Genomic DNA, 219,004 nt, shown 5'->3' on the forward strand with positions numbered 1-219,004 from the left:
TTGTACTTTTAAAAAGTTATTTATTTATTTGAGAGGCAGAATTACAGACAGAAGGGGGGGGGGGTCTTCCACTGAATGGCTTGCTTCCCAAATGGCCACAACAGCTGGAGCTGTGCTGATCTGAAACCAGGAGCCAGGAGCTTCTTCCGGGTCTCCCACATGGGTGCAGAGGCCCAAGGACTTGGGCCATCCTCTACTGCTTTCCCAGGCCATAGCAGAGAGCTGGTCAGAAGAGGAGCAGCCGGGATTTGACCTGGTGCCCACATGGAATGCCGGCACTGCGGGAGGAGGCTTAGCCTTCTGTGTCACAGCGCCAGCCCCAATAAATACTTTTTTGGTGCTACAGCTTGTGAAGTCCAGCCATAAAGGGATCTTCCAAAAGGTCATGGAAAATGTGTACTGTCAAAAAATATGCATGGATCTCAAACATTTTTGCACTAAAATGAACTTACTTAATTCCACTTCCCACAAAAGTTGCTGATGCCCCCTCGTTGTTCTTCCATTAGCACCTGCTCTGTGCATCTCCCGCGTCTGCCCTCCCGGGGAATGGGTCTCCCCAGATTCATGCTGCACGTCGAATCTGCCACACCAGGGAGTGTTTCCAGTTTCCCTGCCAGGAGATGAAGCTTTCACGGGTACAGATGGTTTGGAAAACAGTTACGTGTTAGCCAGATTGATTGTTCTTCTCTTAAAAGCATTGAAGAAATGAGTGAAAAAGTTGCCTTCTGTTCCCTGACTCCCAGAAGTTTTTAGCTGCTGATGACCAGATCCATGCCAAGCCGAAAGCGCGGGACCTTCAGCCGCGATGCCTGGAGCGCTGTGCCAGAGGTACTGGGGTCGAGATGCCAAGTCCTTGCCCTCACAGGGTGGAAATTCTAGAAGGGGACAGAGCCCGAGGAGGACGGGCAGTACAAGACTCCGTGGTGACAAGGGCGTGAAAGGAAGACGCAGCTTGGCAAGCGGTCTGGAAGCGGTGGGGGCGAGTCCGTGGGCACAGCCGCGCCAGGGCGCTCCACCAAGGCCCCTCCGCGCTCAAGGGTTCCCGCAGAACCCCGAAGAGCCGCGTTTTTCAGGAGAGAGAAGACAGTGCTGCCCTCTGTGGATGAGCTTGTGTATTGCAGGGGCTGAGGCGCTGCACAGGTGTCCGTGGTGGGTAAGGCAGTGGGCCAGGCGCACCTGCTCCAGGGAATCCCTACAGCATGTGCCGGAGACAGGGCTCCTCTCCATGCCTGCATCGAAAAGGAGGTTCGCCTCCTGCTGTGTCTCCTCCAAATTCCTCGGCGGGAATCCTCAAAGTGTGGCCCAAACTGCTGCTGGAATTGGGATACATTGAGGTCATAGTGGTTTAGGGTGGGCCCTGAATCCAATATGGCTGCTGTCCTCATAAAAAGGAGCCCTTGGGGCAGCGGCACCGATCCGGGGACAACGTCCTGAGACCATAAGGCAGCTGTTGGCCAGCCTCAGAGGAACCAGCTGCCAAGGCTGTGACGTGCACTCCAGCCCACAGCGCTGTGGGACAGCTAACCTGTGCTTTCTAAGTCGCCCAGCCTCTGGTGCTTCCACAGACCCCAGGGAGAGCAGAGCATGTCCTGTGTGCAGCGAGATGCGGGATACACGGTGACCGGAGCACGTGGCCTGGCTGCAGGCTGACCATTTCCACTGCAGACTGTGCCCGCCTGTCCACGGAGCTGACAACGTCCCCCACCATCCAACACAGCAAGGCATCCGTCCCCTGGCCGCCTGGGGCTGGCTGATAATCTGCATCCGGTGTGTCAGGGCAGGGCCAAGCCTGCCTTTGCTTGGTGCCCTTCCTTCCTGGGGGCTGGAGCGCAGGTGTGGAGCCTGTGGGTCCACCACGGGGACGCTGGGAGTGGAAGCTGTGAAGAAGAAACCAGAGGCCAGCAGCTGTGTGGCCCAGAGCTGCCCTCCAGCAGGGCACCCCGAGCGGCAGTGGTTGGCAGCCTGCTTCGACCGCGGCCGGCTGGGGGCTGGACTCTAACTGTAAGTGGCAGCGGCGGAGTGACGACAGCAGCACGCAGAGCCTGCGCAGAGAGCTGCTCACGGAAGAACAGTTTCCGCTGTGTCGCGCCCATCGCGAAGCCTCCCGCGAGCGTTTTCGAGTACACGAGGCGGGAAGTGGTGATCGCCTCCGGTTCTGCATCATCAGAACAACCCTCTCTGAGTCCGAATCACCACTTAGACTTAAAATCAGGGACTCCGAACTGAAATGTTTCGTTTGCTGTCTCCAAACTTCCCCTCCCTGTGTCTCCCTGAGCCGTGTGGACAGCGGAAGCAGCCCTGGGTTTCCCCGTCACGGCTGTCTGTTTCCATCGCACTGCATCAGTAGGTTTTGTTCAGTGCACTCTGCACGCGCCGTGGGGACTCAGTGGGTACAAATCCTTCCATGCACACCCGAGACACACCCACTTCCACAGCAGAGCAAATCACACTTCTGTTAACGTGCGAAGGAAACCCACAAACCCCAGCAGGTCTCCCAACAGAAGCCAGTCAACCTCTAGCGGCTTCATCTCCTCGCTCTTCTCACGCCAAGCGCAGCAGCATGTGAACACCTCCAGGTCTGAGCTGTGCACCACCAGGACTCTGGAAAGGGAGCGAAAGCAAAGCCTCAACCTCAGGATGAATCCGGCTCACTCAAGGAAATGTTCGCTTCTCTGCCCTGGTGAACCGGCAGAACAAGGCCCCAAGCTACTGCTGCAGGGGGCGGCTCCTGAGGCACCTGCTGTGGGGGCGTCGCCCAGACCGCACATGGAGCCCTCCTTCAGGAGCTGGTTCAGGGACTCACCAGCTCCCCTGGGGTTTACTGTCACCGCTGCAGCCAGCGCCTGGTGCAACCTGACTTAGACATAGATTCTGCAAAGTTCTAGGTGGCCAGAATCTTTGTCTCATAAGGTAAACTAAAGAGACGGGACACTGGCCCTTCGTTCTTGGCTTGTGCGTTTAGAAAGATGGTCTCTGGGGGCCAGCATTTTGGCACAGTGGGTCAAGCCGCTTCCTGCAATGTTGGCATCTCATATGGGTACGGGTTCATGTCCTGGCTACTCGACTTCCGATCCAGCTCCCTGCTAATGCTCCTCAAAAAGCAGCAGAAAATGGCCCCGGTACCTGGACCCCTGCCACCCACACGGAGATCTGGATGGAGTTCCAGGCTCCTGGCTTCGGCCTGCCCAGCCCGCGCCATTGTGGCCACTCGGGAGTGAACCAGTGCATGGAAGATATTCTCTCACACACACACACTTTGAGGAGCAGAAAGATAGAACTCCCACTCACTGGTTCACTGCCCACATGCTTGCAATGGCCAGGGCAGGCCAAGGACCAAAGCTGGGAGCTGGAAACTCAGTCCAGGTCCCACACATGGGTGGCAGGGACCCATAGGGACCATACAGGGGCTACCACTGCTGCTCCCAGGTCTGCACCAGTGGGAAGCAGAAGTCAGAAGCCGGAGGCAGGCATCAAGCTCAGGCACTCAGACATGGAACGCAGCTTCTTAAATGCAGGGCCGCACACCGCCCCTTCCACTTCAGGGACACTATGCGGTTTGTTGTAATAGAATGTCTCCCCCTATTTCTCTCCAAGATTTGGTAGACTGTGGTAATTAACACAGTCATATGTATGAAGGTACTGGGAATTTTGGACGCTTAGCTCTGTAGGCCGAGCGTCAACACTGCAGATCCATGGAGGCCTGTGTCACCTGTGGGCTGCGCGACGCTCGTGATGAGGAGCGGGGACGTAGACCCAGAAGGCTTCCTTCATTGGGCCACATTAAAGAGAAGTGATATTTCTATCTGGTAGTGTTATCTGGTCATTATGTGTGTCCTTCCCACAGACTTGAAGGTCAAAGAATGTACAAGCAATACAGCCGAGAGAGGCAGAGGTTCGAGATTTCGTGGTGTTCCTTAATAATGTGCCAGTGGCACCTCCAGTAGCACGTTTCTTTTTTTTTTTTTTTTTTTTGACAGGCAGAGTGGACAGAGAGAGAGAGACAGAGAGAAAGGTCTTCCTTTGCCGTTGGTTCACCCTCCAATGGCCACCACGGCTGGCGCGCTGTGGCTGGCCCACTGTGCCGATCTGAAGCCAGAAGCCAGGTGCTTCTCCTGGTCTCCCATGGGGTGCAGGGCCCAAGCACTTGGGCCATCCTCCACTGCACTCCCGGGCCACAGCAGAGAGCTGGACTGGAAGAGGGGCAACCGGGACAGAATCTGGCACCCCAACCGGGACTAGAACCCGGTGTGCCGGCGCCGCAGGTGGAGGATTAGCCTAGTGAGCCACGGCGCCGGCCCAGTAGCACATTTCAAAAGCATCACACCTGCTTTGCTCACCTTGCAGAGCAGCAGAGGATTCTCAGAGCAAGCTTCGAGACGTAGCTGCAGCACATTCGTGGCGGCGTTGATGTGAGAAGGAGGAGTTCTGGTCGTTCCTTATAATATTGGGGGGGGCAGTGTAAACCGGGGACGAGAAGGCTTCTTTCTGACTCAGCCCATGGCTTGCTCTGTGACTCAGTTTACCTGCTCTGTTCTCGGAGCTGGGAGTGTGGGGGGTGACCCTGCAGTAGGCTGTCGACCACAGGGGTCCCAGAAGGGGTCTGGCCCTGCCTGGCGTCAGCCACGCCTCCTTCTCGGTCCTCAGAGCCATGCCAGGGTCTTGATGCGTCGTTGTTGCTGTGGTGGTGTTTTGGGCACTTTGTGTCACACTGGTGACCACTGGCAGGCCTGACCACTGGCGCTGTGGTGGAGTGCAGAGCTGCGTGAGGAAGGTGATCCTCGGGGGAGCGTGGGGCACAGCGGGCATGGTGGCGTGCCTGGGCCTTCGCCCCCATCTGGGACAAAGTGGCTATGAGGTCACCCCTGGGGCAAGACTCAGGCACACAAGAAGGAGCCTGTTCATTCCTGGGGAGACGCCTCAGGTCCTGTCAGTCCTCACTGCCCTGGGCAGAATGAGCTAACCAGGCAGCAGGGGTGCTGTGGGCAACTTTGTCCCCCAGATGTAACTCTGTGCCCCAGACGTGACTCTGTCTCCCTAGAGGTGATTCTGCCCCCAGAGGTGACTCTGCCTCCTAGAAGTGACTCTGTCCCCCAGACCTGACTCTGTCTCCCCAGACCTGACTCTGTCTCCCCAACCTGATCTGTCATCCGAGAACTGACTCTGCCCCCAGTGCTGACTCTGTACCCCAGATCTAACTCTGTCCCCCCAGACCTGACTCTGTCCCTAGACCCGACTCTGTCTGCCCAACCTGATCTGCCCCCCAGACCTGACTCTGTCCCCCAGACCTGACTCAGTCCCCCAGACCTGACTCTGTCTCCCCAACCTGATCCATCCTCCGAGAACTGACTCTGCCCCCCAGTGCTGACTCTGTACCGCAGATCTAACTCTGTCCCCCAGACCTGACTCTGTCCAAGACCTGACTCTGTCTGCCCAACCTGATCTGTCTCCCCAACCTGATCTGTCCCCCCAGACCTGACTCTGTCCCCCAGACCTGACTCTGTCCCCCAGACCTGACTGCCCCAGATGTGACTCTGTCCCCCCAGACCTCTTTCCCCCAAGAAGTGACTCTGCCCCCCCAGACCTCTTTCCCCCCAGATGTGACTCTGCCCCCCGACACTCTGTCACCATAGGCACAGTCTTGCTGGTGAGTCCAGGACCTTTCATCCATAGCTGATGCCCCGCCCCATCCCGTCTTGGGCTGCCGTCCACACTGCCTGCCTGTGCTGTCTGCAACATGAGCTGTATCCACCTGGGCAAGCACAGTGGTCTGGGGCTGTGTGCTGGCTTGGTGACTGTGAATTCACCCAGCGCAGTGTGGGGACTCTGGCAGTGGTGCCAGCACCAGCTTCTGCTCCATGGCTGCCACGTCAGCCCGGCCGACCAGCCCGTCTCTCGGGGACTCCGCCTGCTCCAGCCCCTAAGTGGGCAGAGTGTTGGCAGCTGTTTCCAGCACTGTGGTGCAGAGTGAATGAGTAAGACTCACAGGGCCAGTGACGTTGCGCTTGTCACACGAGGGCCCTCAGTGTTGGCCATTTTCAGGACAGACTCACTCGTTTCCTTCGCAATTATTTTTTGTGGCCTTAGGGAGCCTACTGTAAGTCATGGTGCTTCCTGTTTGCAGCAAGGAGGTGTTGTTACACAATCCAGTTTTTAATCTGTACATCACGCCAATTTTTAAAGCTACCTTACTACTATTTTCTGATGACCACAGTGCTGAAACTTATTTTAAATTAATGAGCGTGGTTTCTGTGGGACAAAGGAAGTGCATTCTTCCAGCTGGAGCTTTTGCAACGATTCAGAGCCTGCAAGGGAGCCAGTCTGCCTGACAGCTGCAGAGCGGTGCCCCGGGAGGCGAGACCGGAGCAGGAAGGTGAGGGACAAGATCTGTGTGCACCGGCAGACCCTCAGACTGCAGGCTGTGTCCATGTGCCGGGCATGTGTGCACCATCTTATTCCCATTGTGGGGCAGAGGAATTCAGGACAACATGACATGCAGAGACACTGGGCAGAAGCTTCAGCGTGGAAGCAAAGGACCATTTTAAACGACACACGCGGGGCCAGTGGTGCAGCACTGTGGGTTCAGCTGCCACTTGCCACACCAGTATCTCGTATCAGAGGGCCAAGTTGAGTCCTGGCTGCTCTGCTTCCCGTCCAGCTCCTGCTGGTGCACCTGGGAGGCAGCAGACCCACCTGAGACCCAGATGGAGTTCCCGGCTCCTGGCTTCAGCCTGGCCCAGTCCTGGCTGTTGCAACCATTGGGGAGTGAACCAGCAGGTGGAAGATATCACTCTCCCTCCCTCCCCCTTTCAAATAAGTAAATCTTAGAGAGAGAAAGAGGGAGAGAGAGACAGGGAGCAAAACAAACCACATAATGGAACTCACTTAGCAATTGTAGGTAAATACAATTGGATTTGCTTCTCTTACAGTTGTTTTTGAATCACTCAATTCATGTAAAATATGTTATGTGAAGCACTTTCTAATTTCATCTTTTAAAGACTTAATAAGTAGAAAGCTGAAAATGCAGTTGAATGTGTAAATCTTTTATACAAATAATGAAAGGATTCATTAGAGAATATGATGGCCAATGTAATGGTTAATCTTGAGGAAATGAATAATTTGTGAGGACTTCACGACCTTCCCCAACATTTATAATCACATGGGAGATTTAGATCAAAGCTGCAGGTAATTTGGGAATATGAAGTAATAAAAATATAACAGGATGAACTCTTGAAATTCGGAATGTACAAAGCATGACTGATGCTGTGAATCATGGTTTCAATTACACTTTGGTTGCTGTTGGATGACAGTCACTGCCTTCCAGCGCCAGCTCTAACCCTGCCCCACACCCACCCCTGCTTCCTGCTCCTGTGACTTCCTGCCCTGCATGCGCCCCCCGGGAGTATCAGGGCAGGGGCGGGGCAACAGAGGCTGCCATTGGACAGGAACACCCAAAACCATGTCCAGTTTTCAGTTTCCTGTGAGGATGTCGACAAGGGGGTGGGACTTGCTCCCTGTGGCTGAGTGGGAGAGCCAGCTGGGATCCTCAAAGAGGGGAGCGGCCGTCCAGCTCCAGGCAGCCCCAGGAGTGAGCGTCACTCAGAGGGTCTGCAGGCACCCCAGCACGAAGCAGGGGCCCAGGCAGGGCCCTGGGGACAGCCCAGTGAACCAGAACTTGAGCCCTTTCCTGTGGCCAGAGACTGGGCTGCTGTGCTAAGACCCCAGGCCAGTGCTGCACAGGCAGGAGACATCCAAGGGGCAGTCACTGAATTAAATGTAAAGGGGGGGGGACCCGAGGCACAGCAGATGAGGCTGCTGCTGGTGGTTCTGCCGTCCTGCACTGGAGTGTCAGCTCCAGGCCCAGTGGCTCTGCTCCTGATCCAGCGTCTAGCTAATGCTCCTGGGAAAGTGCTGGAAGATGGCCCAAATCCTTGGAGCCCCGCCCCCCATATGGGAGACCCGATGGGGTTCCAGGCTCCAGGTCTCTGCCTGGCCCAGCCTCAGCTGTTGTAGCTATTTGGGGAACGAACCACCAGATGGAAGATTCCCTGTCTGTCTGTCTCTCTCTCTCTCTCTCTCTCTCTCAAATCTTTCAAAATGAAGGCTGAGCTGCAGGAAGGGACGTGGTTCAGAGGGGGATGCTGTATAAATCCTAACAGCTCAGTGAGTCAGCCCACCGCCCTGGAGGAGTCGCCTGTGATAAATTACGTGGGTTTTCAGAGTCTGTAAAGAAGGAATCCGACTCTTCGGGCTGCTTCACCGTGGCCGGTTTCCTGAGTTCCTTCAGTGTCATCACACAGCGGCAGAGCATCAAGGGTTCCAATTCCCCAGCCCTGCCGCTCAGGCTCGGTGCCGCTCAGTGAGCTCAGATCCCCGCTCTCCCTAACTGCACATGAGTGGATAGAGCTCGGCTTTTTGACAAATCACTTCCCAATTCAGGGGGTCTCTCTTCACCGCCTCATCCACCTTTCATCTGCAAAGAGCAGTGACAGAGGAGCTAACGATCTCCTCCGTGGATGATGCATTTCAGCACGTGCTCCCCACCCCCACCCTGGCCGGGCTCTACTGGAAGGGGGAGGAGGAGGATGCAGGTCGAATAGTGGAGGAGATGTTAGTCAGATGGTGGAGGAGGAAGCCCGGAGCCTGCTGTGTGCATCCCCATTCACCCACCACCCGCAAACCCACTGACTCAGCAACAATTCAGGGAGAAGTTCCCTTTGTGAGAGGTCGTTAGCTAATTGGAAGGCTCCACACCCCACAGGAGGTGAAACCAGCTCAGCAGGAGCAGGAAGGAGACTAAGGCATCTTGCTACTGGAGCCACTGCCCTGGCATGGGCGCCACACATCCAGGAAGAGACCCCTACCTCCCAGCCTCACCAGAAGAGGAGGGAGGTTGGTTCCCAGCACCCCAACATCTCTGCGGGGATCCAGAGTGGACTGGCTTCTGTTGGACAGGCTTGGCACAGTCCAGCTGCCCCGAGGAGAACACGGGCTATGGCTCGGGCTGTGGATGTCATTGTTTCTCAGTCCTGCTCAGCACAGAGGAAGCGACCAAAGTTCCAGCGCTCAGCCTATCCCAGGGCAGGGGGCACGGCCGATCCATGCCGCAGCTTCCCCAGGGTTGTGTGTCCCACCAGCCCCGAGGCTGCAGTGGATCTGGTGGGACATGGCCACCTGGAGGTGGACAGAGAAGTGGCTTCCGCTGGTGGCTACCACAACTTCCCTCCTCGCTGGCCTTGCATGGAGCCTGCAGACACAATCCACAGCGGCCTGCTTCCTTGGGAGAGGAGAGGACTCAGCAGAAGCTCCCGGAGCCTCCGGCCAGGCTGATGGATGGGCGTCTTCTGGACAAGGCCAGTCCACAAAGACAGGAAGAGGCACCTGCATTCTAATATGCGGGCACAACACAGAAAGCCAAGAATAGCAAGATGCTGGGCAAAGATGGCCCAAAGAAACAAAATGAGGCAGGAAATTACCCTTACTAAACAGAATGGCATGACTGACCTAAAGAGAATTAAAAATAGCCCCTGTGAAGACGTTCACTGAAATTGAGAGAACAAAACTTGGACAAAGAGAGAATTTCAGCAGAGAGAAAATCGTAAAAAGTATCCATCAGAACTGGAGCTAGAGAACCCAATAACCGAGCTGAAGAGCTCACTAGAGGGGTTCAGGAGCAGACAGGTGGAGCAGATGGCAGGAGCCAAACTCATCATCAGGTCACTGGGAGAGTAGAAGGGAAGGGGAATGAGCAGAGAGTGGAGACAGCTCAGGGCAGCTACACCACACTGTCAGTCAGCAAGAACACACCTTGGGGGTTACAAGAGAAAAGAGGGAAAAGCAGACGTCAATTCAAAGAAATAGTGGCTGAAACCTCCCCCATCTGGGTAAGGAAGTCGACATCCAGATCCAAGAGACTCAAAGGAAGGAGAAGTGAACCGAAGAACTGCATCCTGAGACGCACTGTCACCAGTGTCAGAAACCAAGCACGGGACTCCATCCTGAGACGCACTGTCACCAGTGTCAGAAACCAAGCACGGGACTCCATCCTGAGACGCACTGTCACCAGTGTCAGAAACCAAGCATGGGACTCCATCCTGAGACGCACTGTCACCAGTGTCAGAAACCAAGCATGGGAAGAGGATTTGGGCAGCAGCAGGAGACAGGCGACTTGCGACATACCAGGGGCCCTCCGCTAGACTCCCAGAAGATCCTGCAGAGTGGCATAATGCGCTCAGAGCACTGAAGAACAGAGCTGCTACCCCTGTACCAGGAGAACCAGCCTTCAAAAACCAGAGGGAGAAAGACCTTCCCACAGGAACGGAGGTGTGGGAATGCATCACCACCTCACTGCCTTACAGGGAGTGCCCAGAGAGATTCTTCACCCTGACACGAAATGGCACTAAACAGTGCTGGCAGCATCTGAGGAGAAAGCTCTGAGCTTGCTGGTAAGGGATTCGTAACTTAGAGCCGCTTCCTGCCAACCCACACTTTGGTGTTTTTACTGCTGGGTTCCGTGCCTGAAAAGTTAACACAGCTTGTTAACAGCAGCCAGGGGTGGGGGCACCCACCAAGGTGTCTTACCAGGTTTCTGGTGCTTTAAAGTGGCATAGCGTTCTAAGATGCCACCTGCAACGTTGGCATCCAACATGGGCGCCGGTTCATGTCCCGGCTGCTCCTCTTCTGATCTGGCTTCCTGCTAATGCTCCTGGAAGAGCAGTCCAAGATGGTCCAAGTGCTTGGGCCCCTGCACCCACATGGGAGACCCAGATGAAGCTCCTGCCTCCTGCCTTAGGTCTGACCTAGCCCTGGCTGTTTGGGGAGTGAACCAGAGGATGGAAGATCTCTCTCTCTCTCTCTCTCTCTCTCTCTCTCTTGCTCTCTGTCTCTACCTCTCTCTACAACTCTGCAATGCAGGTAAATAAAAAAAAAGTCACTTCCCAACAACAGCCCATTCTGCAGAATAATGTATAACCATTCAAGCTCTGCACTCGTGTCATCATCTGTGTTTATCTGGGGAATAACCACACACATAAACATCATACTCCCCGTCTGTATTTCTCCAGCGATTGTCTGTGTCTTTGGGGCCAGCACTGTGGCTGAGGGAGCTCAGCTGCCTCCTGGAACACCAGCATCCCATAAGGGCATCAGTTCAAGCCTTGGCTGCTCCACTTCCAGTCCAGCTACCTGATAATGTGCTTGGGAAGGCAGTGGAAGACAGCCCAAGTGCTGTCCTGCATCCATGTGGTATACCCAGAGATGCAGTCTACTGGCTTCAGTCTGGCCTAGCCCCTTTCTCTATCTCTAGCCCTTTCTCTGTCTCTCTCTCTAACTCTGCCTTTCCAATAAGTGAATAAATCTTTTAAAAAAAATCATATATGCCTGGAGAGTTGACCTGCATTTGGAGCCGTGCCAATAAACCAGGAGTCCTTGAGATCTACATTAAGCCAATGCAAGAGCCCTGACCTAAACCCAAGTGCAAAGCTCACATCCACATCCAGTGAGAAAAAGACCCAGAGCGCGTTTCCTGGAGTCGATTTGTAATAGTGGGGCAGTCAGCAGCAGTCCTGTTAGAGACGTTTCATCCCAAGTGTTTGAATTTTCCTCCTTGGAGTGTCTAGAGTGATGAAGCAACACTCTGAGTCTGATAGTAAGCTTTCTGACATTTATATCCCAGCTCATTGCAACAGGAAAACCCCAGAGGAAGGCACCCTGACTGAAAGGTCTTGTTTGAATAATAATAAAAATAGTACAGAGACTTATTTTTTAAAAGACTTCTTTATTTGAGGGGCCAGTGTTGTGGCACAATAGGTTAATCCTCCACCTGCGGAGCCGGCATCCCATATGGGCACTGGTTCTAGTCCCAGCTGCTCCACTTCTAGTCCAGCTCTCTGCTATGGCCTGGGAAAGCAGTGGAAGATGGTCCAAATATTTGGGCCCTTGCACCCACGTAGGAGATCCGGAAGAAGCTCCTGGCTCCTGGTTTCATATGGGCTCATCTCCACCTGTTGCAGCCATTTGAGGAGTGAACCAGAGGACGGAAGATGTCTCTCTCCCTCTCTCTTTCTGTGTCTCTCACTGTCTGTAGCTCTACCTCTCAAATAAAAAAAATTTTTTAAAAAAAGAATTATTTGAAAGGCAGAGGGAGGGAGACAGAGAGAGAGAAAGAAAGATCTTCCACCCACTGCTTCACTCTCCAAATGCACACAACAATCAGGCCTAGGACAAAAGCCAGGAACCACGAACTCCAACCAGCTCTCCCATGTGGGTGCAGGGGCCCAAGCACTTGGACCATCCTCTGCTGCATTCCCAGGCACATTAGCAGGGAGCTGGATCAGAAGCAGAGCAACTGAGACTCAAGTTGGCACTCTGATATGGATGCTGGTATCATACGCTGCACTTTCCCCGCTGAGCCATGACACCAACTCCCAGATTTATTTCTCAGACAGTAGAGCTTGGTTGGCAGGAGAAACTGATTCCATGGTCCTTCCACCCCCTCTAAATGGCTGAACATGGGCTTTTCAGACACTATGGCAAGAAAGGAAAAGGAAGCCTCTTACACCCAATTTCCAAACGCCTGTACTGGAACAAAGGCTATGTACTGTTCAGAGTTACACACGCTTTGACGACATGTAAATACAGAAGTCAGTCAGTCATCGGATTGGATGATTTGGGACCATGGTGTGTAGCAGTTTTTTGCTTTGTGAGAAACTGGTGAAGTCAATCAAATCCACATTCCACTTCTTGTTCCGGACCAGGACCCTGTACGCCTGAAGACCAGAACTGTTCACCTGATGGCTCCAGGCCGCCGTGGGCGCTGGCTCATCAGGCACCTGAACAGCTCCGGACCCTGCTCAGAGTGTGCGGTAGCCACAGGGGTCCCCCAGGGCACGTCGGGGTGCTGCAGGCCTCTCCTGTCTGGGCCACAGCCGGGCGGGGCTGGCAGGAGGCCAGTGGGGCTGGGGAGCCCTGGAAGTCAGACCGGACATGCGCCCTCTTCCCCAGCAGAGAGCGAGGGACATTTCCTTGTTCAGAACTGTGGCCGTCATCTGTGGTGGATGCTGGCCTGAGATGGTGCAGAGTGCAGGCCTTGTGGCGAAGCGGGCAGTGACGAGCGCTTCCCTGTGTGTCCTGACAGGTCTGCCCTGGAGTCGTGCGCATCTTGCCTCCCTGTCCCAGGACAGTCTGGGAGGTCTTACTCTCCTCATTATGCAGACGGCACTCTGCAGTCGGGAGAGCTGCCCCACGCTGCTGGGGAGGAAGGCAGAGCCCAGAAGAGGCAGAAACGGCTCTGTGGTTGTGGCACCGCGGCCGCTCAGCACGGCCAGACACTGAGACGCAGTGCAGAGTTGAGCCCCAGGATCACGTCCTGCTTTAGCGCTCCGTTCATCTGGACGTAATGAGATGAGTCAGCCAGTGGCTAAATCACCGGCCATTGTTACAGGTTAGCCTTCCGCCATTGTCGCCCTGAGAACATTTGCTTTATGTTTTCTTTGTGGCTGGCACTCTCCGACGCGACTCGTGAATAGCTTCTAATTGCTGTGAAACTGTTGTTTTCCAACCTGCTGGCATTAACTCGGTTTCTAAAAATGTTCAGAAAGCAAACTAATAATTGCTTTCGGATCTATCTTCTTTGATATTTTCTAAGGGTTTTTAAGAAAACATTAGCAGTATCAACAGTCAGAAGATGTGTAATCAAAGGAGAACCTATCCTATTTTTAACGACGTTTAGGGAAGACCACCCACAATTTCCCGGGGTATTTCTTTCCTGACTTTAGAAGGGACAGCTCTCCGCTGTTTAAGCCCACGTGTGCCTTCCTGCTCCATCTCTGGCCGTGAGGAGGGTTTATCAGGAGAACAGGGAAGGGTTAATCTCCCCACCGTGGGAACTTCTGGGTTGTGTGTGTGGAGAAGGCTCAGGAATGAAATGTCCATGGGCCCTTGGATCTGGGCAGCAACCAAAGCTCTTCTCTGTAGCTGCAATTACACACATCACTGATCTGAAATCAAATATTTATGTCTCCCCGACAAGCTGGAGGGCCAGCGTTTGGCCGGTGACTGTCACTAGCGGGGCATTTCAACAGAGGGCAAGGAGACCAGCGACGGTACCTCACGGCGGAGCCCGGGCCAGGTTGAGGCACCTGGAGATGCGTCTGGACCCACAGAAAACACCACATTTGAGTAGACCTCGTAGGAGTGTCATTTTATCTGCTGCTCAGGGCTGCCACTTCTGCCTTTCAGTGACACACACACACAAGCAGCCCAGGCCGGCAGGAATCCAAAGCCCTCACCGCTTCCTGGGTGACGCAGGCTTCGAGAAGTGCCTTGTGGAGGAAGACGCTTGCGGCCTTAGGGACACACGGGGGCAGTGCAGACACGGTGCCAAGGCCGCACTCGGTTGAAGGCCTCGCGTGGGCTTCTCAGGGCCTCACCGGCCCCGCGCAGGCCACCTTGCAGCCAGAGCCCGCGCGGCGCGTACTGGGAGGAGCTGCGTGACCGCTGCCCCTGGCGTCGGGACCTCCGTGAAACCACGCCCTCCTCACTCCTGCGGACTCTCCCTTCCACTCACGTCTGCAGACTCTGGAAAGTTTGGAGAGTCTGGAAAGTCCCATCATGTCTTCTCACACCACCCGGCGGGGCCCCGTGGGCCCGAAGGGGGCCCCAGTCCCGGGACCATGAAGCCTGTCCTGGGAGACGGTGCACAGAGGAGCGGCTTGGAGTCCGTGAAGGGAGGGGTGCCGGCCTGCTGGGGGCAGCCGATCTGCAGGCGATGAAGCAACGTGGGGTCCCCGGGCTGCGGGGGCGTTTACGCGGGCGGGGTGGGGGGGTCAGGCATGCGCGCGCGCAGAGGCCTTCCCTGAACTGCACTGGTGGGGGAGGCACAGCCTCCCCTGCCTCTGCTCGTTCACCCGGGACCCAGGGCCATCTCACCCCTGAGAGGAAGAAAGAAACTCAGACTCAGTTTCTCCAGTTGCACTCTCACGGCCGTCACCTCTGCTGCCCGGTGTGTGCAGCCTCCTCCCCTCCCCCTCCCTTAAGCAGCGAGCAGTCAGCTCTGCAGTGGACGCCGCCTGGACGCCTCTGACACTGTCCGCTCTGGCCAGGGACCCCACTGTCAGAGTGGGGAGGCAGCCGGGCCTCTGGGTGTGGCCTTCTTCCCCCTCCCCTCCCCACCCCATCTCCCAATCCCCTCTGGGCCTGGGCCCTTCTGAAGGGGGGGTCTTCTCTACCATCAGATAAGGCAGGGCCCAGAGACAGCAAGGTGCAAGTCGGGGGCTTGGAGAGGGAGTTCTGGCCAGGACTGTGGACAGAAGCCAGTGGCCACCTTGGCTCTCACTGCTTCAAGGTCATGGTGTAGGGCACCTCCTTAAGAGAAGGAAGGCGAACCGCAGGCACCAGAGGAAGCCCAGGCTCTGGAGGAGGCGCGTGCAGGCGGGGCCGTCCCCGCATCCCGCACACGTGTCCTCGAGGCTGATGTTCCAGAGGGCGCGCGTGTCCGGGTAGGGGTCGCTGGCTTGAGTGGGTGAGACGGCACCGTGGAGTGAGGAGGGGAGGAGCACAGGGAGAGGGCAGCCCCCACCTGAAGGGCAGCGAGGGAGGTGTGAGGGGCAGGTGCGAGCCCGCTCAGCAGGACGTCGTGAAGGGCAGGGACCGGGAGGCCAGGAGGTAAGCAGGAGTGAGACGCAGGCGCAGGCCTCGGGGCTGCTGTCAGGAGGGCTGGCTCCAATTCTGGCTATTTTGCGGTCTCCATTGCCCCATGACAAACCGTGCCCAAACGCAGTGCTTGGAGGTGGAACCACGCTCTCTCCTGTTGGCTCAGGGAGCTGCCTGGGCGCAGCTGGGACCAGGCTGCTGGATCCACCACACACAGAGACCTGGCAGGGCCTGGCAGGTGGGGGTGGGACAGAAACCCTTAGAGACAAGAAGGCTTGTCACTCATCTTTCTGCCTCTTCCCACATTATCCTGCTGTAGCCAGTTACCGGTTGCCCCTCTTCCAGGCCAGCTCTTTGCTATGGCCCGGGAGTGCAGTGGAGGATGGCCCAAGTCCTTGGGCCCTGCACTCCATGGGAGACCAGGAGAAGCACCTGGCTCCTGCCTTCGGATCAGCGCGGTGCGCCGGCTGCAGCGCGGCGGCCATTGGAGGGTGAACCAACAGCAAAGGAAGACCTTTCTCTCTGTGGCTCTCTCTCTCTCACTGTCTACTCTGCCTGTAAAAAAAAAAAAAAAAAAAAAAAAAAAAAAACCAGCTCCTGGTATAGACGGGCGGTTTCTTCTTCTTTTTTTTTTTTTTTTTAACATTTTTTTTATTTGACAGGTAGAGTTATAGACAGTGAGAGAGAGAGAGAGAGAAAGGTCTTCCTTCCATTGGTTCACTCCCCAATGGCCGCTGCGGCCAGCGCTGTGCCGATCTGAAGCCAGGAGCCAGGTGCTTCCTCCTGGTCTCCCATGCGGGTGCAGGGGCCCAAGCACATGGGCCATCTTCTACTGCTTTCCCAGGCCATAGCAGAGAGCTGGACTGGAAGAGGAGCAGCTGGGACAGAATCCAGCACCCATACGGGATGCTGGCGCCGCAGGTGGAGGATTAACCAAGTGAGCCACGGCGCCAGCCCCTGGTTTCTTTTTTCAAGTGACCAAGTTTGTCTTTTCTTCTCTAACTCATTAAACAAGTCATTCACGTGAGTCACAAGGGCCAGGTTCTTAGAAGTTTCAGATGTTTCCAAGAAAACGAAAAAGAATTGGCATCTATAAAAACAAAAGTCAAAAAAGACCCCCCCCAATTCTGAGATTGACATTATTCCTGAATGCTTGCTCCTGCCCTTTCTAGTGATAAGATTTGCCTACTGAGTGTTGTTTCTAGTACGCATCACAGGAAATCGCCGAGGCGGCCACTGGGCTGCACTGCCGCAGACCCTGCTCAGCTCTGGTCGGCTGTGTGGGGACCACTCCTGCTCCAGTTAGCGTCCCTGTCACTCTGCCTGGCTCTCATCTGGCTCCCAGCCTCAGGCCCCATGTCCCAGCCTCCCTGGCAGCTGGGTGTTGCCGTGTGATGAGCCGCAGGATGTGACTGGGAAGGATTTGCACACTTCTGGGCATCGTCCTCAAGACACATCTGTGTTCCCTGAGACCACCTTCCCCCTTGCACAGGACGTGGGGCGGACCACGCGGGAGAAGGCAGTGCTGAGGTGAGGGGCACCTCTGCTGCGGGGCTGCTCCAGCCCCCTGGAATGCCCACGCAGGATGGAAACCAGCCCTGTGATTCCGCAACTGAGAGGGCAGCATTGGAAACCGAGGTGCCCCTACCATGGCAACCTCCAGGCCTCAGCCTCCTGGAAGTGAGGACAGCGCTCGCTCTGTCTTCCCAGGAAGAGGCCCAGGAGGCCCAATCCCGGCATGTGGGAGGTCCACGGTGGACACTTGTGGTCTCTCTTCAGCTGTGTGGGAACCAGAGCTTCACAGTGGTGGGGTCATGTGGTTCCACTGTGCAGGAGATGCAAAGGAAGTGGTCACACTGGCTGGATGAAGCCCAGCACCCCCCAGCAGGGTACCCCGACACCTGCCACACATGGCCTGCCTCAGTCAACATTCACCAGAGAATGACTGCTCCGCCGGCCTCCTGCGGGAGGGAGGGAGTGCCCTGCCACCGCTGACCATCCCAGCAGGTGCATGGTGTGGACTCACCTGTGAGTCCCCCGGGGCTGCTTCTGTCTCCTTCACGCCATGTCCCGAGGGTGCATGCACAGGGAGACCAGAGATCAGCGGCCGGAGCAGGACTCTGATGTGAGATGGGGCTCAGTCCCCCCATCACCGTCTCCTCTGTGCCCCAACCCCAGCAATGTGGAGAGTGATGCACAGAAGGGGCAGCCTGGCCACTCGTCCAGCACATCAGCCTCCCGACTCTCGGCAGACGGCTTTGAGACAGGGACAGGTGGCCGTGGGTGGAGAGAAGCTCCCCCATGGGGAGCAGGGGCCACAGGATGAAGGGGCAGCCCTCTGTTGGACAGGCCTTCCTCCAGGCTCACGCCCATTCCCCGCGTGGAACCCGAAGCGCACCCCCACCCTGATGCTATGGCACAGCTGGAGCTTCTGGGTCACTGTGGCCTCTGTCAAACAGCCGGATCACGTCCCTGTCAGCTGCGGGCCCTGGGCCGCGGCTGCCCCGCGAGGCAGAGAGGGAGAAGCTGCGGTGATGCCAGCGGATTGCAAACACCCTGGACGCTCCCTCGCAGGCTCCGGGCAGAACTGGCCGCCGCCCTCTGCAGTGTCCTCCCTGCGTGTGTCCCCTCCCACTGCTCTGCTCCCTGAACCGCCGTGGCCTGGTCTTCTGAGCTCTGGATCAGACCCGCTGGGAAAATCTCTCGTTGGAGCGAGGAAGGGACGGTATCAGAGAAACCAAGCGCACCTGGAGCTGGGGGTCTCCCGAGCCGCCCTCGGTCTGGGTCCCCCCCGTGTCCTCGTGCTCAGACCCAGGTCTGCTGCTTCCATGGGCCCCGGGGCCGATGCTGCACTGTGTCCCCAGCAGGAAGCGCCGGCAGGTGTGCGGTGCTCGCTGGCCCCTCTTCTGGGGAGGCCGGCTCTGCCTCTCGTCAGGTTTCTCTCCACTGAGTCTTCACTCTCACTCTGTATGCGCTGAGCTTGCTTGTGGGGGAGAAGCTTGCACACGAAGGGAACGCCCCGTTGCTCACTGACCTCTCACCCCTGGCTCTAGTGCCATGGAGGTGAATCCTCTCGTGTGAATCAGTGATGGCCTTGCATGCAATGAGGCAGTTTCCCCTCCCCCATTCGCTCATCCGCCTGTACCAGCGTGGACGCGTGGACGCGTGGACGCCTGGAGCCCTGGCACCCAGAGGTTGGCACCCACTCCTCCGTCATCCCTGGAGCTCAGATCGCCCAGGTGCGGCCCCTGTGCCTCTGCCAGGTCCCTCACTTAAAGGCCTTCTTTCTCCTCCAGGATGTGGTTCCTGGCTCCTCCTGAGCACCTCTGCCCTGCTGCAGGAAGCAGCCCTGTTCATTCCCGTGGGGAACAGTGTCTGGAAGCCGGGGCTGGCGGGAAACCTGTGCTCACTACGAGAGCGTCACTGCCATCGGATCTGCCCACGGCAGCAAAGTAGGAGATGCCCACACACACAACACACACACATAAATAACACACACCCCATATGTGTACAACACACACGTGTGCATGTACAGCACACATTCATATGTACACAACACATACATTTATATACAACACCCCAGCATACACACACACACACTGCATGTCCACGTTTGTTTGTGCAGCCCGCCTGTACTTTGAAATCCTGTAACTTCACCCCAGTGTCTCCAGTTCTAATGAAAACCACAGACTTCATTCCAGTCTCCCCAGCCGTGTTTGCATCTTACGAACGTGCTACCTCCCCTTTGAGGTACTGATCTGAACCTCGCACTCGGCTCAGGGCCGCGGACTCCTCCTCAGCTGCCTCAAAGAAAGGAGAAGGAAGACAGTGAGGTTTTATAAGGAAGAGAGCGGAACAAGAGGAAGAGAAAGACACTCCCGGCATTACTCTTTGTTTTGTAAATGTACAGCACACGCACTGAAAACCCACCTCTGTGCCACCGTTCCTGTCTGATCATCGCACAGTCCCAGAAATCATAGCACAGCAAGGACTCTGTGTACCCACAGTTTCTTTGCAGCTTGATGCTGCTACCTCGTGTTAAAAATTCACCACTGATTCCAAGCGCCCTCACACGCACAGGCCGTGCTTGACTCCACAATGCCGGGGTTTCAAAGGAGGACTGTAACCACGGAGCAGGGCCTGGGCCCTGCGAGACAGCCAGGACTGTGCCGCCGGCTCTGGCCAGGACGGGGTCACCTGGAGCAAGGACTGACGTGTGAGGTGTGTTGCAGAAGGGGCTTCAGGCGTGGGGTGCATCAGCTGTGGGTGTGCGTGGATGACTCCCACAAGTGACCCGCGTTGTGCTGTTAATCACCTCACCCTGTGTAACAAGGCGCCGCGAACACACGCAGGCGCCGGCCGTGCTTCCGCAGCTCGGACTGGGCAATTCTGAGCTGCAAGGCTGGAGGCCTGCAGGTGGGCTCCCCTGGGGTCAGATGATTCATTCACACAGCTCAGCCCTGCCTGGGGCCGCGTTCTCAGCATGTCAGGGCTTGGCTGCCCGAAGTCCTTGTCTCCAGAGAGACAGAGAGCCAGCCCAGGATGCCGTGGCCTTCCTCTGGGCGCGTCTCATGTCCCCTGGAACACTTTCCCCCAGGCTCCGCCAGCCAGGCGGTCACAAGCCTTGCCTGGCTCCACGGGGAGAGCCCACAGATTGGCAATGATGTAGGAGGAGTTGGGGAAGCAGACGGCGAGGCTGTTGTTAGCAAGACCTGACCACGCGCCACACGCTAAGGGCCCAGCGTGGCCATGGAGTTAGGCTGGTCAGAGTGCGTCTGTGTTCACGGAGCCAGCAGGTGAACACCAAGAGGTCATCCAGACTGGTCGGCACTTTAAAATCCTGAGACCGGGAGAGAAACAGAGTAACTGACAATGGGGAGATGGGATCCAGGCTCCGGGTCTGATGGCGGTGGTCCGGGGATGGAGCAGGGGGAGCTGGACGAGTGAGATGCCCTGGAAGCTCCGAGAAGAGAAGAGTCTGAAAGAGGGAGTAGGGCCACTCCCCAAGAGCACCTGCTGGGAGTGGCACGTGGCGTAGCAGGTTGAACCATCTGGGTGCCAGTTTGTGCTCCAGCTGCTCCGTTTCCCATCCAGCTCCCTGCTAGTGGCCTGGGAAAACAGCAGAAGATGGCCCAAGATCTTGAGTCTCTGCCACCCACGCGGGAGATCCAGAGGAAGCCACTGGCTTCAGCCTTTCCCAAGGCTGGCGGTCGTGGCCATCTGGGGAGTGAAACAGCGGGTGGAAGATTTCTCTCTCTGTCTTTCCCTCTCTCTCGCTGAACTCTGGTGTTCAAAATTAAGTCTAAAAGCACCTGCTCTGTGCTTGGATTTCAGTGTTTTAAAATCCCACCCCAGATTCTTAGAAAGTACAGAGAATGAAAATCTAGTGAATTAAGCAAGCATGCATGGTATGGAGAATGAAATGCAGCATGGGGCTCTGCCTGCGTATACGGGGACATTCCATGTGGGCTGGACACACTGCCAGGGAGGACACTGCCAGGAGGAGGTGACCCGGTGGGAGACGAGGAGGAGTGAGCCCAGGAATGACGGCCCACGCAGTGTCACAGGGGTGCTGGGTACCCCGGCCTTAGGACAGGCGCAGGAGCTGGAGGAGCTCAGGAGGAGCCTGCGGTGCAGAGGCCGCCAGTGCTGAAGAAGCTGAGCCAGGACCCCCAGGCACGGGGGAGGAGTGAGACCACCAGGACATGCTGGCGACGGGGGGCGGGGTGGATGGTGAGGGCAGAAGGGATGAGCAGGACCACAGAGTCTGCAGCCCGCTGACCTCTGCCCACTCCGTGGGGCTCCAAGTTCAGTCCTGACGCCCTCAGTGAAAGCACTCCCTTGCTCACCCCCTTGCCCCCGCCGAGCCTACCTGAGCAAACCCAGCCCTGGTGCGATCCATCAGTCCACCTGCTTGACGTACCCAGCAGCACCGTGGACTGTGCTGGCAAACGAAGCCCGCCCTCACCTGGGGCCATGGGGGGCACCTGAGCTGTTTCCCCAGGCTGCTTCCCCTCCAGCTGCCCTTCCTGCCCCTGTCCGCTTCCCACTCCTTCCCCCGGCCGCTGATGGCTGTGCTTTTGACTCCACAGTGACAGCAGGCGTCAGCAGAAGGAACTTCCGTTATGCAAGGGAAATGAGGCAAGGCCTAGGAGAGCCACAGCTGGGATTCTGCACAGGCAGGACATCTGGAACAGCGCAAGGGGGGGAAGGTGGGGCCCGGGGGCCAGCGGGCCAACAGTTTCAACAAGGGAGACGAGAGCTGCCACGAGGACTTGGTCCCGCGAGGTGAGCATGTTCATAAAAACGTTTCCTCTGCGGATCACAGAACTCTCACACAGACCGGAGCAACGGGACAGTGAGCCCAGCATAATCCACCCGTTCACAGCCAATCAATTTTCAACAATGGTGCGGAGGACACACAATGGGAAGAGAGCAGGCTCTGCACTAAAGGGTGACAGGCACTGGACGGCCGCACATGCGAGAATGAAATTGGAGTCTTGTTTCACACCAGACGCAGAACTCTTCTCGGGACCGGCGTTGTGGCACAGTGGTGGACGGAGCGGCTCGCCTGTCAGAGTGCTGACGACTCCGCTTCTGATCCAGCTCCCTGCTCATGCCGCTGGGAAGGCAGCCGGTGACGGGCCAAGTGCTTGGGCTCCTGCCACCTGCCTGGGAGACCCAGATGAAGTTCCAGGACTCTGGCTTCAGTCTGGCCCAGACCTGGCTGCTGGGGAGTAAACCCATGGGTGGAAAATCTCCCCCTCCCCCGGCCTTCTCTCTGCCTTTCAAATACATAAATAAATCAACGTTAAGCATCTCAAAATGGTGCAAAGACTTAAACACTTGAAGAAAAAGACTAGCAAGAGACATGAGAGAAAGCTCAGGCTGTTGGAGCATATTATTATTATTTTTGGATACGAACAGAAAGCACAGGCAGCAAAGCAAATATTTAGAATGGGCTTACAGCAAATGAGGAGCTCCTCCACAGCTGAGGTTGCAATCAACAGAGTGAAGGGAAAACCTACAGAATCGGAGAAATGTCAGAAAACCACACATCTGATAAGGGGTTAATATCAAAAACATACAAGGAGCCCAAACAACTCAATAGTAAGAAATCATTAAAAATTGGGCCAAGGACCTAAATAGATATTCCTCAAAAGAACTATACAAGTAGCTGATAGATAAATGAGAAAATTTCCCAAATCACTAATCAACAGAAAAGTTAATTAAAGTCACAAGGCGGGGCCAGCATTGTGGCATAGCAGGTAAAGCTGCCGCCTGCAGGGCCGGCATCCCATCTGGGCGCTGGTTCTAGTCCTGGCTGCTCCACTCTGATCCAGCTCTCTGCTATGGCCTGGGAAAGCAGTGGAAGATGGCCCAAGTCCTTGGGTCCCTGCACCTGCGTGGGAGACCTGGAAGAAGCTCCTGGCTTCAGATCGGCTCAGCTCGGGCCATTGTGGCCAACTGGGAGTGAACCAGTGGATGGAATACCTCTCCCTCTCCCTCTCCCTCTCCCTCTCCCTCTCCCTCTCCCTCTCTCTCTGTATCACTCATATCACTCAACTTTCAAATAAATAAATAAATCTTTTTTTTTAAAGTCACACCGAGGTGTCACATCTGTTAGCATGGTTCTTATGGAAAAGAGCAAAGACGGGTGTTGGTGCGGGTGTGGAGAAAGGGCACACTGTGCCTTGTTAGCACAGCCATGGTCAGAGCGGAACAGAGATTCCTCAGGAAGCTGAACCAGCACTTGTGTGATGCAGCCACCCCTCCACCGCCTCCTTGCACTGGAGGAGACACCTGCACCCGCGCGCACTGCAGCCGAGCACAGGCAACCTATGGCAGAGGATGACGCGTGGTGACGGCGGGGACGAGCCTGGGGGACTCCATGTGGAGTGAAATAAGAAAGACCACGCAGTCTGTTACACACGGACTCTCAAAAAGCTGAACTCACACAAGTGCAGAGTGGAGTGGTGCTGCCCAGGGCTGGGGCGGTGTTGGCCACTGGACGCCATACAGCAGTGAGGAGCAGTGAGCTGGCGAGATCTGTGCCTCCCCATGACAAGGCACTGCACACCTGACCCACAGCACCCATGAGGATCCGTCTCTTGTGCAGCTCTTGATAGCCCAGGAGTCTCCTTCCAGCAATATCTGGAAAGAAATCCTGCATCGACTCACGCCATTCATAGCATCTGGCAGAATCTCCTTCTAGCACAACACTGTCTTGGGCAAGCTCCCAGGTTCTTACATTCACTGGTTCTTTACCTGCTCTGTTGACAAAGTGGACTCCATCGGTGCCACCAGGAGCAATCAACCAGCTGTAGTATCGCTCCAAAAAGGGGCATGGAAACCGAGAGATATCATGCATGTTCACACTTGCTCTGAGCTGCTGCATTTGGGAGTGCTCTATTACTTCCCACGGTCACAGCCTCTTTGCTGTGAACTGTGGCAGCTGCTTTTCCTGTTCCTTGGGTCGTCACCTGTGTGACTCTCGACACTTTTTTGGGTCTTAGCTAAAGTGTCATGTGAGGCAGCCATAGATAACAATCCAGGATGTCTGCTATCAGTCCCGTGTGTAAGGTGACAGAAACAAGGCCAGCGCCGCGGCTCACTAGGCTAATCCTCTGCCTTGCGGCGCTGGCACACCGGGTTCTAGTCCCGGTCGGGGCGCCGGATTCTGTCCCGGTTGCCCCTCTTCCAGGCCAGCTCTCTGCTGTGGCCCGGGAGTGCAGTGGAGGATGGCCCAAGTGCTTGGGCCCTGCACACCATGGGAGACCAGGAGAAGCACCTGGCTCCTGCCATCGGATCAGCGCGGTGTGCCGGCCGAGGTGGCCATTGGAGGGTGAACCAACGGCAAAAGGAAGACCTTTCTCTCTGTCTCTTTCTCTCTCTGTCCACGCTGTCCAAAAAAAAAAAAATAAATAAATAGGGAGTCAGAGTGATACTCACAGTGTTGTCTCACATAACTAGCTCGTGCCGTTCCTCGACTTAGAGAGCCAGGTCAGATGCAGAGATTACACATTTGGTTCTGGATGCCATGTACAACATGGAAGAGATCTTGGGGCTGGAACTAAAGATTGGGATCAGGGCAGTTGTACAATTTTCAGGGTCGAGTGCAAAAATGAATGTTCAGGGTCCCTTATTCAAAGAGCACAAGGGGCCCATCAGCTGCTGTTGCCTCCCACCAGAGGCAGGACGAACCATGCTCCAGTTAGGTGTAGGAAAATGGAGCTCCCCTTGGCACTGGCTTGCCGCTGTCACCCACTGTGCCAGGACCACCCCATGGGCGACTGCGACTTAGTGTCAGGATGCACCTGCACAGGGCATGGCCCTTGGCTTACACTGCTGAGAATCTCAATGGGTGTCTCAAGGCACCACTGGTAGAGGGCAGGGAGCAGCCACCGTGCTGTGCCATGGCTGCAGGGCCAGGGAACACAGGAGCTGGTGGCTAAGAACCCATCCCAGAGGGGGAGCGTGGCGCTGGAGGCAGCCCTGCCCAGGAACTCAGACACACTCCACCATCCCCTCAGATGTCACGGGCAACATTCAGAGGGAACCTCATTAAGAATCTCAAGATAGCAGGCAGAGAGCCTTCAATGCCCTCTGAGAACTGAACCCTGTGTGCATGCAGCATTCCAAAGTCCATGAAATAGACATTGCACAGATCGGGCAGTTTCAGTTCTGTGGGGGACAGATGAGGGCCAGGGACTGCAGGCAGAGGGGCTCCAGCGTTCCTGGGCCTGGCTGCAGAGGAGAAGGGCAGGACAATGCTTTGCTGCCTGACTTGGGACTGCTGTGCATACACAACCTGACCCCAGGTCATGAGGAACATTTATCTCTCAAACTATGCACGATATAAACCACTTTGTTTCAGGGTTGAAGGTGTGGTTCTTACTTAAGACCATGACTTTGATTAGTTTTGCAACAGATATTGCTGTATTACAAAATAACGCATGAGGAAAGCTACAGAAGTGACATGGGTTAACAGATAGAAAGGAATTTACTAACAGTAGGTTCCCGGCTAACCTGAGCAAATAAGTCATTTCCCTTCCAGCAACAGTCCCCTCTACATATAAGGCTAGCCTCGCCTCTGCCACATTCACCAAGCAAGAGAAATGTAAACTCTGCGATCTGTGAGGGCTTCCACGTGACTCATTCAGTCCTGTTGCAAAATCAGCCACGGGAATCTTCGAACGACGATTTAACTTTGAGCACAGTCTTGGGCCATCAAAACCGGAACAATTGGCAGGGAGTGAACGGGACTTTGGGAGTTTGGCATTGGTGGGTGGAAAAGTTGTTTAAGAGAAAGGATTTGGAGCTGTCTCTACAGTCGGTTTACGGAGTGCTCAGAGTGCAGGCCCTGCAGCCAGCTGCTGGGGTTTGGACCCCAGCTGTGCTGCTCAGTCCCTGGGCTGCTTTGGACAAGTCCCTGGACCACCTTTACTGGGGAGTTTCACCCTGGGAGTGGGTAAGACACTCCGGGCATCATGCAGGGAAAGTGCCTTGCAGGGCCTCTCCAGGGAATTGTGAAAGCCGATTGCACAACCAAGCGTCTCTGGAATTTCTGCTCAGGGCCCAGAGTCCAGGCAGGAAAGCAACCTCCCATTCTCTCACCCGCGGCTGCCCCGGCCGTCTTGACAGTGCTGAGTTGTTTGCTCTTAAAATCGAGACACCATTTTCTTTACCAAAAAGGCATCTCAAGAAACAAGTATAGTGTCTTCTCCACCATCTTTTAGTACATTTTCGTGGCAATTTCCTGGCTAAGACTGCTCTCAATATTCTTTCCCAAGAGAACATTAAAAATACACGGGAGAACGGAGCACACAGTGGATTCAGCTTTGTAATCCTGTTCTGCAGCGGAGAAAGCTGCCTATAAAAAGTTTCAACCCGAAGCGCTAGAGACAATGTAACTTCGCATAACCAACAGCGAGGCGCGTAGCAGTGCAGGCCAAGGCAGGCACAGGAACGCAGCGGAGACAGAGGGCCCAGCATCTCCCACCCACGGGGTCACGCCCTGGGTGCTGGCGACAGCCCGGGCTGGACCAGGTGGAACCAGCAGCCCCATCCGGGTCTCCCACGTTGGGCGGCAGGGACCCTGGCACCTGAGCCATCGCTGCCGCCTCCTGGGGTGCACATCTGCAGGGGGAGGGAGCAGGAGTAGAGCCTGCGCTGGAACCCGGGCTCTGGGACAGGGAGGAGGGCCTGTAAGGGGTGTCCTCCCGCGCCCAACGCCACTCCCCTGACCGCTCAGAGCCTGTTTTCCAGAGGGTTCCCAAAACCTTGCTCAAGGCGTATCACAAGCAAGGGGTGGCGAAGGCTACGGCAGGCCGGCTGCGCGAGCAGGGGGACCCCGGCACGCCCCTCCCCCCCAGGTGAACGCCCCATCCTGCTGCCCCACCCTGTCGCCTCGGGGTCCTCTGGGCGACACCCGGGCCAAAGGGACCCGCGGTGCCCGCTCGCTGGTCCTGCCTTTAGAAAGGCCAAGCAGGACCCACGGAAAACCGTATGCGGCTCTGAAGCAGCAGCCGCCCCCTGACAGAGACCCCCTGCCCGGCGGCCCGCGGATGGGCAGCCCTGCCCGTGCGTCCAGCACGCCCACTCCCCCTCGCGAGTCCCAGGACCTTGGGGCCCCTTAACGCCGCGGTCCCCGGGGGCTCCCGCTCCGCGCGAGCTCAGCTCCTCCAGGAGGCGCATCCCGCGGGCGGCAGGCGCAGGCAACCCCGTTCCGGAGCCCCCGCGCGCGCCCCCTCGCCGCCCCACTTCCTCCGGGCCCGCGGCGCGCCCGCCCACTGGGCATGCTCAGTGCAGCCGCCGCCGCCCCGTGCGCGCAGGGCTGGGCCCGACCGCCGGGCGGGACCCACGCCCGCCCCCGAGAGCCCCCGCCCCGGCCCGGGCCCCGGCGCCCGGCCGCCCCGCCCCCGGCCCGGCCTGGCCCCGCCCGCCGCCTCCTTCCGGAACCCGAGAGCCCAACTTGGCGCCAAGTTCGGCGCAGCGTCCGCGGGAGCCATGCAGATGCTGACGAGGAACGTCCTGCTGGACATGGAGCAGGAGGAGGAGGACGACGACGACGGCGAAATCGGTGAGCGGCGGCCCGCGCCGGGAGAGGTGCGGGGCGCAGGCGAGCCCGGCTTCGGAGCAGGGCGTGCCCCGGGAGCGCGTGCGGGGAAGCGGGCGCACGGCCCCGGAGCCACGGCCTTCTCGCGGGCGGGGGAGCCCCGAGCGGTAGGACCCCAGGCTGGGGGGGACCCTGCAGGCAGGGCTCGGGGAGAGGGACCCGCGGGCAGGGGCGGGCCCCGGGCAGCGCCGCGCGCAGGTGGAGCGCAGGCAGCCGCTGCGGTCTGGGGGATCCGCAGGCCGGGCAGCAGGCCCGGGCAGCCCGTTTCTGGCCGGACGGGGTAGACCGAGCCCAGGGCAGCTGTTCGGAGAGAGAACGCGGACAAAAGCTCGGGCCGCCGGGTGGGGGAAGGAGCGGCGCTGGGCGGCCGGGGCGCGGCGGCCCTCGGAGGCTCCGCCGGGCCCTCCGGGCGCGCCGGCCGGTTCGCGTGCGGGGCGGCCCCTGCGGCCCCTGCGGCCCCTGCTCCGGCGCCGGCGCCTTCTGCGCGAGCGGCTCCTACCCTGGCGCCTGTGGCTCTCTAATGAATTTCAGGGTAACTTGATGTTGAAGCTGGGCGTGGGCTTCCTTCCTCTCATAGCTGAGGCACTGACTCAAAGGCGTGTGGGCTCCGTGTCCAGGGGCTCCGGCAGCAGGGGAGGCTCCCCGCGCTGGCCCAGCCTTGCCTGTTGACGCATTCGCTGGGCTTTCTTGGGGGCTCCTCTCTGCGGGGCGAGCAGAGTGTTCTGTAGGAGAAGACAAGCGCGCAGGTGCGAGCCCAGGTTTTCTGAGTCGCAGGGCCTGCGCAGGAGAGGTTTTCCACCAGCTGCTCCGGCAGGTTCAGCAGGGCCTGGTAGCAAGTGATGGATGCCCGTGCGTGACAGATACATACAAGTGACACACACGCGTGATGGTGCACACAGAGACGGACACACGAGTGATGGGGACACACGAGTGATGGAATGTACACGGGTGACACGGGAGTGACAGATGTGTGCAAGTGGCAGACACGAGTGATGGGGACACACGAGTGATGGAATGTACACGGGTGACACGGGAGTGACAGATACATACAAGTGGCAGACATGAGTGATGGAATGCACACGAGTGATGGAATGCACACGGGTGACACGGGAGTGACAGATGTGTGCAAGTGGCAGACACAAGTGATGGTGCACACAGACACGTGAGTGATGGGGACACACGAGTGATGGAATGCACACGAGTGACACACGGGAGTGGCAGATGTGTACAAGTGACAGACATGAGTGATGGAATGCACACGAGTGACACACGGGAGTGACAGATGTGTACAAGTGACAGACGAGTGATGGGGACACACAGAGAGACATGAGTGAGAGACACATGAGTGATGAGGACACACGAGTGACACACGGGAGTGGCAGATGTGTACAAGGGATGGGTACACAGGAGTGATGGGTACACATAGATACACACGAGTGGCAGATATGAATGGCAGAATCTGCAGTGAGCGGTGGATACCAGGGGTGTAAGTGGGGGAGGGCACAGATAAGAAGTCGCAATGAAGTCAGGCCGGTGTGTTTGCACCTCTGTGCTGCCTGGGCTGTCGCTGTCCCCACCAGGGGTTGTAAACAAGAGAGAGGATGTGACGGTCAGCCAGGATCCTGCAGCGTTTTCTGTGCCGTCCGAGGCCTGTGTGGTGTGGTCTCCTTGGTTGTGGCAGTCAGCTGTTTCTGTTTTCGGTGGCAGATGTAGTTCATGCAGATTCCAAGAAGTCAGACAGTGTAGCTATATTTAAGAAAGAGTTCAACACCCCTGGCTCTCCCCATGCCCCTCTGCAGAACTTGATCCTTAGGGGGAGATGGGGCCAACTCAACGTGTTTGATGTCACCCAGCGCGTGTTCATTTACACAGGCCTCAGCAATTTTCGGTTATGCTTTTCGGAATTGCGAGTTTAATGTGGATTGAAGTGACCTCATATCAGAAATTGTCGTACCGTGCTGATGGCGTGTTCATATCATCATAAAAGAATATGCCTTTCTGGAGCTTACGGAGTAGACTCTAGTGGTGCTCGGCCTGTTGGGAAATAATGACGATTTCCACCGCTGGGGAGGAGGCTGTGACATGCAGATCGCCGTTGAGGTATGCAGTGCTTCGAGGACGCGTTTCTACCAGCACGTGCTTGCCGCTGCCAGCAGCTGTGCGGTGACTTAAAGCCACTCCAGTACTTACTGCAGGTTTTTACGGAGTCCCTCTGCAAACATTAACCTCGAAATTCCAAGCAGCCGCGTTCTGTTGACCCAGGTGCTGGGAGTAACATTGGGCTTATCATGGCCCAGCTCGTGAGAGACAGAAAACTCACCTGGGGCCTGGCAGTGAGCGCAGTGACATCACAGACGTTGTGCACCCCTGTGGACCCGTGTCCTCTGACAGCCTGGGCCTCAGCCTTTTTGCAGTGTGGTCTGGAGACACTGTGTCTCTCCCTTACTGAGTTGGGGGACACCAGGTAGTACACCTCAAACGTTTGCTAGTGAGGCAGCCTGTTGGCGTGAGCGCACGTCTGCAAAAGCCACTGATTTTCCCACTCAGCTCCAACCACTGTGCACAGAAGTCAGGTCCAGGCAGCCGTGGCGGGAGGTCGGGGGCCCGTGGCCCTGCTGCTGTGGTGGGGACCTCGTGCCTGGCACAGCCCGGCCTCAGGTTGGGCCGCCTGCCCGGTGGGTTGGGAGTCAGTCCTTAGCCGCTGCCTGCACTGCTTCCCTGCCCCGTCCTCCCGGGAGCACTGAGCCTGGCGTCTCCCTGTTGGTGCAGAAGCTGCGGGGGGCATCTCCTGCCTGAAGGTGGGCGCTCGGTGTCCACACTTTGCCGAGGAGGAAGAGTGCTCCGGAGAAGCAGCGGTGCGGGGAGCTCCGGCGCTGGCTTGAGGAGGTGTGGGTGTGGAGGGTAGCCCTGATGGCCAGCACCCTGTCGCTGTCATAGCTTCAGGCTGGTCTTGCACACCTTTAGTCAGCTGCACAGCTGCCCAGCCCCAGCTGTGCTTGGCCAGCGTTCGTGAGCCGTCCTGTGGGAGCTGCCCAGAGAGGAGCCGGGACGAAGCCCATGAGTCACCCCCGGCCCCCAACAGGAGGGCCCCTCGCTCAGAGCCACGCAGGGGGCTGCCAGGGCCTTCTCAGAAGGGGTTGCTGGGCAGGTCTGGAAGGGTGGGCTGGTGGAGCAGGTGCCTGCGGTGAGTGGGGCAGGCCCCAGGCTGGGAGGGGCAGGCTCCTCCGGGTACGTGAGGCATTGGGGTTTTCCTTGGTGCGTGCATTGGCACTCTGGGAGGCTTTCAAGGAAAGCTTGGGTGGGGCTGGCTCTGCGTGTGGAACTGTCCCTGCGCGACTCCCCGCTGGAGCTGTGGGATTCGCCCCTGAAGGTCTTAGGGGAAGCCGGCCCACTCTGCTTCTCAGCCGTCTCGCTCCCCTCTCCCAGGCGCGGGAGGTGGCTGCTGGTTCCCCCAGCCCGCGGGCCCGGGTGAGGCGGCTCGTGCCTCCTTTCTCGGTCCTGTGCGCTCAGCCCCGGGGCTGTGCTGTGCCTCTGCTGTTGGTTACCTGTGCACTCCGCATCACCCGCAGCTGCAGGTCACCTTGTCGGTGATGGTCTGTGTGATTTACGTTTTCTGGATGTAAATACCCGACGTGGTGTGGCTATTTCATTGTTACGATTAGAAAGAAGGATTCTCTCTTCCTCATCCACCTCTGAAATGTAAGCTCCCTGAAGGCAGCTGTGTGTTCGGTTTTCAGCTGAGTCCCTGTTGGCGCTCTGGGTAGACCCAACCAAGTAGCCGTTGAGAGGAAGAATGATGTACCTTTTAGCATGCGTTGAGTGGCGGAATGCCTGGCGGTTTATGGCCTAGCAGAATTCTCGTCTGCAACACGTGAGATGCCCTCGGTTATCTGTCCTGTGCGTGTGGACAGCACTCCTTGTTCCAGGCCTCTGCTGGGTCTGGGTCCCTGACCTCCGTGTCTCGGGAGGGGGAAGATAAGTGAGCAGGTGATTACGGCTGTAATCTAGAGGCGTGGCAGGGGAAAGCCTGGTACCCAGTGGCACCGGGGAGATAGGGACTGTCCCGGCTCAGGGGTGCCCCGGACATCTCCACAGAGGCCCGGCCTGAGCCAGCCCACGGGGGATGAGAAGACACGCAGGGCTTTGGCGATGGAATGTCCGGAGTGTTCTGAGAGGTTTGTAAACTTCTGAGAAAGCAACCCTTGACCCTGCCCGTGACTTATTTACTGTGGCAGGGGCTTTTGTGTTACACACATGCACACACCCACACACGCACACTCCTATAGGGATGACAGCTAGGAAACAGCACAGCAAACTATCCCTCACGCTCCTTTGTGAACCGTGGGTCGGTTTCAGTGTGAGATCGCATTCACAATCCGTCTTCCGTGTCGGACACTCATGTCGCAGGCCTGGCCCTCCAGCTGGCTCCCCGTCTCCTGTAGGTGCCCCTGTTGTTGGATGTGACAGACACACTTCTAACAGACATGCGCAGCCACCCCTGCCTGTGGCCCTGGGGCCTGCCCTGGGCACCTGGGTTCACTGCTCTACAGTGGCTGCTTTTGCTGGCCGAGCGCTTCCGTGCAGGTTTCCGTCGGTGGTCTGGTTTTAATCCTGGCGTTGGCCAGCACCGCGGCTCACTAGGCTAATCCTCCGCCTAGCGGCGCCGGCACACCGGGTTCTAGTCCCGGTTGGGGCGCTGGATTCTGTCCTGGTTGCCCCTCTTCCAGGCCAGCTCTCTGCTGTGGCCAGGGAGTGCAGTGGAGGATGGCCCAGGTGCTTGGGCCCTGCACCCCATGGGAGACCAGGAGAAGTACCTGGCTCCTGGCTCCTGCCATCGGATCAGCGCAGTGCGCCAGCCGCAGCGCGCCGGCCGCGGCGGCCATTGGAGGGTGAACCAATGGCAAAGGAAGACCTTTCTCTCTGTCTCTCTCTCTCACTGTCCACTCTGCCTGTTAAAAAAAAAAAAAAAAAAAAATCCTGGCGTTCCCGAGGGAAGACCGTGGAGCACCGATAGGAGCTGTGGGTGGGACTGGCACTGACTCTCAGCAGCCAGGGGAAGGAAGCTGGGTCGACGGGACGACGTTTCAGTCTAAGCTTCCACTGCTGCCGATCCTTCGCTCCTCTCTGTGCTGTGTGTCGGGTTGCGTGGCGTGTTCTGCCTGGCTCAGTGCGCCTTACCCAGGAGCCTTGGTCTTGAAGGTCTCAGTCATCACTGTGTCCCTCAGCCCAGGTACCCGTGTGCTCTCCACACAGTGTGTGCTCTGCACAGCCTGTGTCGGGGGCTGGTGTTTAGACTCCAGGAAAAGCAGTGCGTGTTGTGTGATGTAAGCTGCCGGTCTCTTTCTTAAACAGTAGTGATTGTTTTAAAGGGAGGCAGAGAGAGAGGCCTCGTCTGCTGGTTCACTCCCCAAATGCTTGCCACTGCCAGGGCTGGGCTGGACTGAAGCCAGGAGTTCAGTCCGTGTCTCCCAGTGGGTGGCAGGGAGCTGACTGCTGGAGCCGTGGCCTCCTGGAGTGGGCGTTAGCAGGCAGCTAAAGTCAAGAGTGGAGCCGGACTCCACCCCAGGCGCCTCAGTGTGGACGCGGGCAGCCCTGCGGGCGGCTTCACGCTCGCCCTCCGCCTGCCTGCCCGGATCTGCTGGTGGTGCCGGTCAGAAAACATCACTGCCAGTTACCCTCCACCAGCCGCAGTGAGGGGAACTTGCTCGTCCAGATAGAGATTGCGGGAAGTTAACAGAAAAGTGACTTTCTTACAGTACTGTGATGATTACTTGTGCTTTACTTTTGCTTTTTAAAGACTGCCCCGACATTCATTAGCACCCGCCCCAGAAGCCCCAGCCTGCAGAATGCTGGGTGAATCTGTCAGCAGTGGAGTATTTAGGACAGGGGCCAAAGAGCAGCTCGCCTGCTGTGCATTGTGGCGGAGGAGGCAGCTTGAGGGGTTAATGGAGGACGACTGACTGCTGCCCAGATGAAAGGATTTGCTGCTCCGAGTTGCTCGGCAGCCAAAAACACAAATACAAGAAAATAGATTCTTCCGTGAAGGCCAGATGTCGCTTTTATGCTAAGTGCCTTCGTTGTAGGGCGTTGGAACACTGCTGTTCGCCACATGATTTTAAAATTTCAAATCCTTGAAATTGGAAGAAAAAGACATTGGTGTTTAAAGTTCCTGCTTCTATAATATGTATTTTAACTGTGGCAAAACTGTAGCCCTGGGCCAAAGTCATGTAAATAGACGTTCTTCTACAGAGTACAAGTATGCAGATTAAAGGCTTGTTTTATAGAAACTGAGGTTATATTCATGTCCTTGGAGTCTGCATGACACCACTGCGAGGGTTGTGGGGTGAGCGCTGGCTTCCGGGGAAGTGACGGCTCAGCCTTCTTTTTAGTCCGGGCAGTTCCTTCCTTCAGGGTCTGCAGCAAGGTTTTAGGGAAAAGTAAAACTAATGCCTTCTCCCTGTATATAAATGGTGGTCAGACCCTTAAGGTTGTTTAAAGATTTTGTTATAATGTGTCTTATGATTTGAGACAATTGTGTGAGTTTGTTGTATCCTTTTGTGGCTTTCTGGGGGTACTTAATGAACTCCTGAGTGCTTAGTCTGCTTGAGATCTAGGATAGCTTTCTTTAAAAAATAACAATGGAAGCAAACACCCACCATCCTTATTTATTCTAAGCGAATCAGATGGTTCAGAAATAGAGTATCCATTTAGCGTTCATGGTGCTGGAGAGAAGGAAGAGTAGACTTTAGAAAATGTATCTATTTATTTGAACCACCTAATGACAGAGGGGAGAGAGATCTTCTATCTGCTAGACCACTCCCCATGGCCAGGAGCCAGGAGCTCCATCCCGGGTGGGTGGCAGGGACCCAAGTGCTCAGCCATCCCTGCTGCCGCCCCGTGCGCGTTAGCAGGAAGCTGGAGTGAGGAGCCGCATGAGGAATCCAAGCCCCGACGTGCCTGTGTGCGGAGCACGGGTCTGAACAGGCTCTCTTAGCCCCCGAGAGCCGCAGTCCTTGATCTCCTGAGTGTCGGGCAAGGTCAGCCACGCAGCGACTGTGCTGCCCACGCACCGGGCTGCCCTTAAAGATAACGGAGCTGGCGGCAGCCTGTGGTTTCTGCCGAGAGGCAGCTGCGTGTGCCCTGTCCTGTGCTCTCTCCGGTCTTCAGATCTGATGCTCATGCTCCAGGAAACCCGTTTCAGGGTGGGTCTCGTTTGGGGTCCACGGCGCCAGCAGAAGGCCCGGTGAGCACCCCCGAGGGAGGGCTTGCTGGTCATCTGCAGTCCCCGTGGCTTGTCCCGTGCTCCCAGTGCTGCTGGGCAGAGGCCAGCCCCTGCGTGTTGTGCAGGTGGCCAGAGAGTGGCCTCTGTGACAGTTGAGAGGAAGCTGCTCAGAAGGCATAGCCCTGTGTGCGTCTGCTGTTGGTGGAGGGCAGGAGGCAGCCTGAGACTGGGGCATGGGTGACCCGATGCCTCCTTGCCTCCCCGCACCGTCCCCACCTCCCCGAATTGCCTGCATCACCCATGCAGACAGCGCCAATCCTCTTGTCTCCGAACGCCTTCCGGAACTGGGGATGCGCTCGGGGCTCAGAGGGGCCTTCACAGCCCTGCCGATTCCTCTGCACACCCACAGGCGACCTCCTGCATGCCTCGGGAGCCGGCCTGCGCTTGGATGTGGGGGGAGGAGAGGCCGGGCATCCCTGCCCTGAGCCCTGGGCGACCGTGAGCACCAGTGGTCAGGTCCGGGCCCTCCCGGGGAAACCTGAATTAGGAGGCAGGTCCTCTTCTGGAGGCTTAACGAGAAGGTTGATGCCTCGTGCCATTGGCACATGACTTCTGCTGTGCTGTGACGCTGGTCAGGGGCAGAGGACAGCTGCGGCCTGCGTGCCTCTCCCTCATCACACGTCAGCTCCGTGCCCTGGCCCTGGGCTGCACTCTGCACCCTGAGTCTCTCCTGCCTGCACCGGGTGTTTTCAGGCCGCTCAGCCTGGTCCTGCCCAGGGCAGCAGCCCCGTCTGCCATTCAGCTGTCCTTGTGGACTGATGTGGGTTCAAGTTCTGACCCAGACACTCGCCAGCTGTGTGACCTGGAGGAGGAACATAGTGCCCCCTCTGGGCTGAAGCCAACAGTGGACCCTGCATCCTTGGATGACTGCGTCAAATGAGTGATGTTGTCCAAATGTCTGGTTTGTGATGCGCTGGGAGCCCTCCATAATTATAAGCTGATGATATTAATACTCAGGGTGGCTTTTGTCACCTGGGTCTTTACCCAGACTTACTTTCTGTGTTTTTTTCCTTTCTTTTCTTTTTCTTTAAGATTTTTTTTTTCTTTTTTCTTTTTTTGGCAGGCAGAGTGGACAGTGAGAGAGAGAGAGAGAGAGACAGGTCTTACTTTTTCTGTTGGTTCACCCTGCGAGTGGCCGCTGCGGCCGGTGCACCGCACTGATCCGAAGGCAGGAGTCAGGTGCTTCTCCTGGTCTCCCATGTGGGTGCAGGGCCCAAGGACTTGGGCCATCCTGCACTGCATTCCCGGGCCACAGCAGAGAGCTGGACAGGAAGAGGAGCAACTGGGACAGAATCCGGCGCCCTGACCGGGACTAGAACCCAGTGTGCCAGTGCCACAGGTGGAGGATTAGCCTAGTGAGCCACGGTGCCGGCCTATTTTAAGATTTTTTAAAAATTTATTTTATTTTATTTTGACAGGCAGAGTTAGACAGAGAGAGAGAGAGACAGAGAGAAAGGTCTTTTTTCCTTTTTCCGTTGGTTCACCCATGAAATGGCCACTATGGCCGGTGTGCTGCATCCATCCGAAGCCAGGGGCCAGATGCTTCCTCCTGGTCTCCCATGGGGTGCAGGGCCCAAGGACTTGGGCCATCTTCTACTGCACTCCCGGGCCACAGCAGAGAGCTGGACTGGAAGAGGAGCTACCGGGAAAGAATCTGGCGCCCCAACCGGGACTAGAACCTGGGGTGCCAGCGCCGCAGGTGGAGGATTAGCCTAGTGAGCCATGGCACCGGCCCTTTTTTTTAAGATTTATTTATTTATTTGGGAGAGTTACAGCGAAAGAGCGAGAGACACAAAGATCTTCCATCTGTTGGTTCACTCCCCAGGTGATCCCAATGGCTGGGACTAGGCCAGCTTGAAGCCAGGAATCAAGAGCTTCTTCTAGGTCTCTCATGTGGGTCAAGGGCCTGAGGATTTGGGCCCTCATCTGCTGCTTGCCCAGGCACGTTAGCAGGGAGCTGGATTGGAAGTGCAACAGCCGGGACATGAACCGGTGCCCACATTGATTGCCAACATTGGTTGCCAGCGTCCCAGGTGCTGGCTCTGCCTGCAGCACCACAGTGCTGGCTCTAGACTTTAAGATGAGAGTTTGCCCTTCTCCAAGCCTGTGCCTTCCACTTCTACAGTTCCTGGTTACTCTTTGTCGTCTTGTTTCGTACTGAGTGCCTTCAGGAAGATAGCATAGTGCTTGGCTCATAGCCGATGATGAGTCGGTTTTTGTTGAGTGAGAAGACGCTGGTGACGGCAGGCCCTCGGTGGACGTGGCCGCGTGGAGGCTTGGTTTCGTCATCAGAAGTGTGTAGCAGGGGGAGTCACGTGGAGTGGGTGATGAGACTTGGTCTACAGGACTGTTAAAATGTTTCATCGCTTAGTGTGTATGCCGTACAAGGCACGGGTTCCAGCCTGGGCAGACAGCAAGAGCAGGTGCAGCGGTTATGAACTAGCAGAAATAAAGTGGGAGAGGAGTAATTAAGTCACATTGGCTTTGACTTTGAATGCATAATTTTCGTAAGAAGGCAAGAGCATTTAGCACAGCAACTCGGGATAGCTGATGACACTTTGGTAGTCTTATTACTAAAGAAACTGTTTGAGAAATAAGAAATTTCTTAGGCGAGCAAATTCAGGGTTTTGAAGTATCTTGTGTTAAGGTCCAGAGAGTGGTGTTCTTGGTACTGATCATGAGGACTTTTAGGACAGGCATAGTTTTTACTTATTCCCGTAGGCAGCTGTTTTAAAGGGAAGATTGTAAAATGATGAATTTGCCCATGACACCAAAATATCTGTCCACAGGGGATGATCGGCACATCTGGGGGCAAACAAAACCCATTAAAAGGTGAAATGATAGCGGTGCCAAGACTGAAGACGTGAACCCACGGTGCAGCACCCTTAGAGCTGGACTCGTATTGCAGTCGGTGATCAGGAGAGGCCGTGGTCCGCCTGCCCTGCAAAGCGCTCCTGTGAGGCAGCACTTCCAGTCTGGCGGGCCTGCGTGCTGGGGCCCTCATCCTGTGTCCCGTGCTTAGAACTTACACTCTGGCCTCGGGAGGCTGGGCGTCCCGTCCCCTCCGGCCGGGTGGGGGCAGGGGGAAGACTGTTTTACCCCCAGTGGGGTTTCAGGTGATTGCTGTGCGTCTGTGGCTGTCATAGCAGTGACTTTCAGTCTGAGCCAGCCCCACCCTGGAGCCCCTGCTCTCAGAATTGCAGGGCTTGGCCTCTGCCCCACACGGAAGGTCGCCAAGCCGGCTCACGTTTCCTGCCTTAATTTGAAGTCGTGTCGGGTGCCCACTGGGTACAAGCTTCTATATCGGGCCCAGTGCAGCCTGCTAATCACAGGGGAGCCCTGAGCCTGCCCCGCCGGCGCTCCCAGGCTGGGCAGGCGCAGCCACAGGCTGTTGAGCAGAGGGTAATCGTGGTTTTCCCCAGTCAGGGCTGCCTCTGCTGCGGCCGGTGGCTTGTTTTATGCCTCTACGTACTCATTTTGAAGGCTTCAATCACAATCTTGAGTTATTTGGCCAAAAAAATAAAGTAGATCCCCGACAGCTGACGGTGGCATTTTGCTAGCAGTGAGTGGCGTGCCGGTCTTCTGAAGAGGAATGTGTGTAGTGGGTTGCTTTGGCTCAGCGCATGGGTGATCGTGTGCCTCGGTCTGTGTTAGTCTGGTAGGTATCTGCGTGACCTCCCACGGGTCTTGTGCTGGCCAGGTCTGGGGTGCAGAGGCAGGTGGGACCCCGTCTTCAGGCAGCGTAGGTTCTGCTGGTGATGACGGAATGGCCGGCGGTGCACACAGAGACCCCTTGTGTCCCTCACGTCCATACGGCACCTTTTGGGTGCCAGGAGCCAGGAGTTGGGCAGCCACACGGCAGAAGTGCAGCCTGACCTGGAAGACAAACAGCACAGCTGCAGATTCTGTCCACGACCAGCCAAGGACACTGGGCCAGGGTCCCACAGCTGGGGACAGACCGTGGCCGCATCCAGAGCCGGCTCCCGGAGAAGGGCCCTCACTGCAGGTGGCTGGCAAGTGCAGCTGTGACTGTTACCATGTTAAAAATGGCACAGCTGCAGATGGGTATCTGAAAATGCGGGGCCTGGGGAGGCAGGAGGTGGATGTGTGAGACCCCACAGGACAGCTGCCTGCAGGCCCTCTGGTCCTGGGCTGCCCGCTAGGGGCACTTTGAGGGAGGGCTTCATTCTGACCTCCACAGCTGCTTATGCACCTGGCGAGTGATGCTTTTGCCCCCAGCCCCATGCCCACTCTTTCCCTACCATTCCTTGCCCCATAGGCTAAAATGTTACCAAAGCGGAGAGCCTGGTTGGTCACCCCAGCTGTCTCATGGTCCATCGCAGCACAGTTTAGCGCTGTTTTCTCCTTTCCTGGAGTTGAAGGAGGAGGTGCGGAAAGCTCGGGGCTCTGTGACTCTGTGGTCCCGGGAGGAGGAGAGAGGTGGGCCAGGCCCTGGGGTTCCCTGGGCTCCGTCTTTCCCTCCCCGGCCTGACAGAGGCGAGGAGCCAGAGGAGAACCGGCTGTGGGATCCTTGCTGGGCGCTGGTTCTCCTGTCCTTGCTGAGGGGTGTGGCTAGTTCCTGCGGCTGACCAGGCCCCTGGGGCATGGATCCAGATTCCTGGGGCATGGATCCAGATTCCTGGGGCATGGATCCAGATTCCTGGGCGGGTGGGGGAGCCTCTGGTCTGTGCCCTGGAAACTCTCCCGGAGCCCCAGGCCCTGGGAGTGGGGTGATAAGGAACCGGCAAATCAGAGTGCCTGCTGTGTTTCCAGTCCCCAGGGCGGGAGATTCCCTTCTCTTAGGGACAGAATCCTGTTCCTTACTCTTTTCTTTAATGTTAGGATCTTGCATACATGCCTGACATTGAGCAAGCACTGTGGCCCTCTTACTAAATGTGTGGTACCTGTTAGTCTAATTCCTGCCAAATTGCGGATCTTTCCTTGATAAAGGTCGTGGCCCTCTTCTGTGTTTGCCTGAACTTCCTATTCTTAGTAATGTTTATTTAGCTCAGTGGTATTTGGCTTTTTTTGGCCAACCTTTACGACTTAAATACTTAAATAAGCACCGTCAGCTGTGAGCTGCTCCAGCACTGTTGGGGGAGGGACCGGGTTATGTGATCGCCTCCCGGTTACGATGCAGGCGGTTTCCCCTCCCTCCGGTCCTCGTGCCTGGTGCCCGCCGCAGGGTTCTGGAACCCTGTGCAGTGTAGTCTGAGTGAGAACACTTGGAGGTTCTCTGTGTCAGTGTGGCGGACAGGAGTAGCCCGCTGTGTCTCGACTAGCAGGGTATCGGGGAGGAGATTTTCAGTCAGATCTTCGAGTCTGTTTTTGGTAGGCAGCAACCTAATACTACGTAACCTTCCGATTCTGTTTTAATTTCCAACAACAACAGGCGTTTTTGTTCTTTGTCGTGCTCCAGCGGCTTCCGTGATGCCGCGCCTGTAATAGGAACTCAGCCCAGGCTGTCCCGGGTTGGAAGGAAGCGCATGAGGAACGGGCGCGCACGGAGTGTTTTATGAGTCAGATCTGAATGCTGATGGTGCTGCCCTCTGAGCCTCAGCCGCTGGCGGGTTCTGGGGGGTGTGAGGTGGGTCCAGAGGGGACACTTGGTGGCGCCTCCCTTCAGCGGGGTCATTTAAATAGTAATTTCTTTTTCTCAAAGGTCAGGTGTTTTTTCTTTTTTAAACAAGTGAAATATTTTATACAAACACCTTCAGCTTCTCGTGGTCACTGCACAGCTCTGAGCACAGAGAAGGGCCAGAGAGCCGTGCTTCGGGGCTGGCTCCAGAAGCTGCTTTCCCAAATATTTGTCCACACACGGGAGCCAAGTTCCCAGAGGAGTGACCGCCACTGACGCGGCTTCCCTCGGGGTGACTCAGATTGCTTGAGCCAGTTTCCACCGTTAGTCATTCTCCCTGGCTGCCTGGGGTCCAGCCATCCCAGACTCCCCCCACCCACCGGGGGCTCCTGACTGCACTTCCTGGCTCAGCCACACCCATCCCTGGAATGGGGTCAGACTCTGGCAGTGAGCAGTCACAGCCTTGGGCCTGGTTCTGGTCACTTGGCTTTCCTCCCCCTCTTGTCTCCATTCCGCTCAGACAGCCCAGGGCTTGGAGCAGACCCTGACCACAGCCTTTCCCGAGCCCAGGGACGTGAGTGTGGGGCCTGTCCTGTCCCTCTGTTCCCCTCTTCAGCTGCTGACTGACTCGTGGTCCCAGGGTCGTGTTTATCTGCGCTGTGCTCCGTTAGCCACTGCTCCTGGCTGCTGGAGGGAGAGTCAGGTTTGGCTTCCTGTAATGAGAGGCAGAGGCTTAGCCGCAGCCTGGCACAAACCCTGGAATGTGGGACAGACACCTGCTGGGAGTGGCAGAAGTCGGCCTGTTGAGCAGAGAAACCCAAGTGGAGTGGAGCAGGCAGGGGTGCCCCCTTGGGGACCTTGATTCCAGCCCCTGGGGCTGCAGGCAGCCTTCTCCCACCCCCACTGCGGGCATCCCCAGGTCCCTGCAAGTACAGTTCTAGAACAGTCCCCGCCTGCAGAGCCCCAGCGTTTGGAGATGGGCAGGCGTCCAGGGTTGAGAACCCTGCTTAGCTCACGCCTTCCCTCCCGGCACACAGTTGCCTTCCTGAAGCAGTGTTCCCCCCACCCCCCTGCCCCCAACTTGTTGCTGACTGCATCCTCGGGGCCCCCCACTGCGTTTGTCCCCAGGCGCCTGATCCTCCCAGGCAGCCCGTGCTCCCCGTCCTGGGTGCCCGCGGGGCCCGGCTGGCTGTGCTTGGGAGTGAGCGGAGGCAGACCGGTACGCTGGGAAGGGTCTCGTCCGCTGTGGCGGGGCAGTCGGCTGTCGAAGAGTCCCCTGAATGCCCACAGAAGACGCGTGTTGTGAACGGCTGTGCATGGGCTTGAGATCTCTTTGCTTTACCATGAAAGTATCCGAGTCCACTACTCCCCAGGCTTGTGGAAGTGCCTGTGTGTAGGAGAGACACGGGCAGAATTGCTGGTTCAGATTTCACCTGAATAAGGCAGCACGTGCCGTGGGGATCGTGGCAGCTGCCTTCCGAGTGGCTTTTGGTAAAATAGGAACGTGACAGCTTCGACAGGCCTTTGAGAGCAGGCGGCTGTGACTGCTGGTCTTTAACCTGTGGCTGGGAGAAAGACTAGATGCTGCTACTCCACAGCTGCGAGAGACCCTCAAACAGTTCACGGAAAGCAGTCGAGAGATTTAGTTCAGAAATACCCGAGCTTGTTAGGTGTCTCAAAATGTCCGTGGAAGGTGCATATTACAGTCAACCTGGGCATGGATTTCAGCCTTTTTTGCAGCCAGATGTACTTGTACTTCCATCTTTTGAAGCTCCCCGAGTGTGTGGAAAATCAGACGTCTGCAATTTTGGCTTGTGCCACATAGATTTCTTCACTGCTTTGCCCACAGTCAGGAAGGATTGCTTGGACTGTAAGGTAGTAATTGTGGTGATGAGAGGCTTGGTAGCTGAGGGAGGCCGAAGTGCATGTCTCCTGCATAGGGGTCGCGCGGCCGTGCCTCTGGACTTGCGAAACCCCTTCTTTCACAGAGTTGTTGTATCAGCCTGGAGCGCGGCATGTAATATTTCCTCATGCCTCGTTTCCTAACACACAAAGCGATTGAATTTACCTATTTCTGGTCTTACTACAGATCCTTATGCATAACTTCTGTTATGTATGATTCCTGCAGATTAAATGGGAGAGGTTCAGATACGGAATGCATTGCCTTCTCCTGGCACCGCACAGTGAGGCGAAAATAGCTTAAACTGAAGCTCAGTCTACCCCTGGAAACAGTGCGTGAAGAGAAATTACACAAGGGCCATTTCCCTTGCCTTTTATATAAATGTGTAAGTAATTGCGCAGGCTTGATCCAGCGTCAATGCGTGTAGGGCGTTGCTAGTGCCTGAAGCGCTGCCGCACAGGGGCGTGCAGAGGTGCTGTGGCGTGGTTGCCGTAGATGACGGAGTTTGTGCTCGTCTTGTGTGCGTCATTACCGCCTTTCATTTAACCGAGAGAAGACGGACAGCTGCGCTAGCCCTGTAGCCCTCGGGTAGAACCCCGAATCGCAGACTCGGGGAGGCTGATCTCGGGCTCCCGACTTCAGCATCGTGCTCTTGGGGCCCTGGGAAGCAGCAGCGACGCCTGTAGTCATTGGGGTCCTACCGGCCACGGGGAGACCCGAGCTGAGTTTGCAGCTCCAGCCTGCCTGGGCATCGGGGACTCAGCAGCAGACAGAGGCGTCCCTGCTCCAGCCTCTCAGACATGACGAGGGGATGGGTGGATGCAGACAGGTGTCCTCAAGGAGGCTCTGCCGGCGTCTCTGAGCGGACTGTGGCCACCCTAAAGCCGGTGGGTGACCATTCTGGGACACTGACCTCTGCCCGATGCTGGCCGCCCTGTTTATTCTGTTTGGCTTGTTGTCCAAGCACAGGTACTACTTGGGGTTCCTAAGGTGGGGTGGGTGGGCTGGGAGACGGGACTTCTTGAATCCCCTGCATGGGAATTGGGATTATTTCCAAATTTGCTGCCGTCTGGGATGTTGTTGGGGGGGTCCTTGACCAGTGTGCTGTGATGCATTTTTTTAAAATTTTTTTTATTAATTATTTTTGATAGGCAGAATGGACAGAGAGAGACAGACAAAGACAAAGGTCTTCCTTTTCCGTTGGTTCACCCCCCAGTGGCCGCTGCGGCTGGCACACTGCGCTGATCCGAAGCCAGGAGCCAGGTGCTTCTCCTGGTCTCCCATGTGGGTACAGGGCCCAAGGACCTGGGCCATCCTCCCCTGCACTTCCGGGCCACAGCAGAGAGCTGGACAGGAAGAGGAGCAAGCGGGACAGAATCTGGCGCCCCGACTGGAACTAGAACCCGGTGTGCCGGCACCTTAGGTGGAGGATTAGCCTAGTGAGCCGCGGTGCCAGCAATGCATTTTTTAATATAATCTAAAAGCTGTGTTTTTCTTAAGAGACATAATGTACTATCTTTTAATTTGGGGTCCTCCATAGTCCCCCCTCTCTTTGGGGGCCTCCATAGTCCCCCCACCCTGGGGGCCTCGCGGCTCCTGTTCCTGGCCCCTCTGAAGCAGTTAAAGGGCTCCTGAGGGGCGGCTGACGCTGGAACGCCCGGGTTAGCGTCACGACTCTACTGTTCCTGGTTGTGCGGCCGGAAGGGCGCTCTGGAGTCTCTGAGCCCCTCTTTCTGATGGTGCCGATGGCATGGGAAAATGCACTTTGAGGACGTGGTCTGCAGCCGCTGCCACCAGCTGTTTATATTAGTGAAATAGTGCAAACCTCATGAATTCAACTCAGCGGTAATATGTAAAATCACATAATTAGAGGCATTTTTGAGGGGGCTATTGCTAATTACCATGCCTATAGAACGAATCTGTTAATTATAATTTGTCTAGATTCTCTAGGGTGGAATTCTAGAAGTTAGATTGACATTTCATTAAAAAAATAAAACTGAGATTATTAAGTTGATGAAGATAGCATATGGTACAATTAATATATTACCAAGAAGCATTACTTGCGTTATGGAGAACTATCTAGAGGGAGACTAGCTTAAAGCACCACATGTCCAGGTCTGCGGAAGTGCACAGTTCCTCTGCACTGGAGTCTGCGCCTCTGGTGGCTTGTGCAGTGTGTTCCGGAGCTCACTTTCTGTAGATCTAACAGGAGTGGGTGCGAATGAATGAGTTCATTCACCTTCAACAGGAAACAGCTCTGCTCCCAGAGGCTGGCTGGCAGCGGTGTCCTGGGGAGCCAATGGGTGAAGCCGAAACCAGTGGAAGTTTATTTGTGGTTTTTGGTTTTCTCCTTCTCCACGGTGTAATCCTTTTTAAGTTCTTCAGGATTTTTTTAACCCAGGTCAGTGTGCTCAGTATTTGAAAATTCGCATCGAGGTAAACACAGGTAGTACTACGTTAGCAGCTGTGAGCTGGAGGTGCGGGCTTTGGCGGGGACAGCCGTCCTGGGCACAGGGCTCAGGGCACTGTGGGGACTCGGCTCCACCTCGGCACAGAGTATGAGACACGCTGAGAGTGCCTGGGAACCAGGGAAGCTGTGGCGGGGCTGACTGTGCCACTGTGGCCCTGCGGCCCTGCAGGACCTACTGACTGCACCTGGCCTCGTTTCATCTCGCTTTCCGGTGAAATACATGGATGCAAGTGTCTGCTTGTTGCCCAGTGCTGTGAAAAACCAACATGGTGCATAAAAGCAGCTGAGAGGGGTCTCCTAAGTGTTCCTGGAAAATGCTTGCCATGGAAAAGCTAAGTGTGGATTGCAAAAACGTTTATGCACCAAAATAGACTTAGGTTTTAGTCTTTTTTTTTTTTTTTTTTTTTTTTTTTTTTTTTTTACACAGGCAGAGTGGACAGTGAGAGAGAGAGACAGAGAGAAAGGTCTTCCTTTGCCGTTGGTTCACCCTCCAATGGCCGCCGCGGCCGGTGCACTGCGGCCGGTGCACTGCGCTGATCCGATGGCAGGAGCCAGGTGCTTCTCCTGGTCTCCCATGGGGTGCAGGGCCCAAGCACCTGGGCCATCCTCCACTGCACTCCCTGGCCACAGCAGAGAGCTGGCCTGGAAGAGGGGCAACCAGGACAGAATCCGGCGCCCCGACCGGGACTAGAACCTGGTGTGCCAGCGCCGCAAGGCGGAGTATTAGCCTAGTGAGCCACGGCGCCGGCCTAGACTTAGGTTTTAATAAGTGCTGTGTATTTATTTATATTTTTTTGAGAGACTGAGAGAGACGGAGACCCTCCATCCTCTGGTTTACTACCCGAATGTCCACAAGAGCCGGGGCTGGGCCAGGCCAAGGCCAGGTGCTAGGAACTCCTTCCAGGTCTGCCATCACCGGTGTGCCAGACGCCTGCCTCCGTAAACTTCTCTTTGAATTCTACTTGTCCATGAACTGTTCACAGTGCTCTTGTGTGCTGGGTGCCAGCCTTGTCTTGACACGCTTGATGAGACACTTCCCTGTCGCGACGGTGCTGTTAGGAGGTGCGGCTGTTGCAGGGCCGTGGTTTTTGGTGGTGAAGGGGAGCATCGGGAATGTGAAGTACTTCGGTCGCTGTCTCACAGCAAGTGTAACGTTAAGGCGTTGCAGTCGTGCTGGCTCCTGCCCACATAGTCTGGTATCTCAGATTGGTATCTCGGGTTTTTGTTCTCAAACAACGGGAATTCATCTTCTCCCAGACCTGAGGCTGAGCTCTGGGCCTCCGGTGGAGGCTGCTTTGTGGTGAAGGCCACCTTCTGCCAGTGTCCCCTGTGGACAGGAGCCCACCAGCTCTCTGCCATGTCTTCTGGTGAGAGCGCAAGTCCCACCGTGAGGACCCCCCAGCCCCATCCCACTCCACTCCCCATGAGGCCGCTAGTCCATCTCAGAACCCCACTGGGGCTCAGGCTTCAGCATCCACGTCTTGGGGTGCATAATTCTGTCCAGAGCACCTGGATGCAGCTACAGGCGGGAACTGTATCAACGTCTGATTAGCTCATTTATTTCAGAAACCGCGTTATCTCGTTTCGCTTGTATTCCATGCACTTGAAGATCACGCTTGTGGCACACAGGAGGTCCTCGCGACAGCAGAGGGCAAGTCTGATCATCTCTGGAGGGGGGGGGCCCTCTCAGCTGCTTTTATGCACCATGTTGGTTTTTCACACCACTGGGCAACAAGCAGACACTTGCATCCGCGTATTTCACCGGAAAGCGAGATGAAACGGGGCCAGGTGCAGTCAGTAGGTCCTGCAGGGCTGCAGGGCCACAGTGGCACAGTCAGCCCCACCACAGCCTCCCCGGCCCCTTCCGTGTCAGTGATGACCCTGTCCCTGCCGAGCTCGTGTGCCCACGGGGTGCCTGCGCCGAGGGCCGCCTGTGCGGCCACCTACCCATGCCTTGAGCCGTCTGCTCCTCCATGAGGAAGACTCTGCCAGTTAGCACGCCTCTCCAGGGCCTGTGTGCGGGGCAGTGCAGCAAATGGGTCTCAAAAAAGCAGACCTTGTTGAAAAACAGGAATTTGGAGCCAGTCCACCTGAGGGAATATGGAGGAAGCCTTTAGCAAGAGTCATTTCTAAAGAAATTTTATTTTTAAATTTATTTGAAAGTGAGAGATCTTCCATCTGCTGGTTCACACCACAGATGCCTGCGAAGCTGGCGCTGCACTGGCTGAATTAGGAACCCGGGTCTCCCAGGTGGGTGGTGGGGACCCGGCCCCGCCCCGTCATCAGTCTCGCCTCCCAGGGTGCGCACCCACCGGAAGCTGGAATTGGGAGCAGAGCTGGAGCTCGAACCCAGGCCCTGTGATGGGGATGCTGGGTCTCGCCTGCTCGCCCTTGGAGTCAGGGGTTGGGTCGCTCAGTGCTAACCGAGGCAGTCTCCAGCTGGAGCAGGTGTGGGCGGCCCCAGCTCAAAGCCAGGCTGCCTGTCCCATCAGGAGCGCAGGCCGGGCCATGGCCTCATGCTCAGCCCTCCGGTCCTCTGGCTGTGGGGAAATCCTCCTCATGTCTGTTGGGGAAACCACTTAGGGCATCCTGTGAGCGTGAAACAATAGTCATTCAGCTGCTCGAGAGATTCGGAGCTGCCCAGTGGGACCCAGGGCGTCGCAACAAGGAGCTGGGTTTGCATCCAACTGCAGTTCTCATGGCAAAGAAGCAGTCACAAAAGACATAGCTAAGAGAACCATCATCCGGGCAGTGGTGTCAGGCGGGAAGTTTGCCGAACTGCGGCAAGTCCATGAAGTAGGCGCAGGAGTTTTTGAAGTTGTGGTCAGCGTCTCACCTGGAGCAGGCTCCTGAGATGGCCGCCCTGTGGATCTTAGTCTACTTTGCAGAGTTCACTCTGCTGAACGCTCTGCGAGTTTGTAAGGGTTTGCAAACGGCCAAGTCCGGGGACTTGGGGACTGGGGACACAGGGCCTGGAGGTGCTGGGGTGCGTGTGGGAATTGGGATTTGCCTGGCAGGCAGAGGCAGCCCCCACTTTGGGCCCCTTTCTTAGGTTCATTGTAGGATCTGGGAGGACGACGCTGGATGTGGGGTCGTGAGCCTGGCTGTGGAGAGGCAGGATGCGTTTGGGGAGAGGGTCTCATGGATGCGGGGCTCGGGCGCCAGCTCCTCCCGGGGCTCAGGGCCTGAGCGCTCAGCTCTGTCTGCGTCTGCGTCTGCGTCTCCTCCTCCCCCTCCCTGCACCCCTAGCCTCTGCCTGGTCTGCTGCACACTCAGAGGCTGACGTGCTCAGGGAGGAGGCTGCTGCCCAGGGAGCACCTGGTGCGTCTCCTACCCACCTTGGACGATCCCCTGTGGACTTTTAGAGACTGATTTGTTTGAAAGGCAGAGTTGGAGATCTTCCATCGGTTCACTCTGCAAATGGCTGCACTGGCCAGGGCTGGGCTAAGCCGAAGTCGGAAGCCAGGAGCTTCTCCCGGGTCTCCCATGTGTGCGCAGGGGCCCAGTCGCTCTCCTCCGCTGCCTTCCCAGTGCATTAGAGAGCTGGATTGAAGTGGAGCGGCTGGAACTGGAGCAGCGCCCTCCAGCGTGGGATGCAGGCGCTGCAGGCAGCTTAATCCGCTGAGCCACAGCGCCCTTCTGACCGAACTCGCCCTTCTGACCGAAAAGCCTGCCTGATGTCCGGAGGGAGAATGTCGAGGACCAGGACGGGCACTGGGTGTGCATTCCTTCCTCCACGTCCATGCTTCTGGAGTGTTTGTGTCTGCATTCCATTTTTTACCCTCATAGTTCACTTGTTTGGCCGAGACTTCTTGCTCCTTCAACCGCTGCTTGTACTTCTGGAAGCCATTGTCCTGATTGCTCGGGAAGAGCTCTGCAGTCTTGAACAGTAGGGTTGGAGAGCGTTTTCCGTGGGCTGACTTGGGGGAGGGTACTGGACATTGTCCTGCCTTTCCATTTCCGGCACAGGGGTGCCTGGAGTCCAGAAGCCCCCGGCCAAGCCCACGGTCACAGGGAGGACCCTGCAGTGTGGGGACACAGGGCCGATCGTCTAGGACGAGACAGCCGGGCTGCCCGAGGCCAGCACCGCCTTTCCATCATTTGGAAGTGAAGTGCCGTGACCCCTTGTCTCCTGGAGACCTGCATTTGTCCTGAAGGTAACAGGGCTCAAAGGAATTATTTAAGCAAATGTTGCAGGAAAGGGGCTGGGAAACTCTAGACACAGACACACCTGCGTCTCCCAAGATCCCGCTCTGGCTCATGAGACCTGATGCGTCTCTGCTGTTTCTCAAACGCACAGGCTGGCCTCTGCCTGAATCCCTCATTCCCTGCAGGGAGGAGTTTGGGTAGCCAGGCCCGCAAGGCTTAGCATCGTCGGGGCTGTTGGCAGGCCTCCTGCTTCTGAGGCTGCACCAGCGTGCCGAAGGGGTGGGGAGGTCGGCACTCTCTTAGGTCTAGATGAGGATCAGCTGTTGACGTTCGACTGTATCTCACGGTCTGCTGAGCGAGGGCCCTCAGTGGAGGTACAACCACTGGCTGGGAGGGGCCGCAGCGGTCGGGGTGGACCTGACGCCCGTCTCCTCCTGCGAGTCGGCTCCAGGGCTGCGTGGACACTTTCTCACCACGGGGACTTGCCCTGGACCCCTCAGGTGGTTGCCTTCTTTCTGTTGCTGCGCGCTTGGGGAGGGCAGCTGCCGCTCACTTCCGTGACTCTCTGCGGACGTGGACGAGCCCCAGCTGCAGGCTCACGGCGTCTGGGAGGACCTCTTTGCTACCTTGCTCGCCGCACCTCGGGCAGCCTTCTGGAATTCCAGCTGTTGGCTCTGGCTTTCGTGGAGCTGCAGCAGTGCTGTGTAGTTGTCACTGGAAGGCAATGAGAACATACAGAGAAGGAAAAACAATGGGTGCCTAATAATGGCTCTGATCATGTGGGTTTACAGGGAAATGAAGGACATCTAGCAATCAGGATGGCACAGGCGCACCGGCTCACGGGGGGCGGATCCTGGTGGACCCCTGCCTTGCAGGGCCCCTGCTCTGCCCCTGGGCTATCCCTGCACGGACACAGGTGTTCTCTGGGTGCTGAAAAATTCCCCCTATTGTCATGGCCGCCCCAGAAGTCTAGACGGTCCCACAGGCTGTCCCACCACTCCGTTCTGGGGATGAGGCGTGGGCGTTGAGTCCACAGAACTGAAAAGGTTTATCCCCTTGTTTGCTTGTGCACTGACCTCTGGCTTGGCTGTTGGACAGATCACAGTGAAAGGCCTCCAGGCGGGCGGTGTGAGATCGTACTGCACTTTTACAAAGAGAAGCTTTTCTGGAGGCCCTCGGTGTAACCCTGAGCCCCCCGCAGCCTGTTCATCCCCCAGACTCGCCCGTCTGAAGTCCTGCGGAGGACTTGTCTCGACCTCTTCCTGCTGACCGCCTGCCGTGGCCCGGCTGTGAGGGGGAGCACGAGCGGAGAAGTCTCAAACGTGCTGGCTCTTCCCTGCGCTTCATGGTGACGCCGTGACAGCTGTGCAGTGTGGAGTCGGGGTCCACAGGCGGCACACGCTCAAAAGGTTGAGCTTTGCTCAAGGTCTGATCCTGGGAGAGGCCTCCCAGGCCTTTATGGCCTCAGAAGGTGGACACTCAGTGTCCAGGAAGCAGCATGCACTGGGGACAGACTGGGGAGTTAGAGCGCCCAAGCTTGGAGGTCCCAGCAAGAGCATGAGTGCCAAACGTGTCAGAGTTGTATATGGCTCCTGAAGGTGGGCCAGGGAATGGGGGAGGGGGCGGGGTGCCTGGGGAGCAGCACGGTCGGTCCCGAGTGGTCTGCCTCGCACAGGGTCAGCTGGCTACAGAACACACACAGGCTTTCTCCTGTCCTCATTCCTGGGCACATGAGCTTCAGCGTGGTTTGCATAGTGTTTACGTAGTCTTGGGCATTCTGGGTCATCTGGGGTGATTTAGAGAGTCCGGGAGCCATGCATAGGTCGTGTGTGGATGCCGCACTGCTGGGGAAGAGGGACACGAGCTCCTGCAGGTGGCCGGGGCACCCGTGTCTGCTCAGGTCCCTGGCTGAGGCCCAGCACAGATCGACTGTCCCGTCGCCTTCCTACGTGGCTGTCACAGACTGAGGTTGGAGGCCACCAGCCAGGAGGCTGCACGTGTTCACGGTGTCTCCTTGGTCTGCAGGGACCTGCCGGGCGGTTTGTCGTGGCCACACTCGGTGCTGCTGTGTCCCACTGAGATCGCAGTGTGGCCTCCCCGGCCCCCACTAGCCCTCGGCTGCTGGTCTTCCGTGTTGCAGCACAAGCAAGTCGGGGCCTCACGTGTTGGCGTGCTCTGTTGAAAACAGGATCTTACGTGAGAAACTCATCGTGGCTTAGACCTGAGCTGGGTTTTGTTTCGGGGGAGTCCGTGCAGGCTGGGTGATGGTTGCACTGAGCACGAGCGGGACGCTTGCTGCAAGGGTGACGGCGAGGCAGCCCCTGCCGCGTGGGGGCTGTGCGCCAGGCTCTGCGCCCTGCCTGCTTACTTCTCGTGGTAACCTTGGCAGCATGCGCCCGCACTGTCCTGTCTGCAGATATCAAAACGGAGGCACATGAATGCCGAGGAACGTGGCAAGGTCGTGTAGTCAGCCGGTGGCTAGGCTGGGACTCCAACCCAGGCTTCCTGGCCCGAGTCTGTGCCGGAGTCAGGGCAGTTTGCTGGGGACTTCGTGGACGCAGTACCTGCTTGTGGGGTTTTAAGTGGCTTTTGGAAAATGATGTAAGTCCAACCTGGTTTGAGTAACTGAATTTCTCTTTGTGGATTTGGCTAATCAGATGCTTATCACATCGCAGAGAATGGAAAATGGTGACATTTCACTTTTTTGCTCAGTGGACTTGTGATTAAATGGGTTGTGAAATTTCACAAAATTAGAACTATAAAAGGTCAGACCTAGCCATCGATGGGAAAATGAAGTAGAAATTTGCAGTACGACCAAGTTGTGTCAACAAATCAGTTCCCTGTGTTTGAATGCCTGAAGGCAGAGTTTCCTGATCCTGTTTTTTTATTAGGCATTTTTATCTGAATGCCAGATCATGAAAGAATCAGATTTTAAAATAGCCCCGTTCAAGAGGTGATCCAAATTGTTAACTCTTGAGTTTTATAGTTGTCTTAGAAGATTTTTTTTTAGCTTAAGCTTGCCATGTGTGATTCAATATCTCCTACATTATAAATGGAGAAAGTCAAGCAGCCTTAAGGGTTGCCTGTCCGGATTGTGGAACTCAGTCAGTTTCCGTTTACCTGAGAGTCCTAATCGTGTGTCGCCCTGCTTCCTGTCACTCCTTGGTGCCCCTGTCTGCTTCTTGTCCTTTCATGTCTTGGCTGTGAGCGTCCAGTGTCCTGGCCGCCCTCAGGCTGGGCCCCTGCAGCCACCCAGGCGGGATCAGCCGGCTGCGCGGTGTGCAGAGCAGGGCCACCGGGAAGTGTGAGATAATCCTTACCGTAGGACAAATCACCCCAAAGGTGGTTCTGTTTAATAAAAAAGAATCCTGACCTGAGAGCCGGAAATGGAGCAGGCAGAACAGCCCTAGACTGGCGCCCCAGTGCCAGTGGCCGTCCGGGGGAGCTGGGAGTGGAGCTGGCGTCTCCTGCTCGGGTCCCCCACGGCCTGGAGGTCAGTGCCCCTCTTCGTGGGGCTGGGCTGCCGTGAGGTTCCACGGGCACACACGTGTCCACACGTGTCCACACATGTCCACGCTGAAGACGGAAGATGAGGCCGTCATGGTATTCTGACGCCCGGCCTCATTGCCGCTGCCCGGTCATTGTTTATCTTCTGGAGCTTTCCCGGCCTCTGGAACCACGTGTATCAGGCACAGCCTGGGCCGTCCCTGTGCCTGGGAATCTTGGGAGGCAGTGCTCTGTTTATTAGATGGTTACTCTGCTGATCATGGCAGAATCTTGTTACTGCGGTCCATGCATAAATCAGAAAAAATAAACTTGATTTTTAGCTTTCCAATGGGGTAAAAAAAAAATCACGGATAGAGGAAAATTGTTACGCAGACACAAGTAACTGGCAGAATCCATGTGAGCACAGCCTCTTGGGATTCTGATCATCGTTTGACCTCAGCCACCTTGTGTATAGCCCGGGTAATGGCTGTCTCATATTTATGATAAAGCAGATTAAATTCCTTGATTAACGGGATGGTTCATTCCTCTTTCCCATTTCACGTGGCAGTGAAAATAGATTGTTCTATTATTCTTGCCAAGAAATTCATAAGATGTATGAAATCCTTCATAGCCGTCCTTTAAACGGGAGAGAGATGAATGTCCTGTTGCATGCGCCAGTGTTCCCTTCATGTTTGAGTGGCAGGCTGGTGCCATGACCTCACTTCCTCCTGAGTCCACGGTGGGACCCGTGGGGCCACTCCGAGAGGCGCCACCGGGCGACATGCGTTCTCCCCATGTCACGGGCTTGGTGTCTGCGGTCGTCTGAGTGACCATCTTTGCTAGGAGGGCGAGGGCCGTGAGCACAGGGCGGGCCTCACGCCCGCTCCATGTCCAGCCTCTGAGGTCCAGCATGCCCTGGCGCTGCCTCCTTGGCCGGGTGGTCTCCATGCTCAGGTGGTGAGTTCCGGCCCATTCTGGAACACGAGATGTGCCGCCCCCACCTCACAGGCCTGCTGTAGGGACCGCTGGTGTCTGCTGATCCCAGCGATGCCATGAGGCTGTTGCCTGTAACAGTGACCACGTGTGCTCGGCAACCACGTGTGCTTGGTGACCACGTGTGCTCGGCAACCACGTGTGCTTGGCGACCACGTGTGCTCGGCGACCACGTGTGCTCGGCGACCACGTGTGCTCAGCGACCACGTGTGCTGGGCGACACCCCTGTGCACCTGAGCTCATTCCCTCCCTGGCAGCCACCCTGAAAGTGCACCCTCCCATGACTCCCCCCAACCACTTCTTCTCGCTCCCACACCCTGGAGGCTCTGCTGCCGTGTCCTGAGTCACCTCTGTCGTCACTGCCTTGTGTCCAGGCTGGGCGCCGCCTGCGTTCCTTGTTGAGCTGGGGCTGCAGCCTCCCAGGAGTGCATGCTCCGGTCCTCCTCACTCATCGCAGATGAGCACCTGGGCTTCTCCCCTCCTGGGCTTCTCCCCATCCTGGGCTTCTCCCCCTCCTAGGCTTCTCTCCCTCTGGGCTTCTCCCCCTCCTGGGCTTCTCCCCCTCCTGGGCTTCTCCCCCTCCTGGGCTTCTCTTCCCATTCTGGGCTTCTTCTCCCCATCCTGGGCTTCTTCTCCCCATCCTGGGCTCCCCCCCCCCCAGCTTCTCTCCCTCTGGGCTTCTCCCCTCCTGAGCTTTTCGCCCTTCTGGGCTTCTCTTCCCATCCTGGGCTTCTTCTCTCCCTCCTGGGCTTCTCCCCCTGGTGGGCTTCTCTTCCCATCCTGGCCCCCCGCCCCAGCTTCTCTCCCTCCTGGGCTTCTCTCCCCCTCCTGGGCTTCTCTCCCCCTCCTGGGCTTCTCCCCCTCCTGGGCCTCTCCCCTTCCTGGGCCTCTCCCCCGCCTGAACTCTAGCCCTCAGGGAGGCAGCCTCAGACTCTGCCAAGGTCCAGGAGCAGATGCTGGGCTTTCTGTGCTCCCTGTGTGGAAGACAAAAGAGTGAAGGGCCCTTTTTTTCAGGTTTATTTTTGGGGTTGATTGTGATGCAAATTCAGATCCCAAAGGGATTTCTCTGAGAAAAATGGAGTAAGTGATTCACCTACCTAGTAAATTAAGCAAGTGAGAGTCAGAGAAAATGAGGTCTTTGGAGAGCCCTGGGAGCGGATGTCAGCTGTGCTGCCCACGGCTGCGAGGTGTGGTCTCCCCCACCGTGCTGTGTCCATTTCTAAAGGACACAGTGAACGACTGTGGACACTGTGGACCGCTGAGAACGCTGAGGCCTGACGTGCAGCGCACGTGTCTGTGCCTGCTGCCTGCTTGGTGACTGGTAGTGAAGTCAGACCAGACAGCAGGGTCAGGTGCACGTGACATATGCTTATGTAGCACGTAAAGGCCATGTCCCCGCACGCCTGTGGGGAAACTGAGGCCGGGAGTGGTCGCTGTGACACGGCTGACGAGTGCCCGTCCTGGTCTGGGCGGCCTCAGTGCTGCGTTTGTGAGATAGAAAAGCTGTCCTCCTGGTTTGTCCGTGACTGTGACGGATGCGCGTCCACCCAGCTGTCTGGGTGCCTCTCAGGAGGGCGAAGCCTTGCAGGCTGACTGTCACGCTCTGAGAGCCTTCTCCTCTGAGAACACATCTGATCCCGTGGTCACTGGTGTGTCCAGCAGCCATCGCTTGCTTCTTCTCAGGCTGAGCAGAGTGTCCGGCAGTGCTGCAGTAGCAAAAAGCAGGAGCAGCCACTCGCACATAGTAAAGACAAAATTGCAAGTCGAATGCGGGCCTTTGGAGGCCGGCGTCCGTCCTCTGTCCTCTGTGGGGGAGGGAGGCACGAGTGCCCAGGGCCGTCCAGGGTCGGAGCAGGGGGAACAATGCCGGCCGCATTTGACCTGAGCTAGCCAAGCCTTCCCGTTCCCGACCTCGCTGTGTGGCGGCTTTTTCTGATTGCTGGTGTCACACGGGGACCATTGCGGAAATCCCAGAAAATGCAGGAAACAGCCCACAAAACCACCCCAGTGCTGCTTCCCAAAGACACCTGCGAGAGTGCTTGGCGTGCAGACGTGGTTCCGTGGAGGCTGGAGCCCAGGAGGGGGAGGAGCCCAGGAGGAGGAAGTGTGGTGTCTGCATTCTCGCTTCCCTGGCTCACACGGGGCCGTGTTCATTTTACTCTTTTTTTGTAGTGGTCAGGTGTACGTAGCCTAAGACCTACTCGTTTATGTGTACAGTTCAGAGTCACCCTGTACGTTCACGTATGTGCAACTCTCCCCACTGTCCATTCCAGAACATTCCATTGTCCGTGTTCCCCATGTTTAAAACGACACGCAGTGGCTGAGTAGCAGCCCGTCCTGTACAGCTGGCTAGAGGCATCTCCCAGGGGACGTTCAGGGGTACTTAACCAGCGGTCGCTCTGAGCTGGACTGCACACGCAGGCAGAACCATGTGTGGCATTTGCCATCTGGGAGCTGCACTGTAGGGAGAAGATGGCCCCTGAGAGGCAGGTTGAGTCCCTGGAGGGGTCGGCACGGGATCATGGGGGCGGGGAACGTGACTCCACTGTTCCTTGGTTCTTGCAGATCTTGCGTGTGAGAGGTTTTTGTGGCGCTGCACCTGTGGGGAGCTGTTGTGGGCGTGAGCGCTGTGTGCACTCAGATGGTCTTGCGACGTTGCGAGATGCAGAGACGTCCAGGGCTGCTGTGTGCAGGTGTGCTCCTGGGGCCCCGCAGCTGTGCTCTGCCATCTCATTCCCAAGGTTAGGAGCCTGCAGCTCCATCCAGGTCGCGCAGGCGCGTGGCAGGGGCCCGAGCGTTTGGGCCACCTTCTGCTGCTTTCCCAGGGGCACTGTGCAGGGCTGCAGACCTGCCTGTCTTCTGTGAAAGGCACCTTGGGAACTTGAGGTCCAGTGGGAACTCGGAGTGGCCTGGTTTTTACGAGAAGTATCTGTCGTCAAAGCAGAAGCCCCTCAGCCGGCCGGTCTGCTGGTCTGAGGCTGAGCAGAATTAGAGTGCAGGCAGGCCGTCGCTCTGGCAGTTGCGGCACCAGCACCCGGGAGGGTGCGCGTGTCGCCGTGTGCCTGGGTACCTGACCCGGCTTCCTGCCCAGACAGCCGTGGTGGCCCAGTTCTCGGGTCCCTGCCACCGAGGGCAGAGACCTGATTGTTGTGGGCATTTAGGGAGCAAGCCGGTGGATAGGAGTGTTCTCTCCTTTACGTCTGCACAGTAAACCAATACAAATTATGAAAAGCAAGAGGACCGGGCTGAGGGCAGCCAGGAAGCCGCTGGGAAGATGAGGACGAGGGGATAAAAGTGCGGGCTCTCGGCTCACCTGTAACCTGTAACCTCGGCTGCCCTGTTACCTGCCCGCTGGCTGTGGCCTGTGCGTCTCCTTGACAGGAGTTCATTTCCTCTCACTTCTGAGCTCCTGATTCTGTTCTCTGCTGTTTCCTCGGAATGTTACAGTGTTACTCATTGTCACGCTGTCTGTCCGTGACTTTGCACACCTTACTCTGCTCCAGGCGTCTGACTTGGCCTCTGCGTATTGGGACGCGGCTGTTGAGTGAGGCCGCAAGAAGTCGTTACATCCTTTTTGCTGGGTTTGTCCCTGTGGGTGACTTCCTTGGCTTTTGCTTGTTGGTAGTTTTGAGAAGTGGTCCACTCTCCAGGGACACAGTGATGTAGGATGCTGATCCTGACGCAGAGAGTGGACAACGTTTAAATCGACGGCCGGTCCTGAGCCTGGACTAGATTTCACACTGAGAGGGCATGAGCACAGATCGCTGGTGTGTTAACCGTATGGTGTCTGGAAGACTATGGATAGCTGGTAAAGCTGTGCTTGGAATGAGCTTAAATCTATTTTTGTAAATGTTCATGGGAAAATGGAGGTTAGAAAAAAGAGTTTATTGGGGTGCATAGTTTTTATCATAATCCATGTTTTCTCTTCTTTCCTCCCTTCCTTCCTTCTTCTCTTTCTGTCTATCTAAAGGCGGAGTTAGAGAGGGAGAGATACACAGAGGTCTTCCATGCACTGGTTCATTCCCTGAGTGGCTGCAATGGCTGGAGCTGCACCAATCTGAAGCCAGGAGCCTGGAGCTTCTTCTGGGTCTCCCACATGGGTGCAGGGGCCCAAGCACTTGTGCCATCTTCTACTGCTCTCCCAGATTAGCAGGGAGCTGTGTCAGAAGTGGAGCAGCCGAGATTTGAACCAAGACCCGCTGGGATGCCAGTGCCGTAGTATCTTCTTTACCACTCTGCCACAGCGCCGGCCCCTACATTTTTTGTTAAAGACCCCCATCATGGCTTTGACAATTTTTTGCACCAAAATTAGCTTATCTTTCAGTTCCACTTCGCATGAACTTTTTGTGGTACGTTGGTGTGCTCTGTTGACGTGTGGTGCACCTGCCTTCTGAAGCCAATTTGCACCAGTTTTTGCATTGCTCCTGCTGGACGCATGCTGTTGGCCTTGGCAGAGCTTCATATCTGTGCAGTGAGCAGAGGCAGGAGTCAGGGGCAGGCCTGGTGCTGCAGGTGAGGCTGCCACGCCCCCATCTGAGTGGCGGATCGAGTTCCAGCTGTCACTCCTGATCCAGCTTCCTGGTAGTGCAGGATGTCCAAGGACTCGGGTCCCTGCCACGCCTGTGGGAGTTCAGGCGGAGTTGCCGGCTCCTGGCTTCACGCCTTCCTAGCCCTGGCTATCGTGGGCATTTTGGGAATGAACCAGGAGGTGGAGGTGTCTCACTGTGTCTCTGTTACTCTGCCTTTCAAATGAATGAATGAATGAAAAAAGCAAGAACTAGAAAAAGGAACCTGAAAAGCTGGTGTAGCAAACCTGGCCCGAGGCTGCGAGCGCCAGCACCACGGGGTTGTGGTGCCGTTGCAAAAACCCAGTAGCTTCGTTTCTGTCCTCTTTGCACTAAGCAAGGATCTCGGAACAGGTCCCAGAGCTTTCAGGCCTTTTCATTGATGGTGACAGGAGCGGTTCCTCCTGGTGGCACTTGCGCCCTTAATTAAAAAGGCGCTGGCCTTTTCACCATGGAGCTGGCTTTCCGGGATTTACGCCGAGTCCCCGAGTTCAGTGTGTCACACTTGTTGGCGCAGGCTTGCACCTGAGTCGATCTGGAGTCTGTTGCCTTTAAGATGGGCTCCTCCTTGGTGATCCCTGGGTGGATCAGGTTCTGGGGAGCCGTGGAGTAAATGCAGCCCAGGACAGCCCTTCCGCTGCGCTGTGCAGGAGAGGCCCCGTTCTCGCCCTGCACCCCAGGCTGTCTTCTCACTGGTTCCTTCTGTGGCCTGCAGCGTGGGATAATGAAAAGAAGTAATATAGCTGCTGTATCTCTTTATAAGATTTATTTATTTGAAAAGCAGAGTGACAAAAGGGGGCTGGGGACAGGGAGAGAGAGATCTTCCATGCACTCCCCAAATGGCTGCAGTAGCCAGGTCAAGGCCAGGCCAAAGCCGGGAGACAAGAACTCCATCCAGGTCTCCACGTGGGTGGCAGGGGCCTAAGCACTCGAGCCAACCTCTACTCTCTCCCAGGTGCATTAGCAGGGAGCTGAATCAGAAGTGGAGCATGGGCTGCAAGCTGGAAGCTAGGGCTTAGGATGGGTGTTTCTTCAGTGCGTCCTGGGCCTCGTGTTCTGTGCGGTACCTTCACTGTCCTGTTTGGGGCTGCAGCAGCCCTGGAAGACGGGGAGTAGATGCCCATCTTACTGCACAGGAGGCTTTCCCAGCTGCTCACCCCGCCCCCGGCCCGACGTCCCGACGCCCCCAGGGTTTCCGGTCTCTCCAGGCCACTGCGCACAGTCCCATGGATTCTCTTGGGTCCTGTCTCCTCCGGATGCCGTGCTGCACTGGGTTCAGTGCTGGCTCTCTGCGTCCTGCACTTCTTGCCTGGCCCCCCGTGGTGCAGACCCCCCACCCCCACCCTGCCTCAGTCCACCACTGCTGCTTCCCAGGATGCGCGTTTGTGGGAGGCTGGAGTCGGAGCTGGGGCCAGGAGTTGAGCCCAGGTTCTCTGATGTGGGCCGTGGGCATCTTAACCACTAGCCTAAATGCCTGCCCCCAAGTCTGGCTTTCTACCTTTGATCCCATATTTTTTTTCTGTTTTTTCTTTTTTTTTCTTTTTTTTTTTTTTTTTTTTTTGAGAGACTTGATGAGTTTGTAGAAGTCTTTGTGAAGTTTCCTAAGAAACTGACTGGTGGGGTACTCCTTTTGCCTCTTTTAATATATTTCATTACTCTGAGACACTGGCCCTAAATTATAAAAAATGAGGTTGTCACACGAAAACGGCATTCGCTCCTTTCTCTGGATTCTTTAAAACCCTGTGCAGAATCTCTTCAAAGAGTAAATCAGTCCTGTTTCTGTGGCACCTTCCTCTCATTAGTGATCGGCACAGCAAGGCAGACTTCCGGGTGTGAGCCAAGCCCTAAAAATCCCCTCATAAATAGATCTCCTGAGTGCGAGTCCTTGGAGTCACGGGGTTTGTTAAAACTGCCGTAGAAGGTCTGTCCACCGCGGCGCTTCCTGAGGCAGAGGGCAGAGACCTGCTCTCCTCCCCACCAGACCCTCCCCGTCGAGCCTGACTGTGGGGGTGCCCAGAGCCCTCAGGGCAGACCAGGGAGGAGGGGCGGCTTTAGGCCCAGGGGCCTGTCTGTGCGCCCCGCTCTCTCTCTCTCCTGTGGGTTTGCCGGGGCTCCTCAGACCAGCTGTCGGGCGGCAGAAGTTGTTCTCGCAGATCCGCAGCTGCAGGTCCACAGCAAAGCCCTCAGCACTTCGGTTTCCTCGCAGCCGCCTCCGAGCGCCCTCGCGGGGTCACCTCTGCCTGCCGGCCCCAGTGGGAGTGTCAGGGCTGCCTGACCCTCTTGTGAGGACCTCGCCGTGAAGCCAGGACGCAGCCCAGGCCTCATCACCTGGGAGGGTCCCCCGTGACAGCCAGGCCTCATCACCTGGGAGGGGTCCCCGTGACAGCCAGGCCTCATCACCTGGGAGGGGTCCCCGTGACAGCCAGGCCTCATCACCTGTGAGGGGTCCCCGTGATACCCCGGGCCTCAGTCACCTGTGAGGGCACCCATTTGACAGTACCACCCCGGGCCTCACTCACCTGTGAGGGGCCCCTGTGACAGCCCAGTCCTCATCACCTGGGAGAGGTCCCCGTGACAGCCAGGCCTCATCACCTGGGAGGGGTCCCCGTGACAGCCAGGCCTCACCCACCTGTGAGGGGTCCCCGTGACACCCCGGGGCCTCATCACCTGTGAGGGGTCCCCGTGATACCCCGGGCCTCAGTCACCTGTGAGGGCACCCATTTGACAGTACCACCCCGGGCCTCACTCACCTGTGAGGGGCCCCTGTGACAGCCCAGTCCTCATCACCTGGGAGAGGTCCTCGTGACAGCCAGGCCTCATCACCTGGGAGGGGTCCCCGTGACAGCCAGGCCTCACCCACCTGTGAGGGGTCCCCGTGACACCCCGGGGCCTCATCACCTGTGAGGGGTCCCTGTGACACCCCGGGGCCTCATCACCTGTGAGGAGTCCCCGTGACAGCCAGGCCTCATCACCTGGGAGGGGTCCCCGTGACAGCCAGGCCTCATCACCTGTGAGGGGTCCCCGTGATACCCCGGGCCTCAGTCACCTGTGAGGGCACCCATTTGACAGTACCACCCCGGGCCTCACTCACCTGTGAGGGGCCCCTGTGACAGCCCAGTCCTCATCACCTGGGAGAGGTCCCCGTGACAGCCAGGCCTCATCACCTGGGAGGGGTCCCCGTGACAGCCAGGCCTCACCCACCTGTGAGGGGTCCCCGTGACACCCCGGGGCCTCATCACCTGTGAGGGGTCCCCGTGATACCCCGGGCCTCAGTCACCTGTGAGGGCACCCATTTGACAGTACCACCCCGGGCCTCACTCACCTGTGAGGGGCCCCTGTGACAGCCCAGTCCTCATCACCTGGGAGAGGTCCTCGTGACAGCCAGGCCTCATCACCTGGGAGGGGTCCCCGTGACAGCCAGGCCTCACCCACCTGTGAGGGGTCCCCGTGACACCCCGGGGCCTCATCACCTGTGAGGGGTCCCTGTGACACCCCGGGGCCTCATCACCTGTGAGGAGTCCCCGTGACAGCCAGGCCTCATCACCTGGGAGGGGTCCCCGTGACAGCCCAGGCCTCATCACCTGTGAGAGGTCCCTGTGACAGCCAGGCCTCATCACCTGGGAGGGGTCCCCGTGACAGCCAGGCCTCACCCACCTGGGAGGGGTCCCCGTGATACCCCGGGGCCTCACCCACCTGTGAGGGGTCCCCGTGATACCCCGGGGCCTCATCACCTATGAGGGGTCCCTGTGACAGCCAGGCCCTCATCACCTGTGAGGAGTCCCCGTGACCCCTCCCCCCTCTCTTCCCTGGTGTTGGAAAGAACAGTCAGGAGCCCCAGTAGACAGCAGGCCCATGGCCCCTCCCACTGTGTCCTGGGCTCGTGGTGCTGCTCCTGTGCACGGTGACCCCACGTCTCTTGTCCTCCCGCCCCTGACCGTGTGGGCCACAGGGAGGCTCTCCTGGGTAGCCTCGGCCGTCTCTGCCCGTGTTGTGCTCAGGAAGCAAGCTCTGCCCCAGCCAGAGCAGGCAGAGCCTGTCCCCTCAGAGCAAGGGCACCGTTCCCTGTCCCGCACCCACGACGGCCCAGCAGCCCTGTCTGGCCCTGCCGGCCTCGCAGACTCTGGCCCGGGAAGCGGCTGCCGAGCCCCGTGCCAGCCCCAGGCATCACCCCTGAGCCCACTGTGCACTTGTCCGTGTCCCCTCACGGGACCAGGTGGTCTGCCAGGCTGCATCTCTGCTGCCCTATGCGGATTCCAGCAGAGCCGGCCGTGCTGCCCATTGTGGTGTGGGCTCCTCACCGCCGGATAAGTGGACATCAGTGCTGGGGGGTGGTGCTGTGGTGTTCACCCTGCACCCGCGTGCCGGGGCCGCTTGGCACAGGGATCTGTGGGAGCCAGCTCGAGACGGAGGGCCTTGGGGCCGGGCACTCCCCACCTGCATGGCCTCGGCAGGAGTGATGCCCAGGTCCCTTGTCTACCCGCCGTGGGGTGCGGCCCAGGGAAGGTGCACCCTGTGGCCTTGGGTCTGTGGCTCTCGTTAATATCTGTCATAGGAACGAGGGAGTGGGCACGCGGGAGCTTCTCTTCCCTTCCTGTCACCCTCCGAGGCTGGAAGAGAGGCCCGCGGGGGGTGTGGCACGGAGCTGGGAGGTGTCAGGGCTGGGTTCCAGGCCCACAAGGAGGATGCGGCACGGAGCTGGGAGGTGTCAGGGCTGGGTCCAGGCCCGCGGGGGGTGTGGCACGGAGCTGGGAGGTGTCAGGGCTGGGTCCAGGCCCGCAAGGAGGATGTGGCATGGAGCTGGGAGGTGTCAGGGCTGGGTCCAGGCCCACGAGGAGGATGCGGCACGGAGCTGGGAGGTGTCAGGGCTGGGTTCCAGGCCCACGAGGAGGATGCGGCACGGAGCTGGGAGGTGTCAGGGCTGGGTTCCAGGCCCACGAGGAGGATGCGGCACGGAGCTGGGAGGTGTCAGGGCTGGGTTCCAGGCCCACGAGGAGGATGCGGCACGGAGCTGGGAGGTGTCAGGGCTGGGTTCCAGGCCCACGAGGAGGATGCGGCACGGAGCTGGGAGGTGTCAGGGCTGGGTTCCAGGGTCCACCCCCGGAACTCTGGGATGCAGTCGTCCTGGGCCTTCAGAGCTTCCCAGAGGATGTTCCTGTGCAACCAGGGATGGGAGCCGCCGGGCCCGGAGAGACCGCCCCGGCCGTGGTTCTTGGTCCTGGCTGCCGCATTGTGTCCCCTGGGGAGCGTGAGAAACAAAGCCATTGGCCGGGAGGCGAAACCACATTTCTGGAAAAGGGGCTGGCACCTTCAGAAAGCTCCCCAGTGCGTCTGGGGAACATCAGGCATGAGGGTCAGCTGGCCGGTCCCATGTCCCTGCTGTGTGTGGGGGGGATATGGGAACTGGGAAGGGCAGTCCGTGGCCGTGGGGGCCGTGGCATTGGTGGCTGTGGTGGCGACGGTGGCCACAGCTGTGGCAGTGGTGTTGGCCTTGGTGCTGGTGGTGGCGGTGACTGTGGCGGTGGCGGTGGCGGTGGCCGTGGCGGTGGCCGTGGTGGCGGCGGTGGGTGCTGGCCCGGGGTGAGGCCAGCTTTGGTCTCCTGCGGCCCGGGAGTTTCTGTGTGGTATTTACCTGTGCCTCCTCGTCCTCAGGTGATGCGCCTGCCTCCAGGAGGCCGTTTCTGGCCCCTCACAGCCTCCTCCCATCCAGTCTGGGTAAGATGTCTCCTGTGTGTGCTCAGCACCTTCCCTAGCTCTCCCACACGCCCACGTCCCTGTAGTGCTCACCTTCCTCTAACTCACTGCGTGTGCTCGGGCCCCAGCGAGCGTGTCGTGTAGAGTCCCTAACTGTCTACTCACCAGCCGGTCTCCATGCATCGCTGAAAATCACCGACTGCCGTGCCCCAGCCTTGGAAAGCGCTGGTGACGCAGAAGCCACTTCTTCCCGTGTGCAGCTCAGCGAACCAGGGCCAGGCCCCCAGGACGGGATCCCAGCCTGCCTGCCAGGGAGAGCCTTGCGGCAGAATGTATCTGGCGGGGGGATTTTGATTCAGGACAGGGAACGGAGATTCCTGTGCCCTGCGGCGGGCCCCGGGCTGAGCCCTGGGCTGAGCTCTTGCAGCACACGTGCAGTGCGGGGAGCCGCCGCGTCTGCAGGCAGCAGTGCCCCGGCGGCAGCGTGTGGAGGACTGCCTGTCGTCCAGGTCTTGCCCAGTACCTGGCTCTGGGCAGCTGCGTTCCGTTAACATCTCTGGGCTACATTTCTCAGCGTCTTTGGATCCATATGTTCAGTCTTTTCCTGTGGTTTCAAAGGAAGACAGAAAGAAAACGGCTCTTGCCCTCCGGCATGCTGTTTTGCTGAAGGTTTGGCTTGGCCAGTGTCCTGTTTTCACTGGAGGATGTTTCAGGTTTGCAGCAGTGGCACTACTCACACAGCTGGAAACAGAGGGTTGTCTCTGAAAGCAAGGTTGCAGCTGCTGCTGCTTTAGCCTGTGGTGGTTTAGGAGGCTGTGGGGAGGGGAGAGAGGAGAGAGAGGGAGAGGGAGAGAGTAGCAGCTTTCCTGGCTGGCAGATTGAGAGTGAAATGATTTGGAGCCAAGACTGCAAACTGGGCTGTGCTGTCGGGTGGACGCCAGGCTGCTCAGATGCCACAGACCGGAGCATCAGGACTGAAGCCGACCGCCCGGAGCCGGCACATCCCAGGGCAAGGGGCGGGGCGGAAGTGAAGCCACTGAACATCACGGAGAATCTCCCCGAAACAGATATTCCTAGAGGCTTCAGGAGACAGCCAAGTAATTTAGCCGGAGGTAAATCTAAAACATTTTTATTGTGAAATCACAATGTCATGTTTGCAAAAAAGGCATAAAACTTGAGAGTATTGAAGAACGACCTTCCGGTTTTAATTGCTGCTGTTCGGATGGAAAATTGAACAAGCCAAGAAAAGCTGTGGACGGGTAGCCGACTGTTGCCATCCCGGTGTCAGACCTGGCGTCATGTTCTGGAGGTGACAAGGAGGAGGAGGGGAGGGAGGGCTCTCAGGGGCACAGGGCAGCGAGTCTGGCGCTGTGCTGCTGCGTGCCCGTAACTGCCCCGGCCGGGTCGGGCATCACCTTCTCCAGGAAAGCGCCCAGTGGCATCGTCCACCGTTGGATCCATCCACGCTTGTCTGCTCCCTGGTCCTCTGAGCTTTCCGTCGACAGCGGCCTCTTATGTCCTGATTGTGAGCCTTTGGCCTGGGTCAGCAGAGGGCCGGCTCTGGCTTCCCTGGAGCTCTTCTCCAACAAGAATTGGTGACGCTGAAGTCAGGGGACCCCGGCACGCTGTTGGGGCGTTGCAGATGAATCCATCCAGGCTGGAAGACAGGGTAGAGCTTCCTGAAGATTTAACTACTAGCACCGAGTGGCCCAGCAGCCGCACTCCTGGGAGTGTCTCCGGGGGAAATGAGATCGGTGTCTTGAATAGATGTGCTCTTTGCGGTGCTACAGTAGCCAGGGTTTGGAGGCAATGCACGTGCCCACTGCTGCGCGCAGGGGTAAGGAAACAGAGCGCAGGTTGGTCAGTTGGTTGCTCGGTAAATATACTCAAGAGAAGTGTCCACCCATGGGAGAGCCAAGCCTGCCCTGGTCACAGCCTGGTGAACCTGGAGGACATCCTGCCAAGGGACAGACCCTGCGTTACTTCACTGACAAGTGGTGCCACCAAAGCACAGCCCCTGGATGCAGAGGGGGAGATGTGGGCGTGGGGTGGGAGGGCACAAAGGCCGGGTTTCACGGGAGCAGTTTCTGGGACCCAGTGCCTCGTCCAGAGAGCGAGGGGGCCGTTTGTTCCAGTGATCCCGGTGCCTGTCAAGTCGCCACAGGTCTGTCTGTGAAATCTAGAGGAGAGGGAGGACGGCTGGTGTGGGTCCGAAATCCCGCAGTGGTGGGGAGTTCTGTGCTCTGGGCCTCAGATCTGGGGAATGGCGGGCGCTGTGTTGCTGCTGCACAAGGCGTAGCATCCCGCCCGGCAGATCTGGTTCCCTTTGGCAGGAGCCCAGACTCTTCCACGTGTTCACCTGCCCCTCGGAGCTGTTGCTGGATCTCAGGTGGCTTCCTGGGAGAGTCGTGGAGGGGGCTTGGGAAGAGAGCGCTTCCCCGTTCCCGAGCAGCCTCATAGCACGGCTGGCTCTGTAGATAAAGTGGTGCAAAGTCTGCAGGTGACCTTTCCTCCCCAGGACCACGGCGACCGATGACGAGGCGGGGAGTCCGTCCCCTCTCAGCGTACATGCACACGAGCGAGGTAGGAGGAGCAGTGCCCGGGCAGCACCAGCTGGAGAGACGCTGAGGCTCTGGGGCCCACAGGGGTGCCCGTGCACCACTCTTGTCACCTGCAGCGAGTTCACCTTCTGCCTTTTGGGACTTCCTGGGATAGTTTCTCTCCACGGTGGCTGAATCTGCAGGTGCGGGCCTGCTTTGCCTTCAGAAGGTTCAGCTCTGAGCCTCACGGTGGCGTGTGTGTTTGGTCTCACCTGGCTGGATTGTGAGCTCCTAACGCATGTTCTTATGTGCACTAACTATGAGATGTGTTGGAAGACTGAGGGAGTGGCTTCGTGTTCTGGTACCCTGTGTTACACACCTTCCTGAAGTCCCTTGTCCCCCGTTGCTCTGTCCCCTGAAGGCAAGTCTGCGAAGTTCTGTGTCTGGGGCTCTGGCCTCCCTGGCCTCCTGCTCGGATCGTCCCTGTCCTGTCTGTGTCTTTGCTGTCACTCAGAGGGTCCAGGCTGTGTGCGGCTGCTGCCAGGGAAGGCTCTCTGAGTAGCATTGAGCAAAGTGTCCCACTTCCTCTGGAAAAAACTGCTGACTTTGTCTTCTCCCTTCCCTTGCTGCTGGGAGTTCTGTGTGTATTCACTTTATTTATTTGAGAGCGAGCGAGCAGGAGCGCATGCACACGAGTGCCCCGTCTGCTCGTTCAGTCCACAGAGGCCTGGAAGCACCCTCCGGGTTGCCCATGTAGGTGGCAGGAACCCTGCTACTTGAACAGTCACCACTGCCTCCCAGGGTGTGCATCAGGAGCCAGAGCCAGGAATGGCACGTGGTGCTCAGACAGCGGACGTGGGCATCTAACCGTGAGGCCCAACGCCTGCACCGCCCAGGGCTCTGAGTACCGGTCACGGGCTCCTGGTTCCGAGGCGATGTCCCACGCTGAGCTCTGCCCCCGGGCCGACTGTCTCAGTCCACTCGTGTCGTGAACTCGATTGGCCTTCCAGTCTAGTCTGCCCGTCCTGTCTCTCCCCTCTGTCTCTGCAGCCTCAGGACTGGCACCGTCCCCTCCCCGTTTCCCAAGCCAGGACCCCAGGTGGCCTCCTTGTCCTGTCCTCCCCTGGTGCCTTCAGCTCTGCCTTCAGCATGGTGGTGGGCTGACCCCCAGCCCAGGCCGAGTTCGCCACGCCCCCCTTGACAGCAGTCTGATGACTGGCAGGCTGTTTCTGTGATGTCGCTGTCTGCGCAGGAGCAGGGTGTCTGCCGCCTCGCCGGCCTCTCAAGCCTTTCCTGGAAGTCACGTGCGTCCTTGACCTTGTCCTTGGGCATCAGCGTTTTCCGCCCTCCCCTTCTCCCTGTGTGGCCACTGCGCCTGCTCCTCGGGTCTCACCTGCAGTGGCAGCCCTTGGAGGTGTCCTGGGACCACCTGCCCAGTGCCTGCCTGCTGTCCCCTGGGTTGCAGCCCCTGCGCTGCCTCTGGCCAGCAGGCGGAGTCAGTTACTGACACGGTGCCTGTGTTTGCCACACGCAGCCCAGCGCCCTGAGCACACGGACGTGTCAGGGTTGGCTCTTCTGCGTGGGGCATGGTGCCAGCTCGGGTGCCTTCTGTGTGAAGTGCTCATGCCCTGAGGTGTCACAGAGTCCGTCCTCCACCTCCCGGACCCGGGGCTCCTATGCTTGAGAGCTGTGCTGTCCGCATCCTGCTAAGCCGGTTGTTCCACCTTCCAAAACTGACACCGCCCCCTCTCTGGGCTCCTGTTCTCCGAGCAGGGAGCAGAGCCCAGCGCTCTGGGCTGCAGCTGTCAGTCAAGGTTCTGATGGCTGCGTCTGAGGCATGGATCGCACGTGTGACGCAGGTCCCACACGTGCCCTGACACTGCATTTCACCCCCTTCAGCTGTTCTGGCTGGGAGGTGAGGGAAGTCCCTGGACAGGAGGCAGGAGACCTGCGCTTCCTCCCGGTTTCCTCCTAACTCTAATCTGGGCCCTTCCCTCTTGCGCTGGTGTCTTAGCTGTGGGACCGAGGGATCGGAACAGGATGTCCGAAGCCCGTCGTTGCCGACAGGTAGTGGAGGTGGAGACCAGGTGGCCGCCCCGGAAGAGAGGCAGAGTCTGCTTTGCTGCTGTGTTGTCAGGAAGTCTCGGCCGTTCGGACATCTTCAAAGCCTCGTGCAAAATTGCAACTCACACTTCCTGAACGGGAGGCTGTGGGACGTTAACAACTCCTGCTTTTTCTTTTCCTGGGAGCTGTTTTCAGCTGATAGCGGTTCAGCTCGGAGGCTTGGGTTCTGTTCCTGGAGGCGAGCGCTGGTCGTGAGCACAGAGATCAGCCTCTGTGGGCTTCCGAGTGACCCTGTGTGGGGAGATAAGAGCCCCACCCCATGTTCCGCTGCGTCCCTGCTGGGCAGAAGGACAGGGTGGACTCTGCGAGTCACTGTGGTCTTGCCTTGTGGGTCTGATTGCAGGCCACGGCTGCCCACTGTGGTCAGCACAGCGGTAGAGGAGGACAGGGCTGGTGGGGCCAGCAGCCCTGGAACAGCGTCTCTGCTGGGCAGGGCGAGGGCCCGTCTCACAGAGGCTCCCACCCGGCTCCAGCACTGGCCCTGGGGAACTGTTGGGTGGGGACGAGGCCTGGAGGGAGGGGCAGGGTCTTGGCAGCCGCAGAGCTCGGAGCAGCAGTGGGGGCTGAAGGCGAGCTGAGTGCTCTCAGGTCAGGCACGGCCACTGCATCCCCAACTGCCCCCCATCTTGCCCAAGGTGAAGCCGGGGAGGGGGCTGTTCTCTCCCTCCCTCCGGAATACGCACATGCACATGCACACGTGCACACACACATGCACACACACGCGTGCGAGGGAATTTCAAAGTCTGCACAGAAGCCCGGGGTTCAAAGCAGCAGTTGACTTTGGTGCGAAGAGCTTTCTGAGATCCCTGCATTGTTATTTTATGATACACTTTTTTTAAAAATTTTATTTATTTTTATTTGAAAGGCAGAGTTATAGAGAGGCAGGAGTAGAGGTAGAGAGAGAGGTCTTCCATCCGCTGGTTCATTCCCCAGATGGCCGCAATGGCTGAAGTTGTGTCGATCCGGAACCAGGAGCCAGGAGCTTCTCTGGGTCTCCTACGCAGGTGCAGGGGCCCAAGGACTAGGGCCATCTTCTACTGCTTTCCCAGGCCACAGCAGAGAGCTGGACTGGAAGTGGAGCAGCTGGGACTGGAACCAGTGCCCATATGAGATGCTGGCACTGGAGGTGGTGGCTTTACCTGCTACGCCGCAGAGCCGGCTGTTCAATACACGGTTTCTTTGTATTGTGAAAATAACATTTTTGTGCCAAAATAAAGTCAGATTTTTCGTTCCTTTTTCCCCCAGGCAATTGAAGTCCCATGATGTTTGTGTACACATATGTGATCTGTGACACACTACATGTGTGTTTAAGATAATAACTTGCATGGTGTACAGACACGTGGCTTTTATTTACATGGTGAGCAGTGTCAGAGATGGGTGAGATGTGAAGTTACAGCGAACGTGTGGACTGCAGCGGCGGGAGCTGCTGTCCTCAGCCAGAGCGGGTGGCCAGTGGGCGCCCCGGAGGGCCCGGGCACCCTGAGCCACGGTGTTGAGGAGTTTGGACCGTGGTACTGTGCAGTCGGCACAGTGGAGGAGGCCGGTGAAAGTTGTTTTCTGTTTATGGTGATCTCTTATCTTTATTGTTTTATTGTGATTGCGGAGCAGCGTGCGCACACTGTAGACGTGTTCCACGCAGGGCTCTGCGCAGCCTCGGTAACTGCCCTCCCTCCCTCTGGGCCACTGCTGATGTGGAGGCAGTTCCTTGGAGCCCTCCGTGCACGCGTCCTCCATGTTAACCCGGCTCACCCTGCTCACTGCCGCGCGCTCTGGGGGAGCCTTGCTTTGGTCCACACCTCCACACGCCACGGCCTCAGCAAGCGCACCTTCCTGTGGTGCTGTCGGAGCTTCGTGCTTTATTTAGACTTTGTGGACACACGCGTGCGTATTTATGCCTCTGCGTGTGTACGGGGTTCGTGAAGTGGACTTGTAGGGTCAGAGTGTGCACGTTTGCGTTATGATGGTGGCCAACCACGGGGCGCTGCTCGTCCGCTTTCTTGAGACAGAAGAAAGTTGAGTGTGAGAACTGTTGATGAGGGGGAGCAAAGAACGGATTGGAATTCCAGAGGAAGTGCTGCATGATCCAGTGAGGAGGCCCTGGGATGAGAACCCGTGGGGGGCGGGGGCAGTGAGGCTGAGACCCGGGGGGAGGGGTTGGGGGCTGAGTCTGCAGCCTGCAAGCCGCAGTCTGGCAGCACATGCATGTGGGTGAGTCACACGTATGGAATGCTGCACATGTGTCAGCGCACCGTGATGGGTCTTTGTGATGGTGCCCACCTCCGCGCTCTCCCTGCAGCCTGGGGGAGGAGTCCCCGTACTTGGAGCCCCTGCCCAGGTCCGCCAGGGCTCGAGTGCAGGCGTTTCCCATCTTCCATTCCAGCCCCACTGCGGAGCCTGTGGGTGCTCACTCCTGGCGTGACCGCATGCACACCTTCTGTCCGCCCCCACCCCTGTGCTCACCGTCACGGCGTGGCCTCAGCCTGGGGTTTCTCCCGGGAGCAGCCTTGTGGGGGTCTCCTGTAGCCTTCAGGGCTCCAGCTGCCACCAGGCTGGGTCAGGAGTCTGTGTGGGTCCCGGTCACTGCACGGTCCTCGTCTGCATGCGTGGCCCTCGTGTGTTTAGTTAGCAAAAGGCTTCACAGGAAGTCGCCCTCGTGGCTGCCTGCCCCTCCAGGCCTGTAGTTCTCACCCCTGGGGCGTGCTGAATGGGGTCGTTACTTGCATGGGAGAATCTGATGCCCAGAGCACACAGAGGAGGGACAGGGCAGAGGCAGGCCTTGGTGGGCTCACGAAGGGCCCACAGCTGGAGCTCCTGGAGCTGCAGCTGCCCGGGGAGGGGCGGGTGGAGGTGAGTGTCCCGGCATCATGTGTGTAACTGGCATGCGTCAGTCCCCCACATCCCTGAGCCCCTTCGTGATATTCACATGACGTGTTTATTGCTTTGAAGTCTCAGGGACGTTCCGTCGCTGGGGAGCCCTGCTTCAGAGCAGTCAGGCGGGCAGCTGGCTGTCGAAGCTGCCCAGTCACCCTTGACCCCGGCCGTGTCAGTTCCAGCAGCAGCACGAGTTTGCACCGTCAGCCCGAGTAGCGCCAGAACCACCAGAGCTGCTCCCCTCGGAAGGGGTTTTGTCGCCTCGCTTTGTTACTGGGCTGTTGGGCTAAAGAGGTGCCCATGACCTGCGAAATCCACGTGGTGGCCACGGTTCAGAAGCACCCAAGTAGGAACTCAGCGGAGAATGCTTGCAGGTGGGATCGGACAGCGCTGCCGTGGCCTGGAGCTCTCTTCGCTTCCAGCGTTGGACCAGACTCCCTTGCATTTTCCCTCATTTTTGATGTAGCGAAACATTCGATAAAACCCATATTCCGCAGTCTGTCTCCTTCAAGAAAGTGAGAGAATTCCAAGGAAAGCTTTTTTTATTATTTTTTAAATGATAGATTGATTTATTTGGAAGTCAGAGAGAGGAGGGACACAGATCTTCCATCCGCTGGTTCACTCCCCAAATGGCTGCAATAGCCAGAGCTGTGCCAGGCTGGGGGCCAGGGGCCAGGAGCTTCTTCTGGGTCTCCCACGTGGATGCAGGGCCCCAAGGTCTTAGGCCATCTTCCACTGCTTTCCCAGGCACGTTAGCGGGGAGCTAGATTGGAAGTGGAGCAGCTGGAACTTAAACAGGTGCCCACGTGGGATGCCGGCGCTGCAAACAGCCTGCACGATTGGCTGGGCATGCTGCCGGCTCTCCCAGGTAGGCAGTGTGGCCAGGATCTGGGTCCCGCCCTGTGCCTCCGGGTTCTTTGGGCAGTGTGTTGGTGGGTGACTGTGGGTGCCTGGATGCGGCTGTGAGTGCAGTGGGGTGTCTGCACTCCTGGGGCTCCCACGCTCAGGATGCAGGTACCCCTTAGGTACTGCCCAGGGCCCTGCTGGGAAGGGTTGTTCACTGGGGGGCTGGGGCGGCCTCTCTGAGGCAGAGATCTTGAACAAGGACTGACTGGATTAACAGGAGGATAGGATCCCTACAGCCGGGGGTGGTGAGAGTGGGTGAGGGCACCATCGTGTGACGCTGGGTTCAGGCTCTGACTGTGCTGCCGGTGAGCGGTGAGACCCAAGGCAGCACACTTGCCGCCTGTGTGCCCCTTCGTCAGTGACGTGCAGGCGCCTGTCGCGGCTGAATGGCCGCTGGTGAGGAGGCAGGGAACTAGGGGTGGTGGGCAGCAAAGGTGGTGAGCACCCTGAGGGGCAGCTGGGAGAAGGCTGTTCCTCAGAGGGCTTCGAAAGTCCAGCTGTTGGGATTTATGGTGGGATGGGATGTGGGGCAGGGGAGCGGGGCCCGGCTCCACTGGTTTTGGGGGAAGACTGGACGGACTCGGTGAGGCTGGAGCTTCCGGCTGTGTGTGTGCGGCTTGATTTTGTTCATCATAGAAAGTTTGCAGAATCCAGACAAGTATTAAGAAAATAAAAAAAAAACCCTGGCTTCCCGCTGCTCAGTGTCCTCTGCTTAAATTTTACTGCACACGTCTTAGATCACACAGTGTATAAGGGTTTGACTTGAAGCCGGCTCAGTGGCCAAGGGGGGTTAGGGCACAGGCCGGGGTGGGTGGGAGCTGGCTCAGTGGTCAAGGGGGGTTAGGGCACAGGCCGGGGTGGGTGGGAGCTGGCTCAGTGGCCAAGGGGGGTTAGGGCACAGGCCGGGGTGGGTGGGAGCTGGCTCAGTGGCCAAGGGGGGTTCGGGCACAGGCCGGGGTGGGTGGGGGCTGGCTCAGTGGCCAAGGGGAGATAGGGCACAGGCTGGGGGTGGGGCAGTGCTGAGCGTGACTGGCTTGTTGGAGTTAGAACGTCCTAGGGATTGCATCTGCTGTGGAGTGTGTCAGGACGCCCTTCCTTTTTAAGGCTGAGTAGTATTCTGTGCTGGGCTTTGTGTTTGGACTGGACTGGTCTGCCTTTGGCAGATGAGTGATTGTGCCATAGAGATGCCAGTACCTGCCAGGTCCTGCTTTCAATTTTGGGGTATATGCTGTTTCTTACCTAGTTTTTTTTTTTTTTTTAAGATTTATTTATTTTTATTTGAAAGTCAGAGTTACACAAAGAGAGGAGAGGCAGAGAGAGAGAGAGAGGTCTTCCATCCGCTCGTTCACTCCCCAATTGGCCGCAGTGGCCGGAGCTGCACTGATCCGAAGCCAGGAGCCAGGAGCTTCTTCCAGGTCTCCCACGTGGGTGCAGGGGCCCAAGGACCTGGGCCATCTTCTGCTGCTTTCCCAGGCCACAGCAGAGAGCTGGATTGGAAGAGGAGCAGCCGGGATTAGAACTGGCACCCACATGGGATGCCGGTGCTTCAAGCCAGGGTGTTAACCCGCTGTGCCACAGCGCTGGCCCTTCTTACCTAGTTTTATGATCCACCTGTTCACATCACAACATTTTGCTGAAGCTTTCTGTGTCACGAATATTCTTCCAGCGGTTATTTTAAGTATGTCCTGCCATGTGTCTGTGTGGTAATTGATGTAAGCAGCCAAGTGTGTTTCCTGTATACGGAGTTCCAGGATCAGCAGGTACCACCAGTGGTACAGCTCACTGCCCAGGGAGGTCGTGGCACCCGAAGTCGGCAGCGTGCCCCGGGTACCCTGCGCCCTTGCTGGGCTTTGGTGTTAACAGCATACAGGTGAACTTGGTATGGCACCGCTGTGTTTTTGTTTGTTTGCTTGTTTTTTTTATAATCCGAACTTAGACTCCATGTTCAGGGTTACAGTTTATTTGTGGCTCATTGCTGGGGGACATGGGTTTGGTTAAGATTCAGCTTGCCAGTTGCTGAAAGGAGACAACGGTGGGTCCTTTCTTCTGCCGGTCAGTTATTCATTCCACGGCGCTCGACCGGCTGTTTGCTGTGTGTGTACCCAGGCTGCGGTCCTGGAGTTTGCGATCTGCTGTTATTGTGTGCTGAATCTGGTGTTCACCGTTACAGGATCACAATTCAAAAGCCTGAGAAGTGCTGAAAACCGTTTTGGTGATTGATTTTGTTGTAAAACCTGCTAGACGTAAACCGAGTCAGTGAAGGAGCCTGGCCTCGGCTGTCGGCACACTGTTGATGTTCTCGTTACCCCCTCGGAGCAGGTGTTCTGGTTGGCGGCACACCCTGAACGCCTCTGGGTGTGGGCTGCTGCTCTAGCCCTGTGTCCGTGTGAGAGCTACTGTCTTTCCAGGTTCTGCAAAGATCTGGATTCTGAAGCACAGCGGTTAGGTGAGGGAGTGTGGACTTCCTGTGTGCCTGCGGCTGCTGCTGTTCCTCCTTCCCTTCCTAGGTTCTTGTGTCTCTCGGGCGAGTGACGCGTGCCCTGGGAGGTGACGCGTGGAGTGGTGCCGCAGGTGGGCTCTGAGTGCAGGGGCAGAGGATGGACGAGTGCAGGCTGCCTGCATCCCCAGCCAAGCGATCGGTCTCATCGGAGGGCAGTGATGAGAACCAGGCCTCCGCCGAGCACGGCCAGTGCACACTCAGGGTGGGGTTCAGCTGGGAAACGCGAGAGTCTCAGGAGACCGGAACTGCTTGGTCTTGGCCTTCCAAGATGTCCCTGGAACATATTTCCGTAATTAATACCGTTTGTCTTTCTAGAACATCCGTTGTTTGAGCCAGGATTTGGAAAGCAGTGCCAGCATTCTTCTTCATTATATGGTCCATTATTCATCTTAAATCTTAATTTTAAAATATCTGTTTACTCAGTGGTAAAGGTTGCAGAAATGGAAAAGCACTTCCTTAGGTTTCTAAGAAATTGCAGGAGATCCCTAGCAGCCAAAAAAACAAAAACAAACAAACAAAAAACAAAAAACAAAGGCGGAAGCCTCACACATGTTGATTTCAGAACTTCCCACTGGGCCACCATAAGCAGCACAGCGTGACGCTGGCTTACGGATGGATACGGACCCGTGGGATAGAGTGAGTCCAGGAGTAAACCATCTACGTGCGGCCGGTTGATTTCTGGAAAGGGAGCCGAGAGAACGCCATGAGAAAAGACTCCCTGTGGGACCTGTTCCTTGCTTCCCGTGCAGGCCAGTCCTCCCCAGGTTTTCAGTTGTCCTTCCTTTCTGAGGGCGGTTCGGTTCCTGTGCCTTCTTCGATGGGGTGATGTGAGTAGCCACACACACGCTCCGGCCACCTAGATCCGCCCTTGGCACGAGTCCTGTCTGTCTTGTGGAGCTTCTCCCTTAGTTCTTCTTCTTTTTTTTTTACAGGCAGAGTAGACAGTAAGAGAGAGAGACAGAGAGAAAGGTCTTCCTTTGCCGTTGGTTCACCCTCCAATGGCCGCCGCAGCCGGCGCACTGCGCTGATCCGATGGCAGGAGCCAGGAGCCAGGTGCTTCTCCTGGTCTCCCATGGGGTGCAGAGCCCAAGGACCTGGGCCATCCTCCACTGCACTCCCGGGCCACAGCAGAGAGCTGGCCTGGAAGAGGGGCAACCGGGACAGAATCCGGCGCCCCGACCAGGACTAGAACCCGGTGTGCTGGCGCCGCTAGGCGGAGGATTAGTGAGCCGCAGCGCTGGCTAGTTCTTCTAATTTAACCCTTTGTGTGTAAGTTCTGCATTTTTAAATTGTTCTTCAAGGTGTGTCAGTTTGTTACATATTGAAGCAGTTATTTGCTAGTCGTGTTTGTGTTCGCTGTTTGGTTTATGTCTACAATGTTATCTTAATTCCTCACAAGCTTACATGTAGCATCCAGAGCCCTTGGATAATTCACAGCCGCTTAGGAGACAAATTAATGGATTCCAGTTTTGGAATCAGGTTCAGATTCTCATTGTCTCACTACTAGTTGTTGACTTGGAGTAACTCACAACCTTTCACATCATCTGTGAAAACAGGGACAAAATAGAATTAAATAAGATCAGATGTTTAGAAATGCCAGGCACAGAGCAATACACCCCATACATTTCCACATACATTTCTGCGCATCCCTGAATCTGTGCCGTGAACTAATGTGTACCTACCTAGTGCTTTATTTTTTTACAACATGCTTTTGATTTTTCATTTGTATCATTGCAGTGCCCTGTGAGATAAGCAGGGAGAGCAGTGTCATTGCCATCGTGAGATAAATAAGCTGATAGAAGCATTGCTCAGGATAATACAGCTAAGCTACAGGTCAAGACGTAACCACACCCGGGTCCTGGAGGCGTGCCCGGTGCCCTTTGCTGCCGGCCTCGTGGTCTTCTTGTCTGCTCTTCCTTGTGCATTCGCTGCATCTCAGGTCATTTCACTGGCAGCCAGCCACCGTCCTCCACCGCCATGCCGGTGCTGTGAGTGGCATGACGTGTGGGTGCCTAATCCAGATGACCTTCATTCCTAGGGTACTGCTTGGGTTGGACCCAGGCGTTTCCTGATGAATGATAGACAGTCTGGATTATACAAGGTAGATATGGCTCGTTTATTGGCAGTTTATCTAAGTGTTATTCAACTCCGTTGTCCCTGTGTCATGATGGAGATGCCCAGTGCTGTTTACTGTTTCTCACTGGGAGACGGGAAACATGGGAGCTGCCGCTCGGCCCGCCGTGGTGGACTGCAGATACATGAATGTCAGGACTAGATCAGCCTGAGCTGCGTGAGCTGCATTGATAATGTTCTGAAAATATATTTTCTTTGAGTTTTCATTTCATTTTTAACTGTATGGGACTATTGTTGAATTTAGAAAAAGTATATATTGAGTGGGCTTTTTTTTTTTTAAAGATTTGTTTATTTATTTGAAAGAGTTACACAGAGAGAAGGAGAGGCAGAGAGAGAGAGAGAGAGAGAGAGAGAGAAAGAAGTCTTCCATTTGCTGGTTCACCCCCCAGTTGGCCTCAGTGGCCAGAGCTGTGCCGATCTGAAGCCAGGAGCTTCTTCTGGATCCCCCACGTGAGTGCAGGGGCCCAAGGACTTGGGCCATCTTCCACTGCTTTCCCAAGCCGTAGCAGAGAGCTGGAACGGAAGTGGAGCAGCTGGGACTCGAAGCAGCGCCCATACGGGATGGTGGCACCGCAGGCATCGGCCCTACCCGCCGTGCCACAGCACTTGCACGGAGCAGGCTTCTTTTGACCGAAATGCTCAGTTACTGACTTTTCCCTAGAGTTATTCAATTGATAGTGCTACTTGAAAAATGTTTTTAATTTCATTTTTCCGTGAACATGAAGTTTTATTTGTATTGTATTTGTAAGGCAGAGATAGAGACAGAGTGAGATGTCCCTTCCACTGGCTCACTCCCCAGAAGCGCACAGTAGCCAGGACTGAGCCAGGTACTAGAAAGTCGGTCCAGGTTCCTCCTGTGGGTGGCGCCCTCGTGCACTGCCTCCCAGAGTGTACATCAGCAGGAGGGTGGACTTGGACCCAGACTGCAGCGTGACACTCAGTCTCCCCGAGTGGCGTGCTGACCACTGTGTCGGTGCCCGACCTGCCCCCAGCTGACAGACGTCTTAGAGCACCCTGTCCGTCCATCCATCTGTCCAGCCTGGCACTTACAGGGCGTGTCTCGGGTTCCTTTCCCGAGGAAGGGAGGAGTGTGGCTGTTCTCGGCGCCCGCAGGGTGTGTGGTAGGTGCTGGCCTTTGTCCCGCCTGGGACTCACCGGCCCTTCCTGCGCATCCATGCACGCATGCAGGGACGTGGGGATCAAAGTCATTCCATCATATCCTGAAACCAGTTCTCAGTTCTCGTCAGTCTCTTTGCTTTAAAGATTTTTTATATTTATTTGAAAGGCAGAGTTGCAGAAAGAGAGGAGAGGAAAGATCTTCCGTGTGCTGGTTTACTTCAAATGACTGCAGCCTCTAGGGCTGGTCCAGGCCGCAGTGAGGAGCCAGGAGCTTCGTCTGAGTCTCCACATGGCAGGGGCTCAGGCACTGGCCGCCTTCTGCTGCTTTCCCAGGTGCGTTAGAAGGAAGCTGGATCAGAAGTGGAGCAGCCGGGATTCAAATGGCGGTTATGCGGGACGTTGGCCTCACAAGCAGTGCCACGACGCCGGCCCCTTAAATAACCTTCTTCCCCCGTCTTTTAAGAAACGGATAACATTGAAGTCCCAGACTTTTACGCTCCAAATGCTGAAATTAAGCGGATCACTTGCGACACCGTTCGAGCCAGTGCTTCCTCTGGACCAGGCGAGGCGTGGGGGCAGTGCCAGACGTTCGTTGTCAAGGCACTGGGAGAGATGCTTCATGCAAAGAATGAGGACGAACTTGTTTTGCCGTCCCAGAGGCCCCCCTTCTGCATTCTGTCCCCATTTTAGCAGAACGCCGTCCGGGTCACCTTGATCCTAATGGTTTTATTTTTGCTGAGGAATGCACCTCTTAGTTGTGTTAGATGACGAGAAATGAGGCTCTCACAGCCCCTGGGTGCTGGAAGCATAGTGATCCTATCAGCGTCATAACTCATGGGCTTCTCGGGCCGTAGCAGGCGTGGGGCAGCAGCTGGGGCTGTGTTCTACCTGGGTGGTGGTTCACGAAAGCCGGTTCTGTTTGCACTCACTCACATCACAGTTTCTCCCTTGTGCTAGCGTTAACCCTGAATCTGTCCGCTTCCATCAGCGGAGGAGTAACTGGAGCTGTCAGTAGCCCTCGAGGGGCCCTCACAAAGCCTTCCAGGCCGCAAGGTGCCTTTGGGCGTCTGGGAGCACTGGGTGGTGTGTGGAGTGGCTCCCGGAGCCCATGCTTTCATCGGAGACCGGCACTCTGGCGGCCCTGTCCCGTCTGTGGGCCCCGCGTAGAGTGGAGAGAGTGACCGTCGGTGCTCCGGGAGTCTCTGATGTCAGCGTGAGTCAGCCGCCAGGTTACAGCCCCCGTGTGGCAATCATGAGCAGTGTCAAGTTCCCCTGACTTGCTGGCTCTGCAGAGGGCAGTAAATAGATCATAAATACCACAGTCCTGACGTCCTCGGCATCCGCCTGACCGCTGTGGAAAGGTCAGGCCTTGTCCTGCCCCTCGCCGTCTCGAGCCCGCGTCTGCCAGGCTGTGAGCACACTGTCAGCTAAGGGGGTTGCTGGACGGCACCTACCTGGACAGCCCCGCTCCGATGCCCAAGTGCCCAGCCTGGTCCTCGGTTTCCACCTGGGCTGCAGCTTTGCAGGCCTCCCTCCTGTTGGGGGTCCCACTGGGCTCACCTGCAACGGTCTTTGGTCCTCAGAGCAGTGGAGCCGCCTAAGGGTCTCCCGTCTCTCCCAGGGCAGGGCCGCTGGGGCCCTGGGCGTCTGCGTCTCTAAGGGTCTCCTGTCTCTCCCAGGGCTGGGGCCACTGGGGCCCTGGGCGTCTGCGTCTCCAAGGGTCTCCCGGCTCTCCCAGGGCAGGCCGCTGGGGCCCTGGGCGTCTGCGTCTCTAAGGGTCTCCCATCTCTCCCAGGGCTGGGGCCACTGGGGCCCTGGGCGTCTGCATCTCTAAGGGTCTCCCACGTGTTTCCTGGGTCTCTGGAGGAGACCAGGTCTGTTGATAAATGAGGCTGCGTACTTAAACATTAAATAACCCATAGTGACACTTGGTTAAATATTTAAGAATGGCTCTGTAAGTTTATTTAACAGCGCTTTCTCTGCAAAACCAAAAATATAATTAACTTATCAACAGCAAAATATTCAAATTCCCACCCCCGCTCTCACCACCCATCTGAAATTCTGTACACATGGTTTGTGTGACCGGATTCCGGTGCTGAGCCACAGCCAGGAGTTGGGAGCTCCATCAGGTCTTCCATGTGGGTTAAGGGGCCTGAGGACTAGAGCCACCTGTCACTGCTTTCCAAGGTGCATTAGCAGAGAGCTGGATAAGAAGTGGAGCAGCCGGGACTTGAACCTGCGCTCATTTGGGATGCCGGTGTTGCAGGCAGTGGCTTAGCCAGCTGCAGCACAGTGCCCTCCCCAAGGATCCCATTGTATTTCTACCAGATACTGTTGCTGTCCTGTATCTTAATACAGAAAATTGCTACCTGGAATGAGTACTGGCCAGTGGCCTGAGAGGTGGCAGAGGAGCGATCGTCGGGAACTGGGGGCTCCCAGCCAGGCCTGTGGGACGTTTGTGCAGCCACTGAGTGATTTGAGGATCAGCCTAGAAGGTTGGCTGGGTGTCCTGCGGGCATTGCCGACCAGCGGGGCAGTGCCGCTGGTCCTCAGTGTCCCGGTCCCGGGCCATGTTGAGTACAGTTGGTCTGCGAGGGTGTCGTGTGCTGACCGGGCGTGTGAAGGACGTGAGTCTTCGTGGACGCACATGCTGAGTGCACGTGCTGGACTCAGGCTGACCGCTGTTGTCCTGGGGCCGCCGACCGAGAAGCAGGGAGGCGCGAGAGCATGGAGAGTTACCCTCCATTGACTGATTTGCGTGTGTTTGTTTTCAGTGCTGGAAAACTTTGAACAGAGCGTCAGTTCCAGCTTCGGGTCCCCGGACAGCCTGCAGGATTTCCACTCGCCGGCATTTGTGAGTATGAGCTGGTGGGGTCTTCCCGCCCAAGGCTGGGGTTTCTGCACTTGCACCCTGGCCCTGCTGCGCTCCACACCCCGTGGCCCTGGGGAGCTGTCCCCGTGCCGTGGGCTCCACGGTTCCTTCTCTGGGCTGCTCCTGTGGTCGCTAAGGCAAGCTCATCCCGCAGCCAAGTGTCCACTGTTTCCAAAGCTGCCGCCTCCCTCGTGGTGGTGTTGCCGTGGGTTTGTGCTGCTGGTGACTGTGGGAGGCAGGTTCATTGTCGAGTGCCAGCTGCACTGGGGGGTCACAGCCTGGCGCCTTGGGTGGCAGTGGCTACATCGATGGGTCTTGGAGGGCCACGGACCAAGAAGGAAGGTAGATGCTCCTCCTAAACTGGACTCACTGGGGGGCTTGCCGTGGTGCCTGCCTCCAGCAATCGCGCATCTTGTTAGAGGGCACCGTGAGCATATGGACGTCTTGTTTTAAGAAAACTGAGCCGTGTGGCTGCTGTGTGCTGTGTGCCTCGGAGATAGGTTTGTGAGGCCGCTGGGCGGGGACGGGAGGATGTTCAGTGGTGCGGGTACCTTCCTGTTGTGCCACATGTGCAGGTCAGGCCGCCAGGACCCACCCGGACTCGTGATCCCTGTGCCTGCTGCACGGCCCGTCTGCGGCTTGAGCAGCGCACGGGTCTTTCCTGGTGTTTGCGAAGTGCAGGGCAACTCGCCCCTGCAGTCACTGACAGCACGTTTCTGGTGGTGTGACTTCCTCTCATCACACGCACAGTGCAGCCGAGAGGCAGGGAGTGGGGGAAGACACGCACAGCTGCACACGCACGAAGCGTGTGCTCCCGTGGTACACCAGCAGATTGCCTGCTGTGAAAGCCACTTGGGTGTGGTGGGAAGGCTGTATCCAGCGACTTCCCTGTTAGGTTCCCTGAGATTTGCAGGGAAGGGAGATTGCGAGGGCCACCCATGTCCCTGTGTCTTCGAGTAGCAGAGCAGTTCTGTGGTTGGGGTTAGCCCCAGCAGGACCGATGCAGATGTTTCACGTCTGGGCACACCATCAGGATGCACAGAACCACCCTGTCTTTGGTTCTACGTGTTTGGTTAGCTTTAAAATACTTATTTGAGAGGTGGAGGGGTGAAACAGCTCCTGTCTACTTCCTTGCTCCCCAGATGCCCACAGGCAGGCTTTCCTGGCTCCTGGGTCCTCAGCAGCCGCTTCTTTCTGGAGCGCATGATAGGTGCCGTGTGTTCTCGGCCTCCCTGGAGCCAGCGTCGGCCCCGTGTGTGACCCGTGCCGTCGTCTGCGTGGCAGGCAGGAGCTGTTTGTGTGTGGGGTGTCCTTGAGATGAGGGTGTCCTGGGACTCAGGCATTGTGATTGGGGTTCTGTGGGTCCGTGAGAACAGGGCCTCCGGTCGAGGAGGCCAGCAGGCTGGGCAGGTGCCAGTGCGAGGCCTGATGGGTTCACCCAGCCCAGGTTTTCTGTCGGAGATTCGGGGCGCTGTGTGGGGATGGAGCAAAAGGAAACAACAGGTGGAGAAAAATTGAAGACAGAGACGTTGGAGATACGAGGAGAGAAGAATGAAAGTGAAAGCCAGGGTCCTGTTTCCTCCCCCGGCCCTGGAAGGTCCCCTGGGTGCTGCAGGGGACGGAGGCCTGGCCACATGGCCTCAGCCGTCCTGCCAGCCTGCTGCTCTGGTGCGGTGCCGCGTGCTCATCCGCGTGGCCCGCCCAGGGACGTACTCGTCCTCAGCTGACAGTTACCGCTTCTGTTTGAGGCAAGGCCCAGGAGGCCGGCGCTGGTCAAGTGGCCCCGGTTAGCAGCGCCGTGACCGTGGTTGGGTTTTCCTTCACAGCCCAGGCGGCTGAGGGGTCGCCATGGGCCAGCACTGCTGCCACGTCCCTGTGGATCGGGGGCAGGTGCAGGCACTTAGGAGTCGCAGCCTCGTCCTGGGCGCATGTGTGACCTGGCAGGCTTGTGGCAGAGCTGTCCTTTGTTGCCTGATACCTGCGTCCCCTCCGTGCTCCTCTTCTGCTTGTCTGCAGACTGAGCAGTGTCCTTGCCTGGGATTCGTGGGCTCCCTTGGCCGTGCTGAGAGCAGAACAGGTGCGGGCGGTGGGTTTTGGAGGTGGGGAGACGAGGTCAGGTGTGAGGTGTGGGAGCAAGAGCAGTCGGGGCCCAGAAGCCTTGACCTGGAAGAATGTGGTGGCAGCTGTTTGAGGGGGGCGTGTGGTAGAAACCCAGCTCTGTGTGGGCGTGAAGTCGCGGACCTCCCAGCATGCAGTGGGATACACGGGGCTGGAGGTGCGAGCTCGGGAGGGATCATCGGCCCGCAGGTGGCTTTAAAGCCAGGGAGCGGAGCTGCTGTTCTGAGCCCTGGGTCTCCAGGTCAGGGAGGGTGGGGGGTGAGGGGCAGGGCTGGGATGGCAGGAGGATGTGAGACCCAGAGGCAGGGGACAAGGCTGGCCCAGGCCCTGGGGAGAAGACCTGGGCTGAGGAGGCCTCAGGCCCGTGGCCTCGGGAGGAGGCTGCCGAGCTGATGGGGCTCGGGTGGAATGCAGGTGCCCTGAGGGGGTGCAGGTACCCCTGAGGGGGGTGCAGGTGTCCTGAGGGGGGTGCAGGTATCCTGAGGGGATGCAGGTGTCCTGAGGGGGGTGCAGGTGCCCTGAGGGGATGCAGGTGCCCTGAGGGGGTGCAGGTGCCCCTGAGGGGATGCAGGTACCCTGAAGGGGTGCAGGTGTCCTGAGGGGGGTGCAGGTGTCCTGAGGGGGTGCAGGTGCCCTGAGGGGGGTGCAGGTATCCTGAGGGGGTGCAGGTGCCCCTGAGCAGGGGATGCAGGTGCCCTTGAGGGGGGTGCAGGTGCCCTGAGGGGGGTGCAGGTGTCCTGAGGGGATGCAGGTGCCCTGAGGGGGGTGCAGGTGCCCTGAGGGGGTGCAGGTGCCCTGAGGGGGGTGCAGGTGTCCTGAGGGGGGTGCAGGTGCCCTGAGGGGGGTGCAGGTGTCCTGAGGGGGTGCAGGTGCCCTGAGGGGATGCAGGTGTCCTGAGGGGATGCAGGTGCCCTGAGGGGGATGCAGGTGTCCTGAGGGGGTGCAGGTATCCTGAGGGGGGTGCAGGTGTCCTGAGGGGATGCAGGTGCCCTGAGGGGGATGCAGGTGTCCTGAGGGGGTGCAGGTGTCCTGAGGGGGTGCAGGTGTCCTGAGGGGGATGCAGGTGTCCTGAGGGGATGCAGGTATCCTGAGGGGATGCAGGTGTCCTGAGGGGATGCAGGTGCCCTGAGGGGGATGCAGGTGTCCTGAGGGGGGTGCAGGTGTCCCTGAGGGGGTGCAGGTGTCCTGAGGGGGGTGCAGGTATCCTGAGGGGGGTGCAGGTGCCCCTGAGGGGATGCAGGTATCCTGAGGGGGATGCAGGTGTCCTGAGGGGGTGCAGGTGCCCTGAGGGGGGTGCAGGTGCCCTGAGGGGGGTGCAGGTGTCCTGAGGGGGATGCAGGTGCCCTGAGGGGGGTGCAGGTGCCCTGAGGGGGGTGCAGGTGTCCTGAGGGGGGTGCAGGTGTCCTGAGGGGGGTGCAGGTGTCCTGAGGGGATGCAGGTGCCCTGAGGGGGTGCAGGTGCCCTGAGGGGGGTGCAGGTGTCCTGAGGGGGGTGCAGGTGTCCTGAGGGGGGTGCAGGTGCCCTGAGGGGGATGCAGGTGTCCTGAGGGGGGTGCAGGTGTCCCTGAGGGGGGTGCAGGTGTCCTGAGGGGGGTGCAGGTGCCCTGAGGGGGATGCAGGTGCCCTGAGGGGGTGCAGGTGTCCTGAGGGGGTGCAGGTGTCCTGAGGGGATGCAGGTGCCCTGAGGGGGATGCAGGTGTCCTGAGGGGGGTGCAGGTGTCCTGAGGGGGATGCAGGTGCCCTGAGGGGGGATGCAGGTGTCCTGAGGGGATGCAGGTGTCCTGAGGGGGGTGCAGGTGTCCTGAGGGGGGATGCAGGTGTCCTGAGGGGATGCAGGTGTCCCTGAGGGGGTGCAGGTGTCCTGAGGGGATGCAGGTGCCCCTGAGCGGGGATGCAGGTGCCTTGAGCATAATGCAGAGAGGGTGTCTCAGGAATGGGGCGTAGGGAGGACAGCTCCTTCAGCTTTGAGTGGGGGAAGACCCTGCGGCGGATGTCCAAGCCTGCTCGTGTGGGAGGCAGTTGTTCCGGAATGAGGTCCCCGGGGAGCCGGCAGGGTGAGCTCTGGCCCTGAGTGGAGGGAAGCCTGGGGGCGGGTGCACAGTGGATTAGCTTGAGGCTCCATGGTTGGAGGGCTTGAGATGCTTTTGCTGACCCGTGAAACGGGAGCAGACGTTAGCCGAGTGCTGGTGTGAGGCCCTGAGGCTTGGGTCCCCAGGATGCTGAGGGGAGGAGATGGAGCAGCTAGGAAGCTGCTCGTGGGAGGTCCTGGGTGGGGGTCCCTGCCAGACAGTGACGGGACAGCCTGTGAGCCTGTCACCAGCCTGGGGAGGCCACGCTGGTCCCGGCGAGGGTGCTCTGTGGAACGAGTGGGAGAAAAGCACACAGAACATCCTGGCCTTGCTCGCTTGGAGTCTGTGGTGGCCAGGGAATGGGAGAGGAGAGCCCGGACGACTTCTTCCCTCGGATGGAGAAGCCTGAGCTAAGGTAGAGGGGAGGGACTGGCTTCCCAGGAGCTCCGACACAGACAGGGCTGTGTGGAGGGGTGGGGACTGGGGGGCCGGCAGCCCTGTCCCCTAGGGAGCACCCCTGACCTCGCCCCTCCGCCTGCTGAGAGCGCAGAGCCGGGGCAGGAGCTGGCCCGGGAGTGCTGTGGGCAGCAAGGGCCTGAGTGGAGCTGGCGGTGCTGACTTGGCCTGATGCCAAGCTGCCCAGGCAGTGGTTCTCACCAGCACCACTGAGACGCTGCAGAGCCGGGGGCAGGCAAGGGCACAGCCATGGCAACACGCCGCAGTGGATGCCTTAGAAAAGGCGGGATGGGAGGGGATTCAGGCAGAGCGGTACAAACAGGGCGTCTCAGAGGCCTGAGTGAGGTGAGGAGGAGCTGCAGCTGTGGTCAGGTGGGGTTCTTAGAAAGCGGCTTTGGAGGGGACTCTCCACAGGACGGCCAGGTCCGGGGTAGGACGGTGGCCGTTAGCACAGAAGGCAGAACGCATGCGGGCCCGGCTCGTGTCCTGTCTTTGGCTGCGTTTGTTCCTCTGGTGTGGCCCTGGACGGGCGTGTGAGCTGGGGCCGCAGCTGGGAAGCAGGTGCAGGAAAGGAGCGTCCTCGGAGAGGGCAGGTGCAGGAGGAGGAGTCAGCCGCTGGCCGGAGGTGTGGAAGGCCCGGGATGCCGCCACCAGCTGCCCCCTGTCTGCACAGCGCCCTCTGCAGGTTTTGTCTCACAGAGGGATGGAGGATGTGTCTCATCTCCACTGGCACACCTCTCCCCTGAGCAGAGCAGGAACTCCTGGTCATTTCTCAGGGGACTGAGCCGGTGCTCGGGCTGCTGGAAGATGCTTTGGTTTATTTTATGCTCAGAACAAGGGCCTTCTGGCTTATCCCAGACGTCTGGTGAAAGTCCCAAGGCTGCCTCGGTCCCCTGGGATCTTCCTTCAGGGCCTGGGAGTCTGGGAATAGGACAGGAACCTCCCACAGGAGCCTCTGTTTGATGGTATTTCCTTGTTTGGGGCAAAGTTAGAGAGAAAAGGAACTCAGCCAGAGAAGAAACCAAACAAAGCCACAGTAATCGGCAAGAGGACTCACAGGGGAAAGGAGATGAGCCCAGCAGTGAAAATGCTAACTTGGGCTTTTGCAGTGGGAGGAATTTGCCAGGAATCCCAGCTTGAAAGCTTTCTGTGCACTGGAGAGCAAACGAGATGGAATGTGTGTTTCATGTGACTGTGGAGGAGCGTTTCCTGATTCCGAAGCTCATGGCGTGGGTTAGGGTTGGGGGGTGGAGCAAAAGTAGGCAGGGGAGCGTGCAAAGATGTCCTTGAGAAATTCCTCTCTGAGTCAGTTCTTGAGAAGGCAGAAGGATTTTCCCAGAGAAGCAGTCACAGGTGGTGGCCAGGCCGCAAGGCCCATCCAGGCCAGGCCCGCTAACGTCAGTGTAGCCGGGGAGCTAGCAGGTGACTGTTCTTACCAACGACCCTCAGGAATGCACCAGTGCTCTAATTTTTACATTATTATTTTTTAGATTTATTTTTATTTATTTGAAAGAGTCCCAGAGAGAGGTAGAGCCAGAGAGAGGTCTTCCACCCACTGGTTCACTCCCCAAATGGCCGCAACAGCTGGAGCTGTGTCGATCTGAAGCCAGGAGCTTCTTCCAGGTCTCCCACATGGGTGCAGGGGCCCAAGTACTTGGGCCATCTTCTGCCTTCCCAGGCCATAGCAGAGAGCTGGATTGGAAGTGGAGCAGCTGGGACTAGAACCAGTGCCCATATGGGATGCTGGTGCTGCAGGCCGGGGCTTTAACCCACTGCGCCACTGCACTGGCTCCTAAGTTTTACATTATTAAACCCAGAAATGTGGGAGTCAGACGGGGAGTGGAGGGTGTGGACAGCCGCCTGGTGCAATGAGGAGGGGTTGGGTAGATTTCTGAGCTGTGGCCAACGAGGAGGAGGCAGTGATGGGCTCCGTGGTGCCGGGTTCTCTGCTCCCATCTCCTCTGCTGATGGAGGCGGGTTTCGGAGTGAAGCAGCCGCGGCCTGCAGAGGGGCTGTGGAAGCGCCTGCTCTCAGCGGCACTTAGAGAATCCTGCAGGTGTTCCCAGTGAGCTTGCACTCCCTGGGTGGAGACGCACATGTCAACCAGGCTGTGAAAGGGGCTGTGTTGGCCTGTGCAACCACAGAGGGTGATTTCTGGGTGACTCCAGGGGCTGGACAGGTGCCTGCAGCTCCTGAAAACGAGGGTAGACTGAGCGTGGAGTGAGTGTTGTTAGTAGAGACGTTGAAGGTGGGGTGTTGCCCTGCAAGAATATGACAGACTGAATAAAAAACGATTGATTTGAAAGGCACGGTGGCATATACACAGAGAGAGAGAGAGAGAGAGAGAGAGATCTTCCATCCGCTGGTTCACTCTCCAAATGGCCACAACAGCCAGGGCTGGGCTGCACTGAAGACAGGAGCCAGGACCTGCACTGGGGTCTCCCACGTGGGTGGCAGGGACTAAAGCACTTGAGCCGTTGTCTGCCGTGTCCCGGCGTACTGTCAGGGAGCTGCTAGGAGTCGGAGTAGCGGGACTTGAACATCACTTTGGCGTGGGCTGCGGGGGTCACAGGCAGCAGCTTCACACTGCGTGCTGCATCCCCCTCCGCAGAATGAGATGTTTGAGCAGCTGGGTTGTGGGTATTAGAGAGGGGTGGAGCCAGCCTGAATGCATAGCAGGCCATCTCAGCCTCTGCACCTACCTTTTTGTTTCTTTAATGGTGTTATTTGGACGAATGTCAGAGAAAACACAGACATTTTTGTGATTTTTGGTTTTAGCATAGTGTGTGGGGGAGATCACCTTTACATACAAAAAGAGGGGTGGGCATTTGGTCTAGTGGTTAAGATGCGGGTTAAGGCACCTGCATCCTATGTCTGAGTGCCTGGGTTCAGATCCAGCGTGGCTCCCAATGCCAGCTGCCTGCTAATGCACACCCTGGAGGGCAGCAGGTGATGGGGTAAGTACTTGGGTTCCTGCCATCCACATGGGAGGCCTGGATGGAGTTCCAGGCTCTTGGCTTTGGCCTGGCCCAGCCATGGCCTTGTGGATAGGAGCTTCCCCTGTCTCCCTCCATCTTTCTGCCATCTAGTAAGTAAAAAGTGCATCCTAAGTGCTTGAAGAAATGCAATCCTGGACAGTGTGCTTGCCTGGGCTGTTGATCTTAAGAATACTGTCGAGTAATGGATGGATCGTTTTCTCTAGGAGCCAAAGATCAATGCGAAGTGCCGTGAGTTCCTGTCCGTCATTCCTAAATCTCAGCTGCTTAGGTATTACCCGTGCAAGAAGCTGATGGCCGATGGCGTGACTTGGCCAGGTGTTTGGCTAATCCAGCTAGGTAGGAACTGAGTGTACAACAGCAGTGTCAGAAAGATAATGCAAACCAGGTTGTGAGCATACTCGTGTGTCTGGAACGCTGCACACACTAGGCTGCTCCTGCTCGGGAGATGGGGGCCCTTTCTAAGGGGAGCACATTGAGAGGGGAGGTCAGTGTGGGGAGAGTCCTAGCATCAGGCCAGGAGTGTGAGCGGGAGGCGTAGATCAGAGGCAGCGGGATCGGCAGGTGAGGTTGCAGCGTGCGGCAGTGAGGCCATGAACAGAGGTGTGTGTGTAGGCAGAGAGAACCCTGGGACTCAAGCCCCTGGCCCCTTGCAGGAGTGCGGGCGCTTGGACTATGTGTGTGGGCAGCAGCTGAGGCACGAGTTAACGGGAATTTCAGTCGGGTTGCTGGGGCTGGGGGGGGGGGGGCCTGGACATGTATGTCATCGTGGGGCGGGAAGTGGGGAGTGACAGAAAGGACAAGCCCGCGTGTTTTCCCCGTGGCTGAAACGTGGCTCTCGGAGGCGTCTGCGTTGATTCTGTTGCAGGATTTTTCCCTCATCCAGCGGCCACATTATGTCCTTGCTGAAAACTGGCCTCCGTATAACCCTGGTCGTGCCGCCTGGTTTTGTTTCCTTATTTTCAGGAATCCTCAGCTGCAAAAGGCTGCCCACGAAGTGTGACGTCTTCAGTCCCCCAGGCCGTGCGTGATCTGGGGCCCCGGTGTTGTCAGCAGAGATGCAGATGCGGTGCCAGTGTCTACCGCGGGCCTCAGTGGGTTCTCGGTCACCGTCCACGGAGGTGAAAGAGGCGCCTGCGGGCAGGACCCAAAGATCAGGACGGAAGCAGAAGTGTGATAGAAGCGCAGAGCGGGGTGGGGGAGACTCGCAGGGTTCCTGGAGGATCCCTTCCCCTTCCCAGTGCAAGCCCTCGCCCGATTGGAGGCTGAGGCTTTGCAGAGCGCACGGGAACACTCCTGCCTCTGAGGTCCCCTGAGTCGCCTGTGGTTTCCCTGCTTCAACAAACAATGACGACAAGTGCATCTAAGTCTCTCGTGTACCCTGGCATCCGTCCCTGATGATACACTGTGAATGCGCTTTAGCCTGGAAAACCCTAATGGCTGCTCCCAAGGGAAGTGCATTCCAGCCACGTGTCCCAGGCCACCATCGTGAGCCGAGGCACCCACCGAACCACCAAGGCGCGTCTTCCCTGAGTACCGGGCAGGCCAGCAGCGTGGCTTGTGCCGGGGCTGACATCACATTGGAGTGTTTGCAGCTGGAGTACAAGTCGGTGGCTAAGTCCAGGTTCCCTGCGGTGGAACAGGTCAGGGTCGTCAGATCATCACGTGCTGCTGCTGGGGTCGCTCAGCTTGTCTGCAGACAGTCGTGGTTCTGTCCTGTGAGGGCTGCAGAGCCGCGGCGGGGAGGTGAGGCACTGCGGCGATTCAGGCGCCACTGTCTTAGTCGGAGGCAGAAGTCATCCGCAGGGGCCCCAGAAAGCTGGGCGGGAGCTGGAGTCCCGGCAGAAGGCGTCTTCCCACGCAGCCGCCTCCAGGCCCTGCGGGCAACGTCCCTGTTCCCTTTGGAGCCTCAGTTTCCTGGGAAGAGGCGGAGTCAGCGAGGATGTCCACTCTGGTGGGTTGCTCAGTGACCGCACGGTGATGGAGAAGTGTTTTGGGTTACAAGCGTAGTCATAAAATAATCATGGTAGCATTATGGGCACTTTCGGCGCACCAGGTGCATCGTGGGCGGGGCAGGGGCGACTACATGGCCCAGCCTCCTCTCCTCACTCCCTTTTCCGTGGAATCGGGCTCAGGAGGCGGTCCCCCCGCCCCGCAGAAGGGCAGGCCGGGGTGCCGGTGACTTGTGCTCCTGAGCAAGTGCCGCTGCAGGCCCTTCACAGCCGACCCCATTACCAGTCACCAGTCATTACCGTAACGGTGCTAGACTGTCCGGTGAAGTAGCAAGAGCTATGCCAATGACGCAGTATTTTGAGCAAACCACTGGCAGCTTCCCTAAATTGGGCAGTTTTCGTCCCTGCGTTCATTCACTGCCATCCAAGCGTTGTTTGGCTGACGGACAGTCGCTGGGCACTGGCCTAATCGCAGGGAGTGCTGGAAGGCTGCCCTTTGATGAGTTCCGGCCGTGCCCCCAGAACGCTGGGGAGCTTCCTGGGCCGCGCCTGTCAGTGCTGGCCCAGCTCGCAGCTCCCTGCAGGTGCCTCCCACTCCGTGGTTGATCCTGTCCTGGATTAGTGATCACCTGTGGAAGGACCTGACCGGGTTGGCTGAGAATTGCTGTCTTAGAACAGCCAGGTTTGTGCTTCTGAGGGAGGCTGTGTGCAGCTCAGTCTTGAAGGTTGCACCTCAGGAGGCCCTGAGATCGGCACCAGGATCTGGTCCTATCGGCGTGCCCAGGCCTGTGGCTGATCAGGCCAGGCCGCCCGAGTGCCGCTACGGTGATGGCTCAGCCAGGTTCGCTGCAAGCACATGTCTCTGTGGAAACCTCTCATGAGGGTGTCCAGGAACAGGCACGTGATGGAGGGCCGGGCAGGGGGAGCCCCGTGTGGGAGCTGCTGAGTGTGGAAGGGCTGTACTTGGGAGCGGAGGAGACAGGCCGTGGGCAGCACCCCGCCCCCAAGGTTGGAGGCGTCCTGTCCCCGCCCACCACACACACTCGTGTGAGAGCTGAAGTCTAGATCACATTTGTGTCCATTGCATTATTGCCTGTGGCCACTGGACTGCACAACCCTCGACCACCTTGTTAGGGCTCCCTGGCCACCCCCGGCCTCCCCCCGCGGGCTCAGCGCTGCCCACACACTCATCGCTCAGTGCAGCACCCAGGTCTTGGGTCTGCCTGACACTGCCCCGCACTCTGACGTTGCCTCTGCGCGTGTCCGGAAGCCCTGCTCTCCCGCCTGATCCCGCTTCTCTCCCAGTTCTCTCCCTCTGCTCTGAACACTCCAGCCTTGTTGGGAGAACACACGTGGTCCTGAAGACAGCAGTTGGGTCACTTCCCTCTTTCCACGCTCCCCTGAGGGATTTCTCCATTTCTCTGTCGCATTTCACACTGACAAAGGATAGATGGGAAATTTAATAATTTTTTTAAGTTTATATATTTACTTGAAAGGCGGAGTTACAGAGAGGCAGAGAATGAGAGAGGTCTTCCATCCGCTGGTTCACTCCCCAGATGGCCACAACAGCCAGAGCTGAGATGATCCAAAGCCAGGAGCTTCTTCTGTGTCTCCTACATTGTCCATCATCCACTGCTTCCCAGGCCGTGAGCAGAGAGCTGGATCAGAAGTGGAGCAGCTGGGACTGGAACTGGTGCCCATATGGGACGCCAGCACCACAGGCAGCAGCCCCACCTGCTACACCACAGCACCGGCCCTTAGATAGTAATTTAATATCAGATGGTTTATTGGATCACCTGTATCCACCCGATGTTTCAGAAGGAAAGTGTCACCGGAAGATGGCACCATCTGGGTTCCTTTGGGGCAGTTATTCCAGCGAGACAGACACTCAAATACTTAAACGGCTCAACTGGGAAGCTTGAGAGAAGTGACTTTTAAGACGTGTGACGTGGTCTGAGCTTGTGTAAGGAGGTCGGGGTGCTTGGTGAGGAGGAGATGAGTGTGAGTGTGTAAGGAGGACCCCTGAGCTAGCTGGGGAGGGCAGGGGCTTGGGGAGGAGATGTGTGTGTGTGTGTGTGTGTGTGTGTGTGTGTGTGAGAGAGAGAGAGAGAGAGAGAGAGAGAGAGAGAGAGAAGGACCCTTGAGCTAGCCGGGAAAGGTAGGGGTCTTGGTTAGGAGGAGATGAGTGTGTGTGTGTTTTCTGTGTATGTGTGTGGATGTAAGAAGGACCCCTGAGCTAGCTGGGGAGGGCAGGGGCTTGGGGAGGAGATGTGTGTGTGTGTGTGTGTGTGTGTGCGTGGGTGGGTGGATGTGTGTGAGTGTGGAAGGAGGACCCGTGAACTAGCTGGGGAGGGCAGGGTGCTTGGTGAGATGGGTGCGTGTGTGTGTGTGTGTGAGTGTGGAAGGAGGACCCCTGAGCTAGCCAGGGAAGGCAGGATGCTCGGTGAGGAGCAGAGATTCAGGGGCAGGAGTAGATTCTGTGGCGGGGATGCAGACCCGAGGGAAGTGCTCTTTGTGGGAGCCCCGTGCTGCTGTGGAGAACCCTGGTGGGGCACAGGCTGCCATCAGCCTTGGGGTGGTCAGAGGTTCAGTTTCTAAGCTGTCTGGAGCAGGCTTTGGGAAGCAGCAAGGTATGACCTTTAGTGTAGTCTCTGCCCCTAATTACAGAGTCTGAATGGTTAGCTGGGGCCAGTGCAGCCAGTGGCTGTTGGCTGGCAGTCCTGGGGGTGATAGGCTGAACACAACAGTCATTTCCCATCAGTGTTAGATGCCAGTTAAGTTATACCTACGAACAGGTGGTGTTATATATGTGTAGCATGATACAGTTCAAATTTATATTATAAATGCTAAATTAAGAGTCAAAATGAATGATATATAATAATTCTAAACTTACGCTCTTATACTTGATTCCGTTAAATACTAACCTCAAAGAGTTTTTAGATTTTTCTTTATTTGAGAGGCAGATGGGAGAGAGTGAACGAGTGAGCGACTGCTCCCCCGCCCACTGGTTCTGCACTCTCCAAAGGCCCTCAGTGACCCCCGCTGGGCTGGGGCCAGAGCTGGGAACTCAGCCCAGGTCCCCCACATGCATGTCGGGGGTCTTCGTTGCTTGAGTCACTAGTGCTGCCTCCCAGAGTCTCACACTCGGATGTGGGCTGTGAGCTGCTTAGCCAGTAGGCCAGTGCCGGCTTGAGGGGATGATCTGTAGGAATCAGGCTTCAGGGTTTGTGCCTTCATCCTCGTCCTGCTCCTGAAATGTGGTGTTGCGATAACAGAACTCTAGGTTTATTTGACACTGGATAAATGCACGCACCACACTGCGAGGCTGTTGGTGTGTAGGCGTTCCTTTGGGGCGTGAGTAGCAACAACAGGCACTGATGGGCATTTGCATGGCACCATCCAACGGTGCTCATAAGTGAGCCACGTCTCTCCCTCGGAGAAACGTCGGAAAACAAGAGAAAACAAGAGCCGTGTGCATTTACAGATAAAGCAGACAGGTTGTTTTGTAAGAAGGTGTCCATGGGTAGTAACATGCATCAGAATCAAGTGGTGGGCCCTCAGTCTAAAGAACTGGATTTGTCATGGTCGATAACCGGAAGTCCGCAGGTGTGCAGGTAGCCTGGGACTGCGGCAGACAGTCCGCATGGGGCTTTCCCGCTGAGTGTCCACCTTGCAGAAAACATGTCAGCCTTGCTGACCCCAGCACCCATCGACAGCGCCCTGGGTGTTCTCCCTTTGCCTTCTGGGACTTGAGCTGTTTCACGGTCACTAGACACATCATCGTGACCCGCATCCTCTCTCCTGTGGCCACAGCAGCACTGGGTGCTGTCTGCTGCACGCTGCGGCTACCTGCTCTCATGCTGCCTTAGCCACGGCAGGTGGAGACTGGAGTCCCCGTGGTCACTCTTCGTTCCTGCACTTGGGCTGCCGGCAGGGCTGCATTTGGAGACGACGCAGGGCACCCTGTGCGTCTCACCTAGAGGGCGTGCCTTCGCACAGGTGTTCCTCCTCCCCTACACGGCCGTCTTTTAGCAGGTGGCTCCCCAGACTGAACCACGTGGAATGCTGTGCCCTGCCCTGAGTGGCCCTCACTGGCCTGTTGAGCTGGGTGCTGTTAGGATGTCATCCATGAGTCCCAAGAGAGCGGGAGATTGTTGGAAAGTGATGAGGTCACAGGTCGAGGACGGGGATAGCGGTGGACGCCATGCAGAGAAGCAGTGACCGGACTCCAGATTCTGATAGTGACCCATGAACAGGTGCAGGTGAAAACACACTGGGAAACTGGGAAAGACGGGGAGCCAGGGAGTGTGGGGCCAGGGACTCCCGTGCTGTGGATGTGACGATTCTGTAAATACAAGAGGTTTTCCGGAAGCTTGTAGCTATTGTGCGTTATGAAAGAGCTGTATGGATTTCAAAGTTTTTTTGCACCAAAATGAACTTCTCTTTTAATTTCATTAAATTTGACTTCATGACAGCTTAGCACCTATGTATCAGAACTTTACAAAGGCTGTGCCACCTAAACTCTGCTCGAGGAATTTAGCGTGGGGAGCTGGTAAGCGCACACGTGCTCACGTACCTGTGTAAGGAGGCTGCTGCTGGCAGTGTGATCTGTACTCATGGCTGGGGTGGGCGGAGCCCTTTCATTACATCTCACTGCCGCGTTACCAGTGATGGCACACAGCCGCTTAGAAAGCGAGGACGTCCGCCGTGGTGGTACAGAACAGGACGTGTAGTGCGGCCCCACGTTTGACCTGCGTCTGTGTGTGTGTGTGTGTGTGTGTGTGTGTGTATGTAGAGAATGCCTGCCATGGCATACTCCGTGTGTGTGTGTGTGTCTGCGTGTCTGCATCTCAGAGCCTGCAAGGTTATGCCCTGTGTGTGTGTGTGTGTGTGTGTGAGAGAGAGAGAGAGAGAGAGAGAGAGAGAAAGAGACAGAGAGAGAATTAATGCCTGCTAGGGCACGCTTCGTGTGTGTGTGTGTGTGTGTGTGTGAGAGAGAGAGAGAGACAGAGAGAGAGAATTAATGCCTGCTCCGTGTGTGTGTGTGTGTGTGAGAGAGAGAGAGAGAGAGAGAGAGAGAGAGAAAGAGACAGAGAGAGAATTAATGCCTGCTGGGGCACGCTCCGTGTGTGTGTGTGTGTGTGTGTGTGTGTGAGTGTGAGAACACACATGTGTGCACCTGCAAGGGCTCACTTCACAAGTCTGAGACACTTGGTTTGTCTCTGAGAGATGGGGTCACACATGATTTTCACTTTGTCCCTTGTACTTCTCTGTATTTTCTGAAATTTTTTGTATTGTTTATTGATTTTATAATGATAAAAATCTTTTTTCCTAAGAAAAAAGGAAACTTAACCTCTATGGCCCACAAAGGCCTGGCTGAGAGCGCGAGGGAGAAAGGCCTGGAAATGAATGGTGTGGGTTACAGTCGGGGGTGGGGGGTGTGGTTTGTGCAGAATCGCTCGGGGCTACTCCCGAGCTACACCCTCCCCCCCGGGAATGGCTGCATCTCCACTGCCTGACTCTGCTGTCTGCACGCTGCTGAACACCTGCTCCCTTCCACGGCAAGGCCTCGGCCTCTCCTCCCCACAGCCCGGCCGCACCTGAGCTAGCCCCGCGCACCCACCGACTCACTGTGGCCTCCTCGCTCCTCTCCATGTCCATCTGCCCACCCTCAGCCTTCAGCCTTCTACGCCCACAGCTCCTGGCACTTTTTGGGCTCTATTCTTAGCATATTTTTGTTTGCAGTTTGCATTTTGATGGCAATAAAGGGAATAAAATTTGCCTTGGCCATGTCTCCCTCTGCAGCATTTTGCACAGTTGTGTAAAGAAGAAGCAAGTCCTCCGGGTGGCTTGAATCCGCCTGAGCTGTGCCACGGTTCAGAACAACACTTGGGAATCCGTGGCGTTCCCAGCTGCGTGGTGTGCAAATAAAACCCTCGCGATCCCTGTTCTGTGAGACCTGAATATGCGCACGAAGGCTTTTGTGTCTAACCTTTGTGACTGTTTCTCTGGAGCTGGCTCTGAGCGCGGGTTCAGGATTTCCTGAAAAATAGGTCTTACATCTTTGCTTTAGCTCTCTGTCATGATGAAACGTTTCTTTTCCTTGTGTGTTCCCTTTGGGATGCACTAGAACTTTGTTTTTTTGCTAGTCTCAAGTGTGCAGAGGGCTACGCATTTTTCCACCTGTACCTAACCTTTGCTTTCACATGTATTGTGTGTGTTGGTGCCGTGTGTATTTCATAGCCTGATCGCTCGGGCACTGACCCTTCCTTTCATCCTGCTGAGTGTGCAGGTTGAGACCGGTAACCCAGATGAGCCTGGGACGTGCTCCAGTCTCACCGTAAAGGCACTCACGCAGGCAGCCTGACGAACCGTGTGAGGACGCGACGTCCGGTCTCTGCAGAGCCGGGAACCGAGTTCCGGCGTCCATGTGGTGACCCAGGGCGCTTGGTGCCGAGTCAGGCTTGCTTTCTGCCGTTGTTTCTTTGTTGTTAAGCTGTAAGTCTTTTAGGTTCTAAAAGCCTGGTTTATTTCGTTGTTGTTTTTTAAATTTTGGGCTTGCTTGCAAGTAACAAGGGAGCCTCGATTGTGGTATGTGTATGCAGGTGCATCTTTCTGGCTTTGGTTTACGGTTACAAAATGATTTAAAAGTTGATAGATGAGCTCCACAGGGTGGTCATGGAAACTGATCAAAAGCTTGGAAGTGGGGCCAGTGCTGTGGCGTAGCAGGTAAAGATGCTGCCTGCAGAGCCAGCATCCCATATGGGTGCTGGTTTGAGTCCCAGCTGCTCCACTTCCGATCCAGCTCTCTGCTATGGCCTGGGAAAGCAGTAGAAGATGGCCCAAGTCCCTGGGTCCCTGCACCCACATGGGAGCCTCGGAAGAAGCTCCTGGCTTTGGATTGGTCCAGCTCTGGTCATTGTGTCCATTTGGGGGAGGGAATCAGCAGATGGAAGACCTCTCTCTGCCTGTCTGTCTCTCTCTCTGCCTCTGCCTCTCTGTAACGCTTTTAAATAAATATTCTTAAATAAAAGCTTGGAAGCAACAGGAAGGCTGAGGTCTTCATCAACAGGGTTTTGTTGGCGTTTCCTTCTTGTTACATCCCACTTGTTCTGGACAGGCCCTCTGGCTGCAGGTGGCGCGTGTGACCCTGGGGTGGCCCTCACATGTGTGCAGCGATGCTGACTGCCCCACACCAGGCCCCTGTCCCAAGAGCAGAGTTTGCAGGCCCTGCTGGCGTCACTGCCCGGCCAGGAGCTGCTGAGGGACGCGCTCCTCCTTAGCAGGGTGCACATCCCTGAGCCTGTTAGAGTGAGGAGGCGAACACACCCGTCAACCCTTTTCCAAGAGATCCTGTTACATTTTGTGTTTCTGTTCCACACAGGAAGAATTTAATGGAAAATCTGACTCCCTCTTTTTTAACGATGGCCAGAGAAGAATCGACTTCGTTCTTGTATACGAAGATGAAAGTAAAAAAGAGACAAATAAAAAAGGCACAAATGAGAAACAAAGGGTAAGTTTTTAGGCTATTTTCTTTTTTTAAATCATTTTTGTAATACTGTAAAATGAAAACAGTGCTGTTTCTGTAAGCAGTAAAGTGGAGGGGTGTTGACATGTTGTACACCAAACACACTTTCAAATACTCTCGTGCCCTCAAGGCATGTTAGCAAAAAACGTTTTCTGAATCTGACACAGACTTCCTGGGGCTCTGAGGCTGGGCTGGTGTCACAGCTGAGAGGCTGCACTTCCTGTGCTGCGGGAGAGATGTTCCCGGCAGCCCGGCCCGGCTGTGTGCAGCTGTGTGGAGAGGGAGCCGTGGATGACTGATGGAGAGGGAGACAACAGCCGGGGCTCAGCGCGTGCTCACCGGCAGGGCAGGTGCCCTGTGTGTGAGTTCTCACTTAACCCACACAGCACTGGGGGTGAATCCTGTCCCACACCATTGCGGAGATGAGAGTTGACCGTTACGGAGGTGAGGTGCTTGCCCGCGGTCTCCAGCTAGGCGTGGAGCAGGAACCCGGCTCCGCCCTGACCCTAGCCCCTGAGCCCGTGACCTCACACGTTGTCGGTCACCGCCATCTGTCCCCGGTGCAGCTGCTTCCTGTGCCCTTTGCCTTGCTCAGAGCCGTTCGGCCAGGGCTGTAACAACCCCGGAACTTCTCTACCTGAGCCCAGACTGTGTTAACGCAGAGCAGGGCCAGCGGAGCTGCTGCATCAGTGCCCCCTCTCCCGTGTTCTTTATGGCTCCTCGCAGACGTGCCCTGAGCACGTGCAGCTTTACTTGTCCCGCTCTGGACTTCCTGCCTGAGCCATGCTGATCTTAGGTCTCTTCATTTCTGTCCATTCTTTCAAGACAAATGAAACCTTCTAAAATGGCGTGGTCTGCGGTGCTGGCTGATCTGCTTGTTTTGGGGGCTGTGTAGTGTTCCGTGTTTGCAGGAGGCCCCAGGACGAGTGCAGGCTTTAGAATCTGACATCCAGGGGCTAATTTTGTAAGTCTCCGCTGGAGTAACTCTGGGTGCAGCAGACGGGTCCCTTGATGACAGTGACTTAACACGACAGAAGCTCATCAGCTCCCCATCAGAGTCTCCTGCGGCTCCCTGGTCTGCACATGCCCGGGGCGGGCCCGGGAACTCAGGCTGAGCAAGGCAGGCGTGAGCAGTGGGGTGGACAGTGAGGGTGGTGAGTGTGGTCAGGAAGCGGCGGTGCCAGTCGCTGCTGTTCTGTGGGAGTGAGTGCCTAGCCTCCTAGCAGGAGCTCTGCCTGCTGGAGGGGGCAGAAGGCTCTTTGCTTGGCATCTGGGTGGTCGTTGCCTTGGTGCCAGCTGACCACCTGATACAGGCAGATTTCTTGCTGGTGTGTGCTGCTGTTTTTCTGATGTTGGCTTCTCTGAAATGTGGTTCCAGCTTCTAGATGGCGTGTCGAAATTTCCCTGGCTGTGTTCTTTCTTCCTGGTACCTAACATTGTGGCTGTGATGTAGTCAGTCCATTGCAGTGCCAGTCAAACAGCACTTGTGGCTATCTTGTAAATTTTCAGCTCATGTTCAGTGGTAGACGTTACTTAGGTTCCTTCTCTTTTTTACTTAAGGGTTTCTGTAAAAATGCCCTGGTGTGTCAAACTGGGGCCCTCCACATGTTATGGGATCTTGTCATACAGCAGCTGGGAGTCGCGTCCTGCACAGTCCCAGCCACGCTGTCCGGTGTCCATTAGGCAGCTGTGTGGGGCTGGCTTGAGCACCGGCTGAGATGGGTCAAGCGGACCTGATCACTAACGGGTAGAGGCAGCGGCTCTGGTTGCGGACGAGAGCTCAGCGGCCTGGCGTGGAGCCCGCAGCTGCTTCCATCACTCGTGAGTTCTGCATTTCCCCCAGACAGAGACGTAGCTGCCAGGGTAGCTCTCCTGATCCGAAGAGAAGAAACTCGCCATCCATTCTGGCAGTCCCTGAGCTTGTGGACTGACCCACCTTGAGGAGGTGCTTAGAAGCTGTGCTTTCGCGTGTTTGCAGTCTCTGTTTGTGATGTACGCCGTGATTAATGTGAGCGCTGCCAGACATCCAAAGGTCGGCTTCAGGTTCACGTTTCTGTTGATTGGAGAAACTTCTGCAGGTTCCATATACTGCTCCTCAGGCTGCACTGGAACAGCGCTAATTAGGACAATACCAAGACCAGAAATGTCATAGTCCTGTTTTCCTTGAAAGAGAAAAATGTGTTTGTGAATGCAGTTGATTTCATAAAGCAGCCCCACAGCTGGCTTTGCCAGGGGTCACTTCTTCCTGCCAGAGAAAGGAGTGATGGAGCCACAGACACCAGACATATGAGCAGAGGGCTGAAGCCTTGCGTCTTAGGGCTGTGGTGCAGTGCAGTGGGCTAAGCTGCTCCTTATGGCATCAGTGTCCCGTATCAGAGCCCCAGTTCCAGACCCGGCTGCTCCACTTCCAATCCAGCCCCCTGCTGATGCACTGGGGAAAGCAGCAGCACGTGGCCCAAGTGCTTGGGCCCCTGCACCCATGTGGTAGGAGACCAGGATGGAGTTCCTGGCTCCTGGCTTCAGCTTAGCTCAGCCCAGCCCTGAGTGTTATAGCCATTTGGGGAGTTGTCTGTCTCTCCCTCTATCATTCTGCTTTCCCAATAAATACAAACAAATGTTAGAAAATGAGAAGCATGATCTCCTCATGAGCAAACCACGAGACTTTTCTCACCCAGCCTCCAGCTAGCCGGCAGCTCCGTCCCCTTACATTAGTGAAAACACCGCGAAGTTCAGCGCCTTCCTCTGAGAGGCGTGAGCCGTTCCCAGTGAGATTGTCACCAGGAGGGGCTGAGTTATTAGTGCACCCCGTGTTTCCCTAGCCTGTACACTGCTTGGCATGGGATCAGTGTTTTTTTATCCCAAGTCCCAGAAAACCAACCTCAAAATGGCTTAAAGGGCAAAAGGAAATAATTATTTTCTCATTTAAGAAGCCCTCTGGGGAGGCAGCCATTTCTGGCTAGATCATTTTCTGGCTAATGAGGCCATTCCATCCTCCTGCCCCAGGGGCCACCACAGGTCTGCAACTCCAGGTGCCCAGGGCCAGGCAGGTCCTGCTCAGGGCCCTTGTGTAGGCCAAGAGGAGTCCTGTGGGAGGGAGGGCCCTAACTGGACGCACGCGCCACCTCCGTCCTTCTTCCCTGTCTGAGAGCCCTTCCCGTCTGTTCTCTTGGGCGTTCACTGGTGTCGCGTGTTGTTATTAACTGCACTGCACACACTGGCACACGGTAGGCCTTGCCAGCACTCGCCTGTGACCAGCTGGAGTGGACTTTGCTGTACGGGGAGAGCTCAGGGCCTGCACTGTGCTGCCAGTGGACGTCCAGTGTCCCCAGCGCTGGGACTCGCAGAGACGTTCCTTTGCGCAGTGCATGTTCTTATACTTACTGGAGAATCAGTTGAGTGTACAGATGAGGATTTATTTCTGGGTCCTCTTCCGCTGGCCTGTGTGTCTGTGTTTATTCCAGTACCATGTTGTTTTGGTTACGACAGCATTGTATGTTTTGAAGTCAGGCACTGGAACGCCCATATTGAAGGGTCTTTTGTGGTTCCATACAAATTTGATAGGTTTCTTTTTCTGTTTCTGTGGTAGATATTGCATTGTGATAGAAATTGCATTGAATCCAAACATCATTTTGGATAGCATGGACATTGTCACAGAATTCTTCGAATCCATGACCTTGGGATGTCTTTTCATCATTTTGGGTCATTTTCAGTTTATTTGGTGTTCTGTCATTTTCATCGCAGATCGTTCAGCTCCTTGGTTAAATCTGCTTCTGGGGATCTGCCTTTTTGTAGCTTTTGTGAATGGGACTGGACTGCTTTCTTTAGTTCCTTAGCAGCAGTTTTCTTGCTGGTCTATGTAAGAAAAAACGACTGACTTCTACATGTTGATCTTGTGTCCTGAAACCTTACTGAATTCATTTAGCAGTTTGATGGAGTCTTTAGGTTTTTCTCTCTGTGGAATCATGTCCGCTGCACACAGGGAGAACTTATCTCCTTTGCTATGTGGCTCCTCCTCGTTTCTTTCCTTGCTTCATTATTCTGGCTAATGAGAGGATATTATCAGTAACATTCAATTTCAACACAGTGAAAAACAATACTGGGTTTTCAACATAAATACCATGTCTTCTGGAGAGAACTCACAAAGAGGAAGGCATGATTGAATAAACTAAAAATCCACTTGGTTTATCCAAGTTAAAGAAACAAACCAGTGTTGGAATGGAGGGGAGGGAGATTATAAGAAATTCAAAATGTAGAGGATTTCCTTAGAGTGAGGTATTGCCACAGGCAGTCCAAGTGTTGGAAACATGAGGCTTCTGTTAGTAAGAGTTTATGGTAACCAGAGCATGGGGCTCAGGTTAGGATGGGTTCGTAAGAGGTTATGGTAACCATTCTTTGAGGCTCAGGTTAGGGTGATTGGTAATAGGTTATGGTAGCCAGTCCTTGAGGCTCCTGTTAGGATGGGTTCGTAAGAGGTTATGGTAACCAGTCTTGGAGGTTCAGGTTAGGGTGAGTTGGTAGGAGGTTATGGTAGTCATAGCTTAAGGTTCAGGTTAGGATGGGTTAGTAAGGGGTTAGGGTAACCCAAGCTTGAGGCTCAGGTTAGGGTGGGTTAGTTAGAAATTATGGTGACCTGTCCTTGAGGCTCCTGGCTCCTGTTAGGATGGGTTAGTAAGAGTTTATGGTGACCAGTGCTGGGTGGCCTAATTTCCCAGATAACTTTTGGTAGGGTTCCATCTTGTTGAGGAAGTAAAATCAGGACTTGCTGTACTGCCCTAATATTGTAGACTGACATAGGGAGCTTTGCTTTAGTTTGTATCTTTTTTCCTCCTTTATACCCTACTTGCTTGTACTGAGATTGCTGGTTAAGAGGAACACATTAAATCAGGTCACAGTTTGACGTTACAGCTCTGGGTGTGTTGCTGCTGTACGCGTGTTTGGTTCCACTTGCACTCAGCACAAGAGCATTGCGCAGCTCCTGCTTCCTATTTTCAAGATGGGAAATGTCCTGGGGCTTAGACCTTGAAGACAGAGAGGACAGCGCATTCCTGCAAAGCAAATCTGCTGATTCCATTTCGCCTCACACAGGGCCTTAGCAGCACATGCATAGAGCAGAGGTGGGAAGAAAAGAGTGTTTGCCGACGGCTGCTGGGAGGTCTGGCCTTCAGCTGGAACGGAGAGGCGGCTGTTTGCCCTGGTACTGAAAAGCTCGCTGGTGTGTCTCCTGTTTAAAGATTGTCTGTAAAAGGGTATAGGGTCACCTACAGTCAGCTTTGGAAAACGCTGATTTGGAACAGGCCTGGAGGGGATGAATGATCACAGAAGAGGAGCTGCTGACGTGCACCTGTATCTGTATACACCCGTACGAGTGCACCTAAATCTGTACCTGCATACCTGTGCACCTGCACCTGTGTGTTCATGCACCTGTACCTGTATACCTGTGCACCTGCACCTGTGTGTTCATGCACCTGTACCTGTATACCTGTGCACCTGTACATGTGTGTTCATGCACCTGTACCTGTATACCTGTGCACCTGCACCTGTGTGTTCATGCACCTGTACCTGTATACCTGTGTACCTGCACCTGTGTGTTCATGCACCTGTACCTGCATACCTGTGTACCTGTACCTGTATACCTGTGCACCTGTACCTGTATACCTGTGCACCTGTACCTGCATACCTGTGCACCTGCACCTGTGTGTTCATGCACCTGTACCTGCATACCTGTGTACCTGCACCTGTGTGTTCATGCACCTGTACCTGTATACCTGTGCACCTGTACCTGTGTGTTCATGCACCCATACCTGTATACCTGTGCACCTGCACCTGTGTGTTCATGCACCTGTACCTGTATACCTGTGTACCTGCACCTGTGTGTTCATGCACCTGTACCTGCATACCTGTGTACCTGTACCTGTATACCTGTGCACCTGTACCTGCATACCTGTGTACCTGTACCTGTATACCTGTGCACCTGCACCTGTGTGTTCATGCACCTGTACCTGCATACCTGTGTACCTGCACCTGTGTGTTCATGCACCTGTACCTGTATACCTGTGTACCTGTACCTGTGTGTTCATGCACCTGTACCTGTATACCTGTGCACCTGCACCTGTGTGTTCATGCACCTGTACCTGCATACCTGTGCACCTGCGCCTGTGTGTTCATGCACCTGTACCTGTATACCTGTGCACCTGCACCTGTGTGTTCATGTACCTGTACCTGTACACCTGTGCACCTGCACCTGTGTGTTCATGCACCTGTACCTGTATACCTGTGCACCTGCACCTGTGTGTTCATGCACCTGTACCTGCATACCTGTGTACCTGCACCTGTGTGTTCATGCACCTGTACCTGCATACCTGTGCACCTGCACCTGTGTGTTCATGCACCTGTACCTGTATACCTGTGTACCTGCACCTGTGTGTTCATGCACCTGTACCTGCATACCTGTGTACCTGTACCTGTATACCTGTGCACCTGTACCTGTATACCTGTGCACCTGTACCTGTATACCTGTGCACCTGCCCCTGTGTGTTCATGCACCTGTACCTGCATACCTGTGTACCTGCACCTGTGTGTTCATGCACCTGTACCTGTATACCTGTGCACCTGTACCTGTGTGTTCATGCACCTGTACCTGCATACCTGTGCACCTGCACCTGTGTGTTCATGCACCTGTACCTGTATACCTGTGCACCTGCACCTGTGTGTTCATGCACCTGTACCTGTGTGTTCATGCACCTGTACCTGTGTGTTCATGCACCTGTACCTGTATACCTGTGCACCTGCACCTGTGTGTTCATGCACCTGTACCTGTATACCTGTGCACCTGCACCTGTGTGTTCATGCACCTGTACCTGTATACCTGTGCACCTGTACCTGTGTGTTCATGCACCTGTACCTGCATACCTGTGCACCTGTACCTGTGTGTTCATGCACTTGTACCTGCAATACCTGTGCACCTGCCCCTGTGTGTTCATGCACCTGTACCTGTATACCTGTGTACCTGCACCTGTGTGTTCATGCACCTGTACCTGTGTGTTCATGCACCTGTACCTGTGTGTTCATGCACCTGTACCTGCATACCTGTGCACCTGCACCTGTGTGTTCATGCACCTGTACCTGCATACCTGTGCACCTGTACCTGTGTGTTCATGCACCTGTACCTGCATACCTGTGCACCTGTACCTGTGTGTTCATGCACCTGTACCTGTGTGTTCATGCACCTGTACCTGTATACCTGCACCTGTACCTGTATACCTGTGCACCTGTACCTGTGTGTTCATGTACCCATACCTGCATGTGTGTGCACCCATACATAGGTGTGCATGCCTGGGTGCACAGAAAAGCCGTGTCCTAGAGAACACTGTGTCTGTGTCTTAACCTTGAGTGTCGTGAAGATTCTTCTGGGCTATTGTTAAAAATAGATCGTCTGGGCCCTTTCTGTCCCTGCTGACTCAGTACTTCCAGGACAGGAGCCCAGGAATCTTACGTTTTAAATAAACCGTCCAAGTCACTCTCATGAACAGATAAGGTTGGAAAACACTTCACTGAAATGCAGTATTTACTTTCATAGTGGGTTAGGGTTTTTTCCTTCTCTGAAGATTTCTGTTTTCCAAGTTATCACAGTGCACACTTATACTGCACAATTACTAAAATGTTGATTTGCCAAGTAGATTTGGAAGTGATTTAAGCTGAACCTTCACTCCTGTGCGTGTTTGAATGCTTGTCTGTTTCTGTCCTGCAGTGACCATACATCACCCACTTGAGTAAATCCCATTGTGTCAGTCCACTAGCATTGTTTTATCACGAACGTATGAATTTCAATTAAATTCTGAGTAAATAATTCGTGTTCTGCCAGCCAAACCTTCTGGAATATATGGTATGTGGCAGACAGTGTGTGGAGCAATTAGACAATAATGTTGGCCCGGATCGGGAACCTTTGACCCAGCTCTCATCTTCCTAGGCTTAGTGGAGATTGGCACATCTGAAATAGAGCGCAGCACGGCTGGCGCTCTGCCTCGCAGAGCTGTAAGCATGTCTGAGACTAATCCAGGAGGACCTCATGCGTCCCCTCTGGTTTGTCTTTCATCTTCACGGTATGTCCACTGATTCTGCTCAGGTGCGACAGCCTCCGCACGTGACCCTGAAACAGCCAGATGACGTAGAGAAAAGGCAATGCTGTGTCTGCAGGCAGCGTTAGCACTGTGCAGGTCACAGGTGCCTGCTGCAAAGCCAGGGAGGTGTGTCACCTGGGTCCTCAAGTGCTGTGGGCCAAAACGCTTCCGTAATCACGCCTGTCTGCCCTCCGGGGCTGCGACTGCTTTCTTCTTTATGTCCCCAGCAGCTTTAATAACCCCTACGAAGGGGCATAAAAGCACTCCAGGCTCTGGAGCATTGCCGGTGCAGGCTTTTCTTTGCGCCCCCGTGCCTCCCTCCGCCCGCAGGGATGGGATCTCACGCCCGTTCAGGGAGGTCTGCAGGCCGTGGGTGATGGCAGCCGCTCTGCCTTTCCTAGCATTCTGGGAGGTGAAGATGATGGTGCTGAGTTCCATGGGCATGAATCTGCTGCCCTGCAGGCAGGAGGCACAGTGCAGTTTAATTTATGACCAGGCTCATTCTTGGAGCCAGTGAGCTCAATCATTTGCCAAATGATTACAGATTACAGAAGGTGGCTTGCTTTCTGATCCATAAGGTTTTCCAACAAGGCACGCAGATAACTTCTAGTTAGAAATTGTGTGCCCTCAGATATGCATTTATTCAACAAATATTTATTGAGCAATGACTTTGTCAGCTAATATGCAATATTAATTATCTTTTGTTTAACATGAAGACAGCCTCTATCCTAATTTTTTAAATGTCAAGAACACTGTTGCTTATCCAAGTGTAAATTCTACCAGGAGTGAAGGTGGCAATTTCATATTAAAGAGACTTAAGCAACCTTTTCTAAAGTGAGCAGTCTTTTCCTGACAGGTGCCTGTTTGACAATTATAGCACGCACACTAATTTACTTTAGCTACCTGACAGACCAAGGAAACTGGTTTGATCAATTTTTAAAATATTCTACTGGTTCTTTGTGAATTGCCATGCCAAAGGAAAATAACAAGAACTGTCTCATTAAGGTAACACCAAGGTGATATATTCACATGGTTAAGCAAATAAAAATGTCCTATCCTTGATCCCACCGTTCAAGTATTTATAGCTGGTGTTGAAATAGAGGGCATTATAAACCAACTCCAAGGTCTACCAGTTATCCCCAGAGAAATCAGGTAAATATCTCAGGAGTCCTTTGTGCAGAAGTAGATCAGAACTTAAATGGGATAAATTAGTACAACCTTCCTGGAGGGCAGCGCAGCCATACATATGAAAGAACTGCAGATTGGATGCACTGCTTGATTTAACGGTTCTACTTCCCCGAGTTTCTCCTGAGGAAGTCGTCAGGAATGCACAGAGTGTTCTACACGGATGTCCATGGGAGGGAAGGAGGAGAAACAGCCTCAGTGTGCGCCAATACACTGCTTGCATAAATTACGGCCCACCTCTCTGGGAGACTGTGATCAAGCTCTTAACAGGAGGCTGAAAAGTATTTCCAGGGCTTTCTGCACCCGTGATGTCCACTGGTGCCTCGCTGCCACATCACGACCCCCGCCCTTAGCTCACTCAGAAATGGGCGGGAGAGAAAGGAGGGGGAGTGGGTCCAGAGCTTTCAGAGAGGGAGAAAGATGACGTCGCACACGCCTCAGGTGGCCGAGAAGCAGGCCAGGGGGCTGGATCGGCCGGGAGGTACGGAGGAGTCCAGAAAGGGCTTGGGGGTGGCTCTCGGCATTCTAGAACAGGGGCCAGCGGCGGTCCCCTGGAGGGCTGAGGATGCCTCAGGTGTAGGGTGTGCAGGCAGAGCAGGTTGGCACGCCAGTTTATTCAGATGTTTGGTGCTGAAAAGCAGAGGCCAGGTTCTGAGACCTGCAGGGTGGAAGCTGAGCGTGTTTGCAGGTGGGGAAGGGGGCTGTGACCGTAGCTTGGGGCTCACTTCCCTACGGGCCCCCCGCTTCATGCGCCACCCCGTCCCTGGGGTTGTGCCTAGGCGGGAGGCTGCTGTGTGCCCAGTGCACACAAAACCAAGGCCCTCCAGAGCGCCCCCCCAGGCTGTCCAGGAGCCTGCACACCGGTCCCCAGCTCTGAGTCCCCTGAGTGTGGGCTGCTCCCTAGCTTAGGCTGCACTTGGAGGAGGCGCCGTCTCTTCGTCAGGTCAGAACTGGTTGCGCGGTTTTTTTCTTTGGTAGTTTTTCTTTTGAGTTTGGTAAAATTAAAGGCCTCACAAATGTTCTCGTTGTTTTCACAGAGGAAGAGGCAAGCCTACGAGTCGAACCTCATCTGCCACGGCCTGGAGCTGGAAGCAACACGATCGGTGAGACCTGGAGCTAAGATTTTTTTTTTTTTTTTGAACAACAGTAGTGTACCAGGGATGCTGTAGCAGGTTAACCCAGCCAATAATCCAGCTCCCTGCTTGTGCACCTGGGAGGCAGCAGGTGACGGCCCAAGTGCTTGGACACCTGCCACCCCCAGGGGAGACCTGGACGGAGTTCCTGGCTCCTTGGTTCCAGCTGTCCCAGCGCTGGCTGTTGCAGCCATGTGAGGAGTGAACCAGTGGATGCAAGATGGATCAGCCTGGTGTCTCTCCCTCCATCTCTGACACTCTTCCTTTCATATAAACATTTTTTTAAAAAGGAGCAGTGTAAGATAAAGATTACTATAATTATGTCACAGTTTTATATGCTTTTTCCTTTATGTAAATGTATTTCTGTATCAATAAATATCATTTTTGGCATTTTAAAAAAAATTTATTTGACAAGTAGAGTTATAGACAGAGAGAGAGACAGAGAGAAAGGTCTTCCTTCCATTGGCTCACTCTCCAAATGGCCACTACGGCCAGCGCTGCACTGATCCGAAGCCAGGAGCCAGGTGCTTCCTCCTGGTCTCCCATGCAAGTACAGGACCCAAGCACTTGGGCCATCCTTCACGGCCCTTCCAGGCTACCGCAGAGAGCTGGACTGGAAGAGGAGCAACCGGGACTAGAACCCGGCACCCATATGGGATGCCGGCGCCGCAGGTGGAGGATTAACCAAGTAAGCCACGGTGCTGGCCCCCATTTTTGGCATTTTTAATAGTTCCATAACATAATGAGCCCGATGTTGAATGAATTAAATAATATAATTTTAGATTAAATTTTCATTATTCTAGCACTGCGATGAATATTCTGGTGTTTCATGTTAAGTGACTGATTAGGATGGAGTGATGGATAAATTAGTGAAGGTTTTCTTTATTTAAAATGCCAGTTTTATGAAAAAACTGTGATGATAATTTGAATTTCTTGGAAATCAAACCAAGAAATAAGGCAAAAATGTAGGATGATGTTTTGCAAATCTGTTTTTATTCACATCTTCAGTCCTAATGATATAGGTGTGTGTGTGTGTGTCCGTGTGTGTTTGTGTGCCTATGTGCATGTGGGTGCACATGCATGTGCATGTACATGTATAATCTGTGTGCTTGAACTACCAGCAGATGTAGACTGTGCGGCTCCTTGACTGGTTTCCTGGAATGTGTGCATGCCATGTTCTGCACGTTCTGGACGACAAGCTTGTGTGTGTGTGTGTGTGTGTCCATGTATACACATATGTGCGTCTGTGCATGCATGCGTGTGTGTGAAGTACCAGCAGACGAGACTGTATGGATCCTGGACCGATCTCCTGGTATGCCCTGCAGGTTCTGGATGACAAGCTTGTGTGTGTGTGTGTCCATGTGTACACATATGTGCATCTGTGCATGCATGCGTGTGTGTGAAGTACCAGCAGACGAGACTGTATGGATCCTGGACCGATCTCCTGGTGTGCCTGCAGGTTCTGGACGACAAGCTTATGTGTGTGTGTGTGTCCATGTATACACATATGTGCGTCTGTGCATGCATGCGTGTGTGTGAAGTACCAGCAGACGAGACTGTATGGATCCTGGACCGATCTCCTGGTGTGCCTGCAGGTTCTGGACGACAAGCTTGTGTGTGTGTGTGTGTGTGTGTGTCCATGTATACACATATGTGCATCTGTGCATGCATGCGTGTGTGTGAAGTACCAGCAGACGAGACTGTATGGATCCTGGACCGATCTCCTGGTGTGCCTGCAGGTTCTGGACGACAAGCTTGTGTGTGTGTGTGTGTGTCCATGTATACACATATGTGCATCTGTGCATGCATGCGTGTGTGTGAAGTACCAGCAGACGAGACTGTATGGATCCTGGACCGATCTCCTGGTGTGCCCTGCAGGTTCTGGACGACAAGCTTGTGTGTGTGTGTGTCCATGTATACACATATGTGCATCTGTGCATGCATGCGTGTGTGTGAAGTACCAGCAGACTAGACTGTATGGATCCTGGACCGATCTCCCGGTGTGCCTGCAGGTTCTGGATGACAAGCTTGTGTGTGTGTCCATGTATACACATATGTGCGTCTGTCCATGTATGCGTGTGTGTTAAATACCAGCAGACTAGACTGTATGGATCCTGGACCGATCTCCTGGTGTGCCTGCAGGTTCTGGACGACAAGCTTGTGTTTGTGAAAGTGCACGCACCCTGGGACGTGCTGTGCACGTACGCAGAGATCATGCACATCAAGCTGCCCCTGAAGCCCAACGACCTGAAATCGCATTCCTCGGCCTTCGGGAGCCTCGGCTGGTTCACGCGGGCCCTGAGAGTGGACGAGAGCATTATCAAGCCTGAGCAGGAGTTCTTCACAGCCCCGTTTGAGAAGAATCGAATGAATGACTTCTACATTGTGGACAGGGACGCCTTCTTCAACCCAGCCACCAGGAGCCGCATTGTGAGTCGGGAGCACGTGTGGTGGCTCCCTAGGGCTGATTTGGAGCCTGCTGTGGCGTAACGAGTGGTTTGGTTGGCTGGGATTTGTTTGTGCCTTGAGATTCCTGTTCGGATGCAGGCAGCTGTTGAGTGGGTCACTGGCACAGTGTAAACCACGCCCTGTGTTTTGGAATCCTTGCAGGTTTACTTCATCCTGTCTCGGGTCAAGTATCAAGTGATGAACAACGTTAACAAGTTTGGGATTAACAGACTGGTGAACTCTGGCATCTACAAGGCAGCCTTCCCCCTCCATGATGTAAGTCAGCAGAGACGCAGGGAGAGGCCCGGATGTGTCCTGCTCTGCAGGGCGGGTGGGGCTTCCCTTTCTTTCTCTCTGAAATAATGATCACAGGCTGCCAGACCACAAGCCCACTGAGGGCGGGAACAGACTCCAGGCCTACAGGCGGTGCCGAGGTTAAAGGCGCGAGCAGTGAATGAATGAGATAATGAGCCATGTCTCCCTGCAGTAGATGTGTGCAGCAGGACCCGTGAGCAGTTAATGTTTGCTAGCGTTTTGGGGACCAGAAGGCCTGCCCTGCCATGTCTATACCTCGATGACCTTTTGAAATCCTTTAGCCTTAAATTTCCTCACCAATAAAATGGAGATAATGATAGTGCCGCCCAAATAGAGCTGTTACGAGAGTTAATTAAATATTAGTCGCTGGCACGTTAAGTGCTGTGTAAGTGTTAGCTGCTTTCCTTATTACCAACAGATGTTGTTTTCCACCAGAAAAGCATCGTTTCAGATCCAGAGTTACATTCTCATGCATTATTTTCTATGACTAGTCTTTGCCCAGGGTCCAGGGCCTGTCACAGTGGTGGAACTCCACGTCGTTGACACTGGTTCAGGGTCGCTTTCTGAGACCCCAGCAACCCCTTAAACTCAAGGCTGCTTCTCCAGCTGATGAAATCTTTGATGAAATCAAATTATTAAAATATGACTGCCTCTGACCTCTCATGATGTCTTAAATGCAGCAACATTATAACTAAATAAATTCTACCACTGAAATAAACACTTCACTACATGCATTGTTACTTTGTGGTATTAGCCCTTACCACTGTATCTGAAACTCCAGGACCAGGAAGCATGGATCATTGCTGCTGTGTGGTCCGTGTACCTGTGCATGGAGACAGAGTTGAAATGTGTGATGCAAAATAATGAAACTAGGGCAGGGTACAGCTTCTGGACACATGTCCTAGTGGAGAACCGAGAGCCCCAGTGTGGTGTCCAGCTTGCCCGTCCATGTTTTATTTTTGTGCTCCCATAAAATTAGCTGGGTTACAGCGTGATAGAAACTCTGGGGACTTCACAGATAAATACTTGTGGATATTGATCTGGATGCCAAGACTCCTCGGCAGCCAGTTGGCATTTGCCAGGCCCAGGTCTTTCCCACTGAAGCCTCCTTCAATTACGGAGGTCAGAGATCCAGGCTAAGTGGCTGAGGTCGGGGTCCAGGCTCCCACCGGGCTGCAAGATCCAGTCCAAGAAAGACAATGAGCCCAGGCGGGCAAAGGGCAGCTGGGTTTGGGCAGAGGTGGGAGGTTTTGTTTGTTGAGTGAGCTAAGTGTAGGACAGGATGTTGGGCTTCTGATTTTCTACAGGTTGGCTTGAGTTAGGACTGGCCCGCTATGGACCAGCCAAGGCCCCACTTTCCTGCTTAGCCACAGGCAGGTGTGGTGACTATGGCGTGGGGGGGGGGGGTGTCCCAATCTTCACTCTCTAAGAGCGCCCCGCGTGCAGGACCTTAGCATCCTGGGGCTCCTCCCAGGTGCCTGTCGTGCTGCTTTGCAGGTGGCCCACAGGGGTGGTGTTGACCCTGGAGGGCAGTCCCTGGACACTGAGTGGGAGGGCCACCTCTTCCAGCGCCCGAGGGCCCTGGCAGGGATGCCTGAGGATCAGCCCTGAGAAGACCGGCAGGGGGCGCTCACAGTGTGCTTCTGCCCCACAGTGCAGGTTCCGCTATCGCTCTGAGGACCCCAGCTGCCCGAACGAGCGGTACCTGCTATACCGGGAGTGGGCTCACCCCCGAAGCATATACAAAAAGCAGCCGTTGGATCTCATCAGGTGAGAGAGGGCGTGGGCTGTCCCTCTTGGCATCCACATGTCCCGGTACTCGGTGTCCCCGGGACATTCACGTGTCCCGGTGGTGCTCTGTGTCACCTACCACAGGTGCTCAGTGGGGCCCTGAGCTTCCGCGAGGTTTGCTTGTGGAGGCAGGAGGACCACAGAGAGGAGAAGCTGCTTCCCCAGAACAGCCCGCACAAACCGGAAATGGACTTTGAGCGGGAAAACACGAGACGCTCCCCCACCCCCAAAGCCTCCGTTTCTACCTCCGCGTGGCGGATGGACGGGGCAGGAATGCCGTGGGTGTGGCGTGGTGGCCTGGAGGGTGTCCACCGCAGACAGCCTGAGAGAATCCGAGGGAGGCAGCACAGACACAGGCGGAAAGGGCGAGGGAAAGAATTAGAAGTGAGGGGCGCGGGAAGGAACCCCAGGGCCACAGAGGCGCCCTGACGCTGGCGCCTGCAGGACAAGGCACCGCCAGTGCCGCCGGTCCCGGCCACGGGACATCTCGGACAGGAGAGGCCAGTGAAGGGGAGGAGCGGAAAAGAAGCCCCAGGACGGGTGGCACTGGGAGAACATGGCGCTTCCCAGCTACCCCGTCTAGAGGAGAGAGCAGCTACCTCCGGTTTCTGCCAGAAGTGGCCTTCCAGCCGGGGGTTTGCTGTGTGGCCGGGTTGCTGAGCGCAGGGAGTCTTGCCGCGTGCGCGTGGAAGGAGGAGCCCAGCGAGCAGGATCCCGGTCAGGATGGGCACAGAGGTGCCGGGGGAGGCCCTGGTCCTTGGTCCAGGTCGGGAGTGCCCGGAAGGGACGTAATGAGGGAACAGGCCGGTGGATGGCTGCCTGGGGTCCGCTGAGTCACTCTGTGTCTGGACGCACTGAGGGTGTTAGCATTTATCAGGAGAGCCTGCTCCGTGCTCAGTAAGTAAGCAGGGGGCCCTCCGGAGAATTATTAACTCCAGGACAAGCAAACTGTTAAAAGGACGGAACAAAAAATCTTAGTAGATGTCTAGACCCAGCTCTGCGCTGTGCTCACCGAGCCCTAGTAGCACAAGGCAGGGGTCTTGATCGAACCAGGAGTGATGACATAGCCATGCACAGAGGAGAGGCCCGGCACGCGGGTGTGTGGACAGGGCAGGGTGGCAGTGTCACACGTCCCTGTGACATGCTCATCTCCCAGAGGAGAAAGTCAGTAGGTAGTGGACAGAGTGAAAGTCTGGAAGCCCCTGGCCCCACCCCCAGTTCGTGCCTGCAGATGTGGGCTGGTTGTCAGGGTTGGGAGTGGCCCCTCTTGGCAGCAGGCAGCGGGGGAGGGCTGTGCTCAGCCTCCGCAGCCGCTTGCTCTACTGCATGTGCACTTACTGCTAAATGCACGTTGAGTTGTGGGTGCTTTGGGCAGAGAACAGCCCATATGATGGGATCCTCCTTAGGTCCATCTTCTCGGCAAGTGCAGGGATGCAGGCTGTGGCTTCAGACCTGAAAAGCCACAGTGATGGTGATACCTTTGGTAGTTATCAGCCCCCAGCCCTCGTTAAATGTCCAAGAGAGACCACCTGCCCCCTGCCCCCAGTGCTCTAAATGGAAAGGTCAGGCAGGCAGCTTGAAAGATTCTCTCCAGTTTTATTTACTATGTAATTTTTCTTTCATTTTATTTGAAAGGCAGAGAGAGGCAGGTAGACAGCCAAACAGGTATAGATCTCTCATCTCCTGATTCATTCCTCAAATGGTATGCAACAGCCAGGACTGGACCAGGCGAGAGCCAGAGCCTAGAGCTCAACTCAGGCCTCCCACGTGGGTGGCAGGGACCCAAGTACTTGAGCCATCGCTGCTGCCTCTCCGGCTGCTCGTCAGCAGGAAACCGGACTCAGAAGCAGAGCTGGAACTCACCAGGCATTGCACACGGGATGCGGGCATCCCAAGTGCATCCTAACCAACGTGCCAAATGCCTCCAGTTCTCTGTGTAGCATTTGCAAGGTGCATGGCTGGTGCACGTGTGTTCCAGAAAGCACGGCAGGGAAGAAGCCGAGACATCACAGGCCCGTGGCCAGGCTCACCTCACCAGCACCACGTGGGGCCCGCCATTTACAGCTGGGCACCAGCTAGGCGACAGCCCCTTGGTGTGACAACGAGAACACTTCTGTCAGTCTCAGCCCTCCCACGCCCCAGGTTGTGGCACTAGTCCCACACTGAAGCGGTGAGCATGGCCAGGGGCGTTCCTCTCTGCCATCTCTGGACTCCTGCTTGTGCTTTGGGACCTGTTGATCTAGGCTGAACCCCCGGAGGCTCCTACGGGGCCTGCAGTCGCACAGGGGGCCTGGGGCCTAGAAGCGCCTGCTGGGGCTGCGGAGCGAGGCCAAGGCAGAAGGCGGTGCCTTCATCGCAGCACCCTCATCCCGGAGCCCCGTCCTGCCGGCTGTGTTTGCTCCCTCTCGGGCACAGTCTGGCCCTGCTGCGTGCTCGGCCTGCCCTCTGTTCTCTCCTGTCTGGCCTCTTCCATCTTACCCCACGGGACACTGGTGATTAACTTTGAAACCTTAGGATAAAACAGACGTGCTAGAGCAGAAATGCAGAGCAGTGGCTTCCACAGTCTCCCCACCCTGCTGCCTCCCACACCCACGGTGAGCTCTGCTCCCGGTGGACTTTCTTCTCCACCCAAGTGCAGTGGCTCCCCCTTCTGTGGTTTCACATTCTGCAGCTTCAGAGAAAGAGAATGGTACATAAAATACTTTGAGAGAGAGCCCAGGAGAGAGATCAGGCATACGTAATTTTCTTCCAGTGTTGTCATTGCCCTATTTCACTGCTTGTTACTGTCCTGCTGCTCCTAGTTTGTAAACTAAACCTTATGCTATGTCCACAGAGAAGAACGCACAGTGGGCATGGCATTGGACGCTGGCTGAGGTTCCAGGTGTCCACGGGGGTCTTGCAGAGTCTCCCAGAGACGGGGATGGAGGGACCCCTGCGTTGTTGTCAGTCGTTTCCTTCTTACTGTGTGGGGTTTGCGTTTCCTCCAAGGACGATCCGCACGTTGGGGAAGCAGGGCCGTGAGCAGTGTGTGTGTTAAGAGCGGGATGCTGGGGACAGTGCCTGTCTTCACGGGAGTGTTGTTGGAGCTGTTCTGCCCCGCACTGAGCATCTCCACTCCCACGCTGTCCTGCGGGTGCCCTGCTCCAACAGGCAGCCTGGGGCTGGCGCTCTGCCCGCGTGGTGCGTGGTGCACGTGTGGTCTCGGTAGGCCATGCGGTCTGCTGTGCAGCTGGCAGTCGAGGGTTTGCGTGTCTGCTGCTGTAACTCCTGTCTCCCCCGCAGGAAGTACTACGGAGAGAAGATCGGGATCTACTTCGCGTGGCTGGGCTACTACACGCAGATGCTTCTGCTGGCCGCAGTGGTGGGCGTGGCCTGCTTCCTGTATGGCTACCTGAACCAAAATAACTGCACGTGGAGGTAACGTACTGTTGTTCCTCACTGCCTCCCTGGGAGCTCACTCAGATGCAGCCTGATTTCTAGAGTGTTCTGTGAAAGCAGCCCCATCAGAGGACGCTCCCTGGTGGAGCGAGTAAGGGAAGGAGAAAGCATTTTCCTCCGCTGGTCCAGCCCAGCCTCTGACAGGAATAGACCCTTGGAGACCCTCTGGGGTTTGGGAACAGTTCTCTGCGTGAAACAGGAAGGAGGCTAGAGGGGAGGTTGACTTGAAGTGGTGGCCCCTAGAGGATGCCTGCCTCAGCCATGCAGGGACGGGGCAGGGAGGGCCAGTGCAGGCGGACCATCAGCCCATCAGTGTTCTAGATCCTGACTCGGAGATGCCTGTGAGGGCCCAAGTAAACAGGGTGTTTGGTCTTTGACTTTGAAGAACGTGCTCCTTACAATGTGAGGGAAAGTAAGTGCTTAGAGGGTTTTCTCTGTTGCTTTTTTAAAAAAGATTTATTTTATTTGAAAGGGAGAAGTACAGAGAGGCAGAGGCAGAGAGGGGGAGAGAGAGAGCGAGAGAGAGGGGTCTTCCATCTGCTGGTTTACTCCCCAGATGGCCTCAACAGCCAGAGCTGTGCTGATCTGAAGCCAGGAGCTTCTTCCAGATCTGCCACGTGGGTGCAGGGGCCCAAGGACCTGGATCATCTTCTGTTGCTTTCCCAGGTCACAGCAGAGAGCTGGATCAGAAATGGAGAGGCCGGGACTCAAACCAGTGCCCATATGGGATGCCGGCACTGTAGGCAGCGGCTTTACCTGTTACGCCACAGCACTGACCCCTCTCTGTGCTAGATGTTGGATTTGGATGCTGGCTGTACTGTCCAGGGGTGCGTCCGGGGGCCAGAGCACTCTGACTTTGCCCACATGGCTCTGGCCAGTGGCATCCTCTGCCTCCACTCTCGGGTCATCTGGCCCCGTCGCAGGCCACAGCTGCATCAGATGAGCTGACAGCACAAGCATGGCAGCAGGTGCAGGTGTGGAAGCCCAGAGTCCAGGCCTCGGTGCCCATTTGGTGTAGCAGATGACCGGTCCTCTACCCATTGTGGCTTCTCTTTAAGTTTTGTATTTATTTTCATTTATTTGGAAGGCAAACAGAGGTCTTCCACGCACTGGGTCATTCCAGAAAGCCTACAACAGCTGGGGCTGGACCAAGCCAAAGCCAGTAGCTGGAAGCCAGGAACCCAGTCCTGTTCTGCCACATAGGCAGCAGCTCAACCACTTGCACAGTCATCTACTGCCTTCTAGGGTCCACGTTAGCTAGGAAGCAGGAATCAGGAGCCAGAGCTGGCACTCAGACCTAGGGAAGCTGCTATGGGAGGCAGGCATCTTAACCATAAGACCAAACGTTCTCCCAGCCTGTAATTTTTTTAAGTTTTATTTATTTGAAAGGCAGAGATATAGAGAGATTTCATCCACTGGTGATTCCCCAAATAGCCACAATGGCCAGAGCTGGGCCAGGCCAAAGTCAGGAGCTTCTTCTGGGTCTCCCACGTGGGTCATAGGGGCCCAGGGACTTGAGCCATCTTCTGTTGCTTTCCCAGGTGCGTTAGGGGCTGGATGGGAAGTGGAGCAGCTGGGACTCAAGCCAGCACCTGTATGCTTCATTTACTAGCCCACTGCACTGTGCCCGCGTCCCCCTCCCCCAAATCCAGCCTTTAACTTCTATCAGCAGTATTTTGTAGTTTGCAGTCCGAAGTCTTCTACTTTTATTCCTTAAATTCTAAGTATTTCATTCTGTTTGATGCTATTGTAAATCAAATTGTTTCCCTAACTTCATTTCTGGATTATTTATCGCTGGTGTGTAGAAGTGATTGCTTTTTCTATGTTGGTTTTGTGGACTGCTGCCTTGCTAAGTTGGCGTATTTGCTGTCATGGTTTTTGGTGGATTCCTTAGAAGCTCTGTCTACGATGTTATGCCAGCTGTGAATCAGAATTTTTTTACCTCCTCCTTGCCTGCTTGCATTGCCTAACACGTGTGGCAGCACGTGCCCCTAGGAGGAGAGCCTTCAGCCTTGGTGGGACTTTTTTTTTTTTTTTTTGACAGGCAGAGTTAGACAGTGAGAGAGAGAGACAGAAAGGTCTTCCTTCCGTTGGTTCATCCCCCAAATGGCCGCTACGGCCGGCGCACTGTGCCGTTCTGAAGCCAGGAGCCAGGTGCTTCCTCCTGGTCTCCCATGGGGTGCAGGGCCCAAGCACTTGGGCCATCCTCCACTGCACTCCCGGGCCACATCAGAGAGCTGGACTGGAAGAGGAGCAACCGGGACAGAATCCGGCGCCCCAACCGGGACTAGAACCCGGAGCACCGGCGCCGCAGGCAGAGCATAGCCTGGCGAGCTGTGGCGCCGGCCGTCAGTGGGACTTAAGTAACACTCCTTCTCAGGCTGGGGAAGTCTGCTCCAGTCCCGGTCTTCAGTGTTCGTGTCATGAGAGGGGTGGTCCTGTCAGCTGCGTTTTCCTGTGTCTGCTGACGTCCTTGTGTGGGTTTGGCCGGTTTTCCGTTAACTCGGTGTTACATGGACTGACTTGTGCTGACTCATCCTTGCTTTCCTGGACACATCCTATCAGTTCTGGTACGTGATGATTTGTGTATGTGGCTAGGTTTGGTCTCCTAATATTTTGGTTTTTGCATTTATGATTTTATTCATCAGATATTCTGCAGTTCTCACCTTAGTTCCAGTGTTTGCTTTTTTATTGGTTGTTGTAGGGATTACAGGTAGCAGCTCAGTGTGGAAGGGCTGAAGACTTGGCCTGTGCATTGGTCTGTGCCCGTGCCCGCCCTTGGTGTTGTTACCGTCAGGCAAATTAAAACTTGACACATGTTAAGTCCAACATCACGGTCTTCTAATTAGTGCTTTAAGCAGTTATATTTTAGATCTTGTTACAGAAGAAAACAGCTATGTACAAAATGTTACTTGCTCTGTCTCTACCAGCGCTCTATTCCTGTAGGTGGATGTGAGTGACCGTCAAGTGTCCATTTATTAAGCCAAGGAGCCGAGCTGACGTGTCTCATAGCACTGTCGGTGTCTGCAGAGCAGGTCAGCTAGCACAGGTGCTTCCACATGTGGTGGTCCTGGGGTGTCGGTTTCTCCTTTGTTTCTGAAGGGCCACGGGGCCCGCTGTCCTGCGCGCGTCGGTGTGATGCTGTCACGCTCTCCTCGGAGGCTGTGCCCCTTGCCTTCCCTCCTTGTCCTTGCCATTCCTCCTGCGCAGTTGTCTGATGGTCCCACTTCACCTGAGTTTCCGATTCTTCTGCCGCCTCGCCCCTGGACCCCTAGGAAGCTCCATTTAGTCATCGTACCTTGCCTTGCTGGGATTTCTGCTTGTTCCTCTCTAATACTTCCTGCCTCGTTGCTGATGTCCTTTCTGAAACAAGACGTCCATACGCATGCTTCGCTTTGGCTCTTAGAATGCATGGCATTCCTGATCGGAAGTCTGTGCTGTATGTGCCGTGAGCAGGAGCCCTCGCGTGGGTGTGTGGACAGCTTGTGGCCCTGTGTTGTGACTTCAGGTGGGGGACTGAGCGCAGTGCAGAGTGCAGCAAATCTGGAAGTCAGCTTACCCCACTCAGGGTTTGTGGGCACTGCTGCCTCTCGTGGTTCAGTTACTTTCCTGAACGAATTCCGTGAAGACTCGCGTCTTTGTCATCAGTGACTGTAGTAGGCTGAGTTGTTAGCCAGCGACTGGATTAGCTAGTGAGTCCATGAAACTCCCTGTCCACAGCCTCTGCCGAGCGGCACTGCCAGCCCTTCCCCGTGCCTTTGCTGGACACACGCTCTGTCCTGACCACGCACCCTGTCCTGGCCACAAGCACTGTCCCTTAGGTGTGTATGGCCTCTGCTGGGGCCGGCGCACAGGCAGCTGCAGTGTTGAGCGATTCTTGTGACAGCTTGCAGCGGACAGCTCGGGGACTCCAGATACGAGGTCAGAGAGAAGGACAAATCCTGACCATGCAGCGTCTCTGGGGGCTGCTAGCAGGGTCGCACAGACAGCTGTCTGGGGAGGGGGCTTCGGGGTAGCTCCGAACTACTTGTGCCCCTGCACTGGGTGCTGCTGTGCAGCTGTGGTTGTGAGGCTTTGGCTTTTGGGCGACCATGAAGCTGGGATGGGAAGAGGTCAAGGTGAGATGTCACAGACTTCACGGTTCTTAGCAAGATTCAGCCAGTTCTCAGACTCTGCTTGGATCACTACAAGCACGTGGCCAGTTTCCGGAGTTCGGGAACGGTCGACGGGACCATTTCTCACCAGTGCTCCCATGTTTCTGTGGGGAGATGGGATGTCTCGTCTCAAGTTTTCCCCTGCCCACTGGCACGGCGCCAGTCCCCCGGAGGAACAAGGACAGCTGACTTTTTCCTTGTTTTTTTCTCATCAACCTGTAGGAATTATGTGAGACCCGAGGCTCACAAGCCTGCGTGTTGCGGACACGTTGCAGAACTCTGCACCGTCAGCGCCGCCTCCGATTCCCTTTCTCTGTTGTCCCTGGGGGAGGTCCTCAGCATTGCCCCTCTATGCCTGTGTGGTTTCCGCCTGTGGGTTGCGTATCGATGACGTGTCTACCTGCCCAGAGGTTACCTGGGTATTCTGGGTTAGTACTTAGGGCAGTCTCCTTTTCCACCTGGAAGTGGTGAGCGTGTGAGATGATGGGTGGCTCGGTCCCTGTCCTGACAGCTCTCCTGTCCCGGCAGCCTTGTGTGTGGAATGCCAGGTTCTCACTTGCCGCGTTCGCTGGGCCAGCGCTGTCCCGAGTCAGCTTTGTGTGGGCAGCGCTCTGCCCCTGAACGCTGCTTTGTTCTCTCGATCCGTTTTCCTCCCTGAGCCAGTCACGCGCCAGTCCTCGGGAGCCTGGGGGCTGTTCCGAGCCTTTGATCTTCCAGGCAGTGTAGAGCTCACGTGGGAGAGACCTGCCATCGTTATACCCGGTCTCCCCAGTTGTGAGTGTGGTGCTGGAAGTCATCCTCTCTGTCTTTCAGAGCAACTTGTGGTTTTCTCTGGGTCAGTGTTAGCCCGTCTGCACTGAGGCTTATTCCCAGACAACTTAGATTTCTAGCTATTGAAATAGTTTGTGCTACAACAGGTTTTGTAATTGCCGACGGTGTTTGGGCACACAGCGCCTCTCCGTGTCCCTGTGTAGATTTCGTCTGTTGATTTCGTGTCCAGCAAACTTTGTACACCCCCTAATGCTAATCGCTTACCCTAGGTCCCGCTGAGTGCTGTCTGTCAGGAAGTGCGGGAGCAGGACCTGGTCTGGCTCCCACTGAGGGGAGTGCTCGCAGCCTTCACCCCTGAGTGCACTTGTTCTCAGGTTTTTCTTAGCAAGATATCACCGGGTGAAGAAGGGCGCCCCTCAGCCTCCTCTTCTGTGAGCATAGTTTAGTTTCTTTCTCCTCACAAATGGGTGTTGCGTGTTGTTGGGCTGCTTGGAAGCTAGTCATATTCATGAATCTTTGCAAGTTTCCTTTCTCTCTTCTTTAGCAAAGAAGTGTGTGACCCTGACATTGGGGGCCAGATCATCATGTGTCCCCAGTGCGACAGGCTCTGTCCCTTCTGGAAGCTCAACATTACCTGCGAGTCCTCCAAGGTAGGTTGGCTGCTCCGGCCGTTGCACGGAAGGGAAGGTTGGCTCTCCTGATCAGCACTTGGGTCTCTAACCGAGAAGCTGCGTCTTTTTGCCCTCTGGGTTTTCCAGAAGGGTGTTTTCCAACCCCTAAACACTAGCAAAGCAGCCTGCAGTGCCACCCCGCCTCGGCATGGACAGTAAGGTGGGATTCAGAGTCTCAGCCGAGGTCTCGGGGAGGCTCGGTGGGGACAGGTGCCAGCAAGGAGCCAATGGCAGATGCAGGCATCCGAGGGTCCCTCCAGCGGCTCACGCCGCGAGCACCTCCCTGGCTCAGGGACGGGCAGCCTGAGGCTGCGCCCGTGTCCCCCGTGGGCAGGTTTTCAGATCCCGTCTCTCACCATGTATGTGAGGGTCCTTCAGACGCGTCCCGGGAAGGGCAATTAGAGGATAGGTGTATTTTGGTGCTTGAAGTTTTTGAAACCCATGCATGGTTTTTTCCTGAGTCACATTCTTGGTGAACAGTGTGAAGACCCCTCCTCTGGAGCATTCTGATTGGCTCCCTGCTGCATGTTGAGCTGTGCCTCTCTCGAGCTGACCTGCATCACCTTTCCCGTGGGCCGTGATCCTCACACATGCGGCCAGAGCGACCGCGTCCCCGCCTGTCTCCCTGTCCTCACGGCACAGGGCACATCTCCAGCCTGAGGCCGCTGTGCAGACCCTGCTGCCCTGTCTCACTGCCCCTGTTTCTCCTCTGGCGCCAACAAATGTGTCCCCCTGCCTTTTCTCCAGAGAGTGGAGCTGAGAGTTCACAGGGTGGGTGTTTGCTCTACAGGGTGCATGGGCAGAGGCGCTGGGACAGCCGGGTGGTGTCAGCAGACAGGCTGGCCCTGATGTCTGAAGTGGGAGCGACATCGGACAGAATCCTCAGTAGTAAGAGCCTTGCCGCATGGGAGCCATGTTTGTAGGACTTTGCTCGTAGCTGTCAGCCAAAAGCAAGGCATAACATTACAAGACAGCCTGGAGAAGAGGGCTCCGTGGAGGTCAAAGCTAAGAGATCTGAAACCCGTGGTCTCCCTACCTTGGGGAGTCGTGGAGAGCAGCCCCAGCCGTCACGTGGTGGTCAGCTCTGTCTCCCTGAGTGGTGTTGTTGAGAAGACGGGGAAAGACAGCCTGGGCTCGTGCTTTCCAGCTAGGTCTGTGTGCGGGCCCCCGGTGATTGGAAAGTGGCTGTGAAAAAAACGAATGGAGGTGTTTCTCGTATAAATGAGTGTGAAGGCAACATCACAAATTACCCAAAGCAGAAGTAGAAGCAGTGTTGAACTGTCCTTAGCTTTTCAACATTGGCTTTTTCATTTCTGGATTCTTTTCCTACCCACTTCCCCATTTATCTATCTGTCTATCTATCTATCTATGAATGAATGAATGAATGAATGAATGAAGAAGTATTACAGACAGAGGTAGAGACAGAGAGAGAGAGGTCTTCCATCCACTGGTTCACTTCCCAAATGGCCACAGTGGCCAGAGCTGGGCCAATCCGTAGCTTCTTCCAGGAACTTCTTCCAGGTCTCCCACCTGGATGCAGGGGCCCAGGCACTTGGGACATCTTCCACTGCTCTCCCAGGCCACAGCAAAGAGCTGGGTTGGGAGAGGAGCAGCCAGGACTAGAAGTGGTGCCCATGTAGGATGCCAGTGCCACAAGCAGAAGCTTAGACCACACACCACCATGCCAGCCCCTCCACATCTTTTATCTCCACATGAACAGCGATAAAGCCGACATCACATATGCTTGCCACGTTTTCCATTATCAGTGAAGTGGAAGTGTTTTAGGAAATGTAGAAATGCTCACTAACAAAGCCTTAGGGACTCATGGGGAGATTTTCAGAATAGAGGGAGAGCACTGTCTGAGGGCCACCCTGAGGGCAGTGCACATGGCGTCCTGGCTGCCCTGTCCACGGTCACTGAGGGCCGTGCACACGGCGTCCTGGCTGCCCTGTCTACGGTCACTGAGGGCAGTGCACACGGCGTCCTGGCTGTTCTGTCCACGGTCACCGAGGGCCGTGCACACGGCGTCCTGGCTGCCCTGTCCACGGTCACTGAGGGCCGTGCACACGGCGTCCTGGCTGCCCTGTCCACGGTCACTGAGGGCAGTGCACACGGCGTCCTGGCTGTTCTGTCCACGGTCACCGAGGGCCGTGCACACGGCGTCCTGGCTGCCCTGTCCACGGTCACTGAGGGCCGTGCACACGGCGTCCTGGCTGCCCTGTCCACGGTCACTGAGGGCAGTGCACACGGCGTCCTGGCTGTTCTGTCCACAGTCACCGAGGGCCGTGCACACGGCGTCCTGGCTGCCCTGTCCACGGTCACTGAGGGCCGTGCACACGGCGTCCTGGCTGCCCTGTCTACGGTCACTGAGGGCAGTGCACACGGCGTCCTGGCTGCCCTGTCCACATCACTCCTGACCTTTGCGCTCAGTGTTGTGAGCGCAGATGCACCTGCGTGTCCTGACTTCAGGGGACGCCTGTGTGTTACCCTGGAAAAGCCATCGTGGTTTGAGGACAGGTCTCCTGGGGAGACCCTCTCGGAGAGAAGCTCCTGACAAGCAAAGCGGGGACTCAGGGTGTGGCCCCTGACTGGGTGGGATGGTGCGGAGACGTGAGGTATTGGCTTGGACGGTGCTCAAGGAACACTGAGAGCCGTCCCGCAGACGTGCAGCACGGCGTGCAGAAGAGGCTGCTGCTGCAGCGCATCGCGGCTTTCCGTGGAGTGGACCTCAGTGGCGGCACCGTTGTCTTAGCTGCATAGGGAAAGGTTGCTGGGGCCGGCATTGTGACACACTGGGACATCATGTCTCTGCTGCTCCACCTCCGAACCAGCTCCCTGCTGATGGGCCCGGGAAAAGCAGAGCGAGATGGCCCAAGTCTTGGGTCCCTGCACCCACATGGGCGACTCAGGTGGAGGCCCAGGCTCCTGGCTTCTGCCTGGCATAGCCCTAGTTGCAGCCATTTGGGGAGTAGACCAGTGGATGGAAGATCTCTCTGTTTCTCTGTCTTTCCCTCTGTGTAACTCTGCTTTCAAATAAATAAATTAAAAAAAAAAAAAAGTAAAGGTTTTTTGCTGTGACAAGGGGGAGAGAGGTAGATGGGTGGTAGCAGAGCTGGGTGACAAGAACCACAGAGTGCAGCACACACAAAGCCGTGCTCACTGGCTGAGGTCCGGGAGATGGGGTGTGCGGCTTACTGTGTCGTTGTTTGTCTTCCAGAAATTGTGCATCTTTGACAGTTTTGGGACCCTGATCTTTGCAGTGTTCATGGGCGTGTGGGGTAAGTTACTTTCACATTTCTCATGCACTCAGTTGAACAGTATCAGGTGGTTTTATAAATGCTGTCAAAGTAAGTGGCCACTTCTGTGACGTTGGGTTGCCCTGGTGTAGCTCCCCTGGCCACTGCGTCCGTCCGCCTCGGCGGTGTAAGAATCTGCTTCAGAATGCAGCTGCTCTGAGCAGAAACCTCATTCCTGGGCCCTGCTGTTCCCCAGGGCTCCCGGGGTCCCTGGAGGTTCTCCAGCTGTGCACTGGCTCGGGGACCTCTGTGAGAGGCGGCTCCTGGGGCTGTGGGGCCTGCTGCTGGGCACCGAGCCTGGTCTCGGGCTCAGCTGCAGAGGCTCCCCTGCTCCACACGGCCCCTCAGCTCCCAGGAGGCTGCCCGGGGACCTCCACACAGTCTCACTTCCAGGAGACGTGGGAGGATGCACCCGGTGCACAGACATCTTCAGAGCCTGCGTTGCATGCTGAGCCTGCGTGGCGTGCCGTGTGCTGATCTCCCCGGAGTCAGAGCAAGTCCTGCGGCCTGGCCAGGGGCAGCACCGCCCAGGGGCAGGGATACTGGAGGGCATCCGTGGACGCCGTGGGGGGCAGGAGCGGGGACGGCGGGGAGCCACCCTCTCAGACACCTGTGTGTGAGTGCGGAGTTGTGTGACTGACAAAGGGAGCAGACGACGTCCCGTGCAGGAGCTTTAGCTCCGTGTTCACACGGCTGACTTTGCATGGCGTCATCCATGTGCTGAGCTCAGATCTAACGTTAGATAGAGCCCTGCTTTCGAAGGGGAATGCGTCCTCAGCGGCCTGTGAGCCGGGTCGTAGGCAGGGGCAGGGGTGGAATCGTGTTCCCCTGTGCACACGCTCAGCACAGACCTGGGCCCTGCTGGCAACCCCAGTGCTGTGCCCCTGGTGGTCCCGAGCAGGCTACGGAACACAAAGTCCGGTTACAGTGCACGCTTTGTCAGGGGGACTGCCCAGGTGCCGTGGGTGATGCTGTCACCCTCACGGTGAATGTGATTTGGCCGGGGATCAGACCCTGGTGATCTTCGAACACGGAAGGGTCAAGGTCACGTGGAGGAGGTAACCCCACTGTTCTGCTCCAGGGCGCAGTGTACACTTTATCTTGTCAGCACTGAGCTGCGGCTCTGACGGGCGGCGCTCCTGCCCGGCACTGCATGCGGTGTGGTTCGTCCTCTGTGAGATGCTGGCGCGTGTGCTGCACTCCCTGTGCGAGGGGGTGCTGATGGCCCTGGTTAGAGAAGGCACTTTAAACAAAGCAATACGTTTGTGTATACACGTGCATGTCTCTGCATGTGTGTTACATGTACCTGTGTGGATGTGTGTGTCCATAAATATATGTATGTGTGCATACATGTGTGTATTGTATGTGTGTGTATTGTGTGGGTGTGCATTTGTGCATATGCATGTATGTGTGCATGTATATGCATGTGCATGTGTGTTGTGTTGCACATATGTATGCTGTGAGTGTGTGTATATGTGTATTTGTGCACGTGTATTGTGTTATGTGTATGTATATGTTGTGTATGTTTATGTATATGTGTGTTATATGTGTATTGGTGTATATGTGTGGTGTGTACATGTGTGTGCATGTGTGTTGTGTATGTGTGTGCATGTGTTTGTTGCATGTGTGCATGTTGTGTGTGTACATGCATATATTTGTATGCATATGTGGGTGTGTGTTGGGCATGTGTGTGCATGTGTGTTGTATATTGAGTATGTACATGTGTGTTGGGTATGTGTGTGCATGTAGTATATGTGTGTTGTGTGTATGTGTGTGCCTTGTGTGTACATGTATGTGCACGTGTGTCATGTGCATGTGTGTGTGTTCACTCTGACACAAGGAGGACAAGCCTCCTGCTTCCCTGACCGTGCACCCTGCCAAGTGTCTGGAACTGACTTTGGAATGCAGGAAACTCTCCGTGCTGCTGTCCCGGGACGAGCTGTGGCGTGAGTGCTTTGTCTCACTTTCCTGGTTCCTTGACCACTGCTGTGTGACCTCGTCACACAGAGCTCAGCAGGCGGGAGGTACAGGAAGTGACTCCTGTAGCACCCTTTCGTGCCCAGAAAGACACATTCCCTAGAAATTAGAAAAGTTGGGGGTAAGAAACCTCTTGGGGTGCATTTAGTTTTCACTCTCTCCTTCCTGGACAGCGGCCAGCCTTCGCGGCCCCTGGTTGAAGGGGAGGCTCTGACCACACCCCCGACCCCCACCTGTTCCCTGTGGCTTCCATCTTGGCTGCACGAAAGCAGGTTTGGTTTCGCCTGAGAGGAGGGATTCACAGGCTGGGCCCGTGGCTTCCAGGGAGGCTCCTGGTTCCTGGCTCACGGGGACGCCCCCGGAGGCAGAAGCCTAAGGGGCTGCCTGTGGGGTCAGCACACGGCCCCGGCCACTGCCAGTCCAGACGTGGCTGCTGCCGCGGGGTCCACACCGTGGGCTGCCTCTGCTTTCCGCCCTCCGTGACTCGCGGGTGCGCGTGCTGGGCATTTTTAAGATCACATCCGGAACTCTGGCTGCCAGAGTCTGGGCAGTGCAGGTTTCAACCTGGGCCTTCGCAGTGGGAGCCGCAGCGACGGCCGAGGAGGCTGATCTGGCTCTCCTCCGTGAGTCTCAGGACCTCACACCCAGACCTCCAGTGGGAGACTCGGAGTGACCAGAACACATCCGTCCACCCGCAGGTGCCCCTTGGCCGCAGCGGCTGCAGAACGCGACAGCCCTGAGCCCTCACTGTGTACAGGCATGGCCCTCCCTCGCTCGCTGCCCTGGGGTGTCATAGCGTCAGGATGGAGAAGCTGCCGGTGGGTCCCAGGTCCCAGGCGCCGTCTCTCTCCTCGCATTGTGTGTTGTTGTCAGTGTTAGCTGTGTCACCCGTGGAGCCTCGGCGCACAGAACCAAGCGCATGTGTATCCCTCCCACCCCCGCAGTTCTGCAGGGCGAGAGGGCCGTGGACATAGGACAGGGACCCCCACCTGTGGTCATACGCCGTCGGCCTGGTCCTGGCTCTCACTGCGAACATGCAGCCTTGTGAGTTAGCAGCCATGTGGCCCAGGAGAGGCCCAAAACCCTGGCTGGCTGTCCCTGTGAGCAGTGGTCACCCAGACCTGCTCGGGTCTTGTGCCTCCCCAGGACGTGGCTGCGCCTGCAAGGTCAGGATTAGCCAGGCAGCCTCCCGCGAGTGTTGCCGTCCTCTCAGTCCCCAGGCAAGAGGCTCCGAAAGCCCAGCGCTGTGAGCTGCCCGCCATTCGCCAGTTCAGCGAGGGGCGAGTGTCGGCCCGCGGTCTTCCCCGACCGCACTGACAGCTTTCTGCGGGAACAGTGAGCTGTGTGTTTGGAGTCGGCTCTGCGGCTCCCGTGGCCGGTACACGCTGTGGGAGGACAGGAGGGCAGCGTCCCAGCTCCGCAGAGAGCCGCGGCGCAGACTCAGCCCTGTGAGCGCTCCGCCACCCTGAGCCTTCGAGGAAGCCACGTGAGCGCCTGGACGCTGCACAGGTGCTTGTCTTCGTTGATAAAACTGTGCTCTTGTTGGGCTCTGAGAAGCAGCGCCGGGCTAGGCAGGGCCAGCTGGTCTGGGTTGCGCCCTGACGCGCTTCCTTGGACAGGGATAGGGAGGAAAGCACGTCTCCTGGCCTCACTTCGACAGGGGCCCGAGAAGCCCTGGTCCGTTTCCTTCTGTCTGCAGGCACCACAGCAGCAGACGCCAGCCCTCCCAATGGCAGTTTAGTCAGGTAGGCGGGCACTTCACAAAGTTCCTGAAAGAATGGGATCCGGGAGAGGTTTATTTTAGTGCAAAACATTTTGAAATCCATGCATAATTTTTTCAAAGTAGTCATTTCCTATGAACTTTTAAAAAACATTTAAGTGTTTGAAAGAGGACAGAAAGAGAGGAGGAGAGAGAGAACGAGATCTTCCATCCACTGCTCACTCCCCAAAGGGCCACAGTGGCCAGAGCAGGGCCAGGCTGAAGCCTGGGGCCTGGAACTCCATCCAGGTCTCCCATGTGGGCGGCAGGGGCCCATGCACTTGGGTCATCATGTGCTGCCTCCCCAGGCACATTGACAGGGAGCTGGATAGGGGCTGGAGCAACTGGGACTGAGACCTGGGGCCCCAGTGTGGGCTGCCAGCGCTGCGCGTAGCGCTTGCCTGCTGCGCCACCCCTGCTGCTCCCCGCGCTCTTCGTGAAGGGGTCTCAATAATTTTGCAGCAAGATCAGGTCAGTCTTTCCATTCTGCTTTCCGTGGACTTGCAGTAGTGTCTCGGCGTCGGGAGAGCGTTTGAAGTCTGTGGCCGGCGGGTGTGCCTGGTGACCCCCATGGTCTGTGTGCCCAGCGGTGGGGGTGGGAGCTGGGACCCCCGTCAGTGTCGTGCTCACCTGGCGTGTTCTGCGGGCCTGGCTGGGTGGGGGTCACACGTGGGCACCTCTGTGTGAGCGACGGCAGTGATGGGGCCTCTGCTCTCTGGCGTGGTCTCCCCCAGTTTGGTCATTGAGGTGCCTGCTGTGTGCTCGTACACGCAAACCGCTGTGCTCGTGGCGATGGCGTCCCCGTGGGCATGACAGACAGGAGTTAGGAGGAGATGCCGCCCCCAGCATGCCTCGGGCCCTCCAGACTGTCTTCCACCCACACTTCCCTGAGGGCGTGGGCAGGGCCACCGGTGGCTGGGGGACTCTTCGGTGGAGTCGGGGGTCGCTGTGCAGAGCCTGCTGGGACGCCCAGCTCCCTGCCGCTGTAACCTACAGCTGTCGTGAGAGTGGCCCGCACTGGCACTGCTGCGGAGCGGGCGCCTCTGGGTGTCGGTCACCACTGCCACGCCTCAAGCCCTGCCCCAGACTCCCACCTCCCTCTGGGGCTGCGCCCGCTCCTTGCCCTGCCTCTCTGCCCCAGGGGTCCCCAGCTGCTAATTAAGGCTGTGAAGAAAACACCAAGCTGCGCCCAGGCCCCATTCCAGACCGGCAAAGTCAGAATCTCAGGGCGGTGCTGGCGGTGGCGTAGGCTCCGCGTCTGCCTCCCCTCCCCGTTGGCTGACCTCGTCCGCTCCAGGCCCTGGCTGCCTTACAGCCTGAGCACCCCTGGCTCCGCCCGTCTGCTCTGTGCTTGGATGGTCACTGCCTGCCTGCCTGCCAGCCAGTGCTCCCGCACCAGCTCCTGATCCTAACCGAGCCAGGTCGCTCCTCTTCCTGCACTTGTGAGGTGGTGAGCCGGCACCCTGGGCCTCCACCCATCCCTCTTCCCACGCCAGGTCCCAGCAGTCTTGTCTTCCTGTGTGGCTCCCCACAGACCCCACCTTCCAAGTCTGCACCTTCTGCTGGGAGCCCTGCCTCCTTCCAGGGCACACAAAGAGCCTTCTGTCTTGCACCCTGCACTCCCTCACCTGCTGCCCTGCCCTGCCCTGCCCATCAGGGGCAGTGGCCTTAGCTCTCATCCGCCCCGCCTTCATCCAACAAGCTCTGAGTCATCTTCAGACTCCCGCGGCGCCCTAGCAGCCCTTCCGTGGCCGTCCGGGTAGGTGGATGTGGCTCTGAGTACCCAGAGGCCCCGTGTGTGGCCTGCACCTGTCATTTCATAGCTGAGCACCCAGGATCTCCTTGAAACAGGGGCTGTCTTATTTGTTGTCATTCTCTGCACATTGCAGATACCCGAACACTGTCGTGGGCGGAGCCGTTGGAATGCCAGAGTTTGTGCAGCAGGGCCCTGGGCAGAGGCAGCAGGAGCGGGGTTTCCTTATTAGCTGCATTTTTAGTGATCTTTTGGCTTTTAGGTAGTGAAGCTGTGAACCTGGAAAGCTGACCCCTGAGCGTGACTGGTACTTTCACAAGGCTGAGGGAAGTTCCAGTTTTCCACGCGCAGGAATATGACTTTCCTGGGAGAGAACTGAGTGTCCCAGCCCATCAGGAAGGGAGCTGGGACGGAGCAGGAGAGGAGCAGGTGGGGGACGAGAGGCAGTGAATGGACGAGGCTGCGGGGTGCTGGGCTGGTTACGGGGTCTCTGGGCTGTGAGCAGAGTGCTGCCTGCAGGGGCCATGACCACAAACGTGGCACGTGCCTCTGCCTGCAGAGTCCCCACCCACACCTACCCTCCCCCCGCCTTTGACTGCAGAGTCCCCACCCCCACCAACATGCCCCTGTCCTCTGACTAGAGTGTTCCCCCACTGTGCCCTGTGCTCTGACTAGAGTGCTCCCCCACGGTGCCCTGTGCTCTGACTAGAGTGCTCCCCCACGGTGCCCTGTGCTCTGACTAGAGTGCTCCCCCACGGTGCCCTGTGCTGACTACAGAGTGCTCCCCCACTGTGTCCTGTGCTCTGACTAGAGTGCTCCCCCCACTGTGCCCTGTGCTCTGACTAGACTGCTCCCCCCACTGTGCTCCCTCCTCTGACTACAGAGTGCTCCCCCACTGTGCCCTGTGCTGACTACAGAGTGCTCCTCCACTGTGCCCTGTGCTCTGACTAGAGTGCTCCCCCACTGTGCCCTGTGCTCTGACTAGAGTGCTCCCCCACTGTGCCCTGTGCTCTGACTAGAGTGCTCCCCCACTGTGCCCTGTGCTCTGACTAGAGTGCTCCCCCCCACTGTGCCCTGTGCTGACTACAGAGTGCTCCCCCCACGGTGCCCTGTGCTCTGACTAGAGTGCTCCCCCACTGTGCCCTGTGCTCTGACTACCCCACTGTGCCCTGTGCTCTGACTACAGAGTGCTCCCCCCACTGTGCCCTGTGCTCTGACTAGAGTGCTCCCCCCACTGTGCTCCCTCCTCTGACTACAGAGTGCTCCCCCACTGTGCCCTGTGCTGACTACAGAGTGCTCCCCCACTGTGCCCTGTGCTCTGACTAGAGTGCTCCCCCACTGTGCCCTGTGCTCTGACTAGAGTGCTCCCCCACTGTGCCCTGTGCTCTGACTAGAGTGCTCCCCCATTGTGCCCTGTGCTCTGACTACAGAGTGCTCCCCCACTGTGCCCTGTCCTCTGACTAGAGTGCTCCCCCCACTGTGCCCTGTGCTCTGACTACAGAGTGCTCCCCCACTGTGCCCTGTGCTCTGACTAGAGTGCTCCCCCACTGTGCCCTGTGCTCTGACTAGAGTGCTCCCCCACTGTGCCCTGTCCTCTGACTAGAGTGCTCCCCCCACTGTGCCCTGTGCTCTGACTACAGAGTGCTCCCCCACTGTGCCCTGTGCTGACTACAGAGTGCTCCCCCACTGTGCCCTGTGCTCTGACTAGAGTGCCCCCGCACTGTGCCCTGTGCTCTGACTAGAGTGCTCCCCCCATTGTGCCCTGTGCTCTGACTAGAGTGCTCCCCCACTGTGCCCTGTGCTCTGACTACAGAGTGCTCCCCCACTGTGCCCTGTGCTCTGACTAGAGTGCTCCCCCACTGTGCCCTGTGCTCTGACTAGAGTGCTCCCCCACTGTGCCCTGTCCTCTGACTAGAGTGCTCCCCCCACTGTGCCCTGTGCTCTGACTAGAGTGCTCCCCCACTGTGCCCTGTGCTCTGACTGCAGAGTGCTCCCCCACTGTGCCCTGTCCTCTGACTAGAGTGCCCCCCACTGTGCCCTGTCCTCTGACTAGAGTGCTCCCCCACTGTGCCCTGTGCTCTGACTAGAGTGCTCCCCCACTGTGCCCTGTCCTCTGACTAGAGTGCCCCCCACTGTGCCCTGTCCTCTGACTAGAGTGCTCCCCCACTGTGCCCTGTGCTCTGACTAGAGTGCTCCCCCACTGTGCCCTGTGCTCTGACTAGACTGCACCCCCCACTGTGCCCTGTTCTCTGACTAGAGTGCTCCCCCCACTGTGCTCCCTCCTCTGACTACAGAGTGCTCCCCCACTGTGCCCTGTGCTCTGACTAGAGTGCCCCCCACTGTGCCCTGTGCTCTGACTAGAGTGCTCCCCCCACTGTGCCCTGTGCTCTGACTGCAGAGTGCTCCCCCACTGTGCCCTGTCCTCTGACTAGAGTGCTCCCCCACTGTGCCCTGTCCTCTGACTAGAGTGCTCCCCCACTGTGCCCTGTGCTCTGACTACAGAGTGCTCCCCCACTGTGCCCTGTCCTCTGACTGCATAGTGCTCCCCCACTGTGCCCTGTGCTCTGACTACAGAGTGCTCCCCCTCTGTGCCCTGTGCTCTGACTAGAGTGCTCCCCCCACTGTGCCCTGTCCTCTGACTAGAGTGCTCCCCCACTGTGCCCTGTGCTCTGACTACAGAGTGCTCCCCCACTGTGCCCTGTGCTCTGACTACAGAGTGCTCCCCCACTGTGCCCTGTGCTCTGACTACAGAGTGCTCCCCCACTGTGCCCTGTGCTCTGACTACAGAGTGCTCCCCCACTGTGCCCTGTGCTCTGACTAGAGTGCTCCCCCACTGTGCCCTGTGCTCTGACTAGAGTGCTCCCCCCACTGTGCCCTGTCCTCTGACTAGAGTGCTCCCCCTCTGTGCCCTGTGCTCTGACTAGAGTGCTCCCCCCACTGTGCCCTGTCCTCTGACTAGAGTGCTCCCCCACTGTGCCCTGTGCTCTGACTAGAGTGCTCCCCCACTGTGCCCTGTGCTCTGACTAGAGTGCTCCCCCACTGTGCCCTGTGCTCTGACTAGAGTGCTCCCCCATTGTGCCCTGTGCTCTGACTACAGAGTGCTCCCCCACTGTGCCCTGTCCTCTGACTAGAGTGCTCCCCCCACTGTGCCCTGTGCTCTGACTACAGAGTGCTCCCCCACTGTGCCCTGTGCTCTGACTAGAGTGCTCCCCCACTGTGCCCTGTGCTCTGACTAGAGTGCTCCCCCACTGTGCCCTGTGCTCTGACTAGAGTGCTCCCCCCACTGTGCCCTGTGCTCTGACTACAGAGTGCTCCCCCACTGTGCCCTGTGCTGACTACAGAGTGCTCCCCCACTGTGCCCTGTGCTCTGACTAGAGTGCCCCCGCACTGTGCCCTGTGCTCTGACTAGAGTGCTCCCCCCATTGTGCCCTGTGCTCTGACTAGAGTGCTCCCCCACTGTGCCCTGTGCTCTGACTACAGAGTGCTCCCCCACTGTGCCCTGTGCTCTGACTAGAGTGCTCCCCCACTGTGCCCTGTGCTCTGACTAGAGTGCTCCCCCACTGTGCCCTGTCCTCTGACTAGAGTGCTCCCCCCACTGTGCCCTGTGCTCTGACTAGAGTGCTCCCCCACTGTGCCCTGTGCTCTGACTGCAGAGTGCTCCCCCACTGTGCCCTGTCCTCTGACTAGAGTGCCCCCCACTGTGCCCTGTCCTCTGACTAGAGTGCTCCCCCACTGTGCCCTGTGCTCTGACTAGAGTGCTCCCCCACTGTGCCCTGTCCTCTGACTAGAGTGCCCCCCACTGTGCCCTGTCCTCTGACTAGAGTGCTCCCCCACTGTGCCCTGTGCTCTGACTAGAGTGCTCCCCCACTGTGCCCTGTGCTCTGACTAGACTGCACCCCCCACTGTGCCCTGTTCTCTGACTAGAGTGCTCCCCCCACTGTGCTCCCTCCTCTGACTACAGAGTGCTCCCCCACTGTGCCCTGTGCTCTGACTAGAGTGCCCCCCACTGTGCCCTGTGCTCTGACTAGAGTGCTCCCCCCACTGTGCCCTGTGCTCTGACTGCAGAGTGCTCCCCCACTGTGCCCTGTCCTCTGACTAGAGTGCTCCCCCACTGTGCCCTGTCCTCTGACTAGAGTGCTCCCCCACTGTGCCCTGTGCTCTGACTACAGAGTGCTCCCCCACTGTGCCCTGTCCTCTGACTGCATAGTGCTCCCCCACTGTGCCCTGTGCTCTGACTACAGAGTGCTCCCCCTCTGTGCCCTGTGCTCTGACTAGAGTGCTCCCCCCACTGTGCCCTGTCCTCTGACTAGAGTGCTCCCCCACTGTGCCCTGTGCTCTGACTACAGAGTGCTCCCCCACTGTGCCCTGTGCTCTGACTACAGAGTGCTCCCCCTCTGTGCCCTGTGCTCTGACTAGAGTGCTCCCCCACTGTGCCCTGTGCTCTGACTACAGAGTGCTCCCCCCATTGTGCCCTGTGCTCTGACTAGAGTGCTCCCCCACTGTGCCCTGTCCTCTGACTAGAGTGCTCCCCCACTGTGCCCTGTGCTCTGACTAGAGTGCTCCCCCACTGTGCCCTGTGCTCTGACTACAGAGTGCTCCCCCACTGTGCCCTGTGCTCTGACTAGAGTGCTCCCCCACTGTGCCCTGTGCTCTGACTAGAGTGCTCCCCCACTGTGCCCTGTGCTCTGACTACAGAGTGCTCCCCCCACTGTGCCCTGTGCTCTGACTACAGAGTGCTCCCCTCACTGTGCCCTCTCCTCTGACAGCCAGCTCTGGGGGTGACATATGGACATTACCAACATTTTCTTCAAATCAGTTCCTCCCTTTAACTATTGGCATCACTTTCACATTTGACTATCCCTGCACACGTGGATATGGGTGCCTGAGCACCGGGTGCTGTGCACGAGGTGTCACTCAGAGCCCCCAGACCCTGGATCTGGGTGACCGAGCACCGGGTGCCCTGATTATGGTGTCACACAGAGTCCCTGCAGACCTGGATCTGGGTGACCGAGCACAGGCTGTATGCATGTGGGTGTGCTCAGTGTCTCGCGGTCCCTGCACATCTGTATCTGGGTGACTGAGCACAGGGTGTGTGCATGAGGTGTCACTCAGAATCCCCAGACCCCGGATCTGGGTAACCGAGCACAGGGTGTGTGCATGAGGTGTCTCTCAGAGTCCCCAGACCCCGGATCTGGGTGACCGAGCATAGGGTGCCCTGATTATGGTGTCACACAGAGTCCCTGCAGACCTGGATCTGGGTGACCGAGCACAGGCTGTATGCATGTGGGTGTGCTCAGTGTCTCGCGGTCCCTGCACATCTGTATCTGGGTGACTGAGCACAGGGTGTGTGCATGAGGTGTCACTCAGAATCCCCAGACCCCGGATCTGGGTAACCGAGCACAGGGTGTGTGCATGAGGTGTCTCTCAGAGTCCCCAGACCCCGGATCTGGGTGACCGAGCATAGGGTGCCCTGATTATGGTGTCACACAGAGTCCCTGCAGATCTGGATCTGTGTGCACGAGGTGTCTCTCAGAGCCCCCAGACCCTGGATCTGGGTGATCGAGCACAGGCGGTGTGCATGCGGGTGTGCTCAGTGTCTCGCCGTCCCTGCAGACCTGGATCTGGGTGACCGAGCACCGGGTGTGTGCATGCGGGTGTGCTCATTGTCTCGCTGTCCCTGCAGACCTGGATCTGGGTGACGGAGCACCGGGTGTGTGCATGCGGGTGTGCTCATTGTCTCGCTGTCCCTGCAGACCTGGATCTGGGTGACCGAGCACCGGGTGTGTGCATGCGGGTGTGCTCATTGTCTCGCCGTCCCTGCAGACCTGGATCTGGGTGACCGAGCACCGGGTGTGTGCACTCAGAGCCCCCAGACCCTGGATCTGGGTGACCGAGCACAGGCGGTGTGCATGCGGGTGTGCTCAGTGTCTCGCCGTCCCTGCAGACCTGGATCTGGGTGACCGAGCACCGGGTGTGTGCATGCGGGTGTGCTCATTGTCTCGCTGTCCCTGCAGACCTGGATCTGGGTGACGGAGCACCGGGTGTGTGCATGCGGGTGTGCTCATTGTCTCGCTGTCCCTGCAGACCTGGATCTGGGTGACCGAGCACCGGGTGTGTGCATGCGGGTGTGCTCATTGTCTCGCCGTCCCTGCAGACCTGGATCTGGGTGACCGAGCACCGGGTGTGTGCACTCAGAGCCCCCAGACCCTGGATCTGGGTGACCGAGCACAGGCGGTGTGCATGCGGGTGTACTCATTGCCTCGCCGTCCCTGCAGACCCACTGACCCTCTGCTGTCCATCTCTCAGTGACCCTGTTCCTGGAATTTTGGAAGCGGCGGCAGGCAGAGCTGGAGTACGAGTGGGACACCGTCGAGCTGCAGCAGGAGGAGCAGCCCCGGCCGGAGTACGAGGCGCAGTGCACGCACGTGGTGATAAATGAGATCACGCAGGTGAGCGCACTCCCGGCAGCCTCTTCACCGGCTGCACCTGGCACCCCTGGGCCCCCACTGCATCCCCAGGGCACTCAGCAGCCTGGGCTGTGTCCTGCTTAGTGCACGTAGGAGGCAAACCTGTGCTTTTTCAGACTAACGGTAAGAGTGCATCCAGAAAGCTCAGACGGTGACACAGCCGTGCAGGGGCAGGGCATGGCTTCACACCTGGTGCTGTTTCCCACCGCCCATCCTCTCTGCAGCCCCGTCCTCCCAGACCAGCTGCCCCCTAACTTCACGCTGAGCCAGGGCCACTGCTCCATCTTCTGGTTGCGAAGAGCACAGCTCCGACGCTACAGTCGGGAGACAGGGAGTGAGTGTCGAGTCCACTTGCAATTGGGCGCTGCGCTGGGCATCTGTGTCCTTGGAGAGGGGGCCCGGCCACTGCTCTGAGTGCCTGGGGAGTAAGAAGCAGAACCGTGCGTCCGGCGTCGGTGACCCCACACTGACCGTCCAGTTGCCTGCACCCTCGCACCTTTGCCTGCACGCGAGAACTTTAGAGCCAGGTGCTTACAGCCACCAGCAGAGGACAGCAGGTTCCGAAGGCAGGTCGCTCCTGGAAAGACAGCGACACTAGCAGGAGCACCTGCCGACGTCCCAGGGCAGACGTGCCGGGTGCTGCATGCAGAGGGCCCGGAGGGAGCAGGCGGCCCCCTCGCTGTATACGTGGAGAAAGTGAGGTTCATCATAGAAGCTGGCATTGTCTCCCATGGTGGACACGACGGGGGCAGGCTGGGAGTTCCTGAACGCTTGTGTGTTCAGAAAGTAAGGCTGAAACTGTGTCAAAATTCGATGTCCGTGAAGTCTTGAGTACTGAGAAATGACATCCTCCCACGTGGCACAAGAACCGTGGCCGTGTGCTGCCCAGCAGCCGGGTCCCCGTGGCCGGGCGGGCAGCAGCTGTAGCATGTAGGCCCCTGCAGGTGGCGACTGTGAACACAGACGCCCGGGAGACTTGTGGGCCGCCCGTGTGCACGTGTGCAGGTGTTGCGGTCACTCCCGCGGCTCTGACGAGCCCAGGAGCGTGGCGCAGAGCATGGTGCTGTGACGTGCGCGTAATCCCCGGTGCGAGTTGTGTGGGCGTGCCTGAGATTAACCACCGAAGCTGGGGTTGTGACACGGAGCCTGTGCCTACCAGCAGAGTCTTTGAAACTGTAGCAGCCCCGACTCCTGCAGGCGCAGGAGCAGAGCCGCTGTGCTGACGAAGCCGCTGTGTTTTCTAGGAAGAGGAGCGCATCCCGTTCACCGCCTGGGGGAAGTGCATCCGCATCACCCTCTGCGCCAGCGCCGTCCTGTTCTGGGTAAGAGGCTGCACGGAGGCCGCCTGCCACAACTGTCGCTCGTCCCCGGGGAGCTGCACGGCCACCGCGGGCTTCTGAGTGGCCGTCTGCGCTGGTTCTCCCGTGTGGGTCACATCAGAGGGGCAGAATCACCCTGGTTCTGGGGAGCCCAAATGGGAGGTACCAGGATTGTAAAGTTTTCCAACAGCAAAACAGAACGTCCAGGAATACCTTTATCCTAAAGATATAACAAGAAATCTAGGAAGTAAAAGCAGCCTTCAGCAAATGATTCCAGAGTTTAACCAGTATTTCTGTTTTTATAGATTTGTTTATTTATCTGTTTGAAAGTCAGAGAGAGAGGGTGAGTCAGAGAGAGAGGGTGAGTCAGAGAGAGGGGGCAAGTCAGAGAGAGAGGTCTTGGATCCCCTGGTTCACTCCCCAAATGGCTGCAATGGCTGGGACTAGGCCAGGCTGCAGCCAGAAGCCAGGAGCTTCATGCGGGTCTCCCACATGGGTGCAGGGGCCCAAGCACTTGGGCCATCTTCCACTGCTGTCCCAGGCCAACAGTAGGGAGCTGGATCAGAAGTGGAGCAGCAGGGACACGAACCAGTGCCCACTGGGATGCCGGGGTTACAGGTGGCGGCTTTACCTGCTGTGCCACAGCACCAGCCTCAAGGCGGTATTTCTAATCCGGACTTACTGAGTTGGGATTTATTCATGAAATGATATTAGTGCTATAAAAACTTGGAGTTTTCTGGACTTAAGAACAGCCTGGTTACATCTGTGATGGTTTACAGCTGCAAAGGACCGTAACTGCCAGGGACACGTAGAGGTTGTCCCATAAACGGAATTCTGCTAGCTGCTTGGGAGGACAAGGAAGTTTAGAGCCATGCTTTGAACCATGTGCTCCAGTAAATTCCAGAAACATTTCCAAAGGTAAAGCATAAAAACCTAAAAGTAACACTGATGCGTGTACAGTCCCCGGATGTAAAAAGCACTCTGTAAACTTACCAGCAATGGGAGAAGTTTTCAGAGGGAAGGTTTTTTTGTTTTTGTTTTTGTTTTTTTGACAGGCAGAGTGGACAGTGAGAGAGAGAGAGAGAGATAGAGAGAGAAAGGTCTTCCTTTGCCGTTGGTTCACCCTCCAATGGCCGCCGCAGCCGGCGCACCACGCTGATCCGATGGCAGGAGCCAGGTACTTATCCTGGTCTCCCATGGAGTGCAGGGCCCAAGCACTTGGGCCATCCTCCACTGCCTTCCCGGGCCACAGCAGAGAGCTGGCCTGGAAGAAGGGCAACCGGGACAGAATCTGGCACCCTGACCGGGACTAGAACCCGGTGTGCCGGCGCTGCAAGGTGGAGGATTAGCCTATTGAGCCGCGGCACCGGCCTCAGAGGGAAGTATTTAAAGATTGGCCAACATGCAAAGTATCCTAAGTTTAAAACGCCAAAAGAAATGTTTAATAAATAGGGCAAACAAAGAGCTAATACCTTAAACGCCCCAGGGGAGCAGGTGTTGAGCCCGAAGGCCAAGACACTGCCCCCCAGGCCCCCGTCAGAGAGCCTGGGTTTGACTCACGCCCTGGCTCCTGAGCCCAGCTTCCTGCCCGTGCAGACCCTGGGCGGCGGCAGCGAAGGCTCAGGTCGCCGGGTTCCTGCTCCACCCATGCGGGAGGCCTGGACTTCAGTTCCCAGCTTTGGCCTGGCCGTGACGGGCATTGGAGAACTAGCAGAGGGCAGAGTGTGCACACACCTGTTCTCTCTCAAGTAAATAAATAAATAAATTCTGTAAGACATCACTAAAGAGTGCAGATCACCTGGAACTCCGCAGATCCCAGCACTCACAGAGCAGAAAACAAATCCGCGGAGGAGAAGCAGTGACGGCCGGGCAGTGTGGGGAGCTGCAGGTCCCCCTCAGATTTCATCCCTGTGCTTGCAGCAGAAGCTCCGAGCTGGTGAGGGCTAGGCCAGGCGGCCGGCGCTGTGGGCCCGGAGCCCGAGAAGCGCTCTCGGAGCCCCTCACCGGGAAGTTCTTGGGGATGCTAAGGGGAGGCCTGTACGATTTGCTGACATTTACCGCAGCATTTTATGCACACGTGTGCGTCCGCACGGTGGACATTCAGACACAGGAGAATCCCTAGCAGAGTTTGTGGTGAGTTCATTTGGTGGGAGAAATGTAAATGCACTCATTGCTCTGTGAGCCCTCCACACCCTGGAATGTTGAGTGCCGTGAAGGTGTGATGACGACGGACTTCAGGCTCCCCTGAAGTCTTCCAGGTGTGAACAGTGCGTGGTTCTGAAAGGGTTGGGCCTACTTGCAGATAGGAGGCAGGTGCTGTCCTGTATTTTGAAAAGATTTACTTATGTGTTTGCAAGACAGAGGGAAAGAGAGATCTTCCGTCTGCTGGTTCACTCCCCAGATGGCTGCAGCAGCCGGAGCTGGGCCAGTCTCCACATGGGTGGCAGGGTCCCAGCTCCTTGCGCCATCCTCTGCTGCCTTCCAGGTGCTAAGCAGGGGCTGGAGCAGAAGCAGAGCAAGTGAGACTCAAACCAGCACTCGTCTAGGACGTCGGTGTCCCAGACGGTGGCTCAGCCCCGAGCCACAGTGCTCGCCCCTTTCCTGTTTGTTTTTATGCCTGTGCGCCTCAGTTGTAGATAGCAGAAAATCAACCCCTAGTTAGTTTCAACAACAACAACAACAGAGGGCGCTGGGGTTTTTTGGTTGCTGAAGCTGGAAGCTCCAGGTCCGAGGGTGGTGTCAACACAGGCTGCGTGGAGCACAGCCTTGGAACAGCGTCTCCGTGCCGCTGGCAGCCCCACTCCCGGGAGCGGCATCCCAGCCCCTGCGTCCTGCCCAAGCAGGGAGGCCTTGGCAGTGGCTTCCTGGGGGTGTGGGCAGCTACCCCTTCCCAAGACACCCTCAGTGTCTCCCACATCTCAGGGGGCTCCGTGGGCTCCATGTCGGTCCCAGCAGCCATGGCTGGGGCCTGGGGGGTGAGACACCTGCTGTCTACAGCCACCCAGCACCTTCCTTACCCAGGGCTGAGCATGGGGGAGGGGCTGTGCTCTGCTGTGGCTCTCTGCTAGCATGGGTCCACATCCCAGCCAGCTGAAGCCACCAGTGCCTGGACGGGGTACCCAGCAGTGCTCTGCAGTGTGCCTGTCCCAGGGTTGTGACCAGAGGGGTAGCAGCGCTGGAAAAGGCAGCCATCTGGGGCACACGAAGCTCCCTGTCCTGCAGAGACGCTCTGGCCCTGTGGGATTAGGATGGAAGCGAATGCAGCGTGCACCTAAATACTCCAGTTGTCCCAGGGGTGTCCACGTTAGCTCTGGACACTTCTTCCCGCCATGGGGACACACTCGCAGTCTCCCCTTTGCCATGCTGGTGGAAGAGACTTTATTTTCCACTACTGTCTTTATCAGAGCAGCTGTGGGCTTCAGGAAAACTGCACAGGAAGTACAGAATGCGCAGCCTCCGCTCACACCCTGCACACGGTTGCCCGGCTGGCATCAGCCCGACACGGCTGGACACGCCCCCTCCACTGCCCTTCCTTTCCCTTTCTCATGCCCTGTCTTCCGTCAGTCTCCCAGGGGGGCGCTACAGGATTTGCGTCACAGGTGCACCTCGCTGGTTTCAGTCCAGATGAGACGAGTGACGAGTCTCCCACGGCTCTCTCGTGCTTTCAGATCCTGCTCATCATCGCCTCGGTGATCGGCATCATCGTCTACAGGCTGTCCGTGTTCATCGTGTTCTCTGCCCAACTTCCCAAGACCCTCAACGGAACAGAAGCCATCCAGAAGTACCTGACCCCGCAGACGGCCACGTCCATCACCGCCTCCATCATCAGCTTCATCATCATCATGATCCTGAACACCATCTACGAGAAGGTGGCCATCATGATCACCAACTTCGGTGAGGCCCTGGGGAGGTGGGGTCAGGCACCTGTGGGTGCTGCCTGCGGCCTCTGTGGGAAATGAAGGGGGTACAGTCTTGTGTCCCTGAAAGGGACAGGGGGTCACTGCCATGTGCAGGCTCCGTGGGAACAGGTCAGGCTGAGGCTTTCTTGCATGGATGCTGGCTCGTGGGCTTGGCTGCTGAGAGCAGACGTCTCTGTGGGCAGTGAGGGGCAGGGGGCCACGATCCAGCGGCACACGTGCTCCGAGCGTGGCCGCATGTCTCCGGACGCTGCCCTGGTCACACAGTCCTCGTGGCTCTGGCATGTGCCCTGGCCAGTGTCCTGGGCAGTGCTTAGGCTGAGGGCCTCCCCCACACTGCCCACGTCGAGGTCATCTGGAGAGGACGCAGCTGAGTGGAGCCCCCACCAGGGCGCCTGCCTGTCTCGCCTGGGCCCCTCCTGTTGTGTCGCTTGGTTCTGTGGGCAGACCCGCCCACCTGCAGTTCAGGGAGACAAGGGCGTCTACTGAGCAGGAAGTTCAAAACCAGCTGCCTCAGTCTGGGCCAAGTCGTGCTCACAGATCCCACTGTGGCTGCCTGCGCGTTTTCAGGAGCAGTGGAGTCAAGTGCGTTTTTCCTTTGCCGTGGGCCCTCGCGCTCGCGGGTGGGGAGGCTCGTCAGCGGCCGTGCGGGGGTCTGGAGCGCCCTCGCGGGCTGTGCCTGCTGAGGGCTCAGCGCTGCCCCCCGTGTGCCCCTGCAGAGCTCCCCAGGACGCAGTCGGACTACGAGAACAGCCTCACCATGAAGATGTTCCTGTTCCAGTTCGTCAACTACTACTCCTCCTGCTTCTACATCGCCTTCTTCAAGGGCAAATTCGTGGGCTACCCCGGCGACCCCGTCTACTGGCTGGGAAAGTACAGGAACGAGGAGGTGCGTGTGGAGCTGCTGTGTGCGTTCGCCCGGTGGCCTGGTGTCTCCACCGTCCGCCCTTCCGTATCCTTAAGCCTGGACAGAAGAGCCGTGGGAAACACTGAAGTAGCCAGGGTGTGAGCAGGGTTTTCTCTGGCATTGCAGTGTGACCCCGGCGGCTGCCTGCTGGAGCTGACCACGCAGCTGACCATCATCATGGGCGGGAAGGCCATCTGGAACAACATCCAGGAGGTGCTGCTGCCGTGAGTGCTGGGCTGGCCGAGGTCTTGGCCCGTTTCTGGGGAGGGCGAGCCTCCAACAGGGGGAAGCGCATGTGTGGGCTGTGGGCTCCGGGAGCGAGACCACCACGGCACACGAGGAGACGGTGCAGCCCCCCCAGGGCTGTGCTGGGTGCCGTGCAGGCTGCGTCTTCGTGCCCTGCACTGGGACCCTGCGGAAGCGTTTGGCTGTGACCTCAGACTGCGGCCGAGGACAGGTGTCGCTCCCCGTCTTCGTGGAGGAACGACATAAGACCCTGCGCTGTTCTTTCGTCTGCTCGGCCCTCCCCGGGTTTGCTGCTGGTTCTTCCCGGGTTGGCTACTATCCCTTCCACCTCCGTGGAAGGGCGGTTCCCCCTGGCCACATTCCCCACTTCCGCAGGGGAGCGGCACACCGCCGGCCGGCTTTCTCGGGGGCTGCACGGGTTCCCTTAGATGTTCCCCATAGATGTTCCTGGTGCATGCCGTCTCTCTCCTCCTTTATAGTCCTCCTCCGCCAATCCTAACTCGGCTGCCCACACGCCGAGTACGCTGCTCTCCTCCAATCAATAGCAAGTCCTACAGTTTATTAGTTGAACTGGAGGCAGCTGTGCGGAAGCTGTTTACTTCTCTCCCAGCGCCATATTGTGGGAGAGCAGATGCATAGAATAAGTCTTAATTCCAGTAACTCAGTCCAGTCCGGGCTGCTCCCCACAGATCCCCCTTTCTTTTTATTTTTGGCGTTGATACGCGCCTGTCTTCGGTGTCCCGCGGCACACACTCTGCTCTACTTGCTAGAGTTGCCACAGGCTCTTACAAGTCCTATCAATCAGGCAAACCGAATCCAGGTCCTCTCTTCGCCATGTTGTGAGGAGGTTTTTAGGCGCTGATGCGTGCCTGTGTTCGGTGCCCCGCAGCGCATGCTCTGCTCTGCCTGCAGGGGCTTACAAGCTCTATCAGGCAAACCGAATCCAAGCCTTCTCATTGCCTTTTTGTGGGGAGGCCTTACTGATGTTAATTCGTGCCTGTCTTCGGTGACCTGCGGCGCATAAGCTGCTAGCCGCCCAGGTGCTCATCGTGCTCATCGCCTCACTTAATCAGGCAGACCGAATCCAAGCTCTCACATTGCAGTGTTGTAGGGAGGCCTTTCTATTTCTCTATTTCTCTATCTCCGGGCATTCCTATTTCTCCCATTTTACTTCTATCTTCCAGCATTCCTATTTCTCTTTTACTTCTAAACTTCTGTTTCTCTTATCCCCGCAGCTTCCCACTGCCCGCCCCGAGGCTACTTCTCGGCGGCTTCCCGGCTGAGCCGCTTCAGCCCGCGCCTCTCTCATCTGCGCAGCTTCCCGGCTTTGCGCGGCTTGGCTTCGCGCGCTCCGCGGTCTCCACGCCCTTCGCGTCTGCACCACGGCCTCGCGCCAGCCCCGTTCCCTATCTATTCACGCCCCGTGCTCTCTCTGCACGCGGCGGCTTCCGCGAGTAACACAGCGTAGCTTACGTGTCCGCCACTAGCATTCAATCTAAGTTCCCCGGGCTAGCCTGGCGAATTCAACCCAGCGTACGTCTCCGCCCCACGGTTTGGCTTCCCGTCCTTTGTTCCCCGGGCTAATCAGACGGATCCCAATCTGGCTTACGTTTCAGCTTCTGGTTTCAACTTTTCGCCCCCTATTCCCGGGCTAACTTGAGAACCCCAAAGTGGCTTTCGTGTCCGCCTTGGCCTGCCCCCCACGGCTTCAATTTCCCTAACATTTTTCTCTACCCGGTATGTTTCCCTAAGTTTTCTTCCAACAATATTCCTCCTTCATTTCTCCTGGCCTCTCCCCACAGTCCGCATCCGAGTCTGTTTGTTCTAGCTTTCACTTTCGCTTTCGACCTTAGAGATTTCTCCCAGCTTCCCCCCGTAGTCCGTATCTGAGTCTATGCCTAGGCTTTCAATAGCTTCTTCTGGCACCCTTTTCGTCCGGCTTTTCCCTAGGCTGTTTGCTAGTCTCTCTCTCCGGTATTTTCCCTAGGCTGTTTGCTAGTCTCTCTCTCCGATATTTTCCCTAGGCTGTTTGCTAGTCTCTCTCTCCGATATTTGCCCATTTCTTCCCGTTGCTTCCCTCCTAAGTTTCATATCCGTCCTAGGTTTCCTATCCGAGCTAGGTTTCCTATCCGAGTCATTTCTTCCCTCCTAAGTTTCCTATCCGAGTCACGGCACCATTATGTCGCTCCCCGTCTTCGTGGAGGAACGACACTAAACCCTGCCTAGGCTTCATATCCGAGTCATGGCACCATTATGTCGCTCCCCGTCTTCGTGGAGGAACGACACTAAACCCTGCCTAGGCTTCATATCCGAGTCACGGCACCATTATGTCGCTCCCCCTCTTCATGGAGGAGCAACACTAAACCCTGCCTAGGCTTCATATCCGAGTCACGGCACCATTATGTCGCTCCCCCTCTTCGTGGAGGAACGACACAGGACCCTGCGCTGTTCTTTCGTCTGCTCGGCCCTCCCCGGGTTTGCTGCTGGTTCTTCCCGGGTTGGCTACTATCCCTTCCACCTCCGTGGAAGGGCAGTTCCCCCTGGCCACATTCCCCACTTCCGCAGGGGAGCGGCACACCGCCGGCCGGCTCTCTCGGGGGCTGCACGGGTTCCCTTAGATGTTCCCCATAGATGTTCCCAGTGCATGCCGTCTCTCTCCTCCTTTATAGTCCTCCTCCGCCAATCCCAACTCGGCTGCCCACACGCCGAGTACGCTGCTCTCCTCCAATCAGGAGCAAGTCCTACAGTTTATTAGCTGAACTGGAGGCAGCTGTGCGGAAGCTGTTTACTTCTCTCCCAGCGCCATATTGTGGGAGAGCAGATGCATAGAATAAGTCTTAATTCCAGTAACTCAGTCCAGTCCGGGCTGCTCCCCACAGACAGGGACCCGTGTGACCTCAGACTGTGGCCGAGGACAGGGACCCGTGTGATCTCAGTGGCGTCCCCTTTCTGCTCAGCACCTGCTGTGGACCCACACTTCCCTCCGAGTGGGAAGCACCAGGGCTCCCCTGTGGTCTCTCCGCCCAGCCTGGGCCTCGCCAGCCTCCCTGCTGGCCGGGAAACACCGGAGGCCTGCACCTGCCGCCTCCATCCCCATGGTCCACCCCATGCTCGCTGGGCCCCTGCCTGGACCCTCGCTCACCTCCATCTAGGCGTCCCTCGGCTGTCACTCAGGGAGGCCATCCCTGGCCACCAGCCCCTCCCCACCCTGCTTTCTGTAGCTCCAGGCCCTGGGTCTGACCTTGGTTTATGTGCATCCGGGAAAGAGCCTTTGGAATGATGGCGGCAGGTGAAAACATAGTGGAATGAGGAGAAGCCTCTTGAGGTTCCCACCGCCCACAGGACTAGAGGCAGGAGGGGAAGTCGCGGCAGCTGCTCTGATGGGGCCCGGGTCCTGCTTTGCAGAGTGTTGGGGGTGTGAGGCACGCAGGCAGATGCTTCCAGGGCGCTTACGGGGTCGGCTCTGGGCAAGCGGTGGACGTGCACTCTGATTTGTCACCGGCTCCCTTGGCAGGTGGATCATGAACCTCATCGGACGGTATCACTCAGTTTCGGGACCGGAGAACCTGACCCCGCGCTGGGAGCAGGACTACCACCTGCAGGCCATGAGCAAGCTGGGCTTGTTTTATGAGTATCTGGAAATGAGTAAGTCCTTCGTGAAGCTTTAAGGATCCCTACAGCACCTGTCACTGGGCTCAATGATCATGTCCACCCCACTGCATGCCAGGCCTTCAAGTCGGGGGGCCGTGTGTATCGGTGTGTGTGTCCAAGCTCAGGGCTGAGTACTGTGCAGAGATGCAGGGCTCCCTAGGGCGTGGCCTCACCACGTGCTCTCAGCGTTCTACGCGGGCGTCAGAGTGAACCCCACTGCCGTCACAGGCTCAGCCGGGCCGTGGTGCACACAGCCCCCGCTGCTGGCCCCTCCCCTTCTGCGCCGAGTCAATTCCGAGAGCCTGCAGGGTCCCAGCGCCCCCTCGCGGGTCCCTTCTGTTTCTCTGGGCTGCTTGTTTCTGCCTCCCCTCCCGTTGACCCTGTGCACGGGGGACCATTCTTCTGGAAGCAAGAGTCAGCGTGGGGCCCTCACTCCTGAGTGCTCTGTCCTTGGTGTGTCCTTGGGCTGTTTTCTTCTTTTGAGGTCTCAGTCTTCAGAACGGATTTCCATAGGAAGCACCGTCTTGTCTCTTCTGCACGGCGTCCCGTGTCTCCCTTGACGGCTGAGACGCCACGGCTTTGTGTCTGCCCTTCCGGCTAACCATTGCGTTCAATTCCTGTTTTCTTAAGCTTAGCATAGACAGGCACAGAGTCTGGGTTGATGAGCCTTGCATTGATGCGTGGGGATTGGTGTGTCTGCAAAGACACCGCTTGGCGGTTCCCATTTACAAGTCTGGATAGAAAGTGGTTTTTATCCAGTCGCGTTCTATACATAAAATAACGGCTTTTAAAGAATATACATTATACATGGAGACGCATGTGCCTCCTGCCCTGAGCAAACGGCTCATCTGTGGCTTCCAGTCAACAGTGCCCGCCGAGCCTGGAGCCTGATTTGAATTTCATCTCTGTTTGTTAGGTTTCGTGACCGGATTTGATGAAGGGCGTAGCTGCCGTGGAAACGATCTTTCTTTCTTCTGCTTGTTCTCGAAAGGGCTGCAGGCTACTACCTGCTCTTCCGAAGCGAGTCCTGACTGTGCACGTCCCTCACTGGAGCCCCTCGGGGTTCCTGACAGCACCCTGCAGCAGGAGGTTTTTGTTATTTTAGCCCCAGGAAAAAAAGTTATTTTCCTGCAGATGATTAGCCAACTAAATGATGTAGAGAGAAGAGCTGGCCGGGCGGCTGTGCTTTGGGCAGGAGTTGATAAGACCGCGACTCACAGCCTGATTGAGAGAGTTCCCAGCTAAATAACTGGGCCTCACCCCGCGTGAAAGGGTAGACGGACAGCTGTTGCAGATAGATGTCTAGATTTATTAAATTGTCTTCCTGTTATCCAGATACCGCCTTCCTGCCTCAGCGTGGTGCTTGGTGGTGGGCACAGCCGTCACTGTGTGCCCTGCAGCCAGAGAAGCCTGCTCTTGGCCTGCTGGTCCCTGGGAGGTGGAGCTCCCCAGTGCCTTCTCCATTGCCTTTGCTCCTCTAGAAACAGCTGCTTCCAGTGCCCCCGCCTCCCCTCCTCCCGGGTGCACTGCTGATGCCACTTCTGCCTCGTTCCTGGGGCTCCGCCCAGGTCGTGGGCTCTGGAGCTCTGCGCCCGCCCTGCCTGCAGCTAGCAGCCCTGCCTGCTGGGCTGAGCCCTGGGGTGGGTGGTGCTTCCCAGCCCTACAGGCAGCGCCCCTCAAGCTCTGCGCGCCAAAGGCTGCCTTCACCATGGTGACCCCTTCTCCCCACCAAGCTCGGGAAGGCTTTGCTTTCGTTGACTTTGAGTGAAATGTTTACTTCTCTTACATAGTGGTTTCCCCCCATCTGTTGAGATTTGGGGTAACTTAGCATTAACCAAAACTGCGTCTGGTGTGTTTGGTCCTGGTTCTGAGGCCTGAGACCACACTGCTGGGGTTGTCTGGACTGACACCTGCAGGTGTGGTTTTGTGTGTGTGGCAGGCATGGCACACGCCTCGCCCACTTTGCCCTTGAGACAGCACATGCCGAGCTCCTGAACGTGGCGGCACCTTCCCCGAGGGCAGGTGCCGGAGGTGGGAGCACTGCCGCCCCGCCCGTGCGTCCCTCCCTCTCCAAGTTCCGGTAAAAGCAGGGCCTGCATTTGTTCTTTCCTCCCTGTAACCTAAGCCTCCAGCATTAGCCGGTCCTCACTATCTCGCACGTGCGGTGCCCCCTGCAGGACAGTCCTGCCCATAACCTACACTGAAGGCTCCCGACCTTGCATGGGGAGCTCTCCCTTGAGCCCCTGCACGTGCCAACCACCGTCAGCTGCTGGGGACGCAGGACAGACCTGGCCCCTGCCCCCACCCCGGAGGGTAGAGGTGGGGGGAGGTGAAGAAGGCAGCTGAGACCACTCTAGCAGGTGCCCTTGACCAGCGGTTGGAGGGCAAGTGGAAGTTGGCTTCGGCACAGAGAAGGGACTGGATGTTTTCCGCAGAGGTGCACACACTTAAAGTGCACGGGCACAAAGCAGTGTGGTCAGTTAGAGATCAGCAAGTGCCGTGGTGGGACTATCAGGTAAGCAGCGGCCGTGTCGTGGAGGTCTCGTGTGCTCAGCTGGGGGAGCTCTGGATGGATGATAGTGAACTGCCGAGTGTTGTGTCTAGGGGCAGATAACATGGATGAGGCCCACGTTTGGTGGAACGGGACAGGTAGGGGGCTACAGCAGGTAACCCAGGTTCGTGGAGGTGGCTGTAGGCTCAGGAAGGTCGAGCAGACGAGTGTGACAGGTGGTAGAGGTGACCCAGAGCGCAAGCAAGGAGCAGCGTCTCCCAGGAGGGGCCTGTGGCACCCAGTGGATGACCCTGCCTCGGGCATTTGGAGTGTGTGGTGTCATGGCAGGAGGTCAGCCTGGCAGGAAAGCCAGGGAGACTGGCAGAGGCTGGTGAGGCCTGGGGGAGGGGCGTTTGAAGGGAGAGAGCAGGTGGAAGAAGCCCGCTGTCATCCACAGTGTGTGGAGGTGGGGACGCTGCCCTGGGGGATGGGAACAGGACTGCAAGGAGCATGCTGGGAAATCAGGGGAAGGAGTAAGCTGAAGCACACTTCCCCGCTGAGCCAGGCTCGAAAGTGGGAACAGCAGTGCCGCCGGGACTCAGCGGGACTTTAACCATCACTGTGTAAAACAGCAACCAGGGGGAAGGCGTTCCATGCCGAAGGAGGTGGTTGGCTGTGGCCAAAACTGCTCGTGACCACAGAACAAGAGTGATGCTGTGTGGGCTGCGGCCCCTCCCAGCTAGGAGGAGCAGGGGAGCGGGTGGGGGAGGGGCAGTCGGGTAGGGTGATGGAAGGGAGGCAGGAAGTGGGGAGTGTGAGGGAGGTGTGGGGTCCGGAGGCGTCAGGCCAGGCACGCTCCTGTGGGTGCCGTGGCTGGGGGCTGTGGGACTGGAGGCTGTTTGCCTGCTCAGCAGCCCAGCCTTGTGTTGTTCTTCTTGATTTCAGAAATTGCTTCTAAAGCGCTTCTCAATTGAATATCAGGTTCACACCACGTCGATTTTTTCCTGGTGCTTTGTTTGCTAATGTAAATATTTTAATCCATCTGGAATGTTCTGAGGTGGTCACCCCACCCTAGGTATCCCACCAGCTGAGCTGCCTGGCTGGTTCTGGGAGCCAGTTTGCTCACATGTTGAACTCCCATGAGCCCTTGCATCTCCCGTCCGCGTGCCCTGAAGTGCTGCCGTGCGCACGGCTCGCTGTGTTTCCCCGTCTGTGGGGCTGGAGTCTCTCACGCCACCCCTGAGAGCAGCCTCTCCTTTCCCTTGTCTGCTTACACCTTCCAGCCTGTTTCCTTGAATCCACTGGAGATTCCTACCTGAATTTGCACTTGAATGACATCACTCTGTGCAGAAAAAAACAGAATAGTTGCTGTGTCTCCAAGCTGGAGTGTGTCCTGTGAGAGCCGGGCACCTCCCCCCATGTTCACTCATTCATCGTCTGTCTGCCTTGAGTCGTGTATTTATCCTAATGGTCTGTGCCTGGGTCGTCCCTGGAAGTGGTGTCTGTCTCTGGGGTGTTGGCCTGGGTCCCAGCAGGCTCTGCTGCTGGCCTCTGTTGGCTGGGGGACGTGCCCTTGCCCACTGGCCCCATCGCACTCTGGCCCCGCCCACGTTTCTAGACTGGCCCCATCGCACTCTGGCCCCGCCCACGTTTCTAGCCCTCGCCTGGCCCCGGAGGCGGTGAGCTTACTTAGCACTGCTCGCCACTGCCCGTGTGACGTCACCGGCTCTGGTGCTGGCCTGTGGGACGTCTCCGAGTGCGGTGCTCCCGTCTGGCCTGCACGATTGGCCGGGCCCTTCCAGCCTGTGCTGCTCTATCACATGCCCTCGGCCGCCCCGTGGGCAGCACGTGCTCCCTGCTCGTGTTCCAGCAGCTGGACTAAGGGGACAGCAGCCCCCCGCCCCCGGCCAGCCACGTGCCTGCACACGATTCCTCTGAGGGCCTGCCAGTCGCGGGGGAGGGCTCAGAGCAGCTCTTGGGCCTGCAGTGCAGCTCACCCCAAGTCTCTGGCGCCCCATTTGTGGTGAGGCATGCACATCGCAGAGGAAGGCTGTGCAGCCACCACTCGGCCCTGCCGAGTCCCCACGTGTGTTACAGTGGCCTCCAGACACTCACTCCCACCACCTGTGTCTGGCATTTGCAGGAGCCACACCACTTCCCCAGGCCCATCGCTTCTGTTAAAATCTGAGCCCCCACGGTCCCTACGTGGGCTGTGAGCTGCCCCGAGCACCAGGCACCTGCTGGGAGTGCTCAGTCTCACCACAGGGTGTGTGGCTGCAGAGACGGCCGCACGTGTGCTGTTGTGTGGCGTGCACACCTGGGAAGGGGGCCAGGCTGGCCTTGCCGTCTTCCCAGAGAGCCCATGTTTGTGTTTGAATCTTTCACTGGTGAACATGAGGTCATCGTGTGCCGTGGACGTCTGCCTTCTCCTTTCCTCGCGTGAGGAAGGAGACGCTGCCCGCCTCCATCCGCCCGTCTGTGATGTGTGTCCATTCCATTGGCAGTTATTCAGTTTGGCTTCGTCACCTTATTTGTGGCCTCTTTCCCACTGGCCCCACTGCTGGCCCTGGTGAACAACATACTGGAGATCAGAGTGGACGCGTGGAAACTCACCACCCAGTTTAGACGCTTGGTGCCAGAGAAGGCCCGGGACATCGGCGCGTGGCAGCCCATCATGCAAGGAATAGCCATTCTGGCCGTGGTGACCAACGTGAGTAGACGCGGCGGGTCCACGCCCCACGGGGGCAGGAGGGAGATGCCGGGGTGGCCGTCTGTGCATAGTGGTCGTGGTGCAACGACCATCCGTGCTTTCTGCATCGTTTTCTTGATGGACAACGTCAGGTGGTTGCTCACAGGCTGACCTTTCTAGTCAGGAGCAATTTGGCGCTGGCACTTTGAGCGCCGGCCTACCCAGGACGGGAGTCACGCGAAGTGCGCTGACCAGGCAGACAGGGCTGCTCGTATGCAGTCTCAGGGCCCTGGCCCTCGCTCTGCCCTCCAGAGTACCGACGCACGGGCCATCAATGCTCTGTGCACTCGGACAGGAGGTGGGCCTGGGCGCGTCCAGCACTGTTCCCACCGCCCCCGACACAGCCTCACCCCCACATGTGCCCAGCTGTGCGGGTCAGGACTGAGGTGCCGACAGCCTGAGCCCCTGTGGACCCACTGAACAGTCCCTGCTCACGCACAGACCCAGAGGGAGCTCGGGGGCAGAGCGCATTGCATGCCAGCGGATTCCAGGACCTCCCTCCCTAGAAGTGTGCTAACCCCAGGGCCGTCTCTGCCCGTGTCACTGCCACGCTTGCCCGCAGCCCGGCTTCCCCACACGGTGACTCCCTAGCGGCAGTTTCTCAGGCCTCACTCGCCTGGAGGCCCAGCCTTTCCCACAAGCACCTGCAGGAGAACAGAACCGGCACTGTGTGTCCCAGGCTCCGACACCAGGCACCTCCCGAGTGCCTCCCAGTGCTGGGGCCTTGGGCCAGGCCAGGGTATTTGAGAGTGAGTGAGTCACTCCCTGCCACGTGGCCCCAGTGAGTGGAGGCCCGGCGCCTGGTCCTTGCTGGCTGGGAGCTGCTGCTCCCCCAGCGTGACTCACCATCCTTACCCACGGCGACTGGCACAGCACTCTGCCAGGCCCCCAGGCAGACAAAACAGTCGCAAAATCAGTCCCGTCTGCACTGCAGTTGCAGTTCCTGCAGTCAAACACGCTTGTCTGGAGCCCGGGCCCTCAGCGTATCTGAACCGGAGTGCTCCCTACTCCTTGGAGGCCTTGCAAACCGCAGCAGCTCGCGTGCTACAGTTTCCCTGCAGCCAGAAGCCCACGCCCTCCACTGTGCTCCTGGGAGGCTGCAGGCGAGTGCCCTGTGCGCAGCTGCAGGGCCCTAGCAGGGCAGATGTGCACACGTGGTGCTTCCAGGAAATCCTGTGCAGCCAGAATGGAAACTGTGTCAGGTTCAGCTGTCTCAAGCTCCCCGCCCCTCCGCACTCTGGTGTGGTACCATGACACGAGGCATCTCCGCACTGTCCACCTGAGGCTCCTCTCCGCGAGCCCATTGGGGGGGGGGGGGTCGGCCATCTCCAGGGCTACCCTGAGTGTGCGTCTGTGCAGACACAGGCCGGCTCATGGCTGCCACTGTTCCACAGTTACAATGTCTCGCAGTTTGCCCTGGGACAGCTAAACCATGGAGGCTTTGTTACACGTCCACAGTACAGTGCAGACAGGCATCCCCATAGGCAAGCATTGAACGTGCATCTTCTGTCCTCTCCCATATACACCCCGTGGGCACCTGCACGACCTAACATGACACAGAGCAAGAAGAAAGTGGCCACTGGGGCGGGAGGAGGCCTCATGCAGGAGTCTGATGTAAAATGACGTGTTTTCAAGCTGCTGGCTCGTAGGTACGCCGCATCGACAGAGCAGTGTCATCTGGAACATCTGCTTCCAGGCCGGCTTTAGCTTGTTTGATGTAAATGGAAAGCTGCGTGTGGAGCAGCGTGCAGGAGGAAGCGGGCTGCATCTGTGTGCGGCAGGAGGAAGGCAGGGGGCGTCTCCTGCGGGAGCCAGCCTCGTGAGGCACAGCCGCAGGCGACTGTGGGAGGAGACAGGGGTCCCTGGGAGCTGGCAGATGGAATCCACTGGAGTCCAGGCAGAGGAGGCACGGGCAGGTGCAGACAGCGCACAGAGATGCACACACACTTCCACACCCCAGGAAGCCACAGAGCTGCTCCTAGCGGGGAGATTTTTTTTTTTTTTACAGGCAGAGTGGACAGTGAGAGAGAGAGAAAGGTGTTCCTTTTGTCGTTGGTTCACCCTCCAATGGCTGCCGCGGCCGGCGCACCGCGCTGATCTGAAGCCAGGAGCCAGGTGCTTATCCTGGTCTCCCATGGGGTGCAGGGCCCAAGCACTTGGGCCATCCTCCACTGCACTCCCTGGTCACAGCAGAGAGCTGGCCTGGAAGAGGGGCAACCGGGACAGAATCCGGCGCCCCGACCGGGACTAGAACCCAGCGTGCCAGCGCCGCTAGGCGGAGGATTAGCCTGTTGAGCCACGGCGCCGGCCCTAGCGGGGAGATTTTGCACTGGGAAGCCCCGATGGCTTTGCTGAGGTCTGTGGTCTCACTGCGCCTCAACTGTATGTTCAGATTATTGAGCCTAGAGCATGTCTGTTCTTGGGCTTCCATTCTTGATGGACTAATTAGCGCTGTCGGCTTGCATGGAATTGAGTTTAAGATGTCTTAAACTCCTTAAATTCCTTTCTTCTGCCTTCACACCAGTTTTACACATCAGAGAGTTTAGAGCCCACGTTAAAGGATTGGAGAAAACTCATGTAATTCCTAATAGCTTTACATCCCCGTAGATGTCTGCCTGACACACACACAGCTGCATAATTGACCCATATTTGTTCCTTTTATGTAGGCACACAAGTTCTGATATTCAATAATTCATAACTTAGTCCATTTAATCTTTGGGAGGGTTAGAGACTTAGACGCTAGATCTGCCAACACTGCCATCACTGCCGAGCTCTTTGAAAGGGACACCCGTAGAAAGCCGTGCTACCCACGCTTCAGTTTCATCTAAAAATGCTCGCGCTGACAGAGCAGCAAACCTCAGTTGGTTGTCGGGCTGAGAAGCCGGCCCTGGGTGGACCTAAGTGGGTCAGGATAATGGGGAGGGGGGAGGCAGAGTGTGAATCTGAGGCCACTGCTTAGCTTTGGATTAAAATGCGGTCTGCAATTCTGTTTCTATGAGCAATAACTGATAAAAATCAGGTGTGTACCAGTCATGTGTTCTACAAAGTAATTACCTAGAGCTATTTTTTCCTAATACTGGTTTCACTGTGACATTTATGAACATCTTCTAAATCTAAACCAAGGAAGGTTAAAACTGAATTTCATTCCGAAGTTTTACAAACTGCTAACTTTCGTAGAGTATTTGCAGGCAACTCTGGGTTTGTCCACAGTTTGCGTTATCCTGAATACACGCGTTTACATCACTTAAGAAACCCAGCAGGCAACTGCCAGGCCTTCGCACCTGAGCTGCAGGTGGGCTGCAGACATCCCCTTAGCATGGAAGAGCAAGGAAAATGCACTCCACTTTAAAATGTATTTCACAATGAAGAAAGAATGAGGCTTCCAAATCCTTAAAAACAGAAAAACCTAGCTTGGTAAAGCCAGCAGCTGCAGGCTGATTGCTAACTGGGCCTTAAGCGCTCTGAGTTCCTGCCCCTTGTTCTCCTCCCAACACAGGCTATGATCATCGCGTTCACGTCGGACATGATCCCCCGCCTGGTGTACTACTGGTCCTTCTCCATCCCGCCCTACGGGAACCACACGCAGCCCACCATGGAAGGCTACATCAACAACACCCTCTCCTACTTCAACATCGCTGACTTCAAAAACAAAAGCAAGGGGAACCCCTACACGGGGCAGGGCAACCACACCACGTGCAGGCAAGTCCGCTTCCCCGTGTGAGAGGGGCTTCCTCTTGAACGGGCTTTCTGTGACATAACCCCACGTGCGCCATTTCAGCACGGCTGCTAGACTTTTTTTCAGTTGCTTTCTTTTCAATCCAACTCCAAAAAAAAGGGTAAAAATTTGAAGAGACCAGATTGCTTTATGGCTTGGTTTAAAAGACAACACTTTGGGGGCCAGTGCTGTGGCACAGCAGGTTTAGCATCTGCCTGCAGTACCAGCATCCCATATGGGTGCCCGTTAGAGTCCCAGCTGCTCCACTTCTGTTCCGACACTTTCGAGTGGTCACAGGGAGAATAGCTTCACATTTTTAAAAAAAGATTTATTTATTTGAGAGGCAGAGTTACAGATAGAGGGAGAGACTGAGAGAGCGCTCTTCCATCCGCTGGTTCACTCTCCGCATGGCTGCAATGGCCAGAGCTGATCCTATCTGAAGTCAGGAGCCAGGAGGTTTTTCCAGGTCTCCCATGCTGGTGCAGGAGCCCAAGGACTTAGGCCATCTTCTACTGCTTTCCTAGGCCATTATCAGGGAGCCAGATCAGAAGTGGAGCAGCCAGGACTTGAACTGGTGCCCCTCTGGGATGCCAGCGCTAGCGCCACAGGCAGAAGCTTAGCCTACTACACCACAGCACCACAGCCTCACAGCTTAAGAATGGAGAAGCCAGGGGCCAGCGCTGTGGAGTAGTGGGTAAAGCGGCCACCTGCAGTTACAGCATCCCATGTGGGCACTGGTTCGAGACCCGGCTGCTCCACTTCCTATCCAGCTCTCAATGGCCTAGGAAAACAGTAGAGGATGGACCAGGTCCTTTGGCCCCTGCACCTACATGGTAGACCTGGAAGAAGCTGCTGGCTTTGGATTGGCGCAGCTCCGATGTTGCGGCCATCTGGGGAGTGAACCAGATGTAAGAGCTTTTTCTCTCTCTGCCACTCTGCCTTTCTTTCTTTCTTTCTTTCTTTCTTTCTTTTTTTTTTTTTTTTTTTTTTTTTGACAGGCAGAGTTAGACAGTGAGAGAGAGAGAGAGAGAGCAAAGGTCTTCCTTTTCCATTGGTTCACCCCCCAAAATGGCCGCCACGGCTGCTGCTGCACCAAACCAAAGCCAGGAGCCAGGTGCTTCTCCTGGTCTCCCATGGGGTGCAGGGCCCAAGCACTTGGACCATCCTCCACTGCACTCCCAGGCCACAGCAGAGAGCTGGCCTGGAAGAGGGGCAACCGGGACAGGACCAGCATCCCAACCAGGACTAGAACCTGGGGTGCCGGCGCCGCAGGTGGAGGATTAGCCTAGTGAGCTGCAGCACCAGCCAACTCTGCCTTTCAAATAAAAAAAAGGAGAAGCCCCACGAGTTGTAAGATCCAGGTTGTTACTGAAGTCCACCTGAGGACAATGAATGATGGCAAATGTCATGTAAAGACGTACAAAGATGAGATGAGACATTTTATCCAGCAGCGGCAGAATACATACTCTACTCATTAGCACATGGCACATTCCCCAGGATGGGCCATACGATAGGCCCTAAAAGAAGTGTTGGAAAGTAAAAAAAATGAAAGAAAGAAACTCTGTCCTGTGTCATCTCTAACCACAGTGGAATAGACTAGAAATCAACAACAGGAACCACAGACATTGTCTAAGTGAATGGAAGCGCAGCAACACTAGCTTGGAATCAAAAGTGAAATTTGAAATTGATCTGCGGGCCACAGTACAGAGAGGGTAGTGTACAGTGACAAGCGCCTACATCAGAAATGCAGAAAAACGTCAAGTAAGCAACCTAACTGTGCAACTCAGGGAACAAAGAACAAGCCAGACCCAGAATGAGCAGAATAACCAAGATCAGAGCAGAAATAAATGAAATAGAAACTAAAAAATAGAGAAAAGATCGATGAAATGAACAGTTCATTTTCTGAAAAATACAAAACTGATATTTAGGTAGGCTAACTCAGGAGGGAAAAAAAGAAGCCTCAAATAAATAAAATCAGTGCTGGGAAAGGAGGCGCTAGAACACTCTGATACAGAAGTGCAGAGGGTGAAGAGGACTGTCACGGGTACCAGCACCCCCACCCATAGACCAGCAGTGGGTAAGTGTCTGGACACATGCAGCCTACCAAGGCTAATAGGCCAACGGCACGGGACGAGACTGCCTCACCAATGGGAAGTCTCCCATGACTAGAGGCTTCCCTGGTGAGTGTAAGCAGAGTTCTTCCAATGTCCGGAAGGGAGGAGGCCCCTCCAGATCCCTTCTAGACGCCAGTGTTACCCTGATGTCATAACCAGACAACACAGCGAAAGACCAGTACAGACCAGAATCCCCAGGGCAAAAATTCTCAACAGAAATGCCAGCAAGTCAAATGCAACATATAAAGGCCTCTAGGCCACGATTGAGAGGGCCATCCTGGGCACGTGGGGACGGCTCGACAGACGCAGAGCGGTCAACATGGAACATCGCGGAGCAGAACTGATCAGAACAAGCCCGCGGTCCAGTCCAGCACTGCTCTGTGAGCAGCGGGCTCCAAAGCTGAGGCACAGGAGTGTGGTAAAATGTCCATACTTCCTCAAGGGATGCTCAGATTCAGTGCACTGTGAAAATACCAATGACATTCTCCACAGAAATGGGAACAGCACTCCCAAAGTATGTACAGAACAAGAAAGGACCCCGAGTAGCCAAAGCAATCCTGAGTAAAAGCACAAAACGGGGGGTATCACAATGCCTGATTTCATACGATCCTATAAAGCTGCAATAACCAAAGAAGCCTGGTACTGGCATAAAAACAGGCATACAGACTGATGGAACAGAATAAAGAATGCAGAAATAAATCCACCTGTTTGCAGACAACTTATTTTTTGCAAAGGCAACACGTGGATGAATGATAAAAGTCGTCGGCTCAATCAGTGGTGCTGGGAAAAGTGGGTGTCTGTATGTGGGAAAAACAAACTGGACCCCTGTCTCACTTCATACAAAAGTGAACTCACATTTAGGTCTTTGACCCACTTTAAGACCAGAAGCTGAAACGAATAGGAGACAGGAGGAACACATCAGGACATGGGTCTGGGCAAACCTTTTTTGGATATGACCCCAAGCATGGGCAAGCGAAGCAAGACTGATGAAGGGATTATATCAAGGCAAAGTCTGCACAGCCAAAGAAACGGTGAGGGATAGCCTGCAGAGCTGGAGAAAGCATTGACCACCAGCTTATCTGGTAAGAGGTTAATTTCCAGGATATGTAAAGAATGCAAACAAGTAAATGGCCAGAAAGGTTTTTCAAACTGAGCAAGTGACCCAAATAGACATTTCTCAAAAGATAAGAAGATGTCTTCAAAACCTGTCAAAGACTGCTGAACGTCACTGGTCATCCGGAAATGCCGTCTGAAAGCTAATTGAGTTCCTCCTCCCCACAGTTGGAAGGCTAGAATCAAAAGACACTGACGAGGATGCTGGGGAGAGGGCTCTCGGACACCACGGGTGCGGAGTGAGATTGGAGAGCCATGTGGAAAGCAGTGTGGACGGTCCTCCAAACGCCAACAGTAGCACTGTCCAGGTTGCGCCGTCGCACTGCTGGTGCTCACCCAAGGGAATGAAAGCCGGGGGTCAGGGTGACATCTGCACTCCCATGCTGACTGCAGCGCTGTTCATCACAGCCAAGAAACAGCCGGCGTGGTGTCCGGCAGCAATGACGGGATGAAGAAGTGCAGTGTTTACACAGTGGATCACACACACACACACTGAAATTCCATCATTGCAGCAGAAGGGATAGACCTGGAGGACATCAGGGCAGGCAGAGAGAGACAGCGCTGGTGCTCTCTTATGTGTGCGGGCGAACGCGGATCTCGGGGCAGCAGAGAATACAGCAGGGGTTCCCGGGCCCTGGGGCGGGTGTGCAGCATGCAGGGGTGGAGAGGGGCCACTCGGCCCTCCGCAGTTCCGCAGCACAGCAGTGTAGAACCCTGGCTGACAACAGGCACTCAGAACACCTGATGGGAATGCGACTTTCCCAACACCTGCTGAGGTGACAGGTGTACCAGTTACCCCGCTCTGTTCCTTCACCACACTCTACCCTGAAGATGTGTTCCCCAAAGAAACCTTGTAAGATGGGAGATCTAAATACTTGTACCTCAGAGAATTCTCCCAGCACTCGGCACCCTCAGTGTTCTGTGTCATGACTGGTGAGGTCGCCCGTCAGCACAGTACCCGGCTCCATCACTGGCTAATAGAATTCTCCCAGCGCTCGGTGCCACGGCGTTCCGTGTCGTGGCTGGTAAGATCACCCGTCGGCATAGTATCTGGCTCCATCACCGGCCAATAGTTGTGACCGTAGCTCATAGCGTTTTCCTTCCAACCCCAGCAACTTAACCTGAAGGAAGACTTAGAATTCATTTATTCCAACTCTGCAAAGCTTCACTGATTCAGATTCTCAGTAATGCAGCCAGGAAACCAGAGAAAGCCAAAAGGAAGTGCCTCAGAGTCGCATGGAGTCCAGCCGCTTTGGACTTGCTCATTGAACCCACCTGCGTGTCATGTGATTCCAGTCGGTGACCCTTCCAGTCCCACAGATCACAGGCGGGACAGGAGCGGTGCTGCCTGAGACACTCCGGCAGCAGGAGCGCCGCTGAGACCAAAGAATGAGGGAAGAAGCACTCGGCAGGCGGTGCTGTGCACCGTGCCGTCTCAGTGCCGGGTGCAGAACTGTACCGCAGTCTCCGGAAACACAGGCTAAGCTCTTCAACAGCGCAGGAGGCGGGGAGAGAGCGCTGGCAGAAACGGAGCGCAAGATCGCAGCGGGTGGGCTTTTGGAGGAGCAGTCAGGAGGCATTCGCGTACCTGTGTTACCCGTGTCCCATTCTGGGGCGTCTGGTTTCAGCCCAGCCCAGCTTCCTGCTGCTGTGCACCCTGGGAGGTAACTAACGGTCCACTCACTTAGGCCCCGCCACCCCTGAGAGACACTGAGACAGACCTCCTGGCTCCTGCCGTGGCCTGGGCTGTGTCCGAGCCCCGCTGTCGGGGCATCTAGGGAGTGACACAATGCAGGATCTGTCTCTGTCTCTCTGCCTTTCAGATTTAAAAATGGAAAAAATTAAGATCCTTTTGTTCTTTTCTAAAGATGGACTCCTTTTTTAAAAAAAAAACAAGGATGCCATCAATCATTGTCATTTTTGATTACTTGTTAAATAAAGTATTGCTAGAGTTAGTTATTTTAGGGTTTTGTTACTAAATTGAGCTTGGAGAGAAAGTTTATATGCCATTCAATTTATAAGAACATTGAGAGGCTGGCGCTGTGGCACAGCGGGTTAACACCCTGGTCTGCAGTGCTGGCATCCCATATGAGCGCCGGTTTGAGACCCGGCTGCTCCACTTCCCGTCCAGCTCTCTGCTAAGGCCTGGGAAAGCAGTAGAAGATGGCCCAAGTCCTTGGGCCCCTGCACCCAGGTGGGAGACCCAGAAGAAGCTCCTGGCTCCTGGCTTTGGATTGGCACAGCTCTGGTCGTTGCAGCCAATTGGGGAGTGAACCAGCAGATGGAAGACTTTCTCTTTCTCTCTGCCTCTCCTCTCTTTGTGTAACTCTGACTTTCAAATAAATAAATAAATCTTAAAAAAAAAAGAATTTATAAAGATTTACTTATTTATTTGAAAGGCAGAGTTACCGAGAGGCAGAGGCAGAGAGAGGTCTTCCAGCCGCTGGTTCCCTCCCCAAATGGCCACAATGGCTGGAGCTGAGCCAGTCTGAAGCCAGGATCCAGGAGCTTCCTCTGGTTCTCCCATGCAGGTGCAGGGGTCCAAGGACTCGGGCCATTTTCCACTGCTTTCCCAGGCCACAGCAGAGAGCTGGATCAGAAGGGGAGCACCTGGACAGGAACTGGTGCTCACGTGGGATGCCGGCACTGCAGTCACCAGGTTTACCCACTGCACCACAGCGCCAGCCCCGTGAATTCTTTTTAAATGGGGCCTTGTTGACAGTATTTAATCAGACAGCTCTGTCTCCTGACGCGTCCGCATTTGGTTACAGGTACCGCGACTTCCGATACCCGCCTGGCCACCCTCAGGAGTACAAACACAACATCTACTACTGGCATGTGATCGCGGCCAAGCTGGCCTTCATCATCGTCATGGAGGTAGGAGGAGAGGGCAGGAGACACGCAGCCTGCACCGCGGGCCTGGAAAACGGGCATTAGGGGAAGACCGCATGGATTGCAACACTCTTTTTTGCACCAAAACAAGCTTAGCTTTTTGAAGTATCATCATGTGGTACTTTCTTCCTTATCGCTGGGAGATAATTATTTTAGGACATATTATTCTTGCTAAAAAAAAAAAAAAAAAAAAACAAGCCGTAATGTCTCCTTCATTCAGACGCTGGTTCACGCAGCCAGGGCTGAGCCAAGTGCAAGCCTCTTAGCCCCTGCCGCACACACCTCCCCGCATGAGCGTTGTGTCGGTGAAATGAAGCGGCTCCCACACGGCTGCGGGCGCTGTGTGTGGGCAGTGCCGCCAGCTGTCCCGAGTCTCCCCTCCTCGGGAGGCCCGCACACAGCCCTGGGCTGTCCTTTCTCTCCCTCACTGCCTACCCCGGGACCCCTGCTGTCTGCCGGCTCCCGTCACACCCAGGCCTGTGCCACACAGGCTCAGAGGGCACCTCCCAGGCACCCTCCCAGGCACCGCTCCCGCCCTCGCCTCCCCTGCACTCTGCCCGAGCCCCCAGGGCCCTCCTCATTGCTCTCTCGCCTCCCCCCACCCCCCAGCCCTTCTTAGCAGCTCTGCTGCCTCCTGCAGCTGCCCCAGCACCCTCTCTCCCTGGGCTCCTGTCCTCTCGCGCTGTCTCGGAGGAAAAGCCACACGATCTCTCAGTGGCCACCAGGCCTGACGCAGCCTCGCCCCACGCCCCTGCCCCTAGGGAACCCGGATGGGTTTGTGGAGATGGAATTGCAAGTGTGAGGGCGGGCACCGTGGCACAGAGAGGCAGGCCACCTCTGGAAAGGCCATAAGGCCGGTCGCCACCTGGCGTTCTGCCCCGTCCGCTCCGGCTCCAGGCTGCTCTGCGCCCTGCGGCAGACCCCGCCGCCCACCTGGGGAAGCCGGCTGCGCCCCAGCCGCTGCAGGTGCTGAGGGAGGAACCAGTGGATGGAAGACAGCTCGCTCTCATTCTCCCTTTCTTCCTCTCTGTCACTCTGCCTTTCAAATAAAAAAATACTTATTTAAACATTTAAAAAATGCTTATTTTGGTGCAGAAAAATTGCAATCCACGCATACAGAGGGTCTTCAAAAAGTTGTCGAAATGTGTCATGAAAAAACTGCACCGAGCTCAGGGTCTCCCTCACCCAAGCAGACCTGCGTCTCCACTTCCGGGCAGCCTTTGAGGCCCCTGGCACTCAGCGTGCGCGCTCTCCACGGGGGCGCGGGTGCACAGCTCGGCCAGGCGCCCGCTGAGGGGCACTGGGGCCCCCCAGCCCGAGGCTGACGGTTCTGCCCTCTCCACAGCACGTCATCTACTCCGTGAAGTTCTTCATTTCCTACGCGATTCCTGACGTGTCGAAAACCACGAAGAGCAAGATCAAGAGGGAGAAGTACCTGACCCAGAAGCTGCTGCACGAGAGCCACCTCCAGGACATGACGAGGACCATGGGGGCCATCGCCGAGCGGGTGGTGCAGGCCGTGGACCACAACCGGCACCCCAAGGTGGAGTGAGAGCCGCCCGCTCCGACCCGCGCTCCGAGCAATCAGCCCGCGAGAATAGACTGCAATCACTGGTGACAATGTCAAGCCCGATCGGCCAGCCGTCCCCAGCTGCTGCCCCCGTTTCCGCCGGCGAGCAGCAGCGGGCAGTCCCACAGTGTCCCCCCTCCCCGCGCGGATGAGTCTCCGACTCTCCCTCTGGGTTCTCAGCCACGCATGCCTTCGTCTGCAGCTGGTCGTCAGCTCTGGCCCTGCAGGTCTGCGCTTCCGGAGTTAACTCTTCCTTCCGTGTGCGCGTCAGACGACCTGTGAGCGGAGCGCCAGTGCGCACTCGGGGCGGGCGCTGCTGTGTGGCGCACGGAGCCTGACTTCACAGTGCTCGGTGCCATCACAGCCCCGGGAAGGCCCCCCACGCCCCGAGCCCGCACGCGCCGCGTGACGCCCCCGTGTGCCAGCCCCCAGCCTCCCAGGAGCTCTGCGCCTCACGCACACTTGCGCCAGGTTCAAAGAGGCCGCACTCCCGCTGCCCGGCTCCTGACTGACCTCTCCCTCCCCAAAGCCCCAGGATAATCAGATGCTTACAGTCTCCTGTGGCGGCAGACTCCTCTGGAGAAGATAGGCCCCTCCGCCTCCCAGCGCGGCCCGGGCAGCCACAGGCCCAGCAAACTCCTCTCCGAGCGAGCTCACTGCCAACACAGCCCAGACCCCAGGCCCCTGCAGCGCCCATCGGGTGGGCCACCCTCCCGCCGCCTGGGCCTCCTCCCCGTGCCCACTTGGCTCAGCCGAGAGGAGGGCTGGGGCCTGGAGGCTCTGGAGCCCACGGCCCGCTCTCCCCTGGCTGGGGCGGGCTGGGGCAGGGTCTGCGCTGTGGCAGACGGGGCGGCTCCGCCCTGAGGTGCTGCTAAGGCTCCCTGAGATCCAGGAGCTCACGTCCGAGTTGCAGTTTTCAGTTCCGGCCATGAATGTTTAAGAGCGAGCAGTGTTTGTACGGAGTTCACCAAAGCAGTATTTGGGCCTTTGCCTCGTCCCCGTGGGCCTCTGATCACGACAGTGAGGTGGTCAGAGGGTTCCAGGCTGGCCGCGGGGGCAGGCTGCTTCCCGGCCCTGCTCGGAGTGCAGGGCTGCTCCCCACGCTACCTCTCTCTGCTCAAGCCCGGGCTGTGCCGCAGCGGAGCCACCGGCGCTCCCTGCGTGTGGCAGCCTGGGGGAGCCAAGGCTCTTACCTCACCGTGCCCAGAGCTCCCGGAGCAGCAGATCCCCCGCTCAGAGCGCCCCCTGCCCAGCTGCAGATGCGCTGCTGTGGTGGGAGGGAGAACCCCTGCGTATGGCAGAGGAAGGTCTGGGGCCGCCCGGACCCCCGGCACACCCCCCCCCCCCCACTGGCTGCGGCTGGGAGTGGGAGGGGAGGCGGCGCGGGAAGATCAGCGGGCGTGGCCGTGGGCCTGGGCGACCACTAGCGAGGAAGCACGTTCCGCCCTGGGCGGCCAGCCTGAGTGTCCGCTCCGCCTGCCCGCGGGAGCCACTCGCGAGGTCTCGCCTGCTGCAGCTGGGGCAGCGAGGCCGCGTGACGGCCACCGCAGTGTAGACGGGGTCCTCGGGGCTTTCACAGACTTCCCTCCGGTATTTCAGATGTGTTACTTGCAAGGCAAAGCCATCATTTTTGTTTTGAAACACCGACCCCCCAGCCTCGCATCGCAGGTGCATTTAGAATTTCATAAAATGTTCAGGCAGGGCCGGGGCCGGGGCCGGTGCCGGAACGGCCTCGTCGCTGAAGCCCAGCTCGCACCGTCGTCTTGCGTTTGCGTGGTGAGACGCGTAAGAAGTCAAAACCTATGCAGATCCGAAACCTGCGTACGCTTTTCCTACACTGTGGCTAAGGTATCGCATTTGTAATTAATGTTCGTTAATTTCTGTGCATTTTAATATTCTTTTATAATTATGAGCCTTTTAATAAATTTGTTTTTACAGACAATCCATGGTCTGCTCTCATGTTTGTCTTTGTGGCTTTGGGCACAAGAGCAAGTGGAGATTACAGTTTAGCAGTGACCGCTTATCAGGTGACAAGTCCTGCTCCTGTGTGGCTTAGAACATGGTTCTCCTTAAGAACATGGGGGCTGGCTTTCAGCCAGGTCTGCTGCACAGTTACTGGGACCAAGCACGGGGCACTGAGCACAGAGACCAGTGGGACACAGAGGCCAGGCCACCTGTGCTCACCACCCAGGTCAGCAGGAAGGAAGTCACCCTCAGAGTTCAAGTCCTTGTAAGTATCTTAAAGCCACTGCTGGCACTGGGGGCTGGCACGGCACTGTAGTGGGCTCAGCCACTGCCTGCAATGCTGGCATCCCATGTCAGTGCCGGTTCGAGTCCCGACTCTTCCACTTCTGCGCCAGCTCTCTGGGAAGGCAGCAGAGGAGGGTCCAAGTCCTTGGGCCCCTGCCACCCCCTGGGCCACTCAGATGGAGCTCCTGCCTGCTGCCATTGGCCTGGCCCAGCCTTGGCTGTTGTGGCCATTTGGGGAGTGAACCAATAAATTAAAGATCCATCTCTCTTTTCCCCTACCCCGTCACTCTCACTTTCAAATAAGATCAATCTCAAAAGAAAGAAAAAAATGACTGCATGGACCTTAAATGGCCCCGCGTGCAGAAAGAGGAATCGGGGGGAGAACATGGAAGATCATCTACAAAAGCAGCCTTTTCTGTGTGCTGAACGACGCACGCGACAGATGGGAACTCCTGCCCAAGTCTCCCGAGCACAAGCCAGGAAGCCGAGTCCGGTGTGTTCCGCCCTGGCCGCGTCGCTCTGGGGACCAGCGCCGTGGTGAGCCTGGTCCTCTCGGCAGCCCCGGCCCAGCACAGGGCGGTGAGCGCGCACTGCGAAGCGAGGGTCCTCCGTGGGCGGTGCCCTCCGGACGCGCCCCAGGCCCCGGGCCAGCGTGCCCTTACCGCGTGGAGGTTTTAAGCAGAGCACACAGGGAACAGAAACGCGCTGTGTTGTCTACACAAGCTGTACGAAAAGGCTGTGGTGAAAGCCCCAGGCCCGACCCCTCCCAGAGGGCCCAGTGCGTGAGCTGGGGTCCGCAGAGGCGGACTGGGCCCCAGCGAGACCGCGCAGAGCTCCTGCAGTGAGCCGGTCATTTCTGAAAGCCTGTATATTCAGCCCCAACCCTGCTGTAGTCCTAACTCTCACAAGTTGTGCCGACCACCGTTTTAGGGACGTGAATATGTTTGATTCCATTTGCACATTTAATGAAGCGTATTAAAGAGCAGTGACAGAGGGTGGGGACTGAGGACCGCAGAATTCCTGCCCTTGCTGCCTTCTCCCTGGCACACCTGTGGCCACACCGCAGAGCCACGTTCCGCCTTGCCAGACGGCACACACAACCACAGCACTGTCCTGCAACCTCCTGTCCAGGAGGCCAGCCCACTAAGTCGGCTGCTGCCTCTAGGGACGGCGAGCAGGCAAGCCATCCCCGCTCCCTGAATCCTTGTGCACGCATGCGTCTTAGGACCAAGCAGAGGAAGCACATCTGTCCCCTAACCATCCCACATCTGCCAGCCTCTACAGCCGTCTCCAGCCACCCCACACGGGATGCTCCCGGCTGGGCAGGTGCACCACCGTCCCAGCTCCCCACATGTCCCTGCCTCCCAGCCCCCACCCAGATGCTGCCGTCTGCGCTCACTCCCTGGCTGCAGCGAGCTCTGCACACACCTCCCATTGTTGCCATTAATCCCCTGTTAAGGCCCCTAGGCTCTGCTTCCTAAGGGGGCTGCGTGGTCCCAGGTAGGGGAGGGGGGTTGCGTCTGCTTCTCACACTGCGTCCCGTGCAGAGGGCCAGGAGCACAGGGGGCCTTTCTGGAGGTGAGTGTTTCAGTGGCGAGGGCAGACAAGGCTGCAGGAAGATGGCACACAGCTGAACGTGATCGGAGTGAGAGCCCACGCAACACCACCGCCTGCACACAAGTCCCACGCAGACAGTGGGCTGCTACCTCTGGCCACAGGAGCTCGGGCGGGAGAGCCCCAGACGGTGTGGGAGGGCCTGTTGTGTCCTAGCTCCCCTGGGAGGTCCACAAGGGCACGAGGTGCCACCCCCACGCCGTGCTCCCGTGGGTGTGTTAGTGGGGTTTGCAGCGTGCCTGTGACAAAAGACGGGGCCACACACAGCGCGGCACGGCTGGCAGCACCAAGCTGTCGTCTGTTAGGCCAGCCATTGAAAATATGGAACAGTGCCGTGCCTCAGTATCTTGAAAAGGCTTTTTTGTTACGTTATTTTAGTTTCACATGTAATGAGTTTATTCCTATCAAGTTTAAAATGCCAGGGCCGGCACCTGCGCTGCCGGCATCTCATGTGGGCTCTGGTTCGAGCCCCGGCTGCTCCACTTCCCATCCAGCTCCCTGCTAATGGCCTGGCAAAGTAGTGGAAGATGGCCCAAGTGCGTGGGCCCCTGCACCCACGTGGGAGTGAGGCTCCTGGCTTCAGCTTGGCCCGGCACTACCCGTTGTGGCCATTTGGGGAATGAACCAGCAGATGAAAGGTTCTGTATCTCCTAACTCTGACTTTCAAATACATAAATAAATCTTTAAAAAATTTGTTTACTATCTCAGTTTTAGTTTCTAATACAGTAATAAAGTTCACATAAAAGGCTCTTTGGGTTCTTTAAACTTTTTTTTTAATGTAAAAGTTCTGAGATGGAAACGTTTGAGAACGCCTGGCTTTATAAATATTTTTATGTCTGTCTGGTATGTGGGCCCCACTGGTCGGCTCCCCACAGAGGCGCAGACGTGAACAGGTGTTCTCACGCCAGCCCTCCTTTGCGGGAGCCGGGGACGGGGGAGAGACCCGAGGGCCTGCTCTAGGAGGAGGAGGAAGCTGCCCACACTGCCCTCCCCAGGTCCAGGCAGCACAGCGAGCAGCCAGAAGCTCACTGGGAAAGGAGCGGGATCAAGCCCAGGCCCAGGCCCGGGTGCAGCCCCACAGCCCCCGCCCCCAGCCAGAGCCCACCGACTGAGCCCCTGCAACCACGTTAGCCAGGTGGCTGAGGGCCTGCTCCACCAGCCCCGCCCCGTCACCGGGCCCCACAGCTCAGGGAGCGGGCAGGGAGCGGGCAGGGCAGTGGACGCTGCAGAGCCAGGAGCCGCGAGATGGCCTTGCAGGGAAGGCGCTAAGCACCCGGCATCGCCACCGCATCCCTCACGCTCTCCCTGAACCAAGGACGACTTCGCTCAGACGCGAACTGCTGGGCAGGCAGCCCCACTCCCGCCACAGGCACCGAGGCCTTGACCGCTGGAGGACTCCGTGGCCCTCGTGTGCAGAGAGCCAGTGCGGAAGCTGCTAGGTGAGCGCACAGCTGCACTGCCCGAGCAAGAACCCAGCCCACACTGCACACACACACACACACACACCCGCCGCCCATGGTTCTGCTGGTTGGAACCCTGAGACCCAGCCCCGGGAGCCAGCCAGGGGCCCACCCACCCTCGCACACCCTGGGAACAGAGACTCCCGGAATGACTCAGCCTGTAGAGGGCGCCAGAAAATGGGGGGGCAGCCCTGCCCCAGAAGCAGTCGGGAGGCCTCAGCACACAGCCCTGGCCCCAAGAAGCACCTGCAGAACCAGCCATGAGCAGCTCTGCCCATAGAAGGCCAGGGAGCAGGTGGGCAGCCCCCCGCCCCAGCCATGCCGCCGGGAAGCAGCAGAGCAACCTCTCCGGAATGGCCTGGTCCCTGGGGTCTCCCGGAAGATTCCGGAGGCCCCACAGGCCTTCCTGTGGCTCCAGTGAGCAGCTGAGCAGCCTGTTCGCAAAAGCCTGGGCCACTGAGGGCCTGAGGCACCGGTGGTTGGTCCCACACATCCACCCTCATCCACAGGAAGCAGCTGGGTAGAAGCTCCCTGAAAAGGCTGCCCCCCAGCGGCCCATGAAGCCGCCCGTGCAGCCACGAGCCCCAGGCACAGGACCCGGGCACAGCGGTGTACTATGGCCCACACACGCTGACAAGCACCCGGCGCCACTACCCAGCACACTCCCTGGGCCGCGAGGGTGACCGGCACTCACATGGCACACAGGAAATGGCGGGCGCCACACGTCTGCAGCCAGGCACACCAGGCCCAGAGCTGCCAGCACGCCTGCCCCGCTCAGGGACCTCCCAGCTGGCAGCAAAGCCCCAGCCCTGCGGTCCAGGCCGCTGAGACTGCTGTGGTTGTCGCCAGTGTGGACCACAGCGGAGGCGGCTGCAGCGCTTCCCGGACATCAGAGCTGACGGTGGCGTAGCCCTCGGCGCCGGGGACACTGCCGGAGGAGTCCTCCATGACAACAGCCGCCCTGCAGAACCGGGAGAAGCAGCTGAACCACGAGATAGGTGCTCGAGAGGCACAAAGAGCGTGAAGAAGTGGCTGCCAGGACACCGGCAGGCAAGCAGAGCCTCCAGCCAGGACCGCAGCGGGAGCCAACGAGCTGCTGGCAACAAATCCAAAGGATGACTGCAAGGCCACCCGGGGAGACCCAAGGGAACACGGGCGGGAAGGCACCAGTGTCAGGGAGACAACCGACGGTGCGCCTGGGCAGCTCAGCCAAGAGGTCGGGGAAAGGCAGAAGTCCTGGAGACAACCAACGCAATGGAAACCTACACTGAGACCTTCACACGCAGAAGAAAGCATTTCTGAGCTCGAGGGCAGGTTTTCCAAAAGAACAGAAAAAGAAATCCTTGAAGCTACGGGACACAGTGAAGTGAGTAAACATTTGACTTACGAGTGTTCTGGAAGAAGAAAAGAGAAAGGCACAGAAATCTTATGTCATTAAATAATTGCTGGAAACTTTGCAAATCTTGGGAAAGCTATAGGTGTGTAAGTGCAAGAAGCCTGAAGGGCCCCCAATGGATTTGAGCAACAGCAACAAATCTTTCTCCAAGACGTATACAGGGGGGGCTTCAAAAAGTCCCGGGAGCGTGAAGCGCCTTGTGTAGTCAAACCATCGAAGACACAACAGAGCCCTGCGACAGCGAGAGAAGCGTGCCGCCACTTACAAATGAATGACCAGGACCTCAGCGGAACCCTTCAGGCCAGGACAGAGAGGGACGAAACAGTCAAAGTCCAGAAAGAAAAAATTTCCAGCCAAGCAAAACGGTTCTTCAGGAATGAGGGAGAGGGTAAGACTGTCCACGACAAGCAAAAACCGAAGAAATTCGCCGCTACCAAGTCAGCCTCACAGGAAACGCTTCCTGGGGTCCTACCAGAGGAACAAGCAGGTGCCAGCACCCACCCAGAACACACAGACTACAGCTCGCAAGTCAACTGATACACAGAGGAAAAAGGAAGCGGTATCTAATGGTCATGTTTTATTTTTAATTTATTCTGGATTTGACTTTATATACATTTGGTTAAGGGTTTTTTCACTATATTAACCCATTTTGCCCCATCATCTATATATAAAGGACACCTACAAACACTTAACATTGAGCATTAAACATCCCACTTATGGTACCTTTGGAATAGATGTTTTTAGCATTCTAGCCTTTTGAGAAAATGGGTGAATAATTAGAGCATTTGAAAATACTTTAAAATTCCTTGTGAAAATGTCACAAACTTTACCAGAAAAGTTTTGTTAAATATTCAACTGAACAAAAGATCGTGTGCATAACTGATATGTAATATAAGAAACGCATTCATACAAGTGTTTTCCAGAGATAGGTTGTCATTTTACCTCAAGGAGTTCACTGTTTCAAATACCCATGTTTGGAAACAGCTGCCCTGTAACTGGGACCCCGGGCAGTGGGTGCTGGACAGTGCTGCGTGGTGGACTGCACTGGTGCCTGACACCAGTGGGTGCTGCCTGCTGGCCCGCGGCGACCTGTGTGCTACAGAGTAAGGGAGTCGCCCTGATGTCCGAGTCGCGCTCTGTGTTTGGTCTTGTTTTGTTCTGACAATCTACGACACACTGATACACCTTTGAAATACTGTACTCTAAGCAGCTCAGACACCATGAGGTGAGACAGACGGAAACAAGAGTCCTCTGAAACCAATAGCACAGTTAAAAACAAGAGGGCTGATGCTTAGAGACCTGCTACAAATGATGAAATTCTCCTTGTAAATTGGTTAGATAATAAATATGTCACTGTTGGAAAGAACTACGATACAAGGAAACCACTTGGCACTTGGCAAAACCGAATGACGGAAGAAAGAAAGACAGGGTAGAGCCAGTGTGCCTCCCAAGGCGGTGAGTTCCTGGACCACTCTCTCTGGTGGTGTGGGTAGAAGCACTGGCTGGCTTCCAAATATTCCACTCCCGCCAGAGGTAACGTGTGGTATTCGCCTTTGTTCATCAAATGATTGACGTGCGTCATAGCATGGAGCACTCACAAATTTGCAAACAGAGACAATAAAGAGCTCATAAATTGGTTGATTTTCAAAGGAAACCTCTGCGTAGCAGCCCTGGATCAGTGCAGTGAGAAACCATCAGGAGCAGGAATGTGGACCGTCCAAGACGACAACAGACTTGACGGGAGAAGACACTACACTCAAACGGGGAGGATGACGATGTCAAAACAAGACATGTCACGTGCAAACACGTTGTCAAAATGGGACATGACCCTGTGAAGTGTGCTGCTTACTTTCCACCAAAAACAACGGTTGAACAAGTCATACCAGCCACTTCAACGTGTGTTATATCATGTAACATCCCAAAGGGACCGCGTATACGTATGAAAGATTCTCTGTTGTCCCGGTGTCCTACGGACAGGCCATCCCTATTTTTGTTCTTAATGACAATAAAGGATACCTCAGCTCTAGGGTATGACTTCCAGCCTATGTTAGTGTACCCGTGTCAATGTTGTTGCGATATTTGCAGAGCTGAAAACTTGGGATTAACGGGAGGTTTAGGATTGTAGTTCTGCAATTTTTCTTTTGTACGCAGTTGGATTTTATTACAGGGTTACGTCAGTCTCTTAAAATGAGTTGAAACGTCATCATTCTGTTTTCTGAAAAAACATATTGTGCTATTATTTCCTCAAGCATCTAGGAGAGCTTACAAGCAGAACTACTTAGCCCCTTAGTTATGTCTGGGAGAAGATTTTTTAAGTGAAGTCGATTTCTGCAATACATATGGAGCTATTCAAAACATTTTTTTCATGTCAGCATCTGATTTTATGCTTTTGAAAAACTACGTGTAACTTCAAATAAGTTGACAAAATTGTTGGGGTGTAATCGTTTAATGTCCTCTCAAAAAAATGGAGCTACCCTAGGAGACGGCAATCCCGCGGCCTGGTACGTAGCCAAAGGAAATGAAATCACCTGTCACAGAGACACCTCACGCCCATGTTCCCGAAGCACCTTTCACAGTAGTCCAGATACAGAATCAACCTCAGTATCCAACAGCAGGTGGAGGAGGCAGTGTTCAGGAGACCCACGTGGCTGAACAGGGAGAAGCCACGAGGACTCAGCCACAGAGACCAGAGGGCCCACATCCCCAGGGGACTCACAGAGGTTTTCAGAGGACAGAACAGACTGCGGGGCGGCGAGGAGCGAGGACGGACGCTGCCACCAGCGGCCATGCTGCCCGCCCCCCTGCCCCCGCGCTCCCAGCTGGGAAATGCCACCTTGCCAAGACAGGCGGGGGGGCGGTGCCACAGGGCCCCACCCCGGCCTCTCCGACTGCCGGGAGTTGCACAGTCCTCAGTGACGTGAGGCCAGCCCGAGGCCTCACCAGGGCTGAGTGCCACCTTGCTCTAAAAAGGGAGGCCCTGTTGCACCCCTCCCTCCCCATCCCCAGAGCTCCAGACTCAGTTTCCTCTGGAGAGCTGCTGCAGACTCTGTACTGATCAGAAGTCAGCCGGCAGCCCCGCTGCTACAGAGACCCAGCCGGGAATAAAGGGAACCGAAGCAGTGGACGCTCTCGGCGAAGGAAATTAGATCAAAACATCAGCAAGGACACCCAGCACTGCAAAGCTACTCCTTGCTCAGGGGCTGGAAGACTAAGAATAATTAAATTATATCTGTACTACCTAAAAGAATCTATAGACTCAAAGTAATCCCTATCAAAACACTAATGACGTTCTTTACAGAATTAGGAAAATCAATCCTAAATTTCCTATGTAATCATAAAAGATTCAAAATAGCCAAAGAAATCTGAGTGCCCCCCCCAAAAAAGCTGGAAGCATTATAATACCTGACTTCAAAGCATACTACAAAACTATAGTAATTAAAACAGCATGGCACAGAACAGAGAGCCTAGAAATTAATCTACATACACATAGCCAACTGATTTTTGACATAAGTGCCCAGACCATACACTGGAGAAAGGATCATTTCTTCATCAAATTGTGCTGGCCAAACTGGATGTATATATGTACAAGAATAAAATTAGAACCTACTTCTCACCACATATAAAAATTACCTGAAGAAAGATCAAATATCTAAATTTGGGGTCAATCTATGTGCCAGTTTGAGTCCCGACTGCTCCACTTTCTTTCTAGCTCCCTGCTGATGGCCTGGGAAAAGCAGCAGAGGACGGCTTGAGGGCTTAGGCCCCTGCCACCCACATGGGAGACCCGGATGGAGCTGCCCTCTCTGGCCGGGCCCAGCACTGGCTGCTGTGGCCATCTGGGGAGTGAATCAGAAGAGGGAAGATCTCTCTGTCTCTCCCTCTCTCTCTGTAACTCTGACATTCAAATAAATAAATACATCTTTTAAAAAACCTAAATTTGAGACCTGAGACAATGAAGTTGCTTGAAGAACATCTCGAGGAAACAAGACACTGGTGTGGGGGACGACTGCCTGGACAAGACCCCACAGCTCAGGCAACAAAAGCAAAACTAAACAAATGGGATTGAAACAAACTCAAAAGCTTCTGCACATCAAAGGAAATCATCAGTAGCATGAAGAGACTCCCAACAGAATGGGCAAAATATTTATAAACTGTTTCTCCATCAACCATCGACAGATTAATATGCAGAACATATAAGCAACACAAAAAACTCAATAATAAAAAAATCAATGCAGTTAAGAAATGGACAAAGGACCTCAACCACAGTTGTCAAAAGAAGAAACATAAACGGCCAATAAGTACATGAAAAGTGCTCACTGTGACTAGCATCAGGGAAACGCAGAGCAAGATCACAGGGAGGTGTCACTGCACCCAGTCAAATGGCTAAAATCCAAGACAGTCACACACGCTGGCAAGGATGTGGAGAAGGGGAACCCTGTAGCCGCCGGCAGGAGTGTGAAGTCGTGCAGCTGCTGTGGCGAACAGTGTGCAGGTTTGTCACATGCTCCTGCGATCCCACTACTGGGTGTGTGTTCAAAAGACAAGAACACGTTGTGTCAAAGGGATGCCTGCACCACGGTGTTTGTAGTGCACTGTTCACAACAGCCAAAGCGTACAGCCAACCAGTGCCTGTCCTCAGATGACCAGATAAGGAAACCGCGATACACACGCATGCACATGCACACACACACACACACACGCACAATGGAATTCTGTCATTTGCACCAAAATGATGCAACTCGAGAACATTGTGTTGATTAGAATAAGACAGACACAGAAAAATACCCCATGTTCTCCCTTACAGGTGGGAACTAAAATATTAAAATTTAGGACAAAAACAAAAAAGAAATGCTGGTGTCAGTTCTGCTGTAGATATAAAGTTTTGTTACACTTTGTCTTAATATTCATCAACTACATACAAGTATAGTTTAATGATCTGTGACTGTTTTAAAATTTACTTTATATGACTGAAGTTGAACAGCTTTTCATTTGATTATTATTTATTGCCCTTGCCTATATTTCTGCTGAACTGTGGTCTTTTTATTTGTTGAACTCTTTATTTAGTGGATCATTAGGTTTTTGACTATAATGTAAAGTAAAAAATTATCTCAAAAATAAAAAAGAGGAAAAAATTTGTAATATGTACACAATGACATATTATTAAGCCTTAAAAAATTGTTCAAACACTATCATGTGTGATGAGACGGATGGGCCCGGGGGTATATGTTAGGTCAAATAGACCAGACGCATACAGATACCACATGATGTCACTCACGTGCAGAGCCCTGAGAACTGGGCTCAGCCAAGTAGGCAGTGGAGATGTCACTCACGTGCAGAACCCTAAGAACTGGGCTCAGCCAGGTAGGCAGTGGAGATGTCACTCACGTGCAGAACCCTGAGAACTGGGCTCAGCCAAGTAGGCAGTGGAGGTGTCACTCACGTGCAGAGCCCTAAGAACTGGGCTCAGCCAGGTAGGCAGTGGAGATGTCACTCACGTGCAGAGCCCTAAGAACTGGGCTCAGCCAGGTAGGCAGTGGAGATGTCACTCACGTGCAGAACCCTAAGAACTGGGCTCAGCCAGGTAGGCAGTGGAGATGTCACTCACGTGCAGAACCCTGAGAACTGGGCTCAGCCAGGTAGGCAGTGGAGATGTCACTCACGTGCAGAACCCTAAGAACTGGGCTCAGCCAGGTAGGCAGTGGAGGTGTCACTCACGTGCAGAGCCCTAAGAACTGGGCTCAGCCAGGTAGGCAGTGGAGATGTCACTCACGTGCAGAACCCTAAGAACTGGGCTCAGCCAGGTAGGCAGTGGAGATGTCACTCACGTGCAGAGCCCTAAGAACTGGGCTCAGCCAGGTAGGCAGTGGAGATGTCACTCACGTGCAGAGCCCTAAGAACTGGGCTCAGCCAGGTAGGCAGTGGAGATGTCACTCACGTGCAGAGCCCTAAGAACTGGGCTCAGCCAGGTAGGCAGTGGAGGTGTCACTCACGTGCAGAGCCCTAAGAACTGGGCTCAGCCAAGTAGGCAGTGGAGGTGTCACTCACGTGCAGAACCCTAAGAACTGGGCTCAGCCAAGTAGGCAGTGGAGATGTCACTCACGTGCAGAGCCCTGAGAACTGGGCTCAGCCAGGTAGGCAGTGGAGGAGGAGTTGTGGAGGCTGGGGGGGAGGGCGGTGGGGGAGATGGAAGAGGTTATGTAGAGGGAACAGCTTTGTAGTCAGGACGAAAGCTCTGGTGTTCTCTCATGACTGCAGCTAATGACAATGTATTACAGGTTGCAAAATACATACAAGAGAGGATTTTTAATGTTTTTACCACAAAGAAATGATCCATACTTGGGGTGCTGGCTATGCTAATTACTGTAACTTGATCATTACACGATGTAGACATGTACCAACACATCGCACTGTACCTCCATAAATGCATATTTTGTGTATAAATCAAATATAACCAAGGCAACATAAACATTTGACCCAGAGCCAACTAGAACATTTGTGTCTAAGTCAGATAGTAAAATTCCAAGTGTGAGGGTGGCGTAAGAGACCAACAGACCCTTGCTTCTCGCTGCATGTGAAGGCCATTTTCTTGCCCAGGTTACTGATCTCTAAGGCCACTTGGTCTCCAACACAAGACCAGCACCTGCGCTTCTCCTGGACAAGCTGCTCAGTTCTCGGTCATCCCACTCAGCTCTAGGTCATCCCGCTCAGTTCTCGGTCATCCTGCTCAGCTCTAGGTTGTCCTGCTCAGCTCTAGGTCATCCTGTCAGCTCTCAGTCGTCCTGTCAGCTCTAGGTCGTCCCACTCAGCTCTAGGTCATCCCTGTCAGCTCTCGGTCGTCCCTGTCAGCTCTGGGTCGTCCTGTCAGCTCTAGGTTGTCCCACTCAGCTCTAGGTCATCCTGTCAGCTCTCGGTCGTCCTGTCAGCTCTAGGTCATCCTGTCAGCTCTCGGTCGTCCTGTCAGCTCTAGGTCGTCCTGTCAGCTCTCGGTCGTCCTGTCAGCTCTAGGTCGTCCTGTCAGCTCTCGGTCGTCCTGTCAGCTCTAGGTCGTCCCGCTCAGCTCTAGGTTGTCCTGTCAGCTCTAGGTTGTCCTGTCAGCTCTAGGTTGTCTCTAGGTCGTCCCGTCAGCTCTCAGTCGTCCTGTCAGCTCTAGGTCGTCCCTCTCAGCTCTAGGTTGTCCTGTCAGCTCTCAGTCGTCCTGTCAGCTCTAGGTCGTCCTGTCAGCTCTGGGTTGTCCTGTCAGCTCTAGGTTGTCCCGCTCAGCTCTAGGTTGTCCCGCTCAGCTCTCGGTCGTCCTGTCAGCTCTAGGCCGTCCTGTCAGCTCTAGGTTGTCCCGCTCAGCTCTCGGTTGTCCTGCTCAGCTCTCGGTCGTCCTGTCAGCTCTAGGTTGTCTCTAGATCGTCCTGCTTAGCTGTAGGTCAGTCAAAACGCAAATCAAAACCACAATGAGGTTTCCCCTCACCCCAGTTAGAATGGCTTTCATATAGAAATCAACAAACAACAACTGCTGATGAGGATGTGGAGGAAAAGGTACCCTGATCCACTGTTGGTGGGAATGCAAACTGGTAAAGCCACTATGAAGACAGTATGGAGATTCCTCAGAAATCTGAATATAGTCCCACCATACGACCCAGCCATCCCACTCCCAAGGGAAACGAATTCAGCAAATAAAAATCTATATCCCCATGTTTATTGCAACTCAATTCACAATAGCTAAGACATGGAATCAACTCAGATGCATCAACTGAAGACTGGTCAAAGAAATTATGGGGTATATACACCATGGAATACCACACAGTGGTAAACAATAAAATAAAATCTGGTCATTTGCAGCAAAATGGAGGAATCTGGAAATCATACTTAGTGAAATAAGCCAGTCCCACAGGGGCACGTATGGTATGTCCCCCGATCTGAGACAACTGAAGAGTGCATAAGGCAGCCTGCAGACGTGAAACTGACACTATGAGGAGCAATGACGCTGAACAGCCCACGCCTAGACTGCTTTACTTATGGCCTTCTTGAAATACTGACAAAGTTTGTTGATTCCAAAGGGTTCAATAGCCTGGGCAGCTCACGTCAAGAGCCTCAGGTGATCACTGACATCATACGTAACAGTGTTAATTGTTAAATTAACAACAGGAGTCACTGCGCACTAACTTCCCATGCAGGACCTCTGTCCTCAAGAAGTTGTATTATGAGAATTAATAGCAAAACTTGTTCTCAAAGAAAGACATTCAGCTAATAAGAAATAGATAATAAAATCACTCCTTTGTAATTCTCCCTGAATTTATGCCATTAGTAGCTACTACTATGAAAACCAAAGACACAAACCAAACGTAATGTACTCTCTGATGACAGATCACTACACTACCATCTATGACATTGCTGAAGGGGTTGAACTTGAGGCTGACAACACCTTGAGGTGCAGCTGCCGTCTGTAGGGGGTGTAAGGACAAAGCAACATGCTGAACTGCACCACAGTGTGCGTCTGAAAGACTCAAGCCATGGAAATTCTAGAGTCCAGACAACCAACTCTTCCATAATTGTGAGGAAATGAAAGACTGGAGGGAAAGCTTTACATAGAAAGAATATCCGTATTTTTATATCAGCATTATTGACAATAGCTGAAAGTTGGAAGTAACCTGATTGCCCACCGATGGAAGAATTGATAAATAAAATTTTATAAATGTATATATTTGTATATTTGTATGTATGTATATATGTACGTCTGCATGAGTGTGTATTATTCAGCCACAAAGTAGAAGAAATTTTTATAAGGGTTCATGTTTGAACCTTGAAAATATTATGAAACAGAAACAAACCAGTCAAAAGTGGACAAATATTGCATTATTCTATCTACATAAGATGCTTATGGAAGTCAAACTCACAGAGACAGAGAAGAGAATGCTGGCTGCAGGGCACTGGTGCGAGCAGAGAATGGAGAGTTATTCTTTAATTGTTATATAATTTCTTTGCTTTTCTGTTCTAAACTGTTTGTGGTACATAATTTCACATTCACAAGAAGAAAATATGTGGATGATGGTGATGGCTGTACAATAATGTAACTATAACTGAACTACACTTTTGAAATGGAAATTTTTACTTATGGAAAAACTACACTTTTGAAATGGAATATTTTACTACAATTTAAAAAATTAATTTAAAAAGACACTTAGAAGGCAAAATTAGTTTTTAAAAATAACTAAGTCTAAACTGTAGTTTTCAGTAAATAAAACCTAAGGAAAAAAAAGAAGTGGGTTAGTACCAATGCTTCAGTCACAGGCCACAGAGAAGCCAATAAAAGGCCAACGATGCTGGATGCTGCAGCTCTCAGTCTCTTTATCAAAATGCTGCACTGAACAAATGCCGGAACTCACGTGCTGTGACAGCCACAACTACTTCCCACGTGGTCCCCGCAGCCAGAGACACATCCAAGCAGGAGGCTATCATCGTATCGGCATGTGGTCACTCGTGTCCACTGTTTGGGCAGTGGCCATCTGAATGTGGGCTACAACAACACTCAGAGGAAATGCTAAGCCTCATTACATACAGCTCTCCGAAGACCAGGTACTTAGGATGTGATCTGACTGCCACGTTTGACACAGGTCTGCCCATGAAACTATACTTTTGGAAGAACCAACTTTTGACCTTGTTGACACACTCTACTCTCTTGTTATTTGCTAAGTCAGTAATATCCATTCTTTATTATTTCATTCTTCTGCTTAAATTGTGTCGATTCCATGTTCTCCATCTAATTTGTTGAGTTTATTTATTATTTACTCGACAAATATTTGTGTGTCCATTCTGTAGCAGCTTTGTTTTACATGCTGGAGATAGCATTCTTAAACTTATTAGTATCCTGATGTTGTGGTATTTATGACTATAAATTCTCCCACTAAATTCCAATTTATTCGCAATACAGATATTTTTATATGTGGAGTTTTTGATGTTGCTGACACTAAACTCTTAATATTTTTAAATGTTTCATTTTTTCAATCTGAAATGCCTTTAAGTCCCAATTCTAAAAGGTAGTTTGAACTTAAAATTTCTTTTATATTATGTGTTACCTTAAATGCATTTTACCAGGACAAGTGTCTATATATGGAAATCATGAGTTTTTGATATTTCTTGGAACCTGACATTTGAGCTGATATACAAACAATCCTTGTAGATATTCCACAGGTGCTTAAGAGTATAATCCTGAGTAACATCAGCAAGAATACATAATAGAAAACTCCAGACCCTCACTCCCCCAAGGAAATATCAAGTAAATAATGATTAAAAGTTCTATGGGACCTCTGGAAATCAAAAATCTATGACAAACAAGCAAATGCTCAATGAAGAAAAAGTGACACTCAAAATGGAAAAATCCTGTGGTATTTTTGCTCTAGCCCCCCCCCCCCCCCCGAGCAAAGTATGGTTGGAAGGAAGTGACCCAATTCCCAGTTTCCTCTTGCAGGGTGGAAGGGCTACAGTGGGACTTGCTTGCTACATGCTGGCCTATCTGTGGGCTGCCCAACGGACTGCTTACTGAAGTCAGTCTGGAGGTTCATCAGAAACCTGAATATAACCCTACCATTCAACCCAGCCACACCACTCCTTGGAATTTACCCAAAGGAAATTAAATTGGCAAACAAAAAAGTGGTCTGCACTTTAATGTTTATTGCAGCTCAATTGACAAAAGCTAAGACCTGCAATCAACCTAAATGCCCATCAACAGTAAACTGGATAAAGAAATTATGGGACATGTACTCTATAGAATATTATACAGCAGTAAAAAAAAATGAAACCTGGTCATTTGCAACAAGATGGAGGAATCTGGAAAACATTATGCTGAGTGAAATAAGCCAGTCCCAAAGGGACAAATATCATATTTTCTCCCTGACTGGTGACAACTAACTGAGCACCAAAGGGGAAACCTGTTGAAGTGAAAGGGACACTATGAGAAACAGTGACTTGATCAGCCCTTGTCCTGACTGTCGAGGAACAACTTCATACTTTATCCCTTTTAGCATTTTGTTTGTTCTACTTAATGCTATTGGTTGAACTCTGTAATTAATACCCAATTATTCTTAAGTGTTGAAATTTAACTGAAAACTGATCCTTGTTCAATATAAGAGTGGGAATAAGAGAGGGAGGAGATGTACAATTTGGGACATGCTCAGGCTGACTTGCCTCAAATGGTGGAGTTAGAAACGTGCCAGGGGACTCCAATTCAATCCCATCAAGGTGGCATGTACCAATGCCATCTCACTAGTCCAAGTGATTAGTTTCAGTTCACAATTGATCATAATGAAAGGATTAAGAGTCAAAGGGATCACATAAACAAGACTAGTTGTCTGCTAATACTAACTGATAGAATTAAAAAGAAGAGAATGATCCAACACAGGAAGCAGGATACACAGCAGACTCATAGAATGAGGCATGTCCTGAACAGCACTCTGGCCTCAGAATCAGCCCTTAAGGCATGTGGATCTGGATGAAAAGCCCATTAGACTATTTCAGGCATGGAAAGCCAAGACACTCTGGAAAAAAAAAAATGAAATGACCTAAATGAAAGATCTCTGGGAATGAAATCCCAGTGGAAAGAACGGGTCATCAAAGAAGGAGGTACCTTTCTCTGAAGGGAGGACTGAACTTCCACTTTGACTATGACCTTGTCTAAATAAGATCAGAGTTGGTGAACTCAAAAGGCCTCCATAGCCTTGGCAACTCATGACAAGAGCCTAGGGAGATTACTGATGCCATAAACAAGAGTGTCAATTTGTTAAGTCAACAACAGGAGTCACTGTGTACTTACTCCTCATGTAGGATCTCTGTCCTAAATGTGCTGTACATTGTGATTTAATGCTATAAATAGTACTCAAACAGTACTTTACACTTTATGTTTCTGTGTGGGTGCAAACTGTTGAAATCTTTACTTAATATATACTAAATTGATCTTCTGTATATAAAGATAATTGAAAATGAATCTTGATGTGAATAGAAGGGGAGAGGGAGTGGGAGAGGGGAGGGTTGCAGGTGGTAGGGAAAAAGCCATTGTAATCCATAAGCTGTACTTTGGAAATTTATATTCATTAAATAAAAGTTAAAAAAAGAGAGAAAGCAAAATGAAATCTTAGAAACGAAGAATTCTATAGAACAAATACAAAATGCAGTGGAGACTTAACAACAGAATCAGTGAAGCAGAAGGAAGAACATCAAATTTAGAAGACAAATTGCAGGAAATTATACAGACCAAAAACAAGAAGTTAGAAAACTAAAAAACACTGTTAGGAACCTACAGAATATTATCAAATGACCCAACATACAGGTTCTAGGAGTCTCTGAAGGCATGGAAAGAGAGAAAGGATTAGAAGGCCTTTTTAGTGAAATAACAGAAAACTTCCCTAATTTAGAGAAAGAAAGGTACATTCAAATACAGGAAGCACAAAGAACTCCTAATATACATGACCAAAAAAGATCTTCACCACGACACATTGTAGTCAAACTCTCCACAGAAAAAAGATAAAGATTCTAAAATGTGCACGAGAGAAACACCAGATTATATTCAGAGGATCTCCAATTAGACTCACATCAGACTTCTCATTAGATACTCCACAGGCTAGGAGAGAATGGAGAGATATATTCCAAGTCTTAAGAGAAAAAACTGTCAACCCAGAATATTATACCCTGCAAATCTCTTATTCATGAATACAGGGAAATAAAGACTTGCCATAACAACTAGAAATTGAAAGAATTTTTACCACCTGTCCAGCCCTACAGAAGATGATTAAGGATGTGCTACACACAGAAACACAGAAACATGGTCATCACTGTGAAAGAAGGTGAAGGCAGAAAATCTCCCAGAAAAAGTACAAAGGAAATCCAAAGCAAAAATAAACAGGAATATTTATGGGAAAATGTCAAGGCAGAGTCATTACTTATCAGTCACCTCAAATCTAAATGGCCTCAGTTCTCCAGTTAAAAGACACAGTCAGGCTGAAGATATTAAAAAACAAAACCCATCTATTTGCTGCCTACAAGAAACACATCTCACCAACAAAGATGCATGCAGAATGAAAGTGAAAGGATGGAAAAAGATACTCCATGGAAACAGAAACCAAAAGAGATCTGGTGCAGCCATCCTAATATCAGACAAAATAGACTTTAACCAAAAAATTGTTAAAGGAGAAAAAGAAGGGCATTATGTAATGATAAGGGATCAATTCAACAGAAAGATGTAACTATTTTAAATGTATATGCACCTAATGACAGGACACTGGCTATTTCAAAGAAATATTAAGGGATATAAAGGGAACATTGACTCCAATACAATAGTATTGGGGGATTTCAATACTCCACTTTCAGCAATGGACAGATCAACCAGACAGAAAGTCAGCAAGCAAACAGCAGATTTATTTTTTTTTAACTTTTATTTAATGAATATAAATTTCCAAAGTACGATTTATGGATTACAATGGCTTCCCCCCCATATCGTCCCTCCCACCCACAACCCTCCCCTTTCCCACTCCCTCTGCCCTTTCATTCACATCAAGATTCATTTTCGATTATCTTAATATACAGAAGATCAGCTTAGTATACATTAAGTAAGGATTTCAACAGTTTGCTCCCACACAGAAAGATAAAGTGAAAAATAATAGATGATTTTTTTAAATGATGATGAAATCAGATCAGACCTATTGTCATGTTTAATCCCAGTGAGAGTCAAGTTGGGAGTTGATAATTTCTTTTTTTTTTTTTACAGAGGATCAGTTTAGTATGCATTAAGTAAAGATTTCAACAGTTTGCACCCCCATAGAAACACAAAGTGAAATATATTGTTTGAGTACTCGTTATAGCATTAAATCTCAATGCACAGCACATTAAGGACAGAGATCCTACATGAGGAGTAAGTGCACAGTGACTCCTGTTGTTGACTTTACCAATTGACACTCCTGTCTATGGCATCAGTAGTCTCCCTATGCTCCAGTCATGAGTTTCCAAGGCTATGGAAGCCCTCTGAGTTCTCCGATTCTTATCTTGTTTAGACAAGGTCATAGTCAAAGTGGAGGTTCTCTCCTCCCTTCAGAGAAAGGTACCTCCTTCTTTGAAGACCTGTTCTTTCCACTGGGATCTCACTCACAGAGATCTTTTGCCAGAGTGTCTTGGCTTTCCATGCCTGAAATACTCTCATGGGCTTTTCAGCCAGATCCGAGTGCCTTTAGGGCTGATTCTGAGGCCAGAGTGCTATTTAGGACATCTGCCATTCTATGAGTCTGCTGAGTATCTCACTTCCCATGTGGGATCACTCTCCCCTTTATTTATTCTATCGGTTAGTGTTAGCAGGTACTAGACTTGTTTATGTGCTCCCTTTGACTCTTAGTCCTTTCATTATGATCAATTGTGAACTGAAATTGATCACTTGGAATAGTGAGATGGCATTGGTACATGCCACCTTGATGGGATTGAATTGGAATCCCCTGGTATGTTTCTAACTCTACCATTTGGGGCAAGTCAGCTTGAGCATGTCCCAAATTATACATCTCTTCCCTCTCTTATTCCCACTCTTATGTTTAACAGGGATCACATTTCAGTTAATTTTCAACACTTAAGAATAACTGTGTATTAATTACAGAATTAAACCAGTCATATTAAGTAGAACAGGCAAAAAAACTACTAAGAGGGATAATGTATTAAGTTGTTCATTAACAGTCAGGGCAATGCTGATCAAGTCACCGTTTCCCACAGTGTCCATTTCACTTCAACAGGTTTCCTTTTTGGTGTTCAGTCAGTTGTCACCGATCAGGGAGAACATATGGTATTTGTCCCTTTGGGACTGGCTTATTTCACTCAGCATGATGTGTTCCAGATTCCTCCATTTTGTTGCAAATGACTGGATTTTGTTGTTTCTTACTGCGGTATAGTATTCTAAAGAGTACATATCCCATAATTTCTTTATCCAGTCTACCGTTGATGGGCATTTAGGTTGGTTCCAGGTCTTAGCTATTGTGAATTGAGCTGCAATAAACATTAGGGTGCAGACCGCTTTTTTGTTTGCCAATTTAAATTCCTTTGGGTAAATTCCAAGGAGTGGGATGGCTGGGTCGAACGGTAGGGTTATCTTCAGGTTTCTGAGGAATCTCCAGACTGACTTCCATAGTGGCTTGACCAGTTTGCATTCCCCCCAACAGTGAGTTAGTGTCCCTTTTTCCCCACATCCTCGCCAGCATCTGTTGTTGGTAGATTTCTGCATGTGAGCCATTCTAACCGGGGTGAGGTGAAACCTCATTGTGCTTTTGATTTGCATTTCCCTGATTGCTAATGACCTTGAACATTTTTTCATGTGCCTGTTGGCCATTTGGATTTCCTCTTTTGAAAAATGTCTATTGAGGTCCTTGGCCCATCTCTTAAGTGGGTTGTTGGTTTTGTTTTTGTGGAGTTTCTTGATCTCTTTGTAGATTCTGGTTATTAACCCTTTATCTGTTGCATAGTTTGCAAATATTTTTTCCCATTCTGTCGGTTGTCTCTTCACTCTCCTGACTGTTTCTTTTGCAGCACAGAAACTTCTCAATTTGATGCAATCCCAATAGTTGATTTTGGCTTTGACTGCCTGTGCCTCCCGGGTCTTTTCCAGAAATTCTTTGCCTGTGCCAATATCTTGAAGGGTTTCTCCAATGTTCTCTAGTAACTTGATGGTGTCAGGTCGTAGATTTAGGTCTTTAATCCATGTTGAGTGGATTTTTGTGTAAGGTGTAAGGTAGGGGTCATGCTTCATGATTCTGCACGTGGAAATCCAATTTTCCCAGCACCATTTATTGAATAGACTGTCCTTGCTCCAGGAATTAGTTTTAGATCCTTGATCAAATATAAGTTGGCTGTAGATGTTTGGGTTGATTTCTGGTGTTTCAATTCTGTTCCATTGGTCTATCCATCTGTTTCTGTACCAGTACCATGCTGTTTTGATTACAACTGCCCTGTAGTATGTCCTGAAATCTGGTATTGTGATGCCTCCGGCTTTGTTTTTGTTGTACAAGATTGCTTTAGCTATTCGAGGTCTCTTGTGCCTCCATATAAATTTCAGCACCATTTTTTCCAGATCTGAGAAGAAGGTCTTCGGTATCTTGATTGGTATTGCATTGAATCTATAAATTGCTTTTGGGAGAATGGACATTTTGATGATATTGATTCTTCCAATCCATGAGCATGGAAGATTTTTCCATTTCTTGGTATCCTCTTCTATTTCTTTCTTTAAGGTTTTGTAATTTTCATCGTAGAGATCTTTAACGTCCTTGGTTAAGTTTATTCCAAGGTATTTGATTGTTTTTGTAGCTATTGTGAATGGGATTGATCTTAGAAGTTCTTCCTCAGCCATGGCATTGTCTGTGTATACAAAGGCTGTTGATTTTTGTGCATTGATTTTATACCCTGCTACTTTGCCAAAATCTTCTATGAGTTCCAATAGTCTCTTAGTAGAGTTCTTTGGGTCCCCTAAATAAAGAATCATGTCATCTGCAAAGAGGGATAGTTTGAGTTCTTCCTTCCTTCCCAATTTGTAACCCTTTAATTTCTTTTTCTTGCCTAATATCTCTGGCTAGAACCTCCAGAACTATATTGAATAGCAGTGGTGAGAGTGGGCATCCCTGTCTGGTACCAGATCTCAGTGGAAATGCTTCCAACTTTTCCCCATTCAATAGGATGTTGGCTGTGGGTTTTTCATAGATTGCTTTGATTGTATTGAGGAATGTTCCTTCCAAACCCAGTTTGCTTAGAGTTTTCATCATGAACGGGTGTTGTATTTTATCAAATGCTTTCTCAGCATCTATTGAGATAATCATATGGTTTTTCTTCTGCAGTCTGTTAATGTGGTGTATCACATTGATTGTCTTGCGCACATTAAACCATCCCTGCATACCAGGGATAAATCCCACTTGGTCTGGATGGATGATCTTTCTGATGTGTTGTTGCATTCTATTGGCGAGAATTTTATTGAGGATTTTTGCATCTATGTTCATCAGGGATATTGGTCTGTAATTCTCTTTCAGTGCTGCATCTTTTTCCGGCTTAGGAATTAAGGTGATGCTGGCTTCATAGAAAGAATTTGGGAGGATTCCCTCTTCTTCGATTGTTCTGAATAGTTTGAGAAGAATTGGAGTCAGTTCTTCTTTAAATGTCTGGTAGAATTCAGCAGTGAATCCATCTGGTCCTGGGCTTTTCTTTGTTGGGAGGGCCTTTATTACTGTTTCAATTTCTGTCTCAGTTATGGGTCTGTTTAGGTTTTCGATGTCTTCCTGGTTCAATTTAGGTAGGTTGCATGTGTCCAGGAATCTATCCATTTCTGATAGGTTTCCCTGTTTGCTGGCATACAAGTGCTTGTAGTAATTTCTGATGATTCTTTTTATTTCTGTGGTGTCTGTTGTTACATTTCCTTTTTCATCTCTGATTTTATTGATTTGGGTCTTTTCTCTTCTTTTTTTAGTTAGTTGGGCCAATGGGGTGTCAATTTTGTTTATTTTTTCAAAAAACCACCTCCTCATTTGGCTGATTTTTTGGAATGTTTTTCTTGATTCAATCCTGTTGATTTCTTCTCTGATTTTAATTATTTCTCTTCTCCTACTAGATTTGGGTCTGGTTTGCTGTAGGTTTTCTAGATCCTTGAGGTGAATTGAAAGCTCATCTATTTGGTGCCTTTCCAATTTCTTGATGTAGGCACCTATTGATATAAACTTTCCTCTTAACACTGCTTTTGCTGCGTCCCATAAGTTTTGGTATGTTGTGCTGTTATCCTCATTTACTTCCAGAAAGTTTTTGATTTCTCTTTTGATTTCTTCTATGACCCATTGTTCATTCAGGAGCATGTTGTTCAATCTCCATGTGTTTGCATATGCTCTAGGGATTCCTGAGTTGCTAATTTCCAACTTCATTCCTTTATGGTCTGAGAAGCTGCATGGTATGATTCTAATTCTTTTGAATTTGCTGAGACTTGCTTTATGGCCTAGTATGTGGTCAATCCTAGAGAAGGTTCCATGTACTGCTGAGAAGAATGTAAAATCTTTAGCTGTAAGATTGAAAGTTCTGTATATATCTGTTAGATCCATTTGGGCTATAGTGTCATTTAAATCTATTGTATCCTTGTTGATCTTCTGTCCTATTGATCTGTCTATTTCTGAGAGTGGAGTATTGAAGTCCCCCAGTACTATTGTATTGGGGTCTAAGTCTCCCTTTAAGTCCGTTAACAAATCTTTTAGATAAACCAGTCCCCTGTAGTTAGGTGCATATACATTGATAATTGTTATATCTTCCTGTTGAATTGATCCTTTAATCATTATGTAGTGTCCCTCTTTGTCTCTCTTAACAGTTTTTGTGGTAAAGTTTATGTTGTCTGATATTAAGATGGCTACGCCCGCTCTTTTTTCATTTGTGTTGGCATGGTATATCTTTTTCCAGCCTTTCACTTTCAGTCTGTATGGATCTTTGTTGGAAAGATGTGTTTCTTGTAAGCAGCAAATAGATGGGTTTTGTTCCTTAACCCAATCAGCCAATCAGTGTCTTTTAATTGCACAGTTCAGGCCATTCACGTCCAATGTGACTAATGATAAGTGGTAACTTTGCCCTGCCATTTGCCAAAGATAAGTTCTAATATATGCTTTGAATTCCCTGTGATCTTTTGCTGTGAGGTTTCCTTCCTTGGTTTCCTTCCTTTACCTTCTTTCATATTGATGACCGTGTTTCTGTGTTTCTGTGTGTAACACATCTTTAAGCATCATTTGCAGGGCTGGACAAGTGGCAACAAATTCTTTCAATTTCTGTTTGCTATGAAAAGTCTTTATTTCACCTTCATTCACAAATGATAGCTTAGCAGGATATAATATTCTGGGCTGGCAGTTTTTCTCTCTTAGTACCTGGGCTATATCTCGCCATTCCCTCCTAGCTTGTAGAGTTTCTGATGAGAAGTCAGCTGTGAGTCTGATTGGAGATACTCTGAGAGTAATCTGACGTTTCTCTCTTGCACATTTTAGGATCTTTTCTTTATGTTTCACTGTGGAGAGTTTAATTACAACGTGTCGTGGTGAGGATCTCTTTTGGTCGTGTTTATTAGGGGTTCTGTGAGCTTCCTGTACTAGGATTTCTCTGTCCTTCTCCAAACCTGGGAAATTTTCTGCTAATATCTCACTAAAAAGGCCTTCTAATCCTTTCTCCCTCTCCATGCCTTCAGGAACTCCTAGAACCCGAATGTTGGGTTTTTTAATAGTATCCTGAAGATTCCCGAGAATATGTTTTAGATTTCTAATTTCCTCTTCTTTTCTTTGGTCTGACTGTATCCTTTCCTGTTCTCTGTCTTCTAAGTCCGATATTCTCTCTTCTGCTTCACCCATTCTGTTTGTAAGGCTCTCTATTGTGTTTTTCATTTGATCTATTGAATTCTTCACTTCAGTCACTATCACAGTTTCCTGTTGTACTAGTTGTTTCGTTTCATTTTGATTCCTCCTTAATATTTCATTTTCACGAGAGAGATTTTCTATCTTGTCCATTAAGGATTTTTGTAGTTCAAGAATTTGTTTTTGAGAACTTCTTAATGTTCTTATCAATTTTTGAGATCTGCTTCTTGCATTTCTTCTATGTCATCATCTTCATAATCTTAAATTGGGGTGTCTTTTTCATTTGAGGGCGTCATGGTGACTTCCTTGTTTTTATTACCTCGGTTTTTGTGTTTGTTATTTGGCATATTGGAGATATTTGGTTTCTTCACTGTGGTGCTTTTTCTTGTTATACTATGACTCTAGATTAAGTGGACTATCTGTTTTTGATGGAGCCTTAGGGCTTGAGATGGGTGTGGCCTGAGAGCTCTGTTTGGTGTGCCAAAGGTGACACTCCCAGGTTAGGCGTGGTAAACCTCTCTCTCTCTCTCTCTTTCTTTTTTTTTTTTTTTTTTTGATTCAAAAGGGAAGTAAGTCTGCACAGCTGAACAAAGTTGGAGGTAGTTAGCAGGCAAATGATACACCCACAGGAGCCAGAGATCGGAAGCTCTTTCCCAAGGACCACACAGGGAATCTGTTCTGCCCTCAGAGTGGGCTCAAATTCTCCTTCAGTTTCCCACTGGGTTGCCAAAGTTACGGAATTGTAGCGTCTCTGGAGAGTGCTCACGTGAATTCCGTGATTTCTCTCCCCCACCGTCTCTTTTTTCACAGTCTCAGTTCAGTAGCACCACAAATTTCCTAGGTCCTAATCTCCTGTTAATTTGCCCCGCCCAGAGTCAGGTTTTTCTGCTAGGCTCAGGGCCGGTGCAGACCTGAGGTCGCTCTGCTTATGACGTATGTCCAAGATGGTGCCTGCTCTTTGTCTTGCTCGCCCTTGAGAGGTGAGTGGAGAGAGAGAAACCCGTGTCCGTACCAGTCACCTTTTTTTTCTCTCTCTCTCTCTCTCTCTTCCAGTTAGCCTGGTGAACTCCCCCCCCCCCTGCCCCGGGGGTCGTTCCCTCTAGTCTCCTCTCTCCGCTTGCCTGCCGGTGTCTCGGGCTATTGAGGTTCGGCTCACCTCGCGTTCCAGCGCTGGTGTGTTGAGTCTGCCGCTGGTGTCCCGAACTGTGGGCTCCCACGCTCTCCACGCAGGTCCGCTGTGAATCACGCGTTCCAGAAGAGTTTCTTCTGCTGTTTCCTCCCCTACTCTTCCTTGAACCTGCAGTATCTCCACTTTTATTAAACTATCTCTCCCCGGACTATCAGTGTGCTCCCTTCCTATTCCGCCATCTTGCCTCCTCCAAATAAGAGCATAGCAAACAGCAGATTTAATCAACACTATAGACCAAACTGATCTAACAGATAACTACAGAACTTTCCATCCTACAGCTGCAAAACACACATTCTTCTCACCAGTACATGAACCTACTCTAGGATTGACCATATCCTTGACCATAAAGCAAGTCTCAGCAAATTCAAAAAATACATCTTCTCTGACCACAATGGAATGAAGCTGGAAATCAGCAACTCAGGAATCTCTAGAGCACATGCAAACACATAGAGTCTGAACAACATGTTCCTGAATGAACAGTTGGTCATTGAGGAAATCAAAGGCAAAATCAAAAAATATCTGTAAACAAATGAAGATGACAATACAACATAAACGTATGGGAGGGATCAGTCCTGTGACTCAGTAGGTTAATCCCCCTCCTATGGTGCCGGCATCCTATATGGGCACAGGTTCTGTATAGTTGCTCCTCTTCTGATCCAGCTCTCCTCTGCAGCCTTGGAAAGCAGTAGAAGATGGCCCAAGTCCTTGGACCCCAGCACCTGCATGGGAGACCCAGAAGAAGCTCCTGGCTCCTGGCTTCGTATCAGCTCAGCTCTGGCAGTTGTACCCATTTGGGGAGTGAACTAGTGGATGGAAGACATTTCTCTCTGTCTCTCCCTCTCACTGTCTGTAACTCTACCTCTCAAATAAATATTTTAATAAAGACAAAACAAAACAGTTTTCGCAAAAGCAGCATTCAGAGGAAAGTTTACAGCAATAAGTGCCTATATCAAGATATTGGAAAGGCGCCAAACCAATGAGTTACCAGTGAATCTCAAGGATCTAGAAAAACAGCAACAAACCAAACCCAGAACTAGTAGAAAAAAGAAACAATTAAAATTAGAGAAGAAGTCAACAAAATTGAACAACAACAAAAAAGAACAATACAAGGCCGGCGCCATGGCTCAATAGGCTAATCCTCCACCTGTGGCACTGGCACACTGGGTTCTAGTTCCAGTTAGGGCGCCGGATTCTGTCCTGGTTGCCTCTCTTCCAGGCCAGCTCTCTGCTGTGGCCCTGGAGTGCAGTGGAGGATGGCCCAAGTCCTTGGGCCCTGCACCCACATGGGAGACCAGAAGAAGCGCCTGGCTCTTGGCTTCAGATCAGCACAGTGCGCAGGTCATAGCGCGCTGGCCGCGGCAGCCATTGGAGGGTGAACCAACAGTAAAAGGAAGACCTTTCTCTCTGTCTCTCTCACTGTCCACTCTGCCTGTCAAAAAAAAAAAAAAAAAAGGAATAATACAAAAGATCAACAAAACCAAGAGCTGGATATGTTAAAAAAAAAATTGGCAAAATTGACACACCATTTGCCCAACTAACCAAAAAAGGAGAGAAGACCTAAATAAATAAAAAGAGAAAGAAAAAGTAAATATAAAAGTAAATATAAACAGATGCCACAGGATTAAAAAGAATCATCAAAAATTACTACAAAGATCTGTATGCCAACAAACAGGGAAACCTAGAAGAAATGGATGGATTCCTGGACACATACAACCTACCTAAATTGAGCTATGAAGACATAGAAAACCTAAACATACCCATAACCAAGACAGAAATTGAATCAGTAATAAAGACCCTCCCAAAAAGAGAAGCCCAGGACCAGATGACTTCACTGGTGAATTCTACCATACATTTAACGAACTAATTCCAATTCTTCTCAAGCTGTTCAAAATAATTGAAAGGGAGGGAATCTTCCCAAATTCTTTCTGTGAATCCAGCATCACCTTAATTCCTAAACCTGAAAAAGATGCAACAGAGAAAGAAAACTACAGACCAGTTTCCCTGATGAACATAGATGCAAATATCCTAAACCAATTACTAGCCAATTGAATCCAACAATGCATCAGAAAGATCATTCACCCAAACCAAGAGGGATTTATCCCTGGTATGCAAGGATGTTTCAACATTTGCAAATCAATCAGAGTGTGATGCATCACCTTATCAAATTGAACAAAAACCATACAATTATCTCAACAGATGTAGAGAAAGCATTTGATAAAATACAACACCTTTTCATGATGAAAACTCTAAGCAAATTGGGTATAGAAGGAACATTCCTCAACACAATTAAGTCAATTTATGACAAACCCATGGCCAGCATCAAATTGAATGGGGAAAAGTTGGAAGCACTCTCACTGAGATCCAGTACCAGACAGGGATGCACACTCTCATCATTGCTATTCAATACAGTACTGTAATTTTTAGCCAGAGCCATTAGGCAAGAAAAAGAAATCAGAGGGATACAAATTGGGAAGGAAGAAGTCAAACTACCCCATTTGCAGATTATATGATTCTATATATAGGAGATTCAAAAGACTCCACTAAGAGGCTATTGGAACTCATAGAAGAGTTTGATAAAGTAGCAGGATACAAAGTCAATACAGAAAAATGAATAGCCTTTGTATACACAGACAGTGCCACAGCTGAGAAAGAACTTCTAATATCATTCCCATTCACAATAGCTATCCAAAAAAAAAAACCTTGGGTTAAATTTAATCAAGGATGTCAAAGATCTCTGTGGTGGGAATTACAAAACATCAAAGTAACAAATAGAAAATACAAAAAAATGAAAAATCTTCCATTTTCATGGATTGGAAGAATCAATATTATGAAAATGTCCATTCTTTCAAAAGTAATCTACAGATTCAATGAGATACCAATCAAAATACCAAGGACATTCTTCTCAGATGTATAAAAAAAAATGCTAAAATTCATATGGAAACACAGGAGACCCTAAATAGCTAAAGCAATCTTATACAACAAAAACAAAACTGGCAGCATTACAATATCAGATTTTAAGACATACTACAGGACAGTTAGAATCAAAACAACCTGGTACTAGTACAAAAACAGGTGGATAGACCATTGGAACAGAAGAGAAACACCAAAAATCAATCCAAGCATCTATAATCAACTTATATTTGACCAAGGAGCTAAAACCAATCCCTGGAGTGAGGACAGTCTCTTCAGCAAATGGTGGGAGTAAGTGTTAAAGTGATCATATAGATAAGACTAAGTGTTAAAGTGATCATATAAATAGGATTAAGTGTCTGGTAATAATAACAGATAGAATTAAAAAGGAGTGAATGCTCCAAAGTGGGAATCAGTCCATAGAGGAGACTCACAGAATGACAATTGCTCTAAGCTGCACTCTGACCTCATTACCAGCCCTTAAGTCATTCTAGTCTGGCTGAAAATCCCACTAAAGCATTTCAGACATGGAAAGCCAAGACACTATTGCAAAAAAATGTTCTATATGAAGGATCTCTATGAGTGAGACCTTAGTGGAAAGAAGTAGTCATCAAAGAAGGAGGTACTTTTCTCTGAAGGGAGGAGAGAGCATCCACTTTGCCTATGGCCTTGTCTAAATACTGATAGGGTTGTGTATTCCAAATGCTTCCATAGCCTAGGCAGCTCATGTTAAGAGACTCAGGTGATCACTGGTGTCATATATAAGAGTGTTAATTGTTAAATTAACAACAGGGGTCACTGTGCACTAACTTTCCATGCAGGATCTCTGTCCTCAAAGAGTTGTATTATGAGAGTTAACAGTAAAACTTGTTCTCAAAGAAAAATAAATAAATAAATGTCATATGAAACTAGAAAGTGAGGTAAAGACATGGACAAATATGAAAATCTGCATTATGATTTTGATTCATAACTCCAGCAAAATTATAAAGCAATTATAAATCTACATTAATGGTTCACTATATGCAAAAATGGTATTGTTTACACCCATAAAAGGAAGCATTACTCTAAAAGGGTTTTCTGTGTGAAATTGAATTAATTTGTTATCAGTTTAAAGCAGATTGCTATTACTTTAGGATATCCTATGTTATGCCCATGATAACCAGAAAGAACATATATATAGAATATACAAAAGAAACAAGGTGGGAATCAAAATATGTCACCAACAAAAATTGACTAGACACAAAAGAAGGTAGTGAGGGAGGAAATGAGGGACAAACAAGCTGTAATATGCAGAAAACCAATAGTAGGTTCTTTGAAAAGATCAATGAAACTGTAAAACATCCTCTATATTGACTAAGAAGAAAACAGAGAAATGTCAAATAAAATCAGAAATTAAAGGGGACAATACTACCAAAATTTATGAATAACATAAGATTATAATGGACTACCATAAGCAACTGTATGCCAACAAATGGAAAATTCTGGAAACATACAACTACCAAAATGAACTGTAAGGAGACATAAAATCTTAATATACCTATAAGTAATAAGAAGATTGATTTAGTAACCAAAAATTCCCAGACCAGAAAGTTTCAATGGTGAGTTCTACTAGACATGTAAATAAAGAATAATCTCAACTCGACGTACAGGAGAACTAGAGACCAGAATTCTTACTGAATACTGAAGTAATAATCCTCAAGAAAACACTAGTGAATCAGGATACGAAAAGGATTCTACAACATGATCAGGTGGGATTTATTTTTGGAATGCCAAGAACATTTCAACATATCCAAATCAATCACTATAATATACCACACATTAACAAAAAAAGGAAAAAACCCGCATGATTATTTCAACAGGTATAGAAAAAGCATTTGACAAAATCAATACCCTTTCATGTTTTAAAAAATATTCCACAAACTCCCACTAGAAGGAAACTATCTCAGCATGATAAATGCTACATTTTAAAAGCCCACAGCTGTTTCACAGTCTACGGTAAGAAAAAAAAAAAATCAAGTTTCACTGTAACTTCAGTAATAAGACAAAGATGCCGTTTTTGCCACTTCAATTCAATATGTCATTAGAAATCCTAGCCAAGGCAATTAGGCAAGAAATAACAGGGATCCAAGATGGAAAGGAGGAAGTCAAATTGTCTTTATTCATAGACGGTATGATCTGTATGTACAAACCCTAAGGACTTCTCTCCTCTCTCTCTGCCCCCCACACAATTAGAATTAACTCAGCAAAGCTGCAGTGTACAAAATCAAAACATAAAAATCACTTTTTAAAGGATGTTTTTTAAAAATTTATTTGAAAGAGTTACAGAGCCACAGAGAGAGAGCTCTTCCATTGCTGGTTCACTCCCCAAGTGGCCACAGCCGGGGCAGGGTGGCGGGGTAGGGCGAGGCAGGCCAAGCTGGAAGCCGGAGCTGCATCCCAGTCTCTCCTGTGGGTGCAGGGCCCAAGCACACAGGTCATCATCTGCTGCTTTCCTGGGTGGAACTACATGGAGCTGAACTGGAAGAGGAGCAGCCTGGAGCTCTGAGGTGGGGAGGCCTTGAAAGCTAAGCAAGCCTAAACTACTCGTTAACAGGAGAGAAAAGAGCCCCACAGAACGCGAAGCCTCAAAAACTGGTTAAAGACTCAAGTTATTCCTCTCCACAGAACTCTCTAGTAAAAGGCAAAAGATTTATACGATTTGAAGAGAAACCGGAGTCTCCATAACAATCATTTCTACTTCTATACTAACAATGAAAAGCTAAAAACAGAATCAAGAAAATCCCACTCACAACAGCTTCAAAACTAATAAGGTACTTTGGAACAAAAACAGCCAAGCAGCCAAGATCTTTGTACTCTGAAAAACTACAAAATGCTGCTGAACTAAATACACCAATAAATGGAAAGGCATCCATGCTAATGGATAGTGAGAGTTAATACTGTAAATTTGTCCTAATATGAGTGATTGACAGATTCAATGTGATTGCTTTCAAAATTCCAGCAATTCTGGCAGAAATACAAAAACATATCTTTAAACTCATGGAATTTTCAGTGAACTCAGAGTAGCCAAAACAGGTTTTAAAATACTCATATACATTCCGCTTGCATACATGAAATCCTCAGATACATGATTCGGTGATTTTCAAAGACGGCCACTCCCCACTGGATTGGGAAGAGAGAAACCTTTTCAACAAATGGGACTGTGAGAACTGGTCAGCCAAAAGTGAAGTTGGGCTGTGACTTTGTAACACTAAAAATCAACTTAAAAAGCACCACAGACGTGAGCATAAAGGCAAACACTAGAAACGTCTAGGAAAAAAAATAGGAGAAAAGCCTCATGAGATTGGATGTGAGGATTTCTTGAGCAACACAAAAAGCACAGGAAACAAAAGGAAAACAGACCCAGTGGGTTCCATCAGACTTCTAAACCATTGCCCACTGTCAGACATTCTCCAAAGTGTGGAAAGGCAGCCCAAAGAATGGGAGAAAATATTTACCAATAATATACCTGATAAGGGATTAATATCAAGAATGTACAGGGTCGGTGCTGTGGCATAGCAGGTAAAGCTGCTGCCTGCAGTGCCAGCATCCCATGTGGGCATCAGTTCAAGTCCTGGCTGCTCCACTTGCAATCCAGCTCTCTGCTATGGTTGGGAAAGCAGTAGAAGATGGCCCGAGTCCTTGGGCCCCTGCACCCGTGTGGGAGACCTGGAGGAAGCTCCTGGCTCCTGGCTTCAGATCAGGCCAGCTCTGGCTGTTGTGCCCATTTGGGGAGTGAACCAGCAGATGGAAGATACCTCTCTCTCTCTCTCTCTCTCTCTCTCTCTCTTTCTGCCTCTGCCTCTCCATAATTCTGTCTTTCAAATAAATAAATAAATATATAGAGAACTCCTATAATTTCACAGCAAAACAATCATTCAATCACGAGATAAGCAGGGTGGGCTTTGGTCCAGTGGCTGAGTCGCCACTTGGGATGCCTGCCTCGCATACTGCAGTGTCCAGTTTGAGTTCCAACTACTCTGCTTCTGATCCAGCTTCCTACTAATGTGCATCCTGGGAGGCGGCACGTGGTTGGGTCCTCACCATCCACGTGGGAGACCCATACTGAATTCCCAGCTCTTGGCTTTGGTCTGGCCAAGACCCAGCTCTTACACCATGTGGGGAATTAAACAGAAGATCAAAGATCTCTCTCTCCACACCCCCCATTTCAAATTAAAACACACATACACAATGAAATACTGCCCAACTCCCATTTATATTTTTAAATATCAAAAAGAACAAATGCTGGTATAGTTGTGAAGATATTGGGACCCTTGTGCAGTGCTGATGGAAATGTAAAATGGGGAAGCCACTGTGGAAAACAGTATGACCATTCCTCAAAATATTAGAACTAACAATATGATCCACAAATTCCACTTAGAGGTACACACCCCAAACTTGAAAGCTGGGATTGGAACAAATATTCAAAGGTCCTTGTTCCTACAATATTCATGACTGCCAAAAGAGGAAGCAAACCTAGTGTCCGTCAGTGGTGGGCAGATAAACAAAATGTGCATATATGATACAAACCTAACTAGCTCTAAAAAGGTAGCAAATGGACACATGCTACAATATGGACAAACCTTGAGGACATTATACTGAATGAAGTAAGCCAGCCACAAAAGTACAAACAATACAATAGTGAAAGACTAGTCACATAAAGTGCCAATCACATAGTGGTACGATTCTACTTATTCAAGGTGCCTTTAACTGTCAGGTCACATAGTGGTGTGATTCTACTTGCTCAAGGTGCCTTTATCTGTCAAAGTCACAGAGACAGAGTGTGGAATGGTAGCTTTCAGGGATGGGAGAAGAGTGTAATTTGGTTTGTTTTTAATGGATTTCAGTTTTTCAAGATGGAGGAGTTCTGGAGATTGACTGTATGACAATGTGAACAGGGGAGTTCCAAGATGGCAGAGTAGGAAGGGTGCTTACTGCTCTAGCCCAGGAGAACATAGTATAAAAAAAGTGGAGATAGTAAGTCTCAGGGAAAACACAACAAAGGAAACTACTAAAACTAGTGGGACACGGTGGACCTACGTGGAGGGTGTGGGTGCCCACACCCTCTAAGTGAAGTCCACAGCTCAGGACTCCAACAGCTGAGGGCCTACACACCAGCACTGGAAAGTGAGGTGACACCAGGTCGCAGCAGCCCAAGCCACTGACAAAAAAGTGACAGGAAGAGCCTACGGCAGAACAGGCTTAGAGCCCCATGGGGGAAAGTGTACCAGCCAAACCAGTGAAGAGAAAAGAAAAAAAAAAAAAAGGATGGGAGACACATTTCTCTCCTCCGATCACCTCACAAAGGTGTACAAGCAATAGAGCAGACGCCATTTTGGACATAAGTAACGGCTGCGCCAGCTTGTGTCTGTGCCCAGCAACCGGCCAAGCGAGACCTGCCCGCCCGCTCCGCACCTCCGCTGGGCGCCGGCCCTCAAACTCCTGCCCCGTTTCCTCAAGTTACAGCGGTCATCACGGAGGACCCTCCCGTGGGCAGCCACATCCCAGGAGGGAATCGGGCCGCAGAGCCACAGAGGGAGGAGACGGCCGCCCCCCACGCCCGGAGGGGTCTGCACAGGCGCTGCCGGCATGGTCTGCTTGGGCCAAGCGACGCGCCCTGTGTAAGCCCCCCAGCCTGCGCTGCGCTGTGAGAGCAGCCCCAGAAGCGAGCGCAGGTCTCTGTAGGAAAAGCAAACAAGAACACAGCTGGCGGAACAAGGGGCATGACTGTGGGGTACACTCATCCAGGCTGCGACCCGAGAGGCACGGGGCAGGCGGCAGGAAGACCCGGGAAACAGCAGCGAGGAGGAACGACACACGGTGAAGTGCAGCAGTGAGCTCACTGGGGCAGCTCTCCTCTCCCCCCTTCCCACTTCCTCATGGAGGATGCAGATGTGGTGTCTGGAGCTGCAGGAGCCTCCAGGGACCACGAGGTGAACCGCCAACACACAAGAGGGCAAGTGCTTCATGGAATCTTCTAGCAGCTACACACCACCCCCGAACGCCTGCTCAGGACTTCTCGTCCTGTGAGGAAAAGAAACTCCCTTTTGTTTAAGGCCCTGTTAGTCAGTTTTTCCATTACTCGGAGCCAAAAATATCCCTAACAGTTCAGCATTGTACAATGTGGTAAGAATTACCAGGCTTTGAAAGTCCTTAATCTAAGGGAGACAGAATCTGATTAGAGCTTTTAAAAGAAGGTTCTGTGAGATGAAGAAGTATGGAAAACACGGCCGCAGAGTCCAGGAGCAGGTCTCTGCGAGCCGTGTCGCGTCTGATGTTAGTGGACACGCCGAGTTCTGAGGCGGAAATCAACTCTAAGACAAGGGGAGCAGCCAGGGCAAGCGTGCACACGGTCAGCAGGGGTGACGGCAGGACAGACAGAGGCCTGGGAGGAAGGACACGCTGGCCACGGCCAGTCCTCCAGCTGCACTGAGGCTGGGAGGGTGCACCTGCTGCTCTGCGGAGGGAAGAGACGGGAAGGCAGGAAGTGAGCACTCAACTGTGCCGAGCAACGAGGCAGACGGAGGTGTTAAGCAGAGAGACTGTTGAGACTGTTTTGGCCACACTGAGCTGCGGGTCTTTGAAAGCCTTCCCAGCAGGGACCGCAAGTGAACACTGGACACGCCTCTCGAAGTCTGGGGACCGCTGGGCCTCTCGGAGTCTGGGGACCGCTGGGGACCTAGCTTCAAGCATCTGGGTCGGCCCGCAGCGTCCAGAGAGAGAAGAGATCGTCCAAGGGCAGCGCTGGCCACGGCCGACCTCTGGAGGGAGCGTGGCGAGCAGAGCGGGAGCGAGTCTAGAGGCGTGCGCTGCCTGGGGAGCCCCGGCCGCTGTTTCGGTGTGGGGGGGACCCTGCTTCGAGTGCTCACAGGCCAAGAAGACGGGGACCCCTGAATGTGGCCTGACAGTACACTGGGCAAACACGGTTCCAGGGGACTGGTGGGGTCACAGCCCGGGCACACGGGAGGCAGAGCCCGCTGGTGGCTGCCGACGAATAAGAGCGGGGCAGGGGGGGCCCTCTCTGCCCACCGCCTGCTTCCTGGTTTTTCCTGTTGTCCTTCACACGTGCACTGCCTTGGGCTCGCGCCCAAAGCCCAGAGTGAACCAGGCATCTGAGGGGCCTGGGGCGGGGGTCTAGGAGGGAACAGCTCTCCTGGCAGCTCTGCGCGCCTGGGCTGAACGCTAGGTGGTCAGGGTCGGACGGGGGTTCTGGATGCCCTGACCCCTTTGCGTGGCAGACCCGGGCCTGAGATCACCTTGGTTTTACTCTTCCACTCACTACTTAGTGTTCCTGTCACATGTAGTAAGTGACTTAGGTGACTGGACGTCGCAGGGATTGGGTTGACGGGGCCATCACAGTCGTGAACACACGTGCCCACGCGCCTCTTGTGGGAGCTGACCCTGCGCCTGGCTGGACGGCCTCACGTCTCAATTCCTTTCTCCCTTAGCCGCTGTGTGTCTTCCACCCAACAAGACACGCTGACCCCAGGCTCTCGAAAGTAGACCTCAGCCCCACAGCAGACTGAAGCTGCCGTGACACGCACGGGGACCAGCGGGCTTGCGAGCGCTGAGGGTTTTAAGCTCTGAGGCTGGGGAGTTACCGGACTGTGCCCCTTAAAGCCAGCACCTCCGGGTGGTGGGAAGCCCTGGAGACATGGCAGACAGACAGACGGAACTCTGTTCTGAGGGGGCGCTCCCGGGGTGCAGGGCAGCCCTGCGACGGCTCGTCTGCCCCCGCCGGCCGTCTGGGGTCGGCCGTCCCTGGCAGGCCCACGGCACCGGCACTGCCATGGCTTTCTCTGCAGCACTCGCAGGTACGGCGTCACTCACGCGACCGTGGTATCTCACACGCAGCTGACTCATCTCGCAGACAGCAGCAAACCCAGTGAAGCGAACACGCGTGGGGTTCCTCGGAGTAGGCCCCGAATGGCGCTGTGCCCACACGCCACTGCCCAGCCACTCACGCGTGGGGTTCCTGTGAACAATGCTATGCCCACATGTCACTGCCCAGCCAGTCACGTGTGGGGTTCCTGTGAGCGAGGCTGTGCCCACACGTCACTGCCCAGCCAGTCACGCGTGGGGTTCCTGTGAACGATGCTGTGCCCACACGTCACTGCCCAGCCACTCACACGTGGGGTTCCTGTGAGCGAGGCTGTGCCCACATGTCACTGCCCAGCCAGTCACGCGTGGGGTTTCTCTGAGCGAGGCTGTGCCCACACGTCACTGCCCAGCCACTCACGCGTGGGGTTCCTTTGTGCGAGGCTGTACCCACATGTCACTGCCCAGCCACTCACGTGTGGGGTTCCTCTGAGCAAGGCTGTGCCCACATGTCACTGCCCAGCCAGTCACGCGTGGGGTTCCTGTGAGCGATGCTGTGCCCACACGTCACTGCCCAGCCAGTCACGCGTGGGGTTCCTGTGAGCGAGGCTGTGCCCACACGTCACTGCCCAGCCAGTCACGCGTGGGGTTCCTGTGAGCGATGCTGTGCCCACACGTCACTGCCCAGCCAGTCACGCGTGGGGTTCCTGTGAGCGAGGCTGTGCCCACACGTCACTGCCCAGCCAGTCACGCGTGGGGTTCCTGTGAGCGATGCTGTGCCCACACGTCACTGCCCAGCCAGTCACGCTTGCTGCCAGCCCCGCCCAGACACCTGCACGCTGCCACCTCCGAGTCAGCAAGGACATTCCCCTCCGTGATCACTGCCCCCGTGAGCCCAAGACTCAGCTGAGGAGCCAGCTCCCCGGTGGGACCGCTGAAGGCCAGAAGTGCAGACCCCTGCTTGCTCTCCCACCGAGCCCCGGCTTCTCCGTTCCCTGGGGCTTTCAAGCACATAAGCCCTGGCGTGCTTAGGGATCTGTGGCTTCATCTGTTTTATATTAGCCCCTTCGCATAAATAACGCTCAGTACTCGGCCATTTGCATACGCACACACCCACACAGGCATCGTGTGCAGGGCTATAAACCAGGGCCCTTGCTGTCATGGGGCGGGTGGTGCCACGTGCCCAGGGCCTTTCCTGTCATGGTACAGTTGGTGCCACATGCCCAGGGCCTTCCTGTCATGGTGCGGGTGGCGCCACATGCCCAGGGCCTTCCCTCTCACAGTGTGGGTGGTGCCACGTGCCCAGGGCCTTCCTCTCACGATGTGGGTGGTGCCACATGCCCAGGGCCTTCCCTGTCATGGGGCAGGTGATGCCACGTGCCCAGGGCCCTTCCTGTCACGGGGCGGGTGGTGCCACGTGCCCAGGGCCTTCCTCTCACAGGGTGGGTGGTGCCACGTGCCCAGGGCCTTCCTGTCACAGGGCGGGTGGTGCCACGTGCCCAGGGCCTTCCTCTCACCGGGCGGGTGGTGCCACGTGTCCAGCAGCAGCCCCCTCCTCCTGGGTAGGAGCTCTGTCAAGGACCCTGCAGGCAGTGGCCATGGGCGAGACACCCGAGCCAAGCCACTGAGCAAGCGCCTCGCTCTTGGTCCCTTGAACAAGTGCCCAGCTGGAGCTGTGATAGTCAGAGCCACACAGGCGGGGTGGTTTGGGACCAAGCACTGGGAAGGGGTACAAAGAACCTGGCCACCCTGGGCCCAGGGCCTGGCACATGCCCCAGAAGGTGGAAACAAGATGTGCTGCAGATGCAGACAAAGCCGGCGCGTGGGCAGCAGAGGGTACAGGAGGGACCCTGGGATCCTGAGGACGGCCCCCGCCCAGCCCCAGCCCCCACCGCCATGCGGCAGGTGCGCGTCACCTCCTGCTCCCTGCACACAATCAGCCAGGGTCCTCTGCTCTTGCTTTCAGGCTGAGCCGGGACAGCCCCGGTCTGTAACCAGCACTTCCCTGGTAAACCAGCTAGAAAAGCCAGGTAAGCTCTTCGGCTTTTGCTTTGGAAACTGCTCTTGGGTGCTGCTGGGCAGAGGTGACTGGACACCCACCAGGCAGGAGGGTCTGTGCCCAGATGGCAAGGAGAAGCTGCCCAAAGGTGCCGCCTGCTCTCTCCTGGGAGAGGATGGGACGAGTCGACCAGGACACGCCACAGGTGCAGGCCCATCTGGAACCCCGGGCTCTGGGCTCAACTGAAACAACCTGGGACCTCTTTTTTTTTTTTTTTGACAGAATGGACAGTGAGAGAGAGAGACAGAGAGAAAGGTCTTCCTTTGCCGTTGGTTCACCCTCCAATGGCCGCCGCGGCCAGAGCACTGCGGCCGGCGCACCGCGCTGATCCGATGGCAGGAGCCAGGTACTCATCCTGGTCTCCCATGGGGTGCAGGGCCCAAGCACTTGGGCCATCCTCCACTGCACTCCCTGGCCACAGCAGAGAGTTGTCCTGGAAGAGGGGCAACCGGGACAGAATCCGGCGCCCCGACCGGGACTAGAACCCGGTGTGCCGGTGCCGCTAGGCGGAGGATTAGCCTAATGAGCCGTGGCACTTGCCAACCTCTTTTAAAAACAACAAAGGCAAACAAAGCCAATGCTGAGAGCAGCCCACACCTGCTGGCCGCTAACTGGTACCCCCAGTTAGCCCCGCCCAGTCCACTCACCACGCTGGGCAGACGCTGGCAGTAGACAGCACCTCCTCTCTGTCACGCACTCCCCGGGCAGCTGTCCCAGGCAAAGCAGAGGAATGAGGGGCTGGCCAGTAGGGAACGAACTGGGCCCGAGTTTCAGCTGCACTTAATGCCCCAGATGGGTGCCGAGGCTCACAGCTGGGACAGAAACGCCCGGCAGCCGGCGCAGGGCAGGTCTGGAGAGCAGTCGGCGACCGTGGGCTTCAGGAAGCACGATACGCATTCAGTTACCACGTGGCGTGGGGACGTGCGGTGCAATGTCAGTTACCACGCGGCGTGGGGACGTGCGGTACAATGAAGCAGCATCCCGATGGCAGCTGAGCACAGCCTGAGTGCAGTCTGTGCGGTTCTCATCCCAGGAGTTCTTCCGACCTGCAGTGCCATGTGCTTTCACTGAGAAAACCATCTACGCAGAAGGGACAAAGTCTTCCCCACCGGCACATCAGCCCGGGGCGGACGCGGATCACAAGCGGCCGGCCTGGGAATCTGAGGCTGGGTGGGGTGCAGCAGCCCACGCTGCCCTCAAGCCACAGTTCATTTGTGCTGCCAGCTGCCCTCAGAGCCCTGCGCCCACCTGGGGATGCACCTGTGCCCACGCCCAGGGGTTCTCAGTGACACCGTTCCGAGGAGCCCCCCCACACCGGGTCCTGCAAGGGCTCAGGGCACTGGAAGGACTCCGGGAACTCAGTCAGGTGCGCAAAGCCCCAGGAGCAGGAGACAGATTCCCCTCCAGCCTCCGCGTCCCTTCCTGGGTGACCCTGAGAGCATTCATTAATGGCCTGTGCGTCAGTCTCCTGGATCTCGGGAAGGCCTGGTCTGGAAGCTATGGGAGGAGTGGGCGACGTGAGGGGGCAGGTCTCCATCACACACAATCACACGCACACACACAACGCGGTGAAACACGGGGCTCAATTTCTCAACATCTGACCTGGTTCTGGTCTTTTCTGGATTCACTGTGCCAGAGCACTTAGCGTCTGCCTTTGCTTGTAAACCAGACGTCTCCCAGTTCGGTGACAATGCCTCGTGCGTACACCCGAAGTAAAAGCCAGGTAACAGGAATTGTGTGCAGCTGCCCCTCTGGGAAAACATCCCCTACCTGTGTAAGCTGTGGACTCAAAAGCCTCAAAAAAAAAAAAAAAAAAAAAAGGCATTTTCTGTGGCTTGGGGCAGGTGCATCAGCACTTAGTGGCTACGTCCTCATGTGCACACAGGCTGGCTTTTCCATCCAGAGCTGTGTTCAGAGCAACGCAAGCCGCACCACACAGTCCGGGTCTGGGGCAGCACGCGTTGAAGCCCCAGCCACCAGCTCTTCCTATGAAGGGACTGACCGTCCTGGGTCACACGGGGGCCAGAGCCACAGCCTCAGGGCCCGGGCCTTGTCTGTCCCTGTGCTGTGTCTACTGCCTGCCTACCTCCCTTCCCAAGCCTTCCTGTGGGGTGAGGGCCACTGCCCATCGCAGCATCCCAGGGCGCCCCAACTGTGGCCAGCTGGTGTGAGCTGTCTCAATTCTGCAGTGGCCATGTTTGAGAAGCCTCATTGTGCGACATGGCAAAAGTCCTGGGAGGTGTCACCATTATTTTTCAGCCAGAAATCCCGGACAGAGGAATTAGCAGTGCCTCATTTAGAACATGTCTGAACACCAGCTACCAGCAAGAGTGACCAGGATGTTTTGCATGATGGCGTGTGGCGTGCTGCAGATGCGACACCTGCTAGGCTCAGATCTGCCACCTCCATCTGCCCTCTGCAGACATCTCTCCGAGCTCAGATGCACTCCCAACAAAGCCCTAGGCAGAATAGGACCCCACTCAGGACGGGCCGCTTGTAAGGCATTTTGCTGGCCAGCGCTGTGGCGCAATAGGCTAATCCTCCACCTTGTGGTGCCGGCACACCGGGTTCTAGTCCCAGTCGGGGTGCCAGATTCTGTCCTGGTTGTCCCTCTTCCAGGCCAGCTCTCTGCTGTGGCCTGGGAGTGCAGTAGAAGATGGCCCAAGTCCTTGGGCCCTGCACCCCCATGGGAGACCAGGAGAAGCACCTGGCTCCTGCCATCGGATCAGCGCAGTGCGCCGGCCACAGCGCGCTGGCCGAGGCAGCCATTGGAGGGTGAACCAACAGCAAAAGGAAGACCTTTCTCTCTGTCTCTCTCTCTCTCACTGTCCACTCTGCCTGTCAAAAAAAAAAAAAAAACTTAAAAAAAAAAAAAAGGCACTCTGCTATGCTCCTGGGAGACCCTGGTGGGCAGGGGTCCCGTCCTCAGCTGGTTCCCATCTTGCATGTCTGATCTGGGTCAGAGGACAGAGCTGCTCAGGGTGGCTCTCCTGCCTCTGGAATCTGACCCGGTGGGAACTCTGCTCCTACCCCGTGCCCCGCCACACTGGGAGCAGACAGAACATATCCGACACGCAACTTCCTTAAGAAAAGCTTCATAGCCAAACACTATCGCCATCATCCCATGGGGGAAGAAAGGATTTAAACAAACACCAACCCCCAGCTTCCAAAAGGAAGTAGCACGTTCTCAAACAGGTCCTTAAATGGACACGTGATGTTATGAAAAATTCTGTTTCCCAACTCAATGGCAGCTCCACTGGAGGAATCCTCAGATGAGGAAGTATGTACCCGACGTTCAGCCAAATAGAGGAACCTACAGCTCGTGAGCCAAATGCACCTACAGGATCTGCCCTGTTGCCGAGTGGTGTGCACCAGGCCAGCAGGTTGCCTGGGGTGTTGTGGAACAGGTGTGGGTGCCGGGGCTGCACCCCAAGCCTGCGCAGTGAGAACCTCACTGGGGAGCGGCCGGAGCCCAGGAGGCCAAGCACCCACTCGGCATCTGCCGTGCTGTCCCCAGCCCACACAGCGACACAGAGACGAGGACAATGCCACCAGGAAGGGAGTGTCCGTCCTGTGAGTTCACGCGCAGGAGAGAACAGAGCTGGGGCAGGAGACGGTCAGCAGCAGCACCCTGGTGCCCGCCCCGATAGCCAGGTCAGAAGCCAGCTCCCTGGACACGCCCATCTCCCGAGAAAGCCACCTCCAAGTGGACGCCCCCTCCTGTATCAAAATCGGGGTTTGGTTCTTGGTTTTCCTTTCGGCGATTTTACCATGAAGCCCTTAATGGTGGGCATCGTGCCAATTTACATTCACGTGATAAAATGCTCAAGTGCAGAGACATGAAGACCGGCGGTGCGGAACCCAAGAGCAACCTGTGCACCTGCTCCGCCTCCTGGCCCAGGCTCAGAGAGGATCCTGGGTGTGGCGTTGCTATAAGCTCCTCCGGTGACTCCACTGTGCCAGTGCAGGCCCTCACACCAAACTGCCCTACCGGAAGCAGCTGCCAGCCGAGGCTGCAGGCAGACAGGGCTGCTCACAGCTCCTCTGGGCCCACTCCAGCAGCGTCAGCTCTGCTCGAGAGCTTGTGTGAAGTGCACACCCTCAGGCCCCTTTGCAGACCCGCTGGCCAAGCAACTACATTCTTGAAAGACCCCAGGTGGGGCCGGTACCCTGGCATAGTAGGTTAAGCCTCCGCCCACGGTGCCAGCACCCCATATGTGCGTCAGTTCGAGTCCCAGCAGCTCCACTTCTGATCAAGCTCCCTGCCAATGTCCATGAGAAAACCGTGGTGGATGGCCCAAATGCTTGGGCCCCTGCACCAACGTGGGAGACCCAGAAGCAGCTCCTGGCTCCTGGTTTTCGGACGGCCCAGCTCTGGCTATTGCAGCCATTTAGAGAGTGAACCAGTGGAAGGAAGACCTCTCTCTCTGTAACTATGCCTTTCAAACAAACAAATTAATTAATTAATTAAATACATCTCATATCAGACTACGGCAGAAAATATATTGTGTCATATGTCATACAAACCAATTGTACGGTATCATACACCACATAGCATGCCATGTCCTACCATAGCAGGCCTCACACATCATGTCTCATAATATCATCATATATATCATGTTATCATGTCATCACATGTCACATTATATATGTCACACCATGTCATACCCTGTCTCATATGTCCTGCCACATCATGTATACACACGCCATCATATCATCTCATGTTATGGTATCACATATCATATCATTCCTCTGCTCACTGCATGCCTGCTCCATCCTGAACTTCCTCCTCCTGCTCTTTTGGTTCCTTCCGGCCCTGGGACTTTGTGCCTGGCTTCCTCTTCTCGCTCTTAATTAGCTCAGCAGACACCTCACTTCCACAAGGTCTCCTGGGCCCCCGCCTTGGTCACCACCCCTGTTGCACTCTCACGGCACCCCGCGTCCAGGCTCCTGGCACTTACTGCAGTTGTGGTCAGCTCCTGGTCTGCGGTCGGCTGTCAGGTCCACGGGTAGGACCACGGCCGCCTTCTCTACTCCTCTGTTCTGAGCTCTTTGCAGAAGGGTCTCTACGGCCACAGGCACTCGGTATTTCACTTCAAACAGGAAAACAGAGACCTGGAGAGCAGAAAGGAAAAGGCAAAGGGATGGGACGGGAAGGGGTGGCACGCACGGGGCCTGCGGCAGGACTGCAGAGACCAGGGTCCTGGGTGGCAACCAGGGACCCCCACGCATGGTCTGTGTTCTGTTTGGAAGTTTTTCACTACATTTTATTTATTTGAAAGGCACAGAGAAACAGGGAGACAGATTTTTCATCTGGAGCTTCACTCCCCAAGAGCTTGCCACACCTGGGGTAAGACAGGCTGAAGCCAGGAACCGAGAGCGCCATCCAGTGGCAGGGACCCGACTGCTGGAGCCCTGGCCGGCTGCCTCCCAGGCCCGGGGAGTCAAACCCAGGCACTCCAGGTTGCCAGCATCCTAAGCACGGTCCCATCCGCTGCCCCGAACACCTGCCCCGGACCTGCATTCCCGAAACACCTGCGCTGGCTGCTTCGTTGGGAGTAAATAGTGACGATGATGTCACCTGGGGACCATCCAGGATCCAGGTGCTGGCAGCAGGGGCTGGGAGGTAAGATAAGGACACCTGGGCGAGGTGTTTAGGAGGTGGAACCACAGGGTTGGCGGTGGACTGGATCTGGGGATGAGGGAGAACGGCTGTTAGGGTTGCCATGGGGGCTCCTGGTTGTGGGGTGCTCAGTGCCATTTACCAGGATGGACAGGACACCTCAGGGCCCTGCAGAGCTCCCCCAAGCCGTGCAGGTCCTTCCATCCAAGACCACGCACTGCACGGGCTGAGACAGCCGAGGTAGCCTTGCATCACAATGTCAGACACTGCCACAGGGACCTCAGCAGCCATCACGGAACACGACAGGAGGCCGCTGCCACAGGATGAGATCGTCACCATCTGCCACGCCACAGCCTGACGCCCCCACACTGCACAGAGGGACAGGCGACCCTCGACCCCAGCCTGCTCGGCATGTAACCCGTATACTCCTGGATCTCTTCTCAGCCACAGCCTGGTGGGCTTTCTGGGGGGAGGCGGCAGCCGGGGCTCAGCTGCCACAGTGTGCGTCAAACAAGCAGGCACGGCTATGTTATTTACAGTCGCTAGAATTCAAAGCTTGCGTAATTTTCACATCACAAACAACAGCCTCCTTTCTCAATCACGCAAAAATACAACCTGGTGTTAGCTCACAGACCATCCAGCAGCAACGTCTGGCCCATGGCTGGAATGGGTGGGCGTCTGTCCTACATGAGGGGTTCTCCAGAGATGTGGGCCACATGGTCCAGTAAGGAACGCTTCAGGGCAGTGCCATGGTGTAGCAGGCTGGGCCGCTGCCTGCAGTGCTGGCATCCCAAATGGGCGCCAGTTCAAGTCCTGCTTCCCATCCAGCTCCATGCTATGGCCTGGGAAAGCAGAAGATATCCCAAATTCTTGGGCCCCTGTACCTACGTGGGATACCCAGAAGGAGCTCCTGGCTCCTGGCTTTGGACTGGCCCTGCTCCAACCATTCTGACCATCTGGGGAATGAAGCAGTGATGCAAAACCTCTCTTCCTGTCTCTCCTTCTCTCTATATAACCCTTTCAAGTAAATAAAATAATTCTTTTTAAAAAGAAAGAAAAGCAAGCTTTGCCGTGTCCTGCTCCTCCAGAATCCAAGGAGGGAAACGGAGAGGATTCCTGGTCAAGAGGAGGAATTAGTTTCTCGTGACTCCGGGCAGTGCTGAGAGCAGGGGGTGAAGTGAGGTCATCCATGCCCAATGTTGGGCGGCAGTGGAGCTGGGTGGGGCGAAAACAGGTGCCTTGGGCTGCCTTTGGTACAGCGGCGGGGGCGGGTCTGATGCCTGCTCTCACTCAGGGCCCACATACACATGTTTTACAAACTCCTAAATCCATTTTTAAGGATGCACAATATAGAAAGTGGTAGCCACAAAGATGAAAATGGAGACCGCAAGCACCAAGAGCAAAACGTAACTAAGAATTACTAAACACTTAGGACACACATCTAACGCTCACCAGGTCACAGCTGAGCAAACCGAGTTAAAGGGGCGCAAAAATCTGTCAAAGGTAGGGGCCGCTGTTGAGGCGTAGCAGGTTAAGCCACCTGTCTGCAGTGCGAGCAGCCCATGCGGGCACTGGCACCAGTCCCGGCTGCTCCACTTCCCATCCAGCTCTCTGCTGTGGCCTGGGAAAGCTGCAGAAGACGGCCCAAGTGCTTGGGCTCCTGCACCCACGTGGGAGACCCAGAAAAAGCTCCTGTCTTCTAGCTTCGGCCTGGCCAACCCCAGCCGTTGTGGCCATTAGGGGAGTGAATCAGCAGTTGGAAGATCTCTTCTCCCTCTCTTTTAACTTTGCCTTCAAGTAAATAAACTTTTAAAAAACCAATTGGGGCTGGCGCCATGGCTCACTTGGCTAATCCTCTGCCTGCGGTGCCGGCACACCGGGTTCTAGTCCCAATTGGGGTGCCGGATTCTGTCCTGGTTGCTCCTCTTCCAGTCCAGCTCTCTGCTGTGGCCCAGGAGGGCAGTGGAGGATGGCTCAGGTCCTTGGGTCCCTGCATCCGCATGGGAGACCTGGAGGAAGCACCGGCTCCTGGCTCCAGATCGGCACAGCACCAGCCGTGGCGGCCATTAGGGGAGTGAACCAATGGAAGGAAGCCCTTTCTCTGTCTCTCTTTCACTGTCTATAACTCTCTCTGTCTCTCTCTCTCTCTAACTCTGCCTGTCAAAAAAAAATAATAATAACCAATTGGGAATCTTATAAACACAACTAAAAATTATGTTATAAATAACATATACATGGCCAGTACAAGAGTGAAGTAACTAAATAACCAAGGAGAAAGTTGAAATATTGAAAATTATTAAGGGAAATTCAAACTTAGTAACTATATATATCCATCAGCATAGAAAGCAAAGAGACATGAAAAATAGGTTTCAGTATGGTAGATGCTACAGAAGGGGAGGAGCCACAGGTTAGAACAGAAAGAACTCTGAGGAAGAAATGACCCAAAAAAGAAGAAAATTCCCCCTGGACCAGTCTCCTCAGAGACGCACCTGCCAGAGGCTGGATGCAGACAGACTGTGACCCGACACACCACAGTGAGAGTTTGCGTATCAAAGACAAAGGGAACATCAGAGAACTTCTCAGTGCACAGTAAAAACAAACCCAACCCAACCCACAACGTAGCTCACAAAGTAGCTTCCCTTTCCCGGGACAGGTGTGAAAGCGGCCGGTTCCCCTCCGGCTCTGGATGCCAAAGCCATGGCACTTGCGTCAAGCAATATGCTAGAGCACCAGACTCTCACTTCCTGTGTCCAGCTCCTAGTCACGCTGTCCATTTAATCTCTCCTGTACATATTTCTTTAATTTTCAACTGCAATAAAATACATATAATATCCAAAATCTACCATTATAACCCCTTTTTAAAAGATTTATTTATTTAAAGGTAGAGTTACGGGGAGGGGGGTCTTCCATCCCTGGTTCACTCCCCAAATGGCTGCAATGGCCAGAGCCAGGCTGATTCGAAGCCAGGACCCAGGAGCTTCTTCCGGGTCTCCCATGTAGGTGCAGGGGTCCAAGCACTTGAGCCATCTTCCACAGCTTTTCCAGGCCACAGCAGAGAGCTGGATCAGAAGAGGAGCAGCCAGGACATGAACCAGCACCCACATGGATGCCAGCACCACAGGCAGAGGCTTAACCTACTACACCACGGCACTGACCCCATCATCATAACCATTTTTAAGTGCACAGTTAGTAATGTCAACTACACTCACATAGTTGTGCAACCGACCCCTGTGCAACTTCCTTGTCTTGCAAAACTGAAACTCTGCCCATGAAGGAAGTCCCCATGCGCCTCCCCCAGGCCCTGATAGCCACAGCCCACTGTCTCCCAGGCTGTCTCCCTGCAGGCAGCTTATGTCAGTGCACCCCTACAGTATTCACACTTCTGTCACCGGGAGCCGCATCCCACGCTGTCTCCATGCTTGCTCCACTCCAGCAGAATCCTACGATATTCACACTTGTCAGTGGTTTCTGAGCGCCGCGTTCTCAGAGTTCATCCGTGTTGTACAACATGCGAGAATTTCCTTCCACTGGAAGGCTAAGTAAAATTTTGTCCTATGAGTAGACCACATTTGGTTTAGCCCTTCATCTTCAGTGGACACTGGGGTCGCTTCCATGTGTCAGCTGTTGAGAAGGAGGCTGTGAACAGGGTGCGCAAACAGCTCTTCGAGTCTCTGCTGTAAGTCCTTCTGTGTACGTGCAGAGTAGCAGGGAAATTCTAACTTTCTGAGGAAATGCCATGCTGTATCTCATCAGCATCTGTTTCTCACAAGGTCCAAATTTGTTCACATCCTCGCTACGCTGTGTGTGTGTTTGTATGTACAAGCATGAGTTATTTCTCATCTTTTAATTAACAGACATCCTAATGGCTACGAGATGGAACGTTGCTGTGAGTATGACTTGCATTTCCCCCAGTGGTTACTGATGTGGAATATCTTCACGCACTTGCTGACTGTTGGTTTATGTGTTTTTGGAAAATGTTAATTCAAGCCTTTAGCCAAATTATTAATAAATTTGCTTTCTTGGGGCCTGCACTGTGGCGCAGCAGGTTAAAGCCCTGGCTTGAAGCACCGGCATCCCATATGGACACTGGTTCTAGTCCCGGCTGCTCCTCTTCCAATCCAGCTCTCTGCTGTGGCCTGGGAAAGCAGTAGAAGATGGTCCAAGTCCTTGGGCCCCTGCACCTGCCTGGGAGACCGGGAAGAAGCTCCTGGCTCCTGGCTTTGGATCGGCACTTCTCTGTCATTGCAGCCATCTGGGGAGTGAACCATTGGATGGAAGACCTCTCTCTCTCTCTCTCTCTCTCTCTCTCCTCTCTCTGTGTGACTCTGACTTGCAAACAAATAAACAAATCTTTTTAAAAAATTTGCTTTCTTGTTCATCTGTATAAGTCTCTTCTATACTCTGGATGGTAGACACTGTTCGGTTACGTGATTTGCAAACACTGTCTCCATTCCCTTGTTGCCCTCAGGGTGCTGATCACGTCCTTGGAGGCACACAAGTTTTTCACATTCAAGAAGCCCAAAGTATCCACTCACCTGTGGTTCCAGAATCACGGTCAGGAAATCATTGTCAAATCAAAGTCACAAAGGATTTCCCCTATTTTTTCACTAAGAGCTTCATAGCTGTAACACTAATGAGATCCATAGTGATTTCATTTTTGTAAATGGTATAAGGTAGGGGCCCAATTTCACTGTTTCACATATGGTCCATCTCTACAGCCATGAAACACGGTGGAACTTTGTGTACTGATCCTACATCATGGAATTTGCTGAACACACTCATTAGTTCTAGGACATTTTATGTAGATTTGTTGAGAGTATTTTTTTAAAGGATTTATTGTATTTATTTGAAAGGCAGGGTTACAGAGAAAGAATGAAGGAAAGACAGAGAGATCTTCTATCTTCAGTTTCATTCCGTGCAATGGCCAGAGCTTGGCTGATCCAAAGCCAGGAGCCTGGAGATTCTTCCCTGTCTCCCACGCAGGTGCAGAGGCCCAAGGGTTTGTACCATCTTCTGCTGCTTTCCCAGGTGCATCAACAGGGAGCTGCATCAGAAGTGGAGCAGCCAGGACTTGAACTGGCACCATATGGGATGCCAGCACTACACTCCACGGTTTTATGTGCTATGCCACAGCACCAGCCCCAAAAGTATATTGCCATGTATTAGCGATAAACACAAAGACAAATTTAAAATATAATACAGCAAGGCTGGTGCTGTGGAGTAGCAGGTAAAGCTGCTGCCTGAAGTGCCGACATCCCATATGGGCATGCTGGTTCGAGTCCTGACTGCTCCACTTCTGATCCAGCTCTCAGCTATAGCCTGGGAAAGCAATAGAAGATGGCCCAAGTCCTTGGGCCCCTGTACCTGCATGGGAGACCCAGAAGAAGCTCCTGGATCCTGGCTTCTGATCGATGCAGCCCGAGTGTTGCAGGCATTTGGAGAGCGAAGCAGCAGATGGAAGGCCTCTCTCTCTCTCTCTCTTTCTGCCTCTGCCTCTCAGTAACTCTGCCTTTCAAATAAATAAACAAATCTTTTAAAAATAAATAAAATACATTTACAATTGCTCCAAAATGAGACTTAGATGGCAATCTAACAAAATGGGCACAATAATTATATTCTAAAATGTTGATAATACTGATGAAAGAAATCAAAGATTTAACTAAATGGAGTTGCATGCCATATTTATGACCCAGAAACTCAACACGTAAAAAGGCCAGTTCTTCTGTGTGTACAGCAATGCTCATAGTAAGTATATGAGCCAATTGCTCGTAAGAAATCCCTTTGCATATTAGATAATAGAAATATACTTCATTTATATATTATGCACTTATATAAGTATATAGTAATATACACTATATATTACATTACATATATAATATGTTACACATATTATATATATCACGCATTATATTATTATATATTTTAGGTATATTATATAGACACAAAAGTACTTCAGAAAGTTTGTGGAAAAATGGAAATAAACACCCCTTTGCTAAGGGAACCAATTTGCTTCAGTTAATTATGTAAAAAAAGCCTGCCTTGATGTGATTATGGACCCTCAGTTGTTTAGAGGTGGACTAAGTGGCCAGTACCATTGCTTATAGAAGTATCTTGAACTTGATGGAGCTTATGTTGAGAAATTAAGTTTAGATTTTTTATTCTTATAGTTTAATGTTTCCAAATACCCTCATATTTATGGATTTAAATTGTTTTTGCTCCAAAAGGCGTTTATCTTGGGCCCCTGCACCCACTTGGGAGACGCAGAAGAAGCCAGATCGGCATAGCTCTGGCCATTGTGACCATCAGAAAGTGAATCATCAGAAGGAAGACACTTTCTTCCTCTTCCTCTTCCTCCGTTCCTCTCTCTCTCTCTGCCTCTGCCTTTCTGTAACTCTTTTAAATAAATAAAATAAATCTTTAAAAACATTGACTTAAAATGAGTTAAAGACTTCACATAAGACATAAAACTCTAAGACCTTCAGGATATAACGTAAGATCAATCTTCTGGATGTAGGATTTAGTGGTGACTTCATAGGCATAACATCAAAGACATAATCTATAAAAGAGTAGTGGCAAGAAATGAGTGTTGATCAAAATTAAAAACTGTTGCTATGTGACAGAGCTGCTAAGAGAATGCAAAAACACATGAACCTGGGAGAAAACTTTGGAAACAACATATCTGGCCAAGAATTCACAAGTAGAATTTATAAAGAATGCTCAAAACCCCACAGGAACAAAAAAAAAAAAAAACCCACGATGAGAAAAGGAGCAAAGACACGAAGAGGCATTTGAGTGGCAGCATGTGGATGGAAGACAAGCGACAATAGGACACTTGAACCTCTGACCACTTATGGAGGAGGTCTCTGGCCAGGCCCCAGACATGTAGCATGCATTCCACGAACTGATCGGAGGAGCTGCAAACACAGCCGGAGGGTCCCCTCAATTCCTGCAGCACGCATTGGTCTGATGTGCATTTACCATGGAGATTTCTAGACAGGCAGCTCTGGGTGTCGTGCAGCCCCACTGCTGTGCACGGTGCAGTGGGGAACCCTCTCCATCAGCCAGCTCTTGTCTTCTGCAGCCCCACTGCTGTGCACGGTGCAGTGGGGAACCCTCTCCATCAGCCAGCTCTGGGTGTCGTGCAGCCCCACTGCTGTGCATGGTGCAGTGGGGAACCCTCAGTCAGCCAGCTCCTGTCTTCTGCAGCTCCACTGCTGTGCACGTGCAGTGGGGAACCCTCTCCATCAGCCAGCTCTTGTCTTCTGCAGCCCCACTGCTGTGCACGTGCAGTGGGGAACCCTCAGTCAGCCAGCTCTGGGTGTCGTGCAGCTCCACTGCTGTGCACGTGCAGTGGGGAACCCTCCGTCAGCCAGCTCTTGTCTTCTGCAGCCCCACTGCTGTGCACGTGCAGTGGGGAACCCTCAGTCAGCCAGCTCTGGGTGTCGTGCAGCTCCACTGCTGTGCACGTGCAGTGGGGAACCCTCCGTCAGCCAGCTCTGGAATATACTTGGAAATGTTTGCAGTAACAGACGAGGGACTGACTCGAAAGCATTCATGGGGAAATGGAACCAAAGGATAGGTTTATTCTGGTGTAAAAAATTTGAAATCTTTGCCTGCAAGGGGCTTCAGTGAGTTCAAAATGTTCATGGAGAACGTGTACTATGGAAAACTACTGAAGACCCCTTGAACACACGGTTTGCAAATATTTTTGCACTAAAATAGACTTGTCCTCAACCAAAGTCTTTGAGAGGCAGAGACAGATGAGACAGAGCTCCCTCTTTGCAGAACAGCACTGAAAACTAGTGGAGGGCTTGCTAGGGAACCCCCGGACGAGGCCCGCCCACCCGACACGCAGTCAGTCACCAGCAGGGGTGAAGGAAGTTGGTGTTTACTGCAAAGTGCAGAGCAAGGCCCTGGGCAGCCATTGCTTAATCCCCGAGCTCGCCAAGGCGTCAGGGGTGAAGGTGGAACGGAGAGGTGCGTGACTGGTCACGGCCAAGTTCCTGTCTGGTCAGTGGTGGTCCACACTGTCCCTTAGGGAATTGGTGATGCCCAGCTGGGCTGCAGGTGTTCTGCAGGTTACGTGACTATTCCACAGTAACGTTCGGCCCAGACCTGCAACTCCCCAAGAACCCCCCTGGGACCACACTGGCCGAAGTGGGTTCACTATTGGAGAAGCCAACGACACCTTGAGTCGGACGATTAGAACCTTGTCGGAAGTAGTTTCTTGGCCGGCGCCGCGGCTCACTAGGCTAATCCTCCGCCTAGCGGCGCCGGCACACCGGGTTCTAGTCCCGGTTGGGGCGCCGGATTCTGTCCCGGTTGCCCCTCTTCCAGGCCAGCTCTCTGCTGTGGCCCGGGAGTGCAGTGGAGGATGGCCCAGGTGCTTGGGCCCTGCACCCCATGGGAGACCAGGAAAAGCACCTGGCTCCTGGCTCCTGCCATCGGATCAGCGCGGTGCGCCGGCCGCAGCGCGCCGGCCGCGGCGGCCACTGGAGGGTGAACCAACGGCAAAGGAAGACCTTTCTCTCTGTCTCTCTCTCTCACTGTCCACTCTGCCTGTCAAAAAAAAAAAAAAAAAAAAAAGAACCTTGTCGGGCCAGCTGAACCACTCCCCAGTCCAGTGAACTGCTTTTGGTAAAGGACAGACAAGAGGCTGGGTCCTGCCTCTTCATTATAGAGCTTTGGTCTCACCCTCTGCTGCTTCACTCCCCAAATACTCACCACAGCTGGGGCTGCGACAGGCCAAAGCCAGGAGCTGGGAACTCAATCCATGTCTCCCAAACAGGTGGCAGGGACCCAGTTACTTGAACCATCACCTCTGCCACCCCAGAGTTTTCATTAGCAGGAAGCTGGAGCCAGGAGCTAAAGCAAAAATTAAACCATCGGGCTACCTTGGATCCAGGCATCTTAACCTGTAAGCCAAGCACCTCCCCCTAAACGTTCTAAAGTGCTCTCATATATATTGTTTTTCAATAAGAAATAATCATTTACAACTTCAATGTCTCATACTGCTTCTACACAACTGGCTTTTACTGAGCTGGTTGTACATTAAAGAGATTTTTCAAACATAGCAAGTTCATGGAGTCTCCAACATGGGTAGAAACTTAGCCGAGAAGCACGGGAGGGTGGAGCCGACGCTGCAGGTTTTCTTGTGCACAACCCGAGGCAGATCTCCAGCTCTGCAGTCCCAACAACAGCTGGAACTGGGCCACTGGCCTGACGTGTCCTTCGTGAAGGCCTCGGAACGGAGCTCCTACTGGAAACACCAA

At 54.7% G+C, this 219,004-nt stretch overlaps 1 protein-coding gene, 1 long non-coding RNA gene and 1 other non-coding gene across 4 annotated transcripts; 2 read left to right on the plus strand and 1 right to left on the minus strand.

The window, feature by feature from the left end:
- Positions 1 to 27,168: 27,168 nt before the first annotated feature.
- On the plus strand, positions 27,169 to 165,964 carry ANO6 (anoctamin 6). 2 transcript variants are annotated; one of them, XM_051850989.2, is made up of 21 exons: positions 27,169 to 27,730; positions 63,839 to 63,901; positions 80,848 to 80,927; positions 97,920 to 98,048; positions 108,403 to 108,468; positions 110,641 to 110,928; positions 111,109 to 111,222; positions 112,916 to 113,031; positions 116,335 to 116,469; positions 121,960 to 122,065; positions 125,304 to 125,364; positions 137,178 to 137,320; positions 138,583 to 138,660; positions 142,326 to 142,551; positions 143,294 to 143,463; positions 143,608 to 143,705; positions 147,242 to 147,372; positions 152,374 to 152,579; positions 156,115 to 156,317; positions 162,332 to 162,437; positions 163,798 to 165,964. In XM_051850989.2, exons 1-21 carry the CDS (start codon positions 27,658 to 27,660, stop codon positions 164,002 to 164,004), a joined length of 2,799 nt encoding a protein of 932 aa, XP_051706949.1. In that variant the 5' UTR covers positions 27,169 to 27,657; the 3' UTR covers positions 164,005 to 165,964. The 2 variants fall into 2 exon arrangements, with proteins under 2 accessions (XP_051706949.1, XP_008257583.2); XM_008259361.4 differs by lacking the exon at positions 63,839 to 63,901 and having other exon boundaries at positions 27,527 to 27,730.
- Positions 42,137 to 46,395, plus strand: LOC138843723 (uncharacterized). The gene is made up of 2 exons (XR_011378682.1): positions 42,137 to 45,373; positions 45,756 to 46,395. It is a non-coding gene; the product is annotated as an uncharacterized lncRNA (long non-coding RNA).
- Positions 165,965 to 196,800: 30,836 nt separating the features above from the next.
- On the minus strand, positions 196,801 to 196,914 carry LOC127492186 (U5 spliceosomal RNA). Its single transcript, XR_007921346.1, has one exon. It is a non-coding gene; the product is annotated as a U5 spliceosomal RNA (small nuclear RNA).
- Between the last annotated feature and the right edge of the window lie 22,090 nt (positions 196,915 to 219,004).

This window comes from Oryctolagus cuniculus, chromosome 9 (assembly GCF_964237555.1).
Source record: "Oryctolagus cuniculus chromosome 9, mOryCun1.1, whole genome shotgun sequence".
Taxonomy (NCBI): Eukaryota; Metazoa; Chordata; class Mammalia; order Lagomorpha; family Leporidae; genus Oryctolagus; species Oryctolagus cuniculus.

Coding starts and splice junctions, on each gene's coding strand:
- ANO6 (XM_051850989.2), top strand. CDS start 27,658: ATGCAGATGCTGACGAGGAACGTCCTGCTGGACATGGAGCAGGAGGAG. Junction 63,902..80,847: donor CCTCCTCCCATCCAGTCTGG/GTAAGATGTCTC, acceptor GTTTGTTTTCAG/TGCTGGAAAACTTTGAACAG. Junction 147,373..152,373: donor TTATGAGTATCTGGAAATGA/GTAAGTCCTTCG, acceptor TTCCATTGGCAG/TTATTCAGTTTGGCTTCGTC.